Source organism: Tenrec ecaudatus, chromosome 1, assembly GCF_050624435.1.
Source record: "Tenrec ecaudatus isolate mTenEca1 chromosome 1, mTenEca1.hap1, whole genome shotgun sequence".
Classification (NCBI taxonomy): domain Eukaryota; kingdom Metazoa; phylum Chordata; class Mammalia; order Afrosoricida; family Tenrecidae; genus Tenrec; species Tenrec ecaudatus.
In genome coordinates this window covers 133,606,295-133,861,404 of record NC_134530.1, presented here as the reverse complement: position 1 = coordinate 133,861,404, position 255,110 = coordinate 133,606,295, and the positions used below count along the sequence as shown (strand labels likewise).

The 255,110-nt window shown below is 39.9% G+C and overlaps 5 protein-coding genes and 1 non-coding gene across 8 annotated transcripts; 2 read left to right on the top strand and 4 right to left on the bottom strand.

Moving 5' to 3' along the window:
- Positions 1-23,764: 23,764 nt before the first annotated feature.
- On the top strand, positions 23,765-55,855 carry LRRC39 (leucine rich repeat containing 39). Its single transcript, XM_075558816.1, has 7 exons — positions 23,765-23,948; positions 26,273-26,378; positions 39,263-39,419; positions 39,909-40,045; positions 43,814-43,959; positions 53,646-53,798; positions 55,693-55,855. The coding sequence occupies exons 1-7, from the start codon at positions 23,815-23,817 to the stop codon at positions 55,853-55,855; spliced, it is 996 nt and encodes a 331-aa protein (XP_075414931.1). The 5' UTR covers positions 23,765-23,814.
- Positions 55,856-57,325: 1,470 nt separating this feature from the next.
- TRMT13 (tRNA methyltransferase 13) lies at positions 57,326-82,017 on the bottom strand. Its single transcript, XM_075558808.1, has 11 exons — positions 81,198-82,017; positions 75,986-76,032; positions 75,832-75,898; positions 71,204-71,266; positions 70,189-70,258; positions 69,950-70,056; positions 69,424-69,591; positions 65,558-65,630; positions 61,514-61,588; positions 59,799-60,222; positions 57,326-59,490 (listed from the first exon to the last, which is right to left on the bottom strand). Exons 1-11 carry the CDS (start codon positions 81,354-81,356, stop codon positions 59,310-59,312), a joined length of 1,434 nt encoding a protein of 477 aa, XP_075414923.1. The 5' UTR covers positions 81,357-82,017; the 3' UTR covers positions 57,326-59,309.
- Positions 81,497-125,129, top strand: SASS6 (SAS-6 centriolar assembly protein). Its single transcript, XM_075558780.1, has 17 exons — positions 81,497-81,746; positions 91,257-91,317; positions 95,421-95,500; positions 95,882-95,986; positions 98,506-98,677; positions 99,768-99,833; positions 100,597-100,716; positions 106,996-107,187; positions 109,542-109,736; positions 109,840-109,929; positions 110,007-110,186; positions 110,542-110,623; positions 111,268-111,404; positions 112,739-112,867; positions 120,313-120,407; positions 122,995-123,089; positions 123,179-125,129. The coding sequence occupies exons 1-17, from the start codon at positions 81,682-81,684 to the stop codon at positions 123,280-123,282; spliced, it is 1,968 nt and encodes a 655-aa protein (XP_075414895.1). The 5' UTR covers positions 81,497-81,681; the 3' UTR covers positions 123,283-125,129.
- A 141-nt stretch (positions 125,130-125,270) lies between these two features.
- SLC71A1 (solute carrier family 71 member 1) lies at positions 125,271-174,908 on the bottom strand. The gene is made up of 12 exons (XM_075558794.1): positions 174,672-174,908; positions 157,909-158,004; positions 152,492-152,554; positions 151,498-151,625; positions 149,480-149,594; positions 147,750-147,968; positions 146,278-146,391; positions 145,388-145,459; positions 133,894-134,006; positions 132,099-132,196; positions 128,287-128,450; positions 125,271-126,555 (listed from the first exon to the last, which is right to left on the bottom strand). Exons 1-12 carry the CDS (start codon positions 174,753-174,755, stop codon positions 126,349-126,351), a joined length of 1,473 nt encoding a protein of 490 aa, XP_075414909.1. The 5' UTR covers positions 174,756-174,908; the 3' UTR covers positions 125,271-126,348.
- An 11,120-nt stretch (positions 174,909-186,028) lies between these two features.
- On the bottom strand, positions 186,029-254,156 carry SLC35A3 (solute carrier family 35 member A3). Of its 3 annotated transcripts, none has more exons than XM_075558815.1 (8): positions 254,005-254,156; positions 228,785-228,989; positions 224,469-224,623; positions 224,235-224,357; positions 215,252-215,423; positions 208,498-208,616; positions 206,277-206,410; positions 186,029-190,660 (listed from the first exon to the last, which is right to left on the bottom strand). In XM_075558815.1, the coding sequence occupies exons 2-8, from the start codon at positions 228,969-228,971 to the stop codon at positions 190,570-190,572; spliced, it is 981 nt and encodes a 326-aa protein (XP_075414930.1). In that variant the 5' UTR covers positions 228,972-228,989; positions 254,005-254,156; the 3' UTR covers positions 186,029-190,569. The 3 variants fall into 3 exon arrangements, with proteins under 3 accessions (XP_075414930.1, XP_075414929.1, XP_075414927.1); XM_075558814.1 differs by lacking the exon at positions 254,005-254,156 and adding an exon at positions 253,885-253,971; XM_075558812.1 differs by lacking the exon at positions 254,005-254,156 and adding an exon at positions 253,506-253,698.
- On the bottom strand, positions 208,889-209,019 carry LOC142437738 (small nucleolar RNA SNORA42/SNORA80 family). The gene has a single exon (XR_012782263.1). It is a non-coding gene; the product is annotated as a small nucleolar RNA SNORA42/SNORA80 family (small nucleolar RNA).
- Positions 254,157-255,110: the final 954 nt, after the last annotated feature.

Sequence of the window (255,110 nt, the reverse complement as noted above, 5' to 3'; positions counted from 1 at the left end):
GTGTCAAAGCTGACCAATCCCAGTTCCATTGCAAACTATTCATAATAGCCAAAAGGTGGAAACAACCGAAATGTCCATCAAAGGATAACTGGATAAATAAAATGTTGTAACTACATACAGTGGAATATTACTCAACTAGTAAGAAATATGAAGTGTTAATACGTGGTATAATATGGATGGGCCTTCAAGACATGACACTGAGTGAAGTAACAAGTAAAAGAGGACAAATATGGTATGACCACATAGAAAGACAAGACAGGCAAACATCGGGAAACCAAAGATTCTAGTGGTCATTAGGGGCAAGAGGGAAGAAAAACAGAGGTACGGTTGCTCATGTAATACTAAATTTCAACTTAGGGTGATGAAAAAGTAGCTTTGATTAAGAATTGGGGTGCCCAACGCATTGTATTTGCTGCCAGTAGTACACCTGTTAAAAAAGTTGCATGATAGAATATATCTGTAACAATGACATTTTTAAAACAATTTGTATAAAAAGAGTCGCATTTGAGCACTATTCTTTTTTTAAAAATCTCTCTCTCTGGGATCAGTTTGACAGCTACGCTCCATCAAGTCATTTCTACTCATAGTGACTCTACTGGACAGGATTGAACTGCCCCTGTGGGTTTCCTAGTCTAACTCTACAGGAGTAGGAAGTCATATTTTTCTCCCTTGGAGAAGTTGGGGATTTCCACCTGCGGACTTCTGAGGTTAGCAGTCTAACGTGTAACGAGGTGCTTATGTATAACCAAACATCTTGTGGGATTTTGGTTCCTTTGTGTGGAGGTTTAGGGGCATGGCTTCATAGGCTCTCCCAGTCAATGGGCCTAATCACATGTTTAATGCTTCCCTCGTGTCTGTCTGTGAGGTCTTAAAGGCTTGCAAGCAGTCATTTGGGGGACAGTTGGTCTCTCTTCGTGTGCAACAACAGAGTAAAAAGGGGAATAGGAGAAGGAGATAGAAGGTGTGGTTAACTGCTTTGAGAAAAAATGCCTCCTTTGCCAAGAAACTAGATCTAAATGGTGTCCCATGTCTTTACTGAGCCTTTTGATCAAAGATTGTAGAAGAATTGTTATCAATGGGGATCGCGTACAGAGCAGAATTTAAAATTTTCATGGGCTCCAGATTTTGTAGAGCCCCTGACACTATTGCCCTGAGTTATTTTTTTAGCCTTAAACCCTGAATATTCCCTGAAACCTTGAAAGTAACCAAGACCTTAGCTTAACTCGTAATGAATGTCTCTTCTTTTAAAAAATCTATTTCTATGGGATCAAATTGACCATTACTCATTCCGACTCCTAGTGACCCTACAGGACAGGATTGAACTGCCCCTGTGGGTTTCCTACTCCGTAACTGTTTACGGGAGTAGAAAGCCTTTCTTTCTCCCTTGGAGCAGCTGGTGATTTCGACCTGCCGACCCTGCAGTTAGCAGTCTAACGTGTAAACAGTATGCCACCAGGGCTTCTCACCAGATGGACTGACAAATTAGAAGATCAGCTAGGATGAGTCAGGTGGCAATCAGTCTATCTTCACAGGGGTCGGAGCAGCTCCGTGAAGGAGAGTGAGACTGTTTGCACCACTTGAAGCATGACAGAATGTTGTCGGCACCACTCAGAGTCAGCTCCACTCATCTGCGTGGACCAGGGATGGGAATTCCTAGGCAGATTTCTTTTAACCAACCCACATGTCAGTTACATAGAGGGAGATAGGGCTTTTCTACACCCTACCACTTCATATGACACTCGGATGTTTTCTAAGATACTTCTTCAAGGGCACTGGGAAGGGCTGGAGAACAGGGAGTAAATTCGGAAGGTTACATCTGAAATAGTTTGGTTGCTTATTGCAATTCTAATATTTTTTCAATATCTCCAACAAAGAAGATTTATATTGTCTTTCCAGCTTACATTCAGTGTTAATGTGCACTAATTGCATTCTCATACATGAAATGATGTAGTGTTGACAATTCAAATAATGTAAAAAAATTTTATTATAAACCTTAATATTCCCTTTTCATGTCCTCTTTCTTGCAGTTGTTGCATATTAACATACTTTATTCACTTCGATGTTTCACTCTTATCCTGCTATATTCTTTATAACAAAAGGGAAAAGTCTGTAACGAAAGTGGCAGCGTATGCATTAAAGCCGGACTCTATTGTCAAACGGAGGTGAACCAAATGGCTTGCTGTGCTGTTGCGTCAGTGCCAATGCAGAATAACCTGTGTGTTAGACAGGGTTCTCTAGAGAGACAAAACCAGATTGCTGATAAAATTATATATATATATATATATATCTCTTTATAAATATAGATATATAACACAAGAAATGAACTGTTAAATTATATACAGATCGATAGATATATAAGAAATGAACAGTGAAATTATAAAGCAGTACAAATGGCTCAGTGCAACTCACTCCCGTGAGAGAGTTGTGAGACACTGGCAGTTCTGCAAGTTTTGAGGGCTGCAGGTAGTCCTCTGTAGAGAGATTTAGGCTATCCCGACTCAGGTAGCAAACAGCAAGGCAGGTCACCAACCGTCAGCCAGGTCACCAACAGTCCCCAACTCCAGAGATGTACATTCCAGTTCCCCGGCGAGGCAGGTCTTAAAGGGGCCTCAAATGACAGCAACACAGTCCATAGGTTAGGTGTCCCACAGATAGTGTAGCTTGCAAATTGAGGCGCAGAACAAGCAAGGCAGCCACACACTGGTCCAGTGATCAAAGAGCGAGAGACAAGAAAGGCTAGGCTCGCCGAGCCATTCATCTCTCCGCCCTTCAATTAATCCTAATGGGTCAAAGGGGAGTTGCCCCATAGTGTTTTCTAAGCTGTCATATTTTATGAAGCTGTATTCTTATCTTTTCCTCTGTGGAGTAAAGGATAGGTTCAAAGTGTTAACCTTTTGGTTAGCTGCCAAGTACTTAACGATTAAGCCAACAGAACTTCTTTCTTCAGCATCTCTACCAAAAAAAAAGAACACATTTGAATTTAGCTGTCATAGTCTGAGATATCTGGATCACTATATTAGTCTCAAACAGGTCCTGTCAAAATTCTAAAGCAAATATTCCAGTCATCCTTAACCGATCCTGTTCAAGTCTCTTTTGTTGTTACCATTAAACACCTACTCAAATATTTTCCCAGATCTCTCATGCTAATTTGATAAACTCTTTTGATGTTATTGAAATAGTTATCCACAGACTTTCAAATTTCTCTGCTTTTCATGCCTAAATCTCAGCATTTTAACACTTGCTCCTTGTTTCTCTTTCTGAAGAAGAAATTGTTCTCTCAAACCATTTAGAACCATCCTTTAGAACGCCTCTAGAACCCAATCTTTCTACTTTCTAGTATAGATTCCCAAGGGAATTAACATATAACTATCTACTGTTTCTGGTTCCGTTGGCGCCCATTCACTAGCACCTACCAACAGCAAGGTTCGCTCCATCTCCTCTTCCTGAGTCCTGCTCCATTGTTTAACATTGTTTGCACTCCTGAAATGACTTGTAAAACAGTGCTCCCTGGAGTCTAGACCAGTCTCTCTTCTGTGCTCTCCGTGCTCATTTCCAAGCCTTCAGCATCTCCAGATCACTACATGTTTGAGCTCTCACCTGACAGCCTAGGTCAATTCTGAAATGTTTATGCTATTCTTGAGATGGTTCATGTTATCGCTGTCAATCCATCAAAATCATCACAGGCTTTTTTATGTTACAGAAGTCATTCCCATTTACAGGAACACAGCATGAATCTCTGATGTTCCCAGGTTCAGAATTAAATAGAAATGAAAAGGAACTCATTATGTAGCTGAGCAGAAAACCTTTGAACTACCAGCTAATTCATACGCGCTCTGACTTATGTAAGAGAACGTAGACCCCGTTTCCTAAAGATGAGCAGGAGAATTTGGACGCAGTCCAGAGGAAAGCCACAACAGCAACTGCAACATGACAAGAATACTTGCAGTTCTGTTATAAAGAGGCCATTGACGTCAGGTTCTTACCGAGTGCCACTGGAATGGTAGGACACTAAGTATGGGAACAGCTGTTGTGGGTCTTTCAAGAGGCGCGGCAGAAGCAATGAGAACAGTTGGAAGGTAGAGAATTTAGGTTCGACACAGAGGGAAAGTCAGCATGGACAGAGAAAGGGTTTATGCTCCTCTCAAGCTGTCTCCTACAACAGCCAGCACCCAAGTCTCGATCCTTCTACACACCCCAGAAAGCCATCCGTATGTGTTAAATATAGGGAAAACCTATGTGGCTGGAGGCTTGCTGAAAGAAATCTCCACAGTAGTGCAAAATGTGTGGTAAAAGGAAAGTAAAAAAATAAGATAATACAATTTATACAGAAAAAACAATTTTTAATTTATCAAGGGTCACAAGGTGGGGGGAACCTGGGGGACAGAGGGAAAAAAGAAGCTGATACCAAGGGCTCAAGTAGAAAGAAAATGTTTTGCAAATGATGATGACAACATATATACAACTGTGATTGATACAATTGATGTATGGATTGTTATAAGAGCCCCCAATAAAATGATTTATACATTTTTAATTTAAAAAATCCATACAGAAAGTGTAATTAGCTGTAAATAAAGCAACAGCTAGAGCTCAAACTGCAACAGCAAAAGCAAGTTAACTAAGTGGGAGGCAGATGTACCTCAGTCCTGGTGAATAGAATTAGAAACATGACTAACGATTTGAAACATTAGATATACAAATGTGACAGAGAGAAGATCCAATGAGTCGTCACCACACTAACAGCTCTGTCAATCAAGGGTTTCTTGAGCTTGCACAAGAACCAGTGGGTTGCTGCACAAGATTGGATGAGCATCATTGGTTCAAGCTTTGCTTAGAGCACTCAGTTCCCTGAACCTTGTGTTTTGATCATGCCTTTAGTGTAGCTTGGACTTCTACCTCCTTGATTATATGCTACCTCTTGAAAATGGGTGAATATCGACCAATTCATTTTGGTACAGAGACTGTAACCCTTTCATCTTCTTTTGACACTTCCTGCATCATTAAATATTTTCCCCCATAGAATCCTTCAGTATTGAAACTTGACGCCTGAATTTTTGCTTCAGTTCCTTCAGCTGGAGATATGCTGTTCACGTACTTGATTTTCAGCTTTCTAACTCTAGGTCTTTACACATTTTATTAGAATAACTTGTTTTGTCTTCTCAGGCTGCCCTTTGGAAATTTCTCCTCAGCTCTTTTATGTTGTCATTTCTTCCATTAACTTTAGCTATTCTATGTCCAAGAGCAAGTTTCAGAGACTCTTCTGACATCCACTTTGATTCTTTCTTCTTTTTTTAATAGTTTTATTGGGGCTCGTACAACTCTTATCACAATCCATACATTCATCAATTGTGTAAAGCACATTTGTACATTGGTTGCCCTCATCATTCTCAAAACATTTGCTTTCCACTTGAGCATTGGTATCAGCTCTTCATTTTCCCCCCTCCCTCTCTGCTCCCCCCTCCCTCATGAACCCTTGACAATTTATAAATTATTATTTTGTCATATGTTACACTGTCTGACATCTCCCTTCACCCACTTTTCTGTTGTTCGTCCCCCAGGAAGGAGGTTATATGTAGATCCTTGTAATTGGTTCCCCCTTTCTGCCCCACCTTCCCTCCATTCTCCCGGTATTGCCACTCTCTCCACTGGTCCTGAAGGGATCATCCCTGAGTTTCCAGTTCCTGTCTGTACCCGTGCACATCCTCTGGTCTAGCCGGATTTGTAAGGTAGAATTGGGATTATGATAGTGGTGGTTTTATGTTTTATTGTATTATATATGTAATGAAGGTCTGGTATCCAAAATTTACAAAAATATGTCTACAACTGAACAACTAAAAAGACCGGCAACCTAGGGAACCAATAGAGATGTCTGAGGGGCCGGCCCCAATCCCAACTATGTAGACAGCCCCTTCTCCCCCAAGAAGAATTCAGTTCAGAGGACAGCACTGAAGCCACAGCACCAGACGTCTGATCAGCGCACACAGGAGCAAACGAGGGGGGAGGGAGAGAGGAAGAGAGTGGAGCACATCCTAGCCCACAAGCCCCAAGGACAATATTCCTGCTCATAGCACCCAAAGTACAAAGAGGACCAGAGCATGTACATGGGTACAGATAAGAGCTGGAAACAGGGAATCCAAGACGGATAAACTCTTCAGGATGAATATTAAGTGTAGCCATACCAGGAGGGGAAGGGGAAGGTGGGGGGAGAAAGGGAGAACCAATTACAATGATCTACATATCACTCATTCCTAGGGGGATGGACAACAGAAAAGTGGGTGAAAGGGATACATCAGTCAGTATAAGACATGACAAATTAATAATTTATAAATTATCAAGAGTTCATGAGGGAGGGAGGGTGGGAGAGGGAAGGGAAAAAGGAGAAGCTGATACCAAGGGCCCAAGTAGAAAGAAAATGTTTTGAAAATGATGATGGCAACAAATGTGCAAATGTCCTTGACACAATGGATGTATGTATGGATTGTGATGAGTTCTACAAGTCCCCAATAAAATGATTAAAAGAAAAAAAGACCAGCAACCCAATCAGACGAGTGAAGAATTTGAACAGACTGGTCATATGGAAATATGCCAGCAATTAGAAGAAAATAGATGAAAAGAAATTCAAATAGATGAAGAGGAATTCAAAGTCAGTCATTAAAACCCATGTGTAGCATCAATTATGACTCCTAGTGACCACACAGGACAAAACAGAATAGCCCCATTGAGTTTCCAAAGCTAGAGTTTCTACGGAAGGAGATTGCCATATCTTTCTTCCACCGAGTAGCCGGTGGGTTCCCACCTCCAATGTTCCTGTTAGCAGTTGAACACTTCACCAGTACACAACCAGATCACCTTCACTCATCATTACAAACTCCGCCCATTTGGTGGAGTCAATTCTGAGTCATAGCAACCCTCTAGGAGAGAACCGTCCCATAGCATAGTGGTTCTCAACCTTCCGAATGCCACGGCCCTTTCATACAGTTCCTCGTGTGGTGGTGACCCCCAACCATCAAATTATTTTCTTTGCTACTTCATAACTAATTTTGCTACTGTTATGAATCGGGCAACCCCTGTGAAAGGGTCATTCAACCTCCAAAGGGGTCGTGACCCACAGGTTGAGAACTGCTGCCTTGCATTTCCAAGGCTCAGATCTTGGAATTCTGGTTGCACAGTAATTCGAGTACTGAGCAGACAGAGGAAAGGCCAATTTAGTGGAAACTCACCTGCCACTTGATAGGAGAAATATGTGGCCCTGCTCCCAGATATGTACAGCCTGGAAACCCCTATGAACTAGTTTTACTGTCCTATCGGGCCACTATGAGTCATCGTCCACTCAACAGCTGCGAGTGATCTTTATGGAGGCAGATGGCCACGTCTTTCTCCTGAGGGTAGGTTTGAACTTCCAATCTTTCCATTAGCAGCCTAGCTCTCTACCACTGCACCATCAAGACTTATTTCATCAATCATTATGAACATGCAAATCCAACTCTAATGAGATACCATCTCATTTCTATTAGAATGATGACGATATCAACAACAACAACCAACCAAACAGACAAAACTAAAAGCCAGTAGGTGTTGGTGAGCTTTTGGATAAGCAGAAATCCTTGTCTCTTGCTGGTGGGTATCACTCTAGAAAACAGTTTGGTGGTTTCTCAAGAAGTTAAACATAAAACTACCATATGACCCAACAAGTCCACTCTTCTATTCCCCAAAGATCTAAAAGCAACGACATGGACAGACACATGTGCATAGGGGTCATGGTAGCACCTGTGGACAATAGCCAAAAGGTAGGAAAAACTGAAATGTGCAGCAACTGATTCATGGATAAACAAAAGGTTAAGAAATTATGGCAGGAACCTAAACTCTTCCCTGTCCAGTTTGCCTCATCCAGGCTTCTGCTTCTTTTTTTAAGCAGTTTTATTTGCTCTTAATCTACACATCACACAATTCAATAGTTCAATCATGACAAGAAGAGCCATACAATCATTACCTCAATCAATTTTAGAACATTTTCTCCACACGCCCCCTCATGGTTAAATCACTTTTAAACAGTTTTATAATCATCATCAGTTGTAGAGAGTGCTCCCTCCCGCATCCCATATACCTTGTTTTATCCCTCATCCTCCTCACCTTCCCCGCCTCCATCCTCACCCTGTCCTCCCATAAACCCTTGCATCAGTTCTTATCTCTATGTTTTACTCCTTCTGCGCTTCGTAAACTGGAAAACCCAACAGTCACAGTAAAACAAAACAAAAAAATAAAGTGGTAAGGATAGAATAATAATAATACAGAGATAAAAATGCAAATATTGGGTAAGAAAGAAAAGACCAAAAAGGGGGAAAAAAAGAAAGAAAAGACCACCATAAATATTTAAGAGGGCAGGGAAGAAATATTTTGTCATGGAACAAGCAAGTAATATTCACACCTAGAAGAATCGCATGGGGAACTGCCAAAGGCTTAATCAAGCTAGGTGCTCTACAGATGGGCTTTGGGCTCCACTGTCCTCCATACCTTTTAGAAAGTGGGTGTTTGCAGTTTAGGCTCTGACACTTTTCCCTTGATCATATCTGAATTCTTTTATTGCTGTCTTTGGATCACACAAGCTGGTGTGCTTTTTCCATGTGGACTTAGTTGACTCCTCACTGAGATGGCTGCTAGTTTGAATACAAGCCTTTAAGACCCCAGACACTATTCCATTTTATATTTGAGCACCATCTGCGTTCTTCACCACATTTTTTCTGTAGCACCCTTATCTTCAGTGATCATTTCATGAGGGTGATTATTGGGTAGGGCCATGTTATCAGAACTAACTGTTCTTGGATTGGGGCTAGAGTTCAGTGGGAGCCCATAATCTATCTGCTTATGGCTGGGACATGCATGACTCCAGTTAATTTTGGTGTTTGTATTATGACAAATTCAAAACCCCATAAGACCAATTACCCCCAACAAACCAACTAGCAGAAAGTAAGAGACAAACAAATAAACAAAAAGCAAGCAAACTAAAGGCAGAGAAACAAAAAACCCAATGAAACACAAAAGTAAATCATTGTCAACCATGCCCTGGGGTATGAGGTGCGTGCACTCGGAACATCATCGATTTGCCTAGTGACACATTGCCTGGACTCTGTAGGTATGAAGAGTCTATGTGAGGACACTTCCACCATGACAGGCTACTTCTTGTGCTTTATGTTGTTTGTTTTCTTATATGTTTAGTGTGGTGAAAATAAACATAACAACATACACAGCATACAGAGGAATATTAATTCGTATTGGAATGTTAGTTACAAAAAGGAATAAGGTTCCGATGCATGATACAATTTGGATGAGTCTAGAAAACAATATATTCAGTAAAATATGTCAATGGGGTAGAAAGGGGGAACCAATTACAAGGATCTACATATAACCTCCTCCCTGGGGGACAGACAACAGAAAAGTGGGTGAAGGGAGATGTCGGACAGTGTAAAATATGACAAAATAATATTTATAAATTATCAAATGTTCACGAGGGAGGGAAAATGGGGAGGGAGGGGGAAAATGAGGAGCTGATTCCAGGGGCTTAAGTGGAGAGCAAATGTTTTGAGAATGATGAGGGTAACGAATGTATAAATGTGCTTTACACAATAGATGTATGTATGGATTGTGATGAGTTGTATGAGCCCCCAATAAAATAATTTTTTTTTCTCTTTTCTTCTTTTACATTTTATTAGGGACTCATACAACTCTTACCACAATCCATACATATACATACATCAATTGTATAAAGCACATCCATACATTCCCTGCCCCAATCATTCTCAAGGCATTTGCTCTCCACTTAAGCCCCTTGCATCAGGTCCTCTTTTTTTCCCCCTCCTCCCTCCCCATCCCCCCCTCCCTCATATGCCCTTGGTAATTTATACATCGTTGTTTTGTCATATCTTGCCCTATCCGGAGTCTCCCTTCCCCCCTTCTCTGCTGTCCCTCTCCCAGGGAAGAGGTCACATGTGGATCCTTGTAATCAGTTCCCCCTTTCCAACCCACTCACCCTCCACTCTCCCAGCATCGTCCCTCACACCCTTGGTCCTGAAGGTATCATCCACCCTGGATTCCCTGTACCTCCAACCCTCATATGCACCAGTGTACAGCCTCTGTCCTATCCAGCCCTGCAAGGTAGAATTCGGATCATGGTAGTTGGGGGGAGGAAGCATCCAGGATCCGGGGGAAAGCTGTGTTCTTCTTCGATACTACCTCACACCCTAATTAACCCATCTCCTCTCCTAAACCCCTCTATGAGGGGATCTCCATTGGTCGACACTTGGGCCTTGGGTCTCCACTCTGCACTTCCCCCTTCATTTAATATGATATATATATACATATATATACATACATATATACATATACACATATATACACATACATACACACACTTATATCTTTTTTTTTTTGCATGATGCCTTATACCTGGTCCCTTGGGCACCTCGTGATCGCCCTGGCTGGTGTGCTTCTTCCATGTGGGCTTATTTGCTTCTGAGCTAGATGGCCGCTTGTTCACCTTCAAGCCTTTAAGACCCCAGACACTATCTCTTTTGATAGCCGGGCACCATCAGCTTTCTAAAATAATTTTTAAAATATGTCAATGAAAAGGACAAGTACTGTGTGATCTAACTTACCGTATATACACATGTATAAGCTGAGTTTTCCAGCAAATTTTTATGCAGTTTTTGTAGTAAAATTAGGTGCCTTGGCTGATATTCGGGTCGGTTTATACTCGAATATATATGGTACATGAGATAAGTAAATATAAGGGTGGGTCAAAAGTATTGCTACAAAGGAAAAACCCCTTTTAAACAAAAGTATCACAATGTGAAGCTAATGTCTCTAGATGTCAGTGTTTCTAATAGTGTGGATCCAGGTCTGTACACTTCTGAAGGCAGCGTTTCCATCTCTTTAACCCTCCCAAAGAATTCTGTGCACTTTGCTTGACATCATTTTAAAATGTCAGTTTTGGCATCCATGGATTGGACTCAAAACACGCTCCTTTTCAATGTTGTCTGAGTTTGGGCATCAAAAAAATTGTTGAAGGGGCAATCTCAGGGCTGTAGGCAGATGGGGTAAGGTAGCCACCATCGTTGAGTAGGGAAGCTGAACTGAGATCCAAGACCCAAACAGTCATATCAAAGCAAGGGGGCTCAGAGCGGAAACCCAAAGCCCGTCTGTAGACAACGGGACATCCCCTCACAGAAGGGTCACAAGGAAAGGGATCACAGAAGGGTCACAAGGAAAGGGACGAGTCAGCCAGGGTGCAGTGTAGCACCAATGGAACACACAACATTCCTCTAGTTCTTGAATGCTTCCTTTCCCCCCACCTTACCCCTCCCCACACTAGCATGACCCCAGTTCTACCTTACAAATCCGGCTACACCTGAGCATGTACACTGGTACAGATAAGAGTTCTGGGCACACAGAATCCAGGACAGATAAGCCCCTCAGGAACAGCAATGGGAGTAGCGATACCATGAGGGCAAGGGCAAAGGGTGGGAGGAGAAAGGGGGAACCAATCACAATGATCTATGCATAACTGCCCCTCCCAAGGGGGATGGCCAACAGAAATATGGGTGAAGAGACATTTCAAGAGGATGGTGTAAGATATGAAAATCATAATTTATAATTTATCAAGATTTCATGAGGGTGAGAGAATTGGGGAGGGAGGGAAAAAAAGAGCTAATTCCAAGGGCCCAATTAGAAATAAATTGTTTTGGAAATGATGATGGCAGCGTATGTACAAATGTGATTGATACACTTGGTGTATGGATTGTTACAAGAGCTTTAAGAGACCCCAATAAAAAGAATTTGGCTGGTTTGAATCTACCAGACACTCCATGGGACAAACATGTGGTAATCTACTTTTGTAAAGATTATAAAATTAAATAAATATTCCAAACCAACTTCCATTTTAACTCAGAGCATTTTTAGGTGGAGTTGCTGAGATTATAAATCATTATGTGTGCAGACACTCACGAGTTCCTTGAGAAGTAACTGGTGGGTTTGAACTGCTGACCTGGTATTCAGGAGCCCGATGCTTATTTTTGTAATACATCCTCAGAAACCCTACGGGACTGTTCCACTCGGTCCTGTAGAGTTGTTATGAGTTAGGATCCAATAGTATTTTTTTTTCTATACACTTTGCTAGGTAGGGTTATTTTTAACAAGTTTCTCTGCTTGGAAGAGAGTCACTAAATTATATTAGCTAAGTATTTAAATATGTAAGTCATGAAAAGTGAGACGACTTTCCATAGGAATTATTTTTCAGGATCTGAGGCATCAGCATGCCCAGCTTCTCCTGCTGCTTGGGAACTTCACTTTGCAGTTGACAGAATGCACTCAGATACATTGGCAGTTGACCCTTTGCATGGAAGACCCATGTGACTCTTGCTATTCTCAGCTTTGTTCATGAACTAACATTAGAACTAGGCTGACATTGCAATTCACTTAGTCACAGTCTGACTGAGGACTTTAAGCACTCTGAGCCACCTTGCAAAAATGTCCCTCCTGCAATCGCCGACTTTGGGAATGTCAGCTTTTACATTTACCAGGAGGGGTAAGTGTTTTGTAATATTCTCTTTCCACTTTTCACATATAAGCGAATGGTTGATGATGCTTTCCTCTGTGTCTGTATTTGCTGGAATGGAAAGCCAGAGTGGGAATTTCAAAGTTTCTGTCGGGGGTATAGTCCCTCATGTACTTGTCCTCTGGAAGACTGGCTGCTTGAGAAGAAGCATTTTTTCCAGAAATGGTGTTTCTTCTGTTTTCCTTTGACTCTGCGACGCCACTGTCTGGAGGACACTATGGCCGTGCATGTTCACTACGTCCTCTGCTGCGGTAACAATCAAGGAGACCACGAGCCTAGACCAGAGGCAGACATGTGTACATTATTATTGACTTCTTTGCTTTGAAGGGAAACATATGCTATAGAAAACCTGATGACCGATCAAAGCTTAATGGCAAATGAGGAAATTAATTAGTAAATGAATGAATAAATATGCGTTCATGTAAAATGCACATGTGTAGATATGGACTTGGGAATTTGAAAGTACTTGTTATTGTTTTATAAATAAATATTTCAAGCTATTATTGATAAAATCATGGCTCATTTTGCTGGGTTTATAGTTGAACTGTGCTTTTATATAGAATGTCTTTCTCAACCCAATTTAAAAAAATTTTTATTGTGAAAGGGAGGTTTACAGAGCAGATCATCAATTTTACATTCAGCAATCCACCTTAAACTCGTTTCAGCTTATCTTTTACAATTCCCTCAGTGGGTAATGCTGCCCTTTGATCATAAATAGCTGATTGTTCTAACTCAAGTTTGAGTTTAGTTTGAGACTTGAAGGGTACCTCAACTCAATTTTTTATTATTTTTATTTCTTCCAGTTGTGAAAAGAAATGTCATCTTTTCTCAAAGCTCATGCAGTTAAAATGTTTTTTTCTTTATTTCTTCATTGTTTTACTGCTATGGTTTCCTAAACACTGTAATTCAGTTTTGCCCATTAAAATTTTTTTTCAATATTTTTATTGGCACACAGTTACATGTCATACAATTGAATAGCTCAGTCTTTCAGTCCTATCAAGAGGAACTGTGCAATCAGCACCACATTTATATAAGAGCATTCTCTCCCTCAGGGTTCAATCACCTTTACAGTGAGTTGTGCAATCGCGTTTTGCTTTCTCTAGTCAACATTACGATTATCCCATTCATCCAGTGTCCCTGTGGTTCGCTACATAAACCTCCATTGTATGAGCTATCTATAAAAAATGTTCCCCTGCTTAAGCATTCAGCTGCTAAACAGTAGGTCAATGGTACGAACCCACCAATTACCCCCTAGGAGCAAAGATCTGGCATTTTCCTCCTGTAAAGATTGCCACCTAGAGAACCCTGCGAGGAAGCTCTCCTTTGTCTTACAGGGTTGCTATGCATCTGAATGGACTCGATGACAAGTAGCACATGTGTGTATGTGTGTACATCCAGTCTAAGACTCGTATGTTCAATGTGAAGCAAATCTATAAACATAACATATTTAATTCCTGTTCATAGATGTTTTACTTATTGGTTTCTTTCTTTTCTATTTTTCCTTTTTCTTTAAAATCTATTTTGAATAACACTTCTGGGAATATTGTTATTTGTGTTTTCTAGAGAATTCATATATTACACTTGCTATTAGGTGTATGCCTTGAAAGACAATTATTGACTTATAACCTGTGCAAAGCGTCAGTATTACTAGACTGTATCAAATCTATTCCAAAATAATTATACTAATTAATACCTCTACTTAAGTACTCTCACTACGTGAGAATTTCTGTTACTCAAATCCTCAACCAGCACCTGATGTAGTTAGTGTTCTAATTTTAGCCATTCTACTAGGTTGTGCTGGTGGGGTTTCCTTATAGGCTACACGGGGAGTGCCTTCGTGATGCTTTCGAGGCTATTTGGACGTCATCTTTTGCATATTGCCTGTTCAAGTTCACTTTGTTGCTGCTGTTTCAGTAGCTCTTTATATATTCTAAATAAAAGCCCTTTAGCAATTGCATATTTTGCCAATATCTTCTTCACCCCATAGCATTCCTTTTTATCCTTTAAGTGGTACTGTCCAATAAAGTTCTTAATTTAATGCAATCCAATTCAGCAGTCTTTTCCTTTGTGCAGATGGTTGGTGTTCTGGTTTTCTTGGTTGTTGCTTCTTTTTAAAGAATTCTGAGCCTAAGAACATGAACTAAGTCATACTGTCTCCTTAACATTTGTTTTATTTTTTCTACATTCGTTTAAAAAATTAATTTCAGTTCCAAATGCATATTTAACTGTTTCAATATCATTTAAGTTGTTTTGTTTTAAGATGTTCTGCATTGCCCCTATCAGTGCCTGTTTCTGAGGGAACTTACTCAAGTGCTTAGATATTTGTCTGTTTGCACCAATATAACATGATCTGTTTCTATAGCTTTGAGAGATCCTAATAGACTACACTCCTAAAAAATATCCTTTACCTGTTTTTGTCCTTTGAGGGCTCCTTAAAAATTAGGATCTGCTTGTCAATTTCCCCCCACCAAGCCCCAAAATTTTTATGGGCATTGACATGGGAATAATTGATATCTTGATAGTGTTGAGTTTTCCCATTGATGGATATGATATATATCTGCATTTGTTAAGACTTTAAAATTTTCACTGTGTTTTAAAATTTTCTGTATAAGAAGTCTTACACATTCTGTTTATTCTTTAGAACTTGATTTTTAATGAAATACTTAGTTAATTTTTGAATATTGCCTTAGTTTCCAACAATATAGGTAATCTTATTAATTTTATATAATTATCTGCAGTCTCCTAATTTTTAATTTTTTCATACTCATTAAAAAATACCCCTTTGTTTTCCTCCTTTCCTTCTTTGTGCCCCTTCTTGCCCTTTTTAACCTACTGCACTGAGTGGGACCTCCTGGACAATATTAATGGAAGCCATCAAAGCAGACATCCTTGTCTTGTTCCCAATTCAAATGTTGCACTCACTCACTGCCACTGAGGCGACGCCGACTCATAGCCCCAGTGAGTTTCCAAGACCATCACTCTTTTTCCCCCTCAGTATTTAATATATGTTTAAATTTTACTTTAAGAGTCAAGGAGGTTGGCCACAATTTACAATTTTATCATCAGCTTCTGTCACTGTTTTATCACATTTAAATATTTTTTACTTTTACTAACTCACTGCAAGCAGTGACCTGTAAACTTGCTGGCACAATAGGAATTAAAGATCCCTTCTCTCTTTTCTAGGAAAATAAAGTTTTTAAGTAAGTTATATGTCCCCCGCCCCAACAACAGTTTTATTGGCACACATAATACAATTGAATAGTTCAATTGTTCAGTCATATCAAGGGAATTGTATAATCACCAGCACATCTATCTTAGAGCATCACCACCCCTCTCCAGGGTTAAACCTTGCCTTTAAAACGAGTTGTGCAATCACAATCAGTTTTAGTGCCCCTCCTGTTCCTGCCATCATAATTTACTCCTGAAAGCCCATTTCACTTCCTCTCACCCGCCCCCACCCTTCATTCCCTATAACACTTTGTATTAATTATGATCACTATGCATCCACTCCTCCTGTGCTTCACAGCTGGGAAACCCCACTGAAACCAATGAAAAACAAATTTCACTAAGTTGGTATGGATAAGAGCCATTAGTATAAAGACAAAAATACAACTAATGTGTCAGTGGGAGAAGACCCAAATCAACATTCAAAAAGCCAGAGAAACTGTTTCTGTCATGGAACAGCTAAAAGATGCTTACACCCAATACAACTTCAAGTCATGTCTATAGGGAGGTTGCCTGGCCAAGTAGCGAGTTTGATCCAGCATAATCAAGACTCCAATGGCCTCTGCCTGCTAGGAGGGCTGTTTGGAACACTTGCCTTTGTCTATAGAAGATCTGTTGGTTTCTGAGTTTGACTATATGCTTTGCAGATGGGTTTTGGGCTCCCACTGTCCTCCATGGCCTTCTGCAAATTGGGTGTTCTTAATTTTAGCTCTGATACTTTTCCCTTCACCATATTTGAATTTTATAATTGTCATCTTTAGATCACACAAGCTGGTGTGCTTCTTCCATGTGGACTTAGATGGTTCCTTGCTTAGATGGCTGCTTGTTTGACTACAAGTATTTAAGACCCCAGACACTATTTCAGTTGATAGCCGGGCACCATCTGCTTTCTTCACCACACTTTGCTGTGGCACCCTTATCTTCAGTGGTCATTTCATGAAGGTGAGTATCGAGTAGGGCCATGTTGTAAGAATGAATTGTTCTTAAGTTGGAGCTAGGATTTCGTGAAAGCACAGAACTCATTCCTAGCTTTATGCTTTTAAAAATTTATTGTAACTTGGAAATTAATACATGTCATATAATTCCATAATTCAATCATATTGAACACAATTGCACAGTTGCTTCCATAATCCGATTCTAAACATACTTTTCCTTCCTGGGCTTCCAGATGTCATTTCCTTCTTATCTCCTCCACCCCTCTATATCATCCTTCCCCCCAGCCTCTTATTGTGTTTTCTTTCCCTATAGGCTCATTACAAAATCCCTGGGTTTCATTTACCCAAAACAGAGAAACAAGTAACAGCGCTTCAAAGGGGTGACCCCCACTGGCGGCGCACCTCAGAGATACACCCAACTATACACAAGCACAAGCAAAATATAACAAAATGACCATTACAGGACTGCCAGCTACATTATATCTTAATACAGCATACAGGGCATTGATAGAGCCAGACCTTGTTTGTCCAGCAACCAACAGAACACCGCTTTTGGTACAGCTGTCTTCTGCTTCCTCAGACCCCATGTGTTTTCCAGCTTAAGTGTTCAGACTACAAGTGTGTCTGAGGTAGAGTCCAGTTCAACCAGTGGGGTTCCATTATGGGGCATCACCAATGAAGCTTTTAAAGCATGTCCTGTGCCCCAAAGATGCAGGATTCAGTTCCCAGTGTTGAATGGCATCAGCCTGGGTTCCCGGAGAGGCCCAGATGCGTGAGGTCAGTTCTACCCACCTGTTGCATGCCACTAAAGACCCTCCCACCTACTGTTCCCAAGAGCATCCTTGTTGTTGTAAATGAACGGAGACACAGAGGAACGAGAAGCACATGGAATGAATCTGTGAAAAAGCAGAGGGTCACAGCTCCCTCAGGCATGGAGCAAGGAACTGAGCTGTGTCCTCTCTATTTATTCATGTTCAAGTTTAGGAATACATGACTGGTTACATTTACGCAAATTGTTTTTAAGTTTAAAAATGACTTTTTCAAAACTACATTATCTAAGAAAGCAAGTCACCTCGTGCTGTAAAGATACAATCTTTTTTTTTTTTAAGATACAATCTATAAAGCAAAGACCAAGGACCAAACAAACTCCAGGGATCACACACACAAGGAATGTGTGCATTTCCTTGAGAATCAACATGATGTTTGCAGAACATGCTGACCCGAATGTGCATCCGTAAAGCCTTGATTTGTATCCAAGTTCTAGCCATAACCCGGCTACACCTCCTCAGTTTCTCCTCACCACCTGGAGGTCAGCCCTCTCTCCCCTCCCCTCCACATACATGCACCTATGTTGCCCCCAAACTTTACCATTCCCTCTCTCCACTTTTGCGCTGGGTAAATGGTATGTTGAAATCACTACTATGGCTCTCCACCTTTGATCATGGCCTCTGCCCTGAAGACTCACAGCGCTTTTCCCAAATAAAACATTAGTCTTCCCTGCAAGCTCTCTGTTTAAAGATTATCATCCTTGAAATAATTTGAGTGAATACTTTAAAGTCTAAAAATTGATTCATAAATCCGTTATCAAATTGTGAAATAATCACTAATTTTAATATCTCCTAAATGGCTTCTATTCTCAATTTCCTTGATTTTAAGATGCCAGTGATTTGGAAGCAACTTTATCATGTAACAGAATACTGAATTACACCATTTCTCCAACAGGACAGTAAGATCGCACCTTGAGGACTTTACTGGCCACGCCCACTAATGGGCGGGGCGCCTCCACTACGGCTCCCACAGTCTCCACTGACCATTTTTCTCTTCAGATTAGTTCCTTTTCGACAAGATCATCTCCGCAGTTTGTCTATCCTGAAGTTGGTCTTCCAATCTTTTAACATTGGATTCCATTTTAACCATATTTAGCTTCTCCTTTGTAATTGCTTCTGTATACTGCCTATAGGTTTCATTTTTAGGGATTTGCTCAAGAACCTCAAGGATCTTTGTGTATAATATTCGTTGTCTCTCAGGGTGCTGTCACACACTGCCAGTCCCAGCAGGATAGTGATCTTCTTCAGCAGCCCCAGTATGGTAGTGCCAACTGAGACAGGAGAACGCCCCGACTTTTTCCCACAGAGCGGCCGGAAGTTTTAAACAGCTGACCTGTCAGACAGCAGCTTAGCCATAAGCACGACTCCACCAGGGTTCCCAAATTTCCCTGTTAACTACTTATTCACTATAGGAATGTTTGCCGTGGGCTTTGAGTAGAGATAGTTTATCGGGTTAAAGAAATCATCTCCTGTTTATAGTTCAGTTGGTAAGAAGCCCAGATGGTTTAGTGGTCATGAGTTGGGATGCCATCCTCATGGTCAGCAGCTGGAAACCACCAACAGCTCTGCGGGAGAAAGACAGGGGGCTTCCTACCCCCGGAAACAGTCACAGTCTTAGAAACACCCAGGGGGTCACTATGAGTCAATATTGACTCACTGGCAGTGAGTTTGATTTAAAGTTTACTAACAACGGGTTTCACTTTGTTTGTTTGCTTTGCAAAGTTTTTCTACTTTACCACTTGTAGCAAGCAGTGTCTTTGGTTTAGCACATATTTAGGGGAGTCAACTTGGGAGAAATCCTTCTGTCTCCCAAGTTGACTCCCCCAAATATGTGCCAAACCCAAGACACTGCTTACTACACGTGGTAAATAACTGTACACTAGGAGGTCAATGAAAGTAGGTCAGAGGTTATTCTTCTTAAGGGTATCTAGAGCAACCACACTATAATCTGACTCACCCTGAGTAGGGTCCACTCCTTTCTGATATTGTTCCCTTGAGGGAGAGCCCAGAGGCAAGCCTGGGACCACTCAAGGATGACTAAGGTTAGGCTACTATATTGAGTCTAGGGTCTTCCCATCTTGCCACATATGTACTCCTATTCCCTCCCTTTATAGTGAGACTCACCTTTCTAGTTCTCGGGTCTCTCGCTTTGTGATGGTTGGACCAGGGTGCCAGTTCCCTGCTTTAGCTGGCAAGGCTCACTTCCTGCAAGACATCCCTGAGGAGCAGCTACATGGACCTACCATGATTCATCCCTGGGTGCTGGAGCAGCCATGTGGAGACCCCTGCCAGCACTGAGATGGGTACACATTTACTGATTTGGCTTTTCTCCTGCAGTCGGCATCATTACGTGTGGTTTGTGAGATGGAGGAGGACTTTTGGGATTGGTATTGAACATATGGGCTAATGTTGGACTTGTGGGCTTGGGCAGCAGTGGGTTGGGATGTTTCCTTGATGTGCACTTACCCTTTATACAAAACTCTGTCTTATACATGTGAGTTTCTGTGGATTTGTTTCTCTAATGTACCCAGACTAACACAGCAAGCTACCATGAAATGTGTCTGACTTCTTTATTTTACTCTCTCTCTCCCATCTCTCCCATTTCTCTATGACTTTACTATAATCTTTATGTATCTTAACTATACAATTGCACCTACTGAACCCATGATTAATTGTGGGGGGCTGGCTTCCCCTACATATAGGTACAGGTATAAGAACTTCAGTATAAATTTTTGGTGGGTCCATTAAATCTGTAACAGTGTCTAAATATAGAAATTTCTGGATTATAGTATATGCAAATGCTGAAAAATCATGAGATAGTGCTAAATAGTTTACCAAAATGAATGTGTCCATTTATATTCCTCCTAGCACATATAACATCCCCCGCTGATGCATAGTCTCACCAAGACACTAACAAAAATATGTCTCATTGTAGCAATAATTTTCACTTCCCTGATTACTACATGTTCCAAGGTATTCTGCAAAGATCGCTGGATTAAATAAAAAATCAAATCCTTTGTTCTGCTTATAAGAGGTACTCCTAAAACAGGAAGAGAGAAAAGTGGAATACACAAAATAAAAAAGATCTTTCTTCTGGCATTCCATGGTACTCGCAATGTTCTTCCAACACTGTACTTTAAAAAATATATATAAATCATTTTATTGGAGGCACTCACAGTGCTGATCACATTCCATCCATCCATTGTGTCAAGCACATTTGTACATATGTTGCCATCATCATTCTCAAACTTTTTCTTTCTACTTGAAGAGCCCTTGGTATAAGCACCTCTTTTTCCTTTCCTCCCTTGCCCTCCCACACTCGTGACTCCTTGATAAATTATAAATTATTATTTTCATATTTTACACTGTTCACTGTCTCACTTCACCCACATCTCTGTAGTTTATCCCCCTGGGCAGATCGGGTTATATGTCGATCATTGTGATCGGTTCCCCATTTCTTCCCCTTCTCCCCTCACCTTCTCCCTACCCTCATGGTATCGCTACTCTCATTATTGGTCCTGAGGGGGCTATCTATTCTGAATTCTGTGTGTCAAGAGCTCTTCTCTGTACCCGTGCACATGCTCCAAACTAATCTGATTTATAAAGTAAAACTAGGGTCATGATAATAGGGGCAAAGAAGCATTAAAGAACTCGAGGAAGTTTTGCAGGCAACCCCGTACTTCTAATGCATCATTTCTTCTTTCTTCCTTATTAATGGTCTAACTTTTGCATACATATGAAGCAATTGAAAACATGAGAGGTTGGGCCCGACTTAACCTTGCTCCTCAATGTGACACGATGGTTTTCTAACACCATAGAGGTCTTTTGCAACTTCAACACTTTTTCGATTTATCATGATGTTTATTGGTCAAGTTGTGAGAATGTTGTTTTCTTTATGTTGAGGTGTAATCCATAGGGAAGATTTTGTTTCTTGATCTTAATCATTAAGTACCTCAAGCCTTCTTCACTTCCAGCAACCAAAGGTGTGTCATCTGCATATTGCATGCTGTTATTCCACAGGGGGCAGCACCCCTCTGTCGCAGTGTGGACTCAATGGGAATGAGTTTGAATTTTTTTTTTTTTAATCTCAGTCTATGTCCTTCTGAAGGTGGCGTTTCCATCTTTCTACCTCTTCTCTGACTTGAATTTGATTTGGTCAGCAAATTCCTTTTGAAGACACTGTTTTAATTGTAGTTTGCTCTGTGAGTCATATTGGTAAATATAAGACTCATCTCCTAGTACATTTCATGTTAATAAATAACCTCATTAGCATCTTTCTTGCTTAAAAGACTCATAGAAAAATCAACTCTTTTAGCACCCATAGAACTGGTAGTTGGCTGAAGCCAGGATGTTCACTTAAAACTGAAACTGCTGAACCATGTGAGACTCCAGTCTCAGTAGCTATTTCATCAATGGTAAATTGATGGTCTTCTTCTACCGGATTCTGGCCTCGGTTTCTTCATTCATTGAGGTTGATGGTCTTTCCTCTCTTTGATCTGATTTGAAGTTTTCGCAACCTTTCTTAAGATGCTTGAGCCATCTAAGAACGGTTGTTCGATGTAAGGTACTATTCTCACGAACTTGTTGCAAAGCGTCAATGATTTAAGAAGATGGCCAATTGAGTTTTGTTAAAAATGTGCTAATAAGCCTGACCTCAACGTTGTGTTTTTCATGGCATGAAAGTGTCCTTTTCTTTGAAGGCACTCTACGACTAAGATAAGTGTATTACTGAGTAAACTCATCTGCAGCCATCCACTGACTGCAAAGACACGTTTAAACCCATTTGGTTTAGAAGAAAACCATGCACATATGAACTGAAATCCTAGTAGCAATATTTTTGGCTTATCCAAGAATACCAAACATTCTATTATGCTTGAGTGTCAAGAGATAAGAATAAGAATTCAAAAGTAATATGTCTCCTAATAACAAAATCTGGGATTCAAATAGCCACATTCCTTTGAATGGAAAAGTAAATATTGGCAGTCATATATTTTGATGCCACATTAATATATAAAACACATCCTTCTTTATGGACTTACAGAATTTCCCATTAGATGAATATACTATAGTTTTCCAGTGGGAAAGTTAGGTTATTTCCAATCATTTGCTGTCATTAAAAACAAAAAAATCTACAACAAATAACTTTGTGATAACTCATCTTACATATGAAAATATTTACATGATAAATTCTCAGAAGCATGAATGTGCATTTGTGACTCTGGTAGATATTTCTAAAGTTCTCTCTACAGAGAACATAGGTATGTATACTACTGCCATTATATATCAGAGTATCCGGTCTCCTGTGCTGCTGCGTTGCACTTCTTCCCATTCATTTCCTTGTACTAGAGCTCTACTGTATAATTGTTGAAAAGAAGTGATGTTTCAGGAAATGCTTGTCTTCCTAAATTTGGTAGATAATAATGCAAATAGTGTTACTATGAATCTACTTTACTTTAAAACAAACAAGCCAGACCACTATTTGGAATGGTGGCATACAATTTCATGAAAAAGATGATTTTTACAAATGCATATAACTAACAACTCTTTTTAATATATTTAGACCATTGAATTCTATGGTACGTGAATCATATGCCAATAATAAAACTGTTTTAAAAATTAAATTCATATAACCATTCCGCCATGCTTCTCTCATTCCTCAGATTTAGGTCACAATTGTCGATATTCCCTGGGTCCATTTGTAAGTTATTATACACAAAGCTATTGATCCTCAGGCATCATTATCACTATCAAGGTGCATTCCAGCTTGTACAACGGCATCCAGATTACATAGAAAGCCAGGATGCTGGTCTTATCGAGGCACTCCTTACTTGACCATTCACCTAAAACGGACCAGTTAGGCTACTTGTGGGTTTCGTTGCTGCAATTACACACTGACAGAGGAAAAGTCTTGACATCAAGTCCTACCTCTGCCACATAACAGATGTAAGGCCCTTAGCAAATTGTCTATCTTCTTTAAGACTCGGGTTTCCCATCTGTTCTTTACCACGTTCAAGTGCTATAACAAGGGTTATTAAATGGCATTTGGCATGTAGAGTGTTTCAATGGTCTTTGGACCATGGAAAGTGCTTAACAACTATTAGTTATTATGATTATTGCAATACTCAGTGAATGATCTGAAACATGTTTCTTTCGTGTTAAAATCAGGGTCTTTCTGAGTGGTCTCCGTGACTCAGCCCTTCTGCACTTCGCGAAGCTGCCGACTATGCGGCAATGTGGAAAAACCATGGCAGAAAACGCAGTTTGTACTGGGGCTGTCAATGCTGTAAAAGAAGTTTGGGAAAAAAGAATAAAGAAACAAGATGAAGACCTGAAGCGAGACAAAGAATTTCAACAGAAGTATGTTATCATTTGCTTATTAATGGGAATTCATAACCTCATCATAAAACAGAGCATAAAGTGCATAGGCCAAAAAATCAAATGTTCTTTGATATCTACCTTTGTGGGTGTATCACTCTAGTGGGTTAAAATAGCAAAATTTCAGTTTTCAATTTATTTTTCTCTTAACTATACACGCAAAATCCTCTTTAAGCTAGAAAGAAGTAATAGAAAAACGTTTGCTATATTTTTCAAATGTGCCAGTCTTAGTGGAAGTTGTGTCCCAGGTATTTTATGCTCGCCTCTTCTCGAGTGAGTCTTACAGGAGCCCTCTCCTGTCCCACTTGGCGAAATCTGGCTTTCTGTTCCAGGATCTGTTTGCAGTCTTTGTCCACTTTCAGTCTCGTGATAACCACCTTGCTGGGGTGAATGTCCTCACGGACAGTTGGGCCGTTAGCTTTCTCTCACTGTACTATATTATGTAGACGATATGTTTCTTCCTGTACACTTGGGCCGCTTTGCCAACCTGCTGACCTTTGTCGCATCCTTGCACCACCTAAACGACATCATCCTTGCGGGTGGGAGTGGACCGAACCTGGTGTTTCTGTCTCAGTTCCTTGGAAAGAGGGGAAGACATCATCTTCCTGTGAACGAGGGAAGGTGCACTGAAATACCTTTTCCAGTTTTTGCTCCAGTCCAAAGTCACAAAGGGACTGAACTTCATTTTGGCCGTTGCTCCTTCAGCAAGGGCCCAAAGAGGAAAGAATTACAAGTTGCTTCCAGTGCTCCCTTTTGCCGCTGTTTTTATTGCTGCTGGTGTTGCTGGGTGCTATCGAGTCGGCTCCGATCCATATGCACATGAGAACGAAACATCACCCGGTCCTGTGCCCTCGTCACAGTCGTTCGTATGCTAGAGCCAATTGTTGCTAGCTTGATATTATTCTCGTGTATGTTTTGTTTGTTTGATATTAACTTGTCACTAAAGACTCCAAGCACATTTCAATTTCACTTTTCCTTCTCCCTTTGTGTTTTAAGTCACTCAGACCACTATCTTGGTTTTGAGGGATAAGAAGTCTGAAGGGATTAATGTATTTAGTTTGATTTTAAAGAAACACACACTATTTAATTTATACAGTCTATCTCTAGAAATGAAATCGACAATATTCTGTTAAACCCTCCATATATGTGATTCTATCTCTTCTGCTCCTCGCATGTATATATGTTTTCTTTTTCCCCTGTATGTTTTCAATGGATTAAAAGCCAATATGCATATGCCTCAGAATAACTAACAATAGTCATTTTTAATATCTGAAAAATGAAGTCCAGTTACATTGGTATATGGTAATCTATAATTTAGCCCAGAAGTTCAACTGTATTTCTTAACAAGCTATGAAAAACCTTAGTTATTAAATATCAATGGATTACCACCAGGGACATGCAAATTAAAAACCGCAGTGAGATACCAGCTCACACTCATTTGAATGGCTATCATAAAAAGATGCACACTAACAAGTACTGAGGAAGATGTGCAGAGCCCTTATACATTGCTGGGGGAAAGACACAATTCTGTGGCCAATTTGAAAACAATTCGACAGTTTCTTAAAAATTTAAGCACAGAATGGCCATGTAACCCAACAATTCTACTATTAAGTATATATGCAGAAGAAATAAAAACATGAATTATTAATAATATTATTCATAATAACAAAAACCAGAAGTCCACCAACAGACAAGCATATAAATAAAATGTGGAATATACATACAATGAAATATTACTTGTCCATAAAAGGGAATGAAGGACTGACACATGCTTCAGAACGTGTGAGTCTTAAATCATTATGTAAAGTGCAAGAAGCCAGATAAAGAGGGCTACCACCACCACGACACGATCCCGTTTACATGGAATCTGCAGAATAGGCCTATCTATAGAAGCAGAGAGTGGATATGTGGTTGCCAGGAACTGAGGGAAGAAGAAATCGGTGATGAATGCTAGTAGGTATGACATTTCTTTGGGGGTCGTGAAAATGATTTGGAATTAGATAGTTGTGATAATTGAACGACTCTGTGAATATACTAACAACCACTGGATTGTGTCCTTTAAAGGGTGAATTTTGCGGTGTGTGAATTCTACCTCAACAAAGCTGCTATTTAAAAAAATGATGAAGTTTTGACAGTCGTACTCTTAAAAATAACAGTACTAATAAAATGTATAATTCTTACAAATAACATCCTGTCTGATTCCCAGGTACCATAAATCAAATGGTTGTCTTTTACAGATGTTGAAATACAAGAAAATGCTACCTAGCTCATTAACTATGAATTAAAATGATTTCCTGGTCTCCTAGGCTAGTGCGGATCTGGGAAGAGAGAGTTAGCTTAGCCAAACTAAGAGAAAAGGTCACCACAGAAGATGGGAGAGTTATTTTAAAGATAGAAGAAGAAGAATGGAAGGTAAGCTTTAGATGTTTGATATTTGATTTGAAGATGGTTAGATATGTCATTGAAAAGATCTCATTTTAAAAATGGGTAACGTGAACAATCAAAAAACATTACATGCGTTTAAAACAAAATAGTATGTCATTTGTAATAATTTCCCCTATTAGTCCATTTTATAAAACTTTTATTGTGAAATAAGTGAAGAATTACAGTGCAGATCATTAGTTCTGCATTCAGCAGCTCATACACCTTTTGTTTCATCTGACTGATTGCACCCCACTCCAAGTGGCACCACGGACCCCGCTTCCTGGGTTCCCTGCTGCCGTTCCTCCTTTACGAGCCCTTCTGAACTGTGTTCTTGGGTCTGTGGTGGCCCATTAATCTCAAATGGCTGAGTACTCTATAAGATGTGTATACCTCAGTAGTGCTGTTCCTCTTATAAAAATCCACTGCCATCTAATTGATTCGGACTCAGAGTGACCCTATAGAGAATTGCCCTTTTTGAATCCTTGAGGCTGTATATCTTTATGGGAGTAGAACGTCTCATTTTTCTCCCGATTCCTTTTAGAAACCTGTCTATTGTTTGACTGAAAATTTACTCACAGGGGTGAGTTCAGTTCCAGACTTCAAGGTTAACTGAGGGCCTTCGTCTTGAGGGTTCTGTTAGTCTCTATAAGACCAGTAAGTTTGGTCTTCTTTATGATTTTAAGTTCATATTTTTCTCCTACGTTGTCCATGACTTTCTATAATCCAGACTCTCTCAGCGCAGTTGATAGTGGTAGCCGGGTACCATTTAGCTATTCTGGTTTCAGGGTAGTGAAGACTGATGCTTGCTTCCTCCATTAGCCCATTGAACTAATTCTTTCCACGTGGCTCCAAATTTCACTCCCCCTTTTTTTCCCCTCCAGACAGAGAGGGACCAATGGTTGCACCTTAGATAGCCACCCATGAGCTTTTAAGACTCCGGTATTCCTCATATAGAGCACTCTCTTTGTTAACTATGTCATGCTAGTTGACCCTGAGACCAAGGCGCTGAGCCCGGGTCCAGCAACTCATTTGTTCAAGGAGTTTGGTTGTATCCAAGAAATCTTCATAAAGTTTCTCCGATGTTCCTCCACGGTCATGGATGTATTTTCAGTAAATATCACACCAATATGCTGTAGATTTTAAGTAGACATTAGCCGCTGTGATTTTTACAATACGCAATGAATGTTCTGTAATGCATGAATTTTTAAATATTACAGTTAAATCCTGTCGGAAATTGCACTTGTGACTGAGCTATTCGGGTACTTGTGACAATTAGCTATCAAAGACAAAAATCAAAACTACAAATGACATCCTATCTTACCCCTGCAAAAATGTCACTGATTAGCTTTAAAAAGATTCTGGTGTGGTGTGATTCCAGGAGATTGGAATCATTACGTACTGTTGGTGGAAATAACTGACTAGTGAAACCACTGTGGAAGCAATGTAGTCTTCCTCACAAAGTAAGAACAAGAAATAAATACCCTGTGACCCAGTCATCCCATTCCTAGGCATGATCCTAGATACCTAATAGCAGTAATACCAATAGACAGATGCACACCTCTGTGTTCAATGAAAAATGATTCATGATGGGAAGCGCATATAACCAACCTAAGTGCCCAGCAACAGATGAATGGAAATATATATGGATAAACATAAATATTCGTGTAATTCTATAAATATATACACAGACATATACATATAAACTTTGTTGCTGTTGTTAGGGGGTTTCCATTCTAACTCAAAGTGACTGTATACACAGAAGCAAACCCAATCTCGCACAGTCCTCACAATTGTTGACTGAGCCCCTGGGTGTAGTCTCTGTGTGAATCCAACTCGATGATTGTCTTTTCTAATGACCTCTTACTTTACCAAGTTTGATGATCTTCTCCAGGGAGTATTCTTTCCTGCTAATATACCCAACATATATAAGATGAAGGCTCCCCATCCTCAGTTCTAATAGCATTCTGGCTGGACTTCTTCTAAGAAAGATTTGTTTGCTCTTCTGGCAGTCCACAGAACTTTCAAATTTTACACCAACACTATAATTCAAATGCATTTTCAAATGCAAGTTTTCTTCAGTTTTCCTTCATTATTGCCCATCTTTCACATGCATATGAGGTGAACAAATATACTATAGCTTGGGGCAGGCACAGCTTACCCCAAAGTGACATTCTTACTCTTCAACACTTTACAGAGTTCTGTTTAGCAGATTTGTCCAATGCCATATATCATTTTATTTCTCTTTTTAAAAATCATTTTATTGGGGGCTTATACAACTCTTATCACAATCCATACATTCATCCATTGTATGTCAAGCACAATTGTACATTTGTTGCTCTCATCATTCTTAAAACATTTGCTTTCTACTTAAGCCCTTGGTATCAGCTCCTCATTTGTTTCTTTTCCCTCCCCGCTCCCTCAAGAACCCTTGATAATTTATAAATTATTATTATTTTGTCATATCTTACACTTCATTTGATTTCTTGAATGCTCTTCCATCAGCACTGATTGTGGATCCAAGCAAAACGAAATCCTTGGCAATGTCAATCTTTCCCCCATTTATCATAATATTTCTTGGTCCACTTGTGAGAACTTTGGTCTTCTTACATTGAGTTATAATCTATACAGAAGGCTGCATTTCTTGATCTTCATCCTGTGTGCTCTGATCAGACATGTTGATCTACCTGAGCTGTAGCTTCAGTGCTGTCCTCTGAAGGAAATTCTTCTGCAGGTTGCAGGGACTGTCCACGTAGTTGGGATTAAGGATGGCCACTCAGACCTCTCTCTTGGGATCCTGCTTCATACTGGTATGTTGTACCAGTATGCATTCACATCTTGGAGCACTGGGTTGAAGTCTGTTCCCTCTTTCCTGTGGAGATACAAAAAAATACCCTCCTCTTGAGTGGCTTAATGCCCTGTTCCCCCACTACCTATGTATATTTTTCTTTCTTCCCCCCTCCCCACTCCTATTTAGTTGGCTACCATATGTATCCCTAGATTTGGTCTTGGCCCTGCCATACTACCTGGACCTCACCCCAGGAATGTTTGTATACAGTAGCTTTTTCCCTATGCCCCTTTTGCTCTTTTTTTTTTTTTTAAGCTTACCTCAGCGGATTCATGTTGTACTTGTCCTTTTGTGTTTGGCTTACTTTGCTTAGCATAATTTCCTCCAGTTCTTCCCATGTGATGATGTGCTTCATGAGTTCATCATTGCACTTTGGCGATGCATAGTACTCCTTTGTACACATGTACCACAGTGTTTTAATCCATTAGTCTGTTGTTGGAAATGTGGGTTGTTTCCAAATCCTTGCGATTGTGAACTGTGCTGCAATGAACATGGGAGCACAGATGTCTGACCTTGGTTTGTTTCTTGCCTCTTCTGGGTATATGCCCAGTAGGGGGATTGCTGGATCATATGGTAACTCTATTTCCATCTGTTTTAGGTATCACCAAATTGATTTCCATAGTGGCTGTATATACCTACAGGTCCACCAAAGTGGATGAGAGTTCCTGTCTCCCCACAGTCCCTCCAACATTTGTTGCTTTCTGATTTTTTCAATTGGGCTATCGTTGAGGGTGTTAGGTGGTATCTCATGTTTTAATGTGCATTTCTCTTATGGCTAATGATCAGAAACATTTTCTCACATGTTTATTGCCCTTTCTAATTTCTGCCCTGGTGAAACTTCTTTCCAGGTCCCTTACCCACCTCTTCAGAAGGCAATTCATTTTTTGTTTTTCTTCTTGGAAGCTAGAAGAGTATTTTAGTAATAAGGCCTTTGTCTGATGTGTCATTGCTAAAGATGTTTTCCCAGTCCGTGGGCTCTCTTAATATTCTCTCAGTGAATTCTTTCGATGTACACGGGTGTATATCCCACTTGTCAATTTGTGACTAAAATGTTTTTGTGTCCTTCCCTATTTATGTTAGCCTATGTATACCCTGCACCAAGGTTCTCATGTTTGTCCCAATTCCCTCATTGATGGTCTTAATAGTTTGGGGTTTTACCTTGTGGTCTGTGTTCCACCTTGAGTTTATTCTTGTGTATGGAGTGAGATAAGGGTCTTGCTTCATTTTTCTGCAGGTATATATCCATTTTTTCCAGCACCACTTGTTGAAGAGGGATCTGCTTCCCATTTGATATTTTTTTGGCCCTTATCAAAGATCAGTTGTTTGTATGCTGATGATTTTATTTCTGGGTTTTCAGTTCTTTTCCATTGGTCTAAGTATCTGTCATTATCCCAGTACTATGCAGTTTTGACCACTGTAGCTGTTTAATATGTGCTAAAGTCAGGTAAAGCAAGTCCTCCCACAGTGTCCTTCTTCTTGATGAGTTCTCTGCTAATTCTGGGCTTCTTCCCTTTCCATATGAAGTTGGTAATCAGTTTTTCCATTTCTTTGAAGAAAGATCAGGGTAATTGTATCAGGATTGCATTGAACTTATATAGTACCTTGGGCAGAATTGACATATTTACTATATTGAGTCTTCCAATCCACAAGCATGGGATATTCTTCCATTTGTTGGTTTCTTGTAATAGTGTTCTGTCATTTTCCTCATATAAATATTTTTTCTTTTAGTCAGGTATATCCCTAGATATTTCAATTTTTGCTTGGCTATTGTGAAGTGTACCACCTTTTTGATCTTCTCTTCTGTGGTCTTATCCGATGTGTATAGATAGCAGTCCGATAGACTTCTATTTGTTGATCTTGTATCCTACCACTTTGCCATGCTCCTCTCTTGCTTCACCTTGTACTCCCCTTGTAGAGCTTTTGGGATTTTCCATATATAAAATCATATCATCTGCAAATAACAATAGTTTAACCTCTTCCTTCCCCAGGTGAATACCTTTGATGTATTTTCATTGTCTTATGTTGTTAGTTAAAACATCTAGTATGATGTTAAAAAAGAGTGGGGACAAAGGGCTTCCTTGTCTGGTCCCCTTTTTCTGTAGGATTGTATTTGTCTTTTCTCCATTGACTAGCACGTTGGCTGTTGGTTCTGAATGTCTTAAACATGAATTGATGTTGGATGTTGTTGAAAGCTATTTCCTGATCTATCAATATTATCATGTTGATCTCACAGTTTTCTATGTCAATGGGGTGAATGATACTAATGGTCTTTCATATGTTGAACTATCCCTGTATCCCTGGTATGAATCCCACTAGGTCATGGTGAAATATTTGTTTTATATATATTTGTAATTCTATTGGCCAGTGTTTTGTTAAGGATTTTTGCATTGATGTTCATTAGGGCGATTTGCCTGTAGTTCTCAATTCTTGTGGGACCCCTGCCCAGTTTCAGTATCAGAGTTATGCTAGCTTCATAGAAAGAGTTTGGGAGTTTGCCATATTTTTCCGTGTTCTGGAAGAGTTTGTGTAGGATTTGTGTGAGTTCTTCCCTGAATGCTTGGTAGAATTCTCCTGCAATCTGGTCCAAGGGGGTTTTGGTTGGTAATCCCTGGATAACCTTGTCTATTTCTTCTATTGCTATGGGTCTGTTGAGATTCTTGATGTCCTTCAGGGATAGTCTAAGAAGACTGTTTTTCCAAGAATTTGTTCATGTCTTCCAAGTTGTTTAATTCATTGGAATACAGTCCTTTGTAGTACTGCATAATTATCCTTTTGATTTCATTAAGGTCTGTTGTAATGTTCTCTTTCATCCCTCATCCTTGTTATTGAAATATGTTCCTTCCTTTCTTTGGTTAGTTTTGTCAGTGGTGTGTCAATTCTGTTTATCCTTTCTAAGAACCAACTGTTAGCAGTGTTATTTTTTCCATAGTTTTCTTATTTTCCCTCTCCTGAATCTCAGCCTGGTTTTTATTATTTCTTTTCTTTTCTTTTTTTTAAATTTCTTTTCTTTTGCTATTAGTGGGATTGACTCTCCTCTGGTTGCTGTAAATTTGGTGCCAGCTTATCAATCAGTCTTTCTTCCTTTTTCATGTGTGTATGTATTGCTATGAAACTTCCTCTTATAACTGCCTTTGCTATGTCCCATAAGCTTGGTACATTGTGGTCTCATTCTTGTTGGTTTCTAGAAATTTCCTAATTTCATCACTGACCTGGACCAGTGCACACTCCTTTTGCAATAGAGAGTTATTCATCCTCCAATTGTTTGCTCTTGTTTTCTGGATCTTCCTTTTGTTGATTTCCAGCCTTATGGCACAGTGGTCAGAGAGAGAGGACTGTATGATATCAGTGAGTGTGCTTAACTTTATGTAGATTCGCCTTATGCCCCAGCATGTGTTCTATCTTTGAATAGGTGCCATATGGGCATGAAAAGAATATGATTTTTTTTATTTGTGTGGAGAGCTCTGTAAATATCTACCAGGTCAAATCATCTAATTGTAGTGTTTAGATCCCTAGCCTTCCTATTGAATTTCTTTTCCCTGTGATCTTTCTTTCTGAGAGAGTGGTGTATTTAAGTCACCTACTATGATTGTTGATCCTGTAATTTCTTTTTCCATCTTTTGGAGCATTGATGCATTCAATGGGTCTCCGTTCAGGGAATATATGATTAAAATGCTTAGTGGTTCTTTGTCTATCACTCCTTTGAGCATTATATAGTGGTCCTCCTTATCTCTTTTTATGGTTTGCACTTTGAGGCCAATTTTCTCTGAGATTAGGTTTGCAACTCCTCCTTTTTATGAATTGCTGTTTGGTTGGTACATTTTTCTCCAGCCTTTGATTCTCAGTCTATTTTTGTCTGTAGTCTTGAAATGTGTCTCTGGTAGACAGCAGATTGATGGGTAGTGTTTTCTAAGCCAGTCTGCTAGCCTCAGTCTTTTAATGCTGAGTTCAGTCCATTGATATTCAGTGTTGTTACCTCTATCTGTGGACTCTGTGATGTCATCTTATACCTTTTGTGTTGGGTGTTTTTCTACCTCTCTTTCTTATCAGTGTGTTGTACATGTCTGTGTGTTTCATTCTTGACTTCTTTCTTTTTTATTTTTTAAATCATTTTATTGAGGGCTCATACAATTCTTATCACAATCCATACATTCATCCGTTGTGTCAAAAACATATGTACATTTGATGCCATCACCACCCTCAAAGCATTTGCCTTCCACTTGACCCTTAATATCTGCTGCTCATTTTCCCCCTCTCTCCCCACTCCCCCTACCTCATGAACCCTTTATCATTAATAAATTATTATTATGTTTTCACATATTACACTGTCCTACGTCTCCCCCTGCCTTCTTCTCTGCTGTCCACCCCCCAGGGAGGAAACGATACGTAGATTCTTATAATCAGTTCCCCCTTTCTACTCCACATTCTCTCCATCCTCCAGACATCGCCACTCTCACCACTGGTCTTGCAGGAGTCATCTGTCCTGGATTCCCTGTTTCCAGTTGCTCTCTGTACCAATGTACATCCTCTGGTCTAGCCAGATTTGTAAGGTAGAATTGGGATCATGATAGTGGAGGAAAGGAAATATTTAAGAACTAGAGGAAAGTTATATGTTTCATCGTTGCTACCCTGCACCCTGACTGGCTCATCTCCTCCCCACAACTCTTCATTAAGGGGTGTACTGTTGGCTACCAATGGGCTTTGAGTCTCCACTCTGCACTCACCCACATTTTCTCTGATATGCTTTTTTGTTCCTTGATGCTTGATACCTGATCCCTTCAATATCTGTGATCACACAGATTGGTGTGTTTCTTCCATGTGGGCTTTGTTGCTTCTGAGCTAGATGGTCACTTGTTTATCTGTGAGCCTTTAAGATCCCAGATGCTATATCTTTTGATAGCTGGGCACCATTAGTTTTCTTCACCACATTTGTTTATGCACACGTTTGTCTTCATTGATCATATCAGGGAAGTGGGCACCCATTGATATGATTTTTAATTCTTTGATGTCTGATAACAGGTCCCTTCTGTACCTTGTGGTCAGACAGGCTGGTGTGCTTCTTTCATCTGGGCTTTGATGCTTCTCAGCTAAATGACTGCTTGTTCATCTTCAAGTCTTTAAGACCCCAGACGCTATATCTTTTGATAGCCAGGCACCATCAGCTTTCTTCACCACATTTGCTTATGCACACATTTTTCTTCAGCAATCGTGTCGGGAAGATGTGCATCCTGGAATGCCAATTTAATAGAACAAAGTGTTCTTGCATTGAGTAAGTGCTTCAGTGGAGGCCCAATGCATTCTTGACTTCTTTTAACCCTTAATATCAATGCTATCTTGGGGACTGTTTTCCCTTCTGGGTGGGGTTGTTGTAGGTAGCGGTCTCACATTTATGCTTTGTGAGTCCTGTTCTTCTGCCCATACTGTGTCAGAAAGGATCTTTTGTAGGGCTGGGTTTCTTTTAACGTATTATTTGAGTTTTTCCTGCCTGGGAAGACTCTTACTTCTCCATTTATCTTAATCCATAATTTGCCTGGGTATAGTATTCTTGGGTTTGTGTTATTTTCCTTCAATTTTTGGAATATGTTACTCCACTCTCTACTCTTCTTCATAGTGTCCACTGATAGGTCTGAGCATATTCTTATTTGGGAATCTTTATAGGTAATTGCTGTTTTTCCCTAACTGCTCTCATGATTTTCTACTTTTCATCATAGTTGGATTGCCTTGGTGATTTCTTCTTGGGATTCAATATAGCTGTGTTTTTTTCACCTGGTTTTCATTCATTAAGCTGGAGAAGTTTTCCTCAAAGAATTCTGTCACTATTGCTGCAGATGACTTCTTTGTTGTGTCATCATCCAGTAATCCAATTATTCTGATGCTGTTCCTCTTCATAGCATCACACATAGCTCTTAGGTTTTCTTCAGTTTCTCTGATGATCTTACTGAATTTTTGTTCGTGTTTGTTAAAGTCTGCTTAGCTGGCCTCCAGGTCACTGGTGCAGTCCCTGCCTCCTCCAGTGATTGGCGAAGTCCGTGAGTCTGCTATTGGTTTTTGTTATCTCGTCCCTAAGTTCTTGTATTTCCCTTTGGTGTATGGTCTTTATGTCTTCTATCAATTCATCCTTTTTCTGTATTGTTTCCCTCATATCTTGTATGAGTTCAAGCAGCATTCTGAACATTTCTTTCAGTGGCAGACCAATGTCTGCTTCTTCTATGAACGTTGTTAGGTTCAGGGAATCTTCTGCCATTATCTTTTCTTTCTCCTGTTTTTTCGTTGATGTCATTGAGGCTGATTGCTGTTTGGGTTGCATTGTTTTAAAGGATCCAGGTGTCATTTTCCAGGGAGTCATAGAGCATTAGCTGTCTCTCGGAGACTTATAGGGATGCTTTTTGAACTGCCTACAGCTAATTGCACTATGGGATTGGCCTACAGCTTTATCCTCCTGTGACTTCCCTCGTTCCCTAGTCAACCAGTATTTTGTTACTTGGAGGACAAGTTGGATGCTTCTCAGAGGACGCTGGTTGGGTGGTTGTGGACCGCAAGGATGGTGTTGTACTGGGTGCTCTCACAAGAAGTGTGATGGTGTGTCTTACGGCAGCTTGGGGTTCCACAGAGGACATGCATGGTGTCTTCTTCAACGAGAGTGCCACAGAAGGCAATTGGGTTGCTCACTTTGGTGTAGAGCACAGCAATGGTGGGTGGAATTGCCCTGGTCAGGTAGATTGCTGTGGATGTTGTGCAGAGGTTCCCACAGCAGCATGGACCATTGGCGAGTGTAGGCTGAGCTGCCTTAGGCCATGGCAGGCCCTAAGACAGGTGGGAGGAAGTTCTCTCAGTCATGTGGGATCACAGAGGACAGGTAGGAACTCCCCCAACCACACAGGCAGGATTTCCCCCAAAGAAGGTGGACATGATTTCCCCAGCCTTGGGTCACACTGCAGAGTGTGGAGCTCTCCCAGCTGGGTGGATGGCAGGTGTAATTTTCCTAGGATAAGGAGAGTGGTCATGAGGTCATCAGTGACATGTGTGAGAAAATGGGGAAAAAAAGAAAAGAAAGGAAAAAAAACTAAGCCCACTGAGACTGTGGAGCAACATGGAGAAGAGAGGGAAACAAAAGTCACAATATGGCTGGGCCCTGATCCCTGATCGTGGGCCTGGAGGGGTAAACCCTGCCCCAAGGCAGCTGCAAGCTGTGACTGTGTTGAGATAAAGCCTCTGCACCGGCTCCAAATGACCCCGGCTCCAGCGGAGGCGGTGGCAGGCCTAAGGTCAAACCCTAGCCAGCCTCCACTGTGGTAATCCAAAAGCTCCAAGCTTCTCATAACCTAGTGGATCTGTGCCTACTTATCTTTATGATGCTCCTCCTGTGACCAGCAGTGTGGAATTTCCCTCTGAGTGACTCTCCTGTGCTTATTTCTGTGGAGTCCCTCTGGTATGTGTTACTCAGTCGCCATCTTCCCGGAAGTCCTCTTCTTTATTTCTTTTAATTTGTGCGTGTTCATCCTTTTTGGTTTTATAGCTGCAGGTCTGTTCCATTTCATTAGAATGCTTTACTTTGTCTTTCCAAGCATCCTTTTGAAATTTTATGTTCAACTATTTTACTTCATCATTTCTTCCCTGTGGTTTAGCTACTCTTCATTCACGAGCAAGTTTTATAGTCTCTTCTGTTATCCATTTTGATCTTTTCTTTCTTTCTTTACTTTTTAATGACCTTCATATTTTTTCATGTTTAATGTCCTTTATGTCATCAGGACTTCTGTAATTAGTGTCCAATGCCTCAAATCTGTTCTTGAAACTTAGGTGGGATTTACTCAATGTCCTATTTTCGCTTTCCTGGAATTGTTTTCATTTTCTTCAATTTCAATCTGAACAAACTTAAGCGCAAGTTCACACTCAGCACCGGGCCTCATTTTGGCTCCTAATATCGAGCTTCTCTATCACCTTTTCCAACATTATAGCCAATTTGATTGTTGCGGCTTCCATCTTGAAAGGCCTGTGGCACAGTTACTATGTGTGATATGGAAAAGAGGCATTTTCAATGAAGAAGTCATTCCTTTCTTTAGCATTGTTTCTATTTTTCATTTACTGTGCCTTCTTTTTCCTTTCACATTCCAATTGCCAATAATCATCGATGTGTCTTAATTGCATGTTTGATCAATTTCAGATTGAAGCAGTTGGTAGAAGTGTTCAATTTCTTCATCACTAGCTTTAGTGGTTAATGCATAAATTTGAATAATAGTTGTATTAACTGGACTTCTTCTTTGGCATATTGTTATTATCCTAACACTGTACTTCAAAACAGATCTTGAAATGTTCTTTTTAAAGATGAATGCAATGCCATTTCTATTGAATTTGTCATTCCCAGCATACTAAGCTATATGCTTATCTAATTCAAAATAACGAATGCTAGTCTACTTTAGCTCACTAATCCCAATGATATTGATCTTTCTGTAGCCATTCTTTGTTTGAATTTCCACTTTTCCTAGATTCATACATCCTTCACCCTATGTTCTGATTATTAATTGATGCTTGCAGTGGTTTCTTCTCTTTTTGAGTCATGTCCCATCAGCAAATGAAGGTTCCCAAACCTTTACTCTATCCATGTTATTATGGAAAATTCTATTTGAAAAGACACCTCTCTTCCTCAATCATGTTTTCAGTACTTTCTAGCCTGAGGTTATCATCTTCCAGCAGTCTATCTGACAATGTTTTACTTTGATTTGTAAGGCTCAGTGGTTTAGCCCTCAAAATGGAACCCCTATACTTTCTTTGCAGTCTGTTCTTAATCTGGAAGTTTCACCGAAACCCGTTCACATTGGGTACAAATGACACCACAATATGACAAGCTGACAGACAAATGGGGAATTGTGATTTTGTAGACATCATCAAATAGCTCTCAGGACTGGTTAACTGGGGCTGAAGACTTAGGACCACTGTCTACTCAGTCAGTGGCGCAGCATGCTGTGTATTCTACATTATAGTTTGGTGAATAGTAGCTAGGGTGTTAAAAATCTATGAGCAGTCACCTAAGATCCCTCTATTGGAATCTTCTACTAGTCCGAACAATAAAGAGGGACCTCAAGGACTAAAGGAAGAAAGACTCTAGAGGAAAGCTCACACAAACCACAACCTCATCTGCCCTGGGACCAGAAGAACTAGATGCTATTTGACTACCACTACTGATTATTCTGGCCAGAGATAAAATGGATGGTCTTGATATGAGGGGAGAAAATGTAGAACAAATCTTAAATTCTTACCAAAAGGCCAAATTAGAATGGTAGAGTGTAGAATTACTGTGACTGTTGCCTTGAGATAGCCTTTAAACTTAGAATTGAAACCATCCCCAGAGGTCATCTTTTAGCTAAATGCCACTTTGGATCACAAAATAAACAATATCACCAATGAACTCTGAGCCTTTTTTTTTTAAATCACCCATATGAAATTGAACAATAAACATTTTCCAGAGAGCAAAGATGAGACGGGAAGAAGGTAAGGAACAGAAAAGCTAGAGCAATGGAACTGGAAAAACAATATGGAAATAGACTGAATGTTGACATTTGGTGGAAAATGTAACAATTGTTGAACAATATATCTCTTGAAAAAAATCCCCTAAGGCTATCAAATCGATGTTATCAAATTGATGCTGACTCACAGCGAGCGTAAAAGACAGAGTAGACTGCCCCTGTGAGTTTCCGAGCTTGTAACAAGAGTAGAAAGCCCTGTCTTTTCCCTGAATGATATACTGTCTGTACTCGAGTATGAGCTGACCCGAATATCAGCTGAGGCACCTAATTTTACCACAAAAACTGCATTGTGGAACTAATTTGATATAAAAACTTTCACCAAAAATTTAATAATCATTAAAAAATGTGTGGAAATCTTTGCCATAATCATACTGTCAGTGTGACATGGTACTGAAATAATTTAAGTACACAATACAATTTAAATAATACAAATATTTTAAGTATTATAACACAAATTTAAGTAATACAATGATCTTATCTTTTTTTTATATATGTATACTTGAGTTTAGACCCTTCCTTCTTCTCTACTGAAACTGAATCAGCTACAGGAATGGCAGCTTCATAGAACTGGTTTATTGAAAATTCCTGAATTCATTGGGAGATTCCAGAATCTAATTGTTTTAAATTTATCTCGAAATACAATTTCAGAGATACCTCGAGGAATTGGTAAGAACATTTCTGTTATTCTTGTGCAAATTTATCTACCTTCAGGGTGATATTTATTGAGAAAAATTTTTTAATAAATGAAATAAACCTCTCACTTTTATATAGTCATGAGAAAATCATGAGCATCTAATCTAAATCAAAGCTTTCAAAAGACTAAAGTTTTTAGAGCTACTGAGGTGATTCAAAATGCCAATGAAAGAAAAGTTTCTTTGTAGATATTGTGTAAATTCTGCTGGTTCAGTAAAAACTCTGAAAGAGAACTGGTTCAGGGCAGGGAATGGAAATCCTTCAATGGGCCATCTCTCTTGCTATGGTGCAGATAAAGCAGGAAGACTGGCGGGGGTGGGGGAGGGGGGAAACTACAGCATTGTTAGGCCTGAGCCATGTTTGACTGAGGGGCTGGGCAAAGACTGGGCAAGAGCAAGAACCACGTGAACCTGGAAAATGTTTTATATGCATGTGCTCTCTATTGTATTATATTTTTCGCAGGACTGCTCACTAGACTTCAGGAATTGAATCTTAGCTACAACAAAATTAAGATTGTCCCCCAGGAACTAAGTAACTGTGCCAGCTTGGAGAAACTAGAACTCGCTGTTAACAGAGATATCTGTGACCTTCCACAAGAGGTCAGTAACTTCCAAATGCTTATGCTTTTATTTTTCATGTGGTCTGCAACAAACAGCAAGGGAGGTGGACATATCTGATCTTCTCTGGCTTGCCTATTGCCATGAGGCAAGTCAGACATGCCCTCCTGCTCTATCCTTCCTTACCTATGCTGACACCAGCTGTTTCTCCCATGCCACTCTACATCCGTGTTGGGTTGCCCTGGCCACACAGAGCTCACAGACAATCATCACAATTAAGGAGCTTTATTAGAGAAGTCAATAGATTATCACAAGTGGGAATCAGCAAACAGCAAGGATCGCCATTGGCCTCCTCAGCCAGTAGACAAGTCTCTCTTGGGTTCTCAGCCTCTCAGACATGCAGCAGTCAGTCAGGTCTTTCTCTGCTCTTCAGTCTCTCGGTCACATGGTCCCTTTGCTTTGTCTCCATGGGCCTGGAAGCCACTCCTCCTCTCTCTCTGTGCCACAGTTCCATAGTCTTGGGCCAGATGAGGAGAAGGTACCCCACAGTCTCCATGCTGCTCCTCTGGGTCTCCATGCCACAGTCTCTGATAAATTTGGTCTCAGCCGCCTCTGCCACTTCAGTCAGAGAACATGTTCTTCCAAGGTCCTCAGAGATTCTCTCTCGCCTGCTGCTCCAAAGGCGGCTTATGCTTAGAGCCATTTTGGCTAGTGTTACGCATGCCCTAATTGCATAGTCCCATGCAATCATTTAATGGGAGTTACAGTGAAGGGTAGAAGAGCCATATTAAGAAATTTAACTCCACCACAAGTCATTAGGAATATAATGAAGAAATTTTATGAGTTTTCTTTCAGAAAATAAAAAGTTAATGATTTCTTGAAATCTACTGCCACAGTGTTGACTCTGACTCAGCTACTACTCTCACCAAACCAAAACCAAACCCCCTGCCATCGAGTTTATTCTTACTCCTAATGACCCAGAAGGGCAAGGTAGAACTGCCCCCAAGGGATTCTGAGACTGTGACTCTTTACAGGAGTAGAAAGCTTCATCTTTTCCTCACACAGCAGTTGGTAGTTTTGAACAGCTGACCTTGTGGTTAGCAGCCAGATGCATACCCACTGTGCCACCAGGGCCCCTCGTCATTGGAGGACTGGTGTAAGTTGTTACCTAGAATGGGATTCTTCTTGAAAGTCACATCAATTATCTTCTACAGTTTCAGAATTGTGTCCAGAACCTAGGTTGTACTGATTATTTAATAAATGCTTTGTAAAGGAACTAATTCATAATTATTATCAACCACAGTCAATGATAGATAGAAGAACTTTTGTTTACTAGTCAGTTCTCATGGAGTCACTAGTTTTGAGTTAGAAGTGAAGTGATGAGGCATTTATTATTGAGTTTAGGAAATATGTTTCTTTACTCGATTACTAGGCTCTATCAAGTGGAAGCAAGATTATAGACTCAGAAAGCCTTCAAACTTTGTTCGGGTATATTATGTCTTGTTATTGGCCAAACCAGACTGATCATATAGATAGATATTTATATTACTTTCAAACATATTTATTGCTCTCAAAATTAGCAGATAAATTGATAAGGTATCTATTCTTCATTAACAATGTCTTTGAGAGCTAAAGAGTTAAAAACAAACCAAACCAAAAACGCCTCCAAATATAATAAAGACTTCCATTTTGTCTTATTAAGTACTTAAATCAGCTCTTTTTTGGAAATCAGGAAACATGTCACCAACACCTGTTGCTCTAGCAAGTTAAAAAGCTTCAGGTATATACTTCATCTTAGAATAGTTCCATTTAATAAAACAGATGTCCTTGCTTATGAGGCAGGCGATGATCACAAGAACAATTTTTATACTCCAAAGTCAATAAATATTCATTTTTAATTTGTAATTCTTCTGTTTTTTAACTTCTGGATTTGGTTCTTCGACTAAAAAAGCAGAGAATTTGGGAATATCTATTAACACCTATTTACCATAGGTTTTTATTTATGGAAAGAGATTATAGTGGAACAAATACTGAAGGAAGATTTTATGATTCTTTGATTTAAAAAAGGTGGCCCCCAAACATATGAAAGATGTTGGACACAACCTTTCACATTCCTAGCTCTCAATGTTAATTTCCTGATCTCAATTTTAGATGGTTACATTAGAATAACTTAAATATCTTGCCAATATTGTAAAATTAAAGGGTTCTAATACTACGAGGAAGTGCCCTGGTGGCATGGTGGTTATGTAATGAGGTACCAATGGCAAGGTCAGCAGTTTGAAATCACCAGCTGCTCCACGGGAAAAGGAGAAGGCTCTCCACTCCCCGGAAACCCAGAGGGGCAGTTCTTCCGAACCCTGTAGAGTGGCTGTGAGTCAGAATCCACTCTGTGGGAGTGCGTTTGAGTCCTACTGGATTGGGCAAGGTGAGGCAAAGGGAGTACCATTGAGAATCTAGCCATTGGAGAGTCATCACTCAGCTATTAAATTATGCACACCTAGGATACACAAAAATGTTAAAATAAAAGCAATTTTTAAATACTCTATTCCAACCCACTCATTGAAATGCTTTTGTCTGATAACAAATTTTGAAAGAGTTTTATTCCTTGCTTGGATTCAAAATCTGGAGAAAGAGAAACAGATGTCGTTTTTATGTCTCCAGAAAACATTACATTTCTGAACTTTTTCATATTGTAAAAGTTGTTTAATAAAGTTGAACATACCCTTAGACAGAAACAAAGCATGGAATATTTCTAGCTAAATGGAGAATTTCTTTCTTTCTTTCTTTAAAAATGTTAACTAAATTATCCCATCATGAAATCCTTACTTAGAAGGTATATGGAAAAGAGGGAGAAGATTTTGTGGCTTTAGTCCCGCAAATACGAGTTAGCATCACAGTTCTGTCCTTTTCTAGTAGCCTGTCTGAGCCATTTTATCTATAAAATGGAAACGATGACACTTGATTTATAAGGTCGTCAGAATTACCCATTAATTTAATACACAAAGATGAAACAACTTACAACAGAGATATTTTTAAATGGAAAAGCTAAAGTTACATGTATTGGAATGGGTACATTTTAAGTATTGATAGTGAAATTAAAAGTTAAAGATTAAAAAAGTTAAAGTATAGAACTGTAATCCTTGCAAAAATGTTATCTAAATATGAAGTTTTATGAACCATGCAGTTACATTTATAAATTTTTAGGTATTTTTATGTATACTATGTGAACATAAACAAATGGGAATGAAAGATATGAAATTCAGTCTAGTCAGGACGTCTAGAGAGGATAAAGTGAGAAGTACTTAGAAGGCTGCTGTTGTACCAGTATGTTTCTTTATTAATAATTGAGTTATTTCATGAAAAAATGATTAAAGACTTAATCCTTTGATGATGGAATTTTCCCATAAACTCTTTGAAGCCCACTTGTATTTGTAAAGGAATGAGTAAAAAACAAACAAACAGGGAATCAATAAAGATAGCTATCATTCTGGAGTTTGGTGTTTCCCAAACAAATCTCCGATGCTGACTGAAAATAAACATAGGAAGTGGGGCGCTAAAGAAATGAGGAACTACTACCATCAGTATTTGAAAGATACATTTACATTGAATAGATGAGCTTTCCATAACAGAGATTTTCACTTTCTGAAGGTTGCTTAGTAGGTTTATTTCAAATTTGTTCTGGATCATTATGACTAAATAAAACCCAAGTAGATGTGAATGCTCCTTGATATGAAATACCTACTGTACCAATGTGTCTTTTACTGGTTACATTGTGGACATTTATATGGAGACCCTTGCTTTCCTATTCAGCTCAGCAAGCTGTTAAATCTTACTCACCTTGATTTGAGTATGAACCAATTCACCACGATTCCTCCTGCGGTGTTGAATATGCCTGCTCTTGAGTGGCTTGATATGGGAAGCAACAGACTTGAACAACTTCCTGACACTATAGAAAGGTACAACAAATAACTTTCTATGCTACCAAAAACTGTCTGATAATCAGTTATGGGAAAAAGAAACAAAAAACAACATAAAAAATCTAAAGTATAGACTATCCATTTTATTATTATATTTCCCCAATTTAACAACTTCTACATATATACTTCAGTTCCATTGATTATAGACTCTTCATGTTGTACAAGCATTATTGATATCCTTTCCAAATTATTCCATCACCATTAGCATAAACTCAACACACCCTAAACAAAACTCGTAGGTTGTTTGGTTTCTTTCTTTCTTTTTTAAAGTAGTTTTCTTGATATAATATTCACATATCATATATTCCTCTTTCAAGGTGGTTCTTATGAAGTGCACATAAGGGGAGTTATGTATGTCTCATCGGTGGAGGAAGACATTCTACCCCTTTGTTTGGGAATCGTTCCCTAATTTGTTTAATTGGTGTTTCTTCTTGTAGTAGTGAACTCATACAATATTTGTTCTTTTGTGATTGACTTACTTCACTCAACATAATGGTTTCCAGGTCTTTCCATGTCATGAGGTGTTTCATACCTTCATCAGTTTTTCAGAGATGCACAGCATTCCATTGCATACCATAGTTTATCCATTCTTCCATGGTTGGGCACTTGGGTTGCTTCCGGTTTCTTGTTATTGTGAACTGTGCTGCTACAAACATGAGAGAACACACCCACTCATGTCGTGTCTCTTATTTCTTGGGGTATATGCCTAAGAGTGGTATTGCTGCGTTGAATGTAGCACTAGTTTTAACTATTTCCAGAGTGTTTTCCATAGTGGTTGTATAGATTTAGAAGGCCATGAACAGTATATACAAGTTCAGATCTCTCCATAACCTTTAAAGCATTTGTTGTCTTCTCTTTTGTTTGTTTTAATTGGGCTAGTATTGTGTGGGTAAAGTGGTATCTCATTGTGGTTTCAATTTGCATCTCCCTGATGGTTAGTGATTGTGAACATTTTTTCTTATGTTGGTTAGCCATTTGTATGTCATTTTTGGTGAACTGTCTGATCACATCTTTTTCCCACTTCTTAAATGGGTTGTTTGTTATTTTCTTATTGAGCTGTTGTAGAGTTCTGTATATTTTGGTAATTAGACCCTTGTCCAATGTGTCTTTGGTAAAACTTTATTCCCAATATGTGGGCTCTCATTTTTCTCTCCTGATGAAGTCTTTTGATTCTAGGTTGACAGTTTTTTTCTTCAGGACTGTGTATATGCTACTCCATTGTCTTCTTGCCTACACGGTGTCTGCTGAGAAATCTGAAGTTATTCTAATCGCTGACCCTGTGTATGTAATTGTTCTTTTTTGTTGTCATTTTTCTTCTTCTTTTATATTGGAGTCTATAGATTTGCCTTCAAGCTCACCAATTCAGGTTTCCATTTCTTCTATTTTGTTTCTCTTTATTTTATCAAATTTTGTAATTATGCTATTATTGTGTTTTGGTGTTTTTTTTGGAGCTTGTCTTGTAAGCATGCAGTGAAGTTTCCAGCTGTTCAATTTTTTCCCCTTTCCTCTCAGACTCGTCCTTCATCTGTTGTTATGAATGCAATCATCATTCTTTTAAATTTAATTCCCTAGCCTGTTTAATTTCAGACATTTCATTTAGAGATGGTTGGTGTACAGTTATTTGTGTCAGTTTCTCTTCGTTTTTGGGAGTGTGACCTGATCTTGGTGTAGGTGTTAGGGAGGTGGAATTATGTGGGAGTAGTTAACTCTGTTAGGTGGTGCAGTAGAGATATGGTGACAGTTTATATGAACTATCTAGGGGACAGTATTAAATTGTTAGTGGGGGATAAAAAAGTGAAAGAGGAAGTGTTAGAGGAGGGAGAAATACAGGGGAAAGGAAGCAAAAAAGGAATCAAGTGTTAATTTCTAGGTTAAAAGAAAGGAAATTAGACCCCCAAATACCTTGTTTTGCAATGACAGAAGAATGAGTCATAAGATTTGAGGGGAAAAATTTTTTTAAATTGTAAGAGTAGTGTCAAATTTTGGTTTTATGAAGATGAGAAGAAACAAGTGGCCATCAAGCTGAGAAGCAACAAAGCCCACATGGAAGACACACCAGGTTGTGTGATCACGAGGTGCCTAAGGGATCAGGTATCAGATACCAAATAGCAAAAATCATCATTGTGTGCTCACCTTTCCCCATACAAACGCCGAAGACAAATGTGTACATAAGTAAGTGTGGTGAAGAAGGTGGATGGTGTCTGGTTATCAAAAGATATAGTGTCTGGGGTCTTAAAGACTTGAAGGTAAACAAGCAGCTATCTAGTTGAGAAGCAACAAAGCCCACATGGAAGAAGCACACCAGCCTGTGTGATCACGAGGGGTCGAAGGGACCAGGTATCAAGTACCAAAGAGCAAAAAATCATATCATTGTGAATGAGGGGGAATGCAGGTTGGGGACCCAAAGCATATCTGTAGGCAACTGGACATCCCTTTCCAGAGGGGTAACGGGGAGGAGATGAGTCACTCAGGGTGCAGTGTAGCATCGATGAAACATACCTTTCCTCTAGTTCTTGAATGCTTCCCCTCCCCACCTCCAATATCATGATCCCAATTCTACCTTACAAACCTGGTTAGACTGGAGGATGTACAGTGGTGCAGATAGGAACTGGGAACACAGGGAATCCAGGACAGATGAACCCCTCAGGACCAGTGCTGAGAGTGGTGATACCGGTAGGGTGGAGTGAAGGTGGGGTAGAAAGGGGGAACCGATTACAAGTATCTACATATGGCCTCCTCCCTGGGGTATAGATAACTGTAAAGTGGGTGAAGGGAGATGTTGGGCTGTGTAAGATATGATAAAATAATAATAATTTATAAATTATTAAGTGTTCATGAGGGAAGGGGGAGTGAAGAGGGAGGGGGAAAATGAGGAGTTGATTCCAAGATCCCAAGTGGAAAGCAAATGTTATGAGAATGATTGGTGCAACAAATGTACAAATGTGCTTGATGCAATGGATGTATATATGGCTTGTGATAAGAGTTGTATGACCCTCCAATAAAATGATTTTTTTTAAGTTGAGAAGAGGATTAACAAGAAGAAACGAAAGAAAAAAGATAAGAAAAATGGGATTTGAAATAAAAGTTTGATATTAAAATTAAAGGAAGAAAGTATTAAAAAAAAATAATGGTAAAGTAAGAATCAGAAGAGCTGTTAATGTATGCTTGTTTGGGCTCTAAGGTTTTCCCATGAGCTTTGTCTCTGATGTAGGTGCTAACTTGTGGATTGATGATGTGCTGAGGGACTAGAAAAGAAGTACTGTATATACTTGAGTATAAGCTGACCCGAATATCAGCCGAGGCACCTAATTTTACCACAAAACTGCATTAAAAATGGGATGAAAAACTTGGCTTATACACAAGTATATACAGTAAACTGAAAGCAAAAGAGTAAAGTCATAATAATAACTTTTATCCTGGAATGATGGAGCACAGAGCAATGAAAGAACAGTGGGGTGGAGGGGGGGGGGGCGTGTCTAGACCTTGTCCTGGAGGAAATCAGGACTGTGTGGAGGACAGTTCTTTCTTTTAGGCATCTGGGGACAGTGTCTGGTAATATGTTGTTTTCCTATCTTGTGGTCTTAGAGGATGTCAGGGTAGGGTTGAAATTAAGGCTGGGGGGATGATTTTAGTGTCTGGTATGGTTGAATCCTGTGTTAATTATCTTAAAAGAATACACCTCTGGTGTATCAGTTCAGAAGGGAGGCTTTCACTCTTGTTGGATGATGGCGTGACCATGTGGTGGTGGGGGGAGAGAGTGGAGGATGTAGCTGCCACCTATTTAGGTGGCCTAGGAGGGAGGAATAAACAATAGCCCAGTAGGAGGGCAGGTTGTTCATTTGAGCAGCTGACCAGGGTCTAGAGTCATGGCACAGTTGGTGAATGCGAGGTCTATCCAATGTGTCAGCTGGGAGTGGCTTCTAAACCCTGCGGCTTTTTGTCTTTGTCTCAAGCCCAAACTCCCAGTCTGTAATTTGTAAACCATTCCCCCCACCACACCCACACACCCCTTGCAGTTTTTACTTGTATTGCTAATGGACCAGGTGTGTGTTATCTGCTATCCAAAGAGGTTATTTAAAACAAACAGTGCTGCTTCTCAATTCAGACTACACGGGAACACATACACAGGTATAGAAAGGGATGGGAGCTTGTGACACACAGAATCCAGGAACAGGAGTGGGAATAGTGATACTAGAAGGACAGAGGGAAGAGGAGGAGAGGGAGAAAGGGGGAGCTGATCACAAAGATCGATGCATAACCACACACCCCTCTCCAGGGGGAAGAACAACAGAAAACATGGGGAAAGGAGACAGCGGTCGGTGTGAGAGATGAAATAATAACAGTGCACAATCTATCAGGGGGTTATGGGGGTGGGGAGAAAATAATAAAAGAGCTGATACCAAGAGATCAATAGAAAGTAAATGTCTAGAAAAGAATGACAACATATGTGCAAACATGCCTGATTCAACTGATGTGTGGATTGTGATGAGTTGTAGTGTTGTAGCCTACTGTCCGCTCCCAGAAAGAAAACTACCCAGACCACCGACAAGTTCCAAAGAAAAAGTTTTATTTCCTGCGCAGGGACCGTCAGCCTTCTTGAGGGGAAACTGAGCGGCCCCCAGTCTAATTTTCCAAAGGTTTTTATACTTTTGCAATGTGCAGGTGTGCAAGCAAGCAGAGTACAGAAGCGGGATATTGCAGTTAGCTATTCTCAGTTGAACAACGACTGCTCTTAGTTGAACAACAACTGCTCTGGTCATTCTTGCAAGCCTTCTGAACACACCCCGCTGTGCTACGTCTGCACAGGCTGCCTCCCTAATAGCAGCTAGTTCATTGACAGTTCATAGCGAGTTTATTTACAGTTCATAGTGGCTTCTGTCAGCTCAAAATGGCTTCACTCTTGTCAAGGCTGTTGAAACTTTTCCTAGAGCTACTACGATAGGAGCCCCCAATAAATGGATTTAAAACAAACCAACCCTGTGAATGGCTCTGCCTTAAGATGGGGGTGGGGTGGACAGTGCAAAGTTGTGTCCCAGGGACTGGGGATTAGTTTTGCCGTTTATTCACTATTTACACCACTCTACGATGCCCTTTAGAGTTATTCCCATGCGGTTCCATAGGCTGCTGCCTGCTATTGGGGAGGAAGGAATCAGACTGGAGCTCCCTTGGCTTGGGCCAAGAGCCAAGCCTATTTGTTTACAGCTCACCCAGGCTGATGATGTAGAGTTATGTCCCTGAAGCTTAGCTGGTCAACCACCCTAGCTAGCTCCTGGTTTGGAAAAATATTGGTCCGGAGAGTTGGGGATCTGTGCTCTGTTGGCTTGTGCTGAGGGTTGATGGCAAAGGGAGTCTATTGCCAGACTTTGCTGCTCTTTTATTTAAATAAATTTGTGTCTACTTGTCTTTATATGTTGAGAATCCTGCAGTCTGGAAGTGTAGGATGTCCTTCTTTGTGGCTCCTCTGCACTGGTCTCTGCAGAATCCTTCCCATGTGTGTTACTTCTATTTAATTCTTAATAATAAAATATCATTTATTATCATTTATTCCTAGTAAAAGGGTTTAGGGAGTGAAAAAAATAACTGAGTCAGTTAAAGTTTATTATGTCAACCTGGCCGATAAACATATGTGGGGTTAATTGAAGGGCGGAGGGATAAATGGCTCAGTGAGCCTCACCTTTCTAATTCTCTGGTCTCTTGCTTTCTGATGGTCAGATCAGGGTGCAGCTGCCTTAGCTAGTTCCATGCTTCAGCTTGCAAGGCTCACTTCCTGCAAGACATCCCCAAGGAGAAGCAGCATGAACCTACCCTGATGCAGCCCTGGGTGCTGGAGCAGCCATGTGGAGACCCCTGCCAGCGTTGAGATGCTTACATACTCACTGATTTGGCTTTCCTCCTGCAATTGGTGCCATAGTGTGTGTTTTGTGAGATGGAGGATGACTTTGTGGATTGGTGTTGGCCATATGGGTTAATGTTGGACTTATGGGCTTGGGGAGCATTGGATTGGGATGTTTTCTTGATGTGCACTTACCCTTTTTAAAAAACTCTCTCTTATACATGAGTTTCTGTAGATTTGTTTCTCTAAAGTTTCCAGACACATTATGGTATCTTGGGAGTGGGGGTACTGGAGAAACAAATCATAACATGGAGAATAAATGCTTTTTTGACCTTTTCCTCATGGTAGTTTTTCTTCTTTGTCTAGCCAGAGGTAGATAAAGCCACACTATTTACTTGGTTGTTTTCAGGTAAAAATATGGGAAGTATGAAAATAGAAAGTTGTAAGCCCACTTGCTTTCAGCCATTAAAATTTGATCTTTACACGGGTTTAGGCCACGTCTGCAAAGAAAGCTTTGAAAAGATATGTCACACCCAGTGTTTTGAAGTACTCAGGAACCAATGGTCTTTGTCAGAAGCTGGAAAAAATCTGGAACCATGAAGAAAACTCCTCTGTGGGACTGAACATTAAAGTGAGCCTGTGAGCAGGCTGAGATGCTTGCTAGATGACTACTTGTTGAGTGGAAGTGGGAGAAATGCAGCAATAAAGAGATGGGTTGAGTTTGGTCACTGACACCTGTGGACTTTTGGAAAAAAAGATGAGAGTGGGCTGACTGGTCTAAGGTTCATGACCTAGCACGAAGGCAGGTAGACTTGTTGAGTATTGGTGAGAGCCCACGTCTAAAGGCAAGGCAACCAATGGGCATCCTGTGGAGGCCGAGGGAGGCAGGCCACATTTGAGTTGACCAGAACCCGACCAGATAAAGAGCCTGTGAACTGGTGCATATTGTTGCTGACTTTATGGATGGCTTGTCCGTATTTGCCTTTGCTTATGGATGCAGACTTCACAAGGTTCCAACTGGAATGAAGATTCTTCATGTCTAAAAATGTGATTGTTTCCTCAGAGCGCTGGGTTGATGTAAGTGGGCAGTATATAAATTGGATACCCAAAATTGGGGGGATAAAGGCATGAAGTGGTTGGCTTACAAACTTTCATAGGTGGGGGAACACATTTACAGGATTATAGGAGTAAGGTGTAGGTGTTACTTAATTGTAATTGTGAGGCTCAAGAATGATGTACAGGTGCCAAGTTGGCAAGGGGTGGATTGAGACAATTAAAGTTTATTGTGCCAACCTGGCCGATAAACATATGTGGGGTCAATTGAAGGACAGAGGGATAAATGGCTTGGTGAGTCTTGCCTTTCTAGTTCTCGGGTCTCTTGCTTTCTGATGGTTGGACCAGGGTGCAGCTGCCTTAGCTAGTTTCCTGCTTCAGCTTGCAAGGCTCACTTCCTGCAAGACAGCCCCAAGAAGAAGCAGCATGGACCTACCCCGATGCAGCCCTGGGTGATGGAGCAGCCTCGTGGAGACCCCTGCCAGCGTTGAGATGCTTACACATTCACTGGTTTGACTTTCCTCCTGCAGTTGGCATCATTCCATCTGTTTTGTGAGATGGAGGACTTTGTGGATTGGTGTCAGACATATGGGTTAATGTTGAACTTGTGGGCTTGGGCAGCACTGGGTTGGAATGTTTTCTTGATGTGCACTTACCCTTTATATAAAATTCTCTCTTATACATGAGTTTCTGTGGGTGTTTCTCTAAAGGACCCAGACTAACACAATGATTTTATGATTTAAATAAACAAATACCACAATAACTTTGGTTAGCATGTGCCAATATTAAGCACTTTAGAAAGGAATGAGGTAACTAAAGCATAGAGATTCTACCACATATCCAAGATCAAAGTTAGCAGATAGGCAGGCCAGAGTTTATACTTACTCAGGCTAACTCAGGTTCATGCTATTATCATGCTAAACTGCATGTCCTAAATGGGCATATTAATGCTTTGTGACAATTTTCTCTTAAAACTTTGAAAATCAGGCTAAATAATATTACCCCAGTTCCTTAAAAAACCTTATAAAAATCTTATGAAAAATCTGCTATAACTTTAGAATACACTGATTTCACACGAGGAAAGCATTAAGGGGGCACTCCCCAGAAAACTGGGAAAAAACCTCTGCTGGGTGGAACTTTTGTAGTATGTATTTTTCCCACTAGGTGAGCATCAAGCAACTTGTTCTGAGTGCATCTAGTGGTGTTGCCTGGGAAAGTTTTCTGGTCACAGTGAATTTTTTCATAAAAGCAGTTTCCCTTGAACCTAATTTTTTGTGATGCCAAATTTAAGAGAACAGCATGTGATTGTTAAATTTTGTTTCCTGATTGGGAAAAATGCTGCAGAAACCATTGTGATGTTGAACACAGCTTCTAAGGACAGTGATATGGCAGTGTATGAGTAGTTGAGTGGTTTTATTTCAAAAAAGAGGAAATGTCGATTGATGACAAACCTCGTTCTGGATGTCAACTCCCCAGACAGATGAAAATGTCAACAGAATTCATGAACTTTTGACAAAAATACCGATGATGGACCACTGAAGAGATGGAAATTATCTGGACTATCTTGGAGCTTGCTTGGTTCAATGAATTTTAACGGAAGATTTGGGAATGAGAATGCTTGATGTGAAATTTGTGCCTTGGGTTCTGACTGACCAGGAAAGAGAGTGTTGAGTGGAAATATCCTATGCTATTAAAGAACAGCTCTGAAAGGACCCAGATTTTTTCCCCCATGGTTATTACCGGTGACAAGACATGGTGCTATTCTTATGACCCTGAAAGCAAACGTCAATCAAGCAAGTGGAAGATGCCATCATCACCTAGTTCCCTAAAAGGTCATCAAGTGAAACCAAAGGTCAAGACGATGGTCATTTGTTTTTTGATGTGAGGGGAATCATGTATTTGGAGTTCGTTCCACCAGGTCAGACTGTTACTCAAGCTTTCTATTTATAGTAGTGGTTCTCAACCTTTCTAAAGTTATGACCCTTTAATACAGTTAGTTCCTCGTGTTGTGGTGACTTCTCAACCATAAAATTGTTTTCATTGCTACTTCATAACTGTATTTTGCTATTTATGAATTGTCCGGCCCCTGTAAAAGGGTCATTAGACCCACAGGTTGAGAACCACTGATTGAGAGGTTCTGAAAGATACATTAAGTTTGTGATAAAAAGGGCATGACTTGTGGCAAATGGGCCAAGACAGCAGACTTGTGTTTTTGCCATAAAAACGATGCACCTGCTCATACAGCCATCTCAGCGTGCGCTTTTTGGCAAAAAAACAATATGCCTCTCCTGCCCCATGCACCTTATTCACTTGACCTCGCTCCATGTTACTTCTTTTTGTTTCAGTGAATGCAGAGGGACATGAAAGGGCAGAGACTTGATAATATAGAAGAGGTAAAGAAAAAAATGAGGGAGGTGCTGTCAGCCATCCAAACAGATGAGTTTAAAAATGTTTCCAAGAATGGAATTCCGGATTTGGCAAATGTATAAGTGATGGAGAGTACTTGTAAAGTGATAAAGTTGTTTTATATGAAAAAAAGTTAAAGGCACAGCTTTGAAAAAGAAAACCAACAAAACAACTCTGGTTTATTATTTTTTTTTGAGTACCCCCTTGTATAGTCTAGGGAGGAATCCTCTCACTTCATTTTGCTAGTGTTCAGGTAATGTGAAATCAGTTAACTTAAAGATGTTGTAAAAGGGGACATTTATTTTTAAGATAACAAAAATAAAGGTTTCATATTATGTGATTAATTGTATAACCCCTTTTAAAAATCCTTTAGAATGCAAAGTCTACATACTTTATGGCTGCAACGAAATGAAATAACATGTTTGCCAGAAACAATCAGCAACATGACAAGCCTGGGTACTCTCGTTCTCAGCAACAATCGTCTGCAAGATATTCCAGTGTGCATGGATGGGATGACAAATCTGAGGTAAAATGTTTGAGACAAAATATTATCGTCCTAAATATATGTGTATATATTATACTCCTTCCTGGCTACAGAGTAAAGCAACATAGAGAATTTTTTTATTAAGAAAGCTAAGTTCTCATGCGATGTAGCACCGATGAAGAATATAGCTTTCCTCCAGTTCCTAAATGCTTCCTCCCCCCAACTACCATGATCCGAATTCTACCTTGCAAGTCTGGATAGAGCAGAGGATGTACACTGGTGCATATGGGAGCTGGAGGCACAGGGAATCCAGGGTGGATGATACCTTCAGGACCAAGGGCGTGAGGGACGATGCTGGGAGAGTAGAGGGTGAGTGGGTTGGAAAGGGGGAACCAGTTACAAGGATCTACATGTGACCTCCTCCCTGGGGGATGGACAACAGAAAAGGGGGTGAAGGGAGACTCCGGATAGAGCAAGATATGACAAAATAATAATTTATAAATTATCAAGGGCTCTTGAGGGAGGGGGGAGTGGGGAGGGAGGGGAAAAAAAGAGGATTTGATGCAAAGGACTTAAGTGGAGAGCAAATGCTTTGAAAATGATGAGGGCAAAGAATGTACAGATGTGCTTTATACAATTGATGTATGTATGGATTGTGATAAGAGTTGTATGAGTCCCTAATAAAATCTTTAAAAGAAAAAAAGCTAAGTTCTCATGCATATAATTAAAAATTTTTTTCCAACTTTAAAATTCTATAATTGACTAATAGAATACTGATCTAACTAACTCAAGAAAGAATCTTTCAAATTAAAGTTTATTACTGGGGGTTATTAGGTTTAGGAAATGTTCTTAAAATTTTTTAAAAAATCATTCCTATGACTTAATTTTTTTCCAAAGCCATTTTATTGGAAGCTAATACAGGCATCATTCCATAATCAAGCAGTATTGCACAATTTCTATCAATCATTTAACAAACATTTTCTTCCTTCTTGAACTCCTTGGTATCAGTTCCCTTATACATCCCACATGTCCCCCACAAACCCTTATTCTATTTGCTATCTCAATAGATTCATCCATCAATTCTGGGTAGGAAGTATTCTGTGTTGATGACATTTCTATTAAAAACATCTTTCTAATTGCTAATGAATTTCATCAGCAATATAACTGGAAGCATAAAAACAGCAATTGCCTTCCTTTTAAATAACTATAAATAGACAACAGCAATTATGCTACAGAAAAACAAAACATTTTACTAAATTAGTTATTATTGAACTCCAAATGTTCCCAAAACTTAATCTCCTGACAGTGAACACTGGCATCAACAGAGAAAATTCTAATTTCCATGTCAAATTCATTTATTTACTTCCTCAGCAACTACTAAGCATTGTGCTAGGTGGTAAAGATATATTGATAAAACACACATTAGTCTATAAAAAATGGAGAAACTTTTCCACAGCATTATATACTTAAGATGAATTAAAATTGCTCTTCTACATTAAATCCCACCACATTAAATATATGGCAAATATATAAATAAATTCAAGCTCTCAAAGTAAGTTATATAAAGCTAATTTTTTAACATTAGAACTTAGAAGATGTTCAGTTACTGAAATTTGATCACAGAAAAATGGAATACTTTAGTGTACATCATTTGGTCTTCAGGGAAATATGCGCTTCTATAATATCAAAACCCACTGCTGTTGAGTCAAGCCCAACTCACAGCGACCCTGTAGGGCAGAGTAGACCTGCTCCGTGGGGCTCCAAGACGAGCTTTTCCAAGGTAGCTTTCTCTTTTTCCTGCCCGTGGGCTTCAACTCTTGACCTTGCAGTTAGCAGTCCACAATGTAAGTAATGCATGATGCCATCAGCGCTTGGAAGGGGAGCTCGTCCATTGTACCTTTGAAAGTACTGGTGTGTTGTTTTTGTCAACTGCTAGGTTTGTCAACTTCAGAGATAACCCACTGAGATTAGAAGTAACACTTCCTCCCAGTGAGAGCCTGGATGAAGAAGAGCAGGAACTATTTGGTCGTCAGTTTATGCACGCATACATAGAGGAGTCACGGAGAAGAGCAGGTATGAGATTTGTATATAGCATATAACACAGGTTAAATAGTTTTGAAAAAGGGATTTATGTATGGGGGCTTCAGAAAATTTGTAGAAAAATCTATTACTTTTTAATCCCATTTTCTATAAAGTTTTAAGGCCTCTTCTATCATTAGTGTTTCTGTTAATTGCTATATGAATCTCCCATTCCCACTTGCCAAATTCTGGTCTCTTAATATTGCAGGAGTTCGAGAAAAGTGAAATTCAGATCAGTTTGTAGTTCTGATAAGAGGCTGGAGAGTTAGTAAAGATATTCAAAGAAACACATTCTTTGGCCAAGCCCTTGAGGAACCGCAAAGAAATGCATAAAGATGTGATTCTATTACTTCAGTCTATCAGTCTGTCCTATGTCAGTTTAAGGAGCACTAATTTCACAGCCAGATCTTCTTTGTATAATCCAATTAGCAATCCCCTCCCTCCCCCAAAACACTGTCTAATCAGCAGCTAAAATCTGAGATATTAATATATAGATTTCAACTATCGTATACACTCATGTATAAGCCAAGCTTTCCAGCACACTTTTAATGCAGTTTTTGTGGTAAAATTAGGTGTCTCGGCTAATATTTGGGTCAGGTTATACTTGAGTATATATGGTATTTAACCTTTAATAACTTAGAACTAAACTTTTTATTTTTTCAAACTAAGGAAAGTCTTTAAGCCAGTATTAGAAGGACAATTCTGTTAATTAAAACAATGCAACACTAGTAATAAAAGCATGGGTTTATAATTTGCAAAATTTGTATGCTTTAGGGAGATATACTTTGATTCAATGCAACAGAATTATATTTTCTTTGTAGAATGAGTAAAATGAGGACACAGCAGTTTTCTAGCTCTTCAAAGTGGCAGGGGTGGGGTGGAGGCTGGAATACGCAAATTCAGTGGTTAAGAAATCTTGATTAGATTTACTGTTGCAAGGTAATAAAAGCAATGGCATGGAAGATTGGTTGGAAGGAAAAAAAGCAAGAGCTATGATAGAATTGGAAAAACACCCAAACCAAATCTTCTGCCATCAAGTGAATTCTGCCTCCAGCCAACCCTGCAGGGACAGACTAGAATTGCTCCATAGAATTTCTAAGGAAGCAAACTACCTCCTCTGCCTCTTAGGGTGTTCAAACTGCTGGCTTCTCACTTAGCTGCCCAACTCTTAAACCCTGTGCCACCAGGGCTCTGCAGTCTTAGGAGCAGGAGATAAACATACAGACAAGGAGACAGAACTGATTACTGAATGAAGTCTAGGATGAACCTTGTTTTCCAACCAGCATCCGGGAATTGAAAATTAGTTTGTTGTCATATATTTTACCTATTGTGGGACATGTAGAAAGAGATCAAGAAGGGCCCTGCTGAGCCTACAAGTGCTGCAGACTGGGGAATAACTATATGGATCCCATTTAGTCACTTTCATAGATAAAGGGAAATAAACAATGTTGAGAACACGATGGTTTTAAGCCTGAAGTTAATATATTGAAGGACAAACTTATCTTCCCAAGTACTGGGTGTCATTGCCAGCGACCTAACAGATTAGACAGGCTGCAGGACTGTGTTGACAGATTTCTTGCATGTGGATATGCGTGTTTCATGAAATACAACTGAATTTATACCTTTTATAGATTATTTTTATTACGGAGCACAAATGGTTAAATAATGCAAAATAAACTGTATAATGTAAATCAACATTGCTTGAAAAAATAAAATCAGCCTTACTATTGCATAATTACCATCTTCATTTATATTTTTGTTCAAAGTCTTGAGCAAGTAAAAAATTATCACACTAACATTCTTTATTGTTACATAAAACTAAATAGAAAAACATCTTAAACAAGGAGATATTAAAGACTGCCTATTATGTTATTAAAAGTAATACATGAATTACTACTACTTACAGTTAACATTTCTTAGGTTATCAGTCTGTACATAGAACGGTTTTAAGCATCGTACATGTGCTAGCCAAAGGCTAAGGAATGCTGACGTCACTGGGGGATAAGTGTTGAACTGCTAACCAAAGGTCCCAGTGCAAACCCAGGGGCCACTCCATAGGAGGAGGAGGCGGTTTGCTTCCAAGATTATGGTCTTGGAAATGCTGCTCTGTCCTTACAGTCACTGGTTGGAATTGAGCTGGCAGCAACAGGTTCAGTTTCTCGTGTCCGTAGAAACTGTGAGAGGTAGGTATGATTATCACCTCCATTTTTTGAGGGGGAAATTGAGGCACAGAGAGATTAAGTAGCTTGCCCAAGATCATACAATTGAGAGATAGTAAGGCTGAGATTTGAACCAGGCAGTCTGACAAGACATAAAATATTAAACTAGAAATATTACTAATTAAATGGATTAGCCCCCTCCCCCAAAGGACTAGGCTTCTAATTTATAATATAAACATTTATAATTTATGTAACCATGACATACAGAAATATTGCTATAATTGCTAACATTAATTCTCGACCACTGTGTTGGCACGTACACCAACAGGTAAAGATAAATCTTACAAATAAAGAAAAACAAATAGAGGATAAAATATAAAAAGACTAACAGTTAAATCTTATGCTTGAGATTAATACTTCCCCATGCATAGATAACACCCATGAAATTAAAACCTACATGTAAGGAAATTTGGTTTCATTACCCATTTCTATTTTATTTCTGATTATTCTGCTAAAAAGGAGAGAATATACCTACATTTGTATGTATACACACTGCCTGCTAAAAGATTTGAGATATCAAGATTGTATTTAATTATTCCTATAAATAATCTGATTAATTGGCTTTAACCAGATAATCATCCAATTAAAAGGAAGAAAATTACCTTTTTCTCCCTTAAAAATATCCCTTCAGTATTTGCCATGGACATATTCTCGCAATATAGATAGAGGTAAGGCTCTGGATAACTAAAGGCTCTGGTTTTACTGACTGTGCCCAATTTTGAACTTTTTTTGCACTTAAAGAAAACTCAAAAGTCATCAACCTTTCCATCTGCAGTGAGAAAAAAATCTACACATATGTCCAATTCTCGGAATGTCCTTATTAAAAATGGATGCTTGATCATTATCAAAACTTGAGAAATTTAAAAAAATTAAATAAAAAGAAATTTCCAAAGTCATTGCAAATAGAAAATTAACATGAGGGTTACATGTTGACACGTTATATGTGTTTCAGGGAACCAAGTGAACTGTTGACAACTTTTCCAGTCTCTGTAAATGCTGCTAGATAATATAATTCAGGACTCCCGCTGAAGAGGACTACTTTAACTTGGTGGATTCCCAAACGCTTGGACTTTGAAGTGAAAAACAAAGCAATTACTAATCAAAGCTTCATGAGGCACACGTTGTTTTTTTTAAGTTCATATTACCTGCTATTGATATTTGTATTTTCATGAATATAAAACATACAATTTAAAGTGCTGCTTTTTTAAAAAAAGAAAGACAGATGTTCAAAATGTCATATCCATTAGGTGAATGTTTATGGTGAAGAGTGATTTGGTAGTGCTGTTAACAGGACGTTTTCCAAAGACACGAGAGGGTCTGTGTAGTATTGTAAAGCAGGACTGAATCCCTTCTGCTCCAAGTATCGCACTCGGCCTTGGTCAATCAGCAACTTACAAAGATGCCCTATTCTCTTCTTTTCTCCAACAGTAAGAAACCTACATCAGGTAAACACACATAAAACAATGTTAAAATTTTATAAACATTGATTAAAAAATAATTTTAGTCACTTCTATTTAATGAGCTCTTATATAACCCACAACATATTAAGCACAGATATGGCACTACATTCTATGATTCTAAGATATATGTATGACCGTAAAAAATGTGTATATAATTTACCCTAAAATTAGTTACAAGATATATTTTAATGAATAAATCTTTATAATGCTCATCTACAAATAAAGTACAATCATAATAAAATGTGTCTCTTTTAATGCTCTGTGCTACATAAGTCGTCACTTACCCAGGTAAACCATCAGTGCTCTCGTCTGTGATGCTGTGTCCGTCACCATCATGCTCTTCCGTGTCATTATCTTTTCTCTTGGCGGGCCTATCTGAGACTTCCAAAGGTGTTTTCCGCATCCCACAAGTCGCCCAACTACTCATTCGCTGGAAATAGTGGAATTCCACTGCTCCAAGGCCTAGGGCCCTGAAATATTCTTTGCCCACATAATGTCTCCACTCACACCTGTGGTGACAACAGAGTGCAATAACAATGCCGGCCACAGGGGTCCACTTCTCTGGGACATTTTTCTCATTTCCTTCCTTGGCCAAAGTGTTCATTTCTGTTTCTGCTTTATCATTCTTTATGCGTTTGGCTGAAGGCTCTTCATTCCTTTCCTCACAACCGGCAGCATAGGTTTCAACCAAACAGCGTAATGCAAGATCTGCAAACACAATTTTGTGGTCCCCCAACCACATCATCTTTATAAATAAGTACTTGTCACATGTATTAAGCAATGTGTTAAACAAACAAACAAACCAAACCCACAACAAAACTACTTAACTTCCTTTATAGTTATAAAAATCAATGAAGAATTTATCAGTTTTGTTTTGATTTGCTATTTTTTCTCATTATCTTTTCACTTTTCCCAGTGAAACTGTCTGAAGCTTAAGATCCACAACTTGGAAAACTTGAACTGGCTCTTATTTCTCTGACTCTTGGCTGAGGAAACAACTTGTATAGGAGAAAAACCTATCTGTGGGAAACAGAAGGATTTCTCCCACGTTGTCTCCCCCAAATATATACCAAACTTAGCTGCTTGCGAATGACTATACACTTGGAGGTCATCAGAAGTAGATCAGGGGTTATTCTCCCTAAGGGTTATCAGCCATGTAGAGCAAGCAGTCACCTCTGTTTATCCCACAACAAGTAGGACCCACTCCCTTCTGATAGGGATAGTAGTTGTCTGTTTCCTTGTAGTAGACCCCAGAGAGGTCAAGCCCACCCAAGGGTGGCCAAAGTTACGCCGCCATCATGAATCTAGGGTCTGCCCTTTCTTCTCCTTGGGAGAAAGATCTGGCTTTCCATCCCCGCAGAGAGCGAGTTTTTGGAAACCCAGAGCGGTAAACGGTAGTTCTGCTCTGTTCTGCAGGCTCATTCTGAGTGGCACTGACTCAATGGCAGTGAGGTGTTTTCAGTACTGCATGTCAGTGTTGTAGGACCTAAAGAATATTATGACAAGATTACACAGGTAAGTCCTAGACTATCTAATTCCAAAGGCCAATTATTTTCATTTTCTACATGCTAAATCTGATGGATGAAAGTGCTAAAATAAGGTATCTTAACTTTTTTGCAAAACATTTTTCTCTTCGCAAATTTCCCAGACATTTGAAAAATATAAGCTATCTAGTGGGAGAGGGCTCAGAGTTTTCTCTGAGCAGGTTTTCTAAAGTGAGTGGCTTCTGTAAATTCTATAAATGATTATTTTACTTTTTTATTTGAAACAGAACCCAAAGAACTTTGAGGTTGCACATCACACAATATTTACCCACAAAAACTCTTCAATCATCCTGCAAAAAAAATATCGAGATTGCACAGAGACAGTACATCATGAAAACGAATGAGTTGTAAACAATAAGTCATCTGAATTCTTCAGAAGAGGCTATTTCAATGATTGGGGCCATGTTAGGCTAAAAATTAATGTTCGTATTGACATTATTGGTCTGTTTACATACCTGTTGCCACACCACACAGATGCTTTCCAATTCCTATCACAGGTAGTTTTTCTTCTATTAGCAAAGGAACTTTGTCTGAAATAAAGAGAAATAAGAATTTAGTTAGTTCCTTGTGAGATAAGGTAAATATGTGGTCTACAAAAAAGAAATCATTATGACCCCCTCAAAGATTTATTTTGCTAAGTATGTATTTACTGATAAAGGATTAAAATATTTCCCTACCAGAAGGTTTTATATGAATACTATAGTCAACACATAAAATAGTATAAAACGCTATAATTAATATCTCAAATAAAACTACAAATAGGACTTTTAATATATCTTGATGATCAGGAATAAGATATTCTCTTAGCTATTCATAGTTCTGAAAATAGTATTTCTGTAAAATTAAAAGACTTATGCCAACATGGCAAACGAACCAGGTATCCTATATACATCCTCTGCAACAAGACACAAGAGATTAAATGAAACTTATGGATGATCATCCTGTAACCTTGAGTTTCAAAGGATAGACAGTAGTAAATTGAATACCGATTAGGAAAAGAAGCTGAACAAACGTGGTGAGAAAAGACAATGGGTGAATTATTGGTTAGTCTGACAAGTAGTTTTTGCAAGCAGCATTCAATCGAAACATGGCCCAGTATACTGGGGGCTGGCAGAGAAAAGTGGGGTCCTACTTGTGCCCTCCACCCTCCTGGGAACTAGAAGTATTGCTAGACCCCTCTCACCCACGCAGTTTCTGATGACAGCTCCTGTGCAGTCAGCCCCTGGTTCATCTGAGGTCATAGCTGTGGCCACATGTGTGCGGGGAGGTCAGACGCTTACAGACATCCTCACTGAGGGCAGTTAGTCATCAGACTACAGGGTAGGCCTCCCTGCTGCTGGGGACAATGAAGTATTTCTCCCCGAGGCCTGCGACCAAGACCAAGCATTCACACCCTACCAATACTGGTTGAGCCAGGGAACAGGTCAAACCAGCTCCAAAGTTAGGCTGCCATCCTGTATCTAGAATCCGCCCATCTTGCTACACGTATACCCCCCCAATCCCTCCTCTTCCTAGTACGTGGATACCCCTATATCACCTCCTGCCATTACTGTATTACCTATAGCACAATCCCTTCCTGTGACCTATGTCTTCACCTGTAATTAGGGGGCTTGCATGTCCCCAGAGAATATAAAAGCCTGGGCTAGTATTAAACTCTCTCTCTCTCCACATGACTACCAAGCGGGGCTGAGGTGAGCATGCTACCATCAATTGTGTCTGACTCCATTTATTTCAATACTTCTACCTCTCATGCTCTCTATAACTTTACTAAGATCTTTACTTATTATCGCTGTACAATTGCCCCTACCGGACCCGTAATGATGTGTTAGGGGCTGGCTTCCCCTGACACACATGGATCGAATGTCTTGAGGTATGTGAACTCCCTTCATCAGACCAGTACACAAGCCAGTGCCCAGGTCTCTGCCACCACTGGGCGAGCAAACCAGACATCTTTTCCCTAGCTGCCCTCTGCGCCTCAAAGAATTCCTTCTGGGAACAAGTACCCTGACCTCAGCCACCAGATGAGCTGGCAGGAATTACTTCCAGATCGGGTGTCCAGACCACAGACAACATACAGACTGGCAGGAACTTCATTCATCTAGGACTGGGTGTCTCACACCGTGCCCCTATTAGGCCTCTGAGTTTCTTGGCCTGTAGAGGGTACTGCCCTACACCAAGTATTCCCCCCCACCGCCCCCTGAAAAAAGTTTCTACTCTCTTTGTTTTGTTATTCCTTTCCACGAATATTTCTGCCTTTCTCTCTTTATTTTCTTCTGCTTTTCTTGCTCCCCTTCCCTTTTCCCCTAATGTCTTCTTTAATGTTGCCTTTACTCTCTCCCTAGTTTTGTTGTATTTTTCTTCTATTTTCGCTTCTCTTATTTTTATGCTTCATTTTACAAAAAAGTTAATGACTTTTCCTTGCTGTTTTTTGTTTTGAAATTATTTTTATTTCTTAATTTCTTTTTTGCTATGTTTGTTTTTTTTCTTTGTTTTCCCAAAAGGAGAAAATTGTGTCCACATGGCCTAACCATGCCCACATCTCCTGCAGCCCCACCTTCTAAATGAGGGCAAATGCCCACTCCCGTACAACCTGAGACAGATACCAGTAAATCCTGCCTTCAACTGTGAGACATGAACAGCAAACAGAGAATGGCACAACACTCACATCCTCTATCATGCCCACCAGGAGACACCAACAATAGAAATTTCACAGGGAAAAACTGCAATTCAGTTCTAAAACTGAGAGGGAAATAAGAGGGATGGAGAGAGCTGTTTCTATAACAAACTTTGCGTATTTGACTCTTTTACCTGCATACATTTAAAATTTCAAAATTTCAATAAAAATCAAAGAGAAAAATGGGAAGGATTTCTGTAGTGAACTTAATACACTTTCTATTATTTTTTTCTTCTAAATGAGCAACAGTAAATTCCAACCCCAAAAGGAGAAATCCCCTAACTAAATAGCATGTTTTACTCCTTTTTAAAAGAATCATTTTATTGGGGGCTCATACAGCTCTTATCACAATCCATCCATCCATCCATCCATCCATCCATCCATCCATGTGTCAAGAACATTTGTACATTTGTTGGCATCATCATTTTTAAAACATTTTCTTTCTACTTGAGCCCTTGGTATAAGCTCCTCACTTTCCCCCCTTCCCTCCCCTTCCTTCTCTCCCTCATGAACCTTTGATAATTTATTATTATTTTTTCATTTCCTTTCAAAACTTTTTTTTATCACTCTTAGGATGGTATTAAGTAAATTTAAAAAATCATTTTATTGGGGGCTCTTACATATCTTATATCATTCCATGTATCAATTATATCATCTACTTTCTATTTGAGCGTTTGGTATCGCAAGTCTCTAATCTTTTATTTTATTAGAAGATTTGATTGGGGTTCTTAAAATGCTTATAACAATCCATATATCAATTGTATCAAGCATATTTGTACATATGTTGCCATCATTATTTTTTAAATATTTACTTTCAATTAAGTAAGTAAGTCTTTTAGTCTAAAAATCAAGAAGCAAATGAAGTAGGGAAGAAAAGTGAGGAGAATCCATATTTTCATAAGTAGCTACATGCCTGGGTATGTCTTTAGCACGAGAGAAAGATTTTTTGAAATTAATACAAGTTCCAAAGGGCAGTATTAATGTATGTTGTAGATAATTTGCTCAAATTTTCCTTTACTAATTATTCTTTCCTGTATTTAACAATGTGAGGTAGGTGCATGCATGTACAGAGAGACGTGGAACTATTCAAGAAACAGGGGAGGCTAAGTTCAGGAGAGCTGATAAGAATCTCACACACAACATAAAAATGTGCTTAGGATCTCTGACACTAGTCATACCAGAGGGCTTTAAAACTTTCTAGGAAAATGCAACAGAAAGACAATGGGAAATGTCCGTGAACTGTGTGACACCCTTGTATATCTTTTAAATTATTTTAAATATAGCTATTTATATATAATGCTGGGTATTTCTAATGCTGGGTTGCTTTACAAAGCTGGACTAAATTTCGTAGGTAGAATGGGCTGTAAAGACATGTGTATAATCTCTTCACTTAAAAATAAAAATGGTGTGTAAAGAATATAACCGAGGACTGCACATATAGAGTGATTCCATATGAATATTTCCTTTGTAAACTTCCAATTCTCACAAGTGCCTCTTATACATGAAGCAGGCGGCTATTTGTTTTTGATATGAAGTGGCTCAATAATTAATCTAAAAACAAAGAGGGCCTTTTAATAGCAAGCTTTTAAAATTCTTTCCTAATATAATATTTCATTCCTAGTTGATACAGAAAAAGAATTAAAAAATAGCTTTAATTCTAATTCAACTTACCTTTAAGTAAATGTTACACATAATACTTTTAACTCAACAATGGATCAATTTGTTTTCTCTGAGGCACAGTTCCGCATGGTTACATTTCCAGGCAACTGTGAGTTTGAAACTTGTAATGGCGTATGGTAGAGCAACGGAAAGTTATGCAACTTACTCAAACACAAGTGTTGAATATCAATTTGAAGTCTTTCAAACATTGAATTTTCCTTTCTGTGTTTACCATCTACCTACACAAACAGAGAACCACATTATAACAATGACTTTTTATGTTAAGAAAAAACTTTATAAAAATGGAAGGTTTCCATTGGTTTTCAATATTCAAAGCAAATACAAAGCTTTTATCTCATTTTTAGTATTAAAAGTAGAATCATAAAAAAATTAAGACTATATTCTTGGGTGAAAAATTCCAAAATAATATCATATTTTAGAGGGCTCGAAGCTTTTTTAACTCTATATATTTCATTTAATTCAAAAATTCCTGACTCATTGACAAAGGGACTGGATGGGGTTCACAGATGTTGAGACTTATTTATGATTATCTTCCGGTTCCCTTTTGTCAGGCTGTCATAACTATTTTGGGCTCTCTCCATTTCTTATTTTCCCTGAAAGATCGCAACTATGCCAATCTATACCCATGTGCCTATGACTTTTAAATCTCTTTCTGTGGCCCAGCGTTCTTTGAGCAGCATCGGAAGACACATCCCAGTTGTTGATTCGAGCTCGACTTAAACTTCAAACTTGGCATATTCAGAAGGAACTAATCACAATCTGTTCTTCCTTCTCCTATACTCCTCATCTTAGTGAAGGGTACTACCTAGTCACTCAAACCATAAACATGTCATATAAAACTATCTCTTTTCTTACACCCATTGAATACTAGTAATTCAAGTTTATGGCTTCCAAAGGAGGTGGTCTAGTGGTTATGAGTTGGACTGCTAACTGCAAGGTCAGCAGTTCAAAACGACCAGCCACTCTTCAAGAGAAAGACAGAGCTTTGTAAGTAAATGACAGGGGCAGTTCCCTGTCCTATAGGGTCCGATTAGTCAGCACTGATGGAGAGCAGTAAGGCTTTGTTTGAGTGGTTCCAATATTTCTCATGTTCTTTCCCTCCTCTTCATTCGGCGGCAACAGTTTGAACTGTTTAGCTGATGTCTTACTTGGGTAATGGCATAATTGGTCATGTGTTAATTACCCAAGTATTGGTAATTACAACCATCACTAATGTATCTGTCTGGCCCTCTTTTCTAGACATCAGTCCTAGACAAGAAACTTGTCTTACTTGGCTTTATATACACAATAACTACCATACCTGGCATTATCGCAATAAATGTTTACTAATGAATGGTTAGTAAGTGGCAGAAGTAGGATTAAGCCTCAAGACTTTTAACTGTAAATCTTTTCACATATTTTTCAGTCTCTGTGAATTTTAAGAACTCAGATCATTGTTGTACAAAATTTAGTTTAAAAAATTCACTTTCTATTAAGTCATCAGTTAGAAATAGTAAAGACCTACAATCAATTTAAAATAAACAAAAACAAAACAAAAAAAAACCTCCAAAACTCACTGCCATAGAGTCATAGCGACCCTACAGGCTAGGGTAGAATTACCCTGTGGGTTTCTGAGACTGCAACTCTTTTTCTTTTTTAATCATTTTATTGGGGGCTCTTACAGTTCTTATCACAATCCATTGTGTCAAGTACTTTTGTATATGTTGCCATCATCATTTTCAAAATATTTTCTTTCTACTTGAACCCTTGGTATCAGCCCATTTCCCCCTCCTCCATCCTCCACCTTGCCACCCTCACAAACCCTTGATAAATTACAAATTACCATATATACTTGTGTATAAGCTGAGTTTTTCTACACTTGATCTTAGCCAAAAGGCCGAGAAGCGATTATAAGCTGAGTTTTTCAGCACAAAAAAATTTGCTGAAAAACTGGGGTTTGGCTTATGCATGGGTCAGTGGCATGAATGGATGTCATCTGGTCAAGCCCGACTAGCAAAAGGAGGAAATCTCACGAATCCTGACATAGAGTTAATAGCAAAGTGGGTTCGAGATGCATGGGAAGACATTCCAGAAGACATGGTGCGATGTGCCTTCCAGAAATGTAGTATTAGTAATGCTATGGATGGCAGTGAAGACTGCGCTTTGTATGAAAATGACAGCAGTGATGGTGATGACGGAGATCTCAGTGAGGACAGCGTCTATGATGACCTCACACCAGCTGAAGCTCTGCATTGGGATACGGATGATGATGAGGAATCCAGTTTTGAAGTATCTTAACTCTTTACATTTTAGCTTGGTTGCTGATTGAACTCAGGGAATAGTACTCTTAAGGTATCATTGTTGATACCTTATTGTTTTTGTTGAACCTATTTTCCACTTACTGTGCTGGTTTACTAATGTTAAATGACTTGTTTTCCTTTTATGTTTTTTATTTAAAATAAATATTTAAATACATTACCCCAATGGTGTCTCAATATTTAGTAATTTTATTTTCATTTGTTTTGATTCTTGAAACTCACCAATAGCTTCTGCATTTTCCACCCTGGGCTTATACTCGAGTCCATCAGTGTTTCTGGTTTCCCAGGGAATAATTAGGGACCTCGGCTTAGACTCGGGTTGGCTTCTATTCGAGTATATATGGTATTATTATTTTCATATCTTACATTTCCCTTCACCCACTTTTCTGCTGTTCGACTTCCTGGGGTGGGGGCGGTATATGTCGATCATTGTGATCAGTTCCCCCTCTCCCTACCTTCTCCCTACCCTTCTGGTATTGCTACTCTCATTGTTGGTCCTGAGCAGGTTATTTGTTTTGGATTTCCTATGTTGCGAGCTCTTATCTATACCTGTGTATATGCTCTAGTCTACCTGGATTTGTAAGGTAGAACTGGGGTCATGATAGTAGGAGAAAGGAAGCATTAACTAACTAGAGGAACGTTGTATGTTTTGTCGGTGCTATACTGCACCCTGATTGGCTCGTCTCTTCCTTGTGATCTGTCTGTAAGGGGATGTCCAATTGTCTACAGATGGGCTTTGGGTTTCCACTCTGCCCTACCCCTCATTCATAATGATATGATTTTTTTGTTCTGTTTCTTTGATCCCTGATACCTCATCCCATCGACACCTCATGATCACACAGGCTGGTGTGCTTCTTCCATGTGGACTTAGTTGCTTCTCAGCTAGATGACTGCTTGTTTATCTTCAAGTCTTTAAGACCCCAGATGCTATACCTTTTGATATACGGGTACCATCAGCTTTCTTCACCACACTTGCTTATGTACCCATTTTGTCTTCAGTGATTGTGTGGAGAAGGTGAGCATCCAAGAATGTCGGGTTATTAGAAAAAGTGTTCTTGCATGAAGTCCGTCTGCTGCTTAAATACTTAACATATAAGTATATGCACAGAGATGTTTCCCTATCATTATAAATATATTTACATATGTACATACTTGTATTGAGACCTCTAGAAATGTCCTTTGCCTCCTAGTTCTTTCTATTTCCTTTTACTTTCCTCTGTCCCACTATCGTGTTTGGCCTCCATTTAGGTTTCAGTAATTCCTCTTGGTTACATTGTCCTTGAACAAGCCCCACCAGGCATCCTACGTCCTCCTCGCCATTGATTTAGATCACTTGTTGTTCTCCTGCCCCTGGGTTTGTTGACAACCCCCTTTCTTTCTCCCGCCTCCCCCTCTACCATGTCCCCCCAAACTGTCAATCCTGTTGTTTTCTCCTCCGGATTGTTTATTCTGCCTATCTTATTTAGATAGGCATGAGACAGCAACTTTTTATGAGTAGAAAGCGCTGTCTTTCTCCCACAGTGTTTGTTGGTTTTGAACTACTGACCTTCTAGATAGCAGCCCAACTTGTAACCACTCTTCTACCAGGGCTCCTTATAAAATAAATTACACACACAAAATTTCTTGTTTTCTTTAAGAGACAGGTTCCTGGATATGATTATTTTAAAAACAATGAGAAAAATAGTTTACTAGTATATTGTAATGATTTGCTTACCTTGAATCTTGTGGTCACCTTTTCTACCAGGATGAAGTGAACCTTCTCAGCATCTTTTAAGGCAGTATCAACCCAATGAGATAATTTCCCTTTTCCAGCTCCAAATTCAACAAAGCATCTTCTTGGACCAAGCAACTTTAATTTTTCAATGTTACCTATAATAGAAGCCTGAAAACTTCACAGGATTATTTTATAAACGACAACAAACATACTGGGGTCAAATGGGAAAATAAAGTAATTTCTACATCTGCAAGTTAAGGCAGCATGCTAACATTGAAATTTGTTTTTTAATTTTCAATTTTTCTCTTTTTAAATAACTAACTCATTTCTCTTCTATCAGTACTCAGAAATATATCTATTCCAAAAGCAGTACATACATATATTTTTTAATGGAAAGGGTTTTGTATTTTATAAAATGCTAATGTAAACAGAATCTCAACAATGATTATGTTTAGAAGAATAAAAATTCAGCTTTTTACTAATGAACCAAAGGTCATTCAGCAGTTTCACTCTGGCTTCGGCATACCTGCTGTTTCAGGTGCTTGGTTGCAGAATCACCATTTTTGGGGTCATTAAGGGCATCATGCAATACTGGATGGGACATACTCTGATCTTTAAGAGTGGAATTCAAACCTGTGCCAAATATAAGCATCTTAAGCCATCGAGCACAGAACCATAAGACTCTGAACAATGTATCAAATTATCTACTCACATACCATTTAATGAATCTAGAATAATATAGCTTGCAACTTTCGGCAGACTTACCTAAACTTGCTTTTCTCAATTTCTCAATTAAGTTTTCTAATTGCTCTTCTGGTAGAGAAGAAATGGGGACCTATATAAAACAATAAAACTACCTTCAGGACCAGGGGTGTGAGGGGCGATACTGGGAGGGTGGAGGGTGAGTGGGTTGGAAAGAGGGAACCGATTACAAGGATCTACATGTAGCCTCCTCCCTGGGGGACGGACAACAGAAAAGGGGGTGAAGGGAGATGCCGGACAGGGCAAGATATGACAACATAATAATTTAAAAATTATCAAGGGCTCATGAGGGAGGGGGACGCGGGGAGAGAGGGGAAAAAAAGAGGACTTGATGCAAAGGGCTTAAGTGGAGAGCAAATGCTTTGAAAATGATGAGGGCAAAGAATGTACAGATGCGCTTTATACAATTGATGTACGTACATGTATGGATTGTGATAAGAGTTGTATGAGTCCTAATAAAATGTTAAAAAAACCAACAACAATAAAACTAAGTAACATGACCCCAACCTACATTTATTTTAAACTTCTTTATGTAAGCCTTATCTGATCTATGAATATTTTACATATATATTTCTACATGCATTTGTTTACAGGTATATAAATCTAAATGTATCTTTCTATCTATCTATCAATGTGTGTGTCTATAAACGCTACCAACCTCCCCAAGAGGCTATTCCTCACAGCAGTTCTCTTTCTGGCAAAGGCCTTTTCCATAAGCGGCATGGTACTGTCAACTGCTGATTCTCAGGATCTGCATGGGACTTCCCGTGAATTCCTCAGGGTCAAGAGCAACTCAAGGCTCAAAGGGTTCAAGAACCAAACGAGGACCCAGAAGCATATTGTATTATGAGTTAGTCTGAGAACTAATCATCAGTAATAACATTGAGTCTAAAAGAAAGTCTACTCTAAATTGAAAATAATTAACATATTCCAAGCAAAAGTTAGAACACAGCTAATTTACAAATGGAGGTGGCTTACAAATCCCTTTTAAAATTAAAAATAAAGCCAATGTACTTACTAATTGTTCAGGTATTTCTGTTTCATCTTTTAAGCCTGCATTAATATCTTGAATAAAGAACTCCTTAACAAAAACAAAAACATAACGATTCTGTTATTAAAGAGCTCACAAAAATTAAGCAAAAATCTCAATATTCCCTTCTTCTCATTTTCTGTAATACCATTTTATACCATCTCTCATTCATTAAATTATCAATCATTAAACCCTGCTATGGTCTCTCTTCATCTCTCAGGTTGTCGTAATGTGGTGGCTTGTGTGTTGCTGCTGTGCTGGAAGCTATGCCCCGAGCATTGCAAACACAGCGGAATCTCCCAGGGTGAAAGGAGTCAGCAGTTTGCAGACTAGGAACAAATTAGGGAGAAGGAATATAGGCAGTCCACTTCTGAGGACAGTCACTCAAAACCTTACAAACAGCAGTAGGACCCTGTCTGACACAGTGCCTGAAGGTGAAAGGTATCAAAGTGAGACTGGGGAGAACTACCTCTCTAAGTAGAGCCAACCTTAACGACATGAATGGAGCTAAGCTTCCAGGGTCTTTCTTTGCTAAGGGAGCATGACTCAAAATGAGAAGCAGCAGCAGTAAGCATCCATTAATAATCAGAACATATATAGACTTTGAATATAGAAAACTTTCAAAAATGAAATGGCACATATAAAGCTCAATATCCTAGGTCTTCGTGAACTGAAACAGATTACTACTGGCCATTTTGAAACATACAATCATATAACAGAAATGGTATTGTATTCACTGTCAAAAATAACATTTCAAGATGTGTTTTGAAGTAAAATGCTGCTTGTGACAGGAAAATACCCATATGCCAAAAAAACCCAAAAACCAAATTCACTGCCATTGAGTTAATTCCGACTCTTAGCAACCCCACAGGATGGCGTAGAACGCCTCTGTGGGTTTCCGAGACTGATAATTCATGGTTTCAAATCGCTGCCCTTAGGGATTGTACCCCATTGTGTAACCACAACAGCACCAGGGCTCCGCATACGCCTACAAGGAAGACCATTAAATATGACTATCATTTAAACTTATGCACTATGAAAATGATTGATGAAGCAACTGACGAATTCTACAAACTTCTTTCAACTGACATTGATTAAATTTCAATTAGTTTGAAAAATTCTACCAATTTCTTTAGTACAAAATTGATTAAATTTCAATCAGTAAAAATTAGTTTAATCAGTAATTATCAGTGCACTGAAACACAAAACAACATTGATGATGGTGCAGGACTGGGCAATGTTTCGCTCTGTTGTACACAGGGTCATACTACATGAGAGAGCCCACTCAAAGACAACTAACAGCAACAACAAGAACAACATGGCCTCTGACTTGCTTTAGGTATTGGGGGTTTAGCACAGCAGAGAAATGAGAACGTCTGGGTGTTCATGGATCTTACAAACTAATGCGATGGTTGTTTGAATATGTAATTAAGGTCTAATGAAATTCATTAGTAATTTTTATTACAGTTTTCACTTGTCTATAGCATAGACTGGGGAACTTGCCATTTTTCTTTATGATATTTATGAAAATATTACACAAGAACAACTACACTTGGCTAGTTATTAGACAAGCAGGAAGATGAAAAAAAACAAGGATAGAGGTAGGACAATAGAGTATATCTGGTTTCTTATATTAACTAAAAATTGCAAAAAGGACAGGTTCTGTCAAACTATGTTGTTTAATTTACATGAGATCTTTCAAAGTTAATCTTCAAAGACAGAAAATACTTAAGGATCTAGACTAGCACATTAGAACATTCTACAATGATGTAAACACTCTATACCTGCTCTAGCCAACATGATAGCCACTTTATCTTGAAATACAGCTAAGGCACCAGGGTTTGAACAGCCCTCCTATCCTAAGGCACTGGAAAATGGATTAAGGCAGAGCAATTAGGCTAAAATTTAACACCTCATCATTTGATCCCCCTTTTGACTAATTTTAAAATTGTTCTAGTTTTTAATATCCTCTTTTTATTGAGCTTTTTCTGTATTTTATTTAATTATTGCTAGCTTTTTGTGTTTCTTTGGTTTTTGTTGTTGTATGTTTTCGGCATATGAAATCCAGGATGGGTGGATCTATAGAAACAACAATGGTTTCTTGGGGGCAGGGTGGTGGAAGATAGGGGGAAATGGGGAGCAACTAACAATGAGAACAGGAAGAAAGAAAATCTTCTAAAATTGATAATGGTAAAGATTGTACAATTCTTGATATGACTGAGTTATTTAAATTATATGACATGTGGATTACATGCCAGTAAAACTGCTTTAAGAAAAAGAAAGAAAGGCTTCCCAGAGGAAATAACACTTGGACTAAGTCCTGTTGAGGCAAGGAAAAGGAAGAAGGATCCTACTAGGGAGAAGGAAGATATACAAAGCATAGAGAAGAAACCACATGCATTTCCTCTTCAGTTTTTATTTTCAGAGTGAAACAACTTTTAAATGAACCAAAATGGAGATCAAACAAGATATTACATTTTAACCTAACTCTAGCTACTATAATTGTCTCTACACTGCTGTCTAATAACAAGACTGTTCACATCCATTTGCTGTGGTCAGAGGGAATTCACCAGAGGCTTACTCCATGGCATCCACTGTCATCCAAAGTGTTCTTCCAACTGGGTGTACACAATTTAATCTCTGATCTCATACCCTCCTTCAGATTTAGATTCTATTATGTACAATCCTTAGATCGCACAGGCTGGTGTGTTTCCATGTGGACTTAGATGACACCTTACTTAGATGGCTGTATATTTGAAGAGAACCCTTTAAGACCCCAGACACTAATCTGTTTTTTTAAAGACACTATTCTTTCTGATAGCAGGGTACTATCTAGTTTCTTCACTATGCCTAGCAAAACCACCCACATCTTCCGTGATCTCTTCATGAGGGTGGGTATCAAGCAAGTGAGAAAACTTTCTGAATCCCTTAATGTTTAATGCCAAATATGAGCTCTGATCATAAGTACTTACTTCTTTCATTGATGTCATTAAATAGTCGTCTTATTTTAATTGTTTAAGCTCCCAATAGCAGCAATCTTATTTTATTGAAACAATATTTAGTAGACATTAAGAAGGAGTCTTAATTGCACAGTGGTTCAAGACCTGGGTTGCCAAAAGGGGTCCCACCAACCACACTATAGGAGAACAATGTGGCAGGTGCTTCTGTCAAGATTAGTAAGGTCTCAGAAATTCAATGGGACAATTCTACTCTACTCTATACAGTCACAATGAGTTAGAATCGACTTGATGGTAGTGGCCTTACTTTAGATAAAATGTAAACTTATTATCTGAATGTAAAATGTAGTCAATTACTTAATATGGCCTCTGTAGCCATAATCCCCTTTGTAATCCATTGTAAATCCTAACCTCTATGTCTGTGGTTATAATACCATTTAGAGGGAATTTTCTGTTACAGGGTTAAGGTGGACTATATTCTGAGTCCTCACTTGCTAAACAATACTGAAAGTACTACAGGCTGCTAAATGACAAATTTATCTGTCTTGGAAATATAGCTAGAGTGCTCCTTAGAACCAAGGATCTTCCACACTTTAGACATGTTGTCAGGAGAGACCGGTCCCTGGAGAAGGCACATCATTTTGGTAAAGTAGAGGGGGAGTGAATAAGAGGAAGACTCTCAAGAAGATGGATTGACCCAGCGGCCACAACACGGGCACAATTGTGGGAGTGATTGTGAGGAGGTGCAGGACCTGGTAGTGTTTCATTCTGTTGTGTCTAAGGTCACTATAAGCGTCAGAACTGATTCAATGGTATCGAGCAACAAGACCTTAGTAGAGGGTGTGACTGAGGATATGGTCTTCTAAAAGACAAAATCTACACTTCCACATCAAGAATGGGCCATCTCAGAAGCAAGAACACACAGAGAAACCCCAGTTCCATCAAGAAAGAGCCATCAGCAAATCATGTTTGAGAACTCTTTGGAGGAGGCTGAGACCAGAGGTTATGGCACAGAGACCATGGGACAGAACAAAGGAGCTAGGCCAAGCCTAGAGGCAAGGAGACCATGAGCAGCAGTGCCAAGATTCTGGGACTGAGAGGCGGGGTACTCGGCTGGCCTCCTGACCCACGGAGGTCGAGGCCAAGGATGAGCAGCTGATGACTTGGCTGCTGGCTGAGGAGAGGTGTTGCTGTGAACCAATGTCTGTAACCTTACTGTTTACTGTTTTAGACTTGTGATAACCTGCAACGTCCCTGATAATCCTCTTAATTGTCAGTATTGTGTGGGAGTTCTGGGAAGCCATTGCACAGAAGTAGAGTATCATGGGAGTAAAGATGGTGTCAGAATAGCTAAGAAGGATGGAGGGTGGAGGCATGTCTAACTTCTGCCTACTGACAATAGGGAAGCCAGAAGAGGTTCATTATGGCTCTCTGTCCAGTGTACTGTCTGAGCAACAGTTACATTGAATACAATTCTATTTTTTGAATTAAAATTGTATGTGGATTTATAGTCTGATACTTATCATCAAATGTATTTTATTAAAATAAGTCTTCTGAGGTAAAAGCCTTGTAAAGAATTCACCATTATAATCTACTAAGTATATACAAATATTACATACCACATATTCCATCATTCAGTTTTACTGATCAAACACTTACTGGTTTTGGTTTCTCCCTTGAGTTACATTTTTTCAAATGCTTTGCTAGTTGATCTTCATATACTGTGCTAAATTTAAGAGAAAATAAGTTAAAATGAGATAGGTGGCAATTACTGTTTCTAGCACAGCAAAACTGTTATTTGAACCATACTTACTGCTTTGGATCTAAAGGACACAAGATTCTTTTTCTAGCATTTTCTTCCTAATAAAACAAAAGAAATACATTTACTTAAGGTAAATGAAGTTTATAACATGTAGACATCAGGTATAACTTCTGTATCATGTTAAGTTTGAACATCATTAAAACCAGATAAGACTACCTTAAAACAACCTAAGGAAAAACTGATGGAATCTGGTGAAAATGTTTAACAAAAAAACTCCAGAATAATCATTAAAGTTATTTTGGACAAACAAGGGTATTATATAGCCTTCAAAGTGGTTAGAGAATGTCTACAAATGGAATTTTTAGTTGAAGATAGTATCAATTATAACATTGGCCAATATTTTACATATCTACAAAAAATAAATGCTGCCAATTTAAATAGATTTATCATTAATATATAGCGATGTTAGCATGGAAAAAAAATCTCAAGACAATACTGTAGACAATTTTTGTCACGTCGACATGGCCATTATTTTATGGGTTTCTCGACTTTTCACTATTGAAAAGTAGTATCTAAAAGGGGATCCTGCCCCGGGGGCCCTGCAACCCCACAGCCCCCTCTGGTAGGAGGTGCCTTTGTTTTGCTGCCAGAGCTGGTGTTTGGCCTGGATTTTGTGCCCCCAGAACCAGATGCCTAGGTCTGTGCCAGGGCACCGTGTGGAACTCTCCTCCAGCGGAAGGGAAACTGAAGCCCAGGCCAGCAGCCGCGTGGGGAGCGCTGGTGGCAGCACCCAAATGTGCGTGCAGCACTGAGATCTGCCGCCTGGCAGCCACCAGGATTTCTTTTTGCGTGCCTGCCCCAAGGACCTGCCAGGAAGCGCGGTGAGACAACCATGGCCACTTTCCACGACAGTGCAAGACATCTTTACATTTGTGATTATCATAAAAACTTATTTCTGCTTGAAAACAGAAGAGAAAGGGAAGTGATGATGGAGGTGATTCACCTGTTCAAGATATTGATACTTCAGAGGTTGAGTTATACCAATTACAAGTAAATACACTGAGAAGATAGAAGAGACACTTCAAGCTACCAACCAGACCAGGAATTAATAAAGCACAACTTGTTGAAATAGTTGGTTGCCATTGTAGGTCTATTCCAGTGGATGAAAAAGACACCTTAACCTACTTCATCTGCTCAGTGAAGAATGACAGAGCCCATCAGAGCTCAAGGCTGACAGTGGGGTGCACTAGGTGGGATGTGCAGATGCTGAGACTACTCTTTTTCACATGTAGAAATGTTTCTTGTGTATTTCTCCTAGAGGTTTTTTTTAATTTTCCTTGCTTCTGACTAATAATTAGTTGGAAACTCATGTAAAATGAGATTTCATAGATTGATATTCCAGTAGGCTTATACTCGATACGGTACATGCATGTAAGTAGTGATGCCTTGGTTGTAGAACTCAATTCATTCCTAATTTGTGTCTAAACAGCAAAACGTTTGAGATCCGAACATTTTTCCATAAGAAATAATAGGAAGCCAAAATATTGGCTCTGAGGTCCAAAAAGTACACTGATAAATTCATCTATCCAGGACTTTAAAGCACTATGGAGGCTTTTGTTCTTCTCATGTCACTGACTTGGATTTGCCACTGTCATCAGGTTATTTCTGATTTGTTTAAATTAACATTACTTTTCAAGCTCTTCAAGGGTCTAGGTTCTTTGTTTCGTGGTTAATGATTTCAGTTGTTACATTGGTTGATTTAATCACACTTTTTTCATCAAACACGTTGATGTTGACTTAAAACATCTCTCATTCATTCACCAAATCAGACAATTGGTGACCTGATTAAAGTTTGCAATGATTTCATGGTTCTCAGTTTTCCTGCTAGTATCACTTTCTTTGGGGCCAGTTAGTTTACACAAATAAAGAGCAAAAAACCCTACAGTGATGAATGTTTGAATGTATTATACAAGCCTAGGGGAGGGGGTACCTTCCCCCACCCAAAATAACAAACCAGAATTGCGCTGGGTAGAGCAGAGCTTTTGTAGTACAAGCATTGCGCAACTCGCTCCGAGTTAGGATACTCAGTGGTGTCGGTAAGGAGGTTCTTTCTGGTCACAGTGAATTTTTTCCATAAGAGCAGTTTTTGCTCAAACCTCGTTTTTTTGTGATGGCTGACTGAAGAGAATAGAATGCTGATATGAAAATTTGTTTCCTGCTTGGGAAAAATGCTGCAGACTGTTGGGATGTTGAACACAGCTTACAAAGACAGCGCTATGGGGAAAAACTCAGTGAACAAGTTGTTTCCTCATTGCAAAAATGGTGAAATGTTGACTGATGACAAACCTCATTCTGGACATCCTTCAACTTCCCGAATGAATAAAAATGCCCACTCATAGTGCATTAGGAGTTCATTCCACCAGTTCAGACTGTTAAATCAAGCTTTCTATTTGGAGGCTCTAAAAAGACTGCATAACGGTGTGTGACAAAAAGGGCCTGATTTGTGGCAGATGGGGGACTGGTTTCGCTACCACAATGCCCCTGCGTATAGTTATCCCGTGAGCCAGCTCAAAATCAGCATGCCTCTTACCCTGTGCACCTTACTCACCTGACTTTGCTCTGGCCACTTCTTTTTGTTTCGTGACAGAAGAGGGACACGAAAGGGCAGTGATTTGACAATGTAGAAAAGGTGAAGAAAATAAAGAGGGAGGTACTGTCAACCATCCAAACAGATGAGTTTGAAAAATGTTTCCAAGAATGGAATTGCAGATTTGACAAGTGTATTAAGTGTAATAGAGAATTATTTGAAGGTGATAAGGTTGGTTTGTAAATATAAATACTATATCTACTCAACTATAAGCCGACCTGAATATCAGCCGAGGCACCTAATTTTACCACAAAAACTGCATTACAAATGTGCTGAAAAACTCGGCTCATACATGAGTATATGTGGTACATAGCTTTGCAAAAAAAAATTCCATTTTGGGAGATACCCCGTTGTATGTTGTCTGAGTGGGAACATAGCTTAGACTGAAGGTCACCCCTTTGTGTGGAAGTGAGAAGTAACACATGACTAATTCTCACTCTGTATAGGTTTTTTCAGGTGTCGGATCTCTGGTTCCACTATTGAGCAGTTACAAACACCCAGCAAATTTATTTTCTCTTCAAACGTTGCTGTTTGAGTAGTGGGAAGTTTGAGCTTGGAGCTGTTTGAAAACTGAGTTATCACAGTCTATACAATAGGGGTAAAAAGGAAAATGAATGTTTGTCAGTTCTACCCAACACTGCATGTGAATCTGTATGTAATATGGCAGTATAATAGTTGAGAACACAGATTAGCTAGCCTGCTTTGCTACTTGTTCTCCTCAATGTTTCTAGTTCTGTGACCATAATCTAAATTGCCTTAGTCAAAATTACTTTAAAGAGAATGTCTTAGTTAAGATATATAGAAACTGAGCTAAAAATTTAAAAAATAGTTACCATCTAGAGATACTAAGTGTTGGCTCTTAATATCTTTTCTTCAGTTTATCTTTGTCTGATGTCATTCTCAGGATACCCATGAAACAAGGTATACTGAATTTCATGGTAAAGTTAAATGAATTTCTAATAATTTCTGACCTGTTATTTTTTTTTTGGGTGCTAGCTCTAAAATCTAACCTTGATGTTAAAAAATGCTTTACTGTAGTCCTCAAATTCTAACTCCATGACTTGATGAAAGAGTACTACTTCTATTTACTGTTTATGTTTAGAAACAGGACTTTTCAACGTTGGGATTTCAGGCTGAAGATTTTTTTTGCAAGGGTGAGGTGTGTGTACCTTAGGATGCTTACCAGCATAACCCTCTCTAATCATTAGATGACAGTGACATACCCCAGTTGTAACAACCAATGTATCTTCAGACATTGCTAACTGCCCCATGGGAGTCAAACTCACCCCAGCTGAGAACAAACAGGATATGAGCACAATTGATACTATCACCGGAAATTTGTGACACCTTTTAAAAAGGATTGAAATACAACACCCTACTGCATCGAAACTTACATATTCAGTAGGATGACGGTGATTCAAAATCAAATCAGTGGTGGAAAATGCTTTGCATATTTTATTCAAAGGACTAAAAGCACTATGTCATTCCTCCAGGAATACTAATCAGTTTGTAATGATCTACCCACTTCCTACTTGTCACCATCTGTAGTCACCAGACATCTGGGTAAGATGACATTTAAGACCTTGTAGCAGAGGAAAAAAAAATTCTTCTTTTAACAGATCTTTACTGGTCTCTTAAAAAGCCACCCAGTACAACTGTTGGTGTACTTCTAAGAGTTCACATGATTAAGTTCCAGATCTCCCACATTCCAAACACAGTAACATTCTTGCTTCAGTTTGTTTCTCTGTACCCAGAGCAGTCAAATCAATATAGGAAGCATGGCCATGGTTATGATGGGCAACGGTAGATGAAAGGGCTCAAGGGACCTATTTGAACTGGGTATTCGCTAAAAGGATAAACCATTGATCTAGCAAAGGAAATGAATGTAAATAATACTGTACATTCTGGAAGCAAAAATTAGCTGCTGCTCTACTTGGTTTATTCTTTTAATCCTCTGCAGTCAGACAGCAGTGCCTCTCGTTCTTACATCGCATTTACACACATATCTCCTATGAAAGGATACATAAATACAAATATATATTGCTTGACAATATGTATAACGACCATCTATCACAATTACATGCATTCTGTTCTTAATCTTACAAGGAGAGAGAATTTCTATAATTGTCCTTAGTCGATTCTCCCCCTTCCCAGATTTGTTTTATGTTGCTTTCTAAAACTTGGAGATATAATAATTACGTATTATTGGAGGTCTAATAACATTGTTAGTTACTCTGAACCGCATTCACAAGAACTGGTTATCACCTATGAAACAATTATTAGAACGCAGTGAACCCGTGGGATCGTCGATGGGTGACTGCCAAACTGCCACGCGCACTGGCACAGATGGGCGGGGATCAGCAGGGGAGGTTGAAGGAGTCGCAACCCCAGCATTACCACAAGTTAGGACCAAGGGCGGTGGGTCGCGGCTGCGTTTTACTTAGTAAACACTGCTCGTTGCTGGGCCTCGCCATCGTTCCCCGGAGAGGACAGGGCAGCGATGGGAGAAGAAAAACCAAGTCATCCAGGGACAGCAGGCATTTCTGGGTGCGGGAGGAGCGGCGTCCGGGGACCCGCCACCCGCCGCCGCTCGGGAGGACAGGATGAAAAGCCGACCTCCGCGCCAGGCCCCGCAGCTCCAGCGTGCTCGCCGCAGAACCGCTTCCCGGCTGCAACCACCATTCTGCAGAATCGCTTCTTCTTTGCCACGTAGTAACCACATCTTCCCTCAGTCGGAAAGCCCGTTGCCTGCGGCGTCGGTGCAAAAGCCGCCATAGTCCAGCACTCACTTCCGGCGCCGCTGACGGCCGGAGCGGCCGGCTTCCCTCAGCGCTGGTTCCCGGAACCCACGTGGCCGCCCGGCGTCCCGCCGCAAACCCACGCTGCTTTCCGGAAGCACGGCAACCGCCGTCCGTTCTGCGCGCAACCGGAAGGAGCTGACGGCGGCTGGGAGAGGCCAAACCTCCTCCGCCGTTCCCGTCTCCCCGCCTCCTCGGCGGGCGCCGGGCGCCAAACTCAAACCTGCCGAGGGCGCCGTCGCTTTCCCGGCGAGCGCTGGAGGGCCGGCCCTTCCCTCGCACGAGCCGGGCGGCGGTTCAATATGAGCCAGGTTTTGTTCCAGCAACTGGTCCCGTTGCAGGTCAAGTGCAAAGACTGCGAAGAAAGGTGAGGCGAGCGCCCCGGGGCTGGCGGGTGGCGGTTGGGGTCGGGCTGAGGGAGAAAGATGGCGGGTCTTGCCGGCGGGCACGGACCGCCGCTGGCTGTGGGGCGGGTCCGGCGGCGGAGAGCACCCGCCTGGGCCAGCTGGGTCCGTCCCCGGGCTCCTCACTCACCACGTCGGCGAGTGCAGGCGGGAGGTCACCGGGTTGGTGAACAAAGGAGAAGCCGGCCCCTCTCCGGTTCACGTTAGAAATCCCGCGGCGGAACGGAGTCGTGGAGGTGACCGCCCCATCCTCCCGTTTGGCGGAAACCTGGTGGCGCCGTGTGTTAAGCGCTAGGCTGCAGTCCGTACGGTGGCGGGGTCGAGCCCACCAGTTGCTCTGTGCGACCGAGATGAGGCTGGTTGCCCTGGTGAGCATTTCCAACCTCGGGGACAGTTTTACCCTGGCCCATAGGTTCACCCCGAGTCGGATTGGACTGGGTGGCGGCGGGCTCGGTGGCTTTCTCCCCATTTGACCGGGAAGAAGTCCGGCCCAAGGATGAATGGTGGATGGAGCGCTCACCGCGTTCGCGACAGAAGCAGCACGGCAACTCGAGCCTCGGTGCTCAGCCTTTTTATCGCGCTTCTTTGGATTATATTGGAAGTAAATTTCGCAAGAAGGAAAAATGTATATCATGTACTGTACTTTGGAACTTCCAGGCATTCGTTTTTGTTTGTTGTTTTTAAGCAAATTAGGGTCGAATGGACTAAAGACAAAAGCAGCAGGAATTTCCGTTGTAAATAAAAATTACTGCCTACTGGCAAAAACCTTACCGGAGATGGTCAGGGACAAAGCCTTTGTCTTTATGGGGCGGGCGAGACAGACCAGTCTCCCAGGTAAATTCAAAATTGGAACGCTGGAACGAGGGGGTCTAAAGTAGATTTGACTAGAAGCGAGGGCTTTACATATTTTGCCTCACTTCTACCACTTAATAGCTGTCTCAATTTAAGTTTCTCCTTTGTAAAAGAGATAATAGCACAGCTAACCCACATGATTGTTAGGAGGAACAGGTGTGAGAAAGCCCGTGAAAACGAAATGGTGTGGAAATACAGCCCTTACAAATGAAAACATTGATGTGTTGAGCTGCTGTTAATGTGTCTCAGAGTCCGCTCCAGGCCAGATGGCACGCCAGGCAAGGAGCTGGCACCAAACCAGCTGCACATGACGATAAGTAGGCTGTTGATGTACAGTTGTCTGCGCTGTCCAGTATTGTAGCCGCTGGCCACAGGAAGTTACTTTACACGTGAAATGTGACTAATTCAAATTTTGCCCACTGAATGTTGGAGGTTTACTTTGGGGGGGAAATGGAATGTTATTGGTTATTTTTGTTAATGATAGCACTTAGAATATATTGGGTTAAATAGATCTTTAATTTTTTTTTAACTCATTGCCACCGAGTCAGTTCCAACTCACAGTGACCCCATAGGACAAGGTAGACTTGCCTCAGTGGTTTCTGAGACTAATATTGTACAGCAGCAGAAAACCCCATCTTTGCCCAGTGGAAGGGCTGTTGGTTTCCATCTGGGCCTAACAGCAATGTACTATTCCATCAGGGAACCTGCTATTAAAATGCTACCTTAAACTTTTTTTTTAAATGTGAGTTCTAGAAATCTGAAAATTGTACACGGGCGGATGCTTGCATACCCGGCTTATACTTAAGGCTTTCACTGTTGGATGGGATTGTTCTTGAATGATAATGGAAAGAGAGAAGAAAGGGGTGGAGTAAGACTTCTCATTCCATTGTTGGAACTGTTCTCCATTGTCATCACATCTTCCTAAAACTATTTCAACCTTTTCATTCCTCCTGGTTAGAAACCATTGGTGTTGGCAAACTGCCCTCTTTGATTTGAGAGTCTGGTTTATGTTTTTTTTTAGGCTTTTCTTTTTTTTTGTAAATGTGGCTCACACCATAAGGTCTGCAAAGCTGAATATTTACTGCCTGGCCCTTTACAGTGGAAGCATGGTGTTGCAGTGGTTAAGTGTGGGCTGGGAATGGAAAAGTCAGAAGTTAAAGCCCATTAGCCACAATGTGGCAGTCTGTTTCTGTAAAAATTCGGAAACCCAATGGGAAAGTCCTGTGAGGTTGTAATTTGATTTGATGGCAAACTGTTTGAGCGTGTGTGGGTGTTTACAGAAAAAGCTGCAGACCCTGCCCAACAAGAAAAAAGCTTCAGGCTGTTTTATTCAAGAGACATTTGTGATGCCTACTATGTGGGAGTTACTGTCCTAGGTGCTGAGCTTATAAACCTTTCTTCCTCCAACAAAAATAAGTTATTCTGGTTTTCAGGGAGCTTACACTTTAATTACAACATACAATTAAAAAAACAACAACAACCAATGCTATTGAGTTGACTCCAACTCATAGCAGCCTTAAAGGGGAGTGTAGAACTGACCCTCTGGGCGATTCCCAAGACTGCAAATCTTTAAGGAAGCAGCACGCCTCATCTTTCTGCTGGTGGATTTCCAACTGCTGAATGTTTGGTTAGCAACACAACTTGTAACCCATCTACCACGAGGGCACCTTCTTGGATTTTTACTAAGAGGGATTCCAGCCTCCCGCTGGATGTAGCACAGGTTAGGAGTTTAGGTATTAGACCTAGATTCCCTGGGTTTAAATCCAAATTCTGCTATTGTGTCGCAGTCCAGCTGCAGCAAGATCCGGGGATCCCTCAAGGTGGGTCACGGCGTGGGCGAGTGGGAGACAAAAAAACACACGACTCAAAGAGTGCGGGTGACTATTCCAATTTTATTCATGCAAAGCTTCAACTTAAATATTCTTTTTCTTAAAGCTTATGGCCTGAGATCATACATTAGGAAATTCTTAGGCCATAAGACCGTAACAAGTTACATAAATCACATCATGATTCTTGGTTAAAAATAAGTACATCATATTAGGGCAAAGACTGTACAGATGTGCATTATACAATTGATGTATGTATATGTATGAACTGTGAAAAGAATTGTATCAGCCCCAATAAATTGTTAAAATAAAAAAAAATAAAAATAAGTACATCATGAAACTAAAACTTTCTCAACTACAAGGATGATAGACATAAACCTAACAATAACTGAGCACATTTCATCCAACTAGGGCGCATTGTTCTAACTACGAAATCAATAAGCATGGATGCATTTCATTATCACAAAATTTACTTGGAAAGCTTTGGCTGTTCTTTCTGTTCCTACTTGGGCTGTTCCTTTAGGGTTTTCATTTCTTGTTCTTTTTTTCCACTAAGTTCACATAAATTAAACTTCCAAAGTCTTTCTGTACCAAGGTATGAGTTGCCTCACAATAGGTAGCTTTGCTTCAGTGGACTTCAAACACCACGGAGGCACGCCTCTTGCTAACCGTTCCATAAAACTTGAACTACTAAAAGGAACTTGTACACCTTCTTTGTTAGCTATTCTTATGCCATTCTTATTACAAGCCCCCGTATAAGGTAAATCAGGGCCAGGAACTCTGTTTCTCTTTGGGTTATTTCCTGGAGGGGGGTGCCGTATTCTACCCCCTATGCAGTAACCAATGTAAGGAAAGGGAAAAACCATGGGAAGAGGATGATAAACTTTTTTAGGGTCTCGCACAAACGAGCCTCTGGGATTTCCGTGGGTTTCGGTTGCAATAGCTCAGCCTGCTCAAGATCTAACATAAATCCCTTAAGGGGGGTTTCTGGCCTCCAGTTTCTAGTTTTATTATACAATACACTTTGCACGCAGTCAGGACATGGATCTTTCAAAGCCATAGGAAGGAGAGTAACCTCAACTTCTGGGGAATATTCCTCAGTTGACATCAGTTGTTTCCTAAAAGGGGAAGTGATCACAATTATCAGCAACCAGAGAGCAGCTACAATTATCAATAATGATATCAGGCAATAATTTCAAAGGGTTCACAGAAGAGACCTTTGGTGGAGCCTTCTTTGAATGCTCCTCTGCCATGCGCTGACTTTGTCAAAGGCCCACGGGTGGAAGTGGTCTCGGCAATATTGGCTGTTAGATCTTATACAAATTGAATCTCTGTACTCATTTTTAAATTGATATCAGTGCGTACCTCATGGGATTATTATTAACATGAAATGAGGAAATACATGTAAAGTGCTTAAACAAAGCCTAGAGTTTACTCAGCAACTACTAAACAGTCACTATTACTAACGTAATGCTAATGCATTGGAAATAAATAAAGGCAAAGTCACAAATGACAAAGGACATTCAGTAGTGGGCAGCAGTAATGATCAGGGAGCTCTTATGTAGAGAGGTTATACAAAATATTGAAACTCATGGTTTGATACCAATCTGCCTTCTCAGTTTTGTGCCCTAGCTCCTTGGCACAATATGTTACTCACACAAGATTACTTGTTATCCCCTGAATGTACCATACTGCTACTCTTGTTCCTTGGGTCTCAAGTGCTCTTTTGCTCATCTTTATGGTCTTTCTTAAATACCTGCACTCCAAGGGCCTTTTAAAGTTGCTTAAGTTGACCGTAAGGGCCCTTATTCATTTATTAGATAACTTGGTTTAGGTCATGGGTTCCCAATTTGATCTACCCCACTTTTCAGAAAACAGGAAAAATATCCAGCTGCCACACCCCCCACCATTTAAAACTTCTGTACTGTAGAGCCCACAACCCAGGATAAAATAAAGGTATCTACTTTTGAGCACGTACACACCACCACCACCATCATTCCAACGCCCCTCCCTGACTTTTGAAAACACTGGTGCAGGTCAAAGACCTGACTTCCAATTTGGACTCCACAGTGTGACCCTGAACAAGTCTGTAGTTCTGCGTGCCTTAGGTTCTTCTTGGTAAAATAGGTATATTTACTTGAGACTATTTACTGATGATATGCGTAAAATACCTGGCAGATACATAGTAGTATTAGTAACTCTTCCCTCTCCTTATGAAGACCTAAGATGCAATCTGAAACAAATCTAGAAGAAATATCATTTAGTGTGATCTCAATTTGAGGACAGGGATCATGCTTATTTCTGTTTGTCTCCTTTGTGCACCCAGCATGGTATCTTACTTAAAGTAGCTTTTATTTGTTTGCTTTGAGAGTTTAAGGTCATAGCTACTAGGTGTGATGTTGAACACAACTTACAAGGACAGCACTATGGGAAAAAAAATCAAGTGTATGAGTGGTTTTCTTGTTTCAAAAAAGGTGAAATGTCGATTGATGGCAAACTGTTCTGGACATCAGTCAACTTCCTGAATGGATGAAAATGTTGACAAAATTCATGCACTTTGGCTTGAAGATCAATGAAGGACTGTTGAAGAGATAGGGCAGTTATCTGGATTGTCTTGAGCTCAGTTCAGTGAATTTTAATGGAAGATTTAAGAAAGACAAGGGTCACTACGAAATTTGTGCCGTGGGTTCTGACTGACCAAGAAAAAGAGCGTGAACTGGAAACATGCTGTGTTTTGAAAGAACAGCTGTGAAGTGACCCAATTTTTTTCCCCCACGGTGAGGAGACTTAGTGCTATTCTTAGTATCTCGAAAGCAAACATCAATCGAAAAACGCCATAGTCATCTCACCTCAAAAACTCATCAAGCAAAATCAAAGATCAAGATGCTGCTTATTTGTTTTTTTGTTGTGAGGTGGGATAGTGCATTTGGAGTTCATTCCACCAGGTTACACTGTTAATCAAGCTTTCTATTTAGAGGTTCTGAAAAGATTGTGTAACAGTGTGTGATTTATGGCAGATGTGGGAACTGGTTTTGCAACCATGACAATGCACCCGCTCACACAGCCATCTCAGTGAGCCAGTTTTAGGGGAAAAACAGCATGCCTCTCTTGCCCTATGCACCTTACTCACCTGACCTTACTCCATGTGACTTCTTTTTGTTATTGCAAATGAAGAGGGCAGTGATTTGCTATGTAGATGAGGCGAAGAAAAAAAACGAGGAAGGTGCTGTCAGCCTTCCAAAGAGATAAGCTTAAAAAGTGTTTCCAGTAATGGAATCACAGATTTGACAAGTGTATTAAATGCAAAGGAGAGTACTTTAAAGGTGATAAGACTGTTTAGTAAAAAATATTTAAATAGCCTCTTCTCCCTCTCTCCATTTCTCTGCCATCCCGAGTGTGGTGGTGCTCCGACTTCACCATGTCGTCTCATAAGGCTTTCAGGATCAAGAGATTCCTGGCCAAGAAACAGAAGCAGAATAGGCCCATTCCCCAATGGATTCGAATGAAAACCTGTAATAAAATCAGGTACAACTCCAAGAGAAGACATTGGAGAAGAACCAAGCTGGGTCTGTAAGGGATCCCCTGAAGGATGGCATGCATGGCCTCATTTTCCCAGGCTCAAATCATGAATTAAGAATTTTGTCCCCGTCTGATGAATTGAACTTCTATTGGCAAATAATCTGATTTATTCCTTGGTTTTTTGCTTCTTAATCAAGTTTAACAATAAATAGTGTAAGGCTGTTGGTGTGAAAAAAATTTAAATATAGAGCTTGGAAAAATATTCCATTTTTCCCACCAAGCCCCGAAGACGATATTCCTGCTTAGAGCAGCCAATGCACAGAGAGGACCATAGGGCTGGACCCACCATGAGGCACAGTGTGGGAATTGAAACACTAAGGGTATGCAACAGAGCAGCAATGGGAACAAAGCAATGAAGTCCCTAGGGAATACCAAAAGTAGACTTAGGGGGCCAGGGCATGGCACCCCATCAGACTCAACCAGAAAACACTCCTAATGGTCAACAAACAAACCTTAAACTATTTGTAAGCTTTTCTTTTTTTGTTGTTGTCAGTTTTTTTTGGTGTGGTTTGTTTTCTTTTGCTCTTTTTTTGGGGTGTGTGTGCTTATTGTCTCTGCATGTCTATCTAGATAACATAGGCAGAAGAAACAATCTGGTGGGAAAAACAATGGGACTGGTGGTTCTGGAGGAAGAAGGGGAGACGAGGGAAAGGAAGTGGATGTTAACAAATCCAGGAACAAGGGAACAAGAGGTGATCTAAAATCGATGGCGAGCTGGTCATAGGGCAATGTAACTGAGAGGAATTACTGAAACCCAAATGACAGTCGAATATGATAGTGGGACGAGGAAAGTAAAAGGAAATAGAGGAAAGAAGTAGGAGACAAATGGCATTTACAGAGGTCTAAATACAGGCATGTACATGTGTAAATATATATAATGATAGGGAATAGATCTGTGTACATATATTTATAGATTTAGTATTAAGGTAGCAGATGGACATTGGGCCTCAACTCAAGTACTCCCTCAATGCAAGAATACTTTGTTCTAGTAACTTGGCATTCTGTGATGTTCACCTTCCCGACCTGATCATTGAAGAAAACATGGGTGCATAAGCAAATGTGAAGAAAGCTGATGGTGCCCGACTATCAAAAGATAAAGCATCTGGAGTCTTAAAGGATTGAAGATAAACAAGTGGCTGTATAGCGGAGAAGTAACCAAGTCCACATGGAAGAAGCGCACCAGCCTGTATGCTCATGAGGTATCGGTGAGATCAGGTATCGGGCATCAAACACCCAGAACAAAAAATATCACTGTGAATGAGGGAGAGTGGGGAGTGGAGACCCAAAGCCCATCTGTAGACAATTGGACATTCCTTTACAGAAGGATCACAAGTAAGGGATGAGCCAGTCAGTCAGGGTGCAGTAGAGCACCATTGAAACGTGCTACTTTCCTCTAGTTCCTTAATGCTTCCTCTCCAATCCTCCTTCCCCAACTCACTATCATGACTACCACACACTGTCATTACAAATCTGGCTGGACCAGAGCATGTACATGGGTACAGGTAAGAGCTGGAAACACAGGGAAATTCAGAACTTATAAACCCCTTGGGGCCCATATTGAGAGTAGCTATACCAGGTGGTTAAGGGGAAGGTGGGGAGAAAAAGGGAATGGATCACAATGATCTACATATAACCCCCACCCAGGGGGGGTGTACAACAGAAGTGTGGGTGATGGGAGACATCAGTCAGTGTAAGACATAAAATAATAATAATTTATAAATTATTTATAAAGCTGCTTGTAACTATTAATAAAACTGGCTAGAGATGGAAAGGGGAAATTTTGTGGAAAAAATTTCCACAAAATCAGGAAGGGAGACATCAGTCAGTATAAGTCATGGAATAATAATAATTTATAAATTATCAAGGGTTCATGTTGGGGAGGGAGGGAAAAAATGAGCTGATACCAAGGGCTCAACTAAAAAAAGTTTCGAAAATGATGATGGTAACAAAAGTACAAATGTGCTTGACACAGTGGATGCATGTATGGATTGTGATGAGTTGTATGAGCCCCCAATGAACTGATTAAAACAATAAAATTTTAAAAAGCATTAAAAAAGTCCATTTTCTCTTTAGGGGGTACCCCTTGTATTGCTGCCAGTCCTCAATTGTCATGTCTATATTTTTAAGGCCTGTAGTAGCCTTGAAGGCATCTATATGCCTTGGGTTGCTAACTGCAAGTTCAACTGTTTGAAACCACTAACTGCTCTGCAGGAAAACTAGAGGAGGGTGTTCTGCTGCTGTAAAAATTCAGTCTCAGTAATCCTTAGGGGCAGTTCCACTCATTCATTCCTATAGGGTCACAATGAATTATGAATTCATGGTAGTGAATTGTGGGGTGTTTTAGTTTCGTTTTGTTTTTTTGAGTAGACACTGGAAAATCTTGAAAGAATAACTTAAAATTGAACAAATTGTTTTACTAATTTACTTTCCCTCTATATCAAAGAAAAATCATTGTTATTTATTTCTAACATAATAGTGTGAAGGTCCCCTGGTGCACAGAGTTTTTTTCCTCACAAACTTGCCCCTTTCCATCTCTTGCCAGTTTTATTAATAGTTACAAAGCATCTTTATTTATTTGCCTCTATCCAATGCTGAAATCGCTAAAAAGCTATGATCCCTCCTCTCGGGACTTAAAATTGTGGTAATAAATGATAATAAACTTGTTGACAGTCATTATGTAGATTTAGTTTGTCTCTGAAAAAGGAATGTGTTATCTTTGATTCTTAAACTTTCTAAGCAAATCTGACATTTAATTTTATGTTTTTAAATGGGAATATATCATACATCAATCTGATCATTTGAAACACTTTTTAAATTTAAAATGTTATGATTAAGTTGATGGTTTGTCTTAATAGAATCAAGGCACTGGGTTATATGACAGGTTAGCACTAGGAATTCTAGTGTTTATCTCATTTACCGTATATACTTGAGTATAAACCGACCCGAATATCAGCCGGGGCACCTAATTTTACCACAAAAATGGCATTAAAAACATGCTGAAAAACTCGGTTTGTACATGAGTGTATAAGGTAATCCTCATAGAAGAACAAGAATTTAGACTTTAAATCCAGAGGCTTTCCCAAATACCTGTTCATCAACTAGGGAATACCAGTGGAATATTTTATAGCTTAAGACTAGAAATTCGCTAAAACAAATGTCAGTGATAACTCATTTCATGTGGATTTTTCTGATAATTGGACATATCTTTTTACACAGGAGAGTAAGTGTTAGAGTGAGCATTGAACTACAATCAGTGTCTAATCCAATTCACAGAAAGGTTGGTATATATTTTTTGAAGTATAATTTTTCTACATTATGGATAATTTTATTCCTTAATCCTTTGAAAACTGGATTTTTCCTGCTTGGAATTTTGTTGTTTAAACCTTATGTTTGTCGTAATGGAAGCTATTTTGAATGAAGGGGGGAGAAAGTTTTGGAGGTTATATGGATTTTGATGTAAGGGACTCTTGCCGAGACTTGTGGGATAAAGCCCATTTCTTCAGAGAGTTATACCAACCTCCCACTAGAAGGCAGCATTCAACCAAACTGAGAAGAATGCTTCCCACTAAATCACAGAGGTGGAAAATATAGGCGGGCACTATATGTGTCATGGATCCCGAAAGGGTTAATGATATGAGGTTTGTTTTTTGGGGGGGTATATTGCTTTATGATTTGTGGACATTTTATAACAACTGCAAATGGGGTAGATTCTATTAGGACAAAATTTGGTGGTTTAATTTGTAAATGGAGCATTTGGGCATCAGTCCCATGCAATCTTCAAAAGTCTGAGTCATTAACAGAATTGGTGATATAGAATAAAGGGCTAAGAAATTCAGCACGTTCTGTAAACTCCCAAACATTCTGAGCTTCAAACTATTATATTTGTCCTTTTTTTTCTGACTTTTCATCTACCCATAGTAGAAACATTTGAATCTTGCTACTGAAACTATTGTCACTACTTTCCTTCAGGATTTAGGATTAGTACCAAACCAACTGTCATCGAGTATTTTCCAATTCATCCTGTAGGTAGAGGAGAGCTAAAATCTTTAGGAAGTTGAGGAAATGGCGACACTAAGCAGGAGAATCCGACTCCACATCCGCCCCAGGCCAATTGCTACAAGGCAAAGATCAGACCTGTCTCCACCCACAGTTCTGTGTTACCCTGTCTGACACCCATCTTCCCACGCACAGCACTTCCCCTCTACGGGGTTTTGTAATTTATTGCAATGGCCACAGCGAACTCACAGATAGCATTCATCATTATGAGGTTTATTAGAGAACCTAACAGATTACAAAAATGTTAAGTATACAGATCTTTTCTCAGCCATGTAGACAAAATATTTTTCTCTGGTCCTTGACCTCTCAGCCATATGATTCCTTGGCATCTTCCATGTTCTGTGAGCCGGAAAGCCTGCACTGTGCTTCACTATCTGTGTGGCTACTCTGCTCTGTCAAATGTATTTGATGCTGCAGCATTTGGTTCCTCTTCTACCTCCACCACTGCAGACAGGGATCACAAGTGTACTCTGATGCCTAGTCATGCCTATTCATTTTTGTTGGTTATAGGATTCTCCTCTCTTCGTCTGACCAGTGAATGGCAAAAGTGACCAGTCCCCTCTATTAGTATTTCATATGCCATGTTTACATGGTCCCTCCCTGTAGTTTGAATTGGGGGTCCCAGCCCCCCACCACTAATCACAAGTTCAGTAAGCATAATTGTACGGTTGAGATATATTAAAGTCATCGAGAGCATGAGAGATAGGAGATTGGAATAATGGAGTCAGACACATTTCATGGTAGCGTGCTGACCTCCTGGATGGCCCATGCTAGGTTGGGCAGGGACCTGGCAGGAGACTGGAGGGGCCTCATTTATTGCTAACCAAGCATTATATCTACTTTGGGAGGCGTGATTGCAGGTAACCACACGTCACAGGAAGGGGCAGTACAATAGGTATACATATTTTAGGAAGGGGATGTACAATGGGCATAGAGGTGTAACAGGAAGGGGATGAGCTATGAATGTACACATGATAGGAAGGGGAGGAACTAGAGGTATACATGTGACAAGAAGAGCAGATCCTAGATTCATGATGGCAGCCTAATTGACATCTCTGGGGTCTACTATAAGGAAATAGTCAACTACTATCCGTGTCAGAAGGGAGTAGGTCCTACTTGTGGGATAAACAGCGGTGACTGCTTGCTCTACATGGCTGATAACCCTTAGGGAGAATAACCCCTGATCTACTTCTGATGACCTCCAAGTGTATAGTCATTTGCAAGCAGCCAAGTTTGGCATCTATTTGGGCGGGGGGCAACTTGGGAGAAATCCTTGTTTCCCACACCTCCCAATCCTTTGGTGGGAGACACAAAGACTTGGCTAGAAGAGTCATTAGTGAATATTTAACTTCACCACACAAGCACACTGCCACATTTTTCTCCAGTGGAGTTGATGGGAGGTTCGAGCTGCCAACCTATCAATTAACAACGGAGCACTTTAACCATAGCACCAACAAAGGCTCCGTTAGGAGTTCATAGGGAAATGAAATAGTTATATACAAAAGACTAGGAGCCTACCTGGTGTGATGTTAAAGGAGCCCAGGCGGTGTTTTGGGCTAAGCATTGGTCTGCAGTTCAAACTTATCACATGTTTTACCTGAGAAAACAGGCTGTCTACTCCAGTAAAGATTTCCAGTCTCAGAAACCTTGAGGATTGAGGGTCGGGGTGGTGGGGAGAGAAGGTGGAGAGGAAAAAAAGAGCTGATAGCAAGGGCTCAATAGAAAGTGAATGTCTAGAAAAGAATGACGGCAACATATGTACAAACATGCCTGATTCAGTTGATTGTGATAAGAGTAGTAGGAGCACCCAATAAAATGATTTTAAAAGAAAGAAAGAAACCCTACTCTGCCCTATAGTGTCACTATGAGTCCAGGATCCACTCAATGGGCAGTGGGTTTTAAATTAAAATAAAGATTACATATGTGAGAAGAACTAATGTATAAGTAATAGGTTAATATAGGGGTGCCTAACAAAGTTCATAAAAAATTCCATTATCTTTCTATTTTCTATGCACTTTTTGAAGCACCACCATGTTAGATGATTCAAAAACACACAAAGGCTCATTACTTTTCTCTGGTTCTGATTCTTTTCTCAGCACCCTCTTTCATAATCCCATTCTCACTTTTAAATGCTTCCCCTGCTCTTTCCCCTTGGTTACAAACCTCAAACCCATTGCCATTGAGTGTAATCTGACTCAGCAACCTTATAAAACAGAGTACAACTGTCGTACAGACTTGTTAGGGTTCTAAATCTGCACCAAAGTTAACTGCTTCGTCTTTTTCTTGCATAGCCACTGGTGGGTTTGAATTGCTGAACATGTAATCACTGCAGCAACAGTGCTCCTTCCTAAACATGCTTTAAGGGCTTAGTTGAATTCACTAGGTCTCAATAGTAGCTTCAGTTTTTTAAATAACACCTTAGGGTGGATTCACGGAATGCATCCTGAATCAGTAGATTCCCAGAGTGCTAATTTTCTAGGATTGGGATTATATTTATATTTACATTTCTGCTGTTTTCCACAAAGCCCCCCCCCCCCCCCCCGAGTTTTCTTGTTTCTCTATCGATTCTTCAGTAACCAGGAGTAAATTTTAATTTCCAATGAGAACGTTTTCTTAACCTGAAAGCGTAGTTCTTTCCTAATCCTTCGTTTTGTGACTCTCTTGTTTTCCTTACACTGATGTTTTCTGCAGTGTGTAATTTCTGTGTGCTTGCCTGTCAGCTTCAGCTGCTGTGCTGCTCTGCTACACTATAATTTAGCTACTTGGGAAGTGATGTGTATGGACGGTACCCACTTTATTGAAATAAAAAACAGATGGGCTTCTATAGCAGTGGCCACCTGGAGTAGGAGAATTGGCTCTTAGGAGGAAGACCTGGTAACCTGATACTCGTTTCCTGCCTGAGAGACAAAGGCTGCCTCCTTTTTCAGAGTGCATGATTGTCAGCTCTGCTCTTGTATTTGGCACTCTTGAAATACAGACCAGTGAACTTGAAGAAAGCTGTGCATGCAATTACATGTGGTACAGTCCGTGGTAAAGGGTATTTTTTTGCTTGGGTGTCACAGTGTAGCAGGGCTTGCCTCTGACTGTATGAGACTCTGGCGCTTGGACTGTTAGCATTTAATTCACTTTTACTACCCCCGTGTGGCTCTCAAAGAGTAGACTGTCTACACCAAATAAGATCAGAAACAACGGAAAACAAAGCCATTTGAAATATAACTCTGATCCATTGGTATTACTGAGTAACTTCTCTTTCAAGAAGGAAGAAATTACTCTAAATGCTGGATTTACTGAAAACATTAAAAACCAATAATTTTTTTTTTTTAGGATTTAGTTATTCGTCTGACTGATGATACTGATCCATTTTTTCTGTACAACCTTGTTATATCTGAGGAAGATTTTCAGAGGTAACTAATATTTTTTTCTCTCATATCATACTTAATCTGGGAATACATTGCTTTCTTAATTTCTAAGTTTTACTATTATCGTTGAAACAAGCTGATTAGGATAATCTAGATATTTCAAAAATGCTATAGTATTTATAGTATAATTGTCATATTTTCAAAGCATTTTTATTATAGTTTATCTGAGTTCGGTTTAAAACAGCTAAAAAATTTTAGGTAAAATATCCTTTTTCCTACCATTGAATAAATTATGCAAAATTAAAGTTCCCAGCTTTAATTCTTGATTAAGATGGGTATTTGTAAGTTAAAAAAAATTCACTTTGTTACATATAATTAATTCATTTTTTCTTTAAAAGATATTTCATTTTCTTGTCTTCCATTTAGTTTAAAATTCCAGCAAGGTCTTCTGGTAGACTTCTTAGCTTTCCCACAAAAATTCATAGATCTCCTTCAGCAGTGCACTCAAGAACATGGCAAAGAAATTCCACGGTAAGTCTAATTGAAAGCACTACATTCCTTCAAGACAAGACTCCATTTGGGGAAAAAACTCAAACTGGTGGGAAATGATTTTTCATTTATTATAAAAAGTCTATTTAAAAATATAATAATCTTAGTATTTTTAGAAATCTACTTAATGTATGATGAATAAATCATTGAAATCTTTTAAATGACAGGGCCAAGACTAAGATAAAGTGAGTAAGGCAAGCTGGGCAAGAAAAAGCCACAGCCAGTGTTTATTTAAACACCCTATCTGTTTTTCTTATCTGGGTTTAGGATGCATTTAGGGATCAAATTTTAAGGAAGTATGATTAATATCTGAAGTAACTTGCTAATCCATTGCCGTCAAGTCAATTCCAACTCACAGTGACCTTAGAGGTCAATGGAGAACTGGCTTATTGGGTTTCAAAGGCTGTAATCTTTATGGAAGCAGACTGCCACATCTTTTCCCTTTAAAGTGGCTGATGGGTTTGTATTACTAAACTTGTGGCATGCAGTTACTTTCATTATTGATCCAGAAAGTCTTCAAAATCAGAAATTATATACCCTTAATTTTTAGGTCTTCACAAAACCATTAAAATTACCTGACATAGCAAAGCTATGGATAGAGGTATAAGCATAGGTGTGTACATATGTAAATACATTAATTCATAGAATTAGAGGTATTGGCTTATGTACATATATTTATATGGCAATACACTGAGGTAGTGGATGAACTTTGCGCCTCTGCTCAAACCTTCCCTAATGCAAGAAAACTTTGTTTTAAAAACCTGACACGATTCTTGAATATAAAATGAGTGCATAAGCAGAAGTGAAGAAAGCTGATGGAGCCTGGCTGTCAAAAGACACAGCAAGCATCTGGGGTCTTAAAGGCATGAAGTTAAATAACTGGCCATCTAGCAGAGAAGCAGCAGGCCCACATGGAAGACGCACAACAGCCTGTTTAATCATGAGGTGTCAGTGGGATTGGGTAGTACGCATCAGAGAACCCAAAACAAACAAAAAGCTATATTGTTGAGATGAGGGGATTCAGAGCAGAGACCAAAAACCCCTGTGTAGACAATGGGACGTCCCCTCACAAGTAAGGGATGAGTCAACCAGGGCGCAATATAGCACCGAAGAAACACAATATTCCTCTGGTTCCTTGAGGCTTCCTCACACTCATGACCTCGGTCCTGCCTTTCACTGCGGTCTAGAATGGAGCCTGTGCACAGGTACAGATGACATAGAGCTCACGGCAAACGGAATCCATGTCAGATAAACCCCTCAGGAACATGAATGGCAGTAGCGATATCAGCAGAGTATGGAGATGGTAGCAAGAGGTGCGGAGGAAGGGGGAACCGATTGCTATATCTTTGACTCAATTGATGGAAGGATTATTATAAGAGCTGTAAGAGCCCCCAATAAAATGATCTTTTAATTAAAAAATTATCTGCAATATTTAACAATGTCAAGTATATGCTTTTATAGTGAATGTGGAACAGGAAAGAATACGATAGTGTTTGTGTGTATTTATAATCATTTAGTACTAGTGTCTGATCTTTTCATTGTGAAGTTGACAACCTTTTTATCTGTTAGTCTGAACAATAGATTGATTATTGGTTTAATCAGTTACCTGATTAGGATCTGTAGAATGCTGCCTTTCTAATTTAATCATTTTTATATTTATTAGGTGTACGAAGGGCTTCAAAAAGTTAATGAAAAAAATTTCATTATTTTTCAGTGAACATTTTGATGTCTTCTCTCCCCCGCCCACCCCCTTGTAATTCTGTTTACTCTGAAAATCTATACTACTAAAACCTCTAAAGGAGCCCTGGTGGCATAGTGATGTATTTGCTACGCTGCTAACTGCAAAGTCAGCAGTTTAAAACCACCAGTGACTCCTCTACTCCTGTAAAGATTTATGGTTTTTGAAACCTATAGGAGCAAGTTTCCCTGCCCTCTACCATCTCTTGAGTGTCAGATCAACTCAGTGGCAGTGATTTTGGGTTTTCTCTTAAAAACAAACTCGCTGGTTCCCACGCATTATGAACCCTCGATAGTGTTTCTGAAGCCGCAGTCTTCCCAGGAGATGCTAGCCTTATCTTTCTCTTGAGGAGTTGTGGATGGTTTGAATGGCCACCATTTTCGTTAGTGGCCCAACACTTGCCTCACAGAACCCACGAGAGGATAGATGTTTAATTCTTTTAAATGGGCAGTTTTCAGGATAAGGCATTAACTTTCTATTTCTGTGGTATTCAGGGAATCTTGTTTATTTTTAATTTTTGCTTTCTCTTTCCCTCTGTCTTTCACTGTTAACCCCTGGACACTTATTTGTGCATTTCAGTCAATCCCTGGTTTGTTTGTTTTGCCTAGTGTTTCCTCTTTCAGAATTTGATACATGCTCCTATGGTTCCAGTACGCTTCCCTGCCTGATCCTTCAAAGTAGATGTGTTCTGAATTTAATGGAAGTGTTTCCCTTTCTTATATATATATATATATGTTATAATGTGACACTTTCTTTCTCAAAGGTTTTTGCTACAGTTAGTTTCCCCAGCAGCCATTTTGGATAGTTCACCTGCATTTTTAAATGTGGTGGAGACTAATCCCTTTAAGCATCTTACTCACCTTTCACTAAAACTTTTACCTGGAAATGATGTGGAAATAAAGAAATTTCTAGCAGTCTGTTTGAAATGTAGCAAGGTAAGATTTATATTTTAAGTTACTTTAAAATAATTATAGAAGGCCTTTCATAGATCATTTGAAGAGCCATATTTCCATTCATTTTTATTTTCTCAAGAGATATTTAAAATCAATTTTTATAACATAATATACTTGGTATATTTCTTTAGTCAAACGACAACAATAAAGTTAGACCATGATTTTTGCTAGTTTTCTGTTACCATGAGCAGATAGGGTCATGATTTCATCAGCTGGCAGATATGTATAGAAATAGTTACCCTATCTAGCCCTATCTTAAGTGATAGAATATATGAATGTGTCTTCAAAAATACAAAGTGCGCAGTCGTAATAATTTGTCAGGGGCCCATGAGGGTGGGATGATGGGGAGGGGAAAAATGAGAAGCTATTACCAAAGACTCAAGAAGAAAAAATACCGTGAAAATGATGATGGCAACATGTACAAATGTGTTTGATACAATTGATATGTGGATTGTTAAAAGAGCTGTAAGAGCCCCCAATAAAGTGATTTATTAATTTAAAAAAAAGGTACAGTTTCAGAAACTCACAGGGGCAGTTCTACCCTGTCCTGTTGGGCCACTATGAGTGGGAATAGCATTGACTCGAGGGCAGGGAGTCTGGTTTTGGTTTTAGGTGTATACTTAAGTTTGTGTATGGGAGTCTGTGTATATATAGGTAGGCACATAACTGTTTATGTGTATATATGACATGCATATATATTCATATACATATGTAATCAGTTACAATGCTAAAAAATATAAAGAGCTATTTAACAATATAAGGCATCTGGCAGAATGAAACAATATAGAAATACCTTTTAAGAGTTTTTTACAAAGTCTTCTTATTCAAATACTATAAATCAGTTAGTCTCTAACAATAATGGGTTATCCAAATAATTGGGGGAAATCTTATTAAATTGCAAATTTGATGAAAACATCTGCTGGGGGGAAAAAGCCAAACAAAAAACATTTGCTGGACCTGAGATTCTGTACTTCGAAGATGCTCTCTAGTGATGCTGACACTATGCTTTATGTAACGTGGCTCCAGTTGATTGTATTAAATTCTAAAGTAATTTTTTAATTTTTATAAATAGGAAGAGAAATTATCATTGACACAATCACTAGATGATGTCACTAGGCAACTCAACTTAACACAAAAGGTAATTCAAGGTTTGTTTATGTTTTGTAGATCATCCAGACATTGGCTCTGATTTTTGCTTCTTAACTCATATCCAAGCTTTTGTGTGATACTTTTTTCAAATCCTGCTGTCACTGAATTCCCTCTCCTTTTGCTACTTTTTCCCTACAAGATAATTATTTTAATGTGATACATTCGCTCATATATTTTATTCTATCCAAATAATTTCTATTATCTTTAAATTACAACTTATTTTCCTATCTGAAAACCTTTGTTAAAGTAATCTAATGAAAATGATGTCACATGTTAATTTCCCTTTTCTTTTTTTAATTTTCTTTTCCATTTTTAGATTTAGAATTCCCCTACTAAGCCCCGCTAAGCTTACCATTCTTCCAGGCGTAGCAACAATCCTTAGTTCTTGAAATCAAGGAGCCAAGTATCTGAATAGCGGCTTGTCTTTAGACAGAAATGATCCCTTTATAGCATGTCCCCTCTTTTGGAGTCTATGTGTTGCTTTTCTTATTGCCAAAGATGGGAATTGGCAGATTGAATGCATGAAAGGTTAATCTGAGGACCATTTTAGTTCTAAAATTGCTTTCATTGCATCCTTGATTTCCTCAGACTTAATTTAAAACAAGACAACTGAAAGTAATAAACTCTGAATATGTTATGTAAAGCTGTGATTTGCCTTTTCTTTAATATCCTTGTGAATATTGCCACACTTTAATCAAAGTATAGCACATTCAATTGATTATCTTAATGATTTGTATTGAACTCTATTGTAGACTTTATCAGAAAAAATCCAGGAACTGGATAAGCTACGTAATGAATGGGCATCACACACAGCAGCATTGACAAATAAGCATTCGCAGGAATTGACAAATGAAAAGGAAAAAGCCTTGCAGGTATGAACATCAAAGGAGACTAGAATAATATTCTTATTGCTTTTTATCATTTTAATTATTTAAATTTGTTTATACAGATTTATTCCAAACAAAATATGGTTTAAACTTGTGTATGTGGCTGGCTACAGAGAAGTTCTCTGAGTGTTTACTGGTGTTAGTCTTGTTAGGATGCCTTTCAGTAAAGGATACTTTTTGTTGTAGAAAAATAATGATGTTGAGGTCAGAGTTAATATGAAACTGTTAACTCAAGTGGACAGCTTTCTGAATCCTTTTAAGGAAGATCTGGCACACTTCAGAGATGAGAGAAGAGGGGAAAGACTGTCAGGCTTGATGAATGAAGAAACTGGCTGAAGTCCAGAAACTGGTGGAAGAAAAACTGTAGGGCTACTATTGATGTGGTAGCTACGAAAGATCTCACATGGCTGGGCACTTTCAATTATTAGCGAACATCTTGGCCTCAGTAAGCTCTTGTGGCTCCATGGGTACCAAAAGTGTTTAAGAAGGTCAGCTAGCTCAAAGAGCCCATCTTTCCATCAGTCTTTTCAGCAGCCTCAAAACTAATGAAGACAATTTTATGGAGCAAATTATACCCAGGCACAAGTTTGGGTTTACCAATATCACCCAGAGAACAAGATTTAGTCAAAGCTTTGGCTTCTGAGGGCATCTACTGGGCCAGTTAAATTTTAGACAGAGCTTGGCTCAGATTATAGAGACTGCTTTTTGGAATTTCGAAGGGTAACTTGATAGAAAAGAAGCCGGATGATTATGAGGGCTTATTAGAAAGAAGTTGTAAAAAACCTGCATCATACCACATGCAAGTAAAATTTTGCTGCAGATCATCCAACAATGGTTGCAGCAGTACATTGATGGGGAGCAGCCAGAGATTAAGGCTGGGTTCAGGAGAAGACATGAACAAGGGATGTCATTGCTGATATTGCTGGATCTTGGGTGATAGAAAATACCGGAAAGCTGTTTACTTTTGTTTTATTGACTATGCCAAGGTGTTTGTGCAGATCATAGCAACTATGAATAGCCTTGAAACATCTCACTGTGCTCCTCAGGAACTAGAGTTTATTGATCAAGAAGTAGTTGTGAGAACAGAAAAAGGGAATGTTGCATGATTTAAAATCAGGAACGGTTGATAAAGTGACCATCTAGCTGAGAAGCTACAAAGCCCAAGTGGAAGAAGCACACCAGCCTGTGTAATCACGAGGTGTCAATAGGATCAGGTGTCAGTCATCAAAGAACCAAAAATCATATCATTGTGAATGGGGGGGGTGTCTGTGGAGTAGAGACCCAAAGCCCATCTGTAGGCAAGTGGACATCCCCTTACAGAAGGGTCTCGGGGAGATGAGCCAGTCAGGGTGCAGTATAGCACCGATGAAACATAAAACTTTCCTCTACTTCTTTAATGCTTCCTCCCTCATACTATCATGATTGCAATTCTACCTTATAAATCCAGCTAGACTAGGGGATGTACACTGGTACAGATAAGAACTGGAAACACAGGGAACCAGGACAGTTAAGCTCCTCAGGACCAATAATGAGAGTAGTGATACTAGGAGCGGAAGCGGAAGGGAGGGATAGAAAGGGAGAACCCATCACAAGGATCTACATATAAACCCCTCCCTAGGGGACGGACAACAGAAAAGTGGGGTGGGTAAAGGGAGACATCAGACAGTATGAGACATGACAAAATAATAATAATTCATAAATTATCGAGGGTTTGTGAAAGAGGGAGGGTGGGGCAGAGTGGGGAAAATGGGCTGATACCAAAGGCGCATGTAGAAAGAAAATGTTTTGATAATGATGATGGCAACAAAGGTACAGATTTGCTTGACACAATCGATGTATGTATGGATTGTGATAAGAGTTGTATGAGCCCCAAATAAAATGATTTTTTTTAAAACCCAGGAAAAGTGTATGTCAGAATTGTATCTACTCACTATATTATGTCAGTCCGTATGCTGAGTAGATAATCATAAAAGCTAGATTATTTGAAGAATTTGGCATCAGTATTGGAGGAAGGCTTATTAACACCCTGCAAAAGTGTTGTGCCTCTGGGGAAGCTAGGTTTGCTGGCCCATAGATCTTAAACTGAAATGCTTCTGTGTTGCTAATCCCTTGATAACTTTGTCTATTTCTTTTATTATTATGAGTCTGTTGAGATTCTTGATGTCCATTGAGGATAGTCTAGGGAGGGATTGTTTTTCCAAGAATTTGTCCATCTTTTCCAAGTTGTTGAATTTATTGGAGTACAGTCCTTTGTAGTACTGTGTAATTATCCTTTTTATTTAATTAGGGTCTTTTGTAATGTTCCCACTTTCATCCCTCATCCTTGCCATGGAAATTTGTTCCCTCCTTTCTTTGGTTAGGTGTGCCAGTGGTCTGTCGATTCTGTTTATCCTTAGAAAGAACCGACATTTGACAACATTAATTTTTCCATAGTTTTCTTATCTTCCCTCTCCTGACTCTCAGCCCTGATTTTTATATTTCTTTTGCTTTTAGTACAATTGTCCTGTTGAGCCTGCTCTATTTGCTGTAAATTTTGTGTCAGCATATCAGTCAAAGTCTCTCTTTTTCATATGTGCATGTTTTGCTGTGAGTCTTCCTTTGCTGTGCCCCCTAAGTTTTGGTACATGGTGTTCGCATTTTCGTTGGTTTTTAGCAATTTCCTAATTTCATCTCTGATCTGGGCCAGTACGCACTCATTTTGCAATAGAGTGTTATTCATCCTCCAATTGTTCGCTCTTGTTTTCTTTGTCTTTTGTTGATTTCCACCCTTATGGCACAGTGATCTGAGAGTGAGTTCTGTATGATAGCAATGTGCTTAAATTTAAGCAGATTCCCCTTATGCCCCAGCATGTGGTCTATCTTCAAATATGTGCCATATGGGCTTGAAAAGAATGAATTTATTTGTATTTGTATGAAAAGCTTTGTAAATAACAGGTCAAATTGTTTAATTGTAGAGTTTAGATCTCCAGCCTCATTGAGTTTCTGTCCCTGTGATCTGTCTTTCTCAGAGAGTGGTGTATTGGTTACCCATATAATTGTTGAAGCTGCGATTTATTTTTTCATCTTTTGGAGCGTTTGGTTGACGTATTCAGCGGGCCTCTCGTTCAGGGAATATATGTTTAAATGCTTAGTGGTTCTTTGTCTTTTTTTTGAATTGCTGTTTGATTGGTATGCCTTTCTCCAGCCTTTGATTCTCAGCCTAATTTTTGTCTATAGGCGAGATGTTTCTGGTAGGCAGCAGATTGGTGGGTTGTTTTCTAAGGCAGTCTGCTAGTCTGTCTTTTAATGCCTGAGTTCAGGCCATTGATAAGGTTATTATCTCCATCTGCGGACTCTGTGATGTCATCTTACACCTTTTGTGTTGAGTGTTTTCCTGCCACCCTTTCTTATCATTGTGTTGTTCATGTATGTGTGGTTCATTCTTGACTTTTACCCACCTTTAAATCAGTGCTCTCTTGGGGGCTGTTTTCTTTTTGTTTGCCCTTTGGTTGGGGTTGTTCTATGTGGCGGTCTCTTATTTATGCTTGGTGAGTGCTGTTCTGCCCATACTGGGTCGGCAAGGATCTTTTGTAGGGCTGGGTTTCTTCTAACGTATTCTTTGAGTTTTTCCTTGTCTGAGAAGACTCTTACTTCTCCATCTATCTTGACCAATAATTTGGCTGTGTAGAGTAGTGCTGTGTTTACGTTATTTCCCTTCAATTTTTGGAATATGTTGCTCTACTCTCTCCTCTTCTTCATAGTGTCCGCTGACAGGTCTGAGCAGAGCCTTATTTTGGAAACTTAATAAGTGATTGCTTGTTTTTCCCTCGCTGCTCTCATGATTTTCTCCTTTTCCTCAACGTTGCAGAGTTTAACTGTTATGTGCCTTGGTGACTTATTTTTGCGATTCCATCTAGCTGGTGTTCTTTCAGCCTCCTGAATGGTTGTCTGGTTTTCATTCATTAAGTCGAAGTTTTCCTCCAAGAATTTTTTGTTGTGTCTTCCTCCAGTAATCCAATTATTCTGATGTTGTTCCTCTTAGTATCATCAGACAGCTCTTAGGTTTTCTTCAGCTTCTCTGATGATCTTATTAGATTTTTGTTTGCGTTTGTTAAAGTCTGCTTGACTGTCCTCTAGCTCACTGGTGTGGTTCTCTGCTTCCTCCAGTCGATGGGTGAAGTCCATGTGTCTGTTCCTTGTTTTTCTTATCTTGCCCCTAATCTCTTGTATTTCCCTTAGGCCTGTGGACTAAAAAAAAAAAAAATTCTTATGTGTTTGTGCTTTATACAACAGTTACAGTGGCAAAGTTGGGTATTACCCTATTTAATTAATTAATTAATTTGAAAAATTTTATTTATTTTTAACATTTTATTAGGGGCTCATACAACTCTTAAGGCCTGTGGACTTTATCTTCTCTATCATTTCATCCTTTTTCTGTATTGATTTCCTCATATCCTGTATCACTCCAAGAAGCATTCTGAAAAATTATTTCTGTGACAAGTCAATGTCTCATTCTTCTATGCACATTGTTAGGTTCTGGACATCTTCTGCCATTGTCTTTTGTTTCTCCTGTTTTTTTCATTGAGGTTGTTGTGGCTCATTGCTGTTTTTGTTGCCTTTTTTTAGAGGAGCCAGGTACCATTTTCTAGGGACTCAAAGAGCACTGGCTCTCTCTGGGAGACTCATAGGAATGCTTCTTCAAACTCCTTGCAGCTAATTTCAATATGGAATTCCTCTACCACTTTATCTTCTTGTGGCTTCACTCTTTCCCTAGTCAATCAATATTCTGTTATTTGTAGGGCATGTTGGATGGTCCTCTCATGGAACGCTTGTAGAGCTGTTGTGGACCTGCGAGGATGGTGTTGTACTGGGTAATCTCACAAAAAGCCATGATGGTGTGGCCCATGGGAGCTTGAGGCGCTGCAGAGGCCATGTGGGGGTGCCCGCTGCATGGAAGGCTGGTGGGTTACCCGCTTTTGTAAAGAGCACCTCGTATGGTCATTGGAAATGCCCTGGTCAGCTAAATTGCTGCGGAGTTGGGCAGAGGTTCCCGTTGCAGCGTGGAATGTTGGTCAGTGTTTGTCAAGCTGCCTTAGGTCGTGTGAGGCACTGCAACAGGAGGAAGTTCCCTCAGTCACATGGTATCACAGGACAGATTGGCGCTCCCACAGCCAGGCAGGCATGATTTCCCTTGAAGAAGGTGAACATGATTTCCCTAGCCAAATTTTAAGCACTGCCGGGGGTAGAAAGTCAGAAATTCCTGGGAAGTTGGATGGGATATCCCCTGGTGGAGGGGGTGGGTGGACTTTCCCAAGCCTAAGGTTATGCTTCAGAGCAGGCTATCCTCAAACTATGACCTGCGGGCCATATGCAGCCTGCTGAGGATATTTATCCAAGCTTCTGGGTGTTTTTGCCATTTTGATTTTTACTTCAAAATAAGATATATACAGTGTTCATAGGAATTTGTTCATAGTTCTTTTTTTAACTATGGTCCGGCCCTCCAATTTTTCTGAGGGACAGTGAACTGGAGCCCTGTTTAAAAAGTTTGAGGACCCCTGCTTTAGAGGGTGGAGCGCTCCCAGCTAGGTGGAGGGCAGGTGTAACTGTCCTAGGCTTAGGGGAGTGGTCTGGTGCTCGGCAGTGGCGGTTAAGAGAAACGGGAAGAGAAAAAAGAAAACTACACCCACTGAGACCGTGGGGTATAGCGAGAAGTGCGGGAAACCAAATAACAATATTTTAGAGCCCCAGTCCCTGTCCATGGGGCTGGAGGGATTTAATCCCTGGTCCCAGGCCATGGCAAGCTGTGGCTGTGTTGACCGGCTCCAAATGATCCCGGCTCTTGCTGAGACAGTGGTGGGGCTAAGGTCAAACTCTAGCCTCCCTCCGCTGGTTAGCCAAAAGCCCCCAACCCCTCAAAACTTGGTGGATCTGTGCCTACTTATCTTTATCTTTATGATGCTCCTCCTGTGACCCAGCAGTGTGGAAGTTCCCTCGTAGCAACTCTGCTGCACTGATTTCTGCAGAGCCCCTCTGGTATGTGTTAATTAGTTGCCATCTTCCAGCCCTCTACCCATTTCATTAACTTTAAGGCAACTTTTCTAAACATATCAGTTTAGGAGAAAAAGAGATCAACATATTAAGTTTGCTTGTTTTAACATTAGTTTATTCTTCATGAAATTCACCGAAAACTTGATAAAAGGAAACTTAATGATGCAATAGAATTAAGATGGTTTTTCTTCAAATCTTTCCTAAGATGTATTTCTGGTTTTCTCCTTCTTTGAATAGGCACAGGTTCAATATCAACAACAGCATGAACAACAGAAACAAGATTTAGAAATCCTTCACCAACGAAACATCACCCAGCTGCAGAACAGATTGTCTGAGTTAGAAACAGCTAATAAAGACCTAACTGAAAGGAAATATAAAGGAGACTCCACTGTCCGAGAACTCAAAGCAAAACTTTCCGGTGTTGAAGAGGTATTGAACTTATTCCCTCCCCCCCCCCCATTTCAAATCTTAAGGTTTTAATTTGACCAATGTTTATCACTTGTGTGAATGATCTTTTCCTGCTTTCAATGCATCCAAAAATTTCTTGCGTGCTAGGATAATCTATTTAGAAAATGCAAAGAAATCTGGAATTTGAAATCTAAAAACAGAGGCTACTTAAGAATAAAACTGAAATAATTGGATTTTTTAGATTCTTGACAAGCAACTGATTGGCACAGCCTCATATTTTCAGTGTACTTTTAATGTCCACCTGGTATCTGTAGCTTATATGGTACTCAGTGTTGATGGAGCTAGCTTTTACCCCTTAGGCTATTCAGCATGTTAAACAACCATATGAAGTTTCTTGTTCTGTAATAGCTATAGTAATATTAATAGCTAACACTTTGCAAAAATTTGTTTAAGAACCTAGAAAGATAACATAGTTATTGTCAAAGAAAATTATTTATAATATGGAGGGGTTGTGAATTCTACATTAATATTCCCTACTTGATCTCTAGGTTCTAATATCAATTGTAATAGTTATAAAGAACTCATAGACAAAATTTGTTAAGGTATGTAAATTATGATGCTAGTGAGAAATTCTCAGGGCTGAGTTGTTTATCTGGACATGTTAACAAAGTTCTGTCAGATCTGTTAACAAATGCCCAGTGAGCATACCACTCTGAAAAGTTTGAGCCTGAAGGCATTCAGCTTAAGCTTGGGGTAAGCAAATCCAGCCCCTGGAATTAAGTGCCTAGCGGCACCCCACTCCTGTAAGTCTCAGCCCAAAGGCTCCATTTCTATGGGTCAGCTAGTCCAGCTTCCCCACTTGAGTGCCCAGAGGCACCCCAATCCACAAGACAACCCCCTGCACAAAAGCACTCATCTTTACTCGCTACTTGAGTTGGAAATTCCATCACTATGCCCCGTGCTCTGCTGACTCCTGGTTCTAATGCTGCCACTCAGATGGTATAGCTCAAGGGTTCTCAGACTTTTTAAACGGGTCCAGTTCACTCTCCCTCAGACCATTTGGAGGGCAGAAATGTAGTTTAAAAAAAACTATGAACAAATTCCTGTGCACACTGCACATATCTTATTTTGAAATAAAGAAGCAAACGGGACAAAAACATTTGGCAGGCCGGATAAATGTCCTCGGCGAGCCGCTGTTTGAGGACGCCTGGTATAGCTTCTTCTGGATCCAGGAGGTTCACCATGCAGGAATGTTAGGGCTAGAGGACGTGCCCCATTCCTGGCTCTTGCCGGTAAATGACATTCCTTCCCTTGCTTCTCAGAAGGGCTAATGTTAATACACTGCAGGATGCCATTCCAGGGAATCCTGTCAACCATTATTGGTGAATCCTATCTTTGTCTTCCCTTCCATTTCCCCAGACCCATGCACTTTAAGGTTATTTGTTGTGAGTTAAGACACTTTAGGCAGAAGAACCCCACTAAAAAAATAACTGCCCCTGCAGGGGCTTCAAAAAGTTCCTTAAAATATCCCATTATCTAAAATTTCGATATACAAACCCTCTTTGCATATTATATGAAAAGGTAAAGTTAGAATACTGCGTTGTATAGGCTTATTTGGGGGGAAATTTTGTGTAAACAGGAGAGAGAGATATTAATTGGCTAATTGTAGATCATGGTTACCTCTCCAAATCAGTTGGGGAGATAAGGTCCCCAGACCCAGGCCATGCTCTACATTAATTGAATCTCCTGGGAGATGGTACCAGGCATTGGTTGGTTCTTTGGTTTTTTTTGCATTGGTACTTTTTGAAGCATCACAGGTGATTTCTATATGCACATTAGACTGAGAACCACTTAAATGATAGGGCTTATAACTCTCCTTGTGGCTTGCTTATATTTTGAAACATTTTAATTAGCACTGTCAGTTACCCAGTAAGCATAGTAAGCACAGGCTTACTTACGAGTCTGTAGTAAACAATTTCACTTTTTTTCACCACCTCTATCATTATACTTCCAAGTGAGGCTGGCATCTGTCTCGCCTAACACAACACCTTTCTACAGCTTGAAAGACTCTTTTTAAATTCACAGTCACATACCTGGCGGAATATGCAGTGCGAGATTGTACCATTTGCTTACTATGTAAGCAACAAATTTCAACACTGATGAGCATTTGTTTACATAAAAGATTTTTTAAGACCTTGCATTTCAAGACTACAGAAAATTCTTGTTCTAAAAAGTTATTAAAATTGTCATTTAATTATCAAGATGGTTGTACTTACCCTTGGTATAGAATATTTTTAACATCTAAATGATAAATGATCAAACAGCCATTTTCCCCTGGGCCTAATCCATAATTTCAATTTGTTTTCTACCTCTAGGAGCTTCAGCGGGCTAAGCAAGAAGTTCTTTCTTTGCGAAGAGAAAATTCTACACTAGATGCTGAATGTCATGAAAAAGAAAAGCATATTAATCAGCTACAAACAAAGGTGGCTGTGTTAGAACAGGAGATCAAGGATAAGGACCAGCTTGTTTCCAGAACAAAAGAAGCATTTGATACCATTCAGGAACAAAAGGTCTACTTTAAAAACTTTTAAACAAATAAATGATCACAGTTACCAGTAGCTCTATATAAATAAACATAATACCCTAATTATTCATGATTTTTTAAATTATCAGGTGGCTCTAGAAGAAACTGGAGAGAAAAGTCAGGTACAACTAGACAAACTGGAAGCGACAATAAAATCATTATCAACAGAACTCCTGAAGGTTTGTTTTGAGAATGTAATGGAATATTAATATTTCATTGGATTATGTTGAGATATGCATGTGTAGTTCTTTTACAGGCAAATGAGATTATTAAGAAGTTACAAGGGGATCTAAAAACTTTAATGGGTAAATTGAAACTGAAGAATACAGTTACTATTCAGCAAGAAAAAGTCTTGGCAGAGAAGGAAGAAAAATTACAAAGGGCACAAAAGGAATTACAAGATGTTGGACAGTCCCTCCGAATTAAAGAGCAAGAGGTAGTTAATATTATGTTTATGTGCATGTAACTGTTTTTTGCAAAGAATAAGAAACTTCCTCAGTTATATTTTTACTTTAAGTCTTAGACTGTGTAATCTGTCTTTCTGGTAAGGAATATGACTAGATTTAATAGAAGTTAAAACTTCTATCTCAATTTTGAAAGGAAGTTATGACTCAAATATATTGACTATTCATAGATCTATATACACACATCAAATGTTTTGTTATTTATTTGAGCTAATCTTTTATTCTCATTTAGTAGTAATTAGTAACCATTAATTAATAATCAATTTCTTTAGTTTTTCGCCTATTCTTTGTTGTATTAGATTTATTGTGAGGATTGATACATTTCAGGTTTGCAGACTACAAGAACAATTAGAGGCTACAGTTCAGAAACTCGAAGAAAGCAAACAACTTCTGAAAAATAATGAAAAGTGTAAGTATCCTAAATTTTGTGTAAGTGTTGTTTGGAGTATAAGCCTGAAAATTTTAAGTTGAATTCATGAAAGTCTAGGTAAGAAAAGATATTATTTTCTATACATAATTTCTGCTTTAAATATATTGTTTTTAATATCTTTGCTGTAGTCTATTGGTAGCATATCATCTGCTATAGTTAGCCGAAAGAAAGCCATGTGTCAGTAACCCAAACTTAAGTGTTTAAAATATTGACTATATTATTTCAATTATTTATATCTTTTTATTAATGACTGTATTTTACGTAATAGTGATAACACTAATTATTAAATCTAAAACAACATTTTCTTAGTTTCTAGTTCTGTGACTCAGATGTAAGATTGTGTACTTTAAACAAACTGAAAGTTATCCTAGAAACTAGTCTTAAAAAGTATTCTTATCAGAGTAGAGATTTTGAGTGTAAAATAAGGAAGCACATGTGATCATTGCTAAAATAGGACTTGTTAATGACAAATATTTAGGTGAACCTACATTGTTTTCCAGTGACATAGATGTTTTTAAAAGCTTTTAAAGTTTTAAAATGCTTAGAACAATAATTTTAAAAAATATTTTATAGTATTTAAAAAATAAAAATGATAAAATTCTTTACCTTTTTTTTAACTTAAGTAATCACATGGTTAAATAAAGAACTAAATGAAAATCATCTAGTGAGAAAACAAGATGCATTAGTACCTTCTACCACTCCACCTACACATTCTAGCAGCAACACAATCAGAAGTGGAATTTCTCCTAACCCCAATGCGGTAAGATTTAGATAAAACGTGAGTGGTCTACGTGAGTATCTTAAACATTACGAGATCTCTGTGACTGAAGGTGGTGGGAGCCCGCCAGTTACTGGTCCTTTAGAGTCTGAGATCCTGGCGGCAGTGGGGTGTAGGCATACCATACTTGCTCTTAACAAAGAGGTTGTAAACGGAGAGAGAGAAAAGCAGTTCTACATCCACTTGGGAACTTGCTTGATAATCATAGGTAGGCCTCCTGTTGAACATCAATCCTGCCACAGAACATCAGCACCAGACAAGGCCAATCTGACTTAATGGATCAAGACAGAACATAGCCAAACATAGACAAACAAAAATGACCAAGTACTCTTCTGACCTGGCTAATAAAGCAGCTGCATTGCTTTACCAGTTGCGACCTAAATATTAAGATAGTTATAAGATTACTGCTACTTCCTAAGAGCATCCAATCCAGAGCCCTGCTTCCTAAATCACTAACCTGAACACAAATTCTACAAGAGCCTTTTAACACCCACTTATTGGGATCTTTGGCCCCTGTTCCCCATAGAGTGTAGGCTTTCGTGTTTCAAAGGGTAATAATGTCGGTTTGTGCACTTCCAGGCAGGTACCCTGCGGTCTTTGACGGGAGGGTATTGACAAGGATCAAAATGCAAATGCCTAGTGGGATGTTTAATCTGTGGTAAATCAGAAATGCTAGATGTCTAAAGAAGGGAAAGATTACTTTAAAATTTTAAAAACTATGCCGAATGGTTTTTCTGGAATTGAATTACCAACTTAAAAATACTTGATCTAGAGTTGAATTGCTGGTGATAGAAAGCAGAATGACATGTGCTAGATACTGCTGGTGTGCACCGTGCTTCTCAAGTTTATCGTGAACTTTGATCCTATGATCTATGACATTGGTTAATAGTGATGCCACTGTATTGAACATATGTACACAGTGTAGCAGATTATTTTATTGCTGTTTTATCTCTGATCCTCCCTCACTCCATTTCAGGAATGGGAGGCCTAAATGTCTTTGGTTTAAACTCATTTCAAAGGCAGACCTAGTGGTTTGTACTGTCCAAAAGGTCAGCCTCTCCAAAAGCTCATTCAGCCAAAAGCACCCCAGCACTTGGATATACAAAGGCAAAATGCAATTAAAAGCTAAGGGAATTTTCTCCCCAACAAGTTTGACAACGTTCCCTTGTGTAATAAACTAGGCTTCTGCATTGGTAGGTACATAGCTCCCTCTGAGAGTGCTCTCAGCTGTTGGCTGTTACATCAGATGCTACCACTTGTTGGCTCAGCAAATGTTTCTTAGAACTAATTTCTCATCCTGACTTTTTCATTTGTAGGTTGATGGTAGACTGACTTACCCAGCTTGTGGCATTGGTTATCCTGTCTCCTCTGCATTTGTATTCCAGAACACCTTTCCAAATTTGGTGTCGGCCAAAAATGCCATCCACCCAGGCTCAGGACCAAAGGTAGCCAAATTCACTAAGCTCTTCCCCACCCCCCTTTAATATAGCAACTAGTGAATGTGTAACTATTTTTCAACTTAAAAGAAAATCACCTTTTAAAAAATCTATTAAATATTACATAACATTTCATGGATACATTACTGGATATTCATCGTTACTGACCAGATGTATATCTATAGGAAATATTACAATGTACTACATGACATTTCTTGAGTCACTGTAATTTGTGGGAAACTAGGCAGTAATCTACCAAATCCCTACATAGTCCAATTCAAGCCTCCAGTTTTATTTATTGCTCTACAATTTTCCCTCCTTTATGTCTCCTACAGCGGTCAGTCCTAACTAGGATTACTCGCTGACGGAGACTGGGAAAGTAGTGCTGCTGACAATTTTGGACATCATGGCCAAGATTAAAAGTCCACCTAGCCAGGTGGATAGCAAATTATAAAATGGTTGTGGCAGCATTATCTCAAATAGCAGATGCCCGGCAGCTCTTGTTTAACTTGCTAAGACTTTGTTCTATCCATTTGAGTTCTTTATGATCATTTATCATTACTAATTTCTTAGATTTTTATATTATTTTAACATTTAATATAATTTCATTAATTACCCTCACCAGTCACTGGTTTAACTCTCATTTCTAACTTCATATCCATATTACTTTTTCCCTAAATGATGGAGACAAACCTTTTGAAAAGAATGTCAATAAAAGATAAAAGTTAAGACTTTAAGATTGGCTTTATAGATTCTTTTATCAAATTAGCTCCTGGATGCTCTACAAATAAGTTGGCTCGGTTGTTTAGGCAAGTGCTTCTTTTTCGTCTGATTCTTAGCGAGAAAAGCAAAAACAAAACATTGTGAGCTCAACCTTCCATACTGTATATTTATTCATGGGTACTGTACCTACCTGGTGAGCTAGTACGTCATGCACCATGTGGATTAGTGATTCCGAAAGAGGGCTCAGATGTTAGCGTACAGATTGTGCCACTATCAGTCTAATGTTGGACAAGCCGCCAAGAGCAAACAACTCAAAGGAAATTTAATGGGGCTTCACTTTTCTCATTAGGAAATGGAACAATAAGTTCATCTACTTTACTGGATTATTGTGAGGGTTAAATGAGTCAGTGCATTTGTGTTTTGTTTTTTCAATGCATTTGTCTAAAATAGTTGATGTCATATGATCTGTAATCCATAAATTGTATAATTAATAAAATACTCAAAACTATAAGTAATGAAATTTTAAAATACATATAAATCAAAGATTTAACATTTTCTTTGCATGTATCAATCCCCAAAATTCAAAACCCACAGCTATTGAGTCATAGTGACTCAACAAGACAAGTAAAACGGCCTAATGGGCACACTTAGTATGTTTAAGTACATGTTCAACTGGAGGGTGTAAACTAAGATGTAAGTTAGACAAGAAGCAGAATTTTGCTGATTGAATGTATCAGTATCTCAAAAGATTAAAAACAAACATTTAGTAACTTTTAAGCAAGCTAGAAAAATTAATTGATATTATCTTCACTCAGATTATTTCAGACTTTTAAAAAATTCCAGATTCCAGCTAAGTCAAGATTTTGAAAATATCTTTTATTGATCTTATATGAATTGTATTATGGAAAATGCACATAAACTTTGTATATATTAGTTTTCTACTGGCAAATTTGGGTTGAAGCTGAAGAAAATTAAAATAAGTCCATGAGCACCAAAGTACAACTTCAAGTCGGTTCCACCTGAATTTCGAGAACATCTCAAGTACAGATTTCACACATTGAACACTAACCACAGAAAACCAGATGACCTTTGGAATAACATCAAGAATATCATATATGGAGAAAGCAAAAGGTCATTAAAAAGACAGGAAAGAAAGACAAGATTTGCCTGGATGTCAGAAGAGGCTCTAAAACCTGCTGTTGAGCAGAGTAGCTAATGGAAATGGAAAAAATGAAAGAAGAGTTGAGCAGATACAGAGATTTTCATAGGGTGGCTCCAGAAGCCAAAGTAGAATATTATCAAGTCCAAGCTGCACTAAAGGTATTGGCGAAAAACCCAGGCTCCAGGACCTTGAAGAATACCAATTGTGATGTTTCAACTCGATGAAGCAGCATGGAACCAGACATTCACCAATGCCAAGAAATTTGGCCAACCGCCCGGAAGAGATCCATATGTGTTCCCATTCCAAAAAAATGTGACCCAACAGCATGTAGAAGTTATCAAGCAGTATCATTAATGTTGCAGGCAAAATTTTGCTAAGGATAATGTAGAAAGTGACATGGTACATAGACTGAGAACTGCCAGAAATGTAAGGATTCAGAAGAGGATGTGGAATGAATGTTACCATTGCTGATATCAGATGGATTTTGGCTAATAGCAGAAACTACTAGGAAGGTTTTTATGTGTGCTTTCTAGATTATGTAAAGAGATTTGACTGTGTGGATCAAAGCAAACTGTTGATAACATTGAGAATAATGAGAATTCTAGAACACCTCATGTTCATGCAGACCTGTACATGGACCAACAAGCAATCATTCAAACAGGACAAAATACTACATGATTTAAAATCAGGAAAGGTGTGTGTCAAGGGCGTAGTCTTTATTCAACATATTTTTTTGTTCTGTAATATAAGCAAATAATCTGAGAAACTGGGATATGGATGAAGAAAACATTGACACCAGTTTTGGAAGCAAGCTTATTAACTTTTCAACATTGACACAATCTTGCTTTTTTGCTGAAAGTGAGGATTTGAAAACACTTGCTCATGAAGATCAAAGATTGCGGCCTTTAATATACTATGGATTATAATTCATTGTCAAGAAAACAAAAATCCTACTGCCCCAATAGACAGTATCATGATAAATAGAGAAAAGATTGAAGTTGTCAAGGATTTCATCTTGCTTTGGCTACAGTTAATGCTCATGGAAACAGCAGTCAAGAAATCAGATGGCAGTAGAGCACCGATGAAACATACAACTTTCCTCTAGTTCCTTAATGCTTCTTCCTCCCCCACTATCATGAACCCAATTCTACCTTACAAATCCGGCTAGACCAGAGCATGTGCATGGGTACAGGTAAGAGCTGGAAACACAAGGAACCAGGACAGAGAAACCCCTCAGGACCAATAACGAGGGTAGTGAACCAGGAGGGGAAGGGGAAGGTGAGGGGGAGAAAGGTGGAACCGGTCACAATGGTCTACACTTAAAACCCCCTCCCTGGGTGACAAACAACAAAAAAGTAGGTAAAGGGAGACAGCAGTTGGTGTAAGACATGAAAAAAAAAAAATTATCAAGGGTTCATGAGGGAGAGAGGCTGGGGAGGAGGGTAAGTGAGGTTCAAGGAGAAAATGTTTTGAAAATGATGATGGCAATATATGTACAAATGTGCTTGCCACAATGGATGTATGTAGGATTGTGATAAAGAGCTGTAAGAGCTCCCAATAAAATGATTTTTAAAAAATGGCACATTGGACTGGGCAAATATGTTGCATCAACCTCTTCCAAGTGTTGCGCAAGGATGTCACTGAGGATTAAGATATACCGACTGAAGCCATGAGCTCTCAGTCACTTTGTTACTTGTGTAAACTGAATAGTGCATGATGACCACAGAAGAATCGATGCATTTGAATTCTCGTATTGAAAGTTGGCGAAGCGTATGGGAAGTACTATGCACTGCTAGAAGAACAAACATCTGTTTTGAAGCAACTGCAGCCAGAATGCTCCTGAGATGTGAGGATGAGATTTTGGCTTATGTACTGTGGACATGTTCTCCAGAGAGAGCGACCCCAGAAAAGGATATCCCGCTTGGTAAAGTCATCACAAACAAGGGAGGTGGATGGACACTGGCTGTCACAGTGGGCTCAAACTTGGTTAGGAGAGTAACCAACTTGGTGATCTTCACATGACATCTGGGTTAACTCTCTGTCTAATCTGCTTTAAAACCAAGAAAGTGATTAGATTTAGAAACCACTCTACTCGTGCATGGCCAAATTAAGATAACAGGGAAGGCTGCATATCTAAATAAGATTATGCCCACAAGGGTTAAGATTTCAAAACATTTTAAGTTGAAGGGGATACAATTCAGTCGATGACACTGTATGATTTTTTTAGAATTCCTTAAGAATGGTTTCATGACTCAGGACATAGGCATATGTTTGCCAATGATCCATGTACGCTTGGTTAGGCATCCTGCTGTACTTAGCAAATATGCATGTCCCTTTGAGTCTTGGCTGCGCCTTTTTGTTGTGGAATAATACTCCATGTGGATGGAGATGCACCACAGTTTCTCAGTTCACCCACTGAAGGACGTCTTGCTTGATTGCCATTTTGGTGTTTATGAACAAAGCTGCTATCAATGTTTTTGTGCAGACTTTTGGATGGTGGACATGTCTTCATCTAGGAATAAATTATTGGATCCTGTCATACCGTTTAATTTTATAAAATGGTGCAAAATTTTTGTGTGTTTTTGGTTATATAGTCTTTGTATATTTTTGATACAAATCATTTATCAGCTAAGTGTTTTGGAAATATTTTCTTCTAGTTTTGCTTATTTTTTTCACTCTATACCAGGACTTTTTAAATTTAATGAAATCATCCTGATTTTTGTCCCAAAGCAAAGCGATCGTTCAGTAATGTAAAGCTGTTATCTGGAGTGTATCAGCATGAAATCTGTGCAGCTGAGAGTGCACGGAGGACCTACAGTAACAGCTGGAGGCTCCTCCTGATGCACATCTAGGTAGGACTCCATGGGATGTTTGCTTAATACCTAGTCATTTTATGACCTTACAGATTTAGTGAACAAAATGAAAACTGAACCTCCATGCCACATATCCCCTCCTTTTCAACCTCTCGGAAAGATCAGTTGTCACTCTTCACCTTGGACCTGAAACCCCAGATACCTAAGATTGGCATTCATCGTCTAGTCAGACCCTTTGGGTGTTCTTCAATAAATGAAATTTGACATTGTCAAAATTTTCTGTTAATAAAAAAAGTGTGGACCCAGTAGACCCATTTTTGGAATTGTAGCCACTATTTTGATTGGGATGAAGAAGTAGACGTCTTTCTTGGTTTGAGTCTCTAAAAGTGGACTTATCAAAATGAGAGCAAGACCATGAGGATACTGGCTGTACACAGCGAGACCTCCATTTTGCTTGGTGGTGGCATTAGTTGGATTCATGGTAGCTGAGATACACTGAGAAGATTTAACTATGGCTATTGTTATATGAGGGGTACTCCCCCAAACGGTAAAAGCTCGACCGGCAGAGCTTTCATAGTGTGCATTTTCCTGCTAGGCGAGCATCGAGCAGCGCACTCTGAGTTAGTGCACCCAGTGGCATTGCCTGCGAAGGTTCTCTGCTCTTTCTCACGGATAAAAGCAGTTTTGCCAGAACCTTGTTTTGTGTGTGTGTGTGTGTGTGTATGTGTGATGGCCGATTTAAGGGAACAGCATGGGGCCGTGAAATTTTGTTACCTGCTCTGGAAAAATGCCACAGAAACTGTTGTGATGTTAAACACAGCTTAGAAGGACAGCACTATGGGCAAAACTCAAATATACACGTGAAATGTTGATTGATGACAAAACTAGTTCTGAATGTCCATCAAATTCCCAAAGGGAAGAAAATGCCCACTCAGTGCATTTGGAGTTGATTCTCTCAGGTCAGACTGTTACTCAAGCTTTCTCTAGAGGTTCTGAAAAGATTGTTTAACAGTGTGTGACCTAAAAGGCCTGATTTGCGACAGACGGGGGACTGGTTTTGCCACCACGACAATGCACCTGCTTCACACAGCCATCTGAGTGCCAGATTTTGACAAGAAACAGCATGCCTCGCTTGCCCCACACACCTTCATCACATGACCTTGCTCCATGCGACTCATCTTGGTTCTGCCGGGACATGAAAGGACGGCTTTTTGACTACGAAGAGATGAGAATGAGGGAGATGGCGTCAGCCATCCAGACAGATGGATTTGAAAAATGTTTCCAGGAATGGAATCGCAGATCCGACAAGTGCGTTAGGGTAATGGAGAGGGCTTTGACGGTGATACGGTTGTTTTCCTCTTTCATGGATCATGCTAATTATAATTAGTGTTATATTTACAAATTAGCTGTGTTCATAAAACTGCACTCTAGCTAGGGGTTGACATCAAGTCTTTTGGGCTGTGGAAGTACTTTCAGCATGATCACATTCTGAATAGACACGCCCATGGAGAGCACATGCAGACAAGACAGACCTACAGAGACGCGTCAGACCGCGAGGCTGACATTGAGTCAATGGCCCGGGGGGTGCAGGAATACTACACAAAGCACCCCGTGGTAGGCTCTTGATGTGACGTCACAACTTCTTGCTAGACGGGCAGAAGTCATCCACAGCTGCTCTGCGGAGCTGTTGGAGCCAGTGCCTGCCTCACGAGAACAGCAGGATAAGTGATGATGGACTGGAATGAGTCATAAAAAGAAATGAACTTTGGTAGATAAGGTAATGTTTCTCGGTAGCATGTTAGTTCCTTCAGCTGTGTTGAATTTCAGGAGGAGCCTTTCCTCAGTGTAGCTGTATTCTGAGCTAGAACAGGAAGGAACAAACGTTGCTCGCATTCAGACATCCCAGGAGAAAAGCATAAAGCCCACTAGTATTCAGTGTTCACTGATAGGCTGCAACGATGAGACTCGCTTTGTGAGGTACCCAAAACACATCAGCAGTCAACTGGTCGTTTCAAAGAAAGTGCAACCCAGGTTTTTTCGGATCAGAACTGGAGTGTGGTTGGATAGTTGTGCCTTTTTTAACCCAACAAGTTTCGGAAGCGGCTTGCCACCAGCTTGTAATCTAATCTCTGCCGCATTCTTCTCTTGCTTTGCAAGGCTAATGGATTTCTCTTCTGGAAAATTATGAGCCTATATCAGGGTGACTTCTGAACTGGCAGGTCTATATTGCTGGCTATGTTGTCTTAAGGAACTCAAATGACAATTGAAAGCTTTATAAACTCTGATGATTTATAGTGAAAAACTCTGTTCTTCAATAACGATATTACCACACTTTGAAATTTGAAAATGATAAGGTGGACTGGCAGTACATATACACTTTGGTGTTCATACCTAGAAACAACTTGGAAAACGTTCAAGATTTTTTGATAACAAATATCTGTCACCAGGACAAACTATATTAATATGCTATGGATAATTTAAGTAAATAAATTTTAAAAACAGCCATGAAACCCAGTCACTTACCTTTCTGTTTTTATCTTCTACGTCTAGGAGTGTTTGCATACTGCTGAAAAGGCTTCCGTAGAGGTTTCGTCCTAAGACAAATTAGGAAGGACCTAGCTTTGTATTTTTGAAAAATAAACCAGCCAATAGAGCACAATGAGTTTGGGGCCAATTTGAAAGCAGGCAACTAACATCATCTCACGATGGAACTGGGAGTTTTTGGTAATTCAGTTGCATGTTTTCTCTTTTCCCAGGTACAGTTTAACTTACCATTTACAAAACCAAGTGTATCTGTAGCTGTTCATCCAGGGGCAACTAGTAATCTGCCTTGCTCAACTGAAAAGGAAAAGTAAGTACTTCCTGAAGGTTATCAAGTACGGTTAGGCATGTAGATAAAAATATTTTAAAATTCTTCATAGGCCAATTTTTGTGAATATTTGCCACTGGAAATGCCATTTTCCTTAATTTATTGCTTCCAATATTAAGTAACCTAAGAAAATAGTTAAGTAGAAATGTGGAAAATTTGAGCAAAAGGGCTTGTATGGAACATAAATAAGCTTTACCGCTAGCTTTCTGTTTTGCTTGCTCAGAAGTTTTTGTTATTTAAATCTTTAGCTGGCTCTAAATTGTGAAATCTGTGGCAGAATCAAACATGTCTTACATGACAGAGTAGCCATCTTCATGCGTTTAGTACTTTTATACTAACTGACTTGAAATGTCAGGCCTTTTCCTCGGGGACACTGTAGAGTTAATGGGTCTGCGTTCTCCTTGGGCGAGTAGTGACTGAGAAGCTTATGAAGCAGCCGCCCTAACTGCAACTATTGGTCTCTATATGGAGGAAATAGTAATGAACTTTGAAACACTTAGGGAAATAATTAGTTCAGTGAACTAATGGGCCACGTGAACCTAAGTCTCCACCACTCTGTAGCCAGATGTACTAGATGGTTCCCTAATACCACACCTACCAACTGCTTGGAAAAGGGCCACCTACATTAGGTGGTCTTGAGACGAGTGAGAGAAAAATATAGAACAAAATTCAAAGTCATAAAAGGCCAGACTTCCTGGTTGAGTAGGGACTGGTGGGACCCCCAAGACGAGGGCCCTTAGTCATTGTTGAATTCTGGAACTGAACTCACCCCTGTGTTAGAGTAATCACCTATTGAAGATCAAAAGGGAAGCATTTACCCAAAATCAAAGTCCATAGAAGTAGGAAAGGAGGAGGAATGGAAACAGGAAACAAGAGGGAGGAGGTTACCTGATGGCATATTAAAGGATTACATAGATGAAACAACAATGTGTATGAGTTGTTGAAAGTAAACCTTCTGGGACTTCTCAGTAAAAACATCAAACAAATTTTAATGGCATTAAAAGGCATGTCTGCTGGCACTAATTAGCATCCCAATGCTTTGCAAAATAATAGCGCACCTCAGAGAGAAGTTTTATGCGCGTTCTCTGTTAGTAAATACTTCTTGTGAACTTCCTTTTTGAAAAGTGCCAGAATTCTTTGATGCCCTGTAATGTTTATATATATATATATATAAATCTCACGCTTTAAGAATATCTAAATTCATAATATAGAAAATGATTAACTGTTTACATACATTAAAATACTGTATATACTCTAGTATAAGCCAACCCGAATAGCAGCCAAGGCACCTAATTTTACCACAAAACGGCATTAAAGTGTGCTGGAAAACTCGGCTTATACCTGAGTATATACGGTAATTCTATCTACCAGACAAGCCAAAAGCAGTTTTACTAGCAAAGAATATTGAGATCGATCTTTTTTGCGATATAGATCAGACATGCTCATAAAATTTAGACCAGCTAGTTATTTTCGTTTAGAACCAGTAACTAGCAAAAAGTAGCAAAAGATATCAAAGGTTAAAGGAAAAAAAAAACCTAACATTGAAAAACTTCCATCTCACCAAACTTTTCTGAAAATTGTGAGGGAGGGAGGGAGGAGGCCTTCACGGAGTTTGAAGCGTGTTGTTTTGCAAAGGCCTTTCACTTCTAGTTTTCGTGAAAACATTTACACAGCACGTACTCCCACTGATGGCACTTTAAAAGGAGTTCTAATGCGTTCCCTCTCCTCCATTCATTGTTTGCTCCTCCATTTCCCTCCCACTCCTGCCCCTTGCATTGGTGATCATCTCTACTCATGAACGAAGCAGAAAGAAGAAAGTAGTAATGATGATAGTAATAGAACAGACCACCACCAACATTAAAACAAAAAAGCTTAAGAAATTTTGGTCATGAAACAAGAGAAGTATTTGAACTAGAGCAAATTTAGGTTGGGTCAAGAGAGAGGTCGACTGGCCAAGTATCACCCTGTGGTTTGATTCACCATAATCAAGTTCATAATAGTTTTTACCCGAGTCTCTTGCCTGTAGGCCTTTCTTTCACTTAGGTGTCCAGTCAGTCAGATTCAGAGAGAAGACGGTGTTAGAAAGGGGACAGTTATAGAAATGCTCCTTGTTTTTCTAAAATGCAAACAGTTTTGTTCATCTGACCAGAATGAATTATTACATGTTTATTAGTATTTCATGACAGCTTTGAAGCACTGTAAAAACTTGAACTGCAGGCATAAGAAAAAGAAATAATAATCACTTTATAGGGTGAAATGGAAATGACCAAATAAGGAAAATTTAAAGGCATATGCATATTCTTTCTCCAATCTTGTATCACTTAGTGTTACAAATTTTTATTTGTAACATTGTTTCCCCACCAATCCTTTCCCCAGTATTTCTGAGGGTATTCGGTTATGTGCACCTAATGACGAGGAGTTGTGATTTACAGTGAAGAAAGCATCCGAGGCAGTCTGGTCTGAAAACAGATGGGGCTGCTAGGAGTTGGAATCCACGCAGTGGGTTATATTAAACGTTCGAAATTTCCTAAAGAGTAAATGAATGTTACGATACTATTTTCTTTTAAAGTGGTGAAAATTTGGGGCTGGAATCCAAATACCTGAAGAAAAGAGAAGACAGCATTCCTTTACGTGGGCTGAGCCAGAATCTGTTTAATCATCCAGGTGAGAAGGCATATATAAAATCCATTTTGCATGCTCTCATTTAATCAAAAGCTTATACAAATGCAAATCTTCTTAATCTTCCTTTGCAGACCACCACAAAGACGGCACTTCGGGCACAGTACAGCCAGCCAAACCTGCAGGGATTCCTTCTGCAGCTTCAGCCTATTTCCCTGGGCAGTTACCGAACAGTTAATTCTTCTACTGAAGTATAGGAACTGAGGTGTTTTAAAAGTGCCAACAGCATAAATCAAACCCTTTTCAAATAAGCAAGTTTCAGATTGTACTTGAGATACGGTATTAATATTTTGGTCCTTTTTAAAGTATCTCTGTCATTTATTTAAGACTTTTTAAAAGAACGAATTAATAGTTGGTGATTGACATTCTGAGTGATAACTTTTTGTTTTGTGAGCTTGGTCTCATACAATGATAGTTATGAATTCTATGAAATTGATTCTTAGAACTTTCGTTCTAAGGAAAGACTTGATCCTATCACACAGTGTATCTGGTAAACTGAAAACTGCCCAAAGCAGTATGAAACCAAAGGTTGTTCTTAACCCATGTTACCGTTTTCATTGGAAAAACAGTTTGAAGTTTCTCACCTGAGAATTATGAAGGAAAATGATTATCTTCTAAGAGTTCTGTATTACTTATGTTGCTATTTAGGGGAACAGTCCTAAATTTGCCTTGTGAAGCAAAGCTTGATGCATTTTCCCTTAAAATCCCTAGATTCACTATTGAATAAATATTAATTTAAAATAAGTGTATAAGATTAACAAGGTTTTGACATGACCAGATGAAAGAAATGTAAAATGCCGTAGTCATTTGAGTTGAAGCATTCTTAAGATTATCATGCTTTTATTTTGGGGTTTATAGATTTGCCATGCATTAGGTCCCATCAGTGGAATTTGATTTAAAATTGGTACTGTAAACCCAAGGCCTTTCTTCATATAAGAGCATCATGAGTACTTTTAGACAAGAACTTCAGATTCATTTTAATGTTTGCTTAATAAAATGGCAAACAAGTATCTGGTAACAAGTTATAAGCTCTCTTTTATCTAAAAGTTTCAAAAATTGTTCCTTAAGAGAAAATTAGGTCACTTTCAAAGAATTCAAAAATTCCACTTTATTTTCTTTAAGGTGAATTACCTTAAAAGGTGAGTAACATTCTCTTCCTAATCAATTTTTCCCATAGAGTTTCTAATACGTAACGACCTGTAAGGAACCCTCTCGCTCCTTTCATACACAGACATAGAAGGGGCATTCAAGCTCCATGTGGCATGTTCCACAACAGTTTCATGAGAAGACAAAGAACCTTTTCTGTGTTTCAACAAAGGCACTATTTTGAGTCTCCTGAAACTTTGGAACAGAGTTGACACACTTTGAAGCTGCCTTCAAAAAGATCAAGTTTAAAACAAATCAGAATAGGCTTTTTACATAGTTTTTCCTCATTCACATATACTATATTAGTAAGGATACTGGGTTACAATAACTTGAAAGCACTGACTAATCTGGAGAAAAGCCTACTGTGATATTAGCATTGTTTTGTTGTAAATATCGTGTATAATATGTAAGAACTTGCATGTTAAGGTTTGAATGGGAAATAAGACCTACCAGGGTAGCTCTTTAAATAGAATTTTCTGTATCCATGCATGAAAAAATTAGAATTTCCAAGGCAGTATAGAAGATTACTTTGGTTGCAGCTTATTTCAGGTTTCTGGGTTGAATGTGTGTATACATCCTTCTGAGTGCGTTCATTCTTTGCTCTACCTCTTAAACACCTTGTTGAAATTGTTTTGCAGTGTAAAATTGTATATGTGTTAATAATCAGTGTTGCATTTCATGTATTTCTTAAAACTGCGAATGCTGTTAATAAAGTATTAAAATCATTTTGGGAGTATGACGTGAAAAAACAAGATAAAAACAAACAATTGATCTATAACTTCTATGCTTAGAAATTGTTTTCTGGTTATTTATAAGAAAGTTCATTTCTTTCCTGAGATCCTCCTATACCAATATTTTACAGTGAAGGGAAATAAATGAATTCAAAGGCAGAAGGCAAAAAGCTATGATTTGTTACTTAAAAAAAAAATAGTTTCTGGTAAACAAATGTTGGGAATCATAGATCAAGTCTTTAAAAGAAAATCATTAAAATATTTAATTTTTATTAACAGAATATTTACAGTATTTTAAGACCTTTATTTAACCATAATGAATGTCCCAAGTTTAAAAAGCATTAAGCAATAACCACACACAAGATGAAAACATTGTAAACTATACAATACTTTATGTACATTTTTTACAAAGTAACACTTTTAAATAATATAACTGGACACAAAAATATACACTTTAGAGAAATTCACATCAGTAATTGTATAAAGCTCTTTCCTAGGGTCCTGAAAATTTAGGACAAACATTAGCTCTGTAAATAAAGTGTTACCGTGACAGTCCTGAAAGGCCACTATACATATTTATCTACATAGAGATATCACATAGACATTTTCAAGGCTACCAGCTTTACTATGTACTTTGTAGATTGTGTATTCAAGTGTCGAGGTCTCGTGATTATGTAACATGAGCAGAATAGTGGTATGAGGAGGAGCTGTTGGAGCCAGCAGTTAGATTTCCGGGCTCCGAACAAACCAATTTAAATTCTAAACGTCTGATATTTTTTACTCACTTCAAAAGCTGTAGTGAATGTTTAAAATAAAATGACTGCACACGAGCTTGAAACATGATTCAGATTTAGTACAATTTCTTAAAAGTTTTTTTTAAATGCAAACAATTCATTACCAGTTCTTTCCTTTAGTGCATCTGCATTAAGGCTTTGAATTATTTGACCCAAGATTTTACAATATTAAAATCTGACTCGATTTACAATGTTAAAACGAATAGGTCCACAACCATACTACCGACTGTCTCACTGAGACTCAGCGTGGAGTTAAAGCTCAACACCTTAAGGAAATGGTAGCAGAGACATATGCTAATAGCTAAGAAGTTACATAGAGTTTTTAATTAAAGGATGTATAATAAAACAGTTTAGTGGCAAGAAATTGGTGCTAATAAACAAGGTTTCTTTTTAAAAGAAATTGTAACATCTTTGGAAAACTGTCCTGTTCTTTCTTTAGTTCCCACGAAGTTCATGCAGATAGGTGTCTTAAGACAATCCAAGTACATTGCTGATGGAAATGGAATGTACATCCAGAACTACGCTGAAAACTAAGACCTGGTGCGGATAGGAAAAGCTTCCTGATTTCTGTCGTCACACATTGGTGTCCTGGAGTAAAGGTTCTTTGGCCTCTCCTGGGGCTTGTGTGCTGTGAGGATGGCTGTGACCACCACAGTGCTTTTTCCAACTGCTGGACCGTAAGCTCAAGTTGGTATGTTCCGGAATAAACAAGGCAACGAGCAGAGCCAGCAGTACTGAACAGGCTCCAAAGAGGAATGGGGGCCCAGGGATGATGGAATTCTGAGAAGGAAAGAGTAATTAGAATCTCTGAACAGATAATTTCATAAACAATTGCTCTGTTGCTAATAACACTGCTATACATTAATGACTATGATCTCTCATTAAAGTCATGGTTATATAAAACACTCCTTTTTAGAAAGATGGGGACATTGACTATCACACTCAATTTAACAAACTGGAGATAACAAAAGATGCAGAGGAGGTCAGGACCAGGAGATCTTAAGGCCTATGCAAAAATATGCTACACTGCCACTGTCAGCTCCTTATAGGAGCACCGACCGACGTTTTATAAGTAGAAGTAACTTGTTAGTTTAAAAATATTTACAGGAAGGTCTCAAAATCAAGTAGCATATGCAGAGACTACAGTAAAAAGGAATTGTTTAACAGGTGTTAGGCGCCATCGACTCAGCTACAACCCTATGTACAACATAAGGGAAACGCTGCCCAGTCGGTCCTGAGCCGCCATCACAGTTGGTCCTATGCCACTCAACGAGTGGTCGCGGTCAGGTGAACAAGTAGCTTCCAGGTTATGGACAAGAGAAGAGTCTTCAGGAATCTGTGGGTCAGCTGGACAGGTGGTTCCTACAGTTCTTATTTAGAGGAAGGAGCACCGGTAATGCAACAGGTTGGCCGTTAAGCTATGAACCCACCAGTAGTCCCAAGGGAGTAAGATGGAATTGACTTGAAGGCAGTTGAGTTTGTTTTGGTTTTCAGTACAAAAAACACCTCAAAATCTTGCCAATGTTTTAAAAGGAGCAAGTGCAGCAAGTACAGGTCGTGTTTGTTAAGGGGTTGTTTCAATCAATGTGAGGGTAAAATTACATGACATTAAAGCAAGGTTTTGAAACGGCTGCCCTACTCAGAGATGACGGGGCTGCCCTGGCCACTCGGGCTGCGTGTGCCTTTTCACCATCCTGCCGACACTCGGTCTTACATCCTCGGCTCCAGTGAGGACACCCTCGAATCACTCACTTGGCATTTTCCTGTTCTAGTTACAATGAAAGATCATCCAAGTTGTAATAATTCCAGCCAGTTACTGTTTTGCTTTGTTGCTCAGGACAGAGCCGATCAAAACCCTGCATAAGAGGCAGGTAGGATTTGTCTATGAGCTGGACATTGGGGCTGCCTGTAGTATAATATTTCAAAAAGGTCTCTATTTGTAAGTGACTGAATATTAGAAAAATACAAGATTCAAAACATCTTCATTGTAGCCCAGAATTGCTTCCATTCTTATAAAAATTTGTACAACTGGTTTTACATGTGTATAGCACATATTCTTTTTCATTTAGAATTGTAGGCATTTGAAAGATTAACGGTGGAACATTGACTTTAGTAAATGGATAAGCTGTTTGTCTTGGTTCAAATGACCCCAGATTGTTTGCCCACACCTGCCTTCATAACTACTTTCCTACAGAAGAGCGAACAGAGGGAACTGTATTACAAAAGTCTCATAAAAGACCAGAAGTAATAAAGAGATATGATAGTGATACAGGCCATGAGGTGTCATTTGAAAAAGTACAGTTACTTTTAATCCCCAAGGAGTAAAAACTGCTCGGCTAGTTTCACAAAGTAGTAGACTAGAGAATAGTTCTGTAGATTTTGTTTATAAAGCATTTTATTTAAAATACTAAGACTCAAATTGAAGCTTTAGTGATAAAAACCATTTATACTTCTTAATTGAGCTGAGCTGAATAAACGATACAACGTCAAATCATGTTCATGAAGAATTACCTGTTCAAAGTGGTGCTGGGGGCTTGTGTTTGTTCCCAAGTCGGTTCCTGTTATTGGCAGTTCTTTAAGTTCCACGTGGAATATGTAGAAGATGAACCCATAAAGGGCAGGTCCCAGACCATTGCACAGGCCTCGGATTCCTGTTATCATTCCTTGAACAACACCTAAGTTGTTGAGAAACAATCATTTAGTACACACTTCATTCTCCTCCTTAATCCAGAGTCAAGGCTCTTATCAAACACTAGTTCGCTTTTGTCAGCATTAAAAGGCTCCACAAAGTGTAACAGGCTAGCCAATGTAAACGTGAGCTTTTACACAGACGTAGGCAGACACGGGTGTAACAGGCACCAGGAAAAGGTGCTGCCACGAATCATAACTTTTACAGTGTCCCTTAGTTAAGAATCAATAGCACCACTGTGAAAATCTCAAGCAACCAGGTCTTTTTCAAGTCAAATATATAGACTCAGAATTTGATTTTGTGTGTGTGCCTTGAGAATCTTCTATCAAATATAAAATGCAACTGGCTTTGACCACCGTCTTCCCATGCTCGCTTAGCCACCCAGTGGCACTGACACTCTTAGAATACCCCCTCCTCCCTTTAATTCTTCCAGAAAAATGCATCCTTTTCAAAGAACTAGTCATCTATCAGCATTCCACAAATTAAAGGGTTTTTACACAAAGATTAGGAAAGGTTAGCTGATACATACATGACAGTAATTAAACCACTGGATTTTAGTAAAAGGGTGGATGATTTTATTCCCAGCTACCCAGCAACAGAAGATGCTAGATAATGTGGCCATTCTCCACCATTAGATTTTTTAGTTTACTGTTAGGGCCACAGGTTCAAAGTGAAGGCAACATCCTTCTCATTATATGAAACCAGAATCTCTTATTTCTTCTTATGGTGAAAGTAATTTAAAAACTCCCTATCTTAAATATAGGTTTATGCTTTATAAAGTGTCTCATGTTGTGGTGACCCCCCCCCCAACCATAACATTATTTTTGTTGCTACTTCATCACTGTAATTTTGCTACTGTTATGAATCTGGCGACCCCCTGTGAAAGGGTCATTTGACCCCAAAAGGAATCATGACCCACAGGTTGAGAACCGCTGCTTTAAAACTTAAACGATAGAAGAGTTGACACCAAGACTTCCACAACATAAAAGTAAGGAAGACTTCTTAATCTATAAAGTCAGCATAACTGACAATAAAACCAGGAAGATACCGCACTAAAAGAAAACTTCAGACCACGAGCTTAAAATGAATATAGGCCCCAAAATCCTCAACAGAATTCTAGTCAACAGACTTGAATAGCATATCACAAAACAATACACCATAATCAAGTAGAATGTACCCAAGGGGTGCAAGGAGGGCCCAACATTAGAAAATCAACCAATCCACATAGTTGAGACAAAGCAAGATCACGATTATTGAAGTAGAAGCCAGCCATAACAGCACGCACACACACATTCCAATGGAGGAAAGAGAAATGGTGAAGCTTACATGCTAAAGTTCTTCAAAATAACAATAATAAAGGGGAACCTAATTTCTAGCATAAATTAATAGCCTATCAAACACAACTGAAAGCAAAAAACAAAAATGGACATCTGGGGCCACCTAAGGATTAAATACTCATGCTCATCAAAGGGTCTACCAAAGGAGTCATCGAAAAAAGAAACCGTTAAAGGGAAAAAGTTTTCCTACCAGCGTATCTCATAAGGATCTAATGTATAAAATACATACAGGCTGAGCTATTTACCAACAAAAAGACAATCCAACAATAAAAAAATTGGACAAAGGACAGGAACAGATATTTCACCAAAGACGAGAGTAAGGGCCAGCAAACACATTCAAGGATGCCAATCAAAATGACAATGAGAACAATGTATAATTTATCCAGGGCTCCCAAGGGTGGGGGGGTATATGTGAAGAGCTGATACCACGGGTTCAAGTAGAAAGAAAATGTTTTGAAAATTGCGATGGCAACATACGTACAAATGTGCTTGATACAATTTCATGGCTTGTTATAAGAGCGCTAAGAGCCCCCAATAAAATGACATATTAAAACGTATTTCATTAAAATATTTTTTAAAATTATAATTAGATTACCATCTCGCCTCTGCAACAATGGCAATGATTCAAAAAACAAAAATGCAAACAGCCAGCGCTCGTGAGGTTTTGGGTGATGGAACTCTGCCACACTGCTGGCGGGGTGACACAAAGGCACAGCCACGACAGAAAGCTGTATGGTGCCTGCTGAGAAAGCGAGGTATCGAAATAACTTACGATCGAGCAATCTTATTCTCAGGGTATACACGCAAGAAATGTGAGAGCAGTGACAGTGATCACAAGTGAACATGTTCACTGAAGAATTATTCCCAAGAGGAAAGGTGGCCACCCTAATTGCCCTCAATGGATGAATCAATCCACCAATAGCCAATGTGACACATGCATACAATGGACTATTATGCAACAGTAAAGAGAACATCTTATGGGTCAACCTGGAAGACATTATGCCGAGCAAAGTAATGAATCAGAAAAAGACAAATGTTGTATGGTCCCACTATTATAAAACAAGAAGAGTTATACACCAAGAAGTCATTTTTTTTACAGTTACCAGAAATGGGGAAAGAAAGGCAGAGGGAATCACTTAGAAGGAAGTAGTCACTTGTTATTTCTGGTGATAGGAAATAGGGGTGAAGTCTGCCCACTTTGACCACGGTGCATGAAGACACCAACCAAGAAGGTAGGTAGCAATTTTGATGAGTGCTATCTATGTATCACGCCCGATTTGTAACAGCAATACGCACAGTATGTGCGGTTAGAGTAAGTAGCTAAGTTTTCATGTATGCTAACAGGAAGGCACGTGTGAATGAATGTACATGTGTGCTTAAGTACAGCTGTAGGCATGTGTACAGACAGGATTGTGTGTGCTGCATGGGCTTGTACACTCATATATGTAATGTAGCCATCCACATAGAGGCAGTAATGAAGACTTCCAGGCACTCAAGCAATTCACAGGAGTGTCTTACTGGGTTCTAAGGCTTAGGAACATAGCCTCAGAGCACTAGTTAACTGGCAGGTAATGCTCTGCACCCTAATCTGGTGAGTAGAATCCGGGCACTTGAAAGCTTGTGGGTAGCCATGTAAGATAGAGCCATTGGTCTTCACTCGCGGGAGCGAAACAGAACAGAGAAGTTCAAGACTCAGAAGAAACGAGTGAGCAAGGCTCATTGCAGAGATGCTCAGCAGTCTCTGCTAGCCCAAAACAGTGCTGCTGATGGTTCCAACCAGGGAACCAAACAACGCAAACTCCTGGACAAAAGAGAGACTAGGTAAATCAAAATCCAAGTTCCTAAAAAGGGCCAGACCTATTGGACTGGAAGAAATTAGAGGACCCCCCCACCCCAAGACTATATTGACCGAAGGCACCTTTTGCACTTGACACTGCAGCAACTCCTGGCGATTCCAATGGTCTATAAAATAAACAGTACCCAATCCACGAGCAACGTGCTCCCTACAGTGACCTCTGTGAGTCCGCAGGGTGGATTTGGATCATGGAGAGACAAGCACAAGGCAAATGGGGGATGGGAAGCTAACACATGAAAACAGCCCAAACAGAATGAAATATGTAAGAATGTTGACACGTTGTGCAAATTGTACCAATGTTAGAGAACAATTTATGTATAAATAGGGTCTAATCTGCTGGGTAACCTTTTATGTAAACCACAATATAATCTTAAAATAAATATCTAAGAGAGCATACAAGACTAAATGCCCTGCACTTTCACATGGGTCCCAACAGACTCACCTTGTTGATCGGCATCAGCAGTTCGTGAAACAAGTGCACTGACAGCTGGGAAGGTAATGCTAGACATGGCTGCCACTGCCCCTGCAGCCCACATCATCCTAGAATCAGTCCAAAGCAGAAAGCAAAACAGTAAGGCGGCCTTTTCCACTCTAACTGTCAGGGTGGAAATACTTCTGTAACATTACTTAGCTCTTACTGAGAACTGGTACCATATGAAATGGTACAGAAAAAGGAGAAGCATGCACGCTCCACTCAGTCCTCACTTTGTCCACGTAGAAATACACTCACTTATTCATCGGAATGGTGTGGATATGAGAGGTACAAGCAGGATCTCGTTTTGAATTGTACAATGTGTTGGGTATTAAAACTGTCAGGGATGGGTTATGTTGAGGGTAATACTATACAGATACACATCAAATGATTTCTGGCATGTAAATGAAGCAAGTCTTGGAGTCCTGATGGCACAGCCCAGCCGGATGGGCTGCGGGCGAGGAGCTCAGTGATCTGAGCCTCCCTTTAAGAAACAGCCTAGAAAACCCCAGAGTGTAGCCCTTCTTTGTCACAGGGGCTCACTCCATCTACATGGGCAGACCCCAACAAGCCGACTTTGTGACATGGTAGAACAGCGTTCCTCACCCTGCCTAATGCCGCGACCCTTTCATATAGGGTGGTGACCCCCCCAACCATAACATTATTTTCATTGCTACTTCATAACTGTACTTTTGCTATTTATGAATCATAAGTAAATATCTGATATGCAGGATGTATTTTCATTGTTACAAAATGAACATAATTAAAGCATAGTTGAATCACAAAACTATGTAATTATATATTGTGAAATATGTTTTTCTAATTACAGATAAATGAAATTTTGTCTTGAAGCATGGTGTAGCATGGGTAAGGCTTCATGCTGGGTACTTGTATGTGGGTGGATGCGCCTGGAGACGATATAGGAGCGGTGTCTCGCTTCCTAAGACCATCAGAAATATGTGTTTCCTCAAGGTCTTAGGCAACCCCTGTGAGAGGGTCGTAACCCACAGGTTGAGAACCGTTGTGGTATAAAGATAGCACTGATTTGATAATCCTTACATTTTAAAGAGTAGTAATAGGTGTTCTTGGGGTTATTTTTAAAAGAAAAGTTTTAGATAATTTAAATGGTGAGCACGACTTTGCAAAAGCTAAGTTGGAAACCAAATTATCCACCAAAACATGTTCTTGATGCTGACTCCTAACTCATAGGCAAGTGCAAACCGAGGCAAGTGCTCAGTGGTCAGTGTTGACAAACTGTGCCTTCAGTCCTGCAGTACAGTGCTCTGTTGCTACCGCTTTCTGAAGGAAACCACGTCAGCAGGAAGAGCTAACGGGCAGGGCAAGAAGCGCGAAGACTAAAGTAACTGGGCTTGCTCACTATTTCTGGCTTGCCATCAGTGCTATTCACAGAAAAAAAGCAAGCAGGAAGAAAAACTTGTAGCATCAGCTTCTAGAACCCGGTGTGGCGGGCTCACCTGTTCTTTCCTAGTCACACAAACTGGATTCATATTTGTTAAGGATCCAAAGGCTCAAAACCCTCATTCATAAATTCAGTCTCTCACGTAACTATAAAATGTCACCTTTCTGTCCTCAAGCTATTTTTAGAATACAGAAATATGCAAGTGCGAGATTTGTGAAATTCACATTCTGAGAGGAAAAATACCCCAATTATTTGTAATTGATATATTAAAGTCTTGGTTGAGAAGCAAGACCCCAAAAGGCAAACAATACAACTGAAATTAAGAGTTAAAATATTGATACTTACCAAGGTTCTGAACCAAAGCCATACCATGCCAGCTGTAATATTTGAAATCCCAGACCCAATAAAATGGTGTTTTTATTTCCAATCGACCTCATAAGTAAACTCAAGACTATAGTCTGTGGGCGGTAGGTGGAGCATGCAGAGAAAAAGCAAAATAGTTTATTAGAACGAACCTCAAAAACATAAAAGGAAGATAAAATATTTGGCAATTAAAAAATTCTATAAAAGAATTATGAAGATTTTTGTACAATTAGGCTTTTCAGCCACAGCTGACCTACATACAGGTGAGGCCATTACTCAGGTTGAAACAAGCAGAGGTCCCTCTGCTGGCACGGATGCAGATTGGACAGACTTCCCCATCTGAAACGCAGACCTTTCTACGCCATGCACGGTCTACAGAGGGCCACTAAAATGTGAAACCAGTAGGGTCAAAAATTCTAACTAGCAATTTAGAGTTCTATGCAATACCTTTAACATAGTTTTTATAAATCTACAGTTAATCCAAAAGATCTTTCCCCAAAATGAAATAAAAATGGAAATAATGCAATTAATCCAGGCATCTTTCACCACAATTACACTTCTGGTGAAAGTATGAACAGTCAGTTGAACAAGCATGATATGGAATAAGATATGCTGATTAACCACAGACACTGGGGGAAATGCTAGCAATCAGAATTTGGCCTTTAACTCTGTGTCTGTGGGCTTGGAGCGCTCCTTTTGTCGTACACAACAAGAATGCTAGTATCTCTTGAAGGAGGCCTGGTAGTGGAGTGGTTATGCATTAAACTGCTCGCCGCTCTGCGGGAGAGAGACAAGGCTGTCTACTCCCGTATAGACGTGTGATCTTAGAAAGAAAGCCACAAGGGCAGTTCTATCCAGTCCTATAGGACCACTATGAGTTAGAAATTGACTTGATGGACAGTGAGTTTGAGATTTCTTCTAGTACCTCTTTTGACTTAAAATAAGGAGGCGAAAAAAACACATCTGCAAACATTTTCATAATCAAAACATGGGCTGCATGAAGCATGGCTCTCTGATTTAGAAGGTGTCTAAAAAGGATTTCAACACTTGCAGTTTCTAAACATGAAGATGCTGAAATGGGCCAAAAACCGATAAGTTTTTGGCCTCCCCTGAAGGGAACAACAAACTGAAGATGGTGTCATGATTATCACCAGAAAGAACACTCCAAGATCTGTCCTGGACACTAACTCACCCGAGGGGAGCGTAATGTTTACATCTCCACAGGAAAAGAGGAACCAGACTTCAATCTGGTGCTCCAAGATGTGAATGCAACATGCCGGTGTGGAGTAGGGAGCCCGTGGAGAGGTCTGGGCGGCCGGCCCCAACAGCAACTGTGTGGACAACTGCCCCTCCCTCCAGAAGAATTTATTTCAGAGGACAGCACTGAATCTGCAGCTCCCAACAGACTGGACTGGGAAACACTCCTAAAGGCCAACAAACGATCCTTGAACTAACTACAAGCTTTTTTCCCTTTGTTTTACAAGCATCTCTTTCTTGTTGTGTTTTATTTTTTCCTTGTCAGTGGTTTGTTGTTGTTATTTTGCTGCATGCTGTTGCTTGGTTTTGCTCTGTCTTGTTTTTGTGCATGTTATTATCTCCGCAGGTCTGTCTAAATAAGATAGGCTGGATGAACAATTGGAGAAAACAATGGGGACATGGGCGAGAGGGAGGTGGGGGGTAAGGAATTGGTGTTAACAAGCCCAGGGACAAGGGAACAACAAGTGATCCAAATTGGTGGTGAGGTGAGTGTGGCAAGCCTGGTAGGGAATGATCAAGGGTAATGTAATGAAGAGGTATAACTGAAACCCAAGTGAAGACAGAGCATGATAGTGGGACAAGAGGAAAGTCAAAGGAAATACAGGAAAGAGCTAGGAGGCAAAGGGTATTTATGGAGGTCTAAATAAAGGCACGTACATATGCAAATATATTTATAGATGAGGATGGGGAAATAGATCTATGTGCATGTATGTATAGGTTTAGCATTAAGGTAGCAGAAAGACACTGGGCCTCAACTCAAGTACTCCCTCAATGCAAGAATACTTTCTTCTATTAAATTGGCATTCTATGATGCTCACCTTCCCGACACAACAGCTGAAGGCAAAACGGGTGAATAAGCAAATGTGGTGAAGAAAGTTGATGGTGCCCAGCTATCAAGATATAGCATCTGGGGTCTTAATGGCTTGAAGGTAAACAAGCGGCCATCTAGCTCAGAAGCAACAAGGCCCACATGGAAGAAGCACACCGGCTTGTGTAGAATGGGATCAGGTATCAGGCATCATCAGAACAAAAAATCATACCATTGTGAATGAGGGGGATGTGCGCAGTGGAGACTTAAAGCCCATTTGTAGTCCACTGGACAATTCCCTTACAGAAGGGTCTCGGGAAGGAGAAGAGCCAGTCAGGGTGTGATGTAGCAATGATGAAATATACATCTTTCCTCTAGTTCCTAAATGCTTCCTGACCTCCCCCCCCCCGCCCCCACACACACTATCTTGATCCCAATTCTACTCTACAAATATGGCTAGACCAGAGGATGTATACTGGTACAGATAGGAAATGGAAACACAGGGAATCCAGGGTGGATGATCCCTTCAGGATCAGGGGTGTGAGGGGCGATACTGGGAGGGTGGAGGGAGGGTGGGTTGGAAAGGGGGAACCGATTACAAGGATCTACACATAACCTCCTCCCTGGGGAATGGACAACAGAAAAGTGGGTGAAGGGACATCAGGCGGGGCAAGATATGACAAAATAATAATTTATAAATTTTCAAGGGTTCATGAGGAGGGCGAGGGGGGTAGGAGGAAAAGTGAGGAGCTGATGCCAGGCCTTAGGGTGGAGAGCAAATGTTCTGAGAATGATGAAGGCAATGAATGTACAACTGTGCTTTACACAATGGATGGATATATGGATATATGGATTGTATGAGCCCCTAAAAAAAATCTGTCCTGGAGTACAATGTTGTCCGTGATAGAACAATATTCATTTATCTACAAGGAAGAGCAGTTTGTACACCCATTATTCAAATTTATGCACCAACCACTTAGGCCACAGAGGGGAAGTTAATTTTCATACCCAGAAAATCACTATTTTAAGGAAGATTGATATCTAAACTCCCAACTATCGAGTATGGTGCAGTTTAAAATTCCATAATTGTATACTCATTGAAGAGTTTAATTTGATTTAATCCCAAACATGCCAGTGGCGAAAACAAATGGCTTTCCTCTCTGAGACGGTCACTGAACTGGAGGGACTGTAAGGCCAACTCCCCAGCATGTGGCTAGCAAGCGAGAGTTCGCAGTTAGTCAGCTTTTAGAGTGTACCCACAGCTTATCGGCGACAAATTGGCCAGGAGAAACAGAGAACAATAATGAAAAGTTGAATTGTTTTAGTGAATTACTTTAAAAATATTCCCACATAGCACTTTCACCTAAAAACTGTGATTCCTCTTTTATGTCTCTAGAACGCAGGGTAAAACTGCAAGTGTCCCCTCATCATTGCTAAACGCAAGCTAGGAGTACAAAGAAACAGATTCCCCAGGAAGAAACACCTAACCACAGAGGCCGGCTCCTTGAGAACAGGTTGAACTGGCCTGGCACTGCTCCAAGAATGCTGGCCTAAGGAAGCCCCTGTCTAGCGCTCAAGGGTATATATTATAAAACATGCTCACAGAAATGCAGCTGGCTCCTAGACCTTCATCTGTTTCTTACGGCCCTAGGCTGAGTCACTGCCATCAGAAACAGAATTCAGAAAGACTGACAAGCCTCCTCCTGTTTCCTAAAGTCCTGATGAGAGATACTGAGGGAACCATCTCACATTTCTCCCCACACATTCTACCTAAGACCTAACACCTTCAGGGCACCGACTGCAACCACAGGCACTGTAACCAGTGACAAAGATTTTCTCCTTGGAGGCTGACTTCCTCTATTTATTTCCATACCCCCAGCACCAATCAAAGTGTCTTTCACTAATCAGTGAAATTTTCAGTATATTTTTAAGGGAGCAGGCAGGAAGCTAAATAGATCACAATATTCACAATTCCTAGTAGTAACTATAATGGGATCACTGACTTTCTTAGAATGTAATGTGCTTTAAACAAACAAAAACATCCTTAATTTACATGATAGAACTGAGACCCTGATAAAGGATAAAGCTGCGAGCAGACAGAATTAATTGCCTTTGCTTTGTCTTTGTTCACTTTGTCACATATATTTGCCAAGTTCCTATTACCTGCTGAGTCCAATTCCTACTACTCCAGGTCTAAGGACACACTAGTGACCAAGTCAAAATGCAAGTCAGCACATGAACTATGTACTCACCCCCACCCTAAAAACCCCCAATAAAACAGCTGCCATCGCGCCATCTGACACACAGTGATCCAATACGACAGAGTGGACGTGCTCCCTAGGGCTTCCAAGGCTGTGACTGTTCCTATGAGATAGCCTTTGCGTTCTCCCACGGAGGGCGGGTGGGGTCAAACTGCTGACTGGGTTGCTAGCCCCCTAAGGAATGACCCACTAGACCACCAGCGCTTCCTAAACGACACTCAAACTCAAAACTCACTGACATCGAGTCAGAGCTGACTCATACTTTCCGAGACTGTAACTGTTTTCAGGAGTAGAAAGCCCAGTCTTTCTCCCTCAGAGCTACTGGTGCTTTTGAACTGCCAACCATATGAATCGTAGCCCAACGTATTATCACTACACTAGCAGGTTCCATGCTAGGGCAAGGAAAATGTGCTTTATTTACCAAGTGAGGCAATTTCAGTTTTTAATTGCTATGAGGAATCCTTGGGTGTCTCATCTAGTTGAACACTTGACTGCAAACCCAAAGTTTGACGTTCAAGTCCATCCGGAAGGGACTTAAGAAAGGCCCGATGGAAATTGAAAACCCACAGGAACCCTCTTCTCCCCTAACATGGGGTCACAATGAGTAGGAATAACTGGACTGTTACTGGATTGGTGAGGTTTTTTTCCTATCGAAAAGAAAACAGAAGAGGCTACTGGGGCTGAGCCTGGAAGGTCATTCTAGGGTGACATTTGAGGCGAACAGCAGAGAGTTATGTGAAGACCTGGGCAGACTACGACACAGAGATGACAACAGGTGCAAAAGCCACACACTGAGCCCTGCTCACTAGATAAGAAACAAAGAAAAATAAATAAGGCTGTAATGAGAAGCAAGGTGCTACGTGGGAAAGGCAAAAGAAGAGATGGCTGCTTTATAAAACTTAGCGTGCAGGGTGGGGAATAAACTGCAGGAAGGTGGCTGGGGGTTGCAAACAGTTAATCTCCAACCAGTAGCCGAACGGTTGATGAGATTGACTCCAACGCACCCAGCGGAGTAACAGAAACCAGGCTGGAGACACAATGTGAATGACAGAGATCAAGAGTCAGAACAAAATCAAGTTTTCTGGTCCAAATAACCACGATCGTGGTGGCACCACGGAATGTTATGAAAATGCTAGGGGGACAGGGTGGGAACCTAGAAGGTAGCACTGACACCGCACGTCTGGAGCTGAGACAAGAAACAGCTCAAAGAGTAGTCTGAAGGTACATATACATTCACATGTCACTAGCAGAGAGGACGAGAACTCACTACATCTATTCAGTTGCGTGAACACTGATTTGGAGAAAGTGTTATGAATTTATATGGGACTGAATGAAATCAGAGGCTTTGAGGAAACAGGAGGGGCCCTGGTGGCACAGTGGTTAAAGCGCTTGGTTGCTAACTGAAAGGTGCGGTGCTTTGCTTCCCCAAAGATTTATAGCATTCAACATTCAATGGGTGGTTCTGCTCTGTCCTTCAGGGTTGCTATGATGTGGAACTAACTCCAGGCCAGTGATTGGATTGTAGTCGAAGATAACGGGACATGTGGCAGACTAGAGAGTCAATGCTCCAAAGGGTCAACAATTCCGTGACTTCTGCCGGAATCTAAGTTCATCCAGTGTCACCGGATCTCAACATTTAGGGGGAAGACATGACACACACCTGTGGTCTTAAAATAGTACTCTCAGAATTTTCATTTCATTACTTTAAGGCAGGGGTCCTCACACTTTTTGAAAAGGGGCCAGCTCACTGTCCCTCAGACGCGTTGGAGGGCTGGACTATAGTTTTAAAAAAAAACTATGAACAAATTCCTATGCCACTGCACATACCTTATTTTGAAGTAAAAAACAAACGGAGCAAAAACACCCAGCAGGCTGGATAAATGTCTTTGGCGGGCCACATGTGGCCTGTGGGCCGTAGCTAGAGGATGCCTGCTCTAAGGTTTCAGACACACCCTATGAAAAAACAGTGACGTTTAACACCTGCTAGTCACAGGCATGGTATTGGGTTATAAAGCGACAAATGTGAGTAGGATACAATCCTGACATCTAAGAGTTCACAATTTACTAGGATAAAAATAATCAGAAATAGATCAAATCTGCAATACATTGTATCTGTACAATTATAGGAATTTGCCTAATTAAGAGACCTATAGAAGAGATGCTTAGGGCAGAAGATAAGGAGGCAGAAAAGAAAACAGAAACAGTAAAAAGAAAGAAACGGCATACACAGCAGCTCTCAGCAGTTCCGAGCAGTTGGAGAAGAGACACGAAAGACACTGGTCTTTCGCTGGTTGGAGAGGTCATCAGAGGACAAGCCATTCTCGATTACTTCTGTACAAATGAGATTTCTAAATAATTTTTCTACTTTTGGAGCTTAATATTTTAGTTGGTCACAGAGTGGTATAAAAATGTAAACACTATATGCAAACTACACAGACTTGCTTTGGAAGGCAAATTAATTTTGTTTTGTTAGACACAATTGCCTTCTCAAAATCTACCTCTGTGTGGGCAGCAGAAGCGTAAAGGCTGATGTCAGTCCCCCAATCCGTGTAGACAGTGTGTCTGCACATATGGTACTATAACATTAAATGCTGTCTGGATTGTTGCTTATTCTTTTCCAGCCTCAAACTTCAGCCTGCTGCAGTGCTCTTTCCAATGTTACAAATCCAAACATGCCTCTCCTCTTTTCTTTACGGTCTGCCCTGCCAGATGCTAAGCACTTCGAGACTATTTTTTATCTCTGTATTGCTTACACCAGGTACCACTTGCTGAGCACAGGCGGGTAAAGCCCTTCGACAGCACCTTCAGCTCATCACTCCAGCAGTCCAGTGTTGCTGCCTGCTAAGCATTACAATGTGCCGATGAAAAACATGTTAAAAATATCAACCATTATGCCTCTGGGTATAATGCCATTTGGGAATAGGATTCCCTTCATGTGAATGCGGATCTAACAGTGCACAGCATGTCTTAGCTAGTCACTTTCAAGATATTTTAAAAAATTAAGCAGAGAGGGGCAAAGAACACAGAGAAGAATGTTACAGAAACTGAGACAATGCCCAGGTTAACTGACTGTAGGAGCTCTGGGAACTAGGCTTAGAGCTGAAGGAAGTATGACATAGAGCTTAAGACACTAACACATTTTAATCGCTAGAGTACACATGAGCCTGTTCTCTTCATCTAGAACTCTGATGAAAAAAGTCTTTAAACAAATGATTAGCAAACCAAGTCTCATTCGTCTATGCAAAAGGCAACACATCACAATCAGGTTGGATGTACTCCAGGAACGCAGGTCGTTTTACCATTGAGTGACACATGACAAGCGAGCCTTACTGTCCATGTTTTCCTTTATGTGATGCTTCAAGTGTGGGCGCCAGTGCGTTTCAGAAAAGCTATTTTGATCTATAGGCAACAACTTATCTTCCTTCCTATACATCTTAAAAGTCAAACGTGTGACGAACAGGAATGAATATTTTAATACAATAGTTTTCTAGATTAAGAATTTTCAGAACAAAACTGAAGTTAGAAATAGTACCAGTAACCAATGCCATCTGAGTATATAAAGGCATGAGGAAGTTGTATTATAGAATTTAAAGATAAAGTTTACTACCAAAGCCAATACAAATTCATAAATGATAAGATATGCAGAAGGAATCCTACACCTAGAGAGGATAAAATATCAGAATCCAATTAAACAGACCTTATGCTCCATATGGTGTATACAATGGACTGCTAACTGCAAATCAGCAGTTCCAAACCTCAGCCTCTCTGCAGGATAAAGATGAGGCTTTCTACACCCGTAAAGAATTATAGTGTTAGTGTGGGAACTGCGGCCGATCTGATCTCGCCACACTGAGGCAAATTACTAAGCGGGTGCAACAGAATAACAAGGGAACGGAGCGGCGAGGTCCCCAGGGAATGTGCTGAAGGTGGACTTTGGGGCCAGGGATCAGTGCTCCAACAGACTGCACAACACTCCTAAAGGCCAACAGAGAGTCCTTAACTAACTACAAGCTTTTCTTTCTTGTTGTGTTTTTTGTCATTGGTTTGTTGTTGTTGTTTTGTTGTATACTATTGCTTGATTTTGCTCTGTCTTGTTTTTGTGCATGTTATTATCTCCACAGGTCTGGCTAAATAAGATAGGCTGGAGGAGAAAACAACGGGACTGACAGACGGGAGGAAAAGAGAGAGGAGGAGATGGGGGGAAAGGTAGTGGTATTAAGAACCCAGGGACAAGGGAACAAGTGATCCAAATCAGTGGTGAGGAGGGTGTAGGAGACCTGGTAGGGCGTGATCAAGAGGAATGTAACCAAGAGGAATTACTGAAACCCAAGTGAAGACAGAGCATGATAGTGGGACAAGAATAAAGTCAAAGGAAATACAGGAAAGAGCTAGGAGGCAAAGGGTATTTATGGAGGTCTAAATAGATCTATGTGCATGTATGTATAGGCTTAGCATTAAGGTAGCAGAAAGACATTGGGCCTCAACTCAAGTACTCCCTCAATGCAAGAATACTTTCTTCTATTAAATTGGCATTCTATGATGCTCACTTTCCCGACACAACAGCTGAAGACAAAACGGGTGAATAAGCAAATGTGGTGAAGAAAGCTGATGGTGCCCGGCTATCAAAAAATAAAGTGTATGGGGTCTTAAAGGCTTGAAGGTGAACAAGCGACCATCTAGCTCAGAAGCAACAAAGCCCACATGGAAGACGCACACCAGCCTGTGCGATGATGAGGTACTGAAGGGATAAGTTATCAGGCATCAAAGAACAAAAAAATCATATCACTGTGCACTCACCTCCATGATACGACCACTTAAGACAAATGGGTGCATAAGCAAATGTGGCAAAGAAAGCTGATAGTACCCGGCTATCAAAAGATAAAGCATCTGAGGTTTTAAAAGCTTGAAGGTAAACAAGAGACCATCCAGCTCAGAAGCAACAAAGTCCACATGGAAGAAGCACACCAGCCTGTGTGATCATGAGGTGCCGAAGGGATCAGGTATCATCAGAACAAAAAATCATATCATTGTGAATGAGGGGGGATGTGCACAGTGGAGACTTAAAGCCCATCTGTAGGATCTGGACATTCCCTTACAGAAGGGTCTCGGGAAGGAGATGAGCCAGTCAGGGTGTGATGTAGCAATGATGAAATATACATCTTTCCTCTAGTTCCTAAATGCTTCTTCCTTCCCCAGTATCATGATCCCAATTCTACTTTACAAATCTGGCTAGACCAAAGGATGTACACTGGTACAGATAGGAACTGGAAACACAGGGAATCCAGGACGGATGATCCCTTCAGGACCAGGGGTGTGAGGGGCGATACTGGGAGGGTGGAGGGAGAGTGGGTTGTAAAGGGGAAACCGATTATAAGGATCTACATATAACCGCCTCCCTGGTGAATGTACAACAGAAAACTGAGTGAAGGGAGACATCGAACAGGGGAAGATATGACAAAATAACAATTTATAAATTTTCAGGGGTTCATGAGGGAGGGGGTGCGGGGAGGGGCAAAGTGAGGAGCTGATGCCAGGGGCTTAGGTGGAGAGCAAATGTTTTGAGAATGATGAGGGCAATGAATGCACAAATGTGCTTTACACAATGGATCTATGTATGGATTGTGATAAGAGCTGTATGAGCCCCTAATAAAACAATTAAAAAAAAAGAATTACAGTGGCGAAAATCCATCGGGACAGCTTTGCCTTGTCCGACAGTGTGTCTGTAAAGCGAACTGACTGGACAGCAATAAGTCTTCTATTTTGGATACGCTCTATATTTCTAAAACTATAATAAAACAAAAAAAAAAGTAAGAGCTAATAAGCTAGATGAAAGACCCTGAGGCCCTGTGTGGTTACTGGAGAAGAGTATGATTTTCTTGTGGAACACAGGTAGTCTGAAGGCCAGTATGAAATATGTATAAAAACCAAATTCCTGGACTGATTGCATTTTAGTATCTTAACCATCAAGCAGTGTTTACCAACTGGCTTCCAAGACAGACACCCACCAATTGCTTTCTGTCTGACACAGCTTACGCCTACTTAACACGTCTCCCATGATTACGCTGTGCGGAGTTTCTTTTAAGACTTTTATTTCTGTTCCTTCTGCTTGGAATTCTCTTCACAAGGTTTCTTCGGGGTGTCTGCTCAAATGTCATCAAGCATCAGCAATGTCTTCCCAGCACATCCAGATTAAAAACAAAACCCCCTAAATAGAACTCTGCTCCTATCCGAAGTGTTCTCTATAACCTCCTCAATCTTTTGTTTATAGCCATCACTGTATCTCATGTGTTTATATAAACACATTAATTTTTTGCAGAATGTACACTCTAAAACAGCTGAGTTCACTGCTATGTCCCCAGTGCCTAACACACTGCTGTTAAGCGCAGTCGACTTCATTCTGACTCATAGTGACCTTGTATATAACAGAATCAAACTGGTCTTGCGCCATCCTCACAATTGTTCCAATAATTGAGCCCCTTGTTGTAGCTACTGTGTCAATCCACTTTGTTGAGAGTCTCTGTTTTTCTCTGTCCCTCTACTTGACCGGCCTTCTCCAAGGGCTGGGTCTCCTGAGAACATGGCCAGCGTATATGAGACAATGTCTTGCCATCCTTGCTTCTAAGGAGCATTCTGGCCTAACATTGGATTCAATAAATATTTGTTGGCTGTGTGAATCAACAGAACAAGGACCAAAAGCTTTAGGTCAACATATACCCCAGTAGAGGGAACCCTGGTGGCACAATGGCTAACCAAAGAGTCAGTGGCACAAACCCACTGTCAGCTCTGCAGGAAAAAAAAAAGCCCTAGCGATCTGCTCCCATGAAGACTGTTTTAACCAGGGAACCATAGGGGGCAATTCCACTCGACCACGTGGGATTGCTAGGAGTCAGCAGCAGTGTTCAACAACAACATACCCTGTGATAACAAATTAATGTTGATTCACACATATATTGAAATAACTAAACTGCTCATCCCACAATCTGACCAATTATGGATTGGTTAATAAAATTCAGTTTCTAAACCTACAAAACCTGAGAGTCCTAATTTTGGTGCCATCACCAAGGTACTATCAGTTTTTGAGATGCGATCTGAATAACCAGCCGAGGTTACCAACTATGACATCACTCTCTGTGGCGAAAAGGAAACTCACCTGTGCAATGATGGAAAGAATGCCAAGAACTGCTATAAATGCCGCAACACTTTCTGGCGAAAATTTCATTATCTAGAACATTTCCAGGAAAAAGTTATGTTAGTAAATTAAAAAGCAAAACCAATGCCATAAAAATATAATTATACATGCATGAATATTAGTAGAACTGTCAGAAAAAAAAGTGCAATACTTCTATAACCAAAGAATACTTCCAGAACAGGAATCTGGCTTACACTGAGAACTAAAATATAACAAGAAACAGCACACAGAATGCCACCAAGAGTCAACGTCCATTCTACAGATAAGATAGCACCGCGTGCACTTTTACCCACCACTTGTCTGTCAGTGTGGTACTGTGCTGTTTGTGTGTTGCTGTCATGCTGGCAGTGGCTCCCCACTTCTGAAGAGGAAGCCGTGAAACCTCATGCATAGTTGTGAAGCATTTTTATAGTTATGTTAAAAGCTCACTATCTGCCTAGTGAAATCACATGACAGAGAAACGAACCTGTATTTGGCTAGCTGCTCTACTATTATATTATTATATGCTCTAAGTCACAAAGAAACTATTAGAGACAGTGAACGTAGTAAGACCACATCACTTATAAAATAAAAAGCCACAAATAAAATCCAACTATTTAATAATTCACTCTTTTCATCTATGCCAAAAGTTTTCATATGTAAAATATCTCTATGAGAAATGCGCATGATTTCATATATAATACTCCCCTCAAAAAAAAAACAAGGAAATCAGTCACATAAAATGGGAGTTTATTTTCAGTTGTTTACAAAATGATATCTATTTTTAGAGACCCGTTGATTGTACCACTCTTCACGATGAAATATTATCATTATTCACTAAACAATGAAAAACTTAGCAAAATTGGATTTACCTGTCTGAGGTATAAAAAAAAGCTGGAATATTGGCCTGCCTCTGGTAGGTAGGAGAGAAATACCGTGATGCAGATTAGCAGCACTATGGAGTCTTGGCCCACTTTTTTTAAAGACTAGAAAAGAATAATTGACATAAGATTTTACATCAAAAACATTTCAAATATTCTATCAATAGAATAGATAAACAATAGGTGATACATGCATACAGCTAGGCAGCGAAATGAAAAATTGATACATGCTATAATACGAATTGATCTGAAGAAACGTTGAGCAAAATAAAAATCACACAGTATTCTACTGCCTCGCTTATAGAAAAAGACAAGGCATATGCAGATACAAGAGAAGATAAGTGTGAAACTGAACAACAGTTTGGCTCACTGGTCAAGTTTATTAGTAATTACCAGGAGCAGCAAAGAAAAGAAGGCTTAACTGTGGTGGAAAATTCGCATTGTTTAAGGATAGAGCTACACAGCCAATTATTATAAATTACCTTAGATAAGTTAAACACCTACAAAGCTGGATTGGCAAAAGTTGTGTCTTAAAGGTGGTTTCAGGTCACAATTTCATGAAATAGCCCAGTTAACTGGCGTAATGCTGAGTTTAGTTCCTCTGTTCCACCTTCAAGTTGCTTTGCTGTGTAGCACCTGGGGTCTAAAACCTTGCTAGTGGCCTTCGATTATAACAAGTGGTTTCAGAGGAAGGAGCACCAAGGATAGGGAGAGAAAATGAAACGTGTGGCTCAATTCCCTCCAAGAACGTCTGCCTCCTTTACCATTAGACCACAAGAAATGGATCGTGTCTACGTATCATTACTGAACAGTTTATTCCCATAGGAGAATCCTGGCCCAAAGGCAGAAAATGCCACACAGCCATGGAGGGTGGAGACCACCCCTGCCAACCATTGTTTTAAGAAAACCTTTAAACCTTAAACCCCAAATAACCCTTGAGGTCATCTTAAAACCAAATAGTTTAGCATAGGAAGCAGAAATGACCTACCTTAAAAACAAGACAAAACGATCTACCCGAGTATTATGCTCCTTTAAGACTTACTGTTTTGGGGATCAAACCCACAGTGGTAACTAGAAAGACTTAAGGGCAGTGACGCTCGTGTCACTGAAGGAGGAACACTTAACAAGGAGGGGAGGGGCTGCAGCACGGAAAGAATGTCACCAGTGTCACTAAATGGGGAACTGGTGTGCGTCTTGCTGTGCGTATTTTCAACAACAGCAAACTAAATAGAACTTAAGACTATAAAACAACTCCTTTTGCTAGTGTACACACAGATCTAGTTGCCTTTATCTCACTCTCTTAAAGTGCTCTGTAAAGTTAAATATAACAAAATCCCTCAAAATGTTTGCTTCAAAGAAACATCCTTAACAAAATACTAATGCTGACAATGTGTTGAATAATGTATGGCAGAATCATTCAATTCTTTTGCCAAAGAGCAAAAAAAACCCCATTATAAACTTACTGCAAAAGGGTCAGCCTGCTCCCAGGAGATGGGTGCTCCCCAGGAAGCAGGGCGCATCTTCTCAGGCAGCGACTCTGGCACAGCCACGAGGATGAAGCAGATATCTAGCAGAGCTATTGCTGTAGCTAGGACCACCACTAAGCTGTCTCCGTACACCCGGCCCAGGTAAGCTCCGATCGCAGGGCTGGTTACTAAACTTGCAGCAAACGTTGCTGAAACCTGCAAGAAATTAAGGTTAGATAGGAAGCGCTATGCTGATTCTTTTTACTTCAGCACCCCAACTCCTTCCGTCCTCTTGGCTGGTCTCAAACCCGGTTGCATGTTCCCTTTCCTTCTACTACCTGTGCCACTTTTCTTCTCTACCTTTCTCAGGAAAAGAATCAGGATCTGACCTTTAAAAAAAACTTAATAGCATTTATGGGTCTGAGCCCTGGCGGCATAGGAAGCTTGGCTCTGTAAGGTAGAACTGGGATCATGATAATGGGAGGGAGGAAGCATTTAGGAACTACTGCATTCTGACTGGCTCTTCTTGTAATTCTATTTCTATGCTGTTTCTGACTTTTAGATTAAAAACAAACAAACCAAACTCAATGCCATCAACTCCTACTGACCCTGCACGAGAGAGCAGAACTGTCCCTGCAAGCATCCAAGGCTTTAAACCTTTATGGGAACATAAAGGGTCATTTTTCTCCCGAGGAGCAGCTGGTGGGTTTGAACTGCCAATCTTGGGGTTAGCAGCCCAATTCATAGGCCAATTCACCAGAGCTCTCTTCATGATAAAAGAGATTACTTATTTGCAACTGTTTATTAATAATGCACAACTAGTAATTTACTTTCCATAGACTATATAAATAAGTCTTTAAAAAATAAGTCTTTATAAATAAGTCTTTAATGACATCAAACGCTGGCCATCAATCCACATGTCCACCAGTGAACAAAAGGTGGTATGCAGAATATGATACAGTAGTAAAAAGGAATAAACCAGGTAGATAGATATATCAGTTCATGATATATTACATACATAATCTTTATTTTAGGGTTCTGTTCAAAATACCTTTTTTTCCCTTTTTTTAAAAAATCATTTTATCAGGGGCTCATATGTACAACTCGTATCACAATCCATACATCTATCCATTGTGTCAAGCACATTTGTACATTTGTTACCATCATCATTCTCAAAACATTTTCTTTCTACTTGAACTCTTGGCATCAGCTCATTTTTTCCCCTCCCTCCCCGCTCACAAACCCTCGATAATTTATAATTATTATTTTGTCATGTCTTACACTGACTGATGTCTCCCTTCGCCCACTTTATTTTTGCCCATCACCCAAGGAGGGGGTTATATTTATATCCTTGTGAAAGATTCCCCCTATCTACCCTACCTTCCCCTTCCCCTCCTGTTATCGCTATTCTCATTATTGGTCCTGAGGGGTTTAATCTGTTCTGGATTCCCTGTGTTTCCAGTTCTTATCTGTACCAGTGTACATCATCCTCTGGTCTAGCCAGATCAAAATACTTTCTTTCAAAATACTTTCTAACAGTAAAAATATTCTACTACAACTTCAACTCTAATACACATGACTAATAAACATTTCTGGGAGAAATGATTTTATTATAAGTGTTTTTGATATGAAAATAAATCCTAGAAAACAGACTCATATCATTTGAAATACAGAATATTTAATTAATAAAAAGGTTATTTTTCAGAAGACACAAAACGCACACATACCAGTCCATAAGCCATACTTCTTTCATGTTCTTGGGTTATATCTGCTACATATGCAAATACCACAGAGAAAGTCACTGCAAAAACCCCAGAAACAGAGATAACAGCAAAGTACCACCTAGAACGAAAGAGGAGCAGCAGCAAGTGATTAGAACAATACCATTCCCTTGGCAGTCCTTCGTTTCAATGAGTATGTTAAAGTAAGGATAGCAAATTTCAATCCACTAAGACAATTCATGGATCCTAAACGTCACATGCCACAGATATGAAACCATATACCCATTAGTAGCTACTCATTAGCAACTCAGCAATTATACAGGGAGGCTTAAACTTAGATAATATATTCAGGGGACTCTAATTTCACCCAGCTATGGAAATGCTAAGTGTCTTTTTTATTGTTTGTACCAAAAAATAGCAATAAACTAAAATTCACCCACTACCTAAACATTTTCCACCAGTGCTACATTAAAAAAAAATTCAAAAACTGAAACTGAGAGCCAAATTACTCCATATTTACCTTGTGCCTATACATAGAAGCTAGATGTTTTTCCACAGGTTATCTTTAGCTCTTAAAATATTGACAAAACAAACCAGTCTTCACAGAGATGATACCTGTTATATCAATGTTCACAAATAAACCGAGGATAGCTAATAAAGAGTGCACAAAGTTATTTTTACAAGCAAACCATAGTTTGCTACATGATTACAAAACATGAGGATGGGAATAAGAGGTTCCTATTGTAATGTTGACGTTTAGTTTTAAAAATCATGTGTATTTATAAAAATTTTCAAAATAGAACTCAACCAGAACTTTATGGCATACTATTATTTTTCTAACACAACGATCATTTCTTACACTCCTTTGGCAAAGGCTTGTTTACCTTAGCTTTTATCAAGGTCTTGGCCTTAAGAGTTGTACATAACCTGAGGGACATCCTATGGCACAGAAAACCTCAATCTTTCTATACACAAATGCAGCCCACTACACATGTAGACTCAAACAACAGAAATACTCAGTAAGGTAGAAAGAGCATCAGTCAGAGACTTACTAGACTTATGACTACATTGGGCTCTATTACCTTGGGATAATCCTCCTCTGTGAAAGAATCCAGATTTTAATCAGGGTGATCATGAACCCAGCTTCTTGACCTAGGAGCAGCAGGTGCCTGATATCTGACTAAAGAGATACAAGCAAGGTGGAAAGGCAGTGGACACGAATTCCTTGAAAGCCCTGGTACCAGAGTGGTGATGGGTTGGGCTTTCTACTCCCAGAAAGAGTTAGTCTCGGAAATTCAGAGGCAGTTCTACCCTGTCCTAGAGAGTCAATCTGAGTTGGAATTAACTCGATGGCAGTGAGTTTGAATCCTGGTTTTCCCTTAAAGGTCGTGTACTTAGTCACTCACCGGTCTTGCTGCCTTAAGTGTGACTTAATGACTGGAGTCAGAGAAGTCATCTAGGACAGGAAATTGATAACTGAGCAGCAAGATAGAAACGTTCTGGTTCCCTGAAAGAGCCATACCACCCCTGGATTGCTCACCTCGAGATATTTTTTGTGTGTGCTATTTTTTTCTTTTTTTACATTTTATTAGGGACTCATACAACTCTTATCACCATCCATACATATACATACATCAATTGTATAAAGCACATCCATACATTCCCCGCCCCAATCATTCTCAAAGCATTCGCTCTCCACTTAAGCCCTTTGCATCAGGTCCTCTTTTTTTTTCCCCCTCCCTCCCCGCTCCCCCCTCCCAATGTGCCCTCACCTCGAGACATTTTACATGGAGAGGGAGAAGTACGCATCTGTAATTTTAAGCAAGTAATTATTGCTTGTATATTTAAGTAAGACCTACTCCTAAATACAGGTAATAGCTACTGTGGTTTTGGGGGCCCTCTTATCTGTGTATCAAAGAATGCATTAGAAGACTAAAATAGAGAAGAAAGCAATAAAATAAATAGATTAAGAAAGAAATGACAGACGTGATATTAAATTACTATAACCAAATATATGTACATACCATGGGCTGATCTTCATTAATGGGATTGGGGCACAGGTGAAAAACACTGTTAGCAGCAAGAACGATTTTCGGCCCCAAACATCAGAAAGAGCACCAATAAGTGGGGCACTGAGGAATGACAACAAACCCTAAAAAAAGTCAAGTTAAAAATATTTTAAGCTGAATGCCCATGATCAAAATAAGTTTGTTTCTAAATACCCACAGCATCAAACTTTAGAAAAACATCGAAAGTTTCCCCAGATAGCTTAGACTCCTCTGCCAGGTCTCTGGCAAGGTATTCAATAATAAATGTTCTAATTAATTCTCAATGACAACTCTAGATTAGCAATCTAGAAATATGATATGCCAATCATTTGGGTTTATAGGCATAAGCTAATTACCTATTTATAAAACTTCATGGTTAAATTGAATCAAGAATTAAAAAAAGCATAAGGGGGACTACTCAAAGAGTTTGTGAAAACTGTGGAATTAAAAATAATGGAATTCTTTCACAAACTTTTTGAAGCCCACTCATGATAACCAAGATTTTAATGTACTAAAACAGTTTTGTAAGTGTTGTGGAGGTTTTTTCCCCCCTTGTTTTGTTCTTTTTTATCTATATTCTTGAAGTTACTGTATATACTCATGTATACACTAAGTTTTTCTGTGCATTTTATGCAGTTTTTGTAGTAAAATTATGTGCCTTGGCTGATATTCAGGTCGCCTTAGACTCGAGTATATACGGTAGTTCACAAAAGCATTTAGAACTCTGGACAACTGTAAATACATAAAACAGAATAAATCTGTTATTTGGTTTATTATGAAGCAGGTGTGGCTACACAAGTTACAAAAGACCCAGTTAGTGTAAAAAAGTATTGCATAATCCATTTCAGGTATGCTGTATCTAACTTAAAAAATTAACACTACTTAACCAAATATATTGGCAGATTTATATTTACATAAGTTGTGTGTGTGTGAAAGCTTACATGTGTACATATATATTAATGAATTCTACCTTTACTCCTTGAATTAATCCATTCATCAGAAATGTATGTTTAGGGAAGGTTTCATGCAACACCTAAAAAATACAAGATAATGTAAGAAAAATACAAATACAAGATAACATCACACATGTAAAATTTTCATTATGTAGTAAAATATCTACATTTACATTGGGGGGGTTGTTTCTAATTCAGCACTGTCTTTGAGATAATAGTAGGTTCACATACAGTTGTAAGAAATAAGACAGTTGTGGATTGAGATAAGAATTGTATGAACCCCTAATAAAATGTAAAAAAAGAAAATAAGACAACAAGATCCCAAGTACTCTTTATCCAAATTATCCCACTAACATCTCATAATAGTATAATATATTGCAATAAGGATAGTAATGTCAATATTTTATTTGTATAAATTTGCTATTTTACTTGTACTAGTTTGTATGTGTGCACCTACTTTTTTTGGTTCTGTGCAATTGTATGAATATATGTTGGTTTGTGTATCCACTACTGCAGTCAAGACAGGGAACAGATTCATCATCCTCCCCCCAACTACCATGATCCGAATTCTACCTTGCAGGGCTGGATAGGACAGAGGCTGTATACTGGTACATATGAGGGCTGGAGGTACAGGGAATCCAGGGTGGATGATACCTTCAGGACCAAGGGTGTGAGGGATGATGCTGGGAGAGTGGAGGGTGAGTGGGTTGGAAAGGGGGAACTGATTACAAGGATCCACATGTGACCTCTTCCCTGGGAGAGGGACAGCAGAGAAGGGGGGAAGGGAGACTCCGGATAGGGCAAGATATGACAAAATAACGATGTATAAATTACCAAGGGCACATGAGGGAGGGGGGAAAGGGGAGGGAGGGGAAAAAAAAGAGGACCTGATGCAAGGGGCTTAAGTGGAGAGCAAATGCCTTGAGAATGATTGGGGCAGGGAATGTATGGATGTGCTTTATACAATAGATGTATGTATATGTATGGATGGTGATAAGAGTTGTATGAGTCCCTAATAAAATGTAAAAAAAGAAAAGAGAAAAAAATGATTAGGGCAAAGACTGTACAGATGTGCTTTATACAATTGATGTATGTATATGTATGAACTGTGATAAGAATTGTATGAGCCCCAATAAATTGTTAAAAAAAGATTCCTTGTGTTGCACTTTTATAACCACATAAATGTTCATAACAGCATTACTCGTAATAGCCCTAAACTAGAAACAGTCTTCAACAATGGAATTAATATATGTATACCAGTGTTTCCTAAAGTGGACAATACTGCCCCCTAGGGGGTGCTGGAATGACCCGGGGGCTGCAGATACCTATACTTTATATTGGTTTTTAAAAGTTTTATTGGCATATTCTTCACATATCATACAGCTTAATCATTCAGTCATACTGAGTTGTGCAGTCATCACCATGATCAATTTCTGAACATTTCCTTCTCATGCCCACTGTTGTTAGCCCCCTATTTCACCTATCCTCCCCTGCCATGCCTTTAGGTAATTATTAACTCAGTTACAGCCCTTCAAAGTACAATTTAACTTTACTTAGCAGTTTTCAGAGTTGAGACATATGCATATGACTAAATACTAATGACCTCACTGCCTTCAAGTCAGTGCTCAGTGACCCCCTGTGGGTTTATGAGACTGTAATTACCTAAGGAAGTAGAAAGCCTAGTTTTTCTCCCATGGAGATGCTGGTGCTTTCGAACTGCCAACCATGCACAAAACACTTACTGGTATATTGCATTTTAATATGTTATAAGATACTGAACTGAGTACTTTACATATATTGAGAGTCCTCTAATCCTAATAACTCCCTAAGAAAAATGATATAGAGAGATTAAATATCTTTTTTTCCCTTTTTTACATTTTATTAGGGGCTCATACAACTCTTATCACAATCCACACATATGCATACATCAATTGTATAAAGCACATCGGTACATTCTTTGCCCTAATCACTCTCAAAGCATTTGCTCTCCACTTAAGCCCTCTGCATCAGGTCCTCTTTTTTTCCCCCCTCCCTCCCTGCACCCCACGAGATTAAATATCTTACCTCAGATTATATAACCAGTAATTGGCAAAATTAATACTGAATTCAGGAAATCAGGTTTGTTTATGAATCAATGATTTTAAACAGAACGCTATGCTCTGGTGGTATAATGCATTATAAACTGGGCTACTAGCCATAAGGTCAGTGGTTCAAACCCACCAGTTGCTCCTCAGGAGAAAGGTACGGCTTTCTGCTCCCAAAAAGATCGACAACCTCAGAAATCCACAAGAGCAAGTCTACCTTGTCCTACAGGGTCACTATGAGTAGAAATCGACTCAGTGACAGTGAGTTTTAGAATATGGCTGGCATAATTAATTTCATTACAGATAGATATATTTTAACTAAGACAAATGATTGAGATCATCAATAAGGAAATTGAAATAGCCAGAGAGTAGATCTAAGAAGATTCCACAAAGGAGAAAAAAACTTAACTATGAAGACATTTCACAATTTTTCCTATCTTTCAAGGTCTCTTCTTGAAACACGGCATCAACTGGCTCACTGGGCAAAAGTGAACCACTGAAAGCCACTGGCTGAAAGGCAACTGGAAAATAATAAGCAACAGCTACCATTTTTATAACGTGTGCATCAAGGGGTTTAAATAGACTTTATTTGACTCCAACACTATCGACTAGATAATATTAATGCTTAACAGACGAGGCAACTGAGTTCCTGCTTGACTGAAAGTCAACCCTTCCATCATACCAGGAAGTCACCCAATGAAAGTGTTCTGGGACCACTCTTGTTGGGAGACTGAGCCATTTACACAAAAGGGATGCTGACTGAAAAGCAAAGAGTGCAAGGGCTTACTCTCTAACATGGAAAGTACATCTAGCAACTCAAATCATCAAACCACAAACTCTCCAGAAGCACTTCCGTCTGTCCAAAATGTAGCACTGCAGTTCTCCAGACCTACTGTCATCAAATCTCTATCTAGCTAATGTGCTAATCAATCAACAAAGTCATTGAACACCCATTCTCCACCAACCACCTATGCAAAACCTACAGCATTCAAACTTCTGCCCTTAAGAACAATCCGCATTATAAAAGTAACTCATAACTCTCCTTGTTGGAAACTTTGCCATCTCGCCAGAGGCAAGTCTTTCATATTAAGTATGCCCTTAAGGACTTAAGTTTTAATACTCCTAGAGAATTTGAACAGGTGTGCACTTCAGAGTGGCTATTTAGCAGTCAATTATTGATCCCTTCATACATTAGCCAGAGTTGGAATGTCAGTAGGTACGGAGATCTGTAATGCTGACGCTGTGCTCAGAGGTGTGGGACCACTTTGCAGAAGTGATGTGGCCTTATGCTCCAGCTTCGGAAAGTGAGCTGGATGTTGATTGGACTGTTGACCAGACCAGTAAGAAGTACACGAAGACAAAGGCGTGATATAATTTAGCATTACCATGTGAAGCCCCTAAAAGCTCTGAGACTTCAGGCTGAGATAAGCTTCCCTTGGTGACTATGCACAGAAAAGGCTAGCACAGTACATCCTTCTTTGGGACACAGAAGCTTTGCCCTGGAACCCGTCCCAGACCTTACCCACACATCTCTTCATTTGTATTCTTTATGGCTGTAATATAACCTGTAGCTGTTAAGTGTGGCGTACTCCGTATGCGTGAGTCTATAAGTAATTCCAGCGAATTAACAAACACACAGGAGCAGTGAGAGTCAGCAGAAGCTGGTGTCTGCCTATTTGGCAGCCTGAAAGAGTTTGTCCTTTTAATTTCTAGGCTCTGACCTAGCTCTGGGTACCTAGGATGAGAGAAGAGCTGGGCAGACAGCTGGCCTAAAAGTTAGTGCCTGTTTAACTTCTGAACTCTGACTCAGCTCCAGATGGCTAAGGTTGAAGAGCAAAGTGCTGCTTATTCAGCTGGTGTTAGGATGGGAAGTGAAGGCTGGATCCATCCTCACATCGTAGAAACTGGATTCATGCTGATCTTTACCATACAGTTAGAAAAAGGTGGGATTTACCCACTTTGCCCCTTAATCAATGCACATGTATAAGCAGATTTACATACATGCTTAGAGTGACAATTTCCTTTCGTGATGTTTGAAAGAGTGGCTGCTCAAACCCCAAAGTACTTGAAACAGGACAAGTCTCAGCACTTAGACACATTACGATCTAATTAGTATCTTTACAGTCTAATCCTTTTTTTTTGCCAAAGTCTCTGCCACATCTGCCTGAGATTCTCTTCATCACGTCGTAACTTAAGAATATGGGGAAGGACTGCATAAAAACTACAGTATTTAAAAACATATTACAGAAATTAATTTTTTAAAATAAAGCTAAGTTTCATTAATATTTAAACATTTTTCTGAGATGCTCGACTTAAAAAACATAGTCATGTTCTCAAAGAGCCCAGCCTTTCTAGAACCATGGAGGTGGATGAATCCCTAAACTACTATACCGAGATAATGTTTAAAGCTTACACTAGTAGTCTTTCCTGAAAATATATCCATGAACGTGGGGAACATAATGAAGGCAAAGTAATAAAAAATTCTTAGACTTTAAGTCACCGAGCCTGGGGTTTTAAGACTATAGTCTTTGGAGACACCACGGTCACCTGGTAGTTTCACAGTTCACAAAAACAATGTTCTTGTCTATACCCTACTCTGGACGGCACCCAGTAACAACAATGTTGCTGAGTAACAGCTAGGGTCTCCAAGCACAGGAGGTGACAGCAAAGGTACATTAGTCTATCCTCATCTGGAGGAAGAGTGACGAAAACCAGAAGATCTTTGGGAAAAGTCAGTCTAGTGGACTAATGGAACATGCAAACATCTCCACAATCCTGGGACCAGAAAAGCAAGATGCCCCCTACTAACTGTTCTAAAAAGGAGCACAATAGATTAGAAGGTTCTGGATAAAGTAGGAAAAAGTGTGGAAAACACAAAATCTTAAGAGACTAAGCTTATTGGTCTAATAGAGACAGATAAACCCCCAAGATTGTGGCCTAATTACCACCCTTCTGATCTAGAAAATCCCCCTTGGCTCAATTTTTAGCCAAACAATGCAGACCGACTGCCAGTAAGTCTATTCCAACTCATAATGGCCCTGACCCTATAGATACAGTCAAACCACCTTTAGTGTTTCCAAGGCTATAAATCTTTACAGAAAAAGGCTCATTAACACATCATCTTTCCCAAAACTATCACTCAACCATGATGGTCATTAAGCCTCTAAAAAGCATTTCATGTTCACTAGAAGATTCACACCAATTTCCCAGAAAGGAAGACAACTACAATAGTCTGAAGGGTTGCCAAGACAGGGGAAAGTAACCAAATGAAAAAAGGAATCATTTCTTCCTATGATACTAAACAAAAAGGTATTTTAGAATTATTTATAGAGAAGTTAAAAATTACTTACCACCAAGGTAGGTGCTGTCAATAATCCCCAAGCAAAAAACTCCAAAAAGATGACAATAACTGCATGATAAACACTGGGAGAGCCGATTCCTTGAGGCTACAAAACAGATAAAAAAAAAAGTTAACAAACCAATCAGTGCATTCCAGGTTTAAAAATGATGGGGGCGACTGCCAACAAATATTTATTAAGAAAAGTATATTGGATACTATGTCAAACATCTGAGTACTTACTATCCTTTCCCTCCAGGAGCTGATGATTAAGGGAAGGGGGACAAATCAATTAAATAGCATGGTACAATGAAAACACACAAAGTCCAGATTGAGGGTGGGGATGTCAGGGAAGCCAGAAGATGGCGTAAAGAAAGCAGGCTTATAGGTAGGGATAAGGGAGTTTTGGGGAGATGAGGGAAGGTAGGAAAACAGCTGAGGTCAAGGCAGCAGCAAGCACAGAGGTGTCACAGCTAGAGAACGTGAGGTATGGTGGGTCTCATATGTAGTGTAATGTAAGTGAAGCATAGATGGACACTGAGAACGTCAGGAACTAAGGCAGATGCACACATGGACTACCTTCCATGTTAAGGAGTCTACATTTAAAGCCATTAAAGGATGTTAATTAAGACTCAGGATCACAAGAAAGTTTGAGATAATTCTGGCAAAGATGTAGCAGATGGATTAGAGGGAAGTTAGTAGTTAGAAGGCTACTGCACTAACCCAGGATCATAGTGAAGAATGTATTCAGAACCCTAACAGTTACCATCATGACTCAAAAGCAAAACAAACCCTAGAGTAAGTAGTATGTAAGAGATTTGGTGTCAGATATGCAGAAGGAGAAAATAAGTTTACACTGCTACTAGAGATGTCATAAGAATTACTTTAGCCTGTTGAATTTCTATCTTTAAGGATACTATTAAATGGATGGAAATACAACCCACACAACATTAACTCAGTCTTCATTAACAAGAGTTTGTCTATGAAGGGACACATTGGGCAGTGTAAGATATGACAGAATAATAATAATTTATAAATTATCAAGGGTTCATCTGGGATTGTGATAAGAGTTGTACAAACCCCCAATAAAATGATTTAACAAAAGTTTGTCTAATATCAGAAAGATCAGATCTAGCTAAAATTCTAGATTATTGCTGTTTGATCCTTCAATCAATTTTAAAACTTAAGATTTGCATGCAAATGATTAATTATCATGATATATTTAATTTTATAGTATATTAAGCACTTTAACAGATGCCTTTACCAACCTGCAGAGATTAGGAAATTGTAAACCGCTGAGGAAAATTTGGAGTTGAAGAACTTGAGACAAAAAACAAGGGGACAAGAGTTGAAAGTTCATGGTCTAGACTGAAGCTGTACAGGATCTCACTCATCTGTACAGGATGTAAATAAGCAAGACACAATTCCCACTCTCAAGTTCTCAGTCTGGAATGAGAAACTACACATTTACTTCCTCATATGTTAATACTATTAAAAGGGATACACATAGGTTAGGAAACGAGAAAAGGTGTTATAGGAAAAGGATGTAAGGCGGACAACAATCAAAAAAGCTAAATTGAAGAATGAAATTAGAATAAATATTAGACCCTTCTGCTTATCAAAAGATTTTGCCAGGGGTTTCAGGAGCACCATTCCGCATTCACATCATGTGGGAGGAGCAGGATTCATACACTGCCTATGCTGCTCCCTGGAGGCCCAGAGGCTCCTAGGAACCTGCCAGGGGTTGTCCATATTGGAACACAGTGTTTCTGCTGCCCTTGCTTCTAGGCATTGCTCCCTGCTGCCTGACCCCCAACATCCCAAGACACTGGAACAACATGGCTGTTGAGAGAAGATGTGCCCAGTGTCCTCATACTAATGAGAGAGAAAATAGAAGCCTTGTGAGTTAGGAATTAATAAATGATTTCAAGAATTTTTGAAGCAAACAAGTATGTGACATCTAAGGACTGAACCCTCCTGGCTCCACCAAATGCTAGAAGAATTAAGAAAGGGTCTTGCAAGTAAAACGGAGAGCACCCAAAACCCATCTACAGAATATCTGCTCAGATTGAGGCAATGACAGATCCACTCTAGCCACATGCAAGAGTCTCGATCAGCCTTACTAATAGCACAGACTATTGTAATCTTGATTATGGGCTCACATAACACCTGGCTAGTTGACCACCTGAAAGACTCCACCTGGGTGCATCTATCTCTTATTGGTCCCACGATAGAAATTTCTTCCCCGTCTTTTTGAATGCTGTTGGGTTTTTTTCCTTCTTATATATTAGTATTTTTGTCTTTATACTATTATGTTTTGACCCTTACCACCTTAGTGCAATTTTAGTCCTTTTTTCTGTTGGGTCTCCCAGCTGTGAAGCACAGGCGGAGTGAGTGCATAACAACAACAGCTATAAAGGGATACAGAGATTGTGGTGGTGGTGGTGAGATAGGGAGAGAAAGAGGATTTGGGGAGTCACTAATGAAGATGGGTACATGGAAGGAGCACTACAATGGATTATGATTGCATAAATCATCTTAAAGGTGATTTAACTATGCGGGGGTGCGGGGGGCGGGGTGTGTGCTGTGTGATAGGTAGGTTTATTGTCCCAACCTGGCCAAAAGGAAAATGTGGGATTACTCAGGTTGCAGTTTGATTGGAGGGCAAAGAGATAAATGGCTTGGCAAGGCCCACCCCCCTTTCTCTTGCTGTCCTGATCAGACCAGTGTGTGGCTACTTTAGCTAGTTCTCTGCCTCAACTTGTGAGTTACACTACCTGTGGGACAGACAGCCAACTGTATATCATGTCACTAGAGCTTGAGGTTCCTTTGAGACCTGCTTTGCCACACTGCTGGTGTGTACATCGCTTTAGCCTGGGGTTGGCGGATCCTGTCATCTTGCATTGATTTTGAATTTTCATCCAGGCCTGTTTCACTAATATCCTGAATGTTGGTGACCCGCCTTGCTATTTGCTGCCTGTGGGGCCGACCCTGCACGCATTGCCCAAGGGAAGACTCAGCTTTCTGTTTCCTTGACCTTGCCTGCTGCCACCCTCCCCACCCCAGCCCTCAGGAGTTCAACTGAGCCTTCTGTACTGCTGTGAGGACTAATTAACTGTTACATTCCTTTGTGCTGTTATTATATATATATATATATATATATATATATATATATATATATATATATATATATATATATATATATATATATATATATATAAGTGTCCTGGTTTTGTTTCTCTAGAGAACCCTGTCTAACACAATTGTATAACTCACTCCTGGTACCATAATGTGTTAGTCTGGGTTGACTAGAGAAAAAAAATCATAGACATTCATATGTGTGTAAGAGAGAACATTATATCAAAGAGTAATTGTACATTAACAAAACATTCCCAGCCCAGTCCAGATCAAGTCCACAAGTCTGATATTAGCCCATCTGTCTGATACTAATCTAAAAATTCCTCTTCAGATGCATGCAACACATGTAGTGATGCACAATGCAGGAAGAACACAGGTGGAAGGTCTTGTGGATCCAATGGCAGTGAAAGCCTCTCAGTGCTGATAAGGGTCTCCAAGTGGCTTCTGAAGCTCCAGGGCTTTCTGTAGCTCCGTGTATCTTGTCAACAGGATTGTCTCACAGGGAGCGTGTGTGTCTGTCTCTAGCAAACTATTCATCTCCTTAGCATCTCCAACTGAGGTCATCAAGCTGCGACTTGATTGACAGGCTAAACGCCACCCCTTTACTCCAATGTTGACAACAGATTGTGTAACTACCACAGTAAGGGATACTCTAAAACTAATGTGGAGGTAATTGTGAAATTTTCCTTGATTGAATTGAATGATTGAACTATTGAATTATATCATATATAAACTACGTAACAATAAAACTGTTGAAAGGAAAAAAAGAATCTTCTCCTAGAGCATTTTGCAAAGAGCATGACCCTACTGACACTATGAACTGAGACTCCTACACTCCAGGCAATATATATCTGACATCAGTAATGATCGCCTTTGTTCCACGTCCTCCACTAAATCCTGTGAATCTATGGAGGCTCCCTGTCAATGTTCTGCTATAACCACTGTTGAATGTTTTTCAGCAAATTTTACTTGTAAGTGATGTCAGTGATATTGTTCTATAATTTGAGCACTCTGTTGGGTCACTATCTTTGGAATGTTTACAAATATGAACCTCTTTCAGTCAGATGGCCAAGTAGCGGTCTCCTAAGTTATATCAACATATTTTATTTTCCATGTGACTCACAAATCAAACTTGCACATTTAAGAGGTGCTATTGTTGTATCAATTATGTTTGTATTTATGACTATTGATATATGGAATATGTATTGCAACAAGTGAAATCATAAACTCAAGATATTTGATGCCTTATAAAATATTGCTGAAGACACAAAAAGGAAATAATGCAAGAAAAGCTGAGAACATGGCCAACAAAATGCAAGCACCAGAGTGTGTACTGATTGATACTGGATAAGGAGCTGTGGGACAGAAACCGAGCTGTTAATCCCAAGATTGGTAGCTCAAGCCCACAAACTGTTCCAAGGGAAAACCATGAGATTGTCTGCTCTCTTAAAGATTTATAGTCTCAAAAACCCCTAAGGAGAAGTAGTACTCTACTTAACAGAGCTTCTTTGAGTCAGAATCGACAAAATGACAGGAGGTTTGGTTTTTGGTTAGAAATATATGATTATTTTCATTTTCATCGTATTTTCATTGGAGGAGTTAAGCTTTCCAAGATTCAGAAGTAAATTTAAATACATGTACAGATCTTACCAGTCTTTACTGGGATACTTACATCATTTAAGAAAAAAACTTGAAAACACAAATACTGCCCAAAATGGATTACCAAGCAAAAGCATTAGAAAGAAATGAGCAAACAGCAGAAGTGCCCAAGAAGTATTGAGTACCAGAAATCAATATCTTGTAGCCACACTTGAATCCACATGAGGACAAATGTGTCTGAAGTTCTTTCAAATAGATCACTTTTTAAATACATGTCTAATGAAGACTAGTTGAAGGAAGTCACGAAATTAGGAAATTAGTATAAGCATATCACTTAAATACAAACCTTTACTGAGAATTGAAACACTTTCATTCTTACATGAGAGCTAAGTTTAGATTGAGGAAAAGCAAAATTTACCCATGTAGTTCTACAGTAACCTAGCTTAGCACGAGGGGCTCCATTTTGTTTGAAACTGCCCTCAACTGCCTGCTAGCAACTAGACCCCCCTTCTCCCCTCCTCCCCCTCTCCTGACAGACCATGACTCTCTTTAGATGTCTCCGGACTCTGCTTGCCCCATTAGTAAGTAATGTACCGTATGTACTAGTGTATGTGCCGAGTTTTTCAGCACATTTTTCATGCAGTTTTTGTGGCAAAATTAGGTGCCTCAGCTGATATCCAGGTCGGCTTGTATTCGAGTGTATGCAGTAAACTATCAGGTTAAACCGTGAATAATTACACCTGCAGTTGTGCTGTTCCATGCACCCCGCCCCGCCCCGCCCTAAGCGCCCTCATACTCAACCAACTCTACACGAAGGTAACTGATTGAATATCCCTCCCCTTAAGCCAGGCTGCTTACTTTCAACTACAAAGATCTCATACTTTCTTTGTCCTTGGTGGAGAGTTTTCCAGGCTCTAGCCTACTCTCAAACCAGCTGTTAATACAGGTTTAGCTATTAATAAAGTGGTGTGGTTGATCTCACCTGGTACAACAGTTCTGTGCAATTCTATAATACAAGTTAAAACACAACACATATTTCTCAATGTTGAAATTGCTTTCTGTATATTCCCAACTTTCTTGATCACAACAGAAGGGTCCCTAGTCCCTAAAGAGACTCAAAAGACCTTCTCATTGAATGGACCCAAAGAGACTCAATTCATTATCCTTATTATGTATGAATGTAGGCATTGTTCAACAACCTAATCATATAGGAATTTAAGAGAAAAGAATAAAAAGAAATGTTTAATTATAACACAAGATGAAAGATTCATCTAAAATGATATATTTATTGTAATAAAAACTAAAAATGTATTGTAATAAAAATTTTTTAATTGTAAATATAAATTTTGTAATAAAAACCTTTTTACCAAAAGAGAACTGAGGTAATCATTTGGCAATGATCTATCAAAATGTATTTAAAAAAAGTCATTACTTCATCATGTAAAAGGCAAGTAATTCAATTTTAAAAATGGATAGAAGACACGAACGGTCACTTTATGAAAGATAATCAGGGAGCCAACAAACAGAGAAATGCTCGAGATCATTAGTAATTCGATGGGGCAAATCAAAGAGAATGAGGTATCATCTCCATCTCAATATTAATAATAAAGTTCAAAAAAACAAAACAGCAAATGCTGGCAAGGCTAAGAAGACTAGGACCCTCATACACTGCTGATGGGACTGTGAAGTGGTGTTATGGGAAGCAATACAGTACTTCCTATGAAGCACCTAACGAAGGTGAATCTAAAGGACAAAATGCTGAATGAAAAGTCACATAAGATGATATGAGAACACTATAATAAAAAGTCAAGAAGAGCTTCTTACACTAACAAATTCTTCAACAGCAGATCCAGTACCAACGTGAGGGTAGACACACATTCCTGTAGGTGAAGGGATGGTGTGGATGTCAGCAGAGAAGGAGGAAGGCAAGGAGGAATACGAAAGTTAAAGGCAGCATAGAGAAATACGAGGGTCATTTAAAAAGTCTGTGAAAAATTAATTATATTTTCCATAAACTTTTTGAAGATCCCTTATACTATTATATGTACCAGAGCAGTAATGATAACCCATGAGTGGATATATAGACAGATACACAAGCTGAACATGTACAGAAAGGAAAATGGGACTATAGCAATAAATACATACATACTCATGACAGAATATTTCTAACTATGCTGCAAATACATTCATAAATATAGCAGAGCATACAGGGGACAAAGTTAAGAAGACCTCTTAGTCCTAAGCAAACACATTGCAGGAATGAGACACTAGATGAACTAGTTCAGTACTGTAATCCCAAAGGGTACCAGATGGCATTACACAGTCCACAAAGGCATCATTCTATATCCTCTGTTGGGGAGTAATGCCTGGGGTATTAAAAGCTTATCAATTGTCACCTACGGGGCAATTATTGGTCCCACCTCATCTGAAGCAAAGAAGAGTGGAGAAAATCAAAGATGCATGGAAACAATTAGTCCAATGGATTAATGGACCTCAGTCTCAACAGCTTTGGTACCAGAACTAGATGGTATCTTGGCTACCACTACAGACTTAACTGAAAGGGATCACATTAGAAGGTCCTACAAAGAACAGGTGAAAAATATGGAACTAAACCTAAAATTGTTCACAGTTCTTAAGGGAGGGAGGGGAAAAATGAGGAGCTGATACCAAGGGCTCAAGTAAAAAGAAAATGTTTTGAGAATGATGATGGCAACAAATGTACAAATGTGTTCGACACAATGGATTATATGGATTGTGATGAGTTGTACGAGCCCCCAATAAAATCATTTTTTTTAAAAACCTTAAAATTGTAAAGATAGCGTTTGAGACTGGTGGAACCCTAAACTATGACTTACTCTTCTAGCCTAGAAATGAACTCACCCCGTTAGCTCCTTTTTTTCAGCTAAATAGGTCTACCAAGAGAAGAGCACCAGGGAGATAAGCACTCCTTAGAATAATCAGCCATTTGAGTTCACGGGGACAATATCTGCCCACTAACAAAGTTTAGAAGGCAGAAAAGAGGAGGAATAGAAAAAATAAAAACAAAGTGGAAGTGGGATAAGTCAAGCTACATTGTGGGATCGCAATCAATGACATGAAGCAAGATGTACATGAATTGCTAAAGAGAAAATTGGTTTGCTCTGTAAACCTTCACCCAATTCACAAAAAAGTTTTTAAAAGAACAACAGAATAAGAACGAATGAAGAATGAAGTCACAGGGGCCATAACAGTTTAAGGTTGCTGTGGAATCATGTTCTAATTATGTGGTGAAAAGGTAAGAGACAAAAATGAAGGTCCCCAAGCGCTAAGCTTTATTAAAGTGTTTCGCTCTTTTATTCAAGAAATGCCGTAAACTGTAGAAGAGTTTCAAGCAATCAATGGTGTAATCAGACCTGCATTTCTTCAATCTATCACTCTGGTTAGTTCATGGAGGATAAAAGTGAGGAGAAAACAGCAACAACAACAACAACAAAAAAGTAGGCTATTTGAAGTAACTCAAGCAAGAACGGGGTGATGCTGCTGCCCGGAGCAGAGCATGAATATGCTAAGTAGTCGGGATTTGGAACTGGCTGCACTTGATGAATGTGAGAGGGAGAGTCATGAATGACTTCTAAGTTTTTACCTTGGCTGTCTCCAGGGTGGGAGCTGGCAGTTTCCCAGCTCCTTTTTACCCTTGAGGTACTTTAGGTTTTTCATCGATTTGAAACATTTCTATTGTCCTCACACCCCAATTAAAACAATTAGTCAGCAGTAAATGTGAGGAGATGGGTTATCTGGAGAGTATGAAGTGAGTGCGTGTGTGCGCGCACACAGGACAACAAAGAGCCCAGGAGCATCAACATTTAAAGAGTGGGCAGAGAAAAGGGAAAGCATGAAAACGACACAGAATGAACAATCTGAGATTTATTAAAAAAAAAAACCCACAAAAAACAAGAGAAAAGACAAAGGAGCAATTTCATGGAGTGCTGGCTAGTACCACATAAAAGATGTACAGCAAAATATGGTGAGAAAAATGTCCACCACTAACACACCCAAGGCCTAGTGGGTTATGTGGTACAACTGCTTAGGGAGTTTACTATGTAATTTTAAATGATGAGTCTCCAGGAAGATCACACTAACAATATGCATGTTTTCAAATTTGACCAGAAAACACTTATTTGACCTAATACGCAATAGTTCCCGGAACACATAAGTTCTTTGGGACACTGTTCAGGAAACACTGATGAAAAAGATGACAACAAAAACATGCCTAGTCGAGGGCAAAAAGACAGAATAATGTTAAAAGTACTTCTCTGCTTATATAAACAACATTTAATCAGTCAAGGAAAATGCCCGGGGAAGGCTTCCCAGAGGAAGAGATGTTAGATACAGAAGTACAGAGGATAGTGATCAAGAAAGTTGGTGGTATACAGGACTTACAGTGGCCAAAAGATTAGTAATATCTTATTTCTGTATCTACTATCTATGGCTAAAGGTGGCGAAAGCTGAGGCTGGAGAGTCAGTCATTCAAGGTATAAAAATTGGTCAGTATTTGCCAGAAAGAAGCCTTAGTAGCTTTGAGCTGTGAGCCACAAGATCAACAGTTCAAAACCACCTGCTGGTCCTCTGGACAGAGATGGGGCTTTCTACTATTCCTTTACAGTCTTGGAAACCCACAGAGCAGTGCTACCCTTTCAGGTAGGGTCACTATGAGCGAGCATCAACTTGATGCCAGAAGAAACAAAAGATAAGTCAAGAATACGAGAAGGAAATAGAATGCGTGGCTCCATGCATGGCTTCCTCTTTGCCCTAGGACCAGAAAAACTGGATGGTGCCTTGCTCCCAATAGTGAACATTTTTGATCAAAGATTATATAAAAGAATCCTGATCAAAATGGGAAATATACAGAATTTCAAATTCTATGGAATCCAAGAGGCCATTGGGGGCTGGATGAACCTCTGAAACTATTGTCTTGAGATAATCTTTAAACTTACAGTGAAAATATCCCAAGGTCTTCTTAAATCTAAACAACAGGTTTAATTAATAGGTTAATTTGTAAAAGAATGTCTGCCTTGAACATTATGTTTTAATCTATCTACATAGGATTAAATTGACAACAGTAATTCACTATATGTTCTGACCCACAGTGACCCACACACAACAGAACAAAACACAGCCCCCTACTCCAAGTTCCCCTTTTTTCCGTAGAGTTGCCACCTGCAGCCAATGCCTTTGTATCCAAGTTCCCCCTTGTGCCATGCAATGCTGACATCCTGTCCCCCGTGTCTTGTTTTCTCCCTAGTATAACACCTCCCACTTTGAGCAGTCAGGTCTTTGGAGAATTAGTTCTAACTACCTCTTGACTGCCTCCTAATAAAGGGTTACTAACTTTAAAGTTGTGTGTAGGTTAATTGATCTCATTCTGGCACAACACAAGAGGGGAGTTGGTAAAAAATTTATGGAGCAGGGCAAGATATTGGGAAATATTGGCCTCTACCCTCCAGAGACAATGTTATAAAGTTCTTTTAGGGGTGCCAATAAGTGCCCAAAAGGCCTACCACTTCACCATAGGTCTCAGCCTGAAGTGCTCAGCTCTAGTTCAAGGGTCAGCAAACAGCGCCTCAAATAAGTGTCTGAAGGCATCCCATTTCACAAACCTGCCTCATGCCCCATAGTACTCACTTTTACTCGCTTTGTGGACTCTGTATACTCTGGCTCTTGGTATGATTGCTGGAATAATAACCAGTCATCATTTAATAATCAAGTTTTAACTCTTGTTGCCCCCTGCTGTTCTGATTCTTACAAAATCCCAAGCTTTCAATGGTTCTGCAGTCTTTGCAATGAATCCCATTTTTAACACCAACAGTAGAGTCACAAGAGTTAAAGCCCTCTGCCCCCAAATCAAACTCATTGCCATCGGAGTCAATTCAGACTTGTAGAGACCCTATAGGGTAGGGTTTCTGAAATTCTAACTCTACACAGGCATAGAGAGCTTTGTCTTTCTCCAAGAGGGGCAAATACTGTTGTATACATAATCTCATAATAGTGGTGTGAATTATAAAACAGATACTTAGAAAGACATGTAGTCTGAACAGGTGTGGGAGGGAGAGTGGAAGTTTACTGCCCAGTTGAATAATCTGTCAACTTGAGAGAAGGGGTAGAGTCTAGCCCGCCAATCAGGTCATAACCAATAAAGCCTCTGTGTGGGCATGGCCTTTTCCTGAGGATTCTGGAAACGCATGTCTTCCTCCCTAGAGGTGGGACACACTCTTTCTACAAGACATTCCTGTTGAGAAGCCACATTGAGCTACACTGATGGAGCCAGTGCCGAGGTGCTACCAATGCTGCTGGATCCACAAGACTTTCCACCCACTGGCCTGTGATCTTGCTGCATTTGATGTCATTCCATGTGTTGCCTGAGTCTGAAGAGGAATTTATAGACTGGTATTAGACGTATGGGCTAATAGTGGCTAATAACTATAACCTGAAGGTTTCAGGGATAACAACAAGAATGAGCAGGTGGCACTGTCGTGTTGGGAACATTCTTCAGTGCAATTTTCGTGGCCTTTTTCCTCTCAAATACCATTTTTTAGTGTTCTAAAAAGTCATAAATCCTCATGATCATCCTGTGTCCTTCTGTAAAATACATCATTTTTAGAACCCCTAAAAGCCGTCATCATGACCTTCTGTACTGATTTATTTGCCTTAACTTTAAATGGCCCAGCAGATGCCCTCAAAAGCCACTATTTTGATTGGGCCTTGTTTTATTTATTTTTTTGAAGGCACACTGAGACTAATACTAAAAGAACAAACATCTACTGATTAGAGACATGAGCACATTTTGTTTGGAATAAACCCAACAAATATGTGAACTGAAACCCCAATAGCAATAGCTTTTACTTAACCTTGTATATTGAAAACAAATTTTGGTCCCTACACCAAAAACCATAAAGTACAAAAGCACTTAATAGTACACATTTGAGTACAGAATTTTCATGGATGGAATTAAAACAGTCTCTGTAGACAATATTATTATAAAGCTGCTTTCATTAGCGGCTTGGGTTGCTAATGTACACATCCATCTGGTATCAAGTGAAGTAAAATAAACAAAATAAAGTTGCTTTCATGAGTTCCTAATATATTATGCACAGCCAGAGGAAATGTAAGCTTTCAGAACTAATATTTAATCGTTTCCCCTTTGCAAAGCAGTTAGTTGCTAGTTTTCTTGTTTTCTCTGACCTTAATCAAGTAAAACAGGGTTTACTCTATATTTAAAACAGAAAACCAACCCTAAATTTCCTGAAAGCATGAATTAAAATATGTAGTAACCCTATTATGTTAATCAAATCTAAATTAAAAAAACCCAGAGCTTATTCTTATATTGTATTGCTTTGTCTTAAGTTTTGAAAATGTAAGTTAACAAGAGAATTAATGCATTCTTCTCTAGTCTTAGATGGAAAAGATGTGCCTGTTACATCAAACTGGGGCCATCATCATCATCTCAGGTGCTTACCTTTGTTAGGGCCTAATGAGGTATACTGTTCAAATGACTACAAATTGAACTCACTAAAAAGGGAAAATGAAACGTTTCCATGAACACAAAAATCAAACTGTTATTAATGCCTAGGAAATGTCTAGACTCAGGACTAGTCTTAGCTAAATAATGAAATATTATCGACTATGCCTTGTTTTAAGGATTCTTGTGCACAGTGAGTTACGTATTGGGCTACAAACAGCAAGGTCAATGGTTCAAACCTACTAACTGCCCTATGGGAAAAAGCTAAAGCTACTTGCCCCTGTAAAGATTTATAGTCTTGGAAACCCTTTATACAATCACTGTGAGTCACAACTGACTTGATGGCAATGTTTTAAAAGAGAGTCCATATAAAGGAAATTATTTCAATGGTAGAATTCTTAACTGCATTTATATGAAAGTAAGAATTCTTAACTGCACTATAAAAGTGTGTGTTTGTTTTGAGTGTAGCACCAGTTCCAAAGCACCAGCAGCTCTGTGGGATAAAGATGAGGCTTTCTAACTCTAGTTTATAGTTAGTCTTGGAAACTTGCAGGGGCAGTTCTACCCTGTCCAAAGGGTCACTATGGACTCCCTAGCAGTGACTTAGGTTTGGTTTAAAGTCATTTTATCAATTCACTTGTGAAAGAATTAGAATTTTTCACTGCCTGAGTTGCAGTCCCACAATTGTATTCAGAGGAGATCTAAAAACAACTAAAAAATTTTAAACTGTATGAAAAAAAGTCTAATTTTGATATCGATTACACATATGAATACCTTTAGCTTTTATCCTTTTTAATAGGAAGCCTACCAAAGGGCTTCAAAAGTTTGTGGGAAATGGAACTAAAATGGACAATTTGGTAATGCATTAGTAATAATTCAACAAAACTAGAATTTGAAATGTTAGAATGCATTTTTGAGCCAACTGTCCTAAATGGTCTGCAATGAATAAGAGATACACTAACATGTTATATATTCTAAACCTTGAAGCCATAACTATTTCTACATATGGATGCTTCAAAAGAAATTTCACAAATAAAATGAATGAAATAGTATACAGCAGTGTGTTTCCCAAAGTGGAATGAGGGTGGGTGGGCTAGAACAACCCAGAAGAGCTGCAAAAGCAGATACCTACACCTTATCCTGGATGATGGACTAAAGTACAAAAGTTTTTCAGTGCCAAGAAGGTACAGAGTAAATTTTTTTTTCCTTCCTGAAAAGGGGATAGCAGGTCAAATAGGTTTGGAAGCATCTAATATACAGTAACTCTCATTGACATCAAGTCAAAAATGACCCTTTATGTTAAACAACATATGATCAAATAAATATTTACTGAATTTAAGCTATGGGACTTATTTATGCTGTTTTAAAATACATAAATGTTCTTAAACTTTTGAAAAGTATGAACTCATCTAAGAATATTCTTAGAAAAAAGTCAAAGAAAAAATTTTTGCAAACTACTTCAGGATAAACGAGCCCTTATAAGAACTCTTGATAAATAACCACACTTTGAGGTAAATCAATCACTTCAATCACTCCATCTGTTACTCAAACATATTAGTTAGTCTTATCCTAGCTTCAGAACACTCTGAAATGCCATTCAAAAGAAAGAAAACAGTTCAGTAATTGACAATTAATCTACTGATTTATTAGGATTCACACTTCAACTGTTAAAATTAGTAATAAATTGGTTGCAACTTTTGGACAAATCATTAAAAATCTCATTCATTTTCTAATGCAAATATAAGTAAAGTATTAAGACTGCTGAGTAGGTTTAAAGAGGTCATTAGCAGAAGGACAAAGTGAAATAATTTTATTATCACTGGTGAAAGTAAGAAGGACAAGGGGTCAGTATCACTGACTAGGAGTCGAAAACACTGCGTGTTCACAGCCTGCTGTGCACCGACCATATAGCCTCAAACATCTGCTTTTGAAAGAACCCACCCACTGGCAGAACTTTTTAAAACCTGAAATTGCTTATTTAGAGCAACAGCTCTAAAACATTCTATAATGCAATTGTCAAAAAAAAAAATCCAGAGCAATATCAAATGACAATTTTTATTTCATTTTTTTGAAGAAAAAAAGTTATTTATTTTAACCTCAGTGATACTGAGTCATTTCAGGAGTAAATACAGTGCTTCCATAACTATATTCTCTGGAAGAGTATTGTGCTGTATTTTTTTAATAAATCATTTTATTGGGGCTCTTACAACTCTTATCACAATCCATACATACATCAATTGAGTAAAGCACCCTTATACATTAGTTGCCCTATCATTCTCAGAATTCGCCTTCCACTTGGGTTCCTGGTATTTCATTTTTAAAAGGTTCCATAACAATAGCCTTTTTATAAACAGTCAGAAAAGGAAATGGCATTTAAAATCCTATGTATCAATACAAGGGTTATTCTTTTTTCCCCTCTCCCACTTACACCTAAAGGGCAGACTAAAATACAGCCAAAAGGTCCTTTGGCATTTATGGGACTTTGTTTCCTGATTTGTGTATAAAAGAAAAATCACTGCCACGCAGCTGATTTTGACTCACACTCAACCCCTACATAAATTTCTGGACTAAATCTTTACAATAGCAGACAGGTTCCTCTTGCTCCTGCAAAGGGCTTGAACCACAAACTGCCTGACAAGTAGCCCAATGGCTAACCCACAGCTCCTTTTAATTTTGCACAGTGGTAAGTGAAATTATCTATGTATTTGCTAGTACAAAACAAAATGTTTTTATAACTTTAAATGTACGCATGAGGTCTTAAAGGAGCCAAAGCTGTGTTAAGCAGAGCCCTATCTAAAAGAGGTGTCTCATGTTTTAGAACATTAAGCGTAAAAAGAAGAGATGGCAATACGCTCAACCTCATAGCTCTCCAGAAAAATGTTCATTTATTCCATATGCCCTCTCAAAAACTATTTGCTGTTTTTGTATTTCGTGTCCTAAAGCAAGCCGAGTTCACTATAACCTTATGAATAAAAAGGATTTTACAATCTCTTCCAAATATCACATGATTTGGAATGAAGCATCTGTTGTAATATAAACCAAACAAGCAGACAGCAAAACAACCTTCCAAAGTCAAGAGGTGTTTCCTGATCACAGTCTCCGGATTTTTTGCAAAATCCTGAGACTGTCATCTGCCTTTATAAAATCCAGTCCTTCGTTGCCCCGTTAGTTTATAGATTTTATGAAGAACTTGACAAAGGAAACGGCTACTTTTTACAAGATACTTCTCTCCCCAAACTGATGGATTCGCAACTGATTCAACCAGCAATATTTTAAAAGGCTAACTACAATAAAAGGATCCAAGGACTTGAATTTTGATTCCTTTTCCATCAAAAGTCAAAGAGATGACATTTAGTAAGTCTCTAAGTTTGACAGTTAACAAAAATGACGCTATAAAATTATTATACGTGTTCTGGGCTTCCGAAATCGTAGCACACTGTACTATTATCTCCTGATGTGTCAAAAGAAAGCTGTCATTTATTTCGATCCAAGTCGGCAAGAGTTCAGTGGTGGCCTACTGAAATATTTGGTACTGTGCCAGCAGTTGGGGAGGGCTCCGATAAAATAAGAACAGAAGCAGAAGAAAGGGAACCATTCCTGCACTCTTCTTAGGAAAGGGAGACGCACACCTTACCCGCGCACCCTTTCTACTCCAGGACGCAAAATTAAAGGATGCCACCAAGCCGGCGGGTGAAGAAACGGAGAAGTCTCAGCATAAAAGAAGTACCGGTGCGTTGCCCCGCTCGCCGCCCCCCCACCCCCCGTGCTAGGTCCCCTGCGGTGCCCCACGGCACACTGCATAAAGTTTATTGTGATGCCAACTGCTTCTAAAAAAGCGACCTCTCCTCCCGGCCTCACTCAGCCCGCCTTCTTTTCAAAGTCTTTCGCTGCCACTCAGTTTCGTTTCGCCTGAGGCACAAGGGGGCTACTGCTCTCGGAAAGGAGCCCGCGTTTCTCCAGGGCCCGAGGGCCACTGTCACCCTTGGACTCGGGAAGTCGGCAGAGGGAACCCACCCTCGGACCGTGGGCAGGGCCCTCCCTGCCAGCAGGTCCCCGCGCCCGGGGCTCGGGCGAGCGCGCGAATGGACCGCGGGGCCGCGCGGGGCGGCCGCGCCCAAGGCCACACCGTTAGCAGCATATGGGAGGGCAGCTCCAGCCGCGGCCGCTCCGGAGCCCGGTCACTGGCCGGGGCCCGGCGGCGCGGTGGGACCACGCACTGCCCAGGGCCGCGGGGCCGCGAGAGCGGGCAGCGATGTGTCCCCGCGGCGGGCGGCACGTGGGCAGCGAGGCGCGGGGCCTGCAGAGGCGGCCGGACGAAGGAGGCAGGTGCGGAAGGCGAGCGGCGTCCCCGAGAGGACAGGCCCTGGAGGCCGCAGGCCAGCAAGGGGCAGGAAAAACCTCCGAGTGGCGGCGAGAGGGCGTCGGGGACCCGAGGCGCCGGCATCGCCTGCTGGGCGGCGGACCGTGGGGCCGCCGGCGCGGGAGGCCGAGAGCGTCGGATGCGGGCCCCGAGGGGCGCTCGCCGGGGCGCACCCCCAGCTTACCGTGCCTCCGTCCTTAATGATGATCTTCTTAGCCAGCATGATACTGCGGTTCGCGGCCCGTTTTTTCTTCTTCCCCTGGGTCATTTTACCATCCTCGACTCCGGGCGTTGCTGCAGCCACTCCCGGGGCGGCCGGCCCCAGCGGCGAGTCCCGTCCCGCCGCTACTGCCGGGCCAAGCCGCTGCGGGCGCCCGCCGCCATCTTGAGGGCCCGGCCTGCCTCGGGCGGCGCGTCACATCGTGCGATCGGCCGCCCCGCCCGCGTGACGCCGCCCCGCCTTCGCCGCCCAGCCCACGTGACGCCGCCCCGCCCACGTGACGCCGCCCCGCCCACGTGACGCCGCCCCGCCCACGTGACGCCGCCCCGCCCACGTGACGCCGCCCCGCCCACGTGACGCCGCCCCGCCCACGTGACGCCGCCCCGCGGGACCTTAGGCCTGGAGGGCGGTGCACGAGCTCCCCGTGCTGCTGCCGGGCGTCCCGGGAGCGCGGTGCTTTCCATGCTGACAGCCGTGGGAGGCAAGTACCCTTCAGAGATAAAGAAATCAGGTTTCAAAAGTTAAGTAGCCCGCGGGTAATGGGTTGCCCTGGAAATGTAACCAGCCTTTCGGAACGAGTAGGTGTGATCCGCGAGTGCGGTCACCTCCGGCTGAGACTGAATTTCCACCTCGCCCTTCCCTCTGCCAATGAAATCAAGCGAACTTATAGGGTAGAGTATTACTGCTCCACGGGGTTTCCAAGGCTGTCAATCTTTCGCGTAGACCAAGAAGAGACTACCCCTTTCGCCCTCTAAGGAGAAAGAGGGGAACAGCCATTGACTGGGACTTCCTCCCCCCTCCCACCCCAAAAACTGAGCGCTTGGGTCACTGTGCCAATGGCATTCATTTCCACCCCACATATTAAGTCAGAATCTACACCTTAACAAAACGCCACGTGTGGTTCTTGCTCAATGTAGATTCAGATTCCATAGATCAGAGAGCATATTCTCAGTAGAGATCAAACCTGAACGAACCAGATCAAACCTCTACACACACACCCCACCCCATAATAGGAAGATGTACCAAAACCCACACCAGACTCACTACCATTAAGTCCATTCTGACTCCCTGACCCTGTAGGACAGTAGAACTGCCCCCATAAGTTTCTGAAACGAACTCCAGCAGAAGGGCTTGTGGTTTTGAACCGCTGACTCACCGGTTGGATTAGTAGCCCGACTTGTAACCACTACCCCACCTGGGCGCCTCCAGGAAGACAGAGGGCCTTTCCTAGGCATGCTGTATAATGAAGAGATAAAGGGAAAAAACAAAATGTCCAGATATTGTCTTACCTTGTGTTGGCTCATGGCCACCACTGGAATTCAACTGGAGCTCTATTTCCAGCCCCTCCCTGTGCCCAAATACTTAAAACATTTTCTCTCTCCATCCTAACAATTCCTGACCCTTGTAACACACTCTAAGCAGCTTTGTTGGAGCAGAGGTTTAGCTCTCTGCTGCTTAGTGTGAACAAACTCTTGGCAGCTCTTGGCAGTTTGCTGTCTCTAAAGATAAGCGCTTAGAGAACAATTCTCTACCTGATCAGAACCCTAGGGGTTGAAATGGCAGTGGGTAGGTCACACTATAGACCACTACTTTGTCTTTTTGCTCTCTGCTATTGACAGCTGCTCACGGATTGGATGAGGACAGTTGACTGCAACACTGAACTGAAACAACTTTATGTGGATGGTGCAGGGCAGAACTGTATGCTTCCCTTGAACAAGAGGTTGCTAAGAGTTAGAGCTGATGCTGACAAAGACAAGTGCACATCACCATATTTGGGCAGAGCCCTTTTCCCTGAGGGCATTTCCCCACCTCTGACCAGCCTGGACCTGGCCTGAGGTAATCTAGCATCACAATGGAATGCAGGTTTGTAAGTGCCCTTAGGATAATTCTTGTGTAAAGTACCCCTCCCTCTCCTCATCAAGAGATACTGTAAATCTTTCTCTCTGGGAGGACTGTCCATTTCCCTGGTAGGGCAAGCTAGAGACCAGTGGTTCTCAATCTTACTAATGCTGAGACCCTTTAATACAGTTCCTCATGTTGTGGTGACCCCCCCCACACCGTAAAATGATTTTCGTTGCTACTTTATAACTAATTTTGCTACCGTTATGAATCAGACCACCCCTGTGAAAGGGTCATTCGACCCCCAAATGGGTCGCAACCCACAGATTGAGAACCGCTGCTAGAGACGAAATCCAGGAATGGGGTCATAAACCTGAAACTTTACCTAAATATACTTTTGTTTTACTTCTCCCAATGCCACTTATTGATGCAGATATTTTAACTAGCCTTTTCTCCTGCTTTCTGTATTCTACCCTCCCTGGATAAAAAAAAGGAAAATCACCCGGGGAAAAGGGAGCTGCAATCTGGAGAGAGGTTCCTTTAGACATTTCCCCTGCAGCCCAGGCGAGCCTGATATTAACACTTCCATTACTCTATTTGGACATTGCAGTGTTCTTCTTTTATCCGAAACCGCAACAATACCATAGAACCTAACAACAGCATTACTTAAAAGTCAAATTGATGGGGCAAATGGTTAGAAAGGGCCATCAACACAGCAGAACATGGAATACAGATTAAAATATTATCTATCACAACATTGAAATTTAATATTGCTAACTCGTATTCTAAGGAACCCTGGTAGCACTGTGGGTTAGGCATTGGGCTGATAACCATGTCAGTGGTTCAAACCCACCAGCTGCTCCACAGGAGAAAGATGAAACTGTTCCTTAAAGCCTTGCTGCTGGGAGATAACATCGAGTCAGTTCTGACTCGTACCAACCCTGTGTACAGCAGAACGGAACACCACCTGGTCCCGCACCAGCCTTACCTGTGTTGTTTTCAGCCCGCTGCTGCGTCATTCGGTCTTGTCTGTCCAGGGCCTGCCTCGTTTCCACTGCACCAAGCGTGAGGCCCTTCTCAGCGACTGATCTCGCATGCCCAAAGTACATGAGCTAAGGTCTCACCCACTTTGCCTCTAAGGAGTATTCTGGCTGGATTTGTTCCCAGGCAGATCACCCTTTTGGCAGTCCATGGTTTGTTCTTTCTTGCTTTCTTTTTTTACATAAATTAACCCTTTTATTACAGGCCAGAGAGGTTTCAGGTAGGGGAGCATCTACTGGTCCTTCAATCCTGCAGTCTTCTGATGGCAGACTTTCCTGGGACAGCAGGGGTGGTATTGGAGGCCCAGGAGCTGCAGTGCCAGATGCCCACGGCACGTCTCTTCATCTTGGTTTTGCCGCAGAAGGACCAAGTGTACTTGGCATGTTGACTGATTTCAATATTCTTCACCATTTTCCTGAGGGAGGCGCCGTAATGGGTCCCATATTGGTGCATTTAGCCATCTTGCGGCAAACAAGTCCCGAGCCAGAGAGGAAGGGACGCAGCACGCAGGCCCAGTCCATGGTTCTTTCAATAAAGACTTAAGAGTCTTGGAAACACTAACAGGATTGCTAAGAGTCTACACTGACTCAATGATAGTAGGTTTTGTTTTGGTGTTAGACTGTTATATAGGAAAATCTCCTTTTCAGGAAATCTATAAGCCAACCAAACCTCTTGCCATTGAGTAAATGTTGGGACCCCAGTGTGACAGAGAACTGTTCCATAGGGTTTCTTTGGATATAATCTTTCTGGAAGCACACTATCAGCCCACCCCTTCTCCTTTTTTTGCTACATGGTTGACTGGGATTAAATAGTCTATGCAAATGTTTTCTGCCATCCAAGGATCTGAAGTGATAGTGAGGGCTTAAAAGAGTAAAGGGATAGTACACACGGTAATGAGTGTCTGCTAACCTAAAGGTTGACAGTTCAAGCAAACCCTATGGAACCATTATTTAATACCTAAAGTCACCATGAGCCATGGGTGACACCACACAACAGCTATCTTTAAATCGTTAGGAAATAACATGTGGATACATATAAAACCGGGAAGGAAGTGACAAAGCAAGAAGACGAAATAAATACTAAGGGGAAAAACACTTATTCTGGGTTTGATGATTTTAAGACATAGCCCGAGCTTCAGCAGTCCTTTCTGCGAGGGTGGTCAGGCTGTGGTGAGTTTTCTAGCAGAATAAAGCAGAAGTGACATACTCTGCAGACACGAGATCAAAAAAGTCAGTACATATTCCTATTGCAGCTTGCTTTCTCTCTCTGGGCACACAAGGAGCCATGTAACTGAAGCCTCCTACCAACAGGCCATGTGAATAGGCTGTCTGGTGAAGCCTTCAGTGGAATACACTTCCTGCCAATAGCCTGGAGGCAGTATCATGAGAGTCTGCGCTGAGACCACCACGTGTAACTTCTGAATTCCTGACTCAAACTGTGTGAGATTAAAAGTATTGATTTTAATCCTCTAAACTTTGGGTATCAGCCCTAGTGCTACAATTATAACATCTAACTACAAAAAGAAAGGTCTGCAGTTCAAACCCACCATCCACTCCATGGGAGGAAGCTATGTCGATTGGCTTCTGTAAAGATTATAGCTTCGGAAAAACCTATGGAGCTGTTCTCTGTCTTGTAGGGTCACTGAGTCGGAAATCCATTTAGCAGCTTGGGCTAGACGTTGGGTACTTTGCTACACTCAAAACAAACACACACAAAACAAACTAACTCATTGGAAAGGAATCCTTGGTGACTCCTCCCGGCGCGATGGGGCAGGGTAGAACTGCCCCTGTGGCTTTCGGAGACTGGAACTCTAAAGCCCAGTCTTTCTCCCAAGGTGGTTTCAAACTGCTGACCTTGCAGATCCCAGCTCCTCTTTTGTTATACAATGGGTAAAGAGAATACAAAGTTCTTCATATTGTTCTTGGAATTTTCTGTAATTAGAAATTATTTTTAAAATAATTTATTCCAAGTGGAAGGCGAATTTTGAGAATGACGAGGGCAACGAATGTATAAGGGTGCTTTACTCAATTGATGTATATATGGATTGTGATAAGAGTTGTATGAGCCCCAATAAAATGATTTATTATAAATAAATAGATTTTTAAAATTAAATTTTAAAATAATTTATTTTAAAATCACAGTTGGATATTTTGTTCTTCAATTGCCATGACAAAAAGTAGAAAATAATTCAATTTCCATGGAAAGGAAGGTAATTTGCAGTTACATTTTTCAATCGAGTACACTTCCCATACTTAAAAATATATTTAAAAATAAAACATATTATTTTGCTAAATTTCCAAGTTGTACTCCAACGTGAACCTCTTTGTAGAAAAATAAATGAGATCTCAAAATTAATTCCTTAGGAGATTGTTGTTAAAGGATGCTGATGCTAGGTCCCTCTGAGTCAGTTTTGGCTCATAAACACTATGTGTTCAGTAGAACAGAACACTGACCAGTCCTGCGCCATCCTCACAATTGTGTGTAAGCCCCTTGTTGCGGACACTGTCCGTCCATCTCTTCAAAGTTCTTCTTTTACACTAACCTTCTACTTTACTAAGCATGATATCTTTTTCCAGAAACTGGTCTCTCCCGATAACATGGCCAAAGTACACGAAGTCTGGCCATCCTCAATTTTTTTTTGCTTTTATTATTATTTGTTTAACAGTTTTATTATCACATAATTCATGCACGGTACAATTCAAAGGTCTAAATATATCCAAGGCTTTTATTTTATTTATTTTTTAAAACAATTTATTAGGGGCTCATTTTTTTCTTTTCTTTTTTTACATTTTATTAGGGACTCATAGAACTCTGATCACAATCCATATATATATACATACATCAATTGTATAAAGCACATCCATACATTCCCTGCCCCAATCATTCTCAAAGCATTTGCTCTCCACTTAAGCCCTTTGCATCAGGTCCTCTTTTTTTTCCCCCTCCCTCCCCTCTCCCCCCTCCCTCATGTGCCCTTGGTAATTTATACATGGTTATTTTGTCATATCTTGCCCTATCCGGAGTCTCCCCTCCCCCTGCCATCCTCAATTTTAAGGAGCATTCTGTCCAAGACAGATTTATTCTTCTAGCAGTCCACGGTATGTTCAATTCAATGTCCTCCAACATTGTAATTAAAATGCAGAATTTCTTCTGCGGCCTTCCTTATTGTTTAACTTTCCCATGCATATGAGGTGACTGAAAATACCATGGCTTGGATCAGGTGCAGCTTAGTCCTCAAAATGACATCCTTGATTTTCAACACATCACAGAGGCGTGTTCAGATTTACCCAACTGATTTTTCTTTTTTCTTTTAATAAATCACTTTATTGAGGGCTTTCACAGCTCTTCTAGCAATCCATACATCAATTGTATCAAGCACATTTGTACAAACGTTGCCATCATCATTTCCAAAACATTTTCTTCCTAATTGAGTCCTTGGTATCAGTTCCTCTTTTTCCCCTACCCTCCTCATGAATCCTTGGTAATTTATTAATTATTTTAATTTTCATATTTTACACTGACTGCTCTCTCCCTTCACCCACATTTCTGTTGTTTGGTCCCCTGGGGAGGGGAGGGTTAGACATCAATCATTGTAATTGGTTTCCCCTTTCCCCTGCCACCTTCCCCCTACCCTCTGGTACTCTCGGTATTGGTCCTGAGGAGGGCATCTGTCCTGGAGCACTGATCTGTACCTTGCACATGCTCCGGGCTAGCCAGATTTGTGGGGTCCTGATAGTGGTGAGGGGGGAAGCATTAAATAACTGGAGGAAAGTTGAATGTAGTGCTGCGCTGCACCCTGGCTGGCTTGTCCCTTCCTTGTGACCCTTCTGTGAGATGTCTAATTGTCTGCAGATGGGCTTTCGGTCTCCACTCTGCACACACACACCCTTTGTTCGCGTCAATATGATTGTTTTGGGTCTTCTGATACCTGATCCTGTCGATACCTCATGATCATACACCTTATTTCTTGACTGCTCCTTCCATGAGTATTGATTATGGGGAGCCAGCAAAATGAAATCCTTGACAACTTAAATTTTTCCTCCATCTATTATGATGTTCATTATTGGGCTAGTAGTGAGGATTTTGGTTTTCTTGATATTTTTAATCCATATTGAAAGGGTGTATCAGCTGGTAAATCCATTATTTTGTGGATACTCATGTTTGCTCTGGATAGAATTGTGTTCTCTCAAAATGTGTGTTATATATACTAACATGCATGTATACCTGTTGATAGCGTTGATAAAATCCTGTTTGGGAATCGAACTTTATTATGTTCATGAGACAGGATTAGTATAGGATATGTGTTGAGGCAATCTCTTACAAGATATAAAACCCAGAACCCTGAATTTGGACTTCTAGCCTCCTAATCTGAGAAAACAAACTTCTATTTGTGAAAGCCACCCCTTATTGCCATTTCTACTACAGAGTACTAGATATTCACAACAGAATTTCATTACTTGTGGGAAACAGAACTGGGAAGAAAGCAAATGCTGACAAATGCTCTACCCACATATTTAAGGAGTCTGGAAGGCAGACTCTGGTGGAGGAAGGCCTTCACATTCATTAGTTGGAGATGAATCCCAGTCACATTCTCCTGACTAAAATTATCCTCCCCCAAATAATGCCAATCTTAAAATGTTTCCTACAAGTTCACGGTTGCTTACTTGAAGGTTATCTGTCAATGGAAAGCAATCAGATCCTATTGTCAGCCCCATCCCCTTCTAAAGATCATAGATTTTTTTCCCCCTGAAGCTGTGGGCCACCTATGGTCAAGTCAGCTTAGAGATGACCAAGGCTAAGCCATCATCTGAATTCTAGAACCTGCCTTTATCATTATGTATGTACCTTCCTGTCATGTGTATGCACCTAGCACATTCCCTTCCTGTTACATGTATGCCCCTAAAACCCCTCGTTACATGGTTACATGTATACTCCCAATATATCCCCTTCCTGCTACATGGTTACATGTATGCCCTAGCATATCTCCTTCCTGTTACATGTATGCCCTAGCACATCCCCTTCCTGTTACATGTATGCCCTAGCACATCCCCTTCCTGTTACATGTATGCCCTAGCATATCTCCTTCCTGTAAGTGTATGCTTCTAGTATATTCCATTACTTATGTGTATGACATGGATTGCATGTCCTGAGATTATATAAACCTTTGAGAGAATACTTTCGCCCACAAACTGGTTCCAGTCTCCAGGGAAGAGGTGAGCCTTTGCATGCCTTGTCTGATGTTTCCTTAATTTACCCTTCAATTACACAGCCAGCCCTTAGGATCCATTTGGTTGTGGAGGATGATGCCCCAGTTACTGAGAAGTACGAGTGTTGCTCTAACGATACCTCTCAGGTGGAAGTGGGTATGGAATTGAATAATGGAGAGAAGCTAGAGAAGTTTCATGTGCTTCATGGTAAGCACCAAGATTGTTTTGAAGAGACTATTGGCACATTATGGATGGAATGCCAAATGTAATTCTGAAGAGGGTTCAGAAGGAAGCAAAGAACGCTGTAGTTATTTTCTATAACCCTTCTAGCCATGGTCCTCCATTTTGTTTGGTACTGCACACTCTAGCCTCTACACTGTGGGTACAGTCCCATTTTGGAGTGAGTTATCTTTTATGCTAGTAAGACAGAATTAAGTTGGGATATATTTTGAATCCCCACCTTATTAGGTGTGGCTGAAATCATTACTCTTGTTCTTTGAGGGTATAGTCCCCAGGTTAGCCATCATTCTTTATAGCTATATTAAAATAACTAAACTGACTTCTGGTTTTAAAATCAATAGGCAAACCACCAGCTGCCTGCGTGAGAAAAGCAGGAGGCTGAGGTCATGGAACTGGTTGAGACTAGACCTGACCTAAGGTGTACAGAAGTTATCAATGTATCCTCTACTTAACCTTTTGACATCAGAAGTCATCAAAGCCCTGGACATGGGCAAGGTGCCATCATTGTGGCCCCCCAATCCCCAACTGAACACGCACATAAAGACCAGTGCTGAGTTACCCAGTGATGAACACCAATCACATGTCACTATGAGTTGCAACTGGCTCCATGACAGAGAGGTTGGTTTATATAATGGTACCGCCATACAGTTCTTACACACATCACTTCACCTGGAAAACCACACCTCTATTTCCTGATGGAGCTTAAGTAGAAGCAAGAAGACCTATTATAACTTTTAGGCATTGTTGGCTTCTGGATCTGGACCTTTGGCTAGACTCGCACCACGTGAGACATTTCCTCAAAGTTTTTGTGAGTTTCTTTGGGATGCTGTGGCAAACTGCAGAACCCAGGGATGTAAGGGAATACACTCTAGAGGAGGGGGTGTAGGGGACAGATTGAGAATAGCAGATTGGAAGAATTAGAGATTTGGGACATCATTATTCTCCAACTCCCTGAGACTAGTTTGGTATTAATTCTTCTAAAATAAATTATCACAGGGAAAATGAAAGTAAAACTAAAAATTTTAGAAAATTCTGTTGTATGATCATAAATATCTGTCTAAACTACGACAGGCTAGGAAGGAAAGGCCTGGCCATGTACTTCCAAATATGAGCCAATAAGAATGTTAACACTGTTTAACTGGCTTACTTTGGATTCATCAGTTGGAGTGGAGATTGATCACTCAAGGAAGATACCATGTTCAGTGAAGTAGAAATGGATTGGCTTTATAGTCACAAGCACAGGCATGTTGGCAATCATGGGGATGATGTAAGGCAACATTTTGCTCCATTGTACATAGAGCAAGACTATACTCAGTGGCACTAACAACATTATAAAAGCAAAATATTCAAAACATAAATGCAGATTATGAGTAAATGGAGACAAATATGAAATCATAGAAAATTTGAGCATTATACTTATAATATATAAAAATTAATCAGTTAAATTTTTAGAATTTATAGCTGTAAATTTTTAAAATGAAATTGATAATGTGTATGAATCATTGAATAGAAAACCATTTGCTCTGTAAACCACCTAAATAATAATAAAAACAAAGAGCAGACCTCCCAAAAGGAGGAGTGGGGGAAGGAATGCGGACTTACCTTTGCCATGGTTTTCTGTAATCCTATGTCACTCCAAAACTATTACTGTCGTAGCTATGAAGGTTTTCACATATTTTCTTTTAATGCAATGTACACACAGTGTTAAAAATACACTTATGATAAAAAATACACTTGTGAAACCTGATTTTGCACATTTAGTCAAAGCTCTTGAACACTCTACATTTAAAGAAAATTGTAGCAAGAGTGCACAAGAGTGCACATTACTGTGTATCTTAGAAACATGTGTATTTTGGGCATACTCTTGATATTTCCAAATGAATACATTACTTTTAACATTTTAGAAATCCTATGTGAGAATACTTAGGTAACAAATGAATGATGAAGGATTGGTATTCAACTCTTGTAAATTTTGATTAGTTTTAAAACCAATTTTAAAAATACGATTGTTCTTAAAATACTTCAGCCATTTACTAAGCTGCCATTAAACAGAAGTGAAAAATAACAATACTACCTATGCCATGTTCTGTTCAGATTTCAGAATTTCAAAAATTAAAATAACAATGTGCAAGTTAAGTCACTAGAAACATGAATCATCATTGCTTACGTTACTAGTTTGGGAGACTATGTACACTGAGAGATCGAATTAGTCCCCACATTTGTAGGCATTTTATTTTATTGGGTATATTACAGAACAGCAAGAAAGACCAATGTTTACTAATGCTAGTCTGACTATTGAAATACAATAGTTATCTATATACAATTTAGAAAATATATTTCATGGTACTGAGATCCCAAGACTGTGATTTTTTAAAAGGTAATTTAATATAGAAAACTATACTTATCAGAAGTAACCAAATGAAGGTACACATTTTAAAAAAATCCAGCGATTGTTATTTTAGTGATTTTTAAAAACAAAACATTTTTATACAAGTATATTTAAACAGTGGAGGTGGGGAAATACTTTATATATTTATCACATTTATTCTCTCTGGATTGTCACAATTATCACAAATATCTCTAAACTATAAAGCAAAAAAACAAACCCACTGCTATCGAGTCAATTTTGACTCATAGCCACTTTTCAGAGATTGTAAATCCAATGGAGCAGAAAAACTCATCTTCATCCCACAGTGGTTGCTGGTGGTGACCTTGCAGTTAGCAGCCCAATGCTTAACCCACAGTGCTGCCCAGATGCCATTTAAAAAAAGTATACCTAATTATTCTAATCCTCAACATTGAAGCTTCTTATCGAGTGCTGTTAAGTGAGCTCTGGCTCAGGGTAGCCCTGTGTGGAACATTACATTGCAAGACTGTGACGTTTTAGAAGCAGATCGTTAAACTTGTATCCTTAATAGATTGGCTGCAATGGCTAACCTTTAGGCTTGTAGTCTAGTGATTACTATTTGCACCACTACCCAGAGAACCTCAGGCTTGCAGAGAGAGTTTATTTTACAAGTAAAACACATACAGAAACTCGAACTCGTTTAAATAATACCCAATCTTTCATGGCAGAGCAGAGGCTAGAAAACAGGATGATTACATGTGGTAAAGGTACGAGAGAGTCGGGAATGATCAGTATTCATTTATATATATAAAAAATTAGGAGAGTACGTGAATTCATGTATTAAATCAGACACAGACTTATAGGGAAAAAAATACAGGAAGACATCTACTTAGATTGCATTATAAAAATAGTCTATTTCAATATACCTATGAAATATATATATTAGATATTCTCCCAAATGAGAAATTTATCAATGTCATTTAATAAAAGATCAGTTTATAAATTCTTTTTTTTCTCAGAAAGATTTCATTTGTTTTATTGATGGATAACAACAAAATATGGTTAACACTGAGAACAATGGGAATTCCAGAACCCTTCATTGTGCCCATCGGGAATCTGTACCTAGAGGCAATTCTACCCCATCTCCTAGGACCTCTATGAATTTGAGTCAACTGGATAAGCAGAAAGTTTTTAGAGGGACCTGCAATTTCCTTTGCCTAACATGTCATTCTCCTAACTGTTCATATGACTAGCTCTTCAGTTTATACATCCATTTCAATTATATCCATACAAAATTATAAATCACTCCAAAACTCAAAAGAATCACACAAATCAAATTTATAAGTTCAGGATGTCAAAACAGGTTAACAATTTAAAAATCACTGTGGATTGTTATTTTTGTAACAAAAACAATATAATAAAATGACAACTGTATACACTTAAATTTTCTAAAAGTTCAATGGAACAATGATGTCATGTTAACAGCTTTGAACACTTGTAGATGAGGGGATCTGAAAAAGTTCAAGGAAAAAAGGAATTGAATGATAATGGAACTTTTCCACATGCTTTTTGAAGCCTATTTGCATCTACTTTAAGGGTTGAATGGATTTAAAAAACAAATGCTAAAATAACCAAATAGTTATTCTTTTATAAAAATTATATTCTTAAAGCACTCTTAATTTGGCCATGACCCAAATTTGTGAATTATATTAACAGCATTTAGCAAAGCAAGACACACAAAATTAGATTTTGACAGATGATTTACTTTGGTCCTCTTATTTTACATATGATAAATATTCTGGAGATTTTAAGGTATAGCAAGTAAGTTTTATATACCTTTAAAGCATATATCATATGTAATTAAATAGTATCACAAAGTGTACATAAATGCTGCTAATCTCTTTACAAAACAAAACTCAGTTAAGTGACTAAACAAAGGCATTGTAAAAGTAGAGTTACTTGATATTTATGAAAACGTATCAATTTTTAACAACAGAATTCTCTAAGTATCCGGAATACAAAATCAATTAAAATTTCCTGTGAGATTCTATGTCTCAGAATCTAGTTTAAATGCCAAACTCTTCATTCTTTCGATGAAATTCTGTACCTTTCAAAATAAATTTAAGATTTACATTTATAAGTTAGTTTATACCATAAACATCTGACTTCTCTAAATTTACTTATTATTAAAGATTACTACTCCTCATCAAAATACTTTGTAACTACATTTGAAATGTTTCACTGCAAACACGCTATTTAAAGTTTTTACTCAGACTGTCACTGGCACTCTTCTGAATGATTACAGTTTCATAACGATAGTTAAGAGATAAGAAAAGTAAACCTCCAAGAAGAATAGGAATTTAAATAGTTAAGGAGTCATTATCAGACTGACAACATAAGGCCTTTGAAGGTTGAATAGGTCATTAAAACATACATCACACAAATAAGAAAATGGCTTCAATTGTATCTATGATATGATGCCCATGATTATTAGGAACTAAAAAGTATGAACTACATGGTCCAATCTCTTAATAGTAAACATTTTCAGTCCTAGAATTGCAAAATAAAAATTATGCTTAAGTTTTTATTACATTTTATAAACTTTGGTGGGAATCTTGAAATTTTTATCTTAGACACTTGAAAATATATCATTTATCATTACAACTAACATGTCTAATATCTAATAATTTACCTACAATAATTTTTGAAGTATTAAAGTACAGGAAGACTAGACCTGAATGAAGAATGAATGCACAGTGAATTCACACATAAGCACCCAACCAGTATGTCAGTGTGGCGGAACATAAATGTCCAGAGTTCATCCTGTGCATCTGTCGGGGGAAGATTTCATTTCTCTTTGCATAATAGATATGTCTGCATGCTGGTCCAAAACACCACGCTCAAAATGTGGGAGCGTAGAGTTGTGGACGATGGACACTGGAAATCATGAGTTTACAATCGTCAGCAAATTGGTTTAAGATATTTTATAACTTGAAACACTGAAAACTCTGGATGGATGGATGAAGTATACTAAATTCTCATTGACAAAGTAACAAAGCCAATCCTAGTTAGCCAAAAGTATCCAACAGTTTGTAATATAAGATTTTTGAATTAAATTGTTTAACAAAATACAGTAGAACTATATAAAAATAGTTTATTTTTTATAGTTTTAATATCTATTAGAACAAGAGACTTTATAAAATATATACAATGAGTGAAAAAATAAAATTGTTCTTATATTCAATAGGTAATTATACCCATAGTCAATAATTAAATTAAACCCACACCCCAATTTTAGAAAGCATTGTTGTCTAACAGTTCATCTTACCATTTCTGATAAATTTTCTCTCCCCTTGAACCAACTTATTAAGTAACTCTTGTAATTCACAACCTCAACTGCAGTGTTAATCAAAATGCTTCAGAAAACACTGATTTAAGGTAGCGTTGAGCTGCTAATGGCAAAAACAGCAGCCGAAACCACTGATCACTCTGAGGAAGGCCACGGGTTCTTCTGCCTTCCAGGATGGACTTGATGGCCGTTAAGTTTGTGTTTCTGAGAGCTCCTTCACAGCGGCTCTAGTGGGGCCACAGGAGGGAACTCAGAATTCTCACCTCTCCCAGGTATTACTCAGAGCACTCTTTAGCAGTGGGTTTATTTAAAACAAACAAACAAACAAACAAAAACACCAAAACAAACCACCCTGCCCTCCAGTCGAATTTGATTCATAGCGACCCTATATAGCGTGTCCTAGGCTGTAAGCCTTTGTGGAAGTAGACAGTCCTGTCTCTCCCACAGAGGGGCTGCTTGTGTCAACACTGCCAACTGTACAGTGAGTAGTCCTATACTCACTGGACAGCGCCTCCAAGACTTCTAAAAAGTTCTCGAGACACTTTGAATTTAAAGGTAAAGAGTCATTTCAAAGAATGCAGCCTGGAATGTCTCCAAGAAACATCACTTGGTCTTAACTTATTGACAACTATCCATTTTTTGTGGGGTCGGGTGGGATGATGGTTTTAATTAAAAAACATGTTACAGATCAATCAGTAAAATACTCATTTAAAAACTTTCTAGTTATATACACTATATGATTAATAGTTCAAAATTCTCCAAATGGAGGTATTAGACAATACTTATTTTAAGTGAATATTTAACTCTTTCAACTTACATTTTTAAACTTTAATGGAAATTAACACTCAAAATTTTAAATAGAAAAAATTTATCTGATTTACAGAAAACAAATGCAATTAGAAGATTAAAGGTAAACTTCTATCAGTGTAAAAGCCAAAGGCTACTTCCACTGGATTGCTTCCAGCAGTTTGAAGCATCAAAAACTCAACCCAACCCCTTATCCTCGAGTTGACTATGGGACTCCAAGTGACTTTATAGGGCAGAATAGAACCCAAAGGGTTTCCAAGGTAGTGAATCATTATGGAAGCAGATTGCACTCTAACTTAAACAGTGGCTAATGGGTCTAAACCACCAGCCTTCAGGTGAGTGGTTGAGTGCTTTAACCACTGTGCCAGCTAAGAAGGTCTTAAAATGTTCATGGAGAAATTGATAATGTTCATCTGCCTAAATGAACTTTATCCTCTGACAAGGCCAACACATAATGTTAGTTCAACTTTTATGTAGTTTAACAAATAACATTTAGCAATCCTTTTGTTAAGTAATCCTTTATATAAAAATCTCAGATACAAGAAAAAAATTTCAAATCATACTTCTATTTTTTTCACAGCTTTGTAGGTAATAGTTATAGTTTTTAAACTTTTAATATTCCATGTGATTTGCTCTATCTGAACAGGAAGAATAAGGTAAAAACACTTAATAAAATTAAATATGTCTTAATTTGAAAGTTGATATCTGATATGGTGTGTGCTCTTCTTGCAAAGAGTGCATAGGGCTTTTCTGCAGCAATCAAAGGTAAAAATCTTTTTAGTATCAGATTTCAAGTTTCTTCCAATAATTAACCCTCTGGGAATATTTTCAAGTGTTGATTTCTAGATACAATAGGCATTCTGTTATATTTACACACATTTTATCTTTAAATTTTAATATTTTCAAACCACTGAGTAATATCAGATTCACCATGATGATATCTTCACAGAATCTGTGGAAGTCCTCTGTGCAAGACTCAATTAGAAAGTCCTAGTGCACCATCGTGAAAACCTAGTCAAAGACAGCATACAGCTAGGCTTTCGTAAGATTTCCTGCGGGCTTGGGGTCGTAGCCATACAGGAAAGTGGCTGCTATTACAAGGATGGCTCCAAGGAAAAAGACACTATATAAAATGAAAGAAAACAAAAAAGAAATCAGATGCAATAAAAACAGCTTCTTCTATTTATTTATTTACTTATTAAAGAAACAGCCATAACTTAGAAAAATGTTCCTGTACTAGATATAGCTTACAAAAACTGAGCCAGCACTTACTACATTGCAGGTATTTGGCTCAGTGCATTACCTCATCCAGTTCTCCAGTACCAGCACTACCCTCTCCTTTCTGACATAAGAGGAAATCACAAGGTTTAAAGGATGTAAGTCACTCACCCAAGTCCTACAGCTTTAGCGAGAAAGCAGGATGAGATGGAAGACAGCAACATCCTACACTTCCATCCTTCCTGTACTAAACGCGACTTCCCTAGGAAAGAGGTTCTGAATGCTGCATTTCACCTTACGATACGTTTAGCCTACAGTCCACTGAGTAGTATTGTACTGAGAAAATATCTCAACTTTCTTCTATGTTTGAAAACATAAAGGGAAGATGACATTCTTTTATGTTACAACCAAGGTAAAGTTGAATTTAAAATTCAAGGTAATACAAGCCTCAGGAATGATTTTTAGAGGATGCTTTAGAAAAGGAAATTAATTAGCTTAAATGCAGAGTTCTTAGTTTGCTCTTTATCTATACAGACAATCTTAAATACAACAACACCAACTACAAAAGTAGCTGCCTTTGCGTCAACCCAGCTCATGGTGCCCATGCGGTTCTGACTGGAACGCACTCCAGAGGGTTTTTCATGGCTGTCGTCTTTCTGAGTGGAATGCTAGGCTTTTTCTACCTCTGAGTGATGTGAACTGCAAACCTTTCGGTTAGTGCTGAGTGCTTAACTGTTTAGTGGCACTCAGGATCTGCAGAGATAACATTCCTAATTACGAAGGTGGAATGATCTTAAACTGGAGCTTTTAAACTGGAATACCAATCTTAACTTCAACACGTATGTTCTTCAAAGTGCTGTTGTGTGGACATACTTTGGATTTTCGTGTTTATATTAACAATTCAAAATCACTCTCTTACTTTAAAAACAAAAGCCTTGTTCTCTATAGGAAAAAGATCACTAATCCTTACCTTCACGATATGACCCTTCCATCCTCATCACCCATCCTCTTCCCCAGTCAAGCTAAAATAATCACTCCCTATGCTTGCAATTGCTCTTTCTCTCCCACCAATTACGTATTGATAAATTTCCCTATTTATTTACTCTCTAACACATATCACTGTATAATAAGTAATGCATTGTTTGCCTGTCTTCTTCCCTACCCGGCTATATGCTCCTTTCTTCATCTTTATACTCCAGTGTCTAGTATATACAGTAATGTGCCACATACAGTCACGGTCCCAACCGCCATAAAGAATGATATTAAACATTCCAAGTACACACAATGGTTTGCACTTGGACAGCAAGTACAAACTCACAATCACAAATTGGGCTTACTTTTCAATTTGGATGAAAACATTATTATTATTATTACTATTGTCTTATGCTCAGGAGGTTTAGTGTATCTGGAAGTGTTTCTCTAATGTTTTTTATGCTTAGAACAGTTCATCATATATGAAGATAAACATTTAACTAACATGCTAAAATGTTAAACATGAACTGTTCCGACTAATTCAAATTTGACTTAATGACAAACTTAGGGATGGGAAATTATTTCATAACCTGTGGTCTGCCTATAAATAGCACGGTGTTCACAGAAGAACATCAAATAATAAAACATAGTACTTCACAAAATGATGCTAGTCCACATGACTATGTAGGAAGTTCAATAATTTTCTTGTAGAATACTTCATGTAGTCTTAACTTTTAATAAGCCGTTGATGCAATTATACATGTAAGACTAAAATAATATAAAGCTTCCTATAATTCATCTTAAGGAAAATTACTAATATAGGAAAGATTTCTTTTGGTCTAATTTAGTTTTATTTGTAATTATCTAGATTTTGGATAAACTTCTGGCTTGAAACTTTGCCAATCCTCTTGAGCTTTTCTGAGCGTTTTGGACTAGCACAGTCACAGGGTTAAAATGGGAAAGCAACACTGAACGGTTCTGAGCCCAACTCTTCTGGGATCATTCGAACAGCAGATACTCGACTCCTAATAATGTTCAGAAACTGCCTGCTGCTTCTCCAGCCAGCTATGTTTAGATTCTGAGGGGGAAAATTTCTTTTAATAAAACCAGCAACAACCCTCCCTACCCCCTGGAAAAATCCCATCAGAAGTTAATTATTATTTCAGTGTCCTTGTATAAGTGAAATTGTCTTAGGAAAAAACAGCAGGCAGAATAGTATCTCAAAGGTCTATGTAAATACTTCGATTACTACAACTAGATACTCTGTTATAATGTGTTTATTTATTCTTCTCTTTTTCTAGAATCTAGCACAGTGACTGGCATGAAAAGAGGAGACTTGCTGACTGAGTTTCTGGTTTAAAAAGGAATAAGCAATCCTACATGTAAAGTTTTCATTTGATTTTGTCTACAAACAACACTCATGGAAGCAGTAATCAAGAAATCAAATGACATATTGCATTGGAGATATTTGCTTCAAAAGACCTCTTAACCTTCCCCCAGAAAAATTAATTTCAGAGGACAGCACTGAGGCTGCAGCTCAGGGAGAGGGACAGGTCTGATGAGAAGACATCGGAGCAAATGAAGGGGGAGGAAGAGAGAGTGGAGCACATCCTGGCCCACCAAGCCTTGAGGATGATATCCCTGCTCAGAGGAGCCAATCCACAGAGAAAACCACATGGTCGGCCCCACTATGAGACACTACATCCCACACTGACCCATAGCCCTACAGGGGACAACACTGGAGACACTGTGGGAATTCCGCCTAATCTGATCCCACCACGAGGCAAAACACTGAAGGCGTGCAACAGAACAGCAAGGAGAACAGAGAAACGAAGTCCCCAGGGAAGACCAAAAATAGACTTTAGGGACAGGTCTTGGTACCCCATCAGAGGCGACTGGCAAACACTCCTAAAGGCCAACAAACAGTCCTTGAACTAACTACAAGCTTTTCTTTTTTGTTGTTGTATTCTTTCTTTTTTTGTCATTTGCTTTTTGTTGTTGTTTTGCTTTCTTTTGCTACTTGGTTTTACTATGTCTTCTTTCTGTGCATGTTATCTCCACAGGTCTGTCTAAATAATATAGGCTGGATGAATAATCTGGAGGAGAAACCAACAGTTCCGGGCAGGAAGGGGGCATGGGAGAGGGGGGGGGGGTTGGGGGGAAAGGAAATGGTGTTAACAAACCCAGAGACAAGGGAACAACAAGTGATCCAAATTGGTGGTGAGGAGGGTGTAGGAGGCCTGGTAGGGCATGATCAAGAGTAATGTAATGAAGAGGAATTGCTGAAACCCTGGTGGAGACTGAGCATGATAGTGGGACAGGAGGAAAAGAAAAGAAAGAACTAGGAGGCAAAGGGCATTTATAGAGGTCTAAATAAAGGCATGTACATATGTAAATATATTTATATATGAGTATGGGGAAATACATTTATGTGCACATATTTATAGGTTTAGTTTTAAGGTAGGAGAGGGACATTGGGCTTCCACTCAAGTACTCCCTCAATGCAAGACCACTTTGTTCTATTAAATTGGCATTCTATGATGCTCACCTCCCGGACACAATCGCTGAAGACAAAGTAGGTACATAAACAAATGTGAAGAAAGCTGATGGAGCCCAGCTACCAAAAGATATTAGTATCTAGGGTCTTAAAGACTTGAATTTAAACAAGCGGCCATCTAGCTCAGAAGAAACAGAGCCCACATGGAAGAAGCATTCCAGCCTGCATGATCATGAGGTGGCGAAGGGATCAGTTATCAGGTGTCAAATAACAAAAAATCATATCATTGTGCATTGTGTGCTCAACTCCCAGATATGATCGCTGAAGACAAATGGGTGCATAAGCAAATGTGCTGAAGAAAGCTGATGGTGTCTGGCTTTCAAAAGATATAGCATCTGGGTCTTAAAGGCTTGAAGGTAAACAAGCGGCCATCTAGCTCAGAAGCAACAAAGCCCACATGGAAGAACCACACCAGCCTGTGTGATCCCGAGGTGTTGAAGGGATGAGGTATCAGGCATCAAAGAACAAAAAACCTTATCGTTGTAAATCAGGGGGAGTGCGGAGTGGGGACCCAAAGCCCATCTATAAGCAACTGGACATTCCCTTACAGAGGGGTCGTGGGGAGGAGATGAGCCAGTCAGGGTGCAGTGTAGCAATGATGAAACATACAACTTTCCTCTAGTTCCTAAATGCTTCCTCCCCCACCACCCAATATCATGATCCCAATTCTACCTTACAAATTTGGCTAGACCAGAGGATGTACACTGGTACAGATAGGAACTGGAAACACAGGGAATCCACCAGGGTGAATGATCTCTTCAGGACCAGTGGTGAGAGTGGCGATACTGGGAGGGTAGAAGGAGAGTGGGTAGAAAAGGGGAACCGAGTATAAGGATCTACATATAACCTCCACCCTGGGGGACGGACAACAGAAAAGTGGGTGAAGGAAGACATTGGACAGTGTAAGATATTACAAAATAATAATTTATAAATTATCAAGGGTTCATGAGGGAGGGGGGAGCGAGGAGGGAGGGGAAAAATGAGGAGCTGATGCCAGGAGCTTATGTAGAGAGCAAATGTTTTGCAATGATGAGGGTAACAAATGTACAAATGTGCTTCATACAATTGATGTATGTATGGATTGTGATAAGAGTTGTATGAGCCCCCAATAAAATGATTTTAAAAAAGACCTCTTTAAAGTATTATTGTTGAGGTGGGGGAGGGGTGGGAACAGCAAAAAAAAAGTATTGCTGTTAGGTGTAGAGTCAGCTCCAACCCACAGCGACCCTATGCACAAAAGAATGAAACACTGCACAGTCCTTTGACAAACACACACACATTAGAAAGCAAAAAATGTCTGCCCGATCCCACCACACCGAGGCAAAACACTAAGAGCGTGGAAGAGAACGGCAAGGGGAACAGAGCAACAAAGTCCCCGGGAATACCAAAAACAGATTTTGGAGCCAGGGCTTGGTGCCCCATCACTCAACTGGAAAACATTCCTAAAGGCCAAAAAAACAGTCCTTGAGCTAACTACAAGCTTTTCTTTCTTGTTTTATTTTTTGGGGGGTTTTTTTGTTTTGTTTTTGTCATTGGTTTGTTGGTGTTGCTGTTTTGTTTTCTTTTGTTGCTTGGATTTTCTCTGTCTTGTTTTTGTGCATGTTATTATCTCTGAAGGTCTGTCTAAATAAGATAGGCTGGATGAGCAATCTGGAGGAGAAACCAACAGAACCGACAGTTCCGGAGGGAAATGGGAGGGGAAGGTGGGGGAAACAAAGTGGTATTAAACCCAGGGATTCCTGGCTGTGTGGGTTAGTGGGTCAGTCACCATTACCCCTGTCATCCATCCTAACCTTCACACTTCACATTATCACCTGCTGAAAAACAGGGAAACCTCTCCACGCCCTTCCACTCCCTGCAGATCACACTACAGTGGGAAGAGATGACACTTCCACAGCCAGGTAACCCAGGTCCACACAGAAGAAATACCAATTTTATCCCCTTGAACACCCCCCCCCACCGTAGTTTTGTGTCTGTGTATACCAGTGTGCAACGTATTCAAAGAGTATGCTAAGTGCAAAACAAACAAAAAACCCCAAGGATAAGGGACCAACAAGTGATCCAAATGGGTGATGAGGAGGGTATAGGAGCCCTGGTAGGGAGTGACCAAGGGGAATGTAACAGAGGAATTACTGAAACCCAAATGAAGGCTGAGCATGATAGTGGGACAAAAGGAAATAGAGGAAAGAGCTAGGAGGCAAAGGGCATATATATAGGTCTCAATAAAAGCATGTACACATGTGAATATATAGATGAGGATGTGGAAATAGATATATGTGCATATATGTATAATGGATAGGGTTAGTATTAAGGTAGCAGATGGACATTGGGCGTCTACTCAAGTACTCCCTCAATGCAAGAACACTTTGTTCTATTAAACTGGCATTCCATGATGCTCACCTTCCAGACACAATTGCTGAAGACAAAGCGGGTGCATAAGCAAATGTGGTGAAGAAGGTGCCCAGCTGATGGTGCCCAGCTATCAAAAGACATAGCGTCTGCAGTCTTAAAGGCTTGAAGTTAAATAAGCGGCCATCTAGCTCAGAAGCAACAAAACCCACATGGAAGAAGCACACCAGCCTGCGTGATCCGTGATCATGAGGTGCCAAAAGGATCAGTTATCAGGCATCAAAGAACAAAAAAATCTTATCATTGTGCGCTCACCTCCCAGATACGATCGATGAAGACAAATGTGTGCATAAGCAAAGGTGGTGAAGAAAGCTGATAGTGCCCAGCTATCAAAAGATATAGCATCAGGGGTCTTAAAGGTTTGAAGGTAAACAAGTGGCCACCTAGCAGAGAAGCAACAAAGCGCACATGGAAGAACCACACCAGCCTGTGTGATCACGAGGTGTCAAAGAGATCAGGTAACAGGCATCATCAGAACAAAAAATTATATCATTGTTAATGAGGGGAAGTGTGGAGTGGGAGACCCAAAGCCCACCTGTAGGCAATTGGACATCCCCTTATGGAAGGGTCATGGGGAAAAGACGAGCCAGTCAGGGTGCAGTGTAGCAATGATGAAACGTAAAACTTTCCTCTAGGTCTTAAATGCTTCCTCCCCCCATCATACCAATTTTACCTTACAGATCTGGCTAGACCAGAGGATGTACACTAGTACAGATAGGAACTGGAAACACAGGTAATCCAGGACAGATGACCCCTTCAGGATCAGTGGTGAGAGTGGTGATACCGGGAGAGTTCAAGGAGGGTGAGGTGTAAAGGGGGAACCGATCACAAGGATCTACATATAACCCCCTCCCTGGGGGACGGACAACAGAAAAGTATGTGAAGGGAGACTTCGGACAGTGTAAGATATGACAAAATAATAATTTATATATTATCAAGGGTTCATGAGGGTGGGGAGTGAGAAGGGAGGGGAAAAAATGAGGACCCGATGCCAGGGGCTTAAGTGGAGAGCAAATGTTTTGAGAATGATGAGGGCAATGAATGTACAAATGTGCTTTACACAACTGATGTATGTATGTATGGTGATAATAATTGTATGTGCCCCTAATAAAATGATTTTTTTAAAAAAAAGCAAAACAATGTCATTTTGATGACTAAGGAGCACCTAACCGAAAGGATGGTCTTTTTAATCTCCTCTTATGAAAGTGAGGATTAAATAAGGAAGAAGGAAAATTGATGCATTTGAATTATGGTGTTGGTGAAAACTATTGAATATATGAACCATGGGCTGACCAAAAAAAAAGTGTTGGAAGAAATTCAGTGAGTATGGTACATGGCCATGTCACCAGACCCTGGAGAAGGTCATAGGACATCATGCTTGGGATAGTCCAGGATTTTGTGGAGAAGAGGAAGACCCCCACAAGATGGGTTGACACAGTGGCTGCAGCAATGGGCCCCTCAAGAAGCCCACAGTACTGTTTCCTTCTGTTGTAAATAAGGTTTCTAGAGTTGGAACTGGCTGCAAGACACCAAACAACAATCAAGGCAAGGATGGTAATGTCAATAAGCAAAACAAAAACACAAGGGAAGCAGGTTAGGCAAAGGAATATTGGTGATATAACAACAGTAGGATCATCTAGGAGTGAGTTGCAAACGGGAATGTCGAGTTTAGGTGAAACCCCCACAGGGTTTGTAAGGTCATGGGGTCTTTAAAGGAGCAGGCAGCCATGTCTGTCCTCTTTCCCACGCAGATTGAGGCTGGTGGGTTTGACCACTTAACTTTCAGAGAACAATTTAACCACTGCACCACTAGGACATAGCAGCTCAGAAACAAGGATTTACCTATATTGACATTTCAATAAGATTTACACTTACTGCTAAAATACTACTATACACTACTCTTGATTTACTTGCAACTTCTTTATTCCTTGTAAGACTTATAGCCTTCAGCATTGTATGAAATTTTAAATTTTTGAAAAAGCTGTAAATTTTAAAGTATATCCCCAAACCTGCAGGTTTCAAACATTCTCTGATAGCATAATCACAACACATAATCTCCCATTTAGTGAGCAGGGAATAATATCATAAAGATGTGGCGCTAACTCTGAGGTTAGTTTTACTACTCACATGATTCGTTTTCACATTGAACACTAATTTGAAATACTATCAAATTATTGCCACAAAAAAGGTACAGCTCTATATATGTTTTAAGCCTATCACCTAAGATGCTAATCAAAATCACAAATGTTCCCTACATTAATAAAAACAACATATTATCGTTTCCATTGCCATATTCATATCTCGATGGCACCATGGTTACCTATCCGGCTGCTAAATCCAAGGTGCGCAGCCCCAAACCACCAGCTGCTCCTCGGGAGAGAGACAGAGCTTTCTCCTCCCTTAAAGCGTGACAGTCTCGGAAACTCACAGGGGCCATTCGATCCATTCTATAGGGTCACCAAGAGTCAGCATCAATTCTCCAGTAACATAATGATTTTTATTAAAACACTTGCTGCCTGTCAGTTCAAAATCATAAAAATTTATGATTCAACAAATATCCTGAGCAACAATTATGGGCCTTGCACTGTCCCTGCTTACATTTTCATATCAAGTAAGTCTTCTGAAGAGAAAAGGAAAGACATGATTGGAAAGGAGGGAGCTGCTCCTTCTATTTAGGGTGCTCTCTTGAAAAAGAAGAACATGGCATCAGAAGTGGAGGAAGGCTCCTTCATAGTTGGTTTCTTTTATGAGAGAAAGGGAAGTTTCGAGTAGTACAGTCTCAGTACACCCTCTCCCTGGAAAGCATGCAAGGCCGCATGGCAGGGGCTGTGGGAGAGTTCATGATTGAAAAACCACATGGAAAAATGGCCATTAAGAGAAGTCCTCAAAACCAAAAGAGGAGTCCCAGACTGAAAAGGGAAGAAGGGAATACATGCCCTGAGCTCCGAGCACTCGGGTGAGCCCTCCCTCCAACCTGTAAAAGAGCACCTAAAAGCGAGGGCGACCTGCCCTCAGTCTGTGCTATTAATTCTCTCCTGTCTCCACTTGGGAGGAGGGGTGTAGCTGAGTTCAGGCACATGTGTGATGTAATGTTGCTGGTGCCTTGCATTGTGCCAAATTGACCTCCACCTGTGTCTAGATGACCTTGGTCTTCATTAAAAATTTTTTATGTACAAATGACACAACCTTGCTTGGTGTAAGCCCAAAAGACTTGAATGAGGACTAGTAGTCAAGGAATGCAGCCTCCAGTATGGATTATAATTCAATGTAAAGACAACAAGAATCCTTATAATTGGACTAGTAAACATCTTGATAAATAGAAAAAGATGGAAGCTGTGAAGGATTTCTGTTCACTTGGACCTACAATCAATATTCATGGAAGTAGCCGTGAAGAATTCAAGGAAACAGTGTGTTGGGCAAATGTGCTGTGAAAGAGGAAAGATGTCACTTGGAGGGTGAAGGTGCCCCGGGCCCAAGTCATGGTATGTTCAATTGTCTCATAAGAGATAGCTGGGTCACGAGTACGAGAGACTGGAGAAGTGATGCATTTAAGTTACACTGGTGGTGAGGAATCCGTGAAGCACAATGGGCTGCCAGAAGAACCAACAAGTTCAGCTTGGAGGAAATATAACAGAATGCTCCTGGAAAGTGAAGGGGACAAGACTTTGTCTCACTTACGATGGGCATGTTGCCAGGAGGGACTTGTCTCTCTGTCAAAGGGCAGCAGGGCTAGTTCGAGAGCAAAAACAGAGGAAGACCATCACTGGAGTGGATTCCAACAGTGGCTGCAACAATGGGCTCAAATGCAACAATTGTGAGGGTGGCACACAACTGGGCAATGTTTTATTCTGTTGCACATAGGGTCATTATGAGCTACAACCAACTCAACGGCACTGGATCACTGCAGCTTGATTATGTACCATTTGAGTAAAGACCTGGGCAGGGGAAGGAGTATGCCATGAATGCCCTCGGAAGTCTTGAAGTGGTGGGGTATTTGAAGAGCGGTATAGGATGTCGCTGTGTGTTTTTTTTTAAACCAACAAAAAGCACTAGATTCGTATAGGAAGAGAAATGAAGGTCAAATCAAATAGACCATAAGGATTTAAGAATGATAACGTTTCAGTGACATGGGAAGCAAGTCAGTGCTTCTGAGCAAAGTAGTAATAAATCCAGATTTATATTGCAAAACATTATTCTGGCTGCTGAAGAGATAAGATTGAATGCAATGGGCAAAATAAGACGCAAGGAGACAAGTCAGGGAACTACTGACTTAATCAAGATGAAGAGTGAAGTGGGCTTGGACCATGATGGCAGTGCAGATTTTAAGAGATAGGCAGATTCTGGTGATATTAGAAAGAATTGATAAGATTTGCTTCTGAATTAGAATGATGTGAGCAATTTAAAAAATGATAAGCATGTTTCTTATTTCATTCATAAAACAAGGGCTTTCCATATATTTTATATCCTTCTATAAACTTATCTACGTCCATTTTATAAACTCTGCCTTTTCTTGGGTTTCTGTGGATATAGTGTCCTATTAAGGAACTCAGGAGAATTCTGCCTAAGTAACTATATGCATAGTGATTCTTCTATTTACTAAGAAAGGCAGCACTGACAGGATAGGGATGAGTTCTTCAGTAGATACTCAAGTGAAAATGTGAAGTAGTCAATTATATGCAGGCCTAGTATTCAAGTTTGTATTTGAGAGTTAGCATAAAGATGATATTTAAAGCCCTGAGAATAGATTATCAACATGAGAATGAATGTACATAAAAGAGGCCCAAAGACACATTCTTGGTGGACTAACAGTAGAGGTTGGGAAAATATGGTTAGTGAAGTTGAGGGAGAGCTATTAAAATATCATCTCATTACTCTGGGATTTTATGAGGGGCTACAAAACTTCTGGGAGGGCCACAAAAACTGTTTTCAGCCACAGTTGTTTAGTCTGGTGCTGGTACAATGATAGAAACAAAGATCAAAGGAACAGAATAAGAGAACCCCAAACCAAATTTAACCACCTACACACAACTGACCTTTGAAAAAGGACCGTAGTAACATTAAATGGGAAAGAGATGGTCTCTTCAACAAATGATGCATGCATAATTAGATTTCCAACTCCAGGAGAATGAAATGGTGCCTGTACCCTATGTACAAAATGAACTCAAGATGGATCAAAGATCTGTATTAGAACTTAGTTTCTGAATACCTCAGTTTGTTAAAGGCTATGGATGACAGAAGAACTTTGGTGACGTAGGTATACATTGGGCTGCTAACTGCAAGCCAGCAATCCAAAATCACCACTCACTCCATAGGAGGAGGGGCTTTCTATTCCAGTAATGAGTCACAGTCGCAGAAGCACACAGGGGCCGTTCCCCCTGTGGAGAGACTCTATGGGTTTCTGGGGCCCTATTGAGTCAGAAGGGACTCGATGGCAGTAAGTTTGGTTTGAACTGGCATTCCACGATGCTCACCTCCCCAATACGATCATTGAAGACAAATGGGTGCATAAGCAAAAGTGGTGAAGAAAGCTGATGGTGCCCGGCTATCAAAAGAGATAGCGTCTGGGGTCTTAAAGGCTTGAAGGTAAACAAGCGGCCATCTAGCTCAGAAGCAACAAAGTCTACATGGAAGAACCACACCAGCCTGTGTGATCACGAGGTGTTGAAGGGATCAGCAGAACAAAAAATCGTATCATTGTGAATGAGGGAGAGTGTGGAGTGGAGACCCAAAGCCCATCTGTAGGCAATTGGACATCCCCTTAAGGAAGGGTCCCGGGGAGGAGACAACCCAATCAGGGTGCATTGTAACAAAGATGAAACATACAACTTTCTTCTAGTTCCTAAATACTTCCTCCCCTCACCCAATAGCATGATCCCAATTCTACCTTGCAAGTCTAGCTAGACCAGAGGATGTACACTGGCACAGATAGGAACTGGAATCACAGGGAATCAAGGGCGGATGATCCCTTCAGGACCAGTGGTGAGGGAGGCGATGCCAGGAGGGTGGAGAGGGGGAACAGATTACAGGGATCTTCAAGTGACCTCCTCCCTGGGGGATGGACAACAGAAAAGTGGGTGAAGGGAGACGTCAGACAGTGTAAGATATGACAAAATAATAATTTATAAATTATTGAGGGTTCATGAGGGAGGAGGGAGCAGGAAGGGAGGGGGAAAAATGAGGAGCTGATGTCAGAGGCTTAAGGGGAGAGCAAATGTTTTTAGAATGATGAGGACAATGAATGTATAAATGTGCTTTAGACAATTGATATATGTATAGATTTTGCTAAGAGTTGTATGTGCATCTAACAAAATGATTAAACAAACAAAAGTTTGGTTTTGAGTTTTATGGATGACAGTGAAAGCCCAAAATTTCATTTGCAGAGTCCAAGCATCTATTAAACCTCCACTTAGTTCTTTCTGATCATTTATTAAAGATGCAGATAATCTTGCCTTCAGGCAGAGTACATGGGAACGTGGATTACCTCCACCCCTCAGTAGCCAACCCTGGGGGAGGCAGTCTTTCTTGGGGGCTTGCCTGGGTGTGTCCTTGTTGGAGATCAGCATACTGGGGATATTACAAGGAGTTACACCGTCATGAGTGAGACTGTCAGTTGAGCCGTGACTGCCTTGGTTGTAGGACTCTGCACCAATCTTGTGAGCTCTACCATTGAACATAATGTATGTGTCCAAGTCATGGTCCTGTTTTTGCTTCTGTAGTCTCACCTGCGATTGTGACATATTTATATTTGGCACCAATCTTGAATTTGTGAGTTTCCTTTGTTCCGTGCCTTATTTAACTAGTATCCCCTTTTCAGTATTTAAAAATGCTTTGAAGCTATGCATAAGGTTTTCAGCCATTTTCTGTTCTTAGTCTGGAAGCTCCACTGAAACCTGTTCACTTTGGGTGACCCTGCTGGCATTTGAAATACTAGTGACCATTTGAAAACTCAGAGAAGCTGAATTATATGAAGAGGAGTGTGGCATCAGGATGGGCTATAGAGATGACACAACCTTTCTTGCTGAAAGTGCGGAGGAATTGAAGCTCTTGGTGATGAAGATCAAGGATTGTAACCTTTAGTATGGATGACAACTCAATGTAATGGAGACCAAAATTCTCACAACTGGATCAATAGGTAACATCAAAACTGGAGAAAAAGTTGAAGTTGTTGAAGATTCTGTCTTAGTTGAATCCACAACCAATGCTCATGGAAACAGTAGCCACGGAATCAAAAGACACGTTGCTTTAGGTCAACTTGCCGTGCCTCTTCAGAGCACTGAAGAGTGGATGTTTCTTTGAAGGCTGTGGTGTGACTGGCCCAAGCCATAGTATTCCCCATTGCATCATATACATGCAAAAGCTGGACATTGAATAAGGAAGACGGAAGAAGAATTGATGCATTTGAATTGTAGTTCTGAAGGATAATGAAAGTACCATGGACTGCTAAAGGGACAAACAGATCTGAACTGGAAGAAGTAAGGCCAGAGTGCTCCTTAAAGACAAGGATGCAAGACTTTCTCTTACATCCCTTGGACATACTTTGTCAGGAGAGACCAGTCCCGGATTAGGACATCATGACTGTTAGGTGGAGGGGTGGTGAACAAGATGGACTGGCACAGTGGCTGCATCAATAGGTTCAGGCATAAGAACAATTGTGAGAATGGTGCAGGAGTGTGAAGTGCTTCATTCTATTGTACATAGGGTCACTATGTTCGGTGCCAACTCAATGGCACCAAACAACAACAACAACAACAAAATCCTAACTGAATCCATTAGGACCTTCGGCGAATGGCCTCCTCGCCCATGATGTGTCTGTGTCTTTGTCCCTTAAGTTCTACTTGAGATGGAGGTCTCTATAATACCCTAAAACAAATATAAACGTAAATTCTAGAACTATAAAGATCATCGATGAGAAAATACGGATAAATGTAAAGGCCGTATTCGAGGGCACAGATACATTAAGAAAGTGCACATAGTACATGAAAAAATTTTACATGATGGACCTACTACATACATCAAAAGACTAAAAATAGAACCCACAGACTGGGGGAAAATTTGACGACAACATAATGGGCAAGGCACCAATCTCTTAAAATCAATAGAAAACAGCAATTCCTCATTAAAAAGTGGGCAGAAATGCTCATGATCTCTAGCAATCCAGGAGATACAAATCAAAGCAACTATGAGATACTAGCTTACACCGAGAATGAGTCAAGTTCAACAAAATAGAGAACAACAAATGCTGGCGAGGCTGTGGGGGACTGGAACCCTCACAAACTGCTGGTGGGACTATAGCTTTGTGTAACCCCTGTGGAAAGCACTATGGGAATAGAAATTCCATACCACCCAGCAAGTCCTTTCCTAGGTACACATCCTAAGGAAGGAAGTGTCCTACCACAAAAGACATATGCACCCCACAAATATTATATGAGACCACTGTTCTAAGAAAAAAACCAAAAAGCTAAAATAAAGATAAAGCAATCAGCTAGACAGGTGACAGGTGTTTACTTGGGTGAAATAAATACACAAGATGGAGAAGAGCAATCAAGGGTAAACTGTCTGGGGTGGGGGGGTGGGTGGGTTGAGGAGTAGTTTAAATGGTTGAAGATAAAGCTGATCTGAAATGTAAACCCTAAGAAATTTATCATTAAAAACTTTCGAAAAAATGGAATGAAAAACAATGGCTCTATATTTTCACCAATTCACAACAAAACATTTACATGTTGCATGAGCCACCTTCTCTATAAATAACCTTCTTCGTAATGTTACCCACACTCCTGGTTTAGTCATACATTGAAAAATGTTGGCAAGTTGTGTACAGAAATTATGGCCCAACCCTTAAATTTATTTTACAAATATTTATCTGAGGGAGGAAAATTCATACCTATTAGAGAAAATTCTGGCCAACTAAATTTGCTTAGAAAACTTCCCTGTAGAAGATTTTTTTTGTGCATTTATTTAGCTTGAAACTTTAAAAAATATAGTTACAAATATTCTTCCCAACCAGAGGAAAGAAGAGTTAAGAAAAGCAAAAGACACATGGAAAAGACACAATGGACTAATGGGAGACACAAACATCAGTCTCTGCCACCCTGAAACCAGAAGACCTCGATGGGGCCTGGCTACCACTGCTAACTGCTCTAAAAAGATCACACAGAAAGTCCTGGACGGAGGGGGAGAAAATGTGCAACAGAACTGATAATCAGTAGGTGACCAAGTTTACTGGTCAGACAGCAAGTAGACAGCCAAGACTGGTCCAGTCTGAAAAGAAACTCACCCCAGTGTTAAAATAATCAGCCATCTAAGGGCAGCATTTTATTAAAGACAAAGTTCAGAGAATTGTGCAAGAGGAAGGATTAAAACAGACAACACTCAGAAGTGTGCTCAGTGATGGTAAATTGAAGGGATTATGAACGATGACCTGCTAACTATAAAACGATCTGTTCTGTAAACCTTCACCAAATTCACAATGAAAATTACAATAGATCTATAATTTTAATAAGTCTTTAAAAGTTGTAATAAGGCAAAATTTATCAGATCACCTTACTTGTAGAGATTTAAAAAAGAGTAGAAAATTTGTATTTACCTGGTTGGCACAAAATCTTGTAGCCAAAAATAGGATATCAGTGTTGATAATATTATGGACAAAGAGGTTGCAAATCCTTTTAAAATATTATCCGCATACTTAATAACAGCTGCTATTACAAGGCCTCCAAGTGCCTGCAAAATTTAAAAGATTTTTATTAACGAATATATATTAAACTGCTTTCTCAATCAATGACCTTTCAGGCTTTTTCCTATAAATTTAATCCTATTATAAGTGATTTATATTGAGAAACCTTTTAATTCTTCTGGAATCCAGATTTCTAGGGTTTAAGGCAAGGGTGACTCACCCCAATCATTTGCCTATAGGTATTATTTGAACCATGATCCTTGACACAAAGCTTAACCAACTGTGCCAGCAGGGCGCCTATAAACCCCACTACCTTTGAGTCAATTCGGACTCATAGTGACTTTGGGGCGAAGTACAAGTGCTCCTCCGTAGGCATCAGACTAAATATGAGATTAGACTTCATTGTTCTCACTTGCAGGAGCTGGTGGATTTGAACTGCTGACTTTGTAGTTAACAGTTTTAACACTTAACCCAATCTAAAATTACCTTTAAGTCTTAATAAGTAGCTTAATAACAGGCTTAGTAAGTAGCTTAATGGAGACTGTTTTGCCTTTGGTACTGAACTCTTTTGAAGTTACATATGAATAGGAATGAGTGGGATAGTGACACAGTGGATTACATGTTGGGCTGGGAACAAGGCTGGTCGTTCAAGCCCATCAGCCACCCCTTTTGATTTACAGTCTTGGAAACTTAAGACTCTATCCTGTACGGTCACTGTGAGACAGAGCCAACTCAATGGCAGTGAATTTGTGTTTTTTTGTTTTATGAACAGGAACTCCTGCGTTTGACTGGAAGCTGTGTTTTTGGTTAAATTATTATGTAAATACTATTCCCTGACCTTTTTTTTAACTTTTTGGACTAGTTCTGACTCCCTAGTCACATTATCACTCCGGTTTACAAATCATAAGTTAATAAACTTGAATGAATTTCTATTATTGACTTAATGATGCTTTTAATTTAATAAAATTAAATACATAATAAAAAGGTTATTTCAAAAAGTATCTGATAAAGAAAACACTTGAACAATCAGCCATCAGTTATATTAGGATTTAAGTATAATATGAATAAAATATTATTATCCTTATCCAACTTAGTGATGATATATCATTTACAGGGGCGAAAAGTAGGAAGAGCAGTCATTCCACACTAGTGAATATTTTTACTTCTGAGTAAAAAGTAAAGTAACTCAAGACATGTTACTAGACAGACCTTCAGTAGCCTGACACATGGACTCTCTCCTGGGTCTAGTCCTTTCATTGTATCAGATCCCTTCCTAATGCATGCACACTCTACACTTCATACTGTAAGAATGTCGGAAGAGACTCTGTAGCACATCTCTCAAATCCAACTGTGACTACTCACATAATAAAGTTTTACTACCTAGTTTTGTTTTCTGCCAAACCCTACTTACCAGCTGCCAAACCTGGGTTACTCACCTTACCAGCCTTACTCACCTTACTAGAATGGAAGTTTATTAGAGAGAGTAATGCATTATGCCAATCAATAGCGCTTACTGTTTAGGCCCTGGGTCATACTCCTTGTCAATCATCTACCTCTTCCCTAGCTAATCCCCCAATCCAGCTTGATTCAATCTTTTAAATTTTGCTCAGATCTTCAGATTGTTACTCTTACTTTGCTAGCAGAAAAGCCTTCACATAAACTCTACAAAGTTTCTCTATATTCTCCCTTATTCTCCTACCATTCCCATCCATCTTGGTTATTGTTGCAATGTGTGCGTGTGTGTAAAACATACTCATGCCACAATATTTGTTACTAGAAGTGTCCTGCCAGTATTCACCCAAAGGGGACTCGCCTTTGCCATCGTCATCACCTTCTAGGACCGTGTTCCTTATACTGTCACACACTTACAGGAGAATAGAAGACTGGGAGGACCATGGCATATTTTCATTTTTCTATCCTCCAGAGTATCTATTAAGTATATTTGTAAAGATGAAATTAGTTACTTGGAACATTCTATTAGTTAATCCTTTAACGATTTCATTATTTGTAAACCACAGTAATCTGATTGGAATATTCTAAAACTTCTCCCTTCTGTGGGTCTAGTAGTAGCTGTCTGAATTCTCTATATGGCATTGGAGTTCATTAGCATTAGGTAAGACTTTAAATGTTTTACCTGCAGAACAACCACGATCCACGTCAGTCGGTTATATCCCTGAAAAAATCCGTTCTGTGATACCAATTCACCATCATAAATGTATACACCCATTAATCCAAATATACTCCCAAAGAAACCTAAAAAACATATAAAGTTTATGCATATGTGTCACTGAGTTTGGTTGAGGAGATATTTTCCATTAATATTCTATATATCTTATATTCATCTTTTCCTTTGACCACTTAATTTTTATTTGGATATTTATATAAACATAAAGGTATGCATATGACTATAAAACAAAGATATAAAAATATAAAAGAGCAGAGATCATAAACTTTGGAACACTGAAAATTATAATGTAGAAATCACAAGGTTAACCTAGCCATTTTATTTACTTTTTTCTCCTTTTCACTGTGCAACTTGCTTCAGTGCCTGAAGCCATGGGGCAAGGCCAGGCAATGGTCCGGGGCCACAGTCTGCTCTTCCATGGGACACTATGAGACCCATGGGGTTGGGCCTGCCATAAATCCAAACCCATGCACTCTATTCATATTTTACAAATTGCTCACTTTTTGCAAATTGTATTTTGTGCCTTCCTGTTGCAAGGTCCAGATAATCATTCATGCAAATATAAAACTTATGATATGTAGGCTAGCATTTTTTCTTTGTTAAACTCTTATAATTAATGACTAATATCCCCAAAACCAGGGATAAGAAGTACATGATCACAGACCAGGCCAGAATTTGTCCTTACTGAAGCCTCACTGTTAAGAAAATAGCTCAGTAAGAGAAGTGACTATGTCTTATTCATTGCTGAGTCACTTGCTACGTAACAGAACCTGCCACATAATTACTGGGTTTAAATGATTTCTAGAAACACTGAGGTCATTAGTAAAGAAACAGATGCCTACCCACTACACCTGCCACCATCAAGTTGATTCTGACTCATGGCAACCCTTCAGAACAAAGTAGACCTGATCCATTGGGTTCCAAGGCTCTAAGTCCTTATGGGAGCAGACTGCCTCATCTTTCTCCCTTGGAGCAATGGGTGGATTTTAATTGTAGACCTTGTAGTGTGCATCCTATTACTTTCCCCACTGTACCAACAGGGCTCTGGGGTGGTCACTAGTAAAATATGCAGCCCAAGAGGGCAGCGTTTAGTAGTTTTCTTTAAAAATTCCTAACTAATCAAAGTATTCTACCAATGGAGATGAAATGAAATGAATGTACAATGATCTTTCTAAAAGGCCATTTATTCCAGTTCTATCATTTAAAAATTCCTCGTGTTAAGTCAAGGCTTCTAACTGGTTTGACATGGTTCAGGCTCAGTGATGGCCAAGGAAAGCAAGGGCAGCATAGACATCGCATAATGGCCAGATCTCCTGAGCCTCTGATTTAACCCAAGTAGGAAACAGGCAATGGTGCCCTGCTCCAAAGAGTGGGCTACAGCGCCCTCTGAATGGGTGTTTCGGTGCTGTCGGCTGCCATCGGGGAGCAAGGCACCACTGACTCTTTCAAACTCAGGTCAGAATCCAGGATGCAAGAAATTTGGTTGCCAGTGTAATTATGCAGAAAAGTTCAATGTAAGGCAATAATAAACTACCATTGTTTCTGTTAGTCACAAGTGAACATTAACTCTATTTCAAACATGAAAATAATGCTACTGTAATGCAAAACTATAATCACTTATTGGGGGCTCTTACAGCTCTTATAACAATCCAGACATCCATTGTGTCCAGCACATTTGTACATACGTTGCTATCATCCTTTTAAGAACATTTTCTTTCTATTTGAGCCCTTGGTATCAGCTCATTTTTTCCCTCCCTGCCCCACACTCCACCCTCATGAACCCTTGATAAATTATAAATTATTATTATCATATCTTGCACTGTCCGCTGTCTCCCTTCAGCCATGTTTCTGTTATTCATCCTCCTGGAGGGGTAGTGGTGTGGGGGTGTGTTATAAGTCAATCGCTGTGATTGGTTCTCCCTTTCTCCCCCCACCTTCCCTCTACTCTCATGGTATCGCTACTCTCCTTATTGTCCCTACGGGTGCTGGTGATTATTATAGATTAAATTGTGTTTCTCAACAGTATATGTGTTGTAAAACCTAACCACTGTACCTCCTCAGTCTTCCACGGGGCTGTCCAGTGAGGATTTTGGTGGAACAACGTCGACCATCTACCCTACATCCCTGATCTTGGCCCTTCATACATTTTTTTGTTCTCCAAAACTCAGAAGTATTTTAAATGATCACTAATTAAATCCCCTAAGCATGTCAAAACTGCCATTTTGTTGTGGTATACATAAAAGAACACAAAATTATTTGGGGAAAGCTAGAGAGATGGAAATACCAACTTCAGAAGCATATAGACCTAGATGGAAGTCATACAGAAACAATAGCTTCACATTTTGATTTTTTGTTTAATAAAGGTGTCTGATTTTGTTGCAATACTTTGTGACTTGCTCTCACATATACAATGAATAATTCAGCTAAATAGAGAAATTAATTCTTGAGACATACTACAATATAGATGAACCTTAAAAGTACACTGAAGTAAAAAAACAAAAATAACCCTGTACTGAAGTAAGTCAACCACAACAGGACAAATATGATTTTACTTAGGTGAAGTATGTAGAATAGGCAAGCATAGAGAGATAAGTTTATTAATATTTACCTGGAGCAGGAGGAAGGAGAAGTCAGTATTTAGGAAGCATTGAGCTTCTGATTATGTTGATGGAAAATCAGGATAGAATATTGCTGATGGCTACATAATATGATTAATGTAATCGGTGTCACTAAACTGCACACATGAAAAATGTTGAATTCGCAAACATTGTATTGCATATATTTGTTATGGACTGACCATATTCACCTAAATATGTGTTAAGCATGGCAGTCAGTTATGGACTGGGCTGCTAACCACAGGATCAGCTGTTCAAATCCAATAACAGATTCAAAGGAGAAAAAGGAGGCTTTCTGCTCCCGGATTTACTGACTTACAAAGAGGCCCTTCTACTATAAACTGTGGGGTCACTCTAAGTCAGAATCAACCTGATAGCTTTGGGTTTGGGTAAATATATGTGTTAAAATCCTAATCCTTCTACTTCTAGAAGCAATCCCATTTGGAAACAGAAATTTCTACGTTACACTAATGAGGGCATATCCACATAGGGTGTTTCTAAATTCAATGATTTTGAGTTAGAAAAGCGCAGATTAAACAAAAGAAAATGAGCACCAAGGAGGCAGGAGAAGCGATCTACTGACTCGGAGGCAGAATCTATAAGAGACGGCCACCACAGGGAGCTCGGCAGGAGAAAAGACACGGCAATCTGCTCCTGTGAAGATCGAACTTAGGACACCAAATAAGGGGGAAGTCGCAGGGCCAGTGAATGATTTCATGTGGCTCTTCGACCCAAAGTCTCTGACTCACACCAAACCCTTTCCCTGCACAATTCTGGTAAGAAGGTGGGGAAAGATACTGATAAGGAGTCACCTGTGAGTAACGGCAAACAGGATTCCCTGGAATGCCATCCCGCCATGTATAAAATGAGCCAGTGAGTAGAAGGGATCTCATTATGAGCAAGCTAGGAGTACGGCGTGTATGAATCTCCTGGACCCAGGAAGCAGCTCCATCAGAGGAGCAGCACAGACTTGAGAGCCAGAGCATGGAGCCGCTAATGGATTTGAACTGCTGACTACACAGTTGGCAGTCCACTGTGTAACCACTATGCTACCAGGTAAGCATATGTGTGTATGTATACATCTATGTAACTTTATGCACACATAATCATATGAGGGCACTTCAAAAAGTTTGTATAACAATTCCATTGTCTTTTTTCCCCCAGAGCTCCAATGGAAGACTCCATTACTTTTTAATTTCATTTCCCACAAACTTTTTGAAACTCTCCCATATATAATAAATCAGAATGTGCATAATAAGATACATAGGATGCATAATTATGAATATTTCTTGGCTGTAACCAAACACTTCATGAGCTTAGTTCTCTGGGTTTGAAGGATTAGAACCATAGTCTCATGGTACATAGGTGTCAAATGATAATAGTTCTTTTTTTGGTAATTATTTTATTGGGGGCTCATACAACTCATCACAATCCATACATACATCCATTGTGTCAAGCACATTTGTAAATTTGTTGCCATCATCATTTTCAAAACATTTTCTTTCTACTTGAGTCCTTGGTATCAGCTCATTTTTCCCTCCCTCCTTCACGTACCCTCCCTCCTTCATGAACCCTTGATAATTTATAAATTATTATTATTTTTTCGTGTCTTACACTAATTGATGTCTCCCTTCACCCACTTTTCTGTTGTCCATCCCCCTGGGAGGAGGTTGATAATAGTTCTTAAATTTATGTTCTACACTCTACCTTCACTTTAAGATCGGGTCTTAAAAACTGGCAGGCATACAAGCATTAACTTTAAATTTTGTTAAGGGTTGTACATTTATCTTATGCCTTTTGGTATGAGTATTATAGCTCTCCGTGTTGCAAAAGGTTAGTAAACTTGGCTGCTAACTGAAAGGTTGGTAGTTCAAGTCGGCATGTTGGGAGAAAGGCTACAAACTCAATCACTGGAAAACCTCATGGGCACAATCTTGCTCATCAAGTCATGCCATAATTGACTCTTCAACAATTGACTTTGTATTATATTAATAGTAAAATGCTTTGAAGATTAATATATTGTTTTTAAAATTAAGCTAAATGTGTTCATAAAAACAGCTATTCTGGCATTATTTTTTTCTCCAGGTTGTTATAAAAAAACAAAAACAAAAAACAGCTATTCTGTGAACTTGTGATGTAATTTCACCAATATTATAGGCATCCTTTTTAGTTAATCTTTCTATTATTAAGAAAATAAATATAATTCTTGAGTTTCTGAAAATTTTTCTCTTCCCCATAATGCTAATTAAATACTGTTTTTAAGCTTGGGAGTGGATGAAAGATAAAATATGTATTTTACTTATATTTATAAGGACATTTGAAATTGTGGTTGGATATTTTTAAAAGATTGATTTTAGACTCACTCAAGTTGGTTATTTTATAATCTGGAGACCTTAGGATTCTTTGATCTTTGAAAAAATTGTTAGTACAATTAAAACGGATAACACTGAGGGACGGGGGAAAAGCTTGTGAGCAGCCACCTAAGACAACTATTGGTTTTTACTTGTCTGGATCAAAAGAGAATGAGGGAACTCAAAAACTCAAAGAGGAAACTAGTATACAGGACTAATAGTCTACCAGAACCCTGGTCTCATCTACCCTGACACCAGAAGAACTAGATGGTTCCCTGCTACCACGATTAACCATCATGACTATTCCCAACACGTTCTGCACTCCTTTAAAGTGATCATTTAAAGGAGACCAAATGGCCAACAATTACTTAAAACTAAGACGAGTCTGCAAAGGGACAGCGAAACGAGATTAACGGAGACGGGACAACCAGAATGAAAAACAACAAGAATGTCCCCACATTGTAAACAATGTAACCAATGTCACCGAACAACTTGGGTAGAAGTTGCTGAATGGAAGCCTAACGTGCTGAGTAAATCTTTACTAAAAACAGAATAGAATTGGGAAAAAAATATAGACAATACACTGTGTAGGACATGGAGAGGCTGATATACTACTGAAAAACAGACGTGGTAATGATGTGAGCAGAGAAAACATGGCTTCAAAGATGAGCCCTGTCTGTCATCATAAGGACGGACACTTGAAATCGAAAGTGTTGGTTTGCAGCATCTTTCAGGATGCATATATGTAAGGAATTATATTGAATGTCAGAATCTTGGTATGCAGAGGTAAATGTTACAATATTATAATACTATTGGCACATTTGTTACTCCTTTGTTCAAACAGAGGCAATCCTTCATTATGTTGGTTTTTATTTTTCAATTTTTAACTATTTACCTTCAATTCAATTGGTCATCCCCAAATATGTTGCAAATGCTGACTGACTAATTGCCATGAATTATAATCAACTTTATGGCAATGTGTTTTCACCTTTAATTGGAAAACTCCAATTTAAAGAAGCAAAATATTTTTGTTTTTTAAAGAACCAAAATATTCTGAAATAAAAATGCCTATTAAAATTTAAAATCAGAAGCCAATGTACTTTTTTTCCCCTTCAAATTTTTTCTATTTAAATATCTTAATCCCATTTCTCATGGATGCAGTATAAAGGCATACCTCATTTTTATACTGTGCTCCATGTGTTGCACACCACCGAGTAGTTTTTAATAAACCGATGGTTTCTGGCAGCCCCGAGTAGAGTATGTACACTGGGCACAACTTTTTCTAATAGCACACACTCCATGTCTGTATCATATTTTGGTAATTTTTGCAGCATTTCAAATGTTTTCATAGTACTACTGCACACTTACTAGGCTACAGTATACTATAAACATAACTTTTATATGCACTGAGAATCCAAGAAATTTGTGTGACTTGCTTTATTGAGAGATGTTTCATTGAGGTGGTCTGCCTGTATCTCGGAGGTACATTGTATAAGTAACTTGCACCATCTTCTGGGAAAGAAGTAGCAATGACACAGTTACTACGGCCCCAAATGCCGAGGACACCGTCTGTATGCTTAAATAGCATTCACTTAAGATGCAGTATCTTTAAGGCAAAGAAAAACTAAAAAGCTATATATTTGGATCAATACACTATTATCTGTGAGGCTAATTTTAAAATATACAGTTCTTTGATTGTAACAATAGAGTCACTTTTTTTAAACATTTAAAACTTACCAAGCTGAATATTTCTTATCCACACTGATTGTTTTGTTTCTTTTAGGATTTTCTCAAAGTAAACCCCAGCAAAGCCACTTGAAAAACATGCTATTAGAACTGCCATGAGGCCTACAAATGGAGAGCTAGCTGAAAGGTCTTTAGAATCCTCTTCTTGAGAGTCTGAAGGCCACTGAACAAAAAGAAAAGAAAAAAGTACTAAAGTTAATACTTTACAAAGTTCACATTTATAGACTACTCTTGGAGCTTAATGTGAAATCTATCAATATCATTCTTTAGAATTGTAGACAAGCGATTTTGAAAGAAAACCTTAGAATCTTGGGATCCATACCTCACCCCAACTCCTCACCATGGCAATAATATACAATGGTTTTAACTTAAAGTTAAATAGATACTTCATAATATTTAATTTTTATAGATGAGTCTATTACTTTGACATTCTCTAAAACTTATTTTATTAAAAAGCACCATTTAATATATAAGTAGATGAAAGAATGAGATTCCACTCCCTCTGCTTCATCAGCAAACACAGAAATAAACTTCAAAATGATGTGTTAGTTCAACCATAAGGAAGGCAAGTTAGTGGTAAGTGAACCAGGCACTGTCAAGACAGCCCATCAGAACATTAAGGGAAAGTTTGGATGGCAGTGAAAACACTGTGTTGAAAGTATGGATAGAATTTTTTTCTCATTTATGGTTTTACTTAGCACAAATATAACTCGCAAATGGGCCATCTATTCACTTTCTTTGTTGCGCAGCCTGGTGCTGGGATTGGTGACTCTGCTGGGCAGCTGGGCTGCTTTCTCCAATGGCTTTGCGATTCTTGGAGGAAACGTGGTGAGCAATCTCTGCACAGTAAGACATGTTGCACATCAGCAGCACTTCTAGCCCCTTGACGTGTGGACCAGGAACTTGCGGAAGCCAATGGGCAGCATGTGCTTGGTTTTCTTTTTGCTCCTGTAACCAATGTTGGGCATCAAGATCTGGCCCGTGAATCTTCTCCGCACCGTTGTCAATGCCTCTGGGCTTGCACCAGTTGCGCTTTATCTTGACATAGCGGTCGCACTGGTGCCGGATGAGCTCCTTGGTCCTCTTTTTGACAATTTTAGGCTTCACCAGGGGTCTGAGGGCAACCATGATGCCGGGGGAGATGGCTGCCTCCTCCATAGGCAGTGCAAAGAAAAAAAGCATAGATAGAATTTTTAATTCATGTGGAATCTTAGATTTTTCTGGAGCCGTGGAGGTTTAAATGAGCCACCTGAAAATCTCTGGGCCAAAACTGGTCTTCTACAAGCCATCTTTAAGGACGACTAGCGGAATTAGTTAGAATGTTTGCCTTGAGCATCGGGTTATCTTAAAGAATTAGCTGTGTACACTTTTATCTTTCATTTCTCCCCTAAGTTTTATTTATTTGATGTTGTTGAGAGATTCTACACAGCAAAACACGTATACAATATACCAATTCATAGCAAAACATACACCAATACATGTTCTACACATACAACTTAGTGACTTGGATCACATTTTCCAACTGTGCAATCATTTTCATCTCCTTTTCTTTTTTTCTTTTAACATTTTATTAGGGGCTCATACAACTCTTATCACAATCCATACATAAACATACATCAATTATATAAAGCACATCTGCACATTCCCTGCCCCAATCATTCTCAAAGCATTTGCTCTCCATTTCATCTCCTTTTCCTGAGTTGTTCCTTTCTCGTTGCCTTCAGCCCACTGCCTTCTAAACTTCCCATCTCCTCTTTTGAGCTGTTGTCAATGTGATTCAATATAAGCAATCTTACATATAAGCATAATGCTCACTCAGATTTTTTAATTTGCTAGTTAAACTATTGGTCAATTTTAAGATGACTTCCAGGGAAATTTTTGGTGTGCAGTATAGTTTATCTCAGGGCAATAGTTACAACAGTTATCAAATGTCCACAGCTTCAAAAAATCTAGAGACAATGAGAATTTGGAATTCTGCTCTATATGCACCCCCTTTTCATCAGGATTATTTTATGGAATCTTTTATCAAAATGCTCAGTAATGAATCACAGATTCCTATAACCTGGCCAGAAGAACTAGATGGTGCCTGGCACCATTACCAATCACACTGACCAGAAACATAATAGATGACACAGGTTAGAGTGGGGGGAAAATGTTTAACAAGTACAAATTCAAATCAAGATCAGTACTTTAAAAATCCATACCATTGGCTAGACTGATGATACTATGATTCTCTCCCTCTCTTGCTGCCACTGATTTCAACTCATAGGCAAACCTAAACTATTATTAGAATTACCAAATGTTAAATTATTTCTCAACAAGGAGAGAATTCTGCCCCTAAGGGTGACCAGGGATATATATATGTATATATAAATTAGGTATACAAATGGATTTTGAGCTCACACTTCATCATAGGCCTTAATCTAAGAACAATTAATTTTTGCTTATGTGTTGCTGCTCAATACTTGCACTCATGAAATGATCACTGAATAAAAGGGTACAAAAGCAAAGTGTAGTGAAGAAATCACATGGTGCCTGGCTATCAGAAAGAATAGCATCTGAGCTTTAAAAGACTTGTCTTAAAACAAGCAGCTGTCTAAATGAAGTGTCAGCCAGGTTCACATGGAAGCAGCACACTAGTCTGTGCGATCCAAGGATCGTGAATAATAAAATCCAGGATGAAAGGGAGAGCATAATATTAGAGCTTCAAGGTGAACAAGTGGCCATCTAGCTCAGAAGCAATAAAGCCCACATGGAAGAAGCACACCAGCCTGTGCAATCACGAGGTGCCAAAGGGACCAGGTATAAGGCATCATGCAAATATATATATATGTGTGTGTGTGTGTGTATGTGTATGTGTATATATATACATATATATATATATACACACACACCCATAGTGAATGAAGAGGGAAGTGCAGAGTGGAAACCCAAAGCCCATTTGTCGGCCACTGGAGATCCCCTCACAGAGGGGTTTAGGTGAGGAGATGGGTCAGTCAGGGTGCAATGTAGTACCGATGAAGAACACAGCTTTCCCCCAGATCCTGGATGCTTCCTCCCCACAACTACCATGATCCGAATTCTACCTTGCAGGACTGGACAGTGCAGAGGTTGTACACTGGTGCATGTGGGACCTGGAGGCACAGGGAATCCAGGGTGGATGATACTTTCAGGACCAGGGGTGTGAGGGGCGAAACTGGGAGGGTAGAGGGTGAGTGGGTTGGAAAAGGGGAACTGATTACATGGATTCACATGTGACCTCCTCCCTGGGAGACAGACGGCAGAGAAGGGGGGATAGGAGACTCCAGATAGGGCAAGATATGACAAAATAACAAGCTATAAATTATCAAGGGCTCATGAGGGAGGAGGGAGTGGGGAGGGAGGGGAAAAAAAAGAGGACCTGATGCAAAGGGCTTAAGTGGAGAACAAATGCTTTGAAAATGATTAGGGCAAAGAATGTATGGATGTGCTTTATACAATCGATGTATGTATATGTATGGATTGTGATAAGAGTTGTATGAGCCCCTAATAAAATGTAAAAAAAAAAATTTTGCCATAGTGAACGAGGGGGCGGAGTGTGGAGTGTGGAGTGGAGACCCAAAGCCCATTTGTAGGCCACTGGAGATCCCCTGGCGGAGGTGTCTCCCGGAGGAGACGAGCCAGTCAGGGTGCATGCAATGTAGCAACGATGAAAAATACAACTTTCCTCTAGTTCCTAAATGCTTCCTCCCTGCCTACTATCATGATCCAAATTCTCCCTTGCAAGTCTGGCTAGACCAGAGGAAGTACACTGGTACAGATAGGAACTAGAAACACAGGGAATCCAGGGTGGTTGATCCCTGGTGGGTTGGAAAGGGGGAATCAATTACAAGGATCTACATGGGACCTCCTCCCTGGGGGGCAGACAACAGTAAAGGGGGTGAAGGGAGACGTTGGACAGGGCAAGATATGACAAAATAATAATTTACAAATTATCAAGGGTTCAAGAGGGAGGGGAAGTGGGGAGGGAGGGGGAAAAATGAGGACCTGATGCCAGGGGCTTAAGTGGAGAGCAAATGTTTTGAGAATGATAAGGGTAATGAATGTACAAATGTGCTTTATACAATTGATGTATGTATGGATTGTGATAAGACTTGTATGAAAAGAAAAGACTTGTATGAGCTCCTAATAAAAAGATTTTTAAAAATTAAGTAATGTATAAAACCGAACAATGACAATATATGTACTAATATGTCCGATTCAATTGATATATGGATTGTAACAAGAGTTGTAAGATTACCCAATAAAATGATCTAAAAAATGCTAAAAAACAAAAACCACTCCTCCTATGCAACATCTTCTAAACACAACAATTAGTAGAACTGATTACATGATTCATAGTATGTTAATATTCTCATTTTTACATTTATACTCATTTATTTTATATTCTAGTATATGTTAGTATTTTATATCAACAGTCTATTGATTCACTCTCATTAACTTACACTCCCTGGCGCTCATCCTTTTCATCTATGCTTTAAATTACCTGTTGTCCTTTTAGTCCTAAAAACAAAATTTTAAAAGAATACATTGTTCAAAATGATAATCTTTACTTCTTGAACTACATTTTTACTTCGGGAGTAGTTTCAATTCTTCCAGTCTCAATAGGTCCTGTAAGTCTGGATTCTTTGAGAATCTGGAGTACTGTTTCATATTTTCTCCCTTTCTATCTCTTGTGCCCTTGATGATAACACTGGGTCATAGTAACCGAGGATCATGTAGTTTGCTTGGTCTCAAGGTAGAAGAGATAGTAGTTCATGGAGGTTACTAATTGCTATAGTTTATTGTGCCAACCTGTCCAATACACTAATCATGTTCCTTTCCTCATTCTTAGGTTTTCTTCTTTCGGGAAGTAAAGCATAAAATTCTAAGAAGTTCTAATTCTAGCTCTCCTGATACTTTTAGGTATGTGGTCATAAGCAATTTACTTAACCCCTAAGCTTCAATGTCTTCTTCTATAAATTGGAGAAAACAATATCTAGCCTTACAAGGCTATTCATTATATATGACCATACTATTTAAGGACTGAGCCGAGTGCCTGACATATAATAAGTATTCAATATGCAGATGTTTCAAAACCTAATTCAAATCCAGTTTTCTCCTTGAAGCTTTCCCCAAAGTACAAATCATTCCCTTCTCCCTTCCCTCCCTGTCCCTCTCTCTTACAATCTCACAAACCCTCTATGGAGTTGCTATGCGTTGGAATTAATTTATTGGCAATGAGTTTGAGTCTTTGAATATAGTACTGCTGGCAGTATATAAAATCAGTGGACAACTAATGTAAAACAAATGTCATTTGTTTTTCCTTATTTTAAACTATGCTTAAAATCATGCTTATTTAGTTTAATTTAGTTCTACAAATATTTATGGTGCACTGCTAGGTTCCAGAAGTTCCAGACACAAAAATGTTAAGAAATGTGAACATATAAATGCTGCCTTCTAGGTTCTTACAGTCTGGCTGTAGTAGTAACTACAGACATATAAATGAGCACTAGCTGTAAGTACGAAGGAAAACGTATCACAGCGGAAGAGAAGAAAGAGTAAATGCTCAGTTTGGGATATTAGAAAGCTATCCTGGTAAAGGCAATGCCTCAACTGGCGAGGAGGGCATAGGATGCCTGGTAGGGCTTGATCAAGGGCAATTTAACGGAGAGGAATTACTGAAACCCGAATGAATATCGAACATGAAAGTGGGACTAGAGGAAAGTAAAAGGAAATAGAGGAAAGAACTAGGAGGCAAAGGACATTTATAGAGATCCAAATGTAGGCATTTATATATGTAAATATATTTTTATATAAAGATAGGGAAATAGATCTATGTACATATATTTATATGTTAAGTTTTAAGGTAGCAGATGGACATTGGGCCTCTATTCAAGTATTTCCTCAATGTAAGAACACTTTGTTCTAATAACTTGGCATTCTATGATGGTCACCTTCCCAACACAATCGCTGAAGACAAAATGGTGAAGAAAGCTGATGGTGCCCGGCTATCAAAAGATATAGCATCTGGGGTCTTAAAGCCTTGAAGATAAATAAGCAGCCAACTAGCTGAGAAGTAACAAAGCCCACATGGAAGAAGTACACCAGCCTGTGTGATCATGAGCTGCCCATGGGATCAGGGATCAGGCATCAAAGACCCAGACCAAAAATCCTATCAATGTGAATGAGGGGGAGTGCAGAGTGTAGACCCAAAGTCCATCTGTAGACAATTGGTTATCCCCTTACAGAAGGATCACAAGGAAGAGATAAGCCAGTTAGGGTGCAGTGTAGCACCGATGAAACATACAACTTTCCTCTAGTTCTTTAAAGCTTCTTCCTCCCCCACTATCATGACCCCAATTCCACCTTTAAAATCCAGCTAGACCAGAGCATGTACATGGGTACAGATAAGAGCTGGAAACACAGGGAATCCAGGACAGAGAAACCCCTCAGGACCAATAATGAGAGTAGCAATACCTGGAGGGGAAGGTGGGGCGATAAAGGGAGGAACTGATCACAATGATCTATATATAACCCCCTCCCAGGAGGACGAACAACAGAAAAGTGGGAGAAAAGAGACTTCGGTTAGTGGAAGATATGAAAAAATAATAAGAATTTATAAGTTATCAAGGGTTCATGAGGGAGGGATGGTGGGGGAGGGAGGGGAAAATGAGCCGATACCAAGGGCTCAAGTAGAAAGAAAATGTTTTGAAAATGATGGAAACAAATGTACAAATGTGCTTGACACAATGATGTATGTATAGATTGTGATAAGAGCTGTAAAAGCCCTCAATTATTTAAAAAAAAAAAAGAATGAGTGAGGGTTAGACAAAAAAAGGTCAGAGCAGTGGCTGCCAACCTTCCTAGTGCTGCAGCCCTTTTACAGTTCCTCATGTTGTGTGACCCCCAAGCATAACATTATTTTTGTTGCTACTTCATAACTGTCATTGGGCTATTGTTAAGAATCAGGTAACCCCTGTGAAAGGGTTGTTCGACCCCCAAAGGGGTCACAGCCCACAGGGTGGGAACCACTGGGTTAGAGGAAGTTAGAGGGAATCAAGAATGATTTTAGGAAGGATGAATAAAACTACAAATGAATAAAATAACCTCTACAAAGCAGTGCATTCACTTGCACACACTCAGCACTATGGAGTTGATTCTGATTCATGGCAACCCCATAAGACAAGCTAGAAGTGCCTCTATGAATTTGAGACTGAAAATCATTACAAGAGTAGAAAGCCTACAAAAGGCTGGTGGTCTTGAGCTGCCAATCATGCCCCGTGTAACCATTAGCTCACTAGGGCATCTTTCAAAACAGTGCAGGTGTAGGAATTCTGAATGTGCAATGTGGAGAAGCAGAAAGGAATGAGTCTGAAGCTGTATTTACTAATGATTCTGACACAAAATATTCAGTTACTTGCCTTCATGGTTTTTGTCCAATACAGGGCCCACCAACTATTAGTCCTATGATATTTTTATTTAAACCAACTTACATTTACACTCCTAGAGAAGGGAAAGGAACTTTCTGGCTGACAAGAAAGTGACACAATTGGATTTGGGGGGAAGGAGTAAATGGAGAGAAAAAGTCAAATGGAGGCAAAAGACTAGGTGAGAAAAAAGGAAGGTGAACCAGGGAGGGAAACAATAGTAGAAATAGGCAGGCAAAGGAAGACCAACTATTAGAAAGAGAATCAGAAAGGTCTTAGTGACAGGCTGCAGGCTGAGAAAATAATGATTGGGGGAAAATAGATCCAGGAACAGGTGTGATAGGGAAGAGATACAGTTTAATTTGACATATGCTGAGTTCTGAAAGTCTATTGAACAACAAAGCAAAAATATCCAGCAGGCTTTTAAACATATGAAAATGAAAGCCCTGAGACCAATATCCCCTGTTCACTCCCAATTCAATATTCTGTGAGCCACCTTCTATTACCAAGTCTTCCGTCTGGAGCAGCTTTATATGCCAGGACCCTTTTACAAGAATGTCCACAGGGTCCTCCCAGTTTGAACTGGGACTGAGAACATCCACAGTAAATACCATCAGATTCTTCAACTCACCTCCAACACAGAGTCACAGGAAGGAATCACATGATCTGACCCACTACTTAGCCTGAATTATTGCTCAACTACGAGGTCTGGTACAGAACCGGACTCATCAACCAGACTTCTATTTATGGGCAAAGGCAGGTTAGGGGTTGGAAAGAGGCAGGAAGGAGTCCGAAGGCCAGAAATTGCAAGAGATAAAGGACCAGATGCCCCAGTTTGTGGAGCATGTAGAATTTTGGTCAGGCGACCCACAATGCTCCTTGTCTGCACAGACAATAAAACCCCTTTCATTTTGCATACAGTGTCCGGTTTACGTTAATAGGTTAATATATTAGGACAAGGACTCGTAGGCTTGTAACAAAACAACTCAATAGTCAGTGTTAAAAATACAGATGGAGCATGTAAGTGTTAATAAACTCCAGAAAGAATGAAACCTCCAAATATAAGGATGAGAATTAAGCCCTGGAAAAGCCCAGTGACAAATGGGAGTACCAAGGAAGCCAACCTCATGAAGGAAACCAATAAAGAGGCATTTGAAAGGTACGAGAACGCCCAGAAAAGAGTGGTGTGAGGAATCTGGTGGTCACGGATGAGAAAATGGTTAACATGTTAATAATCCCTCATGTTCCAGATAGCCAGTAAAAACCGGCTTTGTTTATATAGTGTCACACTTCCCTAACAAAACTGCTCATCTCTTTATGTCAAATAATTTGGCTTTTAATAAACCCTTTTGTACCACTTACAGCGCCCAGATTATGTCTTGCACAAAGGAATAGCTCCAAACATCTCTATCCATGGTGAGAAATACGCATTTATTTGCTTTAACAATTAATAGAATCATATTCTCCACAATAAATTAGGTTTTGAAATGACTTAAATGAAAGGTATACTTATCTTGAATAGTTACCTGCACAAAAGCCACTCCTGTCATCAAAATTACTAGGGAGAGCCACTGGTACACACCTAATTTTTTACTAAGCATAGACACAGAAAATAATGCCGTTGTAAGAATTTTCAACTGATATGTAACCTGTAAGAAAAAAACATTTTAAAGCAAACTGTTATTAATAATTTTACTTGTTCATTAAAATGAACTTTGGAAAAAAAATAAAATGAACTTTCAGAAATGTAATTGAAGTACCTGATAAGTAGCTGCATCTAGATTTGACAGGGCCACATAGAGCAAATTATTCTGAAGGGTGTATATTCCTGATGGAATAGCAAGTTTAAGTGTTTCCATAGGTTTATTAAGAATTTCATCACGTAGTACTCGATTCAATGCTCTTAGACTACATTCTAGACAAAACATATGAATTGGAAAAATCAGTAATTAAGTAACTGAGTAAGTTATGTATCTGCGAGTTTCAGTTTCTCACGCGTTAAAAAAGGAAATTAGGCTACAGGCTGTTTGTGGGTCTGAAATATATCTCTATTTTATGAACTTTCAAATATTAACTATAATGTAACATTAAAAAGAACACATTATCGTTAAAAAGAGTCTTCAAAGATTTCATGGAAAATGCATATTATGAAAACACTAAGCATGGATTTAAAATGGTTTTCCACCCAAATACACCCATACGAACTTGTTATATCTGAACAGCATCTAGTCTGAGGTCCAGAGAACAGAACACAGCAGTTTGCAAAGAGCTCCTTCTCTATGACCTCCATATGTTGGGAATGAACAGTACTCAGTCTTGAAAACTTCGCTCAGGTCCCCGTCCCCCCCCCCCCCGCAGCTGTTCCACAAGAGAAAAGATGAGGCCTGTTTTTGTGAAGATGTACCGCCTCAGAACCCCCACAGCGCAGCTTTCCTGGGTCTTTTAGGAAGGGAGGTTGTAAGTGGGGTTCACTTATAGTATAAACTGACAAACCTTGAGCTCCATAATCTTATATTCCATTATTTTACATCACAATCTGAATGTCTTATAGATATTTCAAAGTTTACATGATTTAAAAAAGTTGTAATTTCACCTGCAAATCACTCTTCAGCATACTGCAGCACTCATTTGCCAAGTTATTAAAATCTAAAAACAAAGGGAATAGTCCTCAAACTAGATTCTTTTCCCTACTGTAACAGATACGATCTAATAGCGAGTCCTGTTAGCTGTAGCTCAGAGACCTCTCACAACCCTTCTGAGACCCTGGACAGAGGACCACGCACATTTCCTACCTTTGCGGCTCCTGGGGAACCGCTATCTCCAGTGTAGTGCTTGCTGCCATCAGGTGGGGGCTTGTATAACTGAGATTCGGAAGAAACGCTTTATTTAGCCCACCAACCACAACACGTGAAAACCCTCAGGAATATGTATCTTACTAAATATCAAAACTCGTATTACTTAAAAAAAATTCCCCATTCCATTCCATTATTAAAAACATGGCAACAACAATAACAACACTCAAAGTAGAAAATAATTCGGTCTCGATGGGGACACGAAACTTCTCTGGAGTCCCCCTGGGTGGTGTACATGGCTAATGTGCTCTACTGCTAATGACTGGTGATTTGAGTCTAGTCAGAGACGCCTCAAAAGAAAGGCCTGGTGATCTACTTCCAAAAAATGAGGCTCCATGGGGTAGTTATTGTCTCACATCCAGGGTCATCAGGATTAGAGCTGACCCAATGGCAACTGGCATGGTATAGCCTCCACAGGCAGTACTATGACCTGGGACTAATGCAACAACTTCCTAACATGATTTCCTCTGCCTACTGTGACTCCTTCTCCGCTGTCAGAGCAGCTGTCAGGCTGACCTTGGAGTGTGCATGACCTTGGAGTGTGCATAAGAGGCAGCATTTGAAGCTCCTCAAGTCTTTCCCTTTGCTTTTGCAGTGAAACTCAGGGTCAAGAGGGCCATCCTGTACTACCTATTTCATGAATACAAGTTCAATCTCTCTTCATTTTATTCTCCCCCCAGATCAATCTCCTCCAGGCACAATGGCCACTAAGAGGGCTTCCAAAGTATACTAAATAAGAAGACACCGCTGAGCTAATCAATACAGCAAATCAAATAAAAAGTCTTAACTTGTCTTTAGAAAACCTTTTAACTCTGTTAAGGTTTCAGTAGTTGCAGAATTTGCTCCGTTGTTGTTGCTTGGTGCCATCAACTCAGACTCACCTAGCCGTGACCTTGTGTAAAACAGAAAGAAACACACAGTCCCTGCACCATTCGAACAGTTTACTGCTTGAGCCTATTGTTGCAGCCACTATGTCAATTCATCACATTGAGCGACTCCCTTTTTCCCACTGGCACTCCACTGTACCAGCATGATGGCCTTTCTCCAGGATTAGTCTCTCCCGAGAACATGTCCACAGGACATCTGACAAAGTCTCATAATCCGCCCCCCCAGGAGCATTCTGCTTGTAGTTCCTCCACCACAGATTCGTTCATTCTTTAGACAGTCCATGATATACTCAATACTCTCTACCAACACTGTAATTCAGAGATGTCAATTCTTCTTCAGTCTTCCTTGTTCATTGTCTAGCTTTCACATGGATATGAGGCAAATAAAAATACCATGGCTTGGGTTGGACACACCTCAGTCCTCAAAGTGACATCTTTGTTTTTTAGCACTTTAAATAATGTGGGTTTTTGGGTGTTTTTTTGCAGCAATTGTACTCGGTGCAATTCATTGTTTGATTTCTTGACTGCTGCTTCCAGAGTCAATGCAAGTAAAATGAAATCTCTGACAGCTTCAGTCTTTACTCCATTTATTATGTTGACTATTATTACAGATGATCTTTATCACTAAGTGCCTCAGGTACTCTTCATTTTTATCTAGTAAGGTTGTGTCATCTGCTTATCAGAGTTTGGTAATAAGTCTTCCTCCAATCCTGATGCAGCATTCTTCTTCTTGTAGCCATTTCCTAGACATGCTCAGAATACGGTTGAATATAGAGAAAGGATACAACCTATGTAAGACAAAGTCTTACCTTCCTTGCCTCTAAGGATCATTTCGCTATACTTCTTCCAAGACAAATTTGTTAATTCTTCTAATCCATAGAATCTTTCAATGTTTAAACTCAAGGCTTGAATTTTCCTATTCAGTTCTTCCAGCTTGAGAAACAATGTGCTTCCTTTTTGTTTTTGCTAGCACCAAGTGTTTGCACATTTCCTTATAATACTTTGCCTTTTTACTATTATTTTTTTTTACTGTGCCTTTTTTGAGCTACACTTTGAAATCTTTTGTTTAGCTTTTACGGCATCATTTCTTCCAATTGCTTTAGATACTCTATGTTCAAGGGCAAGTGTCAGAGTCTCCTTTGACATCTATTTTGGTCTATTCTTTTTAATAACCCTTTGCTTTCTTTGTACGATGTCTTTAATGTCATACCTTTGTATGATGTCCTTAATGTCATACCCATCCCAGACCTCATATAGTCTTTGGTTCAATGTGTCAAATCTCTTCTTGAGAGGGTCACTAAAATCAGGTGGGATATATTAAAGGCTATCCTTTAACTCTTGTGAACTCATTTTAATTTTATTCAGCTTCACTTTGACCTTGTATATAATCTCAACAGTCTGGTAGGCAGCTGGCCCTTTTGCCCTTGTTCTGACTGATAATACTGACCTTCTCCATTGTCTCTTCCCACAGATGTAGTCAATTAGTTTCCCATGTATTCCATCTGGGGAGTCACCATTTATGTTGCAGAAGAAACGTAACTGCAAAATTCTGACATACCATGTCATTTCTATCACCAAGGCCTTATTTTCTAATTAATGGTCCATCTTTGTTTCCAGCTTTTGCATTCCAATCACCAATAATTATCAATGCACTTTGACTACCTTTTTGATACTCTTAAATTATTATAAATGCAAGAAATTGTGCTTCACATTTATGGCATATTAGCCAAAGATAAAATCACAATATAGATTAAAATCCTTTATCATTAGATGAAAATTATTGTTTTAAAAAATGTACTTAGTAGCCTGGCCCACCAGGCCGTGAGGATGATGTTCCTAAGTAGAGCAGCCAGTCCACAGAGATAACAACATGGCTGGCCCCACAATGAGACATGATGCCATTCAGTGTCTAAGGGCGATACAGGGGACAGCACCGGAGACACAGTGCGGGAATTTCACCTGACCTGATCCCACCACACTGAGGCAAAGCACTGGGGGAGTGCAGCGGAACAGCAAGGGAATGGAGTGGCAAGGTCCCCAGGGAATGCTGAAAGTGGACTTTGGGTCCAGGGCATGGTGCCCCAACAGACTGGACTGGAAAACACTCCTAAGGGCCAAGAAACGATCCTTGAACTGACTACAAGCTTTTCTTTTGTGAAAAAAAAAAGTACTTAGTATTAGAACATTTGATAATGACAACAGTGCTGAAATGTGTGGCTACAAATATATATTTTCACACTTAATCTTAACCAAAAGGCCGAGAAACGATTCCAATATAGATTTTCATACATAATGATGCATAAGTAAAAAACAAACAACCCTCCCGTAGATACCTACTGCTGTCTTTGTAGACTAGTAAAACGCAGGCCATGATCTTCAAAAGTTCAGCCACAACCACTGCGGTAGAAGACAGATAGCGAGGCCCCTCCTCTTTTAAAGTCCTAGAATAGCGCATTGTCAGAACCAAACTGGTAGTCTGAAAGACCAAGATTCCCAAGGATAGGTATTTTAGGTTGGCAGACATTGTTTTATCTTCATTTGCCTGAAAAACAAGAAGGGAAATCAGCAAAGTTACCAAATGATTTAAGAGATTGTTTCTAGACACGATGGCATAAGCATGTTCCACCCTACCCTTCTTGCTATTTGCAACTAAAATTTAGCCTGGAGACCAAGGAAGTTATCAGAAAACTAAAAATGTGTCAAATTGACTACTGATTTTAGGACTGAGGGACAATCCAACAATGGATCCCTGGACTTTTTCTTTTTGTTGTTGTTGTTGTGTGTGTGTTGCATAGAACAACCAAAATCCCTGTGTGTGTGTGTGTGTGTGTGTGTGTGTGTGTGCGTTGCATAGAACAACCAAAATCCCTAAAAACTCCTAACTAAAGGACTGGAAGGACAATGAATTTGCACAATGCTGGCCTCCTATGTGGATAGTGCGGCGTCTGGGGGGCAAAGGCTCCTGGATCATCCTGCCCTACACAACTGAAAGCAGGGGTGAGAGTTCCCCTTTTCCTCGCTACCCCTTCAGTCACAGAGACTGGGGGGCAGAGCCCTGAGCCCTGTCAACCATTCCTGTCCCGTCCTGGGCAAATATCAAGTGGCTTCCTTCCTTCCTTCCCAGTGGCTGCCTCCTAATAGGAAGATTTTAGTAGAAATCAGGCTCCAATAATACTCAAAATCTCCAAGAAACAATCTACTCATTATACAACAGGAAAAAAATCTCAACTCAGATGAGAAAAGACAAACAGCTAATAATCCAGCAATGGCTCAGATACTGAAGTGATCAAAAAATGCATCAGTAAGCATTAATTCACACACCTGAAATAATTTTAGACACACAGAAATTACAAAAGTAGTATAGGAGTGCTTGTGGATCCTTCACCAACTTTTCCCCAAAATAAAATAGTAGCAAAGGTTCTACAGTTTGTTTGATGTAATTCAGTACTGATCCTAAGAGACTCACTTTACATACAAAGAAAAAAATAAGCTAAGTAAAAGAATGGAAAATATATACCATGAACATTATTCATAATATGGCTATACTAATATTGGACAAAATAGATTGTATGTTAATGAAAAAAGAATTAATACATCAGCAAGACACCGGTATTATAATAATAGTACAACTATAAAGTTATAATACAAGGGGTGGGGTTGTATAGTAAAATTCAATCCATGGGGCCCTATGCCTACGACTACTGCTGTGAAGAATTCTAAGATTTGGCCAGAGTTGTTGACTGGACACTGATCTTGCCACTATAACCAGACTGTTCTCTTCTTCCCTGCCCTACCTCTCAATGCTACAGGTTAACTGTGCTTAAAGGTAAGAAGACCCATTAATCCACATGAGAGACATCCCTAAAGCATGTTCTCAGGACCTAAAAGAGTTTTATGTAAGTCGTAATGAACTTACCCCTAGTGCATATACGCTTTTACAACGAAGATTCCCATGGCAGATATTATGACCTAGTTAATTACCGGCACTTCGCTGTTCACCCAACTTTCACGGCACTGCCCTCAGCTTGGAAGTCTTTCTCTAGTAAAGGCTTTAGTTTAATTTAAAATAAGCAAACAAACTAACTAAAAATAAATGAAATAGAGCACATAAAACATAAGCTGAAAGATGTTAAAGGAAAAACAAATACTCATAATTAGAAAAATTTTACTCACCTCTCTCAGTAATTACCTTATTTTCTCAAATATAGTGTTTAAGATTTAACAGAAACTAATGCCAGAGGCATTATTTGTGAAAAAAAATGTAACATACCCAGTTATTTGTGTAAAAATATGGCCGGACAAATAAAAAAAATAGGGATACAGAATATCTGAACAACATGAAGGGGCTTCAAAAGTTCATGAAAAATAGTATTAAGAGGTAATAGAATTTTTCTAAAATAATTTTGAAGCCCCTTCATATAATCAACTCTTGTGATAGACATAAACATGCTCCACACTGATATTTCCCCAAGGATTTGTTTAATATAAAGTGCATTGTCAGCAGACTACCTGTGGGAAACAGAAGGATTTCTCCCAAGTTGTCTCCCCAAAATAGATGCCAAACTTAGCTGCTTGGGAATGACTATGCACTTGGACGTAATCAGAAGTAGATCAGGGGTTATTCTACCTAAGGGCTATCAGCCATGTAGAGCAAGCAGTCACTGCTGTTTATCCCACAAGTAGGGGGCACTCCCTTCTGATAAGGATAGTAGTTGACTGTTTCCTTGTAGGAGACCCCAGAGAGGTCAAGCCCACCCAAGGGTGGCCAAGGTTAGGCCGCCATCATGAATTTAGGGTCTGCCCAACATGCCACATGTATGCCTCTAGGGCCTTCCCTTCCTATCACGTGTACAGCTCTAGCTCATCCCCTTCTTGTTACACCTATGCCCATTAAACATCCCCTTCCTATGATGTGTATGCATACTGTACTGCCCCTTCCTGTGACATGTGGCTACTTGCAATCACACCTCCTGAAGTAGATATAATGCTTGGTTAGCAAATAAACGGGGTCCTCCAACTTCCTGCCCGGTACTTGAGCATCATGCCGGGTCCCTGCCCCACTTAGCATTGGCCCACGCTGTGTTCGGACCTGGCTGATAAGATCATGGCCATCCAGGAGGTGAACATGCTACTATGAAATATGTCTGACTCCATTATTTCTATCTCTCATGCTCTCAATGACTTTAATATAAGCTTTATATATCTGGACCATACAATTGCCCATCGAACCCGTGATTAGTGGTAGGGGGGCTGGCCCCACTACAACCACAACTACCTCCTTACTCAAGGTCACATCGTTTGCCAGGCAGCCTGCATCTGTGGCTGGGTGTAATGAGGTATAAATTCTGGAGCAAGAATCACTCCAAGGGTATCTGCTCCAGGGTTCTATACCTGCTTGGCCAAGGCTTTGTTAGATCTGCATTTAATCTCTCTGGCCAATGCTGCTTCTGTTCACATCTTTTCACAGGTGTTTATGCCTAGTAAATATCTTTTACCCCACACAAACGCTGTTTCAGGCTCCCCTACTGGAGAACACAACCCATGAAATACTCTGAGATTCACAGAATATTACAACTGATAAAAACAGCCTAGTGAAGAAAGGAGCATCGAGGGATTGCAAAATGAAGTCTTGCAGAGTATGATATGAAATGCCCAAATGTCAAGAAATTATACAAAATGTCTTTAAAAAATCGTGCTCCCTAATAACATCAGAATTATACAATGTCTCGAATATTTAAAAATGAAACATGCCTCTAAATAAACAATCCATGAATCAAAGAAAATACATACAATGGAAGTTAGAAAATAGTTTGAATTGAAAGACAGTTCAAATACAACATCACATTTATGGAATATATTCAAAACACAGCTTAAAAAATTTATTGCTTCAAATATTATGCTAAATAAACCAAAAGACCTACTAAATCCAATACTCCAAGGTTCTGGTTAAGATGCTAGGAAAATTAGTGCGAATAAAACATAGAGGGATCCAAATCCATCTTTAGAGTCAAACTGAGCCATTGGCAGATCCACTCTAGCCACAGGCCAGTCTCCAATAGCGTGTCAGGGAGAGACCATTGTAATCTTGATGACACTTGGCCAGTTGACCACCCTATAGATAACGACCTGGATCTGTTCTGGGTGCAACTGTCTCTCACTGGTCCCATGACAGAGGTGTCTTCCCTGGCTGTTTGCATGTTGTTGGGTCTTTTCCTTCTTACACATTGTTAGTATCTTTGTCTGTATAGGATTCCATTTTTCACCTTACCTCCATTTTCTTTTGTTATTGTTTTCTGCTGGGTTTCCCAGCTGTGAAGCACAGGAGAAGGATGCACAAGGATAATGACTGATACAAGAGGATACATGGAAACAGGGGTGCAGTACAGGTGACAGGAAGGGAAGGGGATTTCGGGAGTGCATAATAAAGGCGCGAGGGCATAGGGAGCACTGGAATGGATGGTGATTACACGACTTCTTTTAAAAATTGATGTGGTGATGACTGTACAGTTCTCCTTGATGCGAACGAACAACTGAACTATTGAATTATATGACATGTAAATTATGTGCCAAAAAACTTAAAAATACATAGAAGAAAATAATAATGGTGACAGCAAATTCAATAAAAATCTACAGAAAAGGGCAAGATATGACAAAATAATAATTGATAAATTATCAAGGATTCATGAGGGGGAAGAGAGGAGGGAGGGGAAAATGAGGAGCTGATGCCAGAGGCTTAAGTGGAGAGCAGATGTTTTGAGAATGATGAGGGCAAAGAATGTATAAATGTGCTTTACACAATCGATGCATGTATGGATTGTGATAAGAGTTGTATGAACCCACAATAAAATGATTTTTTAAAATCAACAGAATGGCTGGCCCTACTATGAGACATGATGCCCCTCAGTGACTAAGGGCGATACAGGGGACAGCACCGGAGACACAGTGTGGGAATTGCACCTGACCTGATCTCACCACACCGAGGCAAATAACTGGGGGAGTGCAGCGGAACAGCAAGGGAATGGAGTGGCAAGGTCCCCAGGGAATGCTGAAAGTGGACTTTGGGGCCAGGGTGTGGTGCCCCAACAGACTGGACTGGAAAACGCTCCTAAGGGCCAGCAAACGATCCCTGAACTAACTACAAGCTTTTCTCTTGTGAACTGTTTTGTTCTGTTCTTTGTCAGTGGTTTGTTTTTGTTGTTTTGTTGTCTGGTTGTATACTGTTGCTTTGTTTTCCTCTGTCTTGTTTTCGTGCATGTTAGTGACTCCACAGGTCTGTCTGAATAGGACAGGCTGGATGAACTATCTGGAGGAAAAACAACGGGACCGACAGTTCTGGGGGGACTAGGGGTGGGGGGTAGGGGGGGTAAGGAAGTGGTGTTAACAAACCCAGGGACAAGGGAAAAACATGGGACCCCAAATGGTAGAGAAGGGGGAGTGGCAGGCATGGTGGGAAATGATCAAGGGTAAGGTTGCTTAGAGAAGAGGTATACTCTAGCCCAGGTGGCGATGAAGCATGGTAGTAGGGCAGGAGGAAAGTCAAGGGAGATGGAGGAAAGAGCTAGGAGTCAAAGGGCATTTAGGGAGGTCTGGACAAAGACATGTACACGCAAATATATATATGAGGATGGGGAAATAGATCTATGTGTCTATATTTATAGGTTAAGTATTAAGGGGGTGGAAGGACCTTGGGCCTCTACTCAAGCACTCCCTCAATGCATGAATACTTACTTTTATTAAATTGGAACTCTATGATGCTCACTCTCCCGACACAACGGCTGGAGCCAAAGTGGGTGAACAAGTAAATGTGGTGAAGAAAGCTGATGGTGCCCGGCTATCAAAAGATAGTGACTGGGGTCTTAAAGGCTTGAAGATAAACAAGCGGCCATCTAGCTCAGAAGCAACAAAGTCCACGTGGAAGAACACACCAGCCTGTGTGATCGCGTGGTCCCGAAGGGATCAGTTATCAGGCATCAAAGAACAAAAAATCGTATCATTGACTGCACACCTCCATGATAGGATCGCTGAAGACAAATGGGTGCATAAGCAAATGTGGTGAAGAAAGCTGATGGTGCCCGGCTATTAAAAGAGATAGTGTCTGGGGTCTTAAAGGCTTGAAGGTGAACAAGCGGCCATCTAGCTCAGAAGCAAAAATACCCACATAGAAGAAGCACACCAGCCAGTGAGATCACGAGGTGCCAAAGGGACCAGGTATAAGGCATCATGCAAAAAAAAAAAATATATATATATATATATGTATATATGTGTGTGTATGTATCTATGTGTATATATATACCATATTGAATGAAGGGGGAAGTGCAGAGTGGAGACCCAAGGCCCAAGGGTCGGCCACTGGAGATCCCCTCATAGAGGGATTTAGGAGAGGAGATGGGTCAGTCAGGGTGCAAGGTAGTACTGATGAAGAACACAGCTTTCCTCCAGATCCTGGATGCTTCCTCCCCACAACTACCATGATCCGAATTCTACCTTGCAGGACTGGATAGGGCAGAGGTTGTACACTGGTGCATATGGGGGCTGGAGGCACAGGGAATCCAGGGTGGATGATACCTTCAGGACCAAGGATGTGAGGGGCGATGCTGGGAGAGTGGAGGGTGAGTGGGTTGGAAAGGGGGAACTGATTACAAGGATCCACATGTGACCTCCTCCCTGGGAGATGAACGACAGAGAAGGGGGGAAGGGAGACTTCGGCTAGGGCAAGATATGACAAAATAACAATGTATAAATTACCAAGGGCACATGAGGGAGGGGGAGCGGGGAGGGAGGGGGGGGAAAAAGAGGACCTGATGCAAAGGGCTTAGGTGGAGAGCAAATGCTATGAGAATGATTGGGGCAAGGAATGTGCGGATGTGCTTTATACAACTGATGTATGTATAGGTATAGATTGTGGTAAGAGTTGCATGAGCCCCTAATAAAATGTAAAAAAAGAGAAAAAAAAAGAAACTGATTAGGGCAAAGAATGTACAGATGTGCTTTATACAATTGATGTATGTTTATGTATGGCTTGTGATAAGAGGTGTATGAGCCCCTAATAAAATGTTTAAAAAAATGTATAGATAGATATCCCTCATAAATATGAGGGGGCTTCAAAACGTTCATAGGAAATGCATATTATGAAAAACAATGCATGGATTTGAAATTTTATTTCCACGAAAATAAACTCATATTGACTTGCTTTGACGTGTCTGAACAGGATCTTGTTTGATGCAGTAAGAAGGGTAAGACATCAATTTGCAAAGAGCCCGCAGCATGAATTCTGCTTAAATTGAAGCAAGAGCAAGCATTAAATTTATGCTGCAGTTTGGGTGGAAGAATGATGAATTCATTTTATGCTTTATGAAATATTAATGGGTACAGTATTCTAAAGAAATCAACAGTTTACAAATGGATAACACAGTCAAAGTACATGAGACAGTCTCCCCATTCTTGCATCTTTTAAGAAGCATTCTTGGTTGTACTTTCTCCAAAACAGATGTCTGTGGTTGTGCCAATCCATGGTATTTTCAACATTCTTCATGAACATCCTAATTCAAATGCATCAATTTTTCTTTTGTCTTTCTTATTCACCGTCCACTTTTCATGTGCATATGAAGACACTGGAAACATGAATCCAGAGCGACAATCGCTTCCTGTTCCCTGTGGCTTTTGTTGCCCAAACCGCAGTGACCTAAAGATGGCGCTCATCAGCCAGTTGGAGGCTCTTTCAGGAGTCACGTGTCCAGACCATCCTGAGGCAATTTTAGCAGAGGACTGCAGAGCTGGTGTTATGATTTGTCGTGAATCTGGCCCAGTTCTAGGTGACCAGGTTATTGATGTCAAATCTGAGTGGAGAACACTCAGGAAGAATAAAGCAACAAAATAATTTCTATTTACTTTCCCCCAAATAGCGTAAATCCATGTAGGAAAATCTGAAACTCAATAGGGCTATAAACTTACTTTTAAATTTGTGCTAACTTTTAAAGATGAGCTATCTAAATAATTTTGCCATCAATTTTCTTCCTACTATAAAAGCGAAAGGCTAAATTTCTAAATTATAATTTTTAAAGTATGCTGTATTCACTTTTTAAAAACACTATTTCAAAAAAAAAAAAGAAAAGCTAGATTAAATAATTATCTGCCCCCTAAAAAAAAAAAAAAAAAAACACTATTTCTAAAATATGTTCCCTAAGTATAATAATGTAACGGTTAATTGCATAATAAGCCATTATATGAAAACACACATTATAAAGTGCAATGCAAGCCAAGTCACTAGGATAAAATATACACTACAAAGAAGTAGCTATTTTTATTGTTTGCTTTTCTGGTTTTCCCATATAAGTAAGCAAATACTGAGTTCAGCTGCAATTCTTTGACCATTATATTCCATGATGCAAAGGTTTAACACCGTATCCTAGGTTGTTAAGTGTTGCTGAGTCAGTTCTGACTCATAGGAACTCTATGCTTCGTGACCCTCCAAATAGCAGAACAAAACCCCACCAGTCCTGCACCGTCCTCACAACTGCTATGCTTCAGCTCACTGTTGCAGCCACTGTGTCCATTCACCTTGTCCAGGGGCTTCCTTTCTTTTCTTTACCAAACATGGTGCCTTTTTCCAAAGCCTACTGTCTCCTGATCACATGTCCAAAATATGGAATATGAAGCCTTGCCATCCTGGCTTCTCAGTAGCATTCTAGCTATACTTATTCCAAGATAGAATTGTTGGTTCTTCCAACAGTCCACAGTATTTTCAACACTTTGCCAGCACCATCATTTAAATGCATTGAATCTTCAGTCTTCCTTATTCAATGTTCAATTTTCATATGAATATCAAAACCAGATCAAACTCACTGCCACCAAGTGGATACCAATAGGTCTTGTCAGCAGATTTACCTAATGTAATTATTTAACCCACAATTTATGCTAAGTGACAAAGTAATCACAACTATACTTGTGACCATATTTATAGACTTCTTTTCTATACTGACTCAAAAAATGTAGCAATATGTTGTACTGTAAATCCATAATCATGCGACAAGTTCTAAAAAGTTTGCATAAATGAAAGAAATATGACTCAACCAGCCTTTATGTTTCTATGATAGAAATAAAAATATCAACCTCCACTGAATTAATTTACTGTTATGTGCTTAAGAAAAGCAAAATCCTCTTTAATAACATGAAACAGGAATTTTTTACCACCTACAGGTTCCTACTAAATTCTATTAAACAGTTTTTCTTTGTTTCTCCTTTTATCCTCAAAGTATCAGGTAGCTGTTTATATAAGATTAAATGACCTGTATGTAAGTTACAGTTCCAACAATCAGCTTGTTCTTTCATAGGCAGAAGAATGTTTATTCTTATAATCAGGTAAAACCAATAGCAGTCAAATATTTGTTTACACAAATATATATAACCTACATTCTAATTTCCAGATAAAACATCTTTAGTATTATTGTTCTCCTTATATAAAAATCAATGGTCTGGGAAAGCATACTTATCTGATGTGTACAGTCCTAAAGGTCTTTTTCCAGCGTGTGCTCACCTCCCATCTCTCCACTCCAATACTATTCCCACCAAACTACTTTAGGCTGTGGCCATTTCCCATCTCTAACAGCTAAGGGCAGGAGTCATAGGCATAGAGACTGGTGTTAAAAAGTAGGAAGAGCCTCAGGCAGGAAAGATTTACTATATATTTAGGGAAAATGGAATTAAAATTAAGTTTAATATTTAAAACAATTACTCACTTATTAGAAAACCTTGGTTGCTGGGAATAAGAAAAAAAAGAAAACCTTCGTTATATGGAAGAGTATGTAAAACAATCTCAGGCTCATAGTATGTACTTAAAACTTTAAAAATAAATGCTGGACTCATTAACAGTAACTATCCAATAGTATTCACGCTGAATACTATTCACAGTTCATACCGAACTATTCATACTCACTAAAAGTATCAAATTAATGAATTATTACTCTAGCAGACTACTAACAATAATTACAAAGTTACAACATTTTCCAAGTATTAAAATCTATAAGAGTATGGGCTAGTTTTGGAATTCAGTTTGAAGTAAAACCTAAAACATTTTTTTCTAGCATTCATAACTAATCAAGATTTTAGAAAAACATGTTTTTCTACACCAATGAAAATAGCTTAAGAGAAACTTACTAGAACATATTGAAGGAGCTGCATTTTATGGATATATAGTCTGAGAAACTATCAAGATTTAAAAACTTTCTTTAACCTTAATTGTTAATTGTGCTTGGGTAATTAATGGAGGATTACTACTTTCCTCGTAAGGATAGATCCCAATGAGAAGTTTTTGCTTTAACCGCCATCCTTTCTAAACATGAGATTATAGCCACTCCCAGGTAAATTTATTATATACTATGGCCTTCTAAGTGATATAGACTCCGAATGTACATTATATATGCTTGTTCAATATTTACTGTTCAAGAACATCTTTTTTTTATCATTCAACCTAACCAATGGGGTTGGATTTCAGGCTGTCCCAACTCTATAATCTATCCTCCATATAGATGTCTTAATAAAATGTAGATTTAATTACATTTCTCCCATGTTTATAAAGGCTAACTGACACACTATCTCACTGAGGATACAATCAAAATTCCTTTACACAGAACAGCCCCTTATAATCTGGCACCAAACTGAATTTCCTGTCATAAACTACTGTAACTCAAACACTTGCTCTTTGCTTCATTCCCTGAATAAATATCCTCTTCTATAATAATAATTAAAAGAAACTCTCCCTTTCTTATTCTGAAGAACTTCTATACCCCAAAACACAGGTCTCCTCTCGGTGGCAGTTCCTAATTCTCTCGAACACATCAAATTCTATACTCCCAGCCCAGGTGACACCTGTAATCAAGGCCTAACAGAAGACTTGGAGGGACCGAGCAGGTGCTCTTATAACAACACTCATAAATTTTATCAAAATAATTATACCAAAACCAAGCGAACTAAACTTATTGTCACTGGGTTGATTTCCATTCATAGTGACCCTAAATAGTGCTTCTGAGACTAGGAAGTGTTTGTGTGAGCAGATAACCTCAGTTCTCCACCGAGTGGCTGGTGGGTTGGATCTGAAATTCAGTGTCTACCCTACAGTGTCCCCATGCAATTTATTTCCTTTTACATATCATTGTATCTTTAACATCTAACCAGTGTCTATCACATTTAGACATTTACCTTATTGAATTTATAAACAAATAAATTCCTTGATACATAAATGCTCCAGAGGGATGCCATTTCCATGAATTGTTTCTTCACAATACATAAAACACTCTCATGCCAGAAAGGGTTCTCATAAAATGTTTTCTAATAATGCTAACACTATTTTTAAAAAGTTACTAAGAAACCTTTTATTGAGTCTCTACAGCAGTTTCCCAAATTGTGAAATGCCACCCCCTCGAGGGCCCTGCAATGATCCAGAATTTAGTTTACATAGTATGAGTCAGCGACAAACTAAAATGTCCCTAAGTTAGAATCCACAGTCTCTGCTGTAAAGTCAAAGTATTTAAGCCCGGCTACGCAGCCCTGGTGGTGTAGGGGTTCGGATTCGCATGGTCGCATGGTGGGCAGTTACCTGTAAACAGTTACAGTAGCACTCTAGTACTCAACCGCATCAGTACTCGACATAAATTGGATTTTGACGCGAAATGTCCAGAACATTTTGCATCGGAGCTCGGACAAAACTTGCCATGATTTTTGTTAACAAAGGCAGTTTGTGTTTCAGTCACTCGGTGTTACTTGGCGTTGTTAGTACCTTGCTAGTACGCGCTGTTTAAACCTTCTGCGGCTGTGTTCCAAGCGTGTTGCTATAATTTTCTTAGTATTTGTGGCTCTTTGTACTGTTTTTACATTAAAAAAAAACATGTCCTAAGAAAGAGTTTTTTGAAAAGAATCATTCTAATAAGGAACTGGCCATCGTGTTATCAATATTGTTGGTAATAATTTAGCAAACTCTTTAAGAGAAATGCCAACAGCAGACAGACCACATTAGAATTTTTTTAGAATAACCAGTCAGGTCCTAGTGAAAAAAATCACAGAAGGGAAAACTCCTGAAAAGCAACACCAGTTGATATTTAATTCTAAACTTATTTACTTTGAAATTTCTGTGTAATGTTTTGTATAAAAAGGCAAGGTTAGATTAAAAACATGGTGGCTGCACGTGGTCGCCGCACGCATCAGGGTCAGCACTTTGACCCCACCACTGGCTCCTCAAGAGAAGAGGAGGCTTTCCACTCCCCTGAAGAGTTAGTCTGGAAACCACACGGGCGGTGCTGCCCTGTCCCGCAGGGTCACTCCGAGCGGGCACCAACTCCACGGCAGGGAGTGTTGGAGTTGCAGTAGAGAAGGAACCCGGGTGGCGCTGTGGGCTAGGCACTGGGCAGCTGAAATCCACCACTTGCTGTACGGAAGAAAGGTGACTCTGCTCTTGCACAGATCTACCGTCTCAGGGATCCTAGAAAGGGTCGCCATGTGCTAGGATGGACTCAGTCGCAGGAAGGCTGAGGACGAACTGGGATCAAGGAGATGGCAGTGGGTAAAGTAGTAGGGTCCCCCGTGGCACAGTGCTGAAAGCACTTAACTGCTAACCACAAGGTTGGAAGGTAGAGATTGCCCAGAGGAACCTGTGGGAAAAAGCCTGGTTGATTTATTTATAAAAGTTGCCTATTAAAACCCCCAAGCAGCACAATTCTACTCTAACATCAGGTCACCATAGCAACTGGAAACTGACATGACTTTGGACTCATGCTGCCTGAAATAAATGTCTGGCTCTGCCACCTAATAATCTAAGTGATTTATTTAATTTATCTGTTCCTTTCTCATCTATAAAATGAAGCTAGCATATAGTATATAGCTCAAGGGATGATCAGAGGATTAAAGACTATAAAGAATATACAAAGTGGCTATTATGCTACACTGCCTTGAGTAACCACTTTTATGAGATCTCATGTTAGAAACTATTGAAATGTTTAAAAGCAACTTTTTATAGTACATATGCATTATTAAAAAATCATACCCCATGTTTATACAAAAAACTAGGCAGAGTAGGTGCAGTGTGTATTCAATCACTTAGTACAACCTTTCTAGGTAGTCTTTGAAGAAGACTTCTTTAAAGATTTATAGAAAACTGACAGGGACAATTCTACTCTGTCCTATAGGGTCACTATGCTTCAGAATCGACTTGATGGAAATGAGTTTGGTTTGGTTTAGAGCTAGTCTTTCTAACTCTCACCAAATGACTGGGCGACTCTTTGCAAATGAGGTGCTTAGGGTATTGGTCAACTTTTAATATTGTAAATAGGATGCATGGGGTGGGGCCTTGTAAAAAAGTATATGGAACCCTAATGATATTAGTAAAATTTGCCATTCAAATAGAATTAAAATAAGGAACCCTGGTGGTGCCATGGGAGAAAGTCAGGGCTTTCTACTATTATGAGTTACAGACTCTCAACCAGGGCGCAGTATAGCGCTGATAAAACACAATATTCCTCTGGTTCTTTGACTCTTCGTCACCCTCCCACTATCATGACCCCAGTCCTACCTTTCAGTTCTGGCTAGAACGGAGACTATACACTGGTACAGATAAGAGTTCACGGCACACAGAATCCAGGTCAGATAAACCCCTTGGGAACAGAAAGGGGAACAGCAATACCAGGAGGGTAGAGGGAAGGTGGGGGATGAGAGGAAGAGGGGGAACAGATTGCAAGCATAACCAACACCACCACCAGGGGAACAAACAACAGAAACATCAGTAAAAGGAGACAGCGGTCAGTGTAAGATAGGGAAATAATAATAGCTTATAATTTATCAAGGGGTCACAAGGGTTGGGGGGCGAAGATGAGCTAATACCAAGGGCTCAAATAGAAAGTAAATGAAGATGGCAACATATTTATAAATATGCTTGATACAATTGACATATGGAATGTTATAAGAGCTGTAAGAGCCCCCAATAAAATTATTCTTAAAATAATAATAAAAAACAGGTATCATCTATTATTTTAAACAGCATGTAACTAAAAGAATAACTTCCAAATACCATTACCCTTTCTTTCTCTTTGCTTGTATATATTTAAAGTGTTGATTTCTAATTAACTTGATAAATAAGAGCAAAATCGCCTTTCAAAAAAGAGTTATAGTTTTGGAAACTTACAAGGGCGGTTCTAACCGGTCCTATAGGGTCACTATGAGTCAACTTCAACTCGACGGCAGGGAGTTTTTGGTTTGGTAATGCCATGGGAAGTCTAGTGGCATAGTGGGTTATGGATTGGACTCTACCAGTCACTCCTGAAGACAAAGAGGCTTTCTGCCCCTGTAAATTTTAAAGCCTTAGAAACCCTATATGGGGTCACTATGAATCCGAATCTTACAGAATAAGGGAATACTGCATGGTTCAAAAATCAGAAAAGAAAAAAAAATCAGAAAAGGTGTGCATCAAGTTTGTATCTTTTCACCATAAGTATTCAATCTGTATGCTGAGCAAATACCAGGTTTTGAGAAAGACTTATTAATGCAAATGACAACCCTGCTTGATGAAAAGTGTGGAAGACAGAAACAGAAGAACTAGGAGGCAAAGGACATTTATAGAGGTCTAAATGCAGGCATGCACATATGTAAATATTTTTATATATAATGATAGGGAACTAGAGCTATGTATATATATGTTAAGTATTAAAGTAGCAGATGGACATTGGGCCTCTACTCAAGTACTCCCTCAATTTAAGAAAATTTTGTTCTAATAACTGACATTCCGTGATGCTCACCTTCCCTGACACAATTGCTGAAGACAAAATGGGTGCAGAAGGAAATGTAGTAAAGAAAGCTGATGGTGCCCGGCTATCAAAAAGATATAGCGTCTAGGGTCTTAAAGACTTGAAGTTGAACAAGCACATGAAAAGTCCACATGGAAGAAGCACACCAGCCTGTGTGATTGTGTGTGTAGAAAGAAAATATTTTGAAAATGATGATGGCAAAATATGTACAAACGTGCTTGATACAATTGATTGTTGTAAGAGTCCCCAATAAAACAATGTATTTTTAAAAAAAGAGAAGAAAGACTTGCTGGTGAAGCACTTGCTGGCGAAGGTCAAGAATTAAAACCTTCACTATTGATTTCAACTCAATGTAAAACATCTGTTCTGATAAACATCAGATAAACCAAGAAAAGACTGAAGTTGTCAAAGATTTTGTCTTGCTTCGATCTGCAATCAATGTTCATGAAAACAGCAATCAGGAGATCAATTGACATACTGGGTAAATCTATTGCACAAGGCCTCTTTAGAGTATTGAAAGCAGGGAGTTTACTCTGAGGACTAAGGTATACCTGAACCAGGGCATGGTATTTTCAATTGTCTTGTATGAATGTGAAAGTTGGACATTGAATAAAGAATACTGAAGAACAGTTGATACATTTGAATTATGGTGCTGGTGAAGAATACTGAAAGTACCATGGACTGCCAAAAGAATTAAAAATTGGTCTTGATCTTTTAGTAGTAATAATAATAATAAAGTCTTGAAAGGAGTACAACCAGAATGCTCCTTAGAGGCAAGAATGGAGATACGTTATCTCCTATACTTTGGACACGTTATCAGGAAAGATCAGTCCCTGGAGAAGGACATCATGCTTGGTAAAGTAGATAGTAGTGGGGGTGGGGGGACCCTCAAAGAGATGATTGACACAGTGGCTGCAACAATGTACTCAAACCTAATAACAATCTGAGGATAGGACAAGACCAGGTAGTATTTTATTCTGTTATACATAGGGTCACCTTATCAGAACCACTTGCAGGCCCCCAACAACAATTGAAAGCCTCAGAAACTTTAGGGAGTTCTACTCTGGCTGATAGTGTTGCCCTGAGTCAAACCTGACTCAAAGGTAATTGGTTTGGTTTTGGTTTTGCTTTGACCGTGCTGTAGGTGAGGCTTTGAATTACTCAAATGCACCACCCACCCCACAGGAGAAAGATGAGACTATTTTTGCTCCTGAAAATGTGGTCTTAGAAATCTTATGTAAGGTTGTTCTTAGTAGGAATTAACTCAATAGCAGTGGGTTTGATATTTTTAGTTGCCTTAAAATAAGCCGGAGATGGAAAGAGGAACCTCTTGACCACTTAGAAAGGAGTGTGCATCCTTTGAACTCACAAAGGCCTGTACTAGGTATCTCCCAGACTAGACCTAGGAGACAGGACAGCTGAAACGCCAGAAACATCAAAATGAGAGAAGCAACAGCAGAGAAACAGCTGTAGCAGAGGCAGCCAGTACCAAGAAACCAACAGGAGATGGTGTGGCGGACGTCTTAGTACACCGAGAATGGAGAAGGCTCATTAAGGAAGTGGACTGCCTTTGAACACTTCATATTCCTGAACCACAGCTTGAGATTGCTGAGCAAAGTTAGACAAAGCTTACTGGGAGAGTGGGGTGCCTCTAGGCACTTAGAAACCACAAACCAACCAAACAACCACAAAAACCCCACAAGTGTAGAACTAAAGTTTCATAAATTTGTCTGAGCAGGGTAGAGGCTGGAGGCCCCAAAGAGGTGTGCCTCTATGGGATGGCTGAGAAGCTATCTTTACGGAAGAACTATACCCTGAGTTATTTTTTTTATCTGGAATTAGAATCTGTTACTTCCCTAATAAGGAGTCCAGGCGGCATTGTAGGTTAAATGTTAGACTTTTATTAAACACAAGGTCAGTGGTTTAAACCCACCAGCTGCTCCAAAGGAGAAAAGTGAGGCTAACAGCTCTTGAAAAGATTTATAGCCTCAGAAACTCTACATAAGGCCGCTATGAATTGGATTCATCTTAATGGCAGTTGGTTGGAACTTCCCTAATAAACCCTATGATCATTAGGATTGTCTCAGTTCTATGTGGCATTGCAATGAATAATCAAAACCAGAAGGGAAGAAGACACTGCTCTAGGAAGGATAGCTGGTTTCAGACCAAGTAAAAAAGATGGTGAGGGAAGGTGAGTTATGCCTTGGGCAGTTGACACTGATAATGATTTTCTTTATAAAGTTAAGGGTGGTCACATACCTCGCCAGGAGGTCCTGCCATTTTTTCAGTAGGTGTAAAGTCCTTAGAGCAACAGTTCCCCACCTGTGGGCCGTGACCTGGTTAGGGGTCGAATGACCCTTTCAAAAGGGGTAGCCAATTCCTAACAGTAGCAAAATGACAGTGATGAAGTAGCAACGAGAATTATTTTATGGTTGGGGTCACCACAGCATGAGGAACTGAATTAAAGGGTCGCGGCATTAGGAAGGTTGAGAACTACTGCATTAGCGGATACTTTCTAATAGGCTCAAGATTTGCACTTTGTTTTAACTCCAATGTCTACTTTTCAATTAAAATGTTTATTTGAAATAAAGAGCAAATCATCTTAAACTGATTCTTTGTTTGAATCACTATCTCCGATATGGGGTGATAAAAGAATAAGAATTGTATACAAATAATTTTGCAGAGAAGCTGAATAAAATCAAATACTTTTTTATAGACAAAATTCACATACAAAACAAATCCAAAAGACGATTCAAAATATATAATCTACAGGTTGTGATGAAGAGGCAATTGGGGAAGACAGCTTGCTCCCCAAGATCTCCAGTGGGAAGACAATGGGGAAGGGGAAGAAGCCCACACACCTGTCAATTGTCACGCTTGTGTGTTGTAATACTGGAAGCTATGACACTGGTATTTCAAATACCAGCAGGGTCACCCAAGGTCAACAGGTTTTAGCTGCTTGCAAACAACAGATGAGGAAGAAAGAATAGAGAGTCCACTTCAAAGCTACTGGACAACCTTAATAAAACCTTATGAACAGGAACAGAACGTTGTCTGATATAGCACTAGAAGATGAGCCCCTCTCTGGAAGGCACTCAAACACAACTGGGGAGGAGCTGCCTCCTCGGAGTAGTTGTTTTTGTTAGGTGCAGTCACACTGGTCCCAACTGGGACCCAACATACAACAGAATGAGCCACCACCCAGTCCTGAGCCATCAGCCACTGGGTCAATCCATCTTGCTGAGTCTTCTTTTTTGCTGCCTCTCCGTTCTACCAAGCATGACATCTAAAAAATATTATTTTATAAAATGAAAATGATAGTAAACATATCATCTCAAAACTCATAAGGTCTGAATGAGGCAATAAACATACAACAGAAGAGTACTTTCAAGAACAAGATTATTCATAAAAATTAGAGATAAAGGTAAACTATAACAGTTACCCTTGACTCTAGGGGTACTATCAAGGAGTTTAATTTTTTTTTAATAAATCATTTTATTAGGGGCTCTTACAGCTCATAACAATCCATACATCCATTGTGTCAAGGTTATTTGTACATGTTGCCATTATCCATTTCAAAACATTTTCTTTCTACTTGAGCCCTTGGTATCAGCTCCTCATTTTTTCCTCCCTCCCCCACCCTCATGAATCCTTGATAAAATATAAATTATTATTTTCATGTCTTATATCGTCCACTGTCTCCCTTCACCCATATTTTTGTTGTTTGTCACTCTGGGGGAGAGGAGGTTATACGTCAATCACTGCAATCGGTTCTCTTTCTCCCCCCACCTTACTACTACCCTCATGGTATCGCTACTCCCATAATTGTTCCTGAGGGTTTTATCTGTCCTGGCTTCTGTGGATCGAGAGCTCTTATCTGTACCACTGTACATGTTCTGGTCTAGCAGGATTTGAAAGTAGAACTAGGGTCGTGATGTTGGGGGTTGCAGGGACGCATTAAAGAACTAAAGGAATGTTGTATGTTTCTCTGGTGCAAAAGTCTACTCTGGCTGGCTCTTTCCTTCCCTGTGACCCTTCTGGGAGGGCATGTCCAATTGTTTACAGATGGCTTTGGGTTTCCATTCTACCCTGCCCCTCGTTTGCATCGATATGATTGTTTGTCAATGAGTTAAACAAAAACTTATTAAGAATCTAATACATCGTAATACAGTACTCAAGTATTAAGGTAACAAACAAACTTAAAAGACACAATTACTTCCCTTTAAAATATATCAGTTCTATCAGGGACAATAAAATTCTCAAATAATCGTAGTTCAATGCCAACTTAACAAGTATCATAAGATTTATAAAGCCTAGCATATGAGAAGAATAATAGTTTGGACTAATGATAGATTTCTTAAGAAGGCATTTAAGGTAACATTAAAAAATAGAAGAAACCAACAAACGTCGATGATGTTTGGGAGAGATTGGAGCACTTCTACACCGCTGACGTGATGGTAAAGTGGTGCAACCATGATGGAAAGTGGTGTGGTGGTTATTCAGATTGCATGGAATACTATATAACCTAGCAATCCCACTCCTAGATCTTTATTTTAAGAGAGCAGTGATAGTTAGGTTTTGTGCCAACTTGGCTCCTGTAGGAACATGTAGGCAGAGTTTAGCATGTCAATCAGGTCACAGCTTGATTAGAGGGCGACTAAGATAAATGGCTCTCCAAGGCTGGCTTCCTCCTCTTTCTCCCTGGTGATTTAACCAGGGCACTGCTGGCTGCATTAGCTTCTCTGCGCTACCGGTGGGCTGAGCCAGTCTGTGGATTGTGTTGATGTGCTGTGCATCACGAGTCTTCTCGACCTGCTACACTATGCTGCTGCACTCCTGGCCTCTGCTACACCTCAACAGCTCCTCTATCAGCTGTTGCAGCCCAATTTGCGGGCTGACTCAGTACCTCCTACCAGCCACAAAGCTGTCTGCTTTCCAGTGGCCAGCATGAGTTGGAAAGACCTTCAGTATATTAACTGTTACATGGAAGTGAGTTGAACTGAGCCCTCTGTACTGCTGTGTGGGCTAATTAACTGTTATATCCCTTTTTGCTATATAAACCTATCCTTTCATATATATATATATATATATATATATATATATATATATATATGCTATTGTTTCTCTAGAGAAGCCTGCCTAGCACAAGAGCCATGTCCATGTTCATCTCAGCATTATTTACAATAGTGAAAAGATGGAAACAAACAGTATCCATCGATGGATAAATGCATAAGCAAAATATGGTAAATACATAGAACAGAATACTGAGCAAACATAAAGAATAATTTTTATCTTATAGATAAATCTGGACGACATTTTGCTGAATGCAATGTCCAATTATGAAAGGACAAATATTGCATGGTCCCACTTTTATAAAATTCAAGAATCAGTTTACACACAGAAAGCAACAATCTTTTGATAGTTACCGGGGGCAAGAAGTTGAGGGAGAATCACTAGATAGGGTTCTGGAGAGAATGGGAGAAAAATGTGGAACAAAGCTCAAAATAATAAAAGACCAGGTTTACTGGGTTCTACCAGTCTCCCTCAGATCCCCTGGGACTATGGCCCTTGGTCAGTCTTCAGGACTGAAACTGAACGCACCTCCTCAGCTTAACTTGCAGCTACACAGATAGACATAGAACTACACAGACAATAATGGAAGGGTGATCATACTCCTGAGAATAGTCAACCATTGGAAATGAGAAGGGAATCATTTGCCCTGTGATAAACTTCAGAAGGCAAGGATGGACAGGAAAGAAAGATGCATACCAGCAGTAAACACGGAAAGGTGGAAGAATGCTGTGGGCACTACAATGTCATGAAACTACGTGTGTATGAACTGTTGAATGCAAACCCACATTGCTCTGTAACCCTAACTCAAAAGATAATAAAAATTAAATAAGTAAGTGGATAAGGATAATTATGGGAAATGCTATAACATGTAATTCTACAACAATAGTAATAGCAACCAAAACACTGTGAATGATTCTATAGGTAGATATGTGTTACACAGCAATGGGTGGACATATATATTTGCATGTGATACATAGATATATAATAGAATACATAGGGCACTGCAATGCAGTGAAGTACTTAATCTGGCCTATTTAGTCACAGCTTTGTAACTTCAACACAATGACTAATTTGTGTGGGATGCAAATATTGTGTATGGAAACTGTGGTTAAAATTATGTGTAAACTTGATTTTCAATGGTTCGGCAGTTATGTAATCATGTAATTTGGTGGTTGTATAATAATGTAGTTATCCTTCATTGTGTAATGTGCTTCTATGCCTGTGACTATCATCTCATTTGGGAGTGAACTCTGTTATGTTAATGAGGCAGGATTAAAGTGAGGTATGTCCAAGTCATCTCCCAAGTCCAGCGCCTTTACCCAATACTATCGTTGATGGCCTTGCACCACCTTGTTCAACTATGGCCTGCTTCTTTGAGGCAATGGTCTATAGCCAATACATATATAAATGTTCTCTCTCTTGCTCTAGATCCTGCATCTGGCTGATCATCAACATCTGACCCTGGTTCTTGAAATGTAAGCCAGAATCCTACTGTCTGATCTGATTCAACAGCTTCCACAACTTGGTGAGCTGTCATTTGACATGATAATTTGGATTTGTTAGCTCCTGCAACATGAGTTAGTCCCAGCCTCCACGACTACGTGAACCACGGCCTTGAGGACTCCTGAGTTCTGCAAGGCACTGCAGCAAATTACAGAACACCAAAAAGGAGGGTGAGTACCGAGGGATAGTAGGGTAGTGGATGTCAGAGGAGACACAGTGGAACAGTGGTTTGAAAAAGCTGGATTTGGGGGACACCCTTAATCTCCACCTCAAAGGAACAAGCTCTGTGCTGATTCTAAACAACATCAACCAACCAACCAGCTCGTGCCACTCAGTTGATGCTGAGTCACAGAGACCACAGAGAACTGCCCTGTAAGTTTCTGAGACTGTAACTCTTTACAGGCGTAGAAAGCCCCATCTTTCCCCCAAGAGCAGGTGGTGGTTTTGAACTGCTAACCATGTAGTTAGCAGTTCAACACATAACCATACCAACACCAGGGTTCCTCATCGAGGAGCACAGTTATGGGAAATTCCTAGGCTTTACCCAAACATCTCATGGGACAAACTTACTGGACTTGAAAGCTGAGGACCACAATTTCAGGGGACAGAAAGGTCAATTAGCATAGTTTACAAAGATAAAATTGTACATGCTACTTTGAAGAGTAGCACCTGGGGCCTTAAAGCTTACAAGTGGCCCCCTACGATACAAGTGTTGGTCTCTTCCCATATGAAGCAAAGGAGAATGAAAAAAAACAAAGATTCAAGGAAGCAATCAGTCCATAAAACAAATGGCCCACACAATCTACAATCTCCTCTACCCTAAGACCAGAAGAACAGTTGGGTTCAGATAGAAAGGCAGGTGGCAGGGATGAGCCATGGAGAACAAAGCTCAGGTTCATGAGAAAGACTATACTTACTGAACTGATAGAGACTAGAGGAATCAAGACATCCTTTTAGCCTGGAAATGAAAGCATTCAAGGTCATCTTTCTGTCATGTAATAGGCCTATAAAATAAAACTACAAAGAATATGCTCCTAAAAACAATCAAACTACACAATACCAAAAGGACAGCATATACCCAAAAACATAGACGAGAAGGGTGGGTAAGAGGGAAAGCAAGGTGGGAATGGAGAGAATGCTGACACGTTACAGGAACAGCAACTAATGTCACAGAGGAAGGAGTGTATAAATGATTGAATGGAGAACAAATTTGCCGTGCAAACATTCACCTAACCCAATGAACTGTTTACACAAAGGGAGAATTTCTACAAAGACAATAAAGAAAGCCTTCTTTGGAGAAAGAATGGATGGCAGAGACCATGAGATCTAGGCATAGGGCATGTTCAAAAATTACAATTCAAAGGAGCTGCTCCAGTTTGAATACAGCAAAAGATGTGTGAGGTAAATACAAACAAAACAAGAATAAAGAAAGAAGAACTGGAGGGATTTGAATGCCATCCCCAATACATTTGGATTTATTCTGGAGCCTATAATCAATGAGCATTTCCGAAGTAAGAAAGACCAAAGAGTGCTGTTGACTGTTCTGCCTTTCAGTAACTGTGTGGAAGGCAGAGACGGGGAGGCAGGCAGGCAAGTCTGGAAGAGGGTGGCAAGTCCAGTTTGGAAGATATTGCTATGGTGCAAATGAGACGAGGGGACAAGTGTCAGATTAGGGAGGAACGATGAAAAAGGTAAGAACTAAGTTTGTGATGACAAAGAAGTAGAGCCAATCAATTTGGACCAGGAAGGAAACTTAAAGGTTACCTCTATAAAAGAAACAACTTGCGTTTACCAGTGAGGGCAAGAGTGCCTAGAAACTGTTCCAAATTTAATCTATAACTGCCAGAGCTGCTCTGATTCCATTTTCAAATACTGCATTTAACTACAAAGAAAAAACAAACACCCAAACTCACTGTCATTAAGCTGATTCCAACTCATATCAAAGCTAAAGGATTGTGTACGACTCCCTCTGTGGGTTTCAGAGATTTGAACTCTTTACTGAGGCAGAAAGCCTCACCCTTTCTCCCAGGGAGCTGTTTGGTGGTTCCCAACTGCTGATCTTGCCGTTCACGGTCCGACACATAGCCACCTCACCACCAGAGCACCTCACTGCGTTTTAACAGGCAATGATAAAAAGTTCAATCTGTCCCTATGAAGTAGTAAATGTAAATGGTTTACTATGCAAGCCCCATTACTATATCTACCAACTCAAAAAACCAACCAACAAAGAACTCACTGCCACTGAGTCCACACTGACTCACAGTGACCCTAGAGGGAAGGGAGAACTGTCCCTGTGGGTTTATGAGACTGAAACTCTTTATGGGAGCAGAAAGCCCGGTCTTTCTCCCACAGTGCAGCCGGTGGCTTTTAAGTGCCAACTGTTTAGCAGTTCAACACATAGCCATTACACCACCAGGCGCCCACTACATTTATTCAAAGCATGAAACACATCTCAGTATAGGCACCTGGGTGCAAACGAATTAAATTCAGAATATTAATATTAATATTAAATATAGTTTAATATTCTCAATTTAATTCGTTTGCACCCAGGTACCTATACTGAGATGTTTCATGGTTTAAATGTTATTCAAATTTTCCTTTCCTCAGGAAAACTTAAAAAACAAACAAGCAAAACCAACAACCACCACAAAACCTCACTGCCACAGAGACGATCATGACTCAATGTGACCCTACAAGACAAAGTAGACTGCCTTGTGGGTTTCCGAGACTGGAAATATTTTTCAGCTTCATCTTTCTTCTAGGGATAGGCTACAGGGTTCAAGTCCAAATTACTGACCCTGCAGCTGGCAGTCCAAGGGGTAACTCAGTATGCCACCAGGGCTCCTTATGAAAGAGGTAGGAAATTATATAGAAGAACAGTCAAATGATGAAAAGCCAGGTAACTGCAACAAACAGGCAAAGCTCAAATGCCCGTAAAGGTCATAGGTACTACAATAATATCTATTACAAAATAGAAAAAGAAATGGCTTAAGTTAGGACAGCAGGCATATCCACGAGGATAAAACTGGAGACTTACTTGAGGTCTACTTCTTCCATATCAAGTGTTTAAACTTTGGGGAAGGCCACAGAACCTTTGGGAATGTGGTGAACGCCACAGAAATACAGAGGTTCCCAAACTTTTGCGTATCATTTCAGAATAATCACAGGCTGCTAAAGCCAATTTAAAGACGCTTGATGCGTGACCCTCAGGTTAAAAGCCCTTAGTATAAAACAATAACCAAGTATTTTTAGCATAGGTTGTTGTTCTCTACTGTCGGGTCAATTATGACTCAGAACATCCCTATTGGGCTTTCCGAGACTGCAATCTTTACAGATTGTCCAACAGAGAATTATTTCTAATGATTTCCTAGCCCTAAATCATTGTGCCACCAGGGCTCAATTTTTTAAAGATAATCTAACCCACAGCAAAAGTTTTTTCAGTGCGGAGCCCTGATATGCAAATTTACCTAGATGTAATATATAGCTTAAGTTATATTGCACATCAAACAAAATGTGTACCTTGCGAAGGCGCACACAGAAACAGAACATAAGCGAACCTTTAAAGAATGCAATAAAAGAATGGAATTTTAAAATTCTTGTTTTACTTATTGAAGAGAGAAAAGCTGTGTGCATTCCTAATACTGTTCCTACAAAAAGAACCAACACACACACACACACACTGCGACACTGATCGTTACCAAGGGTAGTCGGTCCAACTCTCGCAATCCCAGCAGGCGCTCCTCGAGCGCGGGGTCCTCCGCGTCTCGCGGATCCATGCCCACCGCACCCCGGGGCCTCCACGCCAGGAGGCGGGCCGCCGGGCTGCCACCCGGCTCCCGGGAACACAGGCGTTTTCATTCGCGCGACACACCCCTTCCCCTCCGCCCGGCGCAGACCGCACGTGGTCCCCGGAACGACAAGGGGGCCCTTCACCCGCCGCCGGCCCGACTCGCCGGCTCGGTCAGCTGCCCCGCCCGCGCGCCTCGCCCAGCCGTGCACCCGCGCCCGGCCTCCCTCCGCCCCCGGGGCTGCCGGGCTTCCCGCCGCCGCCAGCCGGGCCCCCGCCGCGCCGCTCACCTGGAGCTCCGCGGCCTCCGCCCGCGCTGCCGGCCGTGCCGCGCGCGGGGGCCACGGCGCAGCCCTGCCCCGCGCCCCGCGCCCGCCGCCCCGCCGCGCCGCGCCGCCGCCGGCACCCACCGCCTGCGCCGCCGCTCCACCGGGGCGGGCCGCGCGCTTCCGGGTTCCCGCGGTCCCGCCCGCCAAATGCTCCGGCTGCCGCCGCGGCCCGGGCGCCCGCCGTTCCCGGCCCCCGCCTGCAGACGCCAGCCTGGCTCTCGGCCGCGCCGCGGGCGCCGGGGACCTCGCCCGGCCGCACCCGCACCCGCACCCGCACCCGCACCCGCACCCGCTCCGCGGAGGCGCCGCGCCCCTCGAGGAGGGCTCCGAGCGGCCGAGCAGGACGCCGGGCGCGAGCCCCGCGAGGCGGCGAGGTGGCCGAGGGTGCCGGGCTGACGCGGGCCGGCTAGGGGCTAAAGTCCTTTGGGGCAAAGGACCCTGACGGCGTGGGGAGGCGGGCCGGGAAGCAGAGCAGCCGCGCCTGAGCACGCGTGTCGCCGTCACTGCGAAGGACGCGCGGACTCCGGCTCGGCCGCCCCGCCGACGGGAGGCTGCCAGGCCTGCTCAGCGGTCAGGGCCACCTCTCCCCCGCGGACAGGCCGGGGCTGGGCACTGCCTGGACCAGCAGAGAGGGGGAAGAAAGCGCAGACCAGAGAGAGCTCAGGGTCATCAGGAACGCGCCTCTCCACGCTGCAGGAATCCCCTCCACGATGCCTTTCAAAGACTCTCCAAGATTTTTGTTGGTAGCTCTCCAACCACTGCAGTTTATTCAGGGATGGACAGACAGAAATTAATATTCTAGGTCCGGCTTTTCTCAAAGAGGAGCGCAGGATTGCCCTCCTTCATAATACAATGAAGCTATTGAGCCTCTGTGCGTTGATGGCAGTGAGTTTGGTTTGGTTTAGGTCTGTTAATATGGAAAATAACTATATCCAAGAGACAGGCGCCGGACAGAGAAGAGAGACAAGGGTGTTACAGTAAACTCTTCCCAGCTCCCCGCCCCCACCAAAAAAACAACACAAACCCTCACTGTCATTGAGCCAATTCGGGCTCATAATGACCCTGTAGGGCAGAATAAAACAGTTCTTTGGGGTTCTGAGGTGTTGCTGATGGATTTGGATGCCTGGCCTCAGGGTTAGCAGCCTAATGCTTAATCCACTACACAACTAGGCCTCCCTCATTCTAGG

Excerpts from the sequence above, each read along its gene's own strand:
- LRRC39 (XM_075558816.1), top strand. The coding sequence starts at position 23,815 with ATGCGGCAATGTGGAAAAACCATGGCAGAAAACGCAGTTTGTACTGGG. Across the intron at positions 26,379-39,262 it reads TAGAAGAAGAAGAATGGAAG|ACCCTTCCTTCTTCTCTACT; the intron begins GTAAGCTTTAGA and ends ACTTGAGTTTAG. Across the intron at positions 43,960-53,645 it reads CTTCCTGACACTATAGAAAG|AATGCAAAGTCTACATACTT; the intron begins GTACAACAAATA and ends AAAATCCTTTAG.
- SASS6 (XM_075558780.1), top strand. The coding sequence starts at position 81,682 with ATGAGCCAGGTTTTGTTCCAGCAACTGGTCCCGTTGCAGGTCAAGTGC. Across the intron at positions 98,678-99,767 it reads TCTGTTTGAAATGTAGCAAG|GAAGAGAAATTATCATTGAC; the intron begins GTAAGATTTATA and ends TTTTATAAATAG. Across the intron at positions 107,188-109,541 it reads AACTTTCCGGTGTTGAAGAG|GAGCTTCAGCGGGCTAAGCA; the intron begins GTATTGAACTTA and ends TTCTACCTCTAG.
- SLC35A3 (XM_075558812.1), bottom strand. The coding sequence starts at position 253,583 with ATGGATCCGCGAGACGCGGAGGACCCCGCGCTCGAGGAGCGCCTGCTG. Across the intron at positions 228,990-253,505 it reads AGTTGGACCGACTACCCTTG|GCAAATGAAGATAAAACAAT; the intron begins GTAACGATCAGT and ends CTTGTTTTTCAG. Across the intron at positions 224,358-224,468 it reads TAGATGCAGCTACTTATCAG|GTTACATATCAGTTGAAAAT; the intron begins GTACTTCAATTA and ends TTTTTCTTACAG.
- SLC71A1 (XM_075558794.1), bottom strand. The coding sequence starts at position 174,755 with ATGACCCAGGGGAAGAAGAAAAAACGGGCCGCGAACCGCAGTATCATG. Across the intron at positions 158,005-174,671 it reads TCATTAAGGACGGAGGCACG|CCTCAAGGAATCGGCTCTCC; the intron begins GTAAGCTGGGGG and ends TCTGTTTTGTAG. Across the intron at positions 145,460-146,277 it reads TTTTTTTATACCTCAGACAG|ATAATGAAATTTTCGCCAGA; the intron begins GTAAATCCAATT and ends GAAATGTTCTAG.
- TRMT13 (XM_075558808.1), bottom strand. The coding sequence starts at position 81,356 with ATGGCGGCTTTTGCACCGACGCCGCAGGCAACGGGCTTTCCGACTGAG. Across the intron at positions 76,033-81,197 it reads CTGCGGGGCCTGGCGCGGAG|GAAGAAAATGCTAGAAAAAG; the intron begins GTCGGCTTTTCA and ends TTGTTTTATTAG. Across the intron at positions 70,057-70,188 it reads ATTGAGAAAAGCAAGTTTAG|GTTTGAATTCCACTCTTAAA; the intron begins GTAAGTCTGCCG and ends TATTTGGCACAG.